The sequence below is a fragment of the Vidua chalybeata genome, chromosome 4 (genome assembly GCF_026979565.1).
Source record: "Vidua chalybeata isolate OUT-0048 chromosome 4, bVidCha1 merged haplotype, whole genome shotgun sequence".
Classification (NCBI taxonomy): Eukaryota; Metazoa; Chordata; class Aves; order Passeriformes; family Viduidae; genus Vidua; species Vidua chalybeata.
The window spans coordinates 15,364,954-15,605,887 of NC_071533.1; the positions used below are offsets into that span (position 1 = coordinate 15,364,954).

At 38.9% G+C, this 240,934-nt stretch overlaps 6 protein-coding genes and 3 long non-coding RNA genes across 26 annotated transcripts; 5 read left to right on the top strand and 4 right to left on the bottom strand.

Annotated features, from left to right (window-relative positions):
- Positions 1 to 15,490: 15,490 nt before the first annotated feature.
- MAD2L1 (mitotic arrest deficient 2 like 1) lies at positions 15,491 to 17,864 on the top strand. The gene is made up of 5 exons (XM_053940852.1): positions 15,491 to 15,620; positions 15,803 to 15,949; positions 16,032 to 16,152; positions 16,469 to 16,572; positions 17,047 to 17,864. The coding sequence occupies exons 1-5, from the start codon at positions 15,539 to 15,541 to the stop codon at positions 17,217 to 17,219; spliced, it is 627 nt and encodes a 208-aa protein (XP_053796827.1). The 5' UTR covers positions 15,491 to 15,538; the 3' UTR covers positions 17,220 to 17,864.
- Positions 17,865 to 18,305: 441 nt separating this feature from the next.
- Positions 18,306 to 22,755, bottom strand: RPL7L1 (ribosomal protein L7 like 1). Its single transcript, XM_053940569.1, is given in 11 exon segments — positions 18,306 to 18,904; positions 19,160 to 19,372; positions 19,544 to 19,653; positions 19,894 to 20,031; positions 20,195 to 20,358; positions 21,913 to 22,021; positions 22,173 to 22,269; positions 22,272 to 22,302; positions 22,305 to 22,450; positions 22,453 to 22,477; positions 22,615 to 22,755. Coding segments are annotated over 10 exon segments (1,170 nt in total). The 3' UTR covers positions 18,306 to 18,904; positions 19,160 to 19,163.
- Positions 22,756 to 106,812: 84,057 nt separating this feature from the next.
- On the top strand, positions 106,813 to 156,987 carry PDE5A (phosphodiesterase 5A). Of its 4 annotated transcripts, XR_008430379.1 has the most exons (22): positions 106,813 to 106,895; positions 119,141 to 119,723; positions 120,426 to 120,515; positions 126,768 to 126,839; positions 127,912 to 128,001; positions 129,182 to 129,319; positions 129,796 to 129,863; positions 131,959 to 132,067; positions 133,859 to 133,943; positions 136,682 to 136,857; positions 138,256 to 138,315; positions 141,443 to 141,589; positions 142,921 to 143,046; positions 144,205 to 144,299; positions 147,539 to 147,626; positions 148,744 to 148,844; positions 148,939 to 149,016; positions 149,362 to 149,425; positions 149,646 to 149,720; positions 150,197 to 150,280; positions 151,619 to 152,012; positions 152,198 to 156,987. XR_008430379.1 is itself a non-coding variant. In XM_053940029.1 (21 exons), the coding sequence occupies exons 2-21, from the start codon at positions 119,145 to 119,147 to the stop codon at positions 151,751 to 151,753; spliced, it is 2,460 nt and encodes an 819-aa protein (XP_053796004.1). In that variant the 5' UTR covers positions 106,813 to 106,895; positions 119,141 to 119,144; the 3' UTR covers positions 151,754 to 156,987. The 4 variants fall into 4 exon arrangements, 3 of the variants coding, with proteins under 3 accessions (XP_053796004.1, XP_053796006.1, XP_053796007.1); XM_053940029.1 differs by having other exon boundaries at positions 151,619 to 156,987; XM_053940031.1 differs by having other exon boundaries at positions 138,256 to 138,306; positions 151,619 to 156,987.
- LOC128786641 (uncharacterized) lies at positions 119,563 to 165,078 on the bottom strand. 9 transcript variants are annotated; one of them, XR_008430385.1, is made up of 8 exons: positions 164,816 to 165,078; positions 162,868 to 162,978; positions 159,441 to 159,519; positions 131,919 to 132,039; positions 129,171 to 129,238; positions 126,183 to 126,353; positions 125,782 to 125,840; positions 119,631 to 119,716 (listed from the first exon to the last, which is right to left on the bottom strand). It is a non-coding gene; the product is annotated as an uncharacterized LOC128786641 (long non-coding RNA). The 9 variants fall into 9 exon arrangements; XR_008430386.1 differs by lacking the exon at positions 131,919 to 132,039 and having other exon boundaries at positions 119,563 to 119,648; XR_008430384.1 differs by lacking the exon at positions 131,919 to 132,039 and having other exon boundaries at positions 164,950 to 165,078.
- FABP2 (fatty acid binding protein 2) lies at positions 161,744 to 163,637 on the top strand. The gene is made up of 4 exons (XM_053940033.1): positions 161,744 to 161,810; positions 162,483 to 162,655; positions 163,254 to 163,361; positions 163,587 to 163,637. The coding sequence occupies exons 1-4, from the start codon at positions 161,744 to 161,746 to the stop codon at positions 163,635 to 163,637; spliced, it is 399 nt and encodes a 132-aa protein (XP_053796008.1).
- Positions 165,079 to 165,148: 70 nt separating the features above from the next.
- LOC128786788 (uncharacterized) lies at positions 165,149 to 174,047 on the top strand. 3 transcript variants are annotated; one of them, XR_008430476.1, is made up of 7 exons: positions 165,149 to 165,474; positions 165,805 to 167,485; positions 170,067 to 170,182; positions 170,840 to 170,959; positions 171,353 to 171,432; positions 172,358 to 172,506; positions 173,682 to 174,047. It is a non-coding gene; the product is annotated as an uncharacterized LOC128786788 (long non-coding RNA). The 3 variants fall into 3 exon arrangements; XR_008430477.1 differs by lacking the exon at positions 172,358 to 172,506; XR_008430478.1 differs by lacking the exon at positions 170,840 to 170,959.
- USP53 (ubiquitin specific peptidase 53) lies at positions 167,815 to 196,621 on the bottom strand. 4 transcript variants are annotated; one of them, XM_053940404.1, is made up of 17 exons: positions 196,541 to 196,621; positions 195,815 to 195,872; positions 189,074 to 189,752; positions 187,251 to 187,343; positions 185,262 to 185,396; positions 184,090 to 184,203; positions 183,927 to 184,009; positions 183,509 to 183,614; positions 182,938 to 183,084; positions 182,251 to 182,400; positions 181,609 to 181,780; positions 180,842 to 180,991; positions 180,089 to 180,232; positions 178,975 to 179,701; positions 176,974 to 177,047; positions 172,181 to 172,292; positions 167,815 to 171,408 (listed from the first exon to the last, which is right to left on the bottom strand). In XM_053940404.1, exons 3-17 carry the CDS (start codon positions 189,215 to 189,217, stop codon positions 170,406 to 170,408), a joined length of 3,354 nt encoding a protein of 1,117 aa, XP_053796379.1. In that variant the 5' UTR covers positions 189,218 to 189,752; positions 195,815 to 195,872; positions 196,541 to 196,621; the 3' UTR covers positions 167,815 to 170,405. The 4 variants fall into 4 exon arrangements, with proteins under 4 accessions (XP_053796379.1, XP_053796380.1, XP_053796382.1 ...); XM_053940405.1 differs by lacking the exon at positions 196,541 to 196,621 and adding an exon at positions 196,072 to 196,280; XM_053940407.1 differs by lacking the exon at positions 180,842 to 180,991.
- A 3,492-nt stretch (positions 196,622 to 200,113) lies between these two features.
- Positions 200,114 to 211,535, top strand: LOC128787051 (uncharacterized). Its single transcript, XR_008430548.1, has 6 exons — positions 200,114 to 200,302; positions 200,462 to 200,577; positions 201,829 to 201,956; positions 202,261 to 202,359; positions 209,727 to 209,900; positions 210,534 to 211,535. It is a non-coding gene; the product is annotated as an uncharacterized LOC128787051 (long non-coding RNA).
- MYOZ2 (myozenin 2) lies at positions 209,150 to 224,910 on the bottom strand. Of its 2 annotated transcripts, XM_053940918.1 has the most exons (6): positions 224,785 to 224,910; positions 224,136 to 224,239; positions 218,959 to 219,128; positions 217,415 to 217,544; positions 215,877 to 216,060; positions 209,150 to 209,660 (listed from the first exon to the last, which is right to left on the bottom strand). In XM_053940918.1, the coding sequence occupies exons 2-6, from the start codon at positions 224,209 to 224,211 to the stop codon at positions 209,429 to 209,431; spliced, it is 792 nt and encodes a 263-aa protein (XP_053796893.1). In that variant the 5' UTR covers positions 224,212 to 224,239; positions 224,785 to 224,910; the 3' UTR covers positions 209,150 to 209,428. The 2 variants fall into 2 exon arrangements, with proteins under 2 accessions (XP_053796893.1, XP_053796894.1); XM_053940919.1 differs by lacking the exon at positions 224,136 to 224,239.
- Between the last annotated feature and the right edge of the window lie 16,024 nt (positions 224,911 to 240,934).

The window sequence follows — 240,934 nt, forward strand, 5'->3', positions numbered from 1 at the left end:
CCTTGAAATGCTACAGGCACTTTGGAGCTGAAGTCTCAGCAAATCTCTGATATGGACACTTTCTAAAAACAGACTAGCTCATAAATCATGGAACACTGTCAAAAAAAAAGAAACATTATTACATTTTTCCCCTGTAGCAATCAGGTACAAATTCACTAGTCCAACTGCACTTACACCCAGCAATATCAGGTGTAAGTTTAATCTACCCGATGGAAAACCTTATATGTCTGAAAATTATTTTCAATTCTTTTGAGAGAATTGTGTGGATTCTCTTATTTTAGTTTTATTTTCCATCTTTATTCCCTTCTGTCTTTACTTCCTTTACAGCCTCCTTCTATAGTCTTTGCTTTTGTCAATGTTTCCACCTCCATTTAATACTTCTTCATGGTTCCTTTTGCACAAGGCTTCCAAAATTATTTTTAAGCATGTTAAAACCAAAAAATTAGGATTTTAGTCTCATGGTGAACACCGTATTAAAAAAAAAAAAAAAGCCAGACTTCATCTAGAAAAGATGGTACATGATTTTTTTTTTTTTTTTTTCTGCCTTACTGTTCTCTCTGGGTGTGAGAGTGGAAATCACAGTGCTCAAAGGAGGATCTACGATGTGCATGGACTGATGGACCCTGGACCTGCCCACTCCTCTTGTCATGCAGCCCAGGACAGAGCTGATATTCTGGGCTGTGAATGCACATGGTTGGCTTATGTCCTGCTTTTCACCCATTCTTTCCAAGAGTGAAGGAAAAGCTGGGCACTCTTTTCACGCGTATTTGGAAGTCCCAGGGATAAGAATGCAAATATCAAATCTCTCATCCAGAACTATTCCACACACCTCGATGTGGCCTTTCTTCTCATACCATGCTTGTGTAAGGAAAAGGTGTCCTGTACTTTCTCTGCTTGTGAGTTGCAAACTAATTTTCAAATCTTAGTTCCAAATGTGCCCTTATTTAGTAGCAGAGACCATTCTCAGTCTGTTGACATCTTACCTACATTTTATATTCACCCTCATTCTCTTCCCTAAGCTGTCATTGAACTATGAATTGCAGGGGAGGACCTTGATAAATTTTCCTTACTGTCAGGATTAGGCAAATTTTGAGGAAACAGTGCTGGTGTAAATACACACCTGACTTTAGTACTACGGTACTCAGCTGGCATGAAAGTTGGAAGTAAAAAATGGCTATTTTCAGTTTCACGGTTATGATACAAGTATCCTCCTCCTACCATACACTGAAAGCAAAATAAAGATGTCCCAGCTTTCCCCCTCACTCCCCGGTGTCTGTCCTCTACATTAAAGAAACAGCCCTGATGGGACCTTGATTTGATTTACATCATCGCAGAACCAATACATTCAATAGTTACTGGAGATGATTTTTGCCATGTCCTTAATGCACAGCTTTCTGATGAAGTGTGCACAATACATACTGGTCTAACAATCTATGGAAACGCTGTGTGAGCCATGTGCTAAGGGCTGATGGAAAAAAGAGACCAGAGAAATCTTCTGATTCTGGTCATAGCCAGCACCAAGCTGGGGTACTGCAATTAAAAATATGTGATGTTACATGAGTCCAGACACAGCAGTATGAAATTTAATGTGCCACAAGAAATGCTGAACTTCAGTAGGTGAAGCTTCTAACAATCATGTGACATTTCTAAGAAAATAATTAACCAATATAAACCCTGCTATGGTGAAACTGCTTAGGTTTGCATGTCTGTTTTTTAAAAAATGTACCCATTTAAACAGATTTTCCCACTCTTATGAGATGAAGATACTAGATTGCTCCCTGGGATGAGGATGTCTGATTAACAAATCTCTGAAGACACATTTCATTTCCATAGCTATCCCTGAAGTAGAGCTTTGTAGCCAATTTTACACTTAAATATCTCTAAATATGATAAGAGCTGTTTTTCAAGCTAGTAATCTAGCTAGGTATATTAAAGCAGTTTAGAGTATTTTGGCTGAAAGAGATAAACAAATAGTAATTTTGAATTATGTAAAACCAGTGCATTGAGGTGTGTTCTAAACTAGTACTTTAAATTATTATTGCCTAGACTCAGGCACAGCTTTTCAAGCTTTCAATTTGATTTCAAATATGTGGTTTTTTGGGGTTTTTTTGTTGCCTTTTTTTCTTTTTTTGGTCGGTTGGGTTTTTTTGGTGGTTTTTTTTTTTGTTTGTTTGTTTGTGTGTTTTTTTTAATAAGAGCAGGTAGCAGTGTTCGGTTCTGGTATTAATTACACATGGAAACAGAAAACCCGAAGTAGACCTGGTAGCATTTTAAGAATCCAGCTTTTGTGAATTCATCTGGAATTCATTGGGTTACCCCAGGCCATAATAAATTCATGCTGTATTAGCAGTAACATCATATATACACTAATAGATGTTCTACTGAGATCAGTATTATTTAATTGACTCAAAGGATTACTTTAAGATCAGTTTTCTTCTGATTTTTAACATGGCTTTCTCCCAAAGCACAGCTTCCCACAAGACAAAATGATGACATCAGAAGAAAAACATGCATAAGAAAATACACAAAATCAGACTATTTTTTTCTCCTTAGGAAAGACACAAAGAGCATTAGAATCATAGAGTTTATCCCGCATGTAAACAAATCCATGTGCTTATTTATAATTTTCTCAGTGGGAAACATTTAACTCTCCAAAAGCGAACATATGCAGATTCAAAAGAGGTATTAAGATTAAACTTAGTGAAAGTGATGTATCTTACTTAAACTGAAAAAATTATGCAACCAATCTGTCTGTAAAGAAGCACTGAGCAGTATCACCTGCACATTTCTGTTTTGTCATGCACGCTAAATAAAAGAACACAAACATGCAGAAAACTTCACTGGTAATAGTTGCATGACTGGGAAATGGTAATTAATGGAAAAACAATACCTTGGATACTTTGTGTTGGAAAGATGTTCTTAACTGTTTTCTGTGTCTTGTGAACTGCACAGAATCACTGATGTGACTGGTGCTACCCCTTAGCAACCTATGTCCAGTTCACACAAGTCTGTATTTCCTTCCCGAGTCAGCTGCTAAGATGGACAGGCTGCTCAGCCCTCAAGGCTCAGATCCATTTAATAGAATTATTTCTCATCACATGATGAGAAAAAAAACCCAGGTCTTCCTGGGTGTACTGGCTGGGCATCACTGAGTGAAGGACAAAAAGTAAAAATAAAGTTTTTATGCCAGCCTCAGTGATGCCCTGAGCCAATGCTATGCCATAGCAGCACTGAAATGCAGCCACAGACAAGGACACATGGCTAAAAGGAGACTTTGTCTCCTGACAAGTGTGTGTGGGCACACAATTAAAAGCCCATGACAGAACTTTATTGACACTAATCTTGCTATCCCAACTCATATTTTTACTTATTCTCTTCTGGATATCCTGAAGAAAAGAAGGCATTTCTGTTTTCCTCCGACTTTGAAAATAGCTTGTCTCTTCTGATTTTTTCCTCTAAAGAAAGAAACCACTGCAGGGAAGTGGGGAAAAAAGCCAAACTCAAAAGAGATAAATAGAGAATACCTGGATTTGGCAATTCAACTTTTCTCAGACAGAATATTCCACCCATGGACAGCAAGAATTGGAAGCCATCAACATTCCTTAAGTCAAACAGCTGTACTTTCTTATCCTTTTATTTCACATTATCATCTTCCCTGATTCTATCAATCAGCTGCAGAAACAGCTCTTAGCAGAGTTCAGGGCTGTGATCACAAATAAATAGTGTGAAGACCTAAATCAGGATTCACAAAAGCTGCTCTCTTAGGAAGCAGGAGTTACACACTCATGTATCATGTGTATATCCATTACTGAGCCATCCCTCACAAGAACTTTAAAGCTCTGCCAGACCCCTTCAAACATTTTTATCAAAACAGCAGAGGTCAAAAAGATGTTAGATCGCTACAGTTTTCATGAATGGGGGAAAAATGTCCATGTGGAAAAGGAATGGTGTCTCCCAATCCTCGGCAGACATCAGATAATTTATACAGGGGTTATTATGAATGTCCTAAACAGAGGAAAAGGTTGAAGGAGGCTTGCAGCTTAGCAGACCTCACTTCAACCATTTCTAAGCCATTTAAATTGTCCTGTGGATTTTTTAGAATCGATTTCCAACTGTCTCATTTCTCATTCCTTTTCCCTGTCCAGATTACCTGGCAACACTTCCAAGAATGCAGTTCTTACTACTTCAGTATCATCTCTTTCACAGTGACTTTAAATAATCAGAAGGTACAGCAACATACATGCATTTAAGGGAAGTGTAACAGCGATGAATGCTGTGGCTTTACACTAATCACCCACGACATTTCTACATACAGAAATCTGCAAAAAAATCTCAAGTGTCCCCTGGGTTAGCCTTCGTGTAAAAACGGGTACATTGGAAGTTAATTAGAGACAATCTGGTTTTTATACTGAGCATTGAAAAAGCCAATTCGAGTTAATGGGAATGAAAGTGATTGTCATTGAGACTTGCTTAATATGGTTACTACTATAATTCCATTTTTCATAGCAAAATAGCAAAATGGACATTACCAGGGAGTGAACAGTGAAAGAATCCCAACTTGCTGGAATTCAATTTTCTTCCAGAAAACTCAGCCCTTGTGTAAGAGTTGTGAAGGCACTGGGGATTAATTAAACAGCATAAAAAAGATCTGTTGAACATATGGACATAACAGAGCTACAGAACTTGCTAGTATTTACCAAAAAATCATTCACATAGGGAAAGGAGACCTCCTTTGTGGAGCACATGCAGAAAAGACCCTTGTTCCAGTGCCCTCCTAAGATACATCAACAGCCAGGGAACAGCACAGCTTCCCTTTGAAAGCAAATATATACAGGAGATTCACTGAACTGGAGGGGGCAGAAACAATGTAGCAGCCACCAATCCAATGCTGTAAGGAAATTTTCACATCTCTGCACAGCAGAGAGCAGTGAAGAGATCCTTGAACCATCTAACACATTCCCGTGCATCAAAGGGTCATGCAGTGGTGTTGGCTCTGGACCCCAGCTGCTGTACAGATCCCCAAGGCTGTTCTGGGATATGTACCCACTTTTGTTTGTAAGCCAGCTATTGACATGCAAGGAGAAGAGGCTGCATTTTATGGGCAGCTAGACTGGGGCTGTTGCAATCATATGTATAAGAGCACCTGAGTAATTTAGTGTAAAATACATACATTCATTCAAGTATCCATTTTGGATAAGTTACTAAAAAGAGAAGTCTCATGCAACAAACATCCTCCATTCTTGTTGCTTCTGGTGAGTTACTGACAGACATGTGGCTCCACAAGTATTGTGCCAAAGCCTCTTCCCATTTTTATAAATGTATCCTGGTTTCACTGTTTAACTATGTGAGCTTGCCCTACTGAACATTCCCATAGGGGAAACATCATTCCTGAAGATATTCTGATGTGGGTTTTGTTGATAAAGTAGAGCTGAAGGCTTTCACTGCTTCATAAGCACATGCAATAATCTTGTGTTGGCTGTGTTAACTCACCCAACTGTACAGAAGAGAGACTTAGACAGACGATGGTCGAGCCCCAAACCTCACTGACAGCCAGTTTCACACACCATTATAAAACCAGTTAGGATTCTTGCCACTGCTGAGACACCACAAAGGTGAGGAGCTCTGTTCAGGGCTTTGCTTTCTTAGACAGAAGCAACCAAAGGTGTCTTCACTTTACCAAGATGCTAAACTTTGATGCCAACCTTGTGCTGAAAAACCAGATGCTGAAAGCAGCAGAACCATTGCACTGTCTCTGACAGAGAAAAGGTCACTGAGCCTATCTCTAAAGAAAAAAATTAAAGCAGATGCATCTGGCAGTCTTCTACAGATCCCTGAGGTTTCCCATTCTGCCAAATTTCATGAGAGAATGAAAGGACTTGGAGGCTTTCTGTGGTGTATAGGAGATGGCTGGGACTGTGAATGCTTTAATGCTGCCAAGACAGTAAGATTGCTTAGTCCCAGAACCTTCATGCCCAAATCCAAAGCCTGTAAGGTGCTCATGGTGTAGAAAGCCCAAAGAAAAAAACTGCAGTGCTTGTAGAAAAGTGAAGACACAAAATTAAAACTATCAAATTGCTAGGATTTTGAGGCTTCCTCCTCAGAGAAAAAGAAAATATTCAGTAAAGTTCTTTATCCAAAGCTTTCTTATCACATTTTTTGATGGTCTAGATGATGGGGCAGGGTTACCCTCAGCGACTTTGATAACAGAAAACAAGGAGGAACAGCTGATGCACCAGAGGGCCATGCTGATATCCAGAGGGATTTCAGCCACCTGGAGAAATGGGCTGACAGGATCTTCATCAGCTTCCACAAGGGAATGTGCAAAATCCTGCACTAGTGGAAGAAGAAAAAAAAAAGCCTACATGCAGCAGGATATGCTGGAGGCCAACTAGCCAGAAAGCAGCTTTCCAGAAAAGCATCTGGACACCAGGTTGGACACGAGGCAACACTCAGTCTCCTATGAAGGAAGGCTGAGAGAGCTGGGACAGTTTAACCTCAAGATCTCCAGCCCTGAAGATACCCAAAAGCCATGTGGACCCAGTCCTGGGAAATCTGCTCTAGATGATCCTGCTTGAGCAGGAGGGGTTGGACAAGAAAACCTCCTGAGGTGTCTTCAACCAACCAACCAACCAACCAACCAACCAACCAACCAACCATTCTTTGTTTCTGTATCTCTTTCAAAGTGCTGAAAATAACATGTGTTATGAATAAGCATATGCTGAATACCTTCTCCCTTCTGTTACCTGGAAAAGGCATCACAGAAAAAGGAAACCACCAGAGCAAGTGTGTGTGAATGTGTGTAGATATGCATATAGATATATATATATATATAAATATATATATATAAATATAAAACCTTGTGTGAGATAAAATAATAGAAGAGCATGTAACACAGTAAATACAAATGAGGAATATTTAAAACTTGATTTGCTTGTGACTATTTCACTTAGCATGTAAATTTACACATTTCCTACTTCCTTACATTATCCAGAACCTTGGTTTTCATTTTCCTCAGATATGGACAGATTTTGATAATTTATAAAATCTGCCAGCAAGCCAATATCAATTTTAGTATATACATGATTTAGACCTGCTTTTAGTTTAATTGACATTTTGCTTATTTAAAACACAAAAACTGGCCACTGAGGAAAAAGCACTTGCTTTTAATAGGATCATGGAAATATTAGCAACAGCAGTCCATAAATCACTAAAAATTATTTTTAGATTCTCAGGGAATGAACAGCCAGTGTGTCAAATAGAATGGAGGTTTGATGGAGAAGGAATGCGTTTTTCTGGGAACAATTATTTTACTTCACAAAAACAAGTCATCCTATAAAGGGCAGTCCTATTCCAACATAAGCATGGTTTTTAGTGTTCTTTTTTAGTGTTGTTTTTAGTGTTGTTGACTTACTGTTAATAATACAGTAAGTCAAATATAAGAAAATTCAATCTCAGGCGTATAAGCAAGTAACAGCACCTTTACCAAATTACAAAAAAAAGACTGACTCCACAAAATTTCACCTTAGTGCTGTTAAAAGTACTGATAACTTCATGCTACAAATCTCAAGGGGAAATAAGGGAGACATGCAGTTCTAATGTCACACTCCCAGACCATGTCCTTCCACTCAAAGACTGAGAAAACAAAGAGGGAAAAGGGTTATGACAGGGCTGAGTGGGGACTGAAACTGCCTACTCTAGAAACACCAAGAGTGATTTAATACAGAAGAAATACTCTGTATAAAGACAAACAAAGGTAGCACTACATAGGTCAGTATTTTGTTTCAGGCTAGCTTTTATCCAAATCAGGCCATAGTAACTTGCAGTCACTATTACTTAATAGTGAATAGTGACTGAAAAATGGTTCAGGAGCCCTCTGCAAATCAGAGGTCAAATTAAGTGAAGTTTTCCAAAACTCTTCTGAAGCCACCACGTGAAGGTGAAAGGTGTGCACACAAACACAAGTTACTGCCTTGTAGCAACAGCTTAGACACCAGCTACTCTGTATCTAGCAAAGAAGGTACAGCTGGTTTATTTGAGCCTTTAACATATTAAGAGTTGGCTAAATCATCCTTATTCACTATTCATCATCTTAAGAGATAGGGCCTTTTTTCACGTAATTTAATTCTTTGCCAAAATCTTCTGAGGGTGTCAAAATCTCACACAGCCAGTAAAATCTCACACAAATCCCATTTGTGATTTTTTCATGTTACTCTCAAGTCACTAATTTTCCCATTCCTGTTGTGCTCAGTAGCTGTAAAATTCAGTTTATACTGACTACACATCCCTGAACAACTCTCTCAAGCAGGGGTGGCTGAAGAACATTGCCCAACCACTACAATCTTTCACACACCTATGTCATTTGTGGTACCATGACTACTGTAACCCCACCTTGAAGTACATGAAACTGAAGAAATGAATTTGTTACTGCATGTTTTAAAGTGTTATACAAAACTTTTGTTTACAACACTTACCCACCTTTGGCTTTACAGCATCCTGTTTAATGTTGGAGAATATCTACGTAACATGTCCACTACTGCTACTTTGCTACAGGTTTTGTTTAAGTCTAGGTTCAGTTTTGCTACTATCAGCATTTTTTAAAATATTTTTTCTTTTTTTTTTTTTTTTAGAAACTGCAGCTGAAACAGGAGATGGGAGTGATCACATGCATGTCCTCTGCCATCTGCAGGGAATTTAGCTGGATTCTTTTTCCCTCTTTATGAATAACAGTGCAATTTGTTTGGTAAGTATAATGTAAAATCGCCAAGGGTAACATGTAAAAACCTGCAGGTCAGCACAGTTTTTTACAGCTTCTAAATTTATGCACAACCTGGTTGGCCAAAATGTGCCCAAGGACAAAGCAAGATTAAGACTGCCATGGAGAGGAAATCTTAAACATCATCAGAGTAATGCAAACCTCGTGTGTGGCAGTAACTGGAGACAGCCAAGCACAGTGAGATGGAGCTTTTGGCTGGGAGAGATCAATAATGGGGCCATGGTGGTGAGAGAAAGAGCTGCACAGGAGGATGCAGGGCATTCTACCCAACAACCCAGCACAAGCAACAAGCAGACAAGGTATGTCATCCTGCAGCATTTTAGGAGATTATTAATAACAGAAGACAAATACCCTTCATTTCTTATAATCATCCAGGGCAACACATCTTTGTTACCATTTCACACTAATATTGTTTTGTGGGTTTTTAACATAGTTTACAATGAAAATATTATAGAAAGAAATGTGACTATCAATAAAAAGAAATACTAGAAAAGGTTCTCTGTCACAAGTTTCATTCAACGAAAGAGACCCCACTGTTTAAGTTTTATGGGTACTGAAAATCTCATACAAAGTGAAAATATATGAAAAACAACGTAAAAGAAACACAAAGTAATTTGACAGCTGGACTGTGGTTCTGCACTCTCTTTGCCAGGTTTGACCATTAAAGCTCAATCTCTTCCTCGCTGTCTCCAAATAGATTTTCAACTTCCTTCTGTTCTGTGGCACAGTTTCAACCGATGGGATAAGGAATGTTCCCCAACCAAACTAGCTTAAAGCCTGGTGATGACAACACTTCCCTGGGCATGGGAGATGAGGGTTTGGACTTCCTCTGGATGTAAATGTTACTGAACCTCAATTTTCTCAATGTTAGATGACTGTTCCCATATCATAGTGTTAAATGAGTGTGGGCTCTGTCATCACTGCCAAACCTCTACCAAAATGTTAAAAAAAAAAAAAAAGTAGAGACTCTGTTCTTGAAAATAAAAGGATGTCAGTGCACAAGGCATCTCCATGATAGAAGCTGCAGAAACTCAGTGTACATGAGCTTGGAAGGACCATTAAATCCTTTTGTGGAAATTTGAAATCCACATCCAAACTGATTAGCCCAAGTTCATAAGAAATCCCAGGCAAGCAAGGATGGAAAAGGAGAGTGCTGCCTCCCAGCTACCACAAGGGAATTTCCTCAGTAGCCAGAGTGACCTGACCCTTCAGGTAAGAATCTACCCATGATTTACCTTCCACTGACTGTCAGATTACAACCAAGGAATAGCTTACCTTGAGCAATAATGCCATATTTTCACTCAAATCAGATTTCAAGGAAAGAAGACTGTAAGGAACAATTAACATCAAAGTGCTACTCACATTACCAAGCCATCTGGTTTCCATTTTTACACTCCTAGCAACATCACATCATGAGGTTTGGATGAGACCATCCACTGTGCATGAGGCACAGGTAACTGCTTTGAATTTTGTAATTGGACTTTCAAATACTTATAACTTAAGACTTTCAAATAGTTATAACTTTCTCTGGATTTTCTCCTAAAATTTTTGCTGGTGTTGACTAACAGCAAGCAATGAATTGGATGTCCTTCTGGGCTCATGAATGACTTACAAAACCAAGTGCATTTGTTCAAATTGTACCAGCAAATCCTTTCTTCACTTTTCACACGTGATGCAGAATTGTATAAGCTTTGGTCTGTACCTGATACTTCCCACACTTAATGCTGTTCTTGTGCAAAGACAGCTTCTTTAATGGGTGTTTAAGCCATCAGTGCTAGTAATCAAATACTGCTCTGATTTCCAGATAAAGGCATTTTTAACAGTTCATGTTACTTCTGGACTGCTTATGTTTGTTTGTGAACCAGCAGAGGAGTTCTGATTAAGGCACACACAAAGTTTAGGAGTGAAGCATTTGTCTTCATGCTATAGGATGAGACTTCCCAAGGAAGCAGCGTGCGCTGAGAGATGCAGGTATGGGGTGGAGAGGAACTGCTCAGGGTACAGTCCCAGCCCATGTGGCCTGCGTGCCTCATAAAATATTTTAACTCTTTTCACTATTATGACTCACTGGTGACAATTGTTTTGTTGGTTTTTTTTTTAAGAATGGTAAGTATAAATTTTTCAAAACATATGGAAACTGAACTTTTTCTTGAAATAAATTATGTTCATTGAAGAATTCATCCTACCACATAGGAATAAACATCTTTAGAAAGTCATTGTTTGGCATTTTCTGTCCAATACTTTGGAGAAAGATTTTGAGTAGTATTTTTATGCCTGTTCTCAGTAATGATTATCATTCTGGCAACAGAACACCTAACTTGCCTGGAGATTTAACTGTAGGAAAAAATGCATAAAGATTCTAATTTTCAAGTGGAAATAAAGGAAATATTCATCTTTTTGCCTGAAATATTTCTAATGCCAGTGACATGCTTTTCACAATGTATTTCCCTCTTCAGTCATCCCAATTCTCAGACAGTATGTAAGCTGCACTGTATTCCCTGCTGCACAATCAACTGAACAAGCCCATCATGGTTATACATCACAAGTGACACAATTAGAAAGCAATCACAAAGCAACAATTCCCATCTAACATGTTGCAACCACACAACAGAATCCTATCAAAATTCCCTATGGTACTACCAAGCCATATTTACTATGCTACTAATCTTCAGGATCCTTTTATCCTCAGTTTCTGATGACCCACCAAAAGTCTCTGTTGATAAAACTATATATGATAAATCAATGTTCCAGGGTACTTAAGTACCCTGGCTCATTTTGAATTTAAAGCTAAATTTCCAGTAATACTGGCTTTTTAAATTTAAGCTACCTGAGAACTCTCTAGTTTTCCATTGATTTATTAATGTGAAAACTTCAGATGCGACAGGAGCTAAACTGAACTGGATTAACATTCACCTTTCAAACTATCAACCTTTAGGATGGGGATTAAATAATGAAGGGGCTTAACCTGTAAAGAGCAGGATTCGGTGGATTTCATATACCATGTTACCAGTGTAATAGGACATCATCCAGCACTAAGAACTTCTCAAGGCACAAAAAAGCTCAATGAAGGCTTGTTATTCCCAAGTCTGAAACCTGATTCCTATCCTCACATGAAATGTTTAAAGATAATTCCTCTGTTAAATTGTCTCTAATGCAACAGCAACCAAAGATAAACACCAAAACTGGGAATTAAGTATCCCCTTCATTCTGGAAAAATTATTTTAAAGCTAGAAAAAGGTGTGAAACTAGTAAAGTACCTAACAGTGAAACCAACTCGCAGTACTTCCAGCCAAAACTGAAGGGGTGCAGATAACGCGTGTGCCTGCTGCCATCTCCTGGTAGTCCAGAGGTAAAACCGTCATAAATATTAACTCTTTTCCTTTAGAAAATGTCAGGTCTCCGAAGGAAACTCTTCCCCAAAACCAGAAAAAGATACCACTTTATGTTCTACAGAAGGAGCTTTCAAAACTCTCAAAATCTACAAGAATTTATTTCACTGTACAAGGCAGCCACTACTTGGATATAGCTACTTTCAAGCTAAATGGAGTTCTAACACTGGCTTAAGCAAAGAACCATCAAAGCTCTTTCATTTTATAAAGGAAATAAGTACTCACCCGACTTATTCTAATTTCAAAATACATTCAGAAAATTAACTGTAAAAATTTCTACACGGCATTCAAAACCAAAGGAAGTTGCTTTGGGAAGCCTACTTATCATATTACAAGTTATAGTGCAGATTATTGGCCCATACTGACTCATTTTAATATCCATTTCTTTTCATAAATACTTGAAGTTCAAGACTTCAAGTACTTGAAGTTCATTGCCTTTGGTGAAGGGCACAGCATTGATATTTGTAATAATATTCCATGGGTTATGTTTTAAAAATAGGATTAGCAAACTTGAAAATAAATTTATTTTGACAGCTGACAGAAGGCACCTGTACTTACCCTGCAAAATTTAGTGCCACAAAGACTGTTTTAACTTTCATTTCATAGGCTATTTTGCTATTCTGGAGTGAAGAGACTTGTCCACAGTCTCCCAAAGGTTAAAAGATAAACAAATAATGGAAATAAACTTTATAAGTGGATTATGTCTCCTAGTGTGCTGAATGCCTATGGGAATGTGACCTGGTGTGCCTTAAAAAAAGTTAAGGCATACCAGTGATTTGGATTGCCCATGGTTCACTGACAATTGCCATGGGGAAACAATCATTGAATGTTGCAGAAAAGCCAAGCTAAATACAGAACATTTCCCTTCACAGAATGAGAATCCAAAAAATTGTGTCGCAACATCAAGCTGTAACTGAGAAACTGAACAATGACTAAACAGTTGTAAGAGACCTAAATTAAATCCAACTGGTATTTTACATTCCTTATGAAAGTGCAGGTTTTATCATGAGATGATTAAAGCAAGGATAGCCAATTCCTAGTGTGCCAGAATGTACAACTTAGCCTGTCATCCTGGTTCATGAGAGTCCCTCGGAGCTGATCAGGAAGCAGCCTGTCACAAATCAGCCACTCACCCTCAGTAGGATCCCTGGCAGAGCTGCAGAACCCTTCTCCTGCTGGACATTCCCTAGCCACAAACTGCAGGCACTGTCTATGGAGCGTGGTCAGGAACACAAGGAAGGACTTGTGTGCATGTCCCCATGTCCCCATCACACCTGGCCGGGCCATGGTCAGATGGCAGCTGCAGGTTACTTACAGCACAGAAGAAACAACTAATTTCCAAAGGTTGTGCAAATTGCACCAAATGCAAAGGTGTTGGGGATTTGTTGTGGGGGAGAAGGGAGCACATCAGGGCAGAAACTGGTGACAACCACAGCACAGAACCAGGGAGAGAAAACTCTGAAATGCCAGGTGCAGGAAGTTCAAAGTACTAACAGAGGTCACCAACCACTCTCAATGCCTGCCAGGGGAATCTTGTCAGAAGTAATGAAGAAGCAATTAAGTCTGTCACTGATAAGCATATGCACCTGTGTGTGTGTGCAAACCACCCAAACTGAAGCACAGGGACATTAACTGGATTCCTTTCTTCTGTCTGATTTTAACAGTAAGACAGCTAGAGGAGAAATGTGTTAAATACTAATCAAGAGCTCTGCTATTCTTGCCTGGTCTCACGCTTTCAAGTTATTCTATTTATCACAAAAATGAGCAGCTCTTCAAAAGCAAAATGGACTAGAAGCCAAGTGTAGAAAAAAACACAGAGGGCTGAGACCATTTGGGGATAGATAAATAAGAGCACCAGAGTACATAAGGTTTTAAGCAAAACTGCTGATATTCACAGCAATCCAACTTCTAAAAGTTAGGCTTTGGATGAAAAATGCTTCCATAACTACAACCTTGGAAATATACCACTCTTACTCAGAAAATATTTTATTCAGAATACTTATGTATAACACAATCAGTAGTGAACAAGATCCAGAATAAATTTCCCCTGGTTAAATTAAATTATTCAGACCCTTTCAGAACTTCAGCACATGACTTCAGGACTATACCATTTGTTTTAATCATAGCAGCCTAAACCCTGAGGAAAATCATACTTCCTCTTGGATCAAAACTGGAACCAAGAGAAAGCCTAAACTTTTGTGAAAATGTTTTATTACAATAAATAAGCAATCACACCATCAATTCACTCTCTTAGCATCTGGCCCACTGTACTGTGTAATGACTACACGGTTTTTATTCTCAGTATAAATATTTCTGTTTTGAATACAACTTCATTTTAAGACTGATCAATTTGTTTCTTTCAAGGGCACATGGTTATCTAACACAAGTATACCTCAGATGATAATATCAGATGATGCTTTGGAAAAATCACATTCCAGGAATAATTAATTTCATTTGCAGCTCTGCTGTGCCCAGCAAATCCATAAATTTTCATTTTCTTGCCTATAATTGATTTTATCATCTAATTAGCTTGCCACCTTGTTACTATGCCAGCAGACCATAACTTCCCCTCTTCATATTATTAACATACTTCAACATTTCCTTGTTTTGCTCAGTCTCTCTTATCTGTTAACCTCTGCCACAGCTTCCTCCAGGTGACGGCCACTGCTGGTTGCAACATCTTCCTTGGTCTCCCTGCAGTAACAGGACTACAGTTGTTTGACCAAGTAGCAAATTCCCTTCACCAAGGCAGCCCAACAACCCAAAAGATTCTTAACCTTTTTTTTTTTATTATTATTGTTCCTGGTGTTATTATGGATTGAAGGAAAAATTGCTTATCCAGCTTTCCCATGTTCTCCCCACCTGCCTCTTCACAGTGCTTGCAGAATAGTATTTTTGATTTGAAACATCTACTGCATGACTTACACCATGAAAGCCACCAATAAATCATAAATGAAGTATTTGTTGAATTCATACCTGGAAAGTACCACTTTTAGGTTCGTAAGGTCGAATACACCTAGGCAAACTGAAATGCAACTTCCCACAGCATTCCCCTGGCAGAGCACCTCACTCGCTCCACCCCCGCTCCGCTCCCCTCAGCCCCGCCCACAGACGCAACGGCACCGGGAGCGACCGGGCAGTTTAATGAGGAGGAAAAAAACCCCTTCCTTTCCCGCCAGGCAGCCACGGGACCCCGCAGGCTGCAGCCCGTTTTCCACGGGTAAGGGGCCCAGGGAACCGCGATTCCCGGAGGGAAAGCCGGTGAGGTTGCCTGAGGCGGCGCGCGCCCCGCTCAGCGCAGCCGCGCGCGCGGGAAGGGGTGGGGCCGGGTGGGGGCGGGGCCGGATTCGAACCGGACGGCGGGGAAGCGGCGGCCATGGCGGCGCAGCAGCAGCTCGGCCGGGAGCACCAGGGCATCACCCTGCGCGGCAGCGCGGAGCTCGTCGCCGAGTTCTTCTGTGAGGGGGCCGCGGGGGATCTCGGGGACCGCGCTGCGAGAGAGGGAGGGAGAGAAGGAGGGTGGGAGGGGAGGTGAGGTGAGCGAGGGGGAGGCCGCGTCTGGTGGGGCGACATGGCCGCCGGCTGGGGCGTCAGGGGGGCGTAGTACACATCACTGTCCCTCTCCGTCTAAATCGTGCAGCCTATGGAATCAACAGCATCCTGTACCAGCGGGGCATCTACCCCCCCGAGACCTTCACCCGTGTGCAGAAGTACGGGCTCACCCTGCTGGTCACCACGGACCCCGAGCTGGCCAACTACCTCAACAACGTGACCGAGCAGATGAAAGGTGCGGGCGGCGGCGGGGCCCTCCCTGCGGTGTCCCTGCCGCTGCTTCTCGCGCTCTAAGCGACTGCCCTGGCTTCTTGCAGAGTGGCTGTACAAGTGCATCGTGCAGCGCCTGGTGGTGGTCATCTCCAGCATAGAGAGCAGCGAGGTCCTGGAGCGGTGGCAGTTTGACATCGAGTGTGACAAAACTGCAAAAGATGACAAGTGAGTACTGCGGTCCCTCCATTCCCGTGCTTCCCTATCCCGAATACCAAGGCAGGCACAGGATCAACGCCATGGACTTGTTCCTTCAAATCTCTCTCAGTGCCCTGCCCTCTGTTTGTCTGCAAGCCAGATTGAACACACAATGAAAGGAGAGCAGCTATCACTTAACTTTTCTAAGGACTTAAAAGTGTCACTACTACTCTATAAATACTGTAGTTTCAGACTACCAGAGCTCAACAAAGATAACTATATTTAGAGGAAACTATCAGTGCAGTAGTAGTTTCTTCTCTTACCACAGTTTTTTTTATTTTTCCAGTGGACCACGGGAGAAATCTCAAAAGGCAATTCAGGATGAAATTCGCTCTGTCATCAGACAAATAACTGCCACAGTAACCTTCCTGCCACTCTTGGAATCTGCCTGTGAGTATTCCAAACTGCACTAAAGAAATTTGAAAAACCTCAGTAACTTTCCAACTTCAGAAAATATTTTCTGGTTTTCTGAGGCTTTTTAATTATTGCCCATTGTGTAGCCATCAGGTTTGTGAGACAGCATGTTGTTAGACTGAGATCAGGACAGAACTTGGTGTGGCTTAACGAACTTGAGGAAATTAATATGTATGCCCTGAGGAATGCAAGTTTTCATGAATAATTTGTTCCTATGAAGTGTTATACAGAACTCATCTCCACAGCATTGTCACACACTTAAAAAATTTACAACACGATTTAGTTTTTGAGAAAACTAAAATGGCCTCACATGAATATTACTTAACTATTATTTTCACATAACCAGTATCAGTGTAACTTCTGAAAACCTTGGTCCTTGTCTCAAGTTCTAGAAGATGCACTTCAAACCTGCCATGTCCTTATGGTGAATTTGTTCTCCCTTGCTCCCAGGTGCCTTTGACTTGCTGATCTACACAGATAAAGATTTGGCAGTGCCAGAAAAGTGGGAAGAGTCAGGACCACAGTTCATAGCCAATTCAGAAGAGGTTCGGCTGCGTTCCTTCACTACCACAATCCACAAAGTCAACACCACAGTGGCGTACAAGAAGGATTCTGTTCCCTAAGAATGCAGGGGCATGTTTTGTGTGTGTAAATATCCTGTCACCTTGTATAATTTCTGTTCATCAAGCAGCTAAGCTATCAGCATATCATTACTGTCCTCTTGATAAAGTATGACACAAAGACAATATGCATATCTGTGATAATGTGACACTAGACTAAGTTGGCATTTTAAAAGAGATTTTAAAAAGGTATTCATGGTCATAGTTCAATTCTTACTTTACTGTATGAGCTAAACTAATGGTGTGTTAAACCACTGCCTCTGCTAGAAAAACTGCCTAAATCTAGGATTAGCTGCTAGACTTGTATTATTTTTAAACTGCATTCTGTTAGCAGTCTTAAATTCTCTGTAGCAACTAAAATAATCTCATTCCTAGTGTGCCAGTTTTCATGTTAGAACTCTGGGCTGTTTTATTACCAGAAATAACCCTAAAACAAAGCAACCAAACAATTCTTGTACTGCTCTACAATGGAAGCATCTGTTCATCAGGAAAACTTTAAACACATGAAGCCTTCTTTTTTTAATGACCACTGGGCTCTAGTTCTGCGGACAGAGTTGTTCTGTGTATGTCTGTAGTGTCTGTCCAGCATTTTCCATGTTTCTATTCTTGTTTACAGAATAAAGCTTTGGGTTTTATAGTGTTCTCTAATTCAGAGTCTACAGTCCTTCATATTTCAGATGGTTTCATGAATGCTACATCCTAGTTTATAACTGTCACACAAGTAACACCCAAAGGGCATCCTCCTTGTCTTGTTACTTAACTGTTTCCTTCGAGTCTCCAAGTGGTGTGGAGTCCATATGAAATTCATTCATAGATTAACAGTTTCCTCCCAGCTAAGTCTTCAAATAACAGTTTAAACAGTCACTGTGAACTAATGACAGTGCCTTCCATATTTGTTAAACCGCACTGGACTCTTCATGTGTTCTTACCCATTTCTGTAGTGGAAGAAATTAGGGATTTAAATCTCTGGAACTTTCAGACTCTTCCATGGTTTTGTTCACTTCCTTCACTAAATTCATTCCAGCCAGAGGGTTTAATTGATTTTTCCACTCTTTTACAGTGATGTAGAACTTTCTGTTATAATAATACAATTTCAGAAGTTTATTTAAAAACATCGATTACATATACCCTACCCCAGGACTGTATTACAATCTTTTTGGGTTTTCCTATTTCCAGGAAATAATTCTCCCCAGCAGTCCCAATCTAGCACAAGAAAAAAAAAAAAAGGCTTTTTAAATCAGGAGTACAAAACCCTTAATTTTTAAAAATAAATACAACCCAGGTACTTAACAAGTGACGTAACTCACTGCTAGGGCTTGTGCTGCAGTAACAGAGCACGGTGTTTTCTTTTGCCTGTCAGCACAATTGTGACTGCACTACCCCTTTCACCCCCAGAAGCAGGTGCACATCAAAGAGTGAAGTCTGCAGTAGTGAACATAAAAAACACTTATTTTACAGAGATGCAAAAGTGATCCAAGAAGCTCTTTCTTGTACCAAACACAATTTATCTTCTTCTTTAAGAAGGGCCAGCCCAAAGTCCATCTCCATCATCATATCCGTCTTTCTTCTTTTATAGAGGCACCAGCAGTCAAGAGAAGTTGCATACAGATCACTGCATATAGATAATGTCCATGAAAGGTACATGTGAAAAGGAACAGGTCATAGATCCTGAAGTTTTCACAAAAACCCTGCAAAATAGGGAAGAAAATATACAAGAAAGTCATATTATTGCCCAGGAACCAAGCCTTCGTGGAAGTGTCCAACAGCATGTGCTGATCCTAAAGGGATCACTCTTGATTAGCTTCCCCTACTCTGAGGTCAGTTTTGTAGAGTGACAATCAAAACCAAGTGAGCACCCCCTTCATCTTCAATGGCAGTCTGGTTGTCCTTAGGACAGGGAATGAAGGGTAAGCCTCAGAACTAACCCAGCAGGCACTGCTCACCTGACTAGTTGAGCTGACGGATGAGCTGGTTGATTGCATCACCTCTGTAGCCAGGCTTGCCCATCTCCTTGAGGAAACCCACTCTGTTCCGCGATGCGTGGCGAGCCACCGACAGGTGGAACGGCCACAGAAAGCTGGTTACTCTTTTGAAATACTTCCCAGTTGAGTAGATTTCATGAATAAGGTCTTCCAGGCAAATGATACCACAGCCGCCTGCATGAGGGAAAAAAAAAGACGAGATCTCCCAACTGTATCATCTTTCCTCACACTGCTCCAGAATTGCCAGTCCTCCAGTTTGGCAAGATTTTGTCTGTCCCCACCCTTTCAGGTCAGACTGTAAACTCTCAACACCTCTTTCCTCAATTTTCTCACCCTCCTCCTCACCTAAATGTTCCTCTATCAGCATGTTGTCTGTCAGAGGCACCCTCTTTCTCTTGATCTTGGCTTGGCCCCGTTTCAGGATGAGCTCTCGTACAGATTTCAGGTTAGGCTGTCTGTGCAGAAATAAAAATCAGATTCTGCAACAGAGAAACATGATGCAGAGAGAAGCCCATCCCACTTCCTTGTGCAGAGGTGGGAAAGTAACCAAGTTATGTCAAGAACAATGAGAACAGAGACAATAGCAAGTTTTTTATATAAAGTTGATTAAGTTTTGACCACGACTGGAGAAGTAATGGATCTGTGATAGCAGCTGGAGAATCCAATGACCCCCTAGTCACAGGAAGGGTACGTACCCCCACGCCACATAAGGCTCCACGATCTGCAGCATCTTCAGCGACAGCGGGCTCAGCTTCACAAATACCCCAGTGTAATTCTTCCTCAGCTGCAGCAACTCAATCACTCTTTTCACCCTCTTAGTCACTCCCTTAATACTGAGGAAAACAAAATTTATTAGTAACCACATTTCTCTAATACAGCAACTAAAGGCCTCAGATCACCTGCAAGGAGACATGTCTGGATTGATCCCACTGCCTTGGTGTGGAAATGACACAACAAAGGGTAGCAACAAGGGAAGGAGTAGGGGAAGGATCTTACTCCACAATCCTCACAACGAAAGCCAGTTTGCTCTCCTGAGGTGCTGCTGCCTGCCCAGGCCTCTGCTCCATGCGCCTCAGCCGAGTGTCATCCCGGCGTTTGCGCCACGAATCCCGAACAAAGGTCTCCAGGCGCCTGAACTGGATCTGTTTTCCCTTCTGCTGCTGCAGAAAAAAGGCAAATTAAGTGAGGTTTACATCTGAAAGGCCAAATGAAATGCAGAAGTAGTGAACAATGTCCTTTCTGCTTTGGAAGCAGTAAGAAAATAAGTTTGATTATCTAAGCCCAAGGGTGACAGAACTGAGGGACAACATGAATTTATAAACAACTATTATTTATGAACAGTGAACAAAGAGTTTTTCCCCAGGAAAAATATGAATTAAGGAAACGACCTGGGATACTTCTAGGCATAGCTACACACACAGCTCAGCAACGGCTGGGAAAGCCAGAAACAACATGTGGGCAAAACAGATGCCACAGCAACACCCTAGTGTGACTCAAAATTATCCTCCAACAGAATATAACTGCATTTAAAGTCAGTTTCTATAGTGGTAGACATGTAAAAAAAAATTCAAGCATTCAAATAATTATTAAATATTGCTAATTTGAACAGAACATCTGGCTCACCTGATAAAAAAAAATATTTTCATTTTTACTAGAAAATGTAAAGCTCGTTTTTAGAATTCAACAGATATTTAAATGTCTCTCTAGCTTAGGAATGAGTACATCCACCAACACTCAGTGTTTTCTCATACAAATAGGACTTGAAAATGTACAGTATTACACAATTATATTTAAGATACTCTACTGGTTAAATCAGGAGGCCACTTTAAATTAAAGAATCTAATGTTGTGTGTCTTCTGTGTAAATCACCCATGAAATTTGTTTGAATTTTCAAAGCAGGCAGACCTAATCACAGTCTCATCACTAAGATCCTTTTTGTAATAAGAATCTTAAGGAGTGGCTATTTAATAGTATTGCTTATGCTCCCACCTTGGAAATGCAGCAAGCCATTGATGCTTTTAAGAATGTAAACATGGTATCAAACAAAAATGGCAGGAGTTTTGCAAATAATCCTACAAGATTCACTGGAAAGCTTTAAGACAGACACCTACTGTATTAGCCGGGATACAGCAGAACAAGTCTCAGATTTGGAATTAGAAAGGTTTGCTGTGCTCTGCCAGTCTGGAAATGGCACAGTGTGCACAGGGTGTAGGACATGTAGGACATGTGCCACCCCACACGCAGAAAAAGGCTTCATCATGACCTGTGCTGCTCTAACAGAGAGAAATAACTCTAAATGCACCCTCAGAAAAAGCACGGCTTCCATGCAAGGTTTCAACACAAAGGTGGTTTTAGACAGGGAAATCCCAGGGCAGCAGAGACAATTCAGCAGCACTGCAGTTTCCCACATGTGGCTGCAAACACCTGACCACCACTGATACAACAGGAACAACTCACAGTCTTCCATTTCTGTTTCGGTGTAATAACCTGTACAATTCTGCCCTCTTTACAAGGCTCAAAGGCACAAAGGAGAAGATATTGAGGGACTCAAGCCCCCCTCGGAACCCCGGAGATGATCTCTGCCCATCCGCAGCGCTCGAGCACCCCCTCTCTGAGGGGCCCCACCACTCGGATCATTTCCCAGGAATTGCGATTCCCTTCTCCGGAGGACGAGCTGGGGCTGCAGGCCCAGGCTGTGCCGGGACCCGCCGTACCTTACGTTTGTTGAGCAGCGCCTGCTTGGCCTGGGTGGCCTTGATGGCCAGGTACGCCTTCCTCTTCTTCAGCAAGTTCTCCGGCACCAGCGGGATCCGCCGCCTCGGCCTGCGGGCAGGACAACCCGGTCACATCCCGGTCACATCCCGACCCCAACCTGCATCCCGCCCCCTCCCGGGCCGGCCCCGTGGCCGCCCCCAGTCCGCGGATGGCGGCGGATCCCGCCTGTCCTCCATTCTTTCCTCTACGACGCACTTACTCCTCCAACTCCGCCATATTGCCGGGCCGCTGCCGCGCATGTGCGGGGATGGGGCGGGGCCATGGCCGCTCCCCCTCAGACGCCCCTCGCCTACCCGGGGTTCGTGGAGTGGTGGGAAGCGCCTGGCCCGGAGGGAGAGGGATGGATGCGCTGCTGGCCGGCCCAGGGCTCGCCCAGGGGCCACACACGGCGAGCCCGAGAGAGGAGCGGCCGCGGGGACGCGCGGTGTGACAGCCGCGTCACCCGCAGGTGGTGCCAGAGCCTCACGCTCAGCTGGGTGGTGTTGGGGTTGTGTTCCTGGTGTGCTGTGCGGGATGGAGGAGGGATGTGTGACTTTACACTCTGAAATAATTCTCATTTCCACTGACCGCGGTGTCCTCTCACCGCTGAGGAGCTCCAGCCTTGCTGGGAGGTTCGGTGCTGCCAGGGTTGCGCTGCTCACCTCGGTGATGCTGCAAACCTTTACAACACTATAGATGAGCCCACTTCTGTTTTGACACCTAAAACATGAAAATCTGTATTTAGCAACTCGATCCCAAATGCCAGGAAGAACAAGCCGTCGGTGAGCAAACCCAGCTCTCATATGCATTTTTTTTTTATATGAGACACAAAGCAACAAGCTTATGAAATAAATAATCTGAAACTTTTCCCGTAATTACACAAATTTCACCCTGACTTACAAAAATAGCTGGAATCCCTGGTAGCTCACAACAGAGAAAGTGGACAATTTAAATCTACAAATGAGCGTGCTTTATTGAACAGGAGGGGAATTACAAACAGGCTCTCGGGTATTCCATCATTAACGGCCAGGAAACAATAAGTAAATATTTGAAGCGCTGTTGCTATGAAAAGTCTCCCAGCACAGCAGCATTCTGAGGCTGACTTGCTAAACTTTAACCAGTAGCTATATTGTTTTAATGAATGGATATTCAAATGTCCCTGTTTGCAGGGATACCTAAGAAAAGTGTTCCAACTTTCCTAGACAGCAACCTGCTGTACACTGGCCTTCAGCACTCCGGAATCCTGCACACAAAATTTTAGGGCTCCAATTCCAAAAGCCAAGTCAGAAGATGACGTGGGATGTCAGAGGTCCATGAAACTTCTTGACTTATTTTCTCATTCCATGGGTATAAAACTCCATTAAATTAATTTAAAATCCCACAAAATCTTTATTTGCGCTGTGTGCAGTCTCAAAACAGCAAAAGGGCTTTAAGTCCATCATTTTCATCACTGAACTATGCCCTAGTCTGAAATCTGTCTGTAATAAATTCTTTTTATAAAGAGCCAAATAAATTAAATTTTGCTTATTTTACCAATGATCTAATCTTGAGAATATTTTAATAAGGAAAGTACCTTGTGATCTTAAATTATGCCTATTTTCAGATCTTTTAAGGACAAAGTTTATAGAATTTGAAAAGATGCCCAGGAACTACTCCATGCATGCACTCTAACCAATAATTAATAGAGAGAAAAGTTGGGTGATCCAAGACTTTCTTTCATGAAAATAGCAATCATATAGAGATAAACTAATATTTCATAAAAATATTTTTAGAAACACTGTGGATAGATGCTTGGATTTATTATTTTCAAAATAAGCTTCTTTAAGATGGGCATTTTTGTCAGAAATCCTGTAAATTCACTGCAAAAGGAGCAATGTGGGTATAAGACTAACATAGATGGGTACCCTCAGTTAGTGGCACCTAATATGTCAAATTGAAAAGGCTAAAACATAAAACTTGTCTTTGTGTCTCCCTAGAAAAAAAAAATTGAGTGGGGCAAAACAATTCAGTCTTTAGTGCCACTAATTTATCAGCATTAATGGAAAATATTCCAGTTTCAAAAGCTCAATTTTACAGTAACTGTTGTGAATAATTCCCTAGAAGAAAAGTAGACTACTAATAAAGCCCTGGAACTATTTGTAATTATTGTCCCTGGAAATGATATCTAGAGTTTTAAGTTACGAATATTAAATGACAGATTTATATCTGTCAGAATGTTATGACATATTCTAAGAGTGGTGGTACCTATTTACAAGTTTCCAAAGTGAAACATTTGTAAGAATTAAAATGTAAATTGATTTTGTTTTACTTCTAATGCACTTGTAAAGGCCTGGGTAATGAACCCAAAATAGAAAAACTGTTTTTCTATTACAATAAACAGCAGTGAAAATAATTTATATTTCTGTCTTGTCTACAAGAGAGTGCACATGGTGGCTGCAATTTGAGTGTACAACAAATTTAATTACATCGTTTAAAGAACAGTGGAGGTAAAAATAGACATCATTATATGTGGTCTCCACAGGTCTCCATGACCTCTCTCCTTCTTCCACAGGGATGAAAAGCTGCATTTTATTTGGGAGAAAGACCAATTATGCCTGAGATGAAAAACAGAACAGAATAGGAGTCTTTCCCACACTCAGTAATTGGGAATCCTACCTCCTACTTTTTAATTGAACCTTCAAGATAATTATGCCATTTAGGTTGTGGAAGCATATTAATAAGTACACCACAGCATAAACTATTCATAAAAATACTACAGACTGGGGAGCCATAAAAAGAGATGGAATGGAATAACCTAATTAGGAAGTTTATCATGTCAGTGAAGACAACTCAATAGGAGATGCTTTGTATAGACAGATAATGCTCTCTGTTCTAAACCTCAGTGATTCTGATACAATGGTGGTGGGTAGTGGACAATAACTTTTACTCTTGTTTTTTTGGTTTTTTTTTAAAGCACTTAATTTTTATTTTATGGCTCTGGTTACTGACATAACTACGTAATATCCTTTTGCAAGTTCAGTTTGGAAGACTAGGGAGACAACAGGCAGCAGTTGTTTCAACAGAAACAGGAATCAGAAAAGGATTAAAACATCATAAGTGAGAAGTGACCTGCAGTAATTAATACAAAATCACAGCAGAGTAGTTTCACTGGTTTGTAGGAAGGCTGAGCCCTGAAGGAAGGTGTGCCCTGAGTGCTGACAGTGCAATAGGGCTATAAAGGTCCTCTCACTTTTTTCCCTGTTAATTTATGCAGCTAAAGTTCTGATTGGAATATTTGATTTTGCCTACAATTATTAGTGACAACTGCCCAGTCAAGATAAAGCTACAGAGCGTTGGTATTTAGCCAGGAAATACCAGGCAGGGAAACACAGAGAGATGGAGAAGGAGGGATGAAAGTGGTCACCTGTAGCTTTATCCCAAGAAAGGTGCTGTGTCCCTACACACAGCAGAAACAAAGGAAGGGAGGAGGTAGTTGCAGGATTCTCCTCATGGCACAGCAGATGTTATAAGGCTGAGTGCTAAGGCAGTGAGACAGCAGATAAAAATCAGTAAATAGAAGTGCAGTAATGTTTCACAAATTATTCTATTAAATGATGGGTTCAAGGTGAGATAATAAGACTGGAAGTAGGATTTTGGAATTATTATAGATAGATAAAAATATCAGCTTAATGCTTAGGACAACAGAAGAGTAATTGAAAATTATTAGAGAAGGGGTAAAGAACAAAGCAGAAATTGATTCCACAGTGTAGCCTCTCACACCCACATTTTGGATGCCCAGCTTTGGTCAGTCATCTTTCTTCCATCTGTCCATCTCATACCTCCACCCACCTTCCCCCAAGACAGACTTGGAAAAGATTCAGAGAAAGAAGATCAAACACAGGGAATAGTTTCCATCTGTGGAGCAGTTACATAGACTGGACCTGCCAGCTGGGAGAAAGGTGCCTGAGGAAAGATAAAATAGTCAGTAAAATGATAAATGCTGGGATTCCTCTTTCAGCACAAGAGGAAGGGAACCTCAGATGAAGGTAGCAGGAGGCAGGTTCACAGCTAATAATTTGGTTTTTTCAGCACATGAACTTGTACTGAAGACCCAGACCTCTTAGCCACCAGAGGAGTTACACATTCCATGCGTCCCCACCCACCTACCCCCCTCCCCAGTGGATCTGGCCTTTCTGCTAGCTCAGTTCTAAACTTTCCGTTCAACTGAAATCTATCCCATTTTATATTTGTCCTTGCTATTATAGCCCCACATCAGAAAAGGCAGACAGAAATCAGTTTCTTTGCCTGCATACAGAAGGGCTCATTTAATCTGAATGCATGCCCTTCTCCCCTGCTCAGCTGCAATGTGTCCCATTTTCCTGCCTTTGAAGTCCATCCTTTCCAGTTTTTAAAGAGCTTTGGATAAATGAATCCTGTTCCTGCAGTGATCTATTATCAGCACTGTCTAAAAGTGAGAAGAATGAGACAAATTTGCCAAAAACCTGAAGAGAGGTGGAATAAGTGAGAAGAGAATCAATATCTGTGTAGCTCCAGGTAGCACTGCCCGGACCACAGCTGTGGGGAGCACCTGCAGCAAGCAAAGCCCAGTTGCTTGGTTCCAGCAGCTTGGAGCATCGTTGTCCAGTTGTAACAGTGATCCATCAGCTGGCAGACTGAGACTACAGGGGCACTCCATCACCTGGAAAAGGGGGGTATGAGATGAGGGGAATGCCTCAACAGGAATAAAACCACAGATATCCAAAGCAACTGTGCTGCTCCTCTCTGCTGTCCTCAGCAAGACTTGATTCTTCCCTGAGAGTTTTCCATAACCCCTGGTGGGATCAAAGCCTTTCTATATCAGATGCTGTGTTCTCACATCTGAGAGAGTTTCTGACCCAAGAGACTACCTTAGGAAGAGCTCCTGAAGAAAAACCAGGTCCTGTTTCTAAACCAGTCAGCAGGATAACAAGCCTGTCTTGCTAGTTCCAATTTTCTATTCACATATTAATTATACTGTAAATTATTTTTGATGTATTGTATAGAAAAAGTAAAAGATTCATCATCTTTTTTTCCTTTTTTTTAATAGTAAGAATAAGCTTCTTCATGTCAGTACACAAACCCAATAGTGAAAGAAATCACTTGGATGCAGGTGTGCTTCAAACAAATGTTAATTATCAAAATTATCAAATAATTGTCAAACTGTTAATTCTCAAAACAGCATCTCCTGCCTTGGGATCTGACCCACTGAAGTTGTAGCTTAAAAATGCTGAAAAATACATGCTATTTTTTTTCTTTAAACCAAGTTTGTCAAGGCACTGCCTAGTCTAAGAGTTGGTGCTATGTGACAAGGCAGAGCTAATTAGGCACGTAGGTTTTATCAAAGAATAGAAGGCTCTTAAATCTGCAGCAGAGGGAAGAACCTGACCTACTTTGTGTATACCCTGGTGCTTTTATTTCAGGTGTTTTCACAGTCTCCCTAAATTCCCCATATAGCCAATGTAGAAAGGCTTTCTGTATTTTCATAGTGCTTAATTTAACTGCTTTAACTCAGGTTTCAGTATCTCCCTGTCAAAGAAAAATCATTCCTCACAGCCTTTAGACAGGCAATGGAAATGAATACCTTCAAACACACTACATTCCCAAATCTTGAAATCTCTATTCAGAAACACTTTAATATGAAGGAATGGGAAATGATGGCTTCTGCATCTCTCGTTTTCTCCAGCTGCAGACTGGCTCCCTTTCTGGGAGATAAGCTTGAATGAAAACACGTTATCTGCAGGATTCAGTGTACAGATAACAAGGTGCAGCATAATGATTGACCAAATGCATTACTGCAATGTGATTCTGCTTCTGGTGTCAGGAAGAATGTAGGGCAGGAAGAGTTGCCCATTCTGAGGCTGGGGCTGGGGCTCAGCTCCAGGGATTTACCACAGCTGTTTCCAGCTCCTGGCACAGTCCTCTCCTTCCCTTTGTATGCTGATTTCTATGTGGAAAAGGTAGATGTGCAGGGCAGGAAAAAGCCAGGAAACATTCCTGCCACATCCTAGTGATGCCTAAGAACTGCAGACTACATTGCAGCACAGATCTATATAGCCCAGGATATGCTCTTGCCCCAGATAAGGATTTCATTCAAAGATGTCACTTCTTCATGGATACTTCAAAACCTGGAAGGCATGGCTGGAATTCAACTCTGTTATCTGTTTGCAATCATCTGAAGACACCTGGATTTAGTGGTGTTTTATTATTATTATTATTATTATTATTATTATTATTATTATTATGGATCACCCAGATGGTTTCAGTAAAAATACTTCAGATGATGAATAGCTCATGAATTCCTGACATCACTTTAAAGGTTTGTTTTTCTGAATTTGCATTGTGGAAGTGCTCCCTTGGGCTCCCTTGTGTTTTTTTGTTGCCGATTCTCTTCTCCATTTTACAAGACACCACATCTACAAGCTGCTTTCTGAATAATCACATCTTACCTTTGAGGTGTGGACGCTTCTGCCAGAACACATGGGTCACTTTCACTGCTTTCTCTTTTTACAAACAGAAATTCACTGGCAAATTAATGTAAGATTTCCCATATGGAACTAAAAGGGAGATTTGGGGGATTTAGTGGAAAAATGGAAATATTTTTTTTCTTCATTCACCCGAATTAAAATTAATATCACTTTGGATCCAAGTAACCCCAGTGACTGTAAGGAAATGAGTAGTTCAAACCAGCAGCTCGCTGAGCTGAGACACTGCTGCACATATGGCCCGTGTGATCATGGACTGTTCCTGAGAAGAGCCCAGATGGGTTACAGCAAGCAGAGACAGACAGCCATGCTTTACCCCCACTTGTTGCTGTTACTAACTTGTTTCTCAGTTTCACTCTACTTCTAACTATGAGATACTTGTCCATTGTCTATTTTCACCTTAGGCACAGTCTCTTCAGCTTGACTGTAATTTCTCAGCACTTTCTTTCAGCCCCTCTTTTAATGACACAAGTTTTATTATACAAAGAAGCCTGACCAAGGACTGTGCATCTTGAACAGACTTTTCCAAACACATCACACCCTTACTGCAACAGTGGCATTAATATTCCCTGTCACACCTCACAGTCCTTTGGGAAACTGCACTATTTGCCAGTAAAACTTTTCTTCACCTTATTCCCTAAGTGGTCACTGAGTGTTTCACACAAATACATACAACAGGAAACATTCTTCCTGTTCTTTTTTAAATTCGATTTTGAATAGAAATATCTGTTTTGTTGTTTGTATGCTTGATAGGTTCTGTGGCTGCTGCTCATAAGCTGTGAAATATTTTCTTTCATCCCTTCCAAATTCTATTAAAATCTAGTGCTTAAGCTACTGTTCCCCTGAGCTTAACCCATTTTATTAAGTTTTAGATGCTTATTTGGTTTCTAAAATTTATCATCCATCTCCTAAACCTCTTTCCTTGCTCTAGCATACCCTTTGGAAGACACATGCCCAGAATATATTAAGAAAAATAATTACCAGTGGTGCAAATATAACAGTTTTACTTTGTTAGTCATTCATTTGATGCCTGCAATTCTAATGCTGGTGTCGAGCAGAAATTAAACATGGTATCTGTAGCAGAAGTTTTATTCATGAAGCATGAGAATATCAGTCTATTGCAAGCCAGCATACTTTTGTACCTAAAAACCACCAGTAGCTTCTTATATTTTTGTATATGTGGTATCAGAGCTCTTCACAGAGATTTCACACTGTATTGACTGGAGAGAGCTCCCCTTTCTTCCAGAAGTGCATTTTAAGCTGAAATAGCATCTTTGGCCACATGTTCTGACAGAGTGTGTATTTCATTACTTTCTTTCGTCAAGTGCTGGGTCTTTATTATGCTGACTGTAAAAGGGAATAAAAAATAGAGCTATGCTAAATCTTAGTTTATATAACACTAATTTAATAGGGAGCAATTAAAGCACAGCTAAAATAGAAACATGCCCTTTAGCCCAAAACTTAATGTCAGCTGAACTCATGTTCTTTCCAATATAACAGGAGGTCCATGCTAATTCTGTAAAAATGAACTTTTTAAGTTACACTTACTTAATAGTAGCATTTTCATTAGGACTAACAAAAAAATAAAGGAAAAAAAAAGCTTAAGCTTAAATCTTTAAGTAAAAATATTCCAACAGATATATTATTTGCCTAGGAAATTATTCACGCTTAAAAATCGTGAATAAAAACTTATTGGGATAGTCATAATTCTTTGTGAGCTTTCCTTTTCTCGTTTTTGTTGTTTTAGACATGATACTTTGGAGAAACTTAGTCTCTTGATTTCACTGAAATCTGAGCTAAGCAGTTTCTTGGGAGAGAATTTACAAGGCAACAGGTGCTGTGGTTTGTGTTAAATTAAGTGTATGCAATACAGGTGATGCCACGATCAACATGACAGTTGGACACAAAGATCCCATCTCCACAGGTGGGCAGTGAAATCCCAGCCTGTAATGAACAAATTTATTGTCCCACCTAAATATTTCTTCTTCTAACATTTCAGTTCCCGGACTATCTCTCTTCCACTACAAATCAAGGAGGAGTAATACTTTTAAAAAGCCCTCATTTCTTGGAAAGGGTTAAACGTTCAGACTCCCTGGACGGCTGATATCTCGGTCTGGTGTTCCATGGGAGTCTCCCACGCTGGACATCCCCCCCCTTCTCCTTCTCCTCTGCCGGCAAATTTCCAGGTGCCGCCAGGCTCTCTGTCTCTTTCCCTCTTGGGGGGGGGGGGGACAAAGGCATCTCCGCTTCTCTCCACCCTTCCGTCCCCAGGAGCTGGCTCGGGGACCCTCAGACCCTCCAGACCCTCAGCCCCTCGGCCTACCTGGACAAGGCCGCGTGGCTTCCCCTCCCCCTAAGGGTGGGCAGGGGAGCGTCTGCACTCTCTGACAACCGGAACCAAAAGAGAGAGTTCTCCTGGGAGTTCTTGCTTTTAACCCCCTGTGTTCTCAGAGGCATGTCCATACTTTCAGTAGTCACTCCAGGTACCAATATCCAAACCTGACTACTGATTGGTTTGACTCAACTTCTTGGAAAAAAATCACTTCCATGTCAAACCACGACACTCTACCCTTCGCCTCTGAGAACACACATTTCTAAAATTATTATCAAAATTACATTCAACACACTTATACATAAAACAATAACCTACACTAACCCTCCACCTCTATATTGGCACCATAACCTAATACATGCTTTGCTCTTATTCTTTTTGATCCCATCTCACAGCTCTCATCTTATCTTCATCTCATCTTGCCCAGAATTCGATTCCCGGTCAGGGAACCAAAAAAATGTCATGGTTGGACACTGGCGCAATGCCAGCGTCCCCATGAAAATGCACTTTCCTTAAATAAATGCTGTGAGATGTTATCAGGAACAGAGCAGAGCAGGCTTAAGCTTAATAACAAAGGAAAAAAACTTTATTAAACTACTACTAATACAGAAAACACCTAAACTAAATCTAGGATGAAGACCTTTTAAAACACCCCTCCTCCTCCTAATTTCTAAAAACACTCAGCCATGAAACATCACCCGGGATTCTTGATCAAATTACTACCCTTCAGGTAATCTATACTCAAACTATCAAGGGAGAGAGAAGTCTCTCTTGCACCACAGACCCCCCAGGAAACACAGCTGCCCCCCTGTGTTTCCCTGTCACACATGGCAACCGCCCGGAAAAAAAAAAATCTGCCAGTGTGACACTCTCTATTCCATGTCACAGTGCTCTCACCACTGTGCATGGACAGACTGCTCATAGGGCTCCTTTAAGGATGCTTTGCCACGGACTCAAAGATACAATAGTTCAGTCTCTCATCCTGGGACTACAGTCCCCCCCATTTTCCCCTGGGGCCGAGGGGTCCAAAAACAGGACTCATCTTCTTCCCGAAGACAGAGGGTATCACCATTCCCTCTTCAGCTTTCTTCGTTTCTCGCCATTCTTGTGCTGTTCGAAGCTGAAACAGGTCTCCCTGGGTCACCACTGCAGCCCCCTAAAATGCAGTCTCTATTGCAGGAGATTTTGGTTCAGTCCATGGCTAATAAGAAAAGTCCAGCCAAAAGCTACTTCATCATCTCTTCCCACCTAAATATTTCTTCTTCTAACATCTCAGGTCCCGGACTATCTCTCTTCCACTACAAATCAAGGAAGAGTAATACTTTTAAAAAGCCCTCATTTCTTAGAAAGGGTTAAACGTTCAGACTCCCTGGACAGCTGATATCTCAGTCTAGTGTTCCGTGGGAGTCTCCCACGCTAGACATTCCCCCCCTTCTCCTTCTCCTCTGCCGGCAAATTTCCAGGTGCCGCCAGGCTCTCTGTCTCTTTCCCTCTTGGGGGGGGGGGAGACAAAGGCATCTCCGCTTCTCTCCACCCTTCCGTCCACAGGAGCTGGCTCAGTTCCAGACCCTCAGCCCCTCGGCCTACCTAGACAAGGCCGCGTGGCTTCCCCTCCCCCACCCAGCCTAAGGCTGGGCAGGGGAGAGCTTGCACTCTCTGACAACCGGAACCAAAAGAGAGAGTTCTCCTGGGAGTTCTTGCTTTTAACCCCCTGTGTTCTCAGAGGCATGTCCATACTTTCAGTAGTCACTCCAGGTACCAATATCCAAACCTGACTACTGATTGGTTTGACTCAACTTCATAGAAAAAATTCACTTCCATGTCAAACCACGACAACACAGTAAGTAAATATTTCTTGTACAAAGTCCCATAATTGCTCCTCTATTATTTTTTCCCCAGTCTCATTAAGACTGCATTATAGCTTAATATTGCTTTATTGTCTGCACTTCGCCTGCACAGCAGCACAGCAAGACTGTTACTTGAGATTTAGAAACACTTTCACACTGACATAGATGAAAACAACTCTCAATTCTTTTGGAGGCAGAACAAGTGAAGGAATAGATGACCACAGAAGCCTGGCAAGCATGAAAATGATCCTTGGCTTTCACAGTGGGACTGAAAATTCAAAAAGGGACCAAGGAAGCATGGAAGAAACAGCCCTAGAAATGCATCTTCACTTACCAAATGTTACTGCACCAATTTAAAAAATCTTTGCAACAAAATAAGCACTGTCAAAAGAACTCTTTCTCCAGAAAAGGTCTCCACTTCTCTGAATGACTCAAGGGTTCACTTGCAACTGAGGAAAAACCTCCTGTGGTGACCAGTTCTGTACACTTTATCACCAGCTCTAGGAACTTCCCATAATTATGCTCTGCAGGTAAATTACCATCAATATAACAAACACATCCAGACATTAAACATGAACTGAGAGGCATCTGGGATCTTTGAAGAGACAGAAAATGTAATTTGATTAGAGTTGCTCTGAAGACAGCTTTGAAAGAACTTCCTGTTTGAGAGGATTTTGCCCACATGTCCTCCCAAGAATAATACCAAACAATAACTGACATTTCTGCAGGGTCTTTGGACCAAGAAACTTACAGAACAGAAGTGGAATTGCTTCCAGTTACCCAAGTTTTTTTTATCTTTTGTGATCAGGGCCTCAAAATCAATGCTCCAGCTTGAAGCTGTGCCTCTTGGTAGGGCAGCATGGTGCTGACATTCATGTCACCCATGGCAAAAGTTGGGAAGACTACCTGACAGACAATATGCCCATGATCATTCACCCACTATGATATAATCAAAATCCTTTGGGGCTTGTGCAAGGAGACTTGCTTCACCTCGTGCGCTTTTCACACAGGAGTTAAAGGCCATAAGAGTAAGACCCAGATCCAGCTTCTTCCTCCATCTCTTTCCAGGAACCAAATTTCAAGTCTGAGCACATTCCTGTAGATTGTTATCTCTGAGAGCAAATTAATTACAGGCACATTGGAAATGTGAGCAAATTAAAATCCTCTTCCTTTATATATTTGTGTCCTCTGGTCTGAATTTCCTGAGAGAAAATGGACAATTAAAACTGCACAGAATTCCTTAGGAACTGCAAGTAGCCATGCAGGAGCTGGCACATGGCTGTGAGGAGGCAGCCAGAAGCTTGTGAAGGAATAATTGAAAGGACTAACAGGGACTACCATAAGCTCACAATTCAGATGTGGCCACAGACAGCATGGAGCATGCAGCTAGGCCAGTAAGGGTCACAGGTACCAACAGCTCTAGGAACCAAAATAATCCCTAAGAAAAGAGTAGCCATTTCTAGGACATGGGCATCACTCAATGAAGGATCAGGACAGATGAGTCCTAGAGGATTTTGCTGCAACTGTGCAAGATATTTCTTCAAATCCAGCTGTGAGTGGCTGGGGACGAATCAGGGATTGTTCCTGTACCTTAGCCACCACTGTCTGCAGTGCAGTTTTAAAGCTAGAACACTCCACTTTTGTGGGGTTTGTGCTAAAACAACGACTTCTAACTGGCACATAGACAATGAAGACATGCATCTTGCTCTGATGCTGTGACAGGCAGTAATGGATTATTTATCTGTGGGCAGCACTGCCAGGAGCCCCTGCCAGCTCAGCTTTTAGGGTCCCATGTGAGCTGAAAAGATGGTCTTGTTAGGACAGATTCCTCATGGGAAAGGAACCTTTTTCCAGGTCCTGCCCAGAAACACCGGAGGTGTTCAAAGCCTGGCCTGGAAAAGAAGTAATGCTCCTTCACACTGGCTTGCATGTTCTTTTATCTTACCATATATCTAGAAAAAACACACTTGAAGAAATAAACTCAATTTTAAAAAGCCAGAGGTGAGGTGTTTACTGTTAGTATGTCATTTTACTCAAAGATAAATGGTTAAACTCTTCCCAAAGTATCTGAACACCAAAAGGAAAGCTGCTTTTGTGACAGCTAGTTCAGTGAAAATGTGAGACTTGACTCTCTGGATACTGAATTCTCTTCTCTGAGCTTATAGCCAAGAACTGGACACTGAGAGAGCCTAAGCCCTGACTGTACAGCAGAGGTAAAGCATTGCTTACCCACTATATAAGGAATAGATCTCCAGGCCTTCAAACTCAGCAAAAGGAAGAAGACTTACTAATAAAGTACCATAAATACAGAAGTGTTTATGGGACATGTTATATAACACTGCTCCTTGAGCTTTTGTGCCTTCCCCTGCGCTGACAAACACCATGAATCGTTTTATCTCTCTGCCTCTTTATATTAAAGGGAATCTAATTTTAAGAACAGAAACTGGGCCAGTATCTTATGATTTAAAGCTGTAAATTAGCATTCATATGAGCAAAGAGTTTGCATCGTGTTCTGTTTCTTGTGTCTATCCTACCTCCCCCCACCCAAGAATATTATGCTTTTTTTTCTGTTTGCAGACTAATGCTGGAAGCAAGAGTAGTTCCACAATTTCAGAATGCACTTAAGAGAGAACAAACATATTTTTCAAATGCATTAATTGGAGAATTACACTAAAAAGCTTAAGTAATTTTTATGATGGTTGAGGTAATAGATGGCATCTGCTTTTCTTTGCAAATAAATGTCACATAGCAAGCCTACAATCCTAAAAGATGCGAACAGCTGCTAACCAAAAAGAGGGCAAAAGTTGCAGTGGAACAAAGTATTTTCTTAATATGCTGTAAGGAAAACACTCTGGCTTTGCCTGGTTAACATGAGGAGATGATATTAGATCCCCATATAATCCTCAAGTTGAAAGAAAATGCAAATACAGGGAAACCTCATCCCAACCCATCTGAAAGAGTGAACACAGCAATGATGCTGCTGTCTCAAACACATCCAACTTCCGTGACAAATAGAAGACAATAACACATATGTTTTGGTACAACAAAGGTTTTTGCCATTTTCTCCAGAAAGAGGTGTGTTTTGATAAATAAAATTTCTACCTCTGGGCTTTAAGAACAGTCTGTGTAAATAGTTTGATTTATAGTTGTTGGGTCTTGTGTTGGAAAGGAAGAGAGTGCTAGCCATGTAGGAAGTAGCCAACAAAAAGCCCGTGCCCTGGGAGTGCATCCCTGGAGTACATGCATGGGAGGGAGCCAGATTTGTAGCTCTGTGAGAGGTTCAGCTGGCAGCACACCAGGAACATTTTGCTCCCAGCTTGGAGTGAGTATGCGAAGAGGTTGGAAAATAGAGCACCTTTGCAATATGTCATTTCTCAGCGTAACTAAAAGCTGTCGTGGCTTGAGGGAAGAATGTAGGGGGGAAATGGAGCAGGAGAGAAAGCATTTGGAAAACACAGAAGGAGAAAGAGTGTGAAGACATGGAAGAAAAAACAAGAAAAGGGGGTTAGAGTAGGTGGACAAATTAAAAGAGAATAAATAGGAGAAAAGACAAAGGAATAGGAAAGGAGAAAAAGATTTTGGAAGTGGAGTGGATCAAAAACTTTGGAAGTGACCATGTTTGGGGCCCAGCAGGGCTTCTTGCAGAGCAAGTCTTTATCTGGTCAACTCAAAGGGCCTGCCTGAGTTGATTTTCCCCCAGCCAAGCCTTATGTTAGGTTTTGCTGCCCACACGTGTCAGGGTCTCCATACAAGGAGCTCCATGAGGGAGAATGTGTCAGGGCTGGGGCAAGGTCTCAGCCAGGAGAGGACACACAGCCATTTGTACCTGTGTTTTATGGGTTATTTCCACTGTACATAATAGTCCTACCCTTTCACAGATAGCACAGCTGCTAATTTGCACTGCTATTCCCAATCTATTCTGCCTTTGGTTTCCCTGTTTTTCATAGGACTCATTTCTCCATCTCTTCAGTGGATACCTTTCCTTTCCTTACCATCCCTCTTTCACAGCCTGGAAAACTCAGCTTTAGAGAGGAAAGGAGAGCAGTTCCCCAATATCTACTGGAAGCACAAGTTTGTCTCTCCTCCCTAGGCTGTGGGGAGCACTGGTTCCCAGAATAAGCCCAGTCCAACAGGACAGGCAGGGAAAGCTGGGCTGGGGCAGCAGCAAGGCCTGGCGTCTGGCTGGAGTGCAGAGCCACCCAAGGACAAATCCATCTTGGGATTCCATTCAAAGCTTCAAAATCTGCTTTTGTTTCCTCAAGTAATTAAAACAAACTCTTTCAAATGTTTCTATGACACAGAATTGTGTTGAAACATCTGTTTTCTAGCTGAAGATATTTTTTATTACTCTCTTAGTTTGGATATGACCAAGAACTTTGTCCTAGAGCCTTCCAATTAAATATTTTGTTGTGAGAGACCATGGCTGTTTTAACTGACCTTTTCCTCAGGTCACTGCTCAGATATGATACATACAGAATACCCAGTAAGTAACTGAAAATTCTCTTTGCCTCTACTATGTATTTGCCTACATATAAACTACCTTACACTCCCTCAATAATGAAAAACACAAAGAAAGGTGCCATTTATTAAATTGTTAACTGAAAAATAATTTGGCTGATGCATGATTAAAGGATACTTCACAATCTTCTATTTCTTTATTCAAGGAAGAAAGGAAACTTGAAACATATTTCAAGCTCTACTTCACAAGGGTTAATTTAATTCTTGGCAATGCAACTGAAAATTATTTCAGATTCAAAGAAAAGCTGGGCTAGGAGAGAAAGAACCAACCTGCAAGAAATGCAGCTTTTGGGGTGAGACCTGAGCATGTTGTCTTCTGAGCTGCTGAAAACATTCCACATAGGAAAGGAATACTTGGTATTGGGGTTCTAGCCAGCACCAAAAATATGGAAAATGGAGATTCAGTGAGGGTATAAAAATATGTTTCATGCTAATTATTTTTTTCACTTAGTTTCACCTATAGAAGTAATTTATCTTTGTAAAAACCTTTTTTTCAAGGGGTTTGTTTAGGCATTCACTGTTAAAACCAGCAATGTTAACCTACTTATTTTTACCATTGTTTTAGTTCAAGTAAAATAATAAAAAACTATTATATTTCAGATTTGTAAGCTCTCCAAATGGAAAACTGCTACATTATGATTAAAGTTATTTTGAAATATTAGAAAAAATTATTGCTAAGGATTAAGAATCTGCAAAGTAGTGAACTGAAGACTCCTGTTTTTTTCTTATTGAGGAGCCTGAACTTTAAATTTCCACAGCTGTTTTTCTTATCCCCTCATCTGTGGAAGTCTTTGGAGTCCAGTAGGGATTCTAAGGATAAACACAGTGAACATTTTGTCTTTGCTATTTCCTCAGAAGAAGAGAACATAACTTTAGAGGAAGCATTACTCACTTCTGTGATCTGTCAAGTCATTTGAACACAAGAGGAAAAGAGATTTCAAGTCCATTAATTTGGACAAACTGTCACTGTGTCTTCTTGATGTCAAATCTCATGTAGCAGCTTGATTTCAGGAATGGTCTTTTGTGGAACCTGCTCAAGGAGTTGGAATTTGAGCTGGACAGAAATAAAATGTTTAAAAGCTTTCCCAATTTGTAAATATTATTTTTGTAGCCTATTTACAAACACCTATCCATACAGCTTTTGTTGATGCTTCACAGCCAAGCTGAGCTCACACAGTGCTGGGCAGTTCCTCCTTTCCCTCACGTAGAGGCATGGAGCCAATAGAAAAGAGGGGGAGAAACCAGCAGGAAAATCAAATGCCAGGCTTGCTTCTTCCCTGCCCCTCCATGGCCAGCTGACACCACACAAATACCTCTTAATGGTACCTCCATACATACACCATTCCTAGTGCTTCTGCTGGGAAATGTCACAGCAGCAAACAGCACAAACCAGCATCCCTAAGATATGATCTGTGTTTTTGGAATACTGGAGAACTCGGGAGCACAACCCTGTTCCTGAAGTCTTTGCAGAAAGTGGTTTCACTGCCAGTTGTGCTGGACTCACGATACCCTTGTTGGACTTGCAGTGAGATAACCCAAGTGGAAAAGAGAGTCTGGGCTTTGCCTTAGGATCAGAGGAGCACTGGGAAGAGTCCCTTCCCCAAAGGGGCACAGCAGTCACTCACCCAGATCCATTGCTTTCTTCCCACAGTGTCCCTGTTGGGACTGTATGACTGCCACAAGCTTAAATCTCTTGTGTGCCCCACACAATATTCCTGGCAAAATCTTCCTTCTCAGGGGAGAGTGTGATAGGCAGATAGATCAGAGATTGATTTTGGCATCCCAGCCTAAGCTGAGTAAAATGGAAAGGGTTTAAAAAAACAACAACATAAAAAGCATTTTAATAAAATAGGCAGCATCTCTACAGGTCACATTTCTACCTAGATCTCACTTTCAGAAAAAGATTGTTCAGAAAAAAAGGCTGTTGTTTCTCCCTTGTGTGCACTCTTGCTACTGAAAAAGCCCAAATCAAAATTTCCAGAACTGAGTGCCTACGCTCATAAATGAGAACTCAGGCCTCTATAGCAGATGTGAGGAATTTACAAGTGACCCCAGGCGGGAGACACTGACCCCATGGAGAGGCAGGCTGCAGCTCCAGGTGCCTCAGGTGACTCTGCACGAGGCTGGGCCCTGGCACAGAGCTACACCCACTGCCAGGGCAGCCCTGCCCCAAACCCCCTGTTCAGGACAGGATGGTGCCATTTATTTTAGCTGGAAAGGAAGCTGAAAAGAAAGAGCCTAAGAGATGTTAGAAATTAATAACTTCTCCAATCAAGGCTCCAGTTCAAAAAGCTTTTCTGCTGACAGTAGGTTGTTTTCAATGCTAAGAATGAAGTATTTATCTTTATCCTTTGAAGCTGTGCCATTCATAGCAATAAAGACACAAGAGTCCTGAAACGGATACTTACTAAAACAAAATGCCTGTTCAAAATTAATATATTTTTCTGTTTGAAACCACATTGTACACAGAGATCCTTTGGAGCATTTTAGAGACAAAAGCAAGAAAAATAAAGAAAAAAATTTGAAACCATTCTGTTCCTATGCACCAAGCAGTAATATAAAAATAGAAAAGCTATGTCGAAGTGAACCGCTAAATGGGTAAGCTTTCTGTAAATCACGCCAATGCAAATTTCATAAAACTTTCCTTGTTAGAGGTACAAACCATCCACTAAAAGAATAACATTGTCAGGTCACAATATTATCATTTGCACTGCTCCAGCTGAATGTGAAGTCGCCTATTGCATTGAAACAACAGTATCAGGTATCACAAGGCCGTGTCCAGCTCCATGACAGCACACTCCATGAAGGCAGCCTGACTCTGGGAGGTGTAATCTTAATTACAGAGGTACTGCTGAGGTAGTATTTTCTTCCAAGCATTAGGTTACTGGTGCACTGAAATTATTAAAAAGGCATCTACAAAAGTGAATATCAGTTTACCGTGGTTTCCTAACAAAAATAATAATTAATCCTTGCACACTGTGCTTATGTGTGGAAATTTAACTTGGTCATTCCAGTTTTTACATGGCGTTTAGGAATGGGTTAGCCATTGCAATAATTACATTGGGGTGTCCTCACCTTTTGCTTAGATCTGCTAAATAGCAGCATATTAAAAGCAGTTCAGATTATGGATGTCAAGATCAAGATCAACAAACAAACCAAGACTCGTTATTAAATTCCCACAGTGCTTTTATCATCAAATTTCAGAGTCAACAGACTTGTGAGCATCTGGCAGCTGCAAAAATGACAAATCGTGACACAAAGCTTTAGCTGATATCACATGAAGCTGACACTCCAGGGCACAGTGAAGGTCACAGTGGCAATTTATCAAGAGTGTAACTCTAGTTGTTTTCTGTCATATTTATGTATTTGGAATGTTAAGATAAAAGAAGTGAATGCTGAGGTGTTCTTGAGCATAAAAGATAAAACATTTAGAGGGACCACTCTCTACCTGCTTTGTAATTTCCAGAGAGGTCACAGAGGTTATCACAGGTCTCTGCCTTGTGCCAAAAACTACCAACTTGTTATTGCATTTAATCTGTAAGAGACATTTTTATGAAGTGACCCATGTTCAAGTGCTCCCAGATATGCAGTAGTAGGTTCTGACCAGAGTAAGTGATGTCTGTGTTCACTTGACTGAGTCAATCTTTCTTCAGAACTGCAGTGACTTAGGGCCATGTTTTGAGAAGAGCCTCATACCCAAGAACTTTCATTGAAGCACCTAAACAAAAGCATTTTATGTGGTTCATGACCACCATTATGTGGTTCATAACCACCATTACTCACTTCTAGAATTAGCTTGAACAGAGATCTACCTTGAATCCCAGTCCCACTGCTCCATTAACCAATCATTAAAATAAGGATGCATCTAGAGATTTCCTGCAACTCATCCTGAAGTTTTCACCTCCTGTCTGCTGCTGTCATTCCTCATTTATGCAAGGAAAGAAGCTCCCTGCTTCTGTGCCTTTAGGCATTTTGTCATATATCAAAGCCTGTTTTCCTTTTTCAGCCAAGAGAACTCTTGAAAGATATCATCATGGGAATCAATGTAGGGCAGCAGATAACTTGAGGTTGTATCATAATGTTCCAAGGCCACTGTTTGTAAGTTTGGCATTAAAAGATACAGTAAAACTTTTCATAAATAGCTGCAGATGCTCACTGGATCCTAAAGCACTTGCACACACTGGAATGATGGGTAATTTATTTTCCAAATATTTTCTAATTTTTTAGAAGAGCTTCTATAAAATCCATAATTTAGGTATTACAGACTAATATATTCTTAAAAGGAAAGGAGGAAAAAATGTCTAAGAAGATACAAAAATCATTCACAAATGATCTTGAAAAGGTGTCAAACTGTAGAAAGGAATGCAGTGCAAAAGTAATTTACTGTTTGCACTGGGGTCTAAAGATTAATATTTCAAATATGTACAAGTGGAGCATTCCACAATGTAAACTATCCACATCCAGGGTGGTGTTTGTCCTATAGTAACACATGGAAAGGTCAATTCCTATTGTGTTTGTATGGAACAGATTGAACACAAACTGAGGAGAACAACAAGTTTGAAAGGTTTTCATCTTCAGCTGCTTCTAAAACATGTCAGCTGCTGGGATTGTTGTGTTTTAGTATGACTTTCTGATTTATGCCTTCAGAAGGAACCCATTACTTTTGCAAAAATGCAATGACGTGCCAGCTCCTTTGAGCAAGAGAAGGCTGCAGCATGAGCAGGAGAGAAAGCCATGAAAAAAAACCCACATCTGAATTCAGCTGGTTTCTTATACAAGGCCACAGGCCACAGTTATTCTCTATTAAACAAGAAAAGAAGAAAACTCGGGTCTATAATGAGCATTATTTTAAAGAAACTATTTTTCTAGCTATTCTAAGGAAATATAAGAGCTGAGGATAATTAATGTCCTCCTGTCCACAGAGATTCACCTGCGCTCGAAGGTAAATACAGTCTCAAAGGCAACTGGATAGCAGGCCACTAATCCCCCTCTGCCCACACCTTTTGATCCCAGCAGTGTGGAGAGCTACCAGCAGAAATGCCCAGAGCCTGCATTTCTCCACAGGGTGATGAGGTTTTTATATGCTCTGTGGAAACCTCAGTAAATGGAACTCCCTCCTACCCTCATCTCTTCATCCATCCCCACAGAGTGGCACAAAGCCTCTACTGTGGCTGTATTGCTGGTTTAGTCTGTCACAAAAGCCTGAGGGCTTACAGTTATTCCTTTGCATATTTTCTTTGTAGACTAAATTACATGACAATTTAGGACATAAACTGATGCAGAGAAACCTCATTATCTGAGGTGTGCCAGGAGCCAATATAAATGTCAAAGCATAGAAGCTGTTGCCTTGTTTGTGATATCTTAGTGATATCTTTAATAAGGTCTCCTCAAAAAGCCTGAAAGCCAAACCCACACCCCACAGCACAAAGGGCTCATAGAAAAGACACTACAAGAGACTTTGTCATCAATTAATTTTTATGCTAATTTACAATAAAATTGCTTACTGGAAGCAAGGAGAGGACACATCAGTACAGGTATGTTACAAGTGCTGTGGTGAAATCTGTTGTTCACCGTCATTTGAAGTGATGGGACTAAGGCTTTCTACAGGGGCACATGTGGCAAAAGACAGTTTACCCTTCAGAAAGATCTTTCTTTCATAGCCAGAGAACACTCTGGTATAGGAGTACTTTTTGAAGCAGCCTTCCCAGGCCCTCCAAGAGCAGCACACGGGTATTCCACCACCAGCCTGCTATGATTTCTCTCCAGGTGCCAGCGCCCACACACAGTCACAGCCGTGTTCCCTCAGGATGACCCTGCTTCTCCCAGCCAGTGACTAAGGCAGTGCAGAGGACCGAGCCCTGAAAAGCGAGACCTGCCATGTCCTGCTCACCATCTGTTGGATAAAGCTGTAATTCGATCGGCTTTCAAGCAGAGGCCATCTGCAATTCAAGCCTGGCAGCACCTCGAATGTATCAGCAAAGGTGGCTATTTGCAATTCAAACATATTTTCAAAGCTTTTTACTTTTCCTAGAGATTGAATTATTTGCTGATTCTTTTTTAATTATTTTATGTTATTTAATTTTAACAGTTATCTCTGATCAAAGCCTGTGTCACAAGGCAGGACATGGAAGTGAGAGAAATTTTGTTGGAGCCAGAGCGGAAAGTGTTTTTTCTTAATTGTTTTTTCTACTATATTTACTTTGATTAGCTTTTAGTGTTGAAAATTAACTTAATTTGAACAAATCCATTGCACTCCTGCTGCAGAGAATAGCAGTAAGTAGAAGAGTTTATCTTTTGGAAGCAGTAAATTCAGATCAAGTGGGGCAGCAGAGACTGGTTAACTTCTGATTTGTCTTCCAAAAATTGGGATTTTTTTTCTAGTAAGATGGTTTCACAGAACAAGCCTCTAAGTCTGTACAAAATTTCACATAGCGGACCAAAAAATTCTCTCAGTTCCAAGGACAGAGATGAGAGCAAATTAATATTAATTTTCCCTGTCATTATCACAGTCCACCTAGAGCAAATACGAGCAAAATGGAATCTAACATGGCTCATGAAGTCAGGATTTCTACCATGACCTCTCCCACACACCAGGGAGCAGCAGCAGCACAGGGAAAGGAAGCAGGAACACCTCTGCCAGGTGGCAGCTTCCTCAAGGCTCTGCATCAAAGAACCAACTTGGTAGTGCCTCAGCTCATCAGCTTGCTCAAAAAATGCCAGAGGGAGCAACAAAATTTTTCCTTGGTATTCTCAGACAGCATCTCTTTTGAATAACACCTCCTTTACTTTCAGTGGAGAAATCCTAGTCAAATATGCTAAAGTGTGACACTTGACTGGGATCATAAACCATTGGCCAAATCTCTCCTCATGGTTTTATGGATCTGCTGGAGAGATTTAGCTCACACCAGCACCTGATGGCCTCAGGTGAATAATAAGTGCATTATCCCCTCATCCAGTACCTGGTTTGATGGGCAAAATGATTTTATTTAACAAGTCCTGGCAGAGGATCTGCTTAAGAGCTTACTCATCTCATGAAAATCTAAGTAGAAACTCATTAAACAAAACCCAATGTATAATAATCATTGGCATTAATCAGTGACTTCAATGAGAAGATATTTAAGAAACAGTCAAAATAGCTGTGGGTAGAATAAGTACAGGATTTTGTGACAAAAGAGAAAGGGAGAATCATGCTTGTTTATTGCATATTCCCATGAGAACCTTCTCCCTTGATAAAGATACCCATATAGATATCTTGAGAAGTTTTACAGAGCCATCTAAAATTGGAAACCTCCAGAGAAAGAGCAAATCCCTTGGTCAAGGAAATATGAGTATATTAGAGATTTATTAAAACCTCAGAGACTTGCTGAAGTCACCTAATCAGTCAGCAGGGCTTCAGTACCTTTATCAATACCCATATTGATAAAGATACATGTTATAGAAGGGTGGAAATGCAGAGCTTCCGAGCTCATTACGCCAACCAAATTCTGACATAGCCTCAGCCCTGTGTTTTATATGGACAGTGAATGTTCCAACTCACGCAAAGTCTGCAGACAACTGAAGACTGAAGAGCAGGGGAAAAAACACTGCACTTACACATTTACTGATGGAATTAGTAGAACTGAAAATTAATACTGATAAACTCTTTTTTTAGGCACATGCTTCTTTATCTGGATCCAAAGAAACATCAGGGAAGAACTTCTGGTTAGAAAACTAGGCCAGAACTAAAGCAGCTTTTCAGTTTGCAGTAGATTTGATCAAATTGCTCCTTTTGGAATATTACACAGGATATCTTTTACTTTTGTGAGCTGCTTGTATTATAATCAGTTTGCCCAAGGATTATCTTTTAGCATGTATAATGCCTCACAAAGTGAAGCTTTCCCCTTTCCCCCAGATATGATGGCATCTCCCAGAGTTTATATCAAGGCTAACAATGTCATCTAGATCAAACTGGAAATAAGAAAAGTGCCTTGAAAAGATGCAAGTCTATAATTCCAAATTATAAAGTCCCTAATTAGGGGAAACATTCCCCTATCGGTAGATTATTGCATGTGATCCTACAACAGCATTTCCTACACTTTAGAGAGCATTTGTTACTGCTCACCACCATCTACAGTAATGTGACTGTGGTGCAATTCAGCACGATGATGCACTTATTTCACTGTACAAATATGTTAATCCTCTACATTTGCATTATGCAAGTGAATTAAGAACATTTTTTTTTCTTTTTCCCAGAAAGGATCATTGCAGTTCATTTACCTTAAGCAACACATAAATTTTACCATGACAGGGAAGGACTGTAGTCACTTGGCACCAAGGAGTGCATGGTGCCAGCCTTGTTCCCACTCAGAAGCCCTGCTGACTGATTAGGTGACTTCAGCAAGTCTCTGAGGTTTTAATAAATCTCTAATATACTCATATTTCCTTGACCAAGGGATTTGCTCTTTCTCTGGAGGTTTCCAATTTTAGATGGCTCTGTAAAACTTCTCAAATGTTCTCCAAGAAAAACAGGGCTGTCACTCAGAGAGGGAAGTTTCTAGGTGCATGGATCACTGCTGAGCTGAGTAACACTTGTGATTCTATGGAACAAATGACATGCCATGACATGGTGAGCATTTCATTGGCATAAAATTGACATAAAACAGCACATTTCATTGGCATAAAATATCTTCATCCTGCTAAAGGAAAGAGCTGCAGTTACCTCAAAGAAAACTTTGAGTGCTTTGCTTCCATATAGTAGCTGTCTTTTCAATAAATCAAGAAGATCTTTATAGGATTCACTCTGTAGACCTGTTATGGACAGGAAGCAGCTTCTGTTTTAAATTAAATAACTGAAAACTGTAAAGAGTGAGAGTCCCTCAAAGATTTCAGCATTTTCTGTTGCTAACTTAAGGCAGTCTCTTCTGATTAAATAATCTAATTGTAGGGGCAGATTCTTCATCCAAGGTCTCTCAATCAATTACCAAATAGGTCTAGGAATTCGATTTTTCACAGGTAAACTACGGAGGTTATCCAATTGTATTTCTACACACACACATGCACTGGCACACAAAAATGGAGCATTTGGGTGCATGAACTCAGAAAGGGAAAGAATGACAAGCAGGTTCACCTTTCATTATTTAGACCTGAAATCTTTGGTCCTTTGTCATCATTAGTCCACAAAAACATGATTTAAAATTGCAACCAAAACATGGAATGAAACAGACTCATATGAAACAGCAACTAGAACTTTGTTAGTTTATTTTCAGCATACACCATGTCTCTACCTCTCTTCTTCAGGGATCAGAAGTACCATAATAGAGTGAGAAGCACTTCTTCCACTATTCCTTTCCTGCCTGAAGCCAGGAAACACTGGAAATCTCAAAGGAAAGACCTTTTCCAACAGCAAACCTTTAGGTATGCTTCAAGTGGAGAGTTTTGAATAATTACCTGTCCTTGGGCCAGATTTCCCTAGCAACTCATTGAACTATACTCGGTTTCTGATCACTGATGAATACAGCTTATATTTGCCTTCATCTAGGTAGGCATTTCTTCCTTTACTCTAAATTTCTCAGAAAACACAATAGTCAGAAATACTTGAGAGACCGAGGAGCCCAAGACTCCTGAAAATGGGACCTAGGTGTTTGAGAATTGATTTTTTAAAAATTAAAATCCTAAGCACTCAAAGATTAGCTTTTAAAGGTTTTTATCTCTTCTGCATGCAGAGCAGTGCCTAGTGTGGTTTTCAGAAAATAGTTAGGTAACTAAACTCCTTCAGAAATGTTTTTCTTGGTGGTTAATTTGTTCTGAAGTCACAAGGAAATCTTCTGAAAAGTTATTTATATCAATAGCTATCACACTATTGAAGTCATCCAACCTAATCATCCCCAGAGAGATGCAACAATGGGAATTATAAATAGCAAAAATATCCTGGATATCATCTCCACTATTTTAAAAACATTGTTTTCATAGAGAACAGTAACTAAGAAGAAATCTCAGGACATAAAGTATCAGAATACATGTACATTTGTCACTGCCAAGAGGTCTTTCCAAGGGCCAGGCACTTTTCCCTGAGCTAAACCCATTTAATGCTGCAAAGATGTCACAATGGTCTGTACATTCTCTGCCTGGCTCCTGGATTCTCTCTCATCATATTATGCAAGGGAAGAGCTGAAACTGTGTTGATAGATAGCCTGGAAATGCAATAGGTTAGACAAGGCAACAAAAAGCACTGTCCTAGCTTCTGGATAAAAGGAAAATTGCATCCAAGTAGTTGTTTATTTCCAGTCTGTTTGCAGATGGATTCATTTTGCCATCTGCATTGCAGTTTAAGGGTGTCCAGGACAGACTGACCTCTACAAGGTCTCTTCTGTTTGTTTTCTAACCTGCTTCCCCACACAGCAGAAATCCAAAGTGCCTTAGATAATAGAATATGCATTATTTTAATAATTTAAGCATTTCTTTATTTTGGTGGAGTTACACACTTGCCGTCCCTGATGAGCACTGCCTGAGAAAAGCTGGGATCTTGGACCCTTTTCACTGCTTTGATAGCGTTCAGAAGATCCTCTAAATCCAGATAAAACCAACCGAAGATCTCCATACTTGTTGTTCCTTACATTATTGTATAAAGTTTCTAATGCAGATGCGGCGTGGGTTTTCACTCTCCCCGGCTGCACGCAGCTCTTGGGAGCCCGGCTGTGGTGTAGCTTCCACGTGCTGCTGGGGTTTGCTGCCGCGGGTTCCCGGACACGGCTCCATGTCTCGGGCGCGTGGGCTGGCCAGCCTGTTACCATGCGCTAGGGATCCAGCAAAGAGGTAAGGAATTTGTCCATTTACTCCGTGCTTGGCAGGAACGGTTTATTGGTCACGTGGCGCAGTTCGATGGAAAGACGCGACCACTCCCGTCACACGCATGGGAGAAAATGGCGCCTGGGTGCCGGCGGGATAGGGTTTTATGGAGGGGCGGGGCGAGAGGATCCACGGCCTGCCGGCCAATAGGGGCGGCTGCCGTGGCGGTGACGCCAGCAACAGCGACCAACCAGAGAACCCCGCAGGGGCGGGCACCGAGCCTCGGGCTGAGTGAGATCGTGTGGCTTCGGGTGGCCGGCACGGGGTTTCCCGGGGCCGGACGGCAGGGTGGTTACAGGAGTGGCAGAGGGGTAAGATCCAGCAGCAGGCAGCGTGGGGCCAGAAACCGTGGGGGGGGGGGGACAACACAGGGGAAACGCGGGATTACAGAACTTGACTTATTTTAACATAAATTAAAAACCCTAATCTGAACCCAAACTCCAGGATGCAACATGCAGACAAAAATTAGAGTGGTTCAGATGGCATGGAGAAAGCCCTAACTCCATAACGTGTGAAAAGTTATAAAGCCAAACTTCAATATCCAGGTTGAAATTTCTTCTTCTTTGACTCGGTAATTTTTTTTTTAATTAAGTTTGGTAGAAAATAGTGCAGCCATTTTTGGAACAGACTTAGTGTGGGGTGGTTTTGCCAACATTCATATATTTCATCTGTTTTCTGAAGAGCCATAGTGATTTATAAGAGGAGCTTGAAATCTGGCAGTGAGACAACCCCCAAGCTAGAATGGTATCTTTGTCCCTAGGAAAATCCATTCCTAATCAGCCATGTTAGAGGTTACAGAAAATTCCTGTTTGGTATTTACAAAGCAGAAACACATTTTGATTTTCTGAGTGCTTCTATGTGAGTGTGCAAGCCCTGAGCCTGCTGTGCTTCTTGTCCTGGACAGATACTACAAGTCTGTAGGCACAGCTCAGGGCAAGTTTATCTTGAACAGGGTTTTTGTTTTCTTACAGCAAAATTCTGACATAAACAAAAAAGCATAACAGGGAAGGAAAAGCTAATTAGGAATTAGTTGGGTATTAGAGACTCCTAACATTATTAGACAGCATTAGAGCCTTTGAAACTCAGCCTGCACAATAATAATTTCCCTAGAATTGAAGGACTTATTCTCCAGCTGTTCTAACTCAGCTCTATTAATATCACTGGAGTTACATTAGTTTGCCCCCACTAATATCCTTTAGTTATGCAGACAAGCAAATAAAATAATTTAACTGTTCTTTTAAAGTCATTCCCAAACACTATCTGAAAGGCTCCCTCAGTACAAAAAACAAACCCCAAACACAGGACCCTGATGCAGCCCTGAACTGGCTGCACATTCCATATTAAGGGTCAATAGGAGTTTCACAAGGATACCCTTGGTCACTGCTTCTTCACAGCCACTTCGGAGGGAAGGGAAGAAGGGGTTTGAAAAACATTCCAGATTTCAGCCGAGTTTTTGTAGCTGTGCAGCCACAGAAGTCACTGATATGTCCAGAGGGACAGCCTCAGCAAGCCTGTGACCTTCTATGACAAACTGGACCATGGCATTTCAGAAGGGATTTAGCTGGGATTGTTAAACATGTGCCAAAAAGACAACTGCTTCTTGGATTTTTTCATTCAAGTAGCACTATATTTGGACTGGAAACAGCCTGTGGATGAGCAGGAATAACCATTAGAAGGCAAGTGAAAAGTTTCAAGCAGATACTACCGTCAAGGAAGAAACAATGCAAAGGTATCTGGGCAAGTTTCCATAGGGACTGAAGCAACACTTTTTCCCATGACATCAGACTCAAAACAACCAATATATTATAGTCCATATGTTGAGTAAGGAAAGCCCAAGCCGTGCAGAGCCATGCACCAGCCTTCAGAACAGCGGCTGAACAAAAGCTGGATTGCTTGCAAGCCATGGGAGTTAATCAAACAAGTAAAAAGCCTCAGGTTTTCAGGATAATGCACCCGGGTCAGACTTCTCAGCACGATGAGGTTGTGAATCCTGAGGTAAGACTGAAAGCAAACTGCCTGGATCAAAGCTATGCAGTCTGACTAGATGACAAGGGCAATAAGTAAACAGTGCTTTGAATATGCAGCAGCCAAAAGGCTCAGAAAACTGTAAAGTTTGTTGCAGATAACGTGCTCAGAGAACCTGGAGTTCACTACCTACCTGAGGTCATATGGCATTTGCATGAGAAATTTGAACTTTGGAATGGTTTACAGTCAGAGTTCAGAAGAGCTTTTGGCAGGTTAAGCATGTTCCCAGTAAGATGATGCTGAGGATAAACATGCAAGAGAAACATATAAATGCTGTTTTCACAAGAATAGTGCTGCTTTCTTAGAACTGCCTGTATTTTAGCAAGGAAGGCTAGAATGCAGTCCTGATGGGATGCCAATACAATCCATTGAGAACAGTTCATAAATCACACAGCTTAGCAACTGAAAAGGACATGGTACATTTTCAAATTTGAAACCAGAACAGAACCATGTACCTCAGGAAAGACGTACTTATTTAGCATGTATTGATGCTGTTTACAAAAGGATTGGGAGTTTAACTCTTACTGTAAAATGGCCTAATAACATAATTACTGCATACATCTGAATTCACTGAGATATTTTATCAAACCTTGAATTATCTGATCCATTGATCCTCTGTAATAAGGAACAGGAAGGCACCTTTGATTTTTCTCAGAATTTAATAAGTCAAAGATAGAAAAGAACCCTTTCAAATGAGGACAAATTTGACTACGAGGATAACTAGGTAAGCTATTAAATTTTAATTGTGTTTTAACAAAATTATCTAAGCTCATAGGTTTAATAGTCACAACAAATCAGGAAATAAAATGCTGCACTATTGTCACTGGTAGATTAAAGTGGCAGAACATAGGTTTATAGAAGTATTAAGGGAAAAGAGCATTTCTTTTGTTTGCACAGTACTGAACAGATTCATAAATCCAGCAAGAAATGCCTTGTTCCTCAGCCAGACTTGAGAAAATGCAATTCATTTAATTTTTATTTTTTATTTTAAATGGAAGAGTTGTTTTCTAGTTCTGTACATCTGTTTTTATTCCCTTATACTGTTTCCCAGTGCTTAAATCCAGGAATGACTTTTTTTAGTGTCAAACCACACAGTAAGTCTCAGCTAAAAAACCCATCTATGTAAACAAATGTGGCAAGCACAATTCTTCATCACTCAATTTGGGTCTCAGAAGCCATTTCCTTCAAGACAGATCCTTCTCCACAGGGATCGTTAGACAACAGTAGACTAAATTAATCCCAGGTATTGTCAAGAAAAGAGGCACTGAAATGTGTTGCTTCCAAATAACAGCAACCCTCTGGAGACAGCTGCTACAGCAAGCTGTTATCTGTCAGGAAGATTCAAGACCCTCAGTATTAGTGATGAGCTCCCACAGCTCTGTGGGCTTCAATGTACATCTGCCACAGTTATTTGGAACACACAATCTTTTAAAAATTGAATCTTCCTGCCAACTGAGGTGTGTTAACTTCTGCCTGCTGCTGCTGTGCTGATCATCAGTGCCTAAATCCTAAGGGAACACTTAACAGCTTTCTTCACAGATCTCTCAGTTCTGCTTTGCGGGAAGCAATAGTGGTATATTGGCCAAATTTGTTGCATGAAGATCACAAGTGTTTTGAAGAGAAAGAATTGTACATCTTTATAACATTACCTGGATTTTAATTATCTGATTTAATCGCTAGGTCCAGTCGGAAACCACTGGTGTAGAAATTAAGGACCTGCCATTGTTCCATACTCACTTGCAAGTTACTCAGGGTAAAATGCACATCAATGCTTCTTTACAGCACCAAATAAACAGAAAAAAGTAATAACACTGGGTATTTAACAGCTTACCTTAAGATACAGCAAACAGCAACTTGGCTTTCACTCACGACATCCATCCCATGGGTTCATGAAATTCTAGAAGGAAAAAAAGTAAACTAGTCCTAAACTAATCCTTGGGAAGTCATTCCTGTGAAACTATGGAAAACAAATATGGGTAGTCTGACAATTATCAGCCACAAAAGTTATCTTTTAGCCTTTGCTCTTGATTTTAAGTTGTTGCTGTACATTCCCCTCAGTGGGAAGAAAGAAGAAGGGAGCTCAGCCAGACCCAGCTGGGAAGAAACATTCTGAACCTAGTGACAGGGACTTGTATGCAAGACTGACAGGTCAGCTGTGTTTTCAACAGTGCTACACTTCTGGTCTCCGATGCTTAATTCCTGATGTATGCACAAGGGATGCAAAGGTAGAGACAGACATGGTGCAGTTTAACCTTGCATTTACTGCACTGCAGTGAGTACCCATTCCATAGGGAAAATCTACCTTTCTAATCTATTATATGATCACCTTATTAGGACCTTGATTAGGGTCTGTATAAAGCACTGATCACTATTACAAATACTTTGTAAGAGCTTTCTCTATGTTCTTATTCCAAACTCAGGCAAGTAACCTCTGCTCATTTAATAGTAAATTGTTTCAATCACAGCATGAACCTTTTTCATTATTAATCAGCACAAATTACCCCAGTATTTGCTTCACTGGATGTATGTAAAACATCTCTGTGACTTTGTTTTGCTTTCAGTAGTTATGCCATTGGCAATTAAAACCTTTCAGCTCCACAGATCATAGTTTCCAGAATTTACCTAGAGAGTCTGTGAAACTTACTTCAGTGTAAATGCCAGTATGATTTAATAGAAAAACCAGAGACTTTCACATGTTGTCTCCTTGTATATTTTATGCACGATTGCTTTTCAGAAAATATTTATTTTAGTGTAGGAAAAGCAATTGAATGGCAGTAAAATGTCAGGAAGCACTGGGCAAAGAAATGTTCTGCTGGGCTGAAGCAGCTGTCAAACATGTCTTCTCAAAAATCCTGAAAACCATGTTAGCTACTACATCTCAGTTCTTGTGCACCTCAGCAGTTCTTCATTCTGGCTGGAAGCATAAGCTGCAAAAAGACTGCTCACAGAATTCCGAGTTTGGCCGTAGCCACGGCGTCCTGGAATTGTAATAGTGTATTCTTTGGGGTCTATTCAATGCTAAACTAAGTTTCCAAATGTTTCTAGGCTCAGCAGCCATTAACTGGACCTTGAACTTCTCATTTGTATTCAGTGGCAGGGGGCTAAACCTGCCATCTGTTTTGACAAATGTTTTCCATTGCCTCTGCATAGCTGACAGAAAACAAGGCATATTAGAAGTTAAAATTCTCTTTCTGAACCACCAAGAGTCCTCAGAAATTCCATCAGAACACAACTAATTGTAATTCTGTTTGCAAAAGATTTTAGCTTGTCAAGAGCTGCAGGTCTTAATATCTCCTAGATCCATATCACTTGTTCTCTGATCATCTGCCTAGTCTTCATTCCTTTGGGGCAAAAATCTTCACTGAGTGGAAAATCATAGCTGCAGGCATTCTGGGGAAAAAAAAAAAAAAAAAAAAAAAAAAAAAAGACAGCATCACTTCTACTTGTGTTTTCTGCACTTTTCTCCAGCCTGAACAGTCCCAGCTCTTGGCAGAACCAGGAGAGTCAAAGGAGCTTGATAAGGGTTGCTAGTTATGATATTAATAAACAAAGAAAGTGTCCAGAAAAAAGTAGTAATAAAAACCTTCAGTTCTTGACTTTTAGTGAGCTTTTCTAGATTCTGTGGAAAATATGTCATAACCAGACACAATTGGTGTTGCATAAATTGTCCTACAAGATGTCCATTTAAAATATTTGAAATGGAGCTGAATAATTAATTGATACTACCACTACAAGAGAATAAAGGAAAGATGAAAAAATAAGGATGCCTTGCTAAATGAGCTATTTAAGTTTGAGCAGATGAACCATGTCAGCATGGAAAAATGCTCTTATATCATTCATGTCACATGTAACAAGACATCCTACCTGTGATTGCTGCTGTGTGCCACAGAGCCACTGTGCACATGAATAAATCAAATGCTATGCAAGACATACAATTAAGTTCAAAATAATTGGTTTCAGATCTGTTTCAGATGGGAAATTTATCCACACAGTTTTAGCTGTCACTTTTTACAGACTGGACTGTCACTAACAGATTGTACCTAACAAAAAGCCAGGAGAGCAATATTCCACATCTTTTCCACATGGAGCATTCAGGTTCCTGGTCATACTATAGGTTCAGCCATTGTATATGTGCCAGGAGTCTGTCTGAAGGATCCTGAGAGACTCCCAGCCTTCCCCTGGCAATCACCCACCCTACCAGGGCACAACAGAGAGGTTTTGCTCTTTCCAGATGCATCAGTGGTGTCTGTGCCATCCTGTGCCCCACGAAGCATTAATGGTTTCCAGATGTTGGCTCAAAGGGTGCTGACAACTCTTGTACCATTTGAGTATCACACAACAATATTATGAGAAGGATCAGAAACATGGGAGCATTTCACAGCCTTTGGAATCTGTAGTGACAAGAAGAGCAAAATATGATGCTGTTGTAACACTGAACTTGCTCAACATTACTGCCTAGTATCTTGTCCAGATCAGGCTTGTGCTGCAGCACCAGAAAGGGAGCACTCTTTGAATTCACTGTGCAATTTCTAGCATTAGTTATCATTCCTGAAATGCTGTGTAATTACTTAAGTAATATCATTAATAAGTATTAGTAGCTAGGTCTGGTTGAAAATGATACATTCATTTTATATAAAATAGTGAAACTTCATTTTCTCTTTCAATGTATTTAAACACATCAATTTCCTTTCTGAAACAAAAAATTCTTCGATATTTTCCTTTTCTGCTTGTCTTCACTAACAAAATCACACTGAGAGAAGAGAAAAAGAATAGAGTAAAATTTAAAAACTGGTCATATCACTAATTTTTTAATCATTATCAGATTAAATAAAAAAACTTTCTTTAGAAAAAAAATATTGGCAAACTAAAGTATAATCTAGAATTTGAAAATACAACAACAATAGTATTTAAAGACTTGAGACAGATTTTAAGAGGATTAATTGAAGCTTCTCCTAGCATATCTGAAAGATTTTAGACCCTGGGAAGCCTGCTATTTTTCAGAAATATCTCAACTATAAAGAAGAATATAAGGAGTTCTTCATTCATTCCATTTAGAAATTATTCCCTCATCTATGAAAGCAGAGACAACAACTCTGTTGATATAAATGACAATAAAAGCAGCCGCTGATTTGTGGCTGTATTTGTATTTAAAAAGGTGACCATGTAACAGCTAGTAAACACAAAACATGAGAAGAGGAGGGAAGCCCAGTGATAGTAACCATAAAACATTTAAAGGGCAAAACTAAGAAGAAATATTATTTGATCTGTTTTAGTCCATCTGACATTTTTATATCCACATTTAACTAACAGGTCATTAATATCCACACAGATGTAAGCAAGGGAATTTTGAGACGAGATGTCTTGCTCAAAGCAATAAAAGTTTTATTCACACTCTGCTTGTACCTCAAACATTTCATAACTTGGCAGCCCTGAACAAGTACTCTGAGAGCTGCCAGTCCAATTGCACAGAATGGAATCAGTCAGCATCTGTTCAAAAAATCCTTGCTCTGCTATGGAAGAAAGCAATTATCATTAACGTTTTTCCCTCAGAAAAATCTGGCTACACATGAGGGGAAAAATCAGATAGTAAGTTGTGTGCAATAGGGAGTTCTAATTTTCCCTTTTTGCCTTCTAAGTAGAAGAGATTCCTTCAAGTGAAGTCCTTTTGCAGATTATAACTTCCTAAAGAGCCACAAGAGGATTTACTCATCCAAGTTCCCTTAATACAGGCCTGTCCTATCCCAAACTATTTTTAAATGCTGAAATCAGCAGATAGCAAGAACACATATCAGAAGAGACGCGTTCTTCGTCATTCAGGAGAACACTTTTTCAAGTTAGCTATTTGCAATTTGTCAGAAAGTCTCAGCTTCCCACTTCAAACTATGGTTTCTGCAGCTGAATTTCTTTGTGCAGACTGTGCTTAGAAAACAGAATGTAAGAGAAAATAAGGAGAATTAAAATGTTAGAACAGTATTTTTACCAGCATAGTATTTTAAATAAATTTTTCCATTTTCTTGACAAAATAAAGGGGAAAACTTGTTTCTGAGATGATCCTGTTTTAAAAAGAAAAGAAAATAGAATCCCAAAAAGAATGATGCCTTCTCAACCCTAAATCAATTTGCTTCATAACTTTAAGTTTGTAAAGAATATTTCTATTGGGTTTGCATTTAGGCATGACTAAAGTTGTGATTCTCACGATACTCATAAGACTAAAAATGTCAGTGTTCCAAATACATGCAATGATTAAATCTTCAAGAATGGCTTCACTGACTTTGAGGTCCCCATCTCTGATTTTCACAGCTTTTTATTCTAAAAACAGCACTATGGAGCTGGTGCTGTAGTGAGTCTTATTTTGAACTGGGCTGAAACTAGTTAAGGCTTCTTTTATATCTTTCCCATACTAAGGGGAGGATCCTATAGTACCTAAATCTCATGTAATTTTATGGCCTGTTGGGAGAGTCCCAGGCCTCAGTGGGAACAACAATTTTAATGCAGCATTCTTTAAAAATTAAAGATTATTCCTGCGGGTCTTTAGCACAATAAGCGAATGTTAATATAAAATACACTCTGTGTACACAAAATTACTGTAATACAGAGTTGGATCAGCAATAATTCAAAGAAAAGGGTGCACAAAGAAGAAGCTGATGGGAGACACAGGCCAGGCTTTGGGGAGCCTGACTGAATCAACAACATGACTAATGGTGTGAACCTCAGAGGAGAACACATCTTTGGGAAGTGCCATTTTAAAGAAGACTGGTGAGAGCGGGAAAACTGATCACTTACTTTGTCAAAAACATCTCTGAATGTCCATGCAAGTAGAGAGCATTTTCAGGATATATGAAAATCAAATTGTTTTCTGGGCTGACATCAGTCACTGTCCATGGATCTGGCTGTACGTTGTGTGTGCCCTTGGTGAGCTCATCTTTCCACAACTCCAAAATATGTTGTGTGATATTGTGGCCATAGACATAGACACAGTTCAGCAAATATTATTCAAGGTCAAACACTTTGAAACAATGTGGAGACAGCCACAGCTATCAGAAAAGTCTGGGTTTAATCACAGACTGCTCAGATAATTGACATCCACATCAGATTACTTCAGGTCCATGACTTACCTTAACATTTCTATAAGTGATGTTCTATGTTTAACAAACTTAGCTCATCATCTGTGATTTCAGTTTTGCTTGGAAGACTCCTTGAAAATTTGATTGCACTGCCACTTGTACATGCATTTTCTCTCCCTTAAATGCAAAATTAAACTGATTTGCCTCAGACAATTCCTGAGGCTAAATTTCTGCAGGGCTCTGGGCTTTCCCTGTCTTAAAAATTAATGGTCTCTCCCACTTAAAATCTAAAGTGGCTTTTAGTCACCATGAAGTTTTTCATGTGCCAGTGTTATCACTTAAATAATCTCTTCTCACTAGCATTTACCTTCTGTTATGTAATACGTATGATACATCACCTGTCTTCTAATTTATTAGCCTAAATATAACAAATTTTCCCATCTTTTCTTATGTGTCAGATGAGCTGGTAGATTCCATCAAGCTACCTTTAATATTTCATTTTTATGGTTTTCTCCCATTTTCAGTTTCCTGCCAGGTATCCAGAATGAGTTTTGTAGGTAAAGTCTGTGGCAAGACTTTTTGTCTGTGGCACATGGCATGGTCTAAATAGATCACCCCTCCCAATCAGGAAGAAACAAGAGAGCACTCAGGCTTCAGGATCTAAGTGAATTCAGAGTAATATCAGTAAGTCAAAGGCGAAAATAAAGGAATCTTCTTCCTTCACAGAATTTATCAGTTCTTATCCTGAAAATTGTTGTCCCTCAGTTCTCTTGCTGTTCTTTGAGACATGTTCCTCCAGGAGAATATTTTGTACGAAATGATGAGCTCATGTTGAGAGCAGCCCTCAACAAAATTTCCAGATGGCATATGAATTATAACCTTCTATCATGGACTTAACAAGCCATGGGCTGCTGTTAGTTGTCACTTCCAGGTTTCAGTGTCATTTATATGCCACTAATAAAACCTGCTGTTCTTCTTAATAACAAAGCAGAAAATTTTAATTTTTAAGGGATACACTTGGCACCCTACTTTCCTCCTCCCTCCTATTACATTCCTGCCATGACTCTCTCCTGTGCTTTTCAAATATAATCAGCAATAGGTCAAATCTTAATATTTTATTGAGATTTTCTTCATACCCTTTTCAAGCAAAATTCTTTGAGGGAAGAACTACATGCCAAAACCCTTCTGCTGTATCTGCTCATTACTGAGAAAAGAATTTTTTCCTTTCATGGTTATTATTGTGAAGCAAATTCAGAGTCCCTTGTGAATAATATGTAAACAGAACATGCACAATATGAAAATGCATTTAATGTTTTATTATATTTTAGCTGCCTCTTAGGTATCTCACCCCAGCCAGCAATTTATAATCATGTGCAAGAGGCAGCTTCCTGAATTTCGCATAGTTTAGAAACAGCAAAGCAGAAACAAGCTGGTGAGGGCAATGACTTTTAAACAATATTAGAGCAGAGCTTAGTGTATCAGTGCAGCATCTGCAAAGTTCTGCCCATTAAAAACTGCAAAGCCTTCAGATGAGGCCCTGAAGAACTTGAGCTACATGAATTCAGCCTGTTAATTGCAGAGCTTTTATTAAATTAGTTGTCAGATAATTGTAAAGCAGACTTTGGAGTTGGGTCTTCCAGAGCTGCTTGAGAAAGCTCAGGGTATATAAAACAAACCCTGCTTGAGTGACCAGAAACAAGGCCCTGGTGTCAGCACAGTCTCAGCCCAAGACTCCTGTGCTTCCCCATAGTCAATGGCAGCACTCAGCACCACGGGCTGGCAGGGCTTGGGCATGGCCCCAGCTCCCTCTGGGCTGGCCAGACCTGTCCCTATGGATTAGGAGAGCCCCAAATGCAGGCAGTGTATGCCAAGAGAGGTGAGCGTGCTGAAAGGCACCCCTGGAAGGTGAGGATGAGCAGATCTCCCATCAGCACATTCCTCCCCCCACAGCAGCATTCGGGACAACAGGCCAAGGTTAATGACCACAAAACTGCCTGGCCAACCCATCTATGAAGGGGATCTCCAAGGAAGTAATTTTAACCTCAAGGCCACACATACAGCTGTAAAACATCTACATGGCCTGAAGGGAAGGCTCCTTCCTTCAGCCTTCAAGGCTTTTCCCAGCACAAAGTGCAGCTGTTTGGGGTTTGTGCTGGGAACAATTTGGAGTTATGGCTTTGAAAACTCTTCATTTTTTATAGCTATTTGAAAAGTACATGCAACTGGAACTCACCACAGAGAGGTCAGCTAACCCAGCAGTGTGGTTTGCACACTTCCTCTCGATACACATCAAAGGCAAACCCAAACAAAAAGGCTTTTCTTTGCACTTATAATTGGCACTGTTCTCTTATGCAAGCCCCTGAAAGAAAAGTAACCTGATAATGCAAGCTGGAGACAGACAATTCAAAAGAAGTTGTGCACCCCAGCAGCTACACAGATGCCTGCCGTGGCCATTGACCCCTTCAAATTGATTAGAAAGTAGAGGAGAGAGGCACATTTATAGCAGGTTACATCAGCACAGCCTGGCAACTCCAGGAGGGACAGTGTCCCTTTGTCACCAAAAGCATCCTCCTAACAGCCAGCTCTGCTCAAGCCTCGGTCTCCTCACCTACATGTAGGAAAAAAATTATCCTGGCTCCAGGAGAGACTATATACCATGGACTTGGATCCCTAAGTTCCAAGTGGCTCTTTTAGGCTCCAACTGCATATTAAACCTTTTTCTCAGAATGTTAGTCATGCTTAAAAGACAAATACTGCATGAATGCATATGAGATTCCAACATGCTACAGCCTTGCATGCAAAGTAGAAATAAAATCCCAGTAAAGCTAATTTTTAGACTGTCTCCCTCTTGATTTCTGGGAGTAACTCCTGCTTTGCCTTTAGAAATCTCTTCTCTGACTCTATGCACTAATACAATTGGAACAATATGTATGTTGCATATTAAGATGTATGCACAGTACATTCCTTTAATCACACATAAGCTTCCTGAACTGTATTATTTTTCATCTGTTTTTTGAGTAAATAATACAGAAAAAAAAGAATGCTGTGTTCTTCCAGTGTTTTGGAATGTGTATTTTGGGGTAAGAAAGTATTATGTTGGATTTACTGTACTTTGGTAATTCTGTTTCAGTTACTCATGATCAAACCCAAATTCCCCCAGCCAGGGGGAGGGTGGGAATCACAGTAACATGGTTACATGGGGTTACATGGTACAAATGGTATTTACAGTTGGCTATTATCAAACAAATCCTACCATCAGTAAGACAACCAATCACTGAAGGATACTAATCAAATTCTGTATTTTCTGTGAATTAAATCAACTATCCTGGCTTTGTTTCCATACACTGGCAGACGTTATATACCTACAGAATTGGTATTATTTGCTTTAAGTTGCAGCATTTGGTTCTTCAGGGTATTTTGGAGCAATGGCATTCAGAACAGCAGAGTGTAGGTTTTGGAGTATTTTCCATAACGTTAGTGATTTTAGTCAGATTTTAATTCCTACAGGAATGGTGTTATTTTATTTAAGAGGAATATCCCTGTGGCAGCTCTTCTGGCAGAGACAGCTCCTTCAGGAATCTCTTGTTTCCACACATATTGAGTCAGCTTCTCTCAGGGGTCAGTCCTGCAAACTCTTTTTGGGCCTGGGGAAAGCAGTGTTCTCTTTCTTTTGGACAGTCAAATCAGATAACTATAACCCATTTCTTGATTTTTTTAATAATATAACTCTTTCCTTTTTCATACTGTTTTTTTTTCCTCACATATTTTTCTGCTGTGAACAGGCTGTGAAATATTTTCCGTCTTCAACACACATCACAGGATAAGACCTGTCCTTAGCAGAAGGAACTTTCAGACTTTCACATCCTATTCAAGCCTCTCAGATTTTCATGCAAATAGCTTCAGCAACTACTCTGATAACACCAAACTTCCTGAAAAACATACCAGCCAATAGAGAGAGGTTCCCCAAAAGTCTCATTCATTCACCCAAAAATTATCATTTCCCTCACTCTCTCAAGAAGTTTGAATCCTTACATAATCCAAATTGCACAGAGCAGAAGTAATCCTGTGCTCAGAGGAAAGCAGAGCTGAAAGGTCAAACAAATTTCAAACTATGCTGCCTCAAGCCTTTCTGCTTCCAAAGGAGTGGCTAATGACTTGTTCTTTGGAAAGACTGGAAAGAGTTCAAATATGAAGGCATGATTAAGAGAAGAAAAATCTTCCACACCAATTACAGCTTCCACGCTTTTGGCCAGAATCCATAACACAGCTTCCAAGGGCAGCCCGATGACTTTTCAGTTGCCTTATGCTCCACAGGGTCAAAAGGATAGATGCATGCTATCAGCTTGCTATTTTATAAGCTGGAAAAGAGAGAAATTGGATGGGCAGGCTGTCTTGGAAATTCTTTTGGAACATAATTGGCACTAAAAGTTTTCCCAGAAGAAAATTATTCTGGTTTCAAAATTTTCTGAGATTGAGGACTGCATGCAAGCTATGCTTCTCTCCAGCTCATCATCACTACTGTCTCCAGTGCCATCACAGCTTCAAAAAAACCTTCAAAACACAGGAAATTAGAATAAAGTAACAAATTCCAGCACTTTTTAAGCACCATGCTCTGCATGTTCTCATTTGGCAGCCTGCTGTTTTCCAGTGTCACCACTTCTTAGCATGCTCTTCTCTCTGCGTTTGTTTGCTGCCTTTTTGGCTGACACAGCCAGAATTGCTCACATCCATCCCAACAGCATCCAAAGAGCTCTCCAAAGTGAGAGCTTGTGCATTTATTGATGGTTGCCCAATGATGTGGAGAGTTTCAGACCCTGACAATACCCTAAGTATTGCCAGGTGAGTGAGAAACGTGTGAATCTGTGGTGAGGGCATGAGAATTTTAGTGAACAGAGCAAAGATACACAGTAACAAGGCATTGTACTGCAATACTCAGAGCTGCAGGAATAAATACAGAAATTTAAGAAGGAAACATCAGGATCACTGTTACAATTAGGTCCCATCCATCTTTCAGGGTTTGTCACCAATTCAGTGGATAAAACCCACAGCTCTCATGATTCTCCTTTGTACTCCTGTAGGTTTTTTGCTTTACCTTCACATTACTTGACCCCAGGAGCAGTTCAAGGGTGAGGCAGGAGGAAAGGGTGCAGAAAGTATTCCAATGGCTCCAGCTGGAAGAACAGCTCCTCTGAGAAAACATCCATGTAGCTGCTGTAATTTGCATTTGATAACATCTTGTTCTACAAAACTCGAAGAAATTATCCTGTTTCATTGATGTGATAAAAAGTAATTGGAATCACCCCAGTCTTTTTCTGCATGGATCATGAACAAAAAGAAATTGGGCCAGTGTTTGAGGTTTGACAAGCACTTGCTGGTTTTTCAGTCACTGGCTTTATACAGCTGTGATAAGCAGCACGTTAGGGAAGAGTAGAGCTGATATAGATATTTCCAGTTCACTAGCAATAATTAAATCTGTGAGCATGAATATAAATCTAAAGACCTGACACCCAAATGGCTGCTTTTGGGCGTATTTCTATTTACTGTCTCAAGAGCCTTCTTTAATCTCTTGTAAAACTGTGTATCTCATTCAGATTAAACCCTGGGATAAATTCCTTGTCTTTCCACTTCAGGCCCATGGAAATGATTTAGCTGCATTATACAGCAGTTCCAAGGACATGATCCACAGATATCAGAAATGGCAAGAACTTACCTAAGTAGCAAACAACCAGCACAGCCAAGGATACACAGACCTTTAACTTAATTTAAGTGGCTGGGCTTCAGTTTTCCCCTCCAAGCAGACAACCAAATATACAGTTTGCCTTAACAGAATTGAAGACACTTACAAGTGGAATTTCCTCTTGGATTTCCTTATTCCCTCACAAGAGCACTAATACATTGTTTCTCAATTACATTCTGTATTTTGGCACAGTTTAACAGAGTGGGAGGACAACAAACTTGGGTCCTGTGAGGGAGGAATACAGCAGGCAATGATCAGAACATGGATGTGACTGCAGCCCTTAGCTTTTTTTTTCAAAGCAAAAGTTTGTCAGAAATAACTGGGAAATGGATAGTGAGAGGATGAACAGCCTGCAGGAAGACTCATAAGCAGGATAAACAACATAATGCAGTCAAAAGCCGGCATGTTCTGCTATTTCTTTACCTATATTAAGAGTCAAGTATGGACTACCCATAACATACAGCACATTTTACAGAGTAGCTCCAGGAGTCCTCAGATCACAAACACACCCCTGACATTCTCCTGAATAAAAATATAGATAAGCAACTATTCCTACAAAACAGAACCAGTGGACCAAAACAAAGCTGAAAAAAAAAAATAAAGCCTTCCATAATATCTTTAAAATTTGTTTTCAAAATAAGGAATGTTAATACATTAATCATAAGTTAAATTTCAAGTAAAAATACCATCAAGGAATATTGGAAACTCTAACATTTAATATTTTAAGAAAAAGGCAAAAAGAAACTTTAACGTTTAAGGTGGAATACAAATTTGCTTTGTGACTTGGAGCCATGTCTTGTGTCCTTTGTGCCTCTGTGAGCCCAGCTGGAAAGTGTAATAATAAATTAAGAAACACAAAAACAAAAAGCAGGCCTGCAATGAGATCCAGATGCTCCATTAAACTGCTGTTCCCCTTAAACACCTTCCAAACCATAGCTAAATAGAAATACGCCTGACAGCTGGATTTTAGGCATGCCTGTGAAACCATGGAACAGTCTTAATCTGTTTTCCAACAACTAGAAGCTACCATGCCTCTTCAGGAACTGGAACCACATCAGCTCCTTCTATCCATAACAAGGTAATTAGAACAGAACTACAGGGATGCCACCTCAAGATTAAAGGATCACACACTTCATGATTCTCTGTTTGCACAGTAACTTATTGTGTGGTTTACCTTGGCCAGGCAACATGCACACTGAGACTCCTGTGTGTTACGTGAAATTCAATCTTTCCACTGTTACTATGTCTTTTCCTGGCTTTTTAATTCCCTGCCCTTTCTGAACTTTCTATGGGGTTTTCTCATCTTTAGCTGTTTAGATCACATCATTTTACCAAAGGCAGTATGTTGTTATTGTATGTACTTACAAAATGGTGATTGGAGCTGAACCTGGGCATACAAGAAATTATGCTCAAGTGTCATTTACTCAAGATGTTTTAGTCAGAGCGTTAGCTGGGTATACTTTAGCAGCACAAAAAAATCAGCAGAAAATGGGAGCAGACTGTAGGACTGCCATGTAACTAAAGACTGATACCATCACAGACACAGAAGAAATTAATTTGCATGAGTGTCTGCAACACCACTGCTTTGTGTCTGTGGTGTTTGGCTTTGCTACAGCAACTTCCTTTCCAGTATCATTTTTGCAGGAGGCATTTGCAGTACATACTACCAAACGCTAGACTTCCTGCAGAACATTTGTCAGTTCTGCTGGCTCAGATTGCCCTGCTAGGATCTCAAAGTGAAGGACATGACATGGGGTTCCTTCAGAAGCAGTATCTTCCCAGATGTTAAGGATGTGCCTGTGAGGCCCTGACTGCTGTTGAAGAAGTATTCCACTACTAATGAAAGTGCTCAGTTAAAGTGTGACACCTACAGAGGAATGCCTTCCTGCAAGTGTATAAAGGGTTCCCAGAGCATCCCATAAAATGAGGAATTCCTAATGCTGACCCTACTGCAACCTGAGAGAAGTGCTGCTGAGCTCTGCTGGCATCCTTGAAGGTTATTTTCTTGCCTCAATAGAAAAAAAAAAATCCTAGTGAATAACTTTACCACTTTTCTCTGCAAAAGTTACAACCTCAGCATAGGCCAGAAGCAAATATGTCTCTCAAACTCATTCTTAAATTATCATCATCTCTTTTCTAGGTGAGCACAGTGCTCCACATGCTCTTATATCTTATTGCTGGTAACGGGATACACTGGCTCCAGGAGATTTCAAGCTCAGCATAACGGCACATGATAATTGCCATTTTCTTTAAAATATCCATCACCACTTCAGTAGATTATCAGGTTCACAGCTGAAATAACAGAATGTGGTTGCTTCCCAAAGGACATGGAGAGTGTTAAAACATGACATTGGTAAGTGACAAATGACAAAAGACAACCAAAGGAATGGAAACTGATTCACACTAACTGGAATGAAAAAACTCCAGTCACTGCCAGCGTGATGAGATCCATCAGAGGCCTTAAGGCATGTGATCCATAGGAATATGGCTTCTCCCATGCAATTCCCAGATTCTGCAGTGGATGGTCCTGCTGTGTCCCCAGGTGCAGCGCCACAGCTCATTGCCACCTGGTGGCTGAGAATGTTTAATACAGCCCACCTTGACTCCTGGGCTTTGCATCGTTTCAAGAGTGTATTTTTAAAGTTTACTCCCTCGTACAGATCAGCCCCTTCCCGTAGTATTGCATGGGAATGCATTAAACATCCACATCAACAACAGCAACCACAGCTGAATTTCTATTTATTAGAAATGTCTAAGGTAGCATGTAACCAAAGTGATTCCCTGTTTCCAAAGCAATGTGAAATCACAGTATAAGTTTACAGCTAAGAATGACATGCAGCTAAGCACAACCACTGCACCTCAGCAGTTGCCCGATGCTTATATTTTACCACAATGAAAAATGTTATAGAATGTTTTAGATTATTCAAAATAAGGTCACAGGTGTTTACTAAAAGACTTTCATCTCTGCTCTGCATATGGCTCGCTAACTTTAAATTAAAGTGAAAGAAGAAAATTGATACAGGCAAAAAATGAGCTCAATTTTTGTAATAGCCTGAATCTTGATCCTTAGAATCCAATACAGTTTTCTTACAGCATCCTAAAAATTACTACACACATTTTTGCATCTATATTTCTCTAGCTGGCCTACCCCTAATCCACCCCATCCAAAACTGGGCAGCTGTATAGCTGTGGCCAGACAATAGCCAGTTCAGATGCTAAAAAAATGTCCTTTAAAAGACAAAACCAGATGTGAATACCAAAATGTGCAAGTGCCCAAGTGAAAATAATAAAATCATAGGCTTGACCTTGCTCCACCCATTCATTTTGGGCAGAACTTGCCTAGAAAAGCTAATGGGTTTGACCTCAGTTTCAAGAGATGAAGCTAGATCATGTGGAGCAGGGCCTTTGATGTCAGCAAAGTTATGCCTGATTTACCCCAGCCTAGCCAAAGTTAGAATCTAGCCTGAGGGTAAAAACTTCTTTTAAATTACCCAGGCTAGTCCTCCCCTGTGCAGGTTTGTAGCTGCATCAGAGTGGCTGTTCTCCTTTCCCCCTGACTTGGAGTATTTCATTGCTTCCTCCTGGCCACAGTGCAGGAGAGATGCTCAGGGTCACAGTTATCATTGGAAAGTGAAGGGAGCTTTTCTTACAGACTTCTAATATGATCCCTTTTTCCTGCATTTTCTTCTAAGTGTTTACATCTTCAGCTCAGCAGAACCAGGGAAACCCACTGGGTGGGATAACTTACATTTTCTCCAAGTCTGGAAAGTCAGCAAGCAATTCTGAAGTAAAAACATATGAGAGATACAGGTTGTATTTACTTTGGTGATCTTGAAAATTTGGGTTCTCCTGCCAGCCAGAGGGATTAATGCAAGCCTAACTATTCAGACAACCCTCCAGGCACATTTTTGTTTCAGGTACCATATAGCCCAAGTGATCCTACCTACCCCCAAGCCGCAAGCGTCACCCATATCGCCAGGGATTCTTCTACTATACACAAACTCCACTCTAGTGAACGAGGAATGTCCCAGTACTCCCTTGTATTCTCCGGGTCTACTGAATTAGCCCACCTCCTAGGAAATCTTCTAGTCCAACAGCTTTCAAGTACTCCCAAGCCAGAGGACCTGGTTATTTATTGATCGCGCCTCTCACGAGAACCGAGCTACTCAACGTTTAGGTATTATAGGTTCTTGGCCAGCGACACATACTTTCCCCCTAAACCCCGAGCTCAACTTGCTCTTTTGCGCTATTGGTTGTAACTTCAGGACCATACCTTGCTCCATACCGTCTCTCTTGCTCTTCACAGATACAAGTGGTCGGTTGGATTCTCCTCCCTGTTCTCATAACCGCGGCATACCGACCTTCTACACTTTGTTTTTTTTAGCGTCTCTTCAATAAGCCCCTCAAGTGCAGCGCAGGTGATATCTTCCTCTTGACATGTCCATCACATGACAATATATTAGTGACAGAAGGGGTGATGAAGTAGGAGTAGAAAAACCCCCTAGATCAAGTGAATAGAAAGCAAGTTCATGATTGGTTTTGACTGCCAAAATATCTTCCTATACCTGCCCCTGCTGATGATTTAGTAAATTACATCTCACAGTGTTTTTTCTCCCTATGGAACCACACAGAGCATTTACTTTCCTTTGCCTTGAAGCACCAGCTCAGCACAGGAAAGCCGAGTGTGCTGAAAAAGGCTTTCAGGCACACACTGGCAGATGTACAATCACTGGTCATAGCAGCTGGGACCCAGCTCTGGCCCCAAAGCCTTTTGAAGGCTGCCTGGGAGCTGAACTGAGTGGCTGCACTGAGCACATTTCCCTGGGGCTCAACAGAGAGGCACTGGACAGACTGGGAAACCTCGAGTCAAACACCAAGAATATGACTGCAAAAGGCCACGAGCATCCTATTCTAATGTCGACATTAGCCCTGCCTGGAGCAGAGGAATGGGACTAAATCACTTCCTGAAATCCCTTCCAACATAAATATTCAGAGATATTACAACATCTTTAAAATTTCACATTTTTTTAAAACATTAGTTAAACACAAGTAGCGGAATGGAACCTCTCCAGAAATAAGCTGTGCACTCTTAATAAGCATACTGTAATAAAAACTATAAGTGAGCCTTGAGTGACCATTAAACACATAATAATGCACTTTCCTACAGACAGCAATGAAATTGAGCACTAAACACTACAGGCAGAACAAAATCATTTAGCATAGATACCTTGAAAGTTCATTATTAAGATAAAAACAAAGGACATTTGTTCTCCCTACATGGGGTGCCATATTAAGAACTCATTCCCACATTTCTACTAGACACTAGTTTAGCTGAAATTAACTCTGTGTTTAGGAGAGCAGAGTTACATATAAAGCTTCTTAGAAGTTGCAGGAGAGATCTTTGCCTAATAGAGAATATTGTAGTAGCCTCACATGCTTTGTTTGCAGCTTTTACAATTAGCAACACAAAACACTGGCTAGACAATGAGGAAGTAATACTGTAAAGAATATTGTTTTCTGGCCAGGTAGACAAAGTTCCTTTTGTGATACCATAACCTTGATTTGCTTGCTTTATCACTGCTTGTGTGCTCTGCAGCTCTCTGTTATCAGACTTTTTGTGTGACTTACGGCATTTCTGCTGCAAGCACAGATTCATGGATGAAGCCTGCTATAGGAAGTGAAAAAGTCCATGATCAGTTTTCTCAATTAATGTTGCTTTGCTTCAGGCACAATACAAGCCAGTCAGTTAACAACTGCTTCCAAAGATGGGTAGACACCTGAGGAAGGGAATGGAATATTTATCTTAATCAGAGAGGAATATATATCTTAATCAGAGACAACTCATCTGTCTCATCCAGAAAGACCAGTATTTCTGTGACAGAGGTTTTAGATATACACCCCACCCCAAACAACCAAAAGTTTCTGCTGACACAGAGCTACATAAAATCTAAGAACAAATTCTTTCCATTTTCAATTTGATCAGCAGATGCATCAAGCTTTTTCCCCTGTGTGTCTGCCCTATAGGTCTACACCAAAAGTGAGGTGATGTACCTTGCATTTCCAGCCCCTTGGTGTTCTTTCTATAGTATAAGTCCAACTAGCCTTAACCCAATAAATAAATATTTCCAGTCTTGCTGCCTTCTTTGTGTCCTGCCCAACTGCAATGACATCACAGCGACAGCTCCCGGCACTTTGAGAAGATGGGAAAGTATAAACAGTGCTCCATCTGCAGTTCATTTGCTCTCACTCTGAAAAAGGGACCAAAACAAGCTCTTGGCTGATGGTTGGTTTCCACAGTTTGGTGGCAACAGCTTTGCAAATGAACTATTTCAGGCAGGAGCTGGTGGCAGTTATTTGATAAAACGCAGCAGTGCTGATAATACATGAGGGTTTTTTTAATGTGGACTTTGTAAAGGATAGGATTCAAGGACAAACTTGTCAGGTCAAATCTGCCCCAGGTGCTGAATGTGTAAAAGCTGAGAGGTAGAGATTGCTGCAGGGAAGATTAATGGCACTATTAACGTGACTCTGTGGAGCTACATAGTTCTGCTCAGAGGAAAAGTTTGGGTTGTAAGCATAGTAAATTAAGTCTGGGTATGCTCTAGGCATATTTTTGTTCCCTTCTGTGTACAGCGATGTTTTATTTCAGAGTTATTCAAATATACTCAAGCTGTATATGTGAACTTTAAAAATTAACACATTTTAAAAATTATTTTAGCTAATGAATGTTACAAGGTAATACAAGAGGTTTGCATCAAAATACCTTCTATTTAACATTATCCAGCTAACCTGTACTGAAAGTGCAAAATACTCACAGCAATTTGCACAGCTGCTCCCTGTAACAGAACATGTTTTCCATGCATCTGCAATGCAATCAGTGTGTGATGATATTTTTAATTATTATAATTTCAAATGTGTAAAACTGAGCTCTGATTCTCCTCAGGAAAACCATTCTAATAGCTCATCAGGCGTGAATAGAGAGCACACTTTTTGCGTCAAACAATAAGAAAACTTGAAGCCACTGTGGACAATATTCTTTCCTTCTGAATTCAGCCAAGACTCTTCTAATTTCATTACTTCTCTCATTTACATTGGCTGAAGGGATGGCACCTGGGGGAAGCAGGGCCACTCAGAGAGAAGGGCAAAAAGGTTTTTGTTCCCCTGACTTCAATTCATCCTTAATTTACAGCTGGTCCTGTTGCTGCCGACACGGTCAAGAAAAATTTTGAGATCTGCTAAGAGGTTTTAGCTCATCTTTCTGTCATTCAACCATATCAGTTTCAGGGACAAGAAGCAGTTTTGCGGGAAACTGGATTGTGAGAACACAACCCAAATGTTCCTGAGTTTAATGGAAAGTTCATCGAATTCCATTCACTGAGCTATTTTTCAGTCATTCCTGAGTTTCCAGAGATGGATAAATGATTTAGTCAACAATAAACATAATAAATTTTGTAATCTGTTGAATAAAGGAGCCTTTTTTTTTTCCTGATCATGGCCTGAAGTTTGTTTAGTTAGTTAGTGGAAATGTACTGTGATTAAAGCACTGCACATCACCAGAGCAACATCCTGTTCCTAGGTCAGCCCATGAGGATTGATCCTTGATATCAGTTTGCAAAGTTCCTGAATATTCATGAGCTTTATTCTCTTCAGATGAGGCTGAACTCTTGCACTAACTCTGGAGGCCAGGCTGTGAATATGCAGTACTCAGATTTCTCATCTGCAGAATGGTTTTCTTTACATCACAGAGACCTTATAAGCATGAATTAAAATGCCTCCCAGGTAAGGAAGACTTTTGAAGAAAGGGGTATGTAGGGGCTGTGCAAATTCACCCAGTGTGTGCAGGGGTTCTCGTGCCTTTTGCCCCCACTGGAAGTTCCTGGCATGTGGTATGTCCATAATTTTATGGAAGGATTTTACTTTTGATTGAAGCTGCTTCTATTTCAGAATATTATAGGAAGGTAAAGAAAGAGCCTATTGGTGTTTAAAGTTCATCACTGCTTCTCCATTTATCTCTCAAGTACCTTGCTGAGCTCCTAAGTGAAAGCTTCAAATTCTGTACTAATTCATTGAAATATTTATTTTAGAGCCTTTTATTCCTTCTTTCTGCAGTCAGCAACTGGAATTGCATCTTTTGTTTTTATTAAACCTGTATTGCTAATGGCAGCCTGGATATAATCTCTCCTTTCCAGCTGGTAACTGCTTGTTGCAATCCCCTTGTACACACCAGAAATGCAGAATGAATGAAGGCTGTGACAATATTAAGCCATGTGCCATTTTTTGACTGGGTATGAAATTTCAGGATATCTGCTAAAACCCAAAATGGCTGAGTAACTCCAGCCATCTCTCCTTTCCTCCTAATTATTTACATGGGACCATCAGGAGACAGTGTGTCATAATATCCATTCATTCTTGCAAACCCCAAACAAGGAGAGAGCTGAGCCAGGACTAAGTCAAACATACAGAGAAAGAGACAAGTACATCTGGCTGGGAATAAACAGCCAGCTTTTTGCTTCCTCTCCTGGAAGCCTTCTTGACTTTTGTTCTATCTCAGTTTATCCTCTCAGAGATGGAATGGCCTGCTTTGGCATTTGTGTCGCAGTTCAAAGCATCCTCAGATTTGAGTGTCATTAAAAACTTAAATGTTCAAGAGCAAAAGCAGAACTGATTTTCAGAGCTGACAACCCATTGCTGTATAGATGAGCACAGGCTGAAGGAAAGAATCCTGATTGCATAATCAGTTCTCCATCTACAAAGCCAATACCAACAGGGGTGAGAATGATGAGCATTCCTCACTGCTCTTCTAATGTTTGAAGCACCCTGCATCATAATGAAAGAGAGCTTGGGGAAATATACACAACAAATTGAATCAAACTGGAAATGCTGTTTGTCTCCAGAACAGACTTGGGAAATTAATGTTAGAAACCTTAATTTATCTGTCTCCATGCCATAGTAACTTGCTGTGTATTTTTAAGTACAATAAAAAGTTCAGTTTATTCTTCTCTGAAGTTATTCTAATGAAGTCAGTCATCCTCTTTTAACAAAATTGCAACAGAACATCACAAAAACATTTACTGGGGAGGCTGAAGAATGGTAAACAGAAAGAGACTTAGGATTTAATACTAATATTTGTCATATTTGTAATAGATGAGTAGGTACATTAAGTTATTTCTACTGACTCCTCTAATTCTAAACTTATGTTCCAGACAGAGTTCTCAAAGTTAGTTTTACCAAAAGGAATGAATTTTCTCAAAATTCACTCAGTCACATTTAAAAACTTCATAAAGAAAAACTGTTATAGAAAGGTAAAACAAAACCAAGTTTTATCTAATGTTTTAAAGAAAAAAGTTTCTCTGATTGTAATTGATTATTCTAAAATTAAATCATGTACAGCAGAAACACGAGGGGTATTTACAAGGTAAATGCTACCAGTAAGATAAAATCTAAGTATCAGTGGTTACTTTCAGTGGTCTGTATATGACCTTTATTTTGTTAATTACAGTCAGTTAATTAGCATTAATTCATAGAAATTAATTTTGTAATTTTATCTTTTACGTTTCTTAGTTATAGCTCTCATCTTTCTCCTGGCTGAGGGAACTGAGCCTTCTTACAGAAAGGGTTTCCAAAGGTTTCCATAGTTCACAAATCCTGCAGCAGCTCCATGTCTGCTCAATTACTCTACAGTTTAACTAAAAGAGAATTTCAAGAAAAGGTGAGACTTTGCTTTTGCAGTTTTCCTCTGCACATCTGTTCAGACTAAATCCAGAGTTCTTTTGCTTTTAGCACACAGGCTTGGAAATAAAAAGTTTGATAGTCAAAAGGTCACAAATATGAGTGTTTTTCTAGAACCAGACCTGTGTGGATAGGCACTCACATGTACATAACTCTTCCAAATTTGAAAGAGCTCCCAGATGTGTAAAATTAGGAATCTTTTTTGTCTGGTGGCCTTGAATGAAGTGGGCTTGCCCATAGACAGGGACTAAAGATAGAAGTTAACCATATTGGGAGGTTTTATATTTTTTGTGTAAGAAAACTTATCTTTCAGCTACATTTACCCACCTCAAACAATGAGATCACCACAAATGTATCTGCCTTGCTTTGGGAGTAAATCAGACACTATTTATATCGAGAGTTTTGACTTTTTACTGCCTAGTAACATAGGACAAGACAAAGGAGATAAAAGAAGGAGAAAGTAGTTTATAGCTTTCTGATAGTTGGTGCCTTTTCCCCATCCTAGAAAGTTTTACAAACAACTGTTGCTTATTGCTTTATGGGTTTGAGAAGTGAAATCAGTGATGTGAAATTTGGCTTGAAGACACTTCCCAAATCCTGTACTTAAGCTTTAATGATGCAAGAGTAATGAAAGGGCAGGAAATGCATAGATTATTGTAAATAAATACTATCATGTGCCAGGAAAAATGTGGAAGAGAAGTAATGAAAGACAAGTGTTCTACCAGGATTTAGTGAGTTCCATCTCAGACTGGCACCAGCACAGTGAAATTCTCCCATTATGAACTTGAGCAAAGCTGCAAGGAGCAAAGCTGTGAGCTTTTCTTTTGTACTGAAAATGTTTTGAGAAGGTACTTTTCAGGAATTTATCATAATGAAGAAGAACTACGTTTCCCTGCTTGTACTCTCTCATTGTGGTTTTAATAAATTAAGGTAAATTATTCCAATTAGATATTTTTCTGAGGATTTTTTTTCCATTTAGGGGGAAAGAGGTGACTGTTCTGAGAAGGATTTAGTGCAGGCATTCAAGCTGTGATGCTGGAAAGGGTTAGTAGCAAGTGAAACAGATCTCGAATGTCAACTCATTCTCTTTATGTTTCATTGCAGTCAGGATTGGATAAAGCTGAACAAATTGAAGTGTGTACATACACACATCCTTCTGCTTATGGAATGCAAAACTCCAGGAGAGCTGAAATATTGTGACGAGAATAAATACAGAATGGTATAAACAGATTTCATTGCAATTGGTAGTCCTCAGTTAAAGCTTTTGTGTATCCACATAGTGCCAGCCCCAATAAAGACAGCATTTAACAAAACTGAATGTAAAGTACAAACCTAGGATCCAATTACATTTTAATGTACAAATAAACTCTGGATGCAAATATTTCATTGCTAATCTGGGCACAAAAAGCTCGAGATCTGACCCTCTCGCTCAGTTTCCTGCAGATCAAAGAATGCCCTAAACTTTGTCATTATTATTATAAAATTCTCTTAATTAAACTCAGAACAAGCTGTAGCTAAAAGGCCATAATTTAAGTGCTTTAGACCACGGAGATGCAGCTGTAAGGAAAAGTGTGTTTTTCTGTTGCTAGGGGAACCCTTAATGTGCTGTGGCACCAGGAACGTTTGGAAAAACAAGAAATGAAACAGAAGTATTCAGTAACGAAAAACACGAGAAGATTAAATCAAGGTCTAGAACTCTTCAAAAGAGGGAGAGCCTCAGCATTTTAAAGAGTATTTTAGAAGAGTGGTATAATGTCTGTTTAAAATACTTACTTAGAAAAGTTATATTTAGCTATTTCAGGGGGAAAGTTTAGACCTGAACTATTGCCAGGGATTGCTTAAATTAAAGGACTAATGGTGCTCTGAAGAGTCTCAGATGTCTGATGTCCAGTCAGTGGACTGGAATGTTCCACAACATTTTCTCAGAATTCCAGGAAAGGTTTTCTGAGAAAATATTTTTCTCAGAAATTCAGAAATCTGAAATTTTTAAACTTCAGAATTTGTTATAATTCAGATCTCAAGAAATCTGTCAATCTTATATGCATGTTTGTGCCATTTTGTACAGTAATCTTCTCCCAGGGCAATGCAAAAATCCTTTTGAACTTAAGCCTAAACAAAGACTTTCTCCATTTGTTATGGATTGAAACCATTGCTCTAGATCAGAACCAATAATTATGGGGACATAGCTGAGCAATGTCCATTTATACCCACAGAGTAGATAATCCATAAAAGATGGAGAAATTAATGTCAAGGAAACAAGTTATTGTATATCTTGAGTAGAACTGTGTGAATAATTGAATTTTTGGCCAACTGATCACACTGTGTCACTTAGTGTCACTGAAGTATTAAGTAAATATAGCTAAACCTAATCTCAAGCATAGTTGGTATTCAAAATTACACTATCTGAATTTTGAAATAAAACATTTTGACCAGTCTCAGAGAAATCTACTTGCTTGGGTCAAAATTACTTGAATAAACAGCCTAAGGTTACCTCATCTTTTCATTGCCCTGACATTATTTTGCTGCATATATTTGAAAATATTACCAAGCAGAGTGGCAGGAAAGCAATTGCGATTCAGAAGTATTTTATACCCAAATGATTGACATAATATATGTTTAATCATACAGGAACTGAGCACTGCTTGATAGAAATCTTCCTGTCTCTCAGAGCATCTACAGAGCAATGCTAATTTACACCAGATGCACATCTGGCCTGGCCTGCGTAGAGAAGCTCTTGAGGTGGAAATTTAATATTTAAACTAGTACAAACCTACAGACTTCTGCAATAAAATTAAATTTGGGTAAAGGATTAGTTATTACTTTCATTATCTACTAATGGATGCCTATTTTTACAGCAGACAGAAATTGCAAATAATTGGAATCGATATTTTTGCTGCTAATGCAGTGCCAATGTCATTACATCCTTAAAGTATTTAGTTCTGAAGTGGGTGAGTGACATGGCTAAATATGGTGACAGAGTGACCCAGCACCTCAGGTTTCCTCTCTGCTTTCCTACAAAAGCTGCACACAGACACATACATGAACTCTTTATAGAGAGATGAACTTCAATATATCACAATGCCCTTAAGAAGTCATAAACCCTGAAAATCAGGGAAGGTGAGAATAGAAATATTTACCACATCAGGTTTTTTTTATGAATCAAGTGTTGCTGAAGATACTTTTGGAACCAAGGCTTGAGCTTAGCAAGTTCTTAAAGAAAAATAGCTTTCATATCAGTCCCTTTTCCTCTCTAACTCCCCCTGTTCTGCTGCTTTTTCTTCCTCCTTCTGCTTCCTTCCTTCTTTTTATAAGGATATAAGGGGGGAAGGATAAGATGGGGCTCAAATTATGACTTCTGTATTTGTTTCTGTTTTCAAAAATTGGGACTAGTCCTGAGGGCAGGTGACTGGTGCCCCCTCAGTGACTGAAGAGGATGTAGAAGAGCAGCATGGTTGGCTCCCTATTGTCCTGCCTTTCCTAAGCAAATTTTATCTTCCCCACCCTTAATGGGGTTTGTCTGGCATTGCTATTGATGGGTCTGAGTGATCACAAGTTTTAATATAAGACCTGAAAAAGATAAACAGAGAAATAGAATATTAAGCTGCCATGTGGTTTTCCTTAGCTATCACCTGACATTCCAGAGATTTAATTAAATTTCTCCAGTTTTGGCCACTGCTGGGAAGCGTGATCGAACAGAGAGGGATCATTGGAGTTTTTGAAGTCCTTGCCTGACCTGAGGCATAGCAATGTGAGAATGTGCTGGAAAGAAAAGTCCTGTAGAGAGCCAGAGGATACAAGGAACAGTGTAGTGCATCTTCACCCCCACAGCACTGAACACCTAAAATACTCTCCTCACATTATTTTCCTTGGATTAGCCTGACCTTTTTTCCAATGTGATGCCTGTTGGGTAATGGGGGCATTTAGATAACAGCTCTTATCAGCCTTACAGCTCCTACTTTTCTCTGTAATGGTCTCTGAATGGCACTGCTTCCATATCCACATTCAGTCTACTCTGAAAAAAATACATTGTGGAAGGATGGTGGTGGGAGAAACAAAAGGCATTCACCATCAACAGGAAAGGAATAAATCTGTGGATATTTATTTGTTAATTTATCTCAGTCTCTATGTGCTGTTGCCTGCCCAATGAGTGAACCCATGTAGAATTAGCAATAGATTTCCCAAAGCTTAGGGATGAGATAATGGTGCACTGGAAGTGTGACCAGCATGACTCTGGGTGCTGCAGGACACTGCAAATGCTACACAACAAATTGTTTATGCACTTTCAGCAACAACAGCAGCTGGAATTTTTACAGGGATGACAAAATACTGGAATATGTGTGGTTTGATGTCCTTTCTTAAGAATGGATTTGAGTAAAAGACATAAAAGCACAGACAAGGACTTCATTCTGTATTAACACCCCTTTGTTACCAGGTTTGAAATATCAGCTGTTCCTATTCCTTTCGGTTTAATAACTTTTCCTTACATTTTAGGCCAGTAACTAACTAATTAGCCCTAGATTTGATAAGGGATCTTCTAGCACGTATCCCTATCAGTTTGTCCCTCATGACCAACTATCAGGGAACACTCAGCACAACCTGACTTCACAATTACAGAAACCTATGTGGGATATTAAAAAGCAGTCTGTGCCCTTATTTCATTAAGATATATTCTTTTCATGGAGGTCTGAAAAAAATCCTTGAAATATTAATAGAAAAATGTCTTTCCTTTTGGATGTTTTGAGCAGTAATTATTCTGTTAGGAATATCTATTAAACGTGATTAGCATTCCAAGATCCTTTTTAAATAAATCCAAAAGAGTTCACCATAATACTAAAAATTCTATAACCCAAACTTGATAATCCTCTATCAAAAAATTATGGAATGATCCTGATTATGGAAGATTTCTGCCAAACAAATAGAATAGAATACAAAACAGCTACAGAAATTATAAAGCAGAATTGACCTTGTGGACCATTTGGCTAATTTTTCATGGTATTTTCCCATGTTTTCATGCCTCATTAGTCCCCATGACTATGGCTTTAAATCTGTGCCCAAGGCCATAAGACTGATTATGAAATAATGAATCTAGGTCATGTCAGTGGACAGGACCAGACAGGAAGTCTATGTGAAATGCACCCAATTTAGTAGAGTTTTCAGCACCTTCTATTACTGAAAACTATGAGAAAAGCAGTAAGTTACAATTAAGCTACATTCTGACAGATTAAATATGCAAACTGGATGCTCAGTACTCTCACTCTCAGCAGATGGCTAAAGCATTGCCAGACAAGCCATATAATATTCTTTTTTATTTGGTATTTCCAGATCCTCTGAAAGAGACGTCTTTGCTATTTAGTACAAATGTGCCCTGTGGAAGAATTTCTCCTAAATTGTTAAGAAAGAACACTGTCTCCTCTGAAAAGACAAGCATTTGCTAGAGGTAATGAGCAAATGACCCTCCAGTTATCTGAACGTAATTCCAAGAACCAGCACAGAACTTTAGATAGTGAACCTTGTGCATTATCTAACAGCTTGGTATATTCACCTATTTCAGAGCATATACTCCTTAGAGAAAACAATATTTTGTCCTAGTTTATTATAATACTGCCAAAAATCACAAGAGATTACTTTAAAGAAAAAAGGCACAAACATAAATGAGGCACAAACTGCCTAAGCAGTATTTTGCTATGTATTCTATATTTACATGGCAGCTATACTATAAACACAACATATGCAATTCCACAATCCTCAAAAGAAAAGGCAAGTGATCTGGTTTTAATTTTAGGTTTTCTACATTTATATCTGGGATATAAATATATATATATATATATATACACTTCCAGGAATTATGGGTTAAGTTGGAGGAGAAACAGGAGCAACTTGCTTTGCCAGTTTAAAATGGAGTTCACTGATTTCAGGAATAGTTTCTTTTTCACATGCTGAGACTTCTCCTGAGGGAATAGCTCACTGATACAGTAAGGACAACAGGAGCAAGATGTCTTCCTACAGTGTAAAGTCAGAACAGTAATGACTAGATATAAAAATTTGTAATTTAATGCAAATTTAATTGAAAGGACAAACATGTAATTTAATTGAAAGGACAAACATTTTGAAAGCATGTTTCCAAAATACATCTGCAAAATAACTTGTCCTTTTATTTTATTCATTGTTCCATGAGACTTGTGACATTATGTTTTATGGTTGCTCAACTCAAGGTACAAACATTTTCCTGCTGAAAAACTGGCAGGTTTTTTTTCAAAAAGCATAAGCCAAAGCCAGTGTGGAAAGGATCTCCAGCATGGATCCACTAAAAGAGTGCACTGCATCTCTGCAAGTGACAGCAGCAGTGAAATATTATAAACATCCTTCCTCCTGAACCAGTGTTGCTCCAAATGAATTGATTGTACATGAGGTATATGATATTCATGGTCAAAGCTCAGAATTGTTATTGTATATTTTTCAAAATCTATGAATAACTTATCAGCTGCTAAATTCATGGCTTCTGTGCCTAAATTACACTCTGTACTTCTTTTGGTACAATTAGTATCAGTGGTCATGGTAGTTCCAGTGGAATGGAAAAGCTGTGGAACAACAGCTCTGGCAGAAACAGACACAGCAATAAGGTTACAATGTATGAAGGGAGCAGCCAGCACTGGGCTTGCTGCACAATAAAAAGCAGAAAGAGTTTCTGCAGGAAATGGAAAAACACCCAAAGAAATATCTGTTAGCAGACAGGAAAGAAGATCAGCCAGGGCCTCTAGGATCCCTATTTATAAGAGCCTAACCATGAGTTCTCATTTGTGAAGGTGGCTGTTTTTAATAGGAATGACAGACAAAGGTCTAGTCATATCACACAAGGAGATCTGTATACACAAGATTATCTTCTGTGCTTCCTATTCTTTTTCCCAGAAAGTTTGGAGTTTCGAGCTATGCAAGATGGATGAATGAGGACGTGGTCTTGTCTTTGGAGTTTACAATGTTCAGATTAAACTGAGGATATTTTCCAAAAGCATGTGTTATGTATTTTCAGAAAAGAAGTTCACTGTGGGGTGATAGAGATCAACATTTTTTTTCCTGGAAGAAGCTTTGTTTAGTTTCCATTAAGTAATGAGCTGCTAAAAGATTTGCTGCTACAAGAATTGGAAAAAAAGACACCTTAAACACACTACAGCAAAGTATTGTCCTGTGGGACAATTCCATGGTACAAATTGGTGCCAGTAGGCATTCCATCACTGAGATATCAACTAGAAATAACTAAACACTGAAAATTTGTTCCAGAAACATTCTTGAGAAAATTGTTTTCCTGAAATACATAATCATGCTTATTTTTTTACATTCCAGTGTTTTTACTGGTTTGGTAGTCTTGACAGGAGGCATGAATCACAAACTTACAAGCGGAGAGCATTTTGCATTCTTTTTTGTGGAAAAGTTGGGCCCTAATGGTTTTTGCAAGATAGACCAAGGGAATATGCAACATGAAGATTGCTTGAGTTTCATCTACATAAAAATGAGAAAATTGGATACTTCTATGGTTAGAGCTATAACAAAAGTTGTGTCAAAAATATGTTCTTTATTCTTCACTTAGCAATGTAATAATTTATTTTATAGAAACAATTATTTTTACTGGAATACTCTATGAAGTGTGCATGGCTGAGAACAGAGGGGCAGTGGAGTCAGCTGAATTTCATTCTGAGGAATTATTGGTCAATATACCACCCAGCCTTTATACTTCATAAAGTTTCTCTTTGTTGCAAAAAGATAACCAATGTCAGCCCATATGAAATTTTTCTGAGTGCTCAATATTCACAATTCAGTATCTGAGTTGTTTGCTCAACCTAGTTCCTTGATATTGTTTCCTCTTCCTGACCAGACAGCCTTCCGGACTAAATTTGTTTCAAATATACTCAATCTCATCATTAAACTAATCTCAATTTCAAGTCCTACAGTCACTTTCTGCAAACATACTGTCACAACAAGCAAATACAAATGAGTGCAAGCATTTGCTGGGAAAAGGGTGAAAATTTTCCTGTAATGCTGTTGCATTGCTCCGATCATCCAGTCTCCCATAAAATATACCAGCAGTAAAAAAGTGATAAACAATTGGCCAACACTTATCCACTTATTTAGAAACAGTCTCTTGGTGAAGATTTGTGATTAAGACTGTGCATGTGTCCTCAGCTGTAAGGCAGGGTATGTATTTTATCCAGCCACACAAGAAGATCTCATCTTTAGTTCCTACTTGTGGAAGTAAATTGGGTGTAATGCCAAGCCATAGATCCTTGCACACACCCTGTTCTCTGAAACCAGGTTTCTGAGGAGCTCACAGCACTGGGTTTGGGCTTACAGGAATCTTGTAGGTTTGTAAAAGCAAGCACTAGAACCAACCCCAATGACGAAAAGTCCACATGTGCTAACCTAGCATGTTGTGTGCTCCAGACTTGCTGGAGGCCCTCAGATTTCAGATCAAACAAATTGCAGTGAGCTACAGGCTGACAGAAATAAATCTGGCAGGCTTCAGATTTGCGTTTCACTCGAACAGCTTGGCCCTCAAGACACTCAAAGGGAGGACATCAGGTTTCAGGGCTCCATGCTGACAGCCTAGCCTTCCACACTGGACTAGTTTTCAAGCAGTTTGAACAAATAACTTTGCAAAAAAAAAAAAAATCCAGATTAAAAGAGCTCTTCCTTGCCAGGGCATTGAAATGAACAGGGCTAATGCCTTTATTAATGTTCAGCTCTTTATTAAAAAGATCAGCTAGGCAGGGGGCTCAATGCAGAGCTCGCCTCCGCGGTCGTAGCTTTCCCAGGCAGCCGAAAGGAAGGAGGCGTGCAGAGTCTGTCACTGGAGTCCCGAGCAGCAGCTGTCCCTTCTTCTTTCCTTGTGGCACACCGGTGGCCCGAGGATGAGGAGGCGTGGCGTGCAGAGTCTGTTGCTGAAGTCCAGAACAACAGCTGTCCCTGCTCCTTCTGTGGTGGCAGCACCAGGGCTCTCGGTTTCTATCTCCCTGCTTCTCAGAGCCTAATATAGTCTGTTCTTTCTTAGGTGACGGCGACGGGTAAAAGTCAATCAGGGGATGTGTTTCCCTCTTCCTCAGCTAGGGCATTTGTCTAGACTCCTCTACTGTGTTCAGTTTTTGATTTTTATTCCTTTTTATCTCCTAAAAATACTCCCATGATCCTAAGGGGTTTTTATTTGCATGTTAGTCCCAGAATGGCAGCGTGGAGGGGTGGGAGGCCAGTTATCTCCAGGTAGTTTAGAGAAAACAAACAGAGCAATTAGCTAATTAGCATTTCAATATGGGTACTTAGCTAGAGTTAGTAGTTTCTGTTAGTGTTGCCATGGGAACTAGGAAGGCCCTGCCCGCGTCTCTGGGGAACACGTGGAAACTGTTCATAACAGGCATCACAAGAAGCATGATAACAGACCCAGTTCACTTGTTCTGGAAGTGAAGAGCTGACCAAGTCAGCTTGTGACACCTGTGTAATGGGAACAGTGCTGCTAATTTATCCATTTGCACAAAGATTTTCCTGGGTGAGTGTTCTGGTTTGAAAGCAAAACCAGTGAGAGACTCTAAGTCAGAAATACAATTTATTGGGAAAAGGGGGAAAAAAAGGACAAAAATCCATACAATGATACAAAAGGAAGACCACTGACAAAGTCAGAATACAACCTGACACCCGCTTTGGCCAGCGTGCTAGTAGCAGTCCAAATTGGAGTGGCTGCAGTCCTCTTGGAGTGGCAGATGTGGTTGCTGTGTCTTCTCGGAAACCTGTGGAAAGGCTGCCTTTCTGTCTAGAAATCCCTGGATTTATCCAGGTGGGAATGCCTAGTTTCTCCCCCTGGGCGGAGCATGTCACAATGGGCTGATGTTATTCTGAGTCACGAGGTGCGTCCTTAATCACCTGTTAAACAGAACTGGCTCCTGGAGAGTGTTATCTCTGAGTCATGTGGCAAGACATTGATGGGCCTATTAGCAGGAGATAAGGAAAACTGTCCAGATGCAACTGCTACTCGGATGGTAATTGGAAACATCTTGGTGCTCAGTCTTGGACAGTGAGCACCAGAAAAGCATCTACTGTGAAGAAAATAGATCAAGTATTACATAAATTTAGTTTAGGTCACTCAGTATCACTCCAAAATCTTTCTGCAGGACAGAAACACAAGTATTACTTGTAAAAGGGCCATGAGTATTTGTACAAAGTCTGGGACTCCTTCACCTCTGGGCTGTTCTAAGTGCTTGCCAACTTGTAGGATTAAACCTGATATTCGTATAGGAGACAACCTGGAGCTGAGATATCTCTTTCTGCTTTGAACTGGGATATACAACTGCGTCCTCCAGAGACAAAGTTTCAACATCTGTCAAAAAAAGGTCTGAAAGTACCATTTTTCCCTAAAGGGAGAACTACAAAGTAAATTAGTTAACACTGGAAAGGATTTAGGTTTTCAGGAAACTAAGTACAGCATGCTGTGATCCCTTTCTAATGGAATATTTTACCATCCAAAAGTGTCAATTTCCTAAGAAGTCAAACTTTATTCCACAATTATTCCATTATATTCTTAAAAACAGACACCATAGGTTTTTCCTTGCATTTCTTATTTCACCCAGATAACCCTCCACTCCTTCTGCTTTGAAAAGAATTGAGTGCACTAATGGTTCTGCTTTCACGCTACAGAACACTTGGAGTTTTGCACTTCACTCTTGGGCTCTTGTTGTATAGGAAGTTCTAATGGTGACAGCAATGAAAGGAAACAGCCCTTCCGAGTTGTGAACTCCTAGGTGAGTTGCCTTTGTTTTCTGGAGTCAAAGTATGGTATGAATGTTCTAAATTAAGAATCAAAGCATTCCACATCTCTGAGTACATGCACAAATTAAAAGTAGGAGTTTATAAAATACTTCAAGACTTTGAACAACAGGAGGACATCACAGCCCATTCTACAATTTTGGACTGCTCCATTACCATTTTATGTAAAATAAATATGTATATATGACATATATCTGATAAACACCCCTACATAACTGTGCTTTTTTAGAAAAAAGAAGCACTTTACATGTTAAAACAAAGATGTAAGTAGCAGGGGACAAATCAAAACACCAAATGCAAGCACTCGTAAATATTCAGAACTTTGAGATCTTAAAAAAACTTGCATTCTGGATCCAAGTATTCTCATACTGACCTTGAATTTACTGGATGGCTGGAGACTTTAGAGTGGATGAAATCCAGTCAGCAAATGCTCCAAGTTTCCAAAACTCAAATACTTACCTGAATTTGAAGTATATCATGAATTTGTCTTCATACAGTAGAGACAATATATGTTAATATATGTTGCATTTGGTACCCAATTATTTGGTACCATTAAATTATGCAGACTTTTAAAATGCACAGGCTTATAATATAAGTACCTCCAGAGCATCCAGAATAAAAGAACATTTCTTGGTATTTTAATTCTTTATGTTGAAGAATAAACAAACCAACATAAAATATGTTCCACTGGAGTCTGTCCCAGTGCTGATCAGTGCTTTCACTCCTTACCCAAAGGTCACATCGCAGAAGAAGCTTGTTTGACCTAGAGACAAATGAAACCTGGTACATTGCCAGTACTGGAGGTCAAGAATAGGATTCCACATAGTAGTGACAACCTGGAGATACAAATGGAAAACTCTGTATCTTTTTTGACTTCTATAAGTGTAATCACCACCCTCAGGAATAACAACCTGCACAGAAAATGTGGAATAGCTGAGGAGGGAGAAATTCAGAGAGAAAAGAGCATAGAAATGACAGCTGAGAGCAGACAGGATGGGAGTTAACAACGTCGTGCTGCTGCCAACACAGAGTGTCATTCTGGAATGTGGATAGCAGACAAGTTTGCAAAGGAACCCTTTTGCTAGAGCAGCACTGATAAGGCTTTATCTGGATTGCTGTGGCTATGTCAGGGACCACACTTCAGGAAGTCCAGGGACTGGTCAGACACAGTCCCAAACATAGCAATAAAAATGATGAAGTAATCTATAAATTATGAATTAGGGTAGAATATTGGAAAAGTGGAGGAAAAAAAGACCGAGGAAAGCCTTGATAACAGTCTCTCAGACATGTAGAAGGCTATTTTATGTGTCTGCAGAAGTAACAAGACAAAATTCAATAAATAATCAGATTACATCATCAGAAACATTTTGTAATGAAAGGGCCATGAACAGAAGGAAAATTTGACTGAGGTTTTGTGCATCTCTACGGAAGATTTCAAGACAGGCTGACAAATGTCTGCCAGGAAGCACCCAAAGGTTGCTGCTTTTTCCTTGTATCAGGTGATTTCTTATTCTTTCCAGCCCTACAGTCCTGTGGTTCTGTTTGCTCCTTATCCTGTTTAATTCAAAGCACTAAAAGTTCTGACACACACCACACTGTGAAATACATTTGATCTCAATGAGCTCAGAATATGTTTCTGCTTCTTCACCTTCTACTTTTACTTTCTGCTGAAGGCAAAAGACAAATTATTATTGTTCCCATTCACCCAATTGTTTTAGTGAAACGTCAGTTTCTCAGTGATGATCTAGAAATTGAAAGGCTCAAGCCTGTGGGATGTGAACATTGTGGTCCTGAGTCAGGTGGAAGATGAAAGTTAAGAAGAAGCAAACACATACTTGCTGTTTCAGGAAGCGTTTCAGTGTCTGGCAGCTTGTTCAGAAGGCTCGTTATCTCATATGGAGAGACTGAGCTGTACATGTTTCATTCAGACAGAAAGACAACCGAAAATTAAATCTTGAACGCTGTCATAAATATCTCCAAAATATTGTTTGTTGTTTGATTTACAATTTCAGATGACTACTACAGCTCAGATTGAAAGGACAGAAATAATGCAAACAACCACAAGAACTAAGAAATGCCAACAATGGTATCAGTCTTTCTGTGGGGATTTTCTGGAAGCTTCATAGAAAAGTTGGATTGTAGGGAAATATGTACCTTTTTTTTTTTTTTTTTTTAACTGGGCTGAGTTTTATATCAAATGTTCATCTACAGCTCATTTGGAGCTATTATAGGGATTAGGTGAAAGGCATAAGCTATAATTCCAAGACAAACCATGCCAAGCCAACATGGGCATTGTTCAGGAAGTCATGCCAAATGACATCCCAAGCACACAATGTGGAGAGAGGATTTGCCAACAGTTTTAATTTGTGAGAAATTGTCTCAGTATTTTGTTTCACTTTGTTAGTAACATGTTTTTTAAAAATGTCACCCAGTTACACAGGGGCTGGCTGCAGCCCAGGGGTGAAACTGTGATGAAGAGGGCCATTAGTGAAAAATGCCAAGCTCTGAGTTTCATGTCATTAATATTTATGACACAGTATGAAGAATCTTATTAAATGCCACTCTGTGTGTGGGTTGGGGTGAAGGAAAAGAGGGATGCTAGGGAAGGAGAGTTACAGTATTTATGCTAAAGTTTGTAGGCATCTTGACAAGGAACAAAGCCCTTGACAGACACTGGGTAGCAATAATTAGTCTAATGTTTGGATAGTTACACTTTAACTGACCTCTGATTTTAACGGCATAAAATTCTAAAAATGACTGTTCTGTCAAGCTGCCAAGTAAAATGCCTTTAGATGGGTATTTGGAAACCAAATATAATTTTTAACCATCACCTATTATTTTGGGCAAATCACCTGAAGTGGATTGAACTTCAAATATTTATTTCATGCCTGCCTGCTTGTCCCGAAATTCTGTTGTGATTTCAGGCAGACAATATGTTTTGTTCAGTACAGTGCTATAACTTCTCCCAGTGCCTGCTGAAGTCCTGGTACCAAAGAATATAAGTTCCAAAGTGACAAATTCCTCCCTTTGCAGAGAGTGGGAAAGAAACTCTGCTGCCAGGGAGTGCTGCCTTAGACCCTTCCTGGGTCACACGAGGTGGTGAGGCACTTTCACATCCAGAACTTCCATAACTTCCATAAGCAATGGGGTTTGTGCACTTACTCGATTCAGATTCAGAATTTGGGTTTCTCCACAGTGAAACTCTGTCCTGTTTGTGTGACTGCCCTGGGGTGACAATGCTCTGCGCTTTGTCAAATGGCTGCACTGAGTCCCTCTCATGTGTTTATAAAGCTCACATAAGATTTGCATGAACTATGTAATGAGTCATCATCTCCCTGTTTTTAATGCAAATTGTCTCCTCTTGACATAAATAGACTGTTTTATATCCTAACTTAATACCTACAAACTGCTGTGTTTTTTCAACTTATGTTGTTATGTCAAGAAATAAATGAAGTGCACTGTACACATCATATTTTTCACGCAAGTGTCTGGCATGCATATTGCTTACATAAAAATAAAGCAGTGTTTAAGAAAGAGAAGAATTTAGAGGGAGCTGGTATAAGGGATCCATTTTTTTTTAAATTCCTTGGAGATTCATTTTGTTTTTTCAAATTACAGTATTTCATAGGCTAAAAAGAAAAATCTGTTGTTCAAAACACAGAAGACCATCAAGTGAAATCAAAGTTACAATTTTATACAAAGGAACACTGCTATTTGTAGCACTAAAATATAAAATGAAATACTATTGGAATTAACTGCTGAAAATTTATTTTAATATGTGCTAACAGAAACTTGGTCATGCACTGTTACCCAGGAAATGTATCAGCTTTGAAGTCACTATCTCCTGTTTCTATTTAGAGAAGGTCAAAGCTAAGGTTCAGCAGGAATCCAGGAACTTTTAAGGCAAGGATGAATTAAGTCATGTGGCATGTTGTCCTAAATTATTGCTTTGTAACGATATCCATCTAGAGTATGCAGTAACATCCAGAAGTTAAGGATAGGTGATTGTCCTTTGCATCTACACAATCAGCCCTGAAATAAGAAAGAGCTTGGTTTTGCATTGAATTTTAACAGATAAATAATGACTGTGGAGAAATTCCTCCCAATTAATTTTAATAGAATTCTCATTTGTGAGATATCCCCTTTTGCACTCCTCTGGTGGCTCTTTAAATCTGACTTTCATACATTTGCCAGCTTCATCTCAGAGTCCATATTGATAAATTTAAAAATGCTTCTGGCCATTTCAAAGAAACCTCAGTGGAAGGAGAAAGAGCCCTATTTGATATTCCTGGGAGGGCCATGTTCAAGGGGCAGTGAGAATCAGGGCTGGCTGGAGGGCTCACCCAATGCTGCTACACTGCAGTAGTTTAAAGTTAAAGGGGAGGCTGCAGAGCATCTGGAACTGTTTAGCTTTTAGTTAGCTTTTTCTACTGAGCACAGAGATTATCTTATCTCCTTTCGACCTCAGAGCAACATAGAGACGTGTTTTTCAACACGGTTATTGTTAGTGGGATTGCTACATTAACACAATTGCATCAACCAAGTTCCTCGGCATTTGATCCATTTCCTGCAAAGAGGGAGGGTCTTTGACTTCAGGCCTAACGAGGGTGACTGCAGGCTGATCCCAAAGGTGCTGAACACTGATGATCAGGACATCTCCAAATCAAGAGCTGAGGTTAAAAGTTCAGCTAAGAAGGTCCCTGACTCCCAAGAGCTGTGCACCAGGCCTCTCCAGCTGCCCCGGCCATTAATACGAGCCGAGGGTGCCCAGTATTTTGCATAACCCATAGTGTAATGCTATAAATGCATTACACTTAACTGCATAATCTCAGGGATAAGGGAACATCTGTCATCCAATAGCAGCAAACACCATCTGCTTTTGTATCACCATATTCCTACTTACTTGAACAAATGGAGCTCAAGGCACACTGGGCACTGCTTAAGAAAAAGCAAAATGTATTTAGACTTGTTACTTTGCCCTTTTGCACATTTGGAATAGCTATAATGAAAGGCTTTGCTCACAAAAGCTTTCATTAGAGTAAATTGCTATTTGTGCTTTCTCTGCTATAGTTTCACAATTATATAATTTTTCTCTAACCAGCTCATGGAAACTATCCAAACTAGTTATGAAATAACTCACCTCCCATTACTCCTCACCTTAGCCAGTAGCCTACATCCTTTTTCAAGGTAATATCAGGAGTCTTTCTTGATCTCTTCAGCTCCTGCCCAGAAGAATGAAGAGAACACTTCTTCTCTTTGCTTGCTGGTACTAAAAGAAAAGAAATGCAAAGATGGCACAGTATCAGGCAAAAAAAATCTTCCCTGGAAGACCTCTGGAATTTTGCCAAAAGAAATTTACAACTGAGTTGGTCTGAACACTTGGTACTGTTCATAATTTATAGTGATTTCTTATTATTAATAATTTTAATGTCTGGAGGAAAATGAAATTATACTCTACTGCATTGTGAAGTCAAATTTTAAAGATGTTCAAATTATCTGACTAGATAATTGCTCCTCTTCTGGCTTTTGACTATGACTGTTCCTTCTGTTACTTGATTAAACAGATAGCAGAGCATGTGTCCTGGTCTGAAGTAGGAAATGGTTCTTTAGGAAGCTTTGGGAAATCTATCACTTCTCTCACTACTCCAATGTACTCTAAAGGCAGTTAATGATAACAATTGATGCTGTGCTTTCCAAATTTAGCCCTCGAGGGACTGATGTGCTGAGTGTCCCCAGAAGAGTACTTGACTGGAAAATCAAACTTAAGGACTGGCATGGAAAAGGATGCTCGGAGTAGGCTAAATGAACCAAATATAAACACAGCTCCAAGAACTAAGAGGAAATTAGTGGACAACTAGAACAGCTCATAAATCTAGAGAGACAAAAATATGTTTGTCTGGAATCTTGGAAATCAAATTCAATTTGTATCTAGTGCTTGGTTGAACTTTTCAGATAACATCTTAACAATGTTTGCCATTTGTTATACAATGTATACATTTTATTACAACTTATAGAAACAGTCTCTGTTTCCCTAAACATGTACAGAGGCAAGGCCTGTAGACAGGTTTTGTACATTTTTGACCAATTACATCCATGCAAAACCCCCTGAAAGGATAAAGCATTTTATTTGAAATGGCTTTAAGCTCACAGATGAAGCTTTAAAGCGAACAGCATTTCTAAAGCCCCAAAGTCAGAGTTCCACATTCACATCTCTGTTCTCAACACAAAAATGAAAAGTGATGTCTCAAGGTAATGTTTAATATTAGTTGTGTCTCACAGCAGCACTTGAGAACCTGAATAACTGTTCCCACTGTATTTAGGAACTGTGCAATATCTGAAATATGAGGCTATCTTAGAGGTTTAGGTTATTAGCTCCTAACAGACTGGGGGTAGGAGGAGAAATAAGCTCTGAGAGATGAAATGTTACAGCTCTGCATTGAATTCCAATACAGCAAATGACACAACAGAACATGTTAGCTCCTAAATTATCACAGAAACTGGAGCAGCCTCTGAAGTGAGACTCATGTTCTTGTGTGTCATTGTTTAAAACTATCTTCTAAGTCTGGAGACTGAAAGAAAGCTTTGCATCTCCTTGCAAGCTGAAAGAAACTAAAGAAACTAAATTTCTTTAAATTCCCAATGAGCACATCTGGAATAGCCTCCAGTATTTTGCTGCCAAATTTCAGAGCCAGACACTGTGAGGTTTCTTTGGTTTTATCTGCACATGAGCCATGATACAGCATGGACATAATTGAGCTGTTCCTGACCACTCTGCCTCAGCTGCTGAAAACAGGATCCTTATTAGTGATGACATTAGTGCAAGCTTATTTATCTCTCTCTCTGCTGGATTACTACCATGCTTCTCAGAATGTCTTCTTAGCCTCAAATTAAATTGTAAATTATAATCTAAATTAAATTGTTCTTCTTTCCTGGCTATCTTTGGTTTCAAGAAGGCCGTACTTCCCAAACAGTACCATAAGGCCTTGGAAAAAAAGACATGGGGAGAAGCCACTGGTCTTTTGGCTGAAAATCAACTGGATAAAAAGGTTTCTGTCATGATCACACTTCTAGATTACCATCCTCTAATATTTTTGACATAAATCAGAGGTAGTTAAACCCTTAGAACAGGCACTTCAAAATAATCCAGGTTACTTTAAATATTACTAAACGTATTTGTTGGTTTTAGGTTTTTTTTCTCTAAATGAATGCTCTTTAGCACAAATTTCATTAATACCTTTGTCATCAAATTATAGGGCTCAGTAACCTCTGCTGAAGCAAAGACAAGTCCAGATGAGAAACTTTAATGCATTTGCACTGGGGGGCATTAACCTCATTGCTGTAGTTTGCTGGAGCTTGAGCAGGGCCCAGCTTAGCAACCTCACTAAGGATTGGCTGACAAAAACAAGTTCTGTGTATGGGATGTGAAACAAGTCATGCAAACATCTTTTACAAGGCTGCATGGAATACAGGCTATTCCCTTGGATAATCTCCCATCATAAACCATTTCATTAGTATGGAGCCCTTCAGGGCCTCTCAAGCACTCTCCATTGCTGCACAGCCACCAGGGTATGTTCTATATGTAATGTGTGCTGAAGCTGTGCCACATGGGGCTTTTCAGTGTTTTCCCCTAAATAGAAAGTCTTCTCTGAAAACTTTTTTTTTTTGCTTCAGTTCCTGGAAAGAATTATAGGGGTTTGTTTTTTCCTTTTCATAGAAGACAACTTCCAACGTGACAATTTCATTCTAGCAGTGGGTAAAAGGAATTTGAACTTGCCCTAATAACTGAGTACTTTAGGGCAGTGTTCAAAAACTTTTGAGATAAAGATATAGATACAGATGATATGTATAAGACTTTTCCAGACTTTTCAAAAGACTTCTGGAATCTTTCAGAGATCACATGCAGTAGATACCTACTCACTAGTAATGAAATAACAACCTCTTCTCTCCTGCTTTTTGCAACTGATACAGACTAAACCCCTTTCCTTCTTTCTCTAATGTCCCTTATATTCTTTTACACCTATATTACAAAAGCAAACAAACTTCTTTCCAGTACAAGCCATAGGTGGATGATACACTTTTAATCGTCCTTGCTGGGAATGTCAAAGCAGGCAGTGCAATCCTTCTTACTTTGGCAATAGGAATAAACCCTTGTTTGATAGTTTGCTGATTTCTAGATGATCTCTTGGAAAAGATAAATTACCAACTTTCTCCACTTCCAGTCACTGACATATTTGCATATATCAAATGAGAATAAATGGAAAAATAATGATTCAAAATCAGACATCAGTGTTCTCGCATAGAAGGCAAGCAAAATATAACCTATGACAAAGTAGATCCCACATATTTATAGTGCAACTTCTGGCCAAATTCCACTGGATGACACTGACAGGCTGGTGTTTCAAATCCATGTTCAGTACATGTGTGATTCATTTACTTCATCCATATGGGATTCTGAATTTTTATTATGAATTAACAACATCTTTTTCAATAATAAATAAATAACTAGTTATAACAAAAATAATCCAAATTTGTGACAGGATAGAAATGGAGGTAAGGAATTCTGACTCTTTGTCTATCAAGTCAGTAAAATTAGCCAATTAGACAAAATGGTAGGAAATCAGAAGGAACTAAATCCCTACTTGTATCCAGGAAGGAATTGCACTGCTCATGTAACTGAGACTTTGAGCCACTACAGAACTCAGCCTCTTTCTCTGGCTCACAGCTCCAGCTTTTTCCCCCTCTTTCCACAGCTGTTTTATTTCTGGTCTGCGCACAGCAGCCATGTTAACAGTGTTAATTGATGAGATAGAAACTCTCCTTTTCTATGAAGATGCCAATTCAAAGAGCAAATCTTTGAACAAGAGCAGGCTGGAGTTCTGGCCCACGCTAAGCCCCTCATCCCACATTCCTCCTGCTATTCTGGCAGCATGAGCATCAGGACAGAGCTGATGGCCAGGCTCCACCACGGCCTGTCTGTGCCCCTTGCACTCTCCCTCTTCCCAAAAGTGCCTAGCAGAGCACCCTCTGACTGAGAGCAGCCCTGGCAGCCGTGGACACGGAGGGAGAAGTGCTTGCTTGGGGCAGCCTTGCTGCCCCTCTGCCTACACACGCCTCTATCAGAAGGTGACAGCCACAAAATATCAAAAACAGTTTTTCCTCTCCAAACTCCCTGCCTGTTGTTTTTTTCTCCAAACATGAGTCCATCTGCACCTTTCCAAGCGATGGACATGCGATGACATCTGTGTCACTCCGAAAAAAGCATTTGTGTGTTTGCCTCTCACGGGAAGTGGGAATTGCCAAGAACTACTCGCTAAGACCCTTTGTTGTTTTTCCCTTTTTGTACCTATTATTTCTGAGCAACCTCATCAACACAAATCTGATTTAAGCTCACAGAGTTATGGAGAATAAGGTTCTTGAAGCATCAGAAGAAATATTCTTGATTCCAGAGGGTATCTATCTACTCCATTAGATCACATTGATAACCCATATCTATACTCAGCTCTCACTGACATTACTGTACTGCCTGTGTGGTAGCAAAGTTCTCAGGGCTGCTCTTAGGACTCATACACTGTATTAGTCACTCAGAGATATTCAGACTGATGGACACCTCTAAGTATTCCCAAGACAGCACTGGAGACACAGGCAAGACCATTTCTGTAAACTATTGTGGCACAGAAGCAGTAAATATGTTATTTTAGAAAAAACTGAATCTGGTGGTTCAAGAAAAACTGTAACAGCTTTTAAAGCAAAATTGCCAAAGTGAAATAACACATTACCATCATTCAGATTTGGTGCTTCCTCACAGTTTTGATGGAAATACCACTTCAGGTGCAAATCTCCCAATAAGAGCAAAATGTCATCATCAACAAGCTTCTCCCTCATAGTACATTTCCATAAATACAGAGAAATCTGGTGAAATTAGTCACTCTAAACATACAGTCACTCTAAACATACAGGGTAGAGAGGAGAATTTGACCCATAAATCTGCTTCTCAGATTTAATTTCTTTTGCAGTCATGAAGAGAATATGATGGTGAAAGGGATAGCAAAGAAGTATCCAGGTACCTCTGCAGCCATTTCTGCCCCTGAGCCTATGATGTTTCTACTGAATTCTGCACTTAGTGAGGTCACCGATGGGCACAAATCTGCACATCATATCCCATCCTGATATCAGAAAGATGAAATAATGGGCCACTCCTTGCCATAAAATACCTGCCTTTCACAATTCCACCTCCTTTTCATCACTAATGATAAATTTATTTCAAGGCAGCTAACAAGTACAAAACATTTTGCTTAAACTCTGCAAAAAATGTGAGATTTTCCTGAGGAAAACCAAGCCATGCAGTGACAACACTGTTGATTAAAAACACAACACCTACCATCAAATGCAGTTTATGACTTATCCCTTCTGTGGCAGGAAGGACATTATTTTGATAGTGGGGATAATTATGGAAAGAAATGAAAATCTTTTATCCAAACCTTTCAGATGTATCCTTTAAAAAACCCCATCAGTTCTTCATTGATTTTCCTTTTTCTTTGGAGATTGCATTTGTGAGTTGCAGCTCATCCTTAACTAATAAAATTTTACTTAGACACAAGATAATTGTAGCGTGAAACATTCGAAATTATGAGATGAGAATAAAAAGTTAACTAAATTTAAATATTTTGTCTTATCAAGACCAAATTATCTTTTCAATCACATTTAAAATCTTATTTACATTCCCTGAAGTGAGAACTTCTGGCTCAATAGCCAAAATGGGCATGGAGTATAATTCATAAATATTGTTGCTTATATGCAAAATCTTCTAGATTAGTAAGCAAAGTCACAGGTTTATCCAACAAATGAAAATTTATAAAATCTTGGCTAGCAGTGGCAGGTTGATATTATCTGAGGCAGCTATCTGGTGGAAAGAAGTCATTTTGCTACAGGAATATTTTTGGTGCTCACAAGACCTCTGTTTTACAGTCACATTCCCAAAGCACTAGAAAGTTAGGGGAAGAGACCGATTTCCTCAGAGGGATTCCTGTCTCTGGGCACTAGTAGCATTTTCTTCCAGACAAACTCCCTGTGGGAGTGAACTTTATTTGAAGGACACAATTTTTTATTCAGAATAGCTCAGACTGTTCTGAGTTGCAGGTATTTTGAAAATAAAACTAGGTTTCCATACAAGGTTAAAAATATTCCCTAAGCCCTCTCCCACATCAGATTGCAGAAGCTGGACACTACTGTGCTGTCAATACAGTCAGTATATTTTTCAGGAGCAAAATGCAAACATTGAGTTAGAACACTTAATATAAGTTTGTTAAGTACTTTTACTTCCTTTCTTGGTCATGGTTCTGAGAGTGTTTGTTTAAATGAGGAGGAAAATGAATAGATTCCCCAGACTTCTCTTCACTGCCAGCAAATACAGTGCTTACCGTCGTCCTTTGCATAACATGTGGTAAAAGGAGAAAAATTAGATTCCCCTGTTAAAATCCTCATTGTCTATCACTACTTTGCTTTTTACTTTTCCTATAAATGGATAATTATGGCCACTTCTGTTTGTACTGACTTTTGTAGAGACTTTGAGAAACATCTTTGGTTTAAATTCTGTGCTCTCATGAGCTGGCAATAATCCCGAGCTTTCCTACCACCCTGACAGCAATGCTGAGGTGGAACAGGGACATGGCAGTGTGCTGTGGGACTGGCCCAGGGGTGACAGCTTTTATTGGGGAGGATTAGTCAACCACATCAAAAGTGTGGTGTTGAGAAGATAAGGATGCCACTCCAGCGTCCCCTTTGCTGGGCTGTGCAGCTGCCTGGAATGGCACATTAAAAAGCTCTCTGAAGAGCAAGCTGTGCACCGTACTCTGTGGATGAGGATCACCCTGCTCTCTGGGTAAGGATCTTTGCCCCAGCACTGACAGATCATTTACTTTCAAAGCACATTAAAACTCTCACATGCAAATAAATAAGCTTCTTTCCTTAACTTCTGGGATATATACCTTCCAAGAAGGAATTTTAATGCAATATGCACATATCATTTCCTACCAGATTCATGGAGATACACTTTACAGAGAAAGACAGCAGTATTAAGTATGCATTAACCTCATATCCCTTTTGTATGAATTTCTGTGTCATCCTGGTGTGTCAGACATCTGTGAATGATTCTGCTAAAGCTCTGGAAGCTGGCTACGAACTACCAGGCATCAGGGAAAGCATCTATGCTCAGGACAGCAGGGTGTATGAATGGTGCTGCTCCTCTGCCTGTGGACCCCAGGCCGTGCCAGCTGTTTGACAGGATGAATTGGAAGGCAGATCAATGAGAGGCTCTGTGAGAGAGGCCACACTCCCAAACCAGTTTTTTTTCCTTTCACTCCCCTGCTTTTATGCACTGCTCATATTGCTTCAGTTATTTAATGTCTTTAATCTGATAAACATTAATAAAGAAGCAAGTTCTCCTCCCAGAACTGAATTTTTTAATAATTTCTTTAGGCAGTGAACTTACAGTCTGTTCCTTTGCCAGGGTCAGACAGCTCAGATTACACAGCCACCTTCCTGCATTAGCACCCAGGGATTTATGGAGAAAGTTTCTATTTTGCTTTCTAGTCAGTGAAAATCAACAGGACTGGCAGCACAACCAGCTTTGTTGTAATGACCTGTTCTGAAGGGAACATTGTTGTTGATTACTCAAATGTTTTTACCTTTAAAGGTTTTCTTTAAATTGCTTCATTGCATTGCGTTGTGCTTAGCTCACTGGAACTCACTAATCTGCTCCGCTGAGGAAAGAAGTATCGGTTGTATTTTTCTAAATTTTGAAATAAAAACAGATTAGGTTGAATTCAAATTACCCATTTTGCCAAGAAGGAAGAACATAAATATTAAGAAAGCTTTCCTCATCATTTTGAAGGCCTTTTCTTCTCTATTTACAGCTCTTTTTAATTGAGCTCCATGAACATTTGTGTGGGCAAAGCTGTGTTGGCATGAACAGTACACAGAGAGAATTTCGGGCCTGTAACAGAGAGTTGCTATCTCCAAATTACATTCTTGATTAAATAAACCACATTTTGACAGCCTTAGAGTTGCCTTTTAAAGGTCAAGACATTCAGTCAGAGAGCAGAAACACTCTGTACAAAACACAAAGGTCTGGTCCGTGTACCAAGGACCTTTGCTAAGCAGCACAGGTCTGTGAACAGAGCAGAGTGAGATCAAAAGGGGAGCAACAAACCAGAAGCAGCAGCATGGTCAGATAACGATGGCTGTTGCAATTGACTCGTGTCTCTGAGTGCTGCCAAAGATGAGTTTCCTGAGGGAGATGTGAAGAGGAGAGGGTATTCTGCTCTTGCACTAGAGTGTAAGGTATTTTCAAGTACTGGTGGTGATAAGAGCAAGGACAAAAGGGAATATGGTGAAATGTGGTAAGGACACCAGACACAACAGAAAAGAACTTGACTCTAGAGCTGGAAGCTGGAAGGTCAATGGGCAGCGGGACATTTCTCCAATTCCTTCAAAAGAAACTAAAACTAGGAGGGCAAAATTAGGAAAGGTAACAAAATTATTCTGTCTCCACACTCTTCTTGCAAGTAGTGGTTAAGATGTGTAAGCTCGATATTAGCAGAGGAAAAGGACCAAGAGAGCAGAGTCCAGCCTGAAGCAAGAGAGCTGCTTGCTCTGGGAGCATCAAAATAAACCCAGCTGCATTTTTTCTATTTGTATTTTGTGGCTGCCAGGTTTTTAAGTGAATCATATTAACACTTTCCTGGGACTGTGCAGAGCTCCAGTTGAAGCTCCAGCACCAGCAGGTTCTCTGCTGCCTGCTGGTTCTGCTCCCTCCTGAGATTGTCACTGACACCCTGACTCTTGATGAAGGCATGAAAACATTGTCTCTTCTCAACAAGACACCTATTTTGTTTTGAGATGTTCACAGTACTTTGTTATATTTATCTTTCCACTAGATGTGCTTGATGCTGGCTAGTGAATTTGAAGGGTCCTGGAGTTGCAGGAACTGATAGATAGTCAAAGAAACAGATAAACATACAAGCTGAAAGATATTTCACCCCCATCGTTTTTTAATTACCTTGTACTAAGAGCTTCAGACATTATTTTATTTTATATTACTATTCATGAACACAACTCTTTAGAAACAGCAAGAATCCTGGGGAATTAAAAAAAAAAAAAAAAAAGAAGAAGAAGAAGAAGAAGAAAGAAGAAGAAGAAAGAATCTCTGTTTTTGAATAAGGGAGGTTGTTTCAATCCAAAGTTTTTCTACTGAGATGTGAAGGGATCGAAGGGATCAAACTGTCCTAGAGCTTTGAGCTACCTGGAATGAAAAACAGCCAGAAATGCAGGGACCCCTGAAGCAAGTAAGGCCTGTTAGCAAATGGAAACAATAGTACTGTGCATGTTTCAGCTTGATGCTCAGCTGGGCTGTATCTGTGGTAAAATCTATTTTCTGCAAGTTTTTATGGCTGGAAAGCACTTGGGAGAACTTGCAGCATTCACTTTCAATTTTACCAGCTTGTTTAAGAACAACTTGTATTTATTTCCTTTCTTTATTAGTAACTGTAAACATTATAGAATTCCAGTTCCTGTTCCTTTTGTTTCTATAGATATATTTATATCCTTTTTTTTTGTTATACACTTTCCATTTTAAATAATTCAACCTCTAGCAAGCAACAGAATTACAAGATTACAGGAACACTTAAATTTATTTTACCTGGTTGCAATATTAAACTCCATGTATCAATTTAAATGAATATTAGTCCATAGAAAATCAACATCTTTCAACCTCACAAAAAATTCAAAACCACCAAGAAGATTGATTTGGTTTTGTGTTGGTTTTTTTTTTCCTTTTGATGGTTTTCATTATGTACAGCTCTGTATTCCCTTACCTCCCCTGAGTACTTTTAAGTAGCAAAACAAAGTCAGACTTTTATTCACACACAGAGATCAAGGAATTAAGAGTCAGCCACTAAGTATTTAAAGGGAAGAGCTGTGATTTGTCTCCTATAAACTAACAAAAATATTTTGCCTATGACAGAAATGCTGGAAGGATAAATCAATCCACATTTGAAAGACAAAGAGCAGATTAAAAGAAGACATAAATGTATCAAAAGAGCTACTCTGGTCAATTGGCAATGACATGTTTGGTTTCCTTTACACTGAAAGAATCTGTGGTGGCAAATGCTTCCTGATTTCTCTGGGTTTTCAGGGCCTTAAAGCAGAGAAAAATATGTGATTTAGGGGGCCTGAAGTAGCTGTTTTCCTGTTAATACAAAATGCAATCCTGTCAATACAAGTTTAATCAGCTGTGAGGTTTTCCTTACAAAACCCATAATTCAGGTGTCACAGAAAAAAAAATTATGTTGGCAGTTCTAATCAAAAGGCACACACTGCAAATTCTAACAATAGTATAAATGAATCTGAAGTCTGTATAAATGTACTGAAGTCCAGTACTGCAATATATCCTGCCCATGCTTTTACCTGGTAATGTCTCTATACTGGCAGTGTGTAGGCAGGATAAAATTCTCATAAAACATGGAAACTCTTCTACATCACTAACAAAGGAAAGCAAAATGGCAGAGAGATACTATGCCCCCACACCAAAAGCCCACTTTTCAGTCCATTTTGCACCTCTGTCACCCAGTCTCACATGGAAAGGAGGAAAACAACAGGGAATATGTATGTGCTCAGTGCAGGATGAACTAAGGAGCCAGGCTGCAGCCTTCAAGCACTTAGCTGTCCTCACAGGCTGGCCCATGCTGTGCCACTTTTCATTTCCTCAGGGGTGCTCGTATTACTATTTGAGCCCTGAGAACACCACACAGACTTGTTTCCACATAAACATTTTACTCTGGAAATAAGTAAAATTAATTCAATAAGCTCAAATAGAAACTGGGGGTTTTTTTAAGGTTCTAAAAAGAGACCAGGCTTAGAAGCCAGAAATCAGGAATGTCAGGCTCACAAGCAGCTGGAAGAAGTTTTAGGCTCATCAAGAGCCTCCTTAATATAGTTCCATATTGGAACACTTTAGCAAAATTATGTACTTATTTTCATCCTGCTGCCCCCATATTCCTCACTCTTTCTGGCAGCTTTCTTCTCACAGAGTTTGATTCTGCCCTGCTCTAAAATCTGCAGTGAATGCCTCAAAAGTGAGGTGCCACAGCAGTGAACAGGCAGGGCTGAACCAGTTATTTGTTTCTGGGGCTGAATGGCCAAGGTTCACCTTCACTATGAACCCAGGGCAGCAGATTAGGCAGCCACCAGTGAGGTACATGCTGTTTTCAGATGCTCACATTATCCATTTGGGAGCAAAGGCACCAAACAAAGTCAGCCACATTGTTGACACAACTCCTCCTGCCTCTCCTAGGACCTGGTACAAGCTGCCAGAAGTGACTGTGTAACCTTGTGGCTGTAGAAAGATAGATTAAAAATCAGCTCCCTGGTGATTCAGAAGACTAAATGTAATACTAAAACCAAGTGACTCATTTGATGTAATTTTAGCTGTGATAGAAACTTCTTCTATACCTTAAGTGAAATCCCATAAACTTTCTATTTTGCTATAGATACCTAAGTACAGTACCAGTGACAACTATTGCTGTCCTCACTGATCTAATGGAAGGACAACAAATAATAAAACAGCTCATAAACTATACAAATGATATTTGTATTCCAACAAAAATTGATTTAATTCATCCCTTGCATTGGTTTTACAGCCTCACATGAAGTATCAGGTATGCTAAAGGCTGCAGAAACACATGGCCATGGAAAGCCCCTGCCTCAGAAACCTAAGGGTGTGCAACCTGCCAGTGATGAAATGTAAATAGCAATTTCAGAAATTGTGATAAGTACCACAATTATTGTGGTAAGTACCACATTTGGTCCCAAATGTGAAACCAAAAAATTCTCATAAAATTCTCATAAAACATAGAAACTCTTCTACATCACTAGCCCACACACAAAATCCTGATTTTCAGTCCGTTTTGCACCTCTGTTATCCAGTCTCACATGGAACCAAATGTGAAAAGCTAGGTACTTACCACACTTTGGACCCAGCAGCTCTTGCAATACTCACTAATACCCTGAGAAATACAGCCTCACTTCTTCAGGAAGGCAGGGTGATGCTGACTCCAAGGTATTTGATGGGAGAATCTAAAATCCATTCCACTGTTTTGCTCTAACACTTTTCTTCTTTTATTTACCAGAACTAGTTACCAAGTACCAAAAGGTTTTGAAAAGTCCAGGTGCTCACATCAGCCAAAGCTTTAAAAAAAAGAGATGAGGAGGAATGAATAGGCACTGTGGGGAAAACCCCTCCATAAGACTGTTGATGATTTGGGATCAGCAATGGTACATTGTGAATACTCTCATTCAGATTCCCTTGGCCAAACAAACATCAACACCACAGATGTCTTCAGGGGTAGGCATGAAAAGCGAAGGAGAACATGGAAGGATCCTGAGTATGCCATACCCCTCCAAAATAAAACAAATGGGATAGTCAGAAACGGACATAACAACCTCTTTTCAGTCTGACTGTTCTCATACATTTTCTTCTTGAGTATAATTAAAAAGCTATGCAAATCCTATATATTCATTTAGCAATGCTGCAGTGAGCCTCAGTTACAAACTAATGTCTTACACATTTTTCTTTCACATTGTTCAGAACAGTGAAAATTTAGTGGTTATACCCTTAGATTATAATATCAATGTGATACATAAATAAATTCTATTCACTGTATTTACTGTTTAATTTTTTTGTTGCTCTTTCACAATGAGATTAACATTCCTTCAATACCAGAATATGTCTGTGCATTCCTAAATGCCCTGAAAACAACTTTTATGTCCACTGCATAATCCCCTGTACCACTAAAATATTTCTCATGTGATATATTAAAGAAGAAATTCGTATGTTCACTACTAAGATTCCAAAACATCAGAACTAAAATAATATGTGTACTTTTTATATGTGTACAGTTTAACAGGTATGAACCCAAAACCTAAACCCTAAAAGATAAAATTAAAAAGAACCAAACTAGGCAAAACATGTCTTGAAATTCCACATAAGATCCCCAAGACAGAGGAGAAGCAAGCATTGTTCCATTATTTAATAAGGAAATTGCAGATCATTTTGCCTGACATCAGCGTCAGGGAAAATGATGTAGAGACTGGTACAGGAAGAAATCAGTGTACAATGAAAGGATGATATACAATTAACGCAAATCAACACAGAAAATTAGTTTTGTCAGGAATAAAAAAACCTGCCTATTTTCCCATGAGACCATGAATTAGATTGATAAAGTAAACTCCTGTAAGATTTCATTAGGGCTTTGGCTCACAAGTCTACAGGGTTTTTGATAAAAGCCCCAGCAGTGTATACTATCAGTCTGGTCCATACTAAATGGACCCAAATCATACTGAATGATCTGAACAAAAAATATAAAATTATTGATGGAAAAAACCGCAAATTACAAAAAGTTATAGAGATAGAAATAACATGAAGAGCAGACCCTTAAATAGACCGACTAAGAATACTCAGTGAGGTCTGGCCTATATTTTAACAGAGAGAAATCTAAGTTTTTCATTAAAGGAACAAAGAATATCTCATTTAAAAGACAGGAAATTATTTTTGAAAAGGAGTTACTGTGAAAATAAAGGAATAGTACTAATAGGCCCAAGCAGACACACTCCCAGAGCGAAGTGTAGGCAAAATTTTTCTTCTTGCCCAAGGTGGATTAAACCATGACACAGGAGTTGGTGCTACTACACCTCTCTGTGGTTTCAAAAAGATCATTACTGGGAGAAGGTCCTGAAAAAACAGCTCCAGAAACCCAAGGGTTTTACTGAGAGAAATGATACTCATTTGTGATGATAGGGGGCCTTCAGAAACCCCTCTTGTTAGGTTAACGTGTGAGAAGTTCAACAGAGAATTGTGGTATATGAGTACAGAAACAGGAGAGTGAATGCCCAAATTGCAGTGGTATGTACTTGAAAAAAAAATCTGACTAATTTTTCATTTATATCATTTGCCACTGAGTCTCCATCTCCAAACAACCACAACTAGGAAAACAAGCCCCTTATAATTTGACTCAATATTATCTGTAAGACTGGGTAGAAACCAAATACTTCAATTCAAAATCACAATTACTAGTAAAAGTACTAGTAAGAGCAACTGCTAATTGAAAATTACTACGTAACAGCTAAGAAGTTCTTTAAAAATAAGCTAAGTGTCATTGTAAATGAAGAAAGGGTTTGATATGCCACTGACAAGGGCCTGGAATGAATCTGCCCTACACATTTCCTACTTACCCTCCATCTCCCAAGCAAAATCCTCCAAACCCTATGTATACATTATCCACCTACATGTTCACCTACCTGCACCAAACCCCATCACTGCGCAGACCGGTGCCTTTCAGCAAACACACACTAAGCCTGGCAAAGTACACATTGCAGGACAGGCACAGAATTCAGCTTGATCAATTGGAGATGTATTGCAAGCACAGGATGAAATTAAAAATGTTCAAGAGAAAGAAAATACAGTTAGGCAGAGGTAAACATAGAGGCAGCACCTGAGTACATGGCAAGTATATAAAAAAAGGGAACAGAGAGTACAGAAGTCAATATCAGGCTGTTGCCAAGAAGGCATGAACAAGGTGATGGTATTAGCAGGAACAGAGCTTGCAAGGAACCCAAAATATTCCTTCCACTTCACTGGAATTTGATCTGTGTTCAGATGGATTACTTAATCCTAGCTTGGTGAGACACTGCAGGAATGGGAGAGACAATCTAGGGAATGCCCAAAGAGAAAATGAATGATCAGAGGGCTGGAAAACATGATGTTCAAGGAAGAACTGAAAGCTGGGGCACAACTAAGCTTAAAGGAGAGAAGGCTGAGAAAAAGAGGGAGACTTGCTAACAGCTTTCCAACTTATCCTTAGACTTCAAATAGAAATCAGAAAAAGTTCAAATTTGAGCATACTGATAGATTTAAATATCAAATGCTAACTTGTTAAACTCAAATCCTAACTTACATTTTTCAGGAGATAAAGTTTGACAGCGTTTTCAAGACAAATATCCATGCATTACAAACAGCTTTGAGAAGCTGCTGCTTTCCTGACGCGAACAATAATTTTGGCTGGTACTTTGATTGACACAACTGCTCAGTCACATTTAAATCAAAATAGGAGGAAGCTACTATTTTCCATGGCTTCCTGTAGGACATATGCACTGTTATCCCAGAGGAGAGGGCAGGTTATGCAATTGCTGAGCAGCTCTGGGGAAACATTTCCAGCAATTATTTGGAAATGACTGAGAGAATAAACTTATAAGACATTCTCATAATTTAGTGTTTTCATCACTAAATAACTATTAGATTTTAAATTAATTGGGTTTTGGTTACTATTGCATGCTCCTTATGCAATGGAATGAAAGGGGAATGGAAACTTGCCTCACTAGTACTAGGATTCTTCCACTGCATGTGTATGAAAGTGGTGGCTAATAAAGAACTGGAATAGTTTCCTCTGCCTTATCATATTCTAGCCTCAGTGGCCATATAGTACAGTCCTAAAGCTGATTTAGGAGCAAAAATGGACCAACTGTTTTCCAGATTTAAGAGATGGTAGAAAGACAGCCAATTCCCACTTCATAGCAAAGCTAAATGCTGCTCCAATTCATCTAATGAATAAGTCAGACAAGTTAACAATGTTGACATCTGATATGCTATTTTTTTCTTTTTTAAAGGGAAATGAAATAGAATTATATTACTTTCAAATAAATTTAAATAAATATAGAGTTCTTTGAGCATAAATTATTACATAAATACTTTTCCTCTGGTTACATGCTTCCTTATTTATTCTTACTAATTATCCTGAGTTAGCAGAATTTCTAATTTGTGTGCCTTGAGCATACAGAAAACAACCTCATTTTTTAATCTCCTTAGATGACAATATTTGCAAAACATCAGATGAAAGATTTCAGCTAAACAATTTTTCCATCCACTAGTCCTGCAGTAGCACAGCCTACTGATGGAAAACCTTCCTGGCTTTGACACTGAGCTCTCAAGCAGCTTCTAAACTTGAACTAGACATATTTATTTGTGTGTAATAATACAAGCCCTTCTCAGGTTTAGAGCTACTCCACATCAATTCTATCCTCTGAGCCCTGGAAACAAACTGGAAAGCTGGGAAAGAGCTAAGATACACAGAGGTTTTTCAGAGCACTTGGGAAGCCAAAATTATGGAAGACCTTTTCCACTTTGACCATTCATTCTTTGTTATGCTTGGCCTTCATCCCCTCCTGTCCCCTTAAAAATGAAAACAACATGTTCATTATTATTCATGGAATTCACTGGATATGGGGAAGGCATCCCTTCCCCCCCCCAACTGTTCCATTTTTATTGATTTTGGGAAAGACTATGCTATTCTTTGCTTGGGTAGCAATCCTTTGAACTGTTGCTTTGCCACTGAATTCACCACTGATCATCAGGAAGATAATAATTTGCCTTAGCTTCACTGATTCTTATCTGCAAGCTAAATACAGGCCCCAGCAGCAGCAGCAGTTGCAGCCACGGGTCCCTGCTCCTTGTGGCACAGAGTACAGGGATGCTGGATGCACCTCAGCTGGCCTGGTATTTAATGTTACATGTTTACAGTGCTCCTTGGTGCAACCTCTGTTCCTGACTGGGGCATACTGGATGTTACCACAGGATAAATGCTTATTTCTATTAGTGCTACTCCTAATTACATGAAATGAGATACTATCTATTGCAGCTGACATAATTGCATTGACCATTACCTTGTTATTCTCCTATGAGACAGAGAGAAAATACTATCCTACTTTTTAAATACCAGTAATTAAATTATATATTTGTATTTCTCCTTTTGTAAACAAACTCTTTCTGCCTCTTTACAAAAAAGATATTTCCATGTGTGTTGGTCCTTCTTGTGTTTCCTGTCTAGATCACCTCTGATGATTCTGCAATTACTTTTCGAGACTGGATGAGCAGTACCATGATCAATATTCCATATGAGACCATTCAGGGAATGACATTTCAGCTACTTATAAAATCTGCATTCTATTATTGTATGTTTTACATACAATTGCTATTATACTTAGGCATTTTAACACAGTGCCATTTTCCAAAACCTCTGCCTAGCTTAGGAGCTTTAACTGCCACGTTTACTGTAGCCTCAGAACTCTTTTTCTGAAATGAAATGGTTAATGCAGAAATTTTTGATTTACACAATGGGTTTATTTTTTTTCTAACATACCACTGTTTCCAGGTTTTGGCACTAAACATCTGCTTCATTTATTACCATGTTGTCTGTTTATGCAGTTTGCTTGGTAATTCTGTATTTCCCTGTTGAAGGATTTGTCTTTGCCTTGAACAGCAGCTTGACTCATGCTGTGTGTAACTGGCTTATGCTTTATCTTCACATTTGCTCTCTGGTCACCATGCACAACATTTCCCCTGAGATTCCCTTTACAACAGAGTAATGTTCATGTAAAACCTCCCTTTCTGTGTGCCTCATATTATGCACAAACTCTCACAGCCAAAAGACACACGTGTCCAAGTCAGTGCTACACACAGATGTGACACAAAGACACAAAAGCTAAAACTTTTCCCTTGAGCTCATGGACAGGCTCTGAATCCCTTTGCTGTGAAGTTCCTGATGCAGCCCCTTCTCAAGCTGCAGAACGCCATCTCTCTACATACAGGAGATATGTCTCTGTATCAGAAGTCTATATACACCTGAAAGGGGATTAAGAGCAGCAGAAAATATTTCATACAATAGCTCTCAATTCACTACACAGGAGAATAATTTTCAAGACTCTGTAGATTCCCTTTCCCTGAAACATTCTACTATTATATTTATCTTACCTTGCATGTGTGGCAACACAGAAAGCCATAGATATGCATTAGACTTTGTGAAAGGTGAATTGTGAATGCAGAGTATAAATTATTATAAACGTCTGCACATGCACATCATAGAATGGAACTACAATACATGAAAGTGGTGCTCAGTGTTAACCAAAATCACAGTCCCAGCTGCCTAATTTTGAGAAAGTAGGAGCTGTGTGTTGAGCATCCTCAAAGCTAAGCTGTGCTTGTTCAGAGTCTAAAAGGGACAGCCGCACTGTAGGCATGAACGACTGTAAAGCCAGGGGTTTAGTACTCCTATCCAGGCTGAGGTCTGTCAGAGATCGCACATTGACACCCGACAGCAGAACCCTCCAAAGCGACTCTCGATTTGTCAAAAAGACACTTTTTCGAAGCAGGCGGGGCCGCGGCGGAGGTGGAGCCGGCTCTGCCCGCTGAGGGACCGGTAGCCGGGCCGGAGATGCGCCGCGGGCCGGGCTTCCAGCAGCCCGCACACCTGGGAGCGGGGCGTGGGCTGGGAGCTCAGGGTACCGCAGCTGTAAAGCGAGCCGGGCCAAGAAGGCAGCGCCGGCAGCCGCGGCGGGAGGCGGCAGAGCGGCGGCGGGAGCATGGAGCGCTGCGCTCCCCCCGCGCCGGAGCAGGAAGCGGTGGAAGCGTGGCTGGACGATCACGGCGACTTCACCCGCTCTTACTTTGTTAGAAAAGCTACGAGGTAAGACCGGAGCGGCGGCGGATAGAGGCAGTTCCTTTTTTTACAGGAAAACCTCATTCTTTTCCATTTCACTTTGCTGCCTCCAAAGAAAATAAAAAGAAGCGATTCCCACCCCACCCCCGCCGGCCCCGCTCTCGAAAGAGCAAGAACTGAAACCACCACGCAGCAGCTCCGTCCGGCTGCCACCGAAGGACACATGCGGCGCTTCCCGGCGGGCTCTCGCCTTCAGCCCCCGGCCCGCGGCCGCTCTGCGGTGGGGAGCGCCCGCCCGGCACCGCGACAGCTCAGGGAAGTTGTCCCAGCCCTGAAGCTCCCTGTCCTGGGCTTTTAATTAATTGTGTTCTCCTCGATTCAAAACAGACGTGATCAACTTTTCGTGAGTAGCGAGCAACTGTGTATTTCCCCGCCCTGCGAAGTAGGTAGAAGCCTCAAAGAGCATCTGATGTCTTTGGGGAGGGCGGGTTATGTCAGTGCTGTCATCTCAAAACAAAGAGCTGCTCTTCAAGGGCTCCGTCACCCTGTGAGTTCATCACCTTTTTTGACAGGAGGGCGGCCCCCGGAGCGGCGAGGGCCACGGGTTAAGCGCTGATGCGCCGAGCACAGAGTATTCGAGACCGGAGCTCCGCCCGAGGAGGGAGGCTCAGGAGCCTGCCCAGTGGGGAGAGCGCCTCTGGGACGCTGCGCCTTCCCCTGGGAGGGAGGTGGGGGTGCAGCCCGGGCAGGGCGGGATCACTGCCCGGGGAGCGGACGCGCTGCCGGCAGGGGGCGGCGCGGGGCCGGTGGGCGCCGCCGCTGCTCGGGGGCGGCCGCTCCACGTTCGCCCCTTCTCGGTGCCGGTTCTTGCGAAGAACCCAATGTTGAGGACCTGAAGAGCTCGTCTGGGCATTTTCCCCTCTTGGCTTGACATGCTGCCTTTTGGAGATAAGACGAGGTATTTGCTCACTGTTGTCACACACTTCAACAGCGGGACTTCAAGTTGACTTGGAGTAAATTCGGCTATTTTTAGAAGTGGAGTCAGGTTTCCATTTTGAATATTTTCCGATAAACAAAGCCGTGGGGATGCAGAGCCCGGGCGATCTGCAGCTCTCACGGTATATCTTAGCAAAATCTCGGGTTAGTAAGTCCTGCGGTTGGCTCCTCAGACACGGCGTCTCCGCGGGCTCGCTGCGCTCCCGAGACGCTCGCGCCATCTGCTCACCACTGCCGATTTGCTTCTTCCCCGAGTCACTTGGCGGGGATGGATGCATTCTGAATGAGGTTTTGCTGCTGCTGCTCCTCTCTGCATGGGATGGGGCGGTAAGAAGAGAAATCCCCATTAATAATTGACTCGCAGAGAGCTAGAAAGCTTCAGGGGTCACCTGCTTGCTTGTGACCATCTGTCAGGCAGCCCCCTTTCTTCTGCTTCTGCTTCCTTAGGTTTATTTAACAGGAAAAAAAAGCCTTTAAAATGTCTTTTAAGTGTTCAATTTTTTTTTAAGGCTGTACATAGCTGCAGGATGCATAGATGGAAATCGTTAACCTTGATGCTCTTCCAGAACACCAGTGCATGGTATGGCACTGAAGGGCAGCTTGTTTGCCCAGGAAATAGGGTGCTAGCAGCTTTCAGAAGTAGCATTTTCCCAGTTCAGCCTATCGCACTTCCTTTGGAAATATTGAACAAATAGAAATGCTAATTAATAGTAACCACTGTGTCAGATTTGTTTTCCCCATGGGCAGGATGGGTTAGCTCTTTTTTTTTTTTTTTTTTTCCACTGTGAGGCACAGTTTTGAATTTGTGCCGTTCTGAAAGAGGCAGTACTTCAGAAAATACAATTCAGTCGCGTCTCCATGATGGTAATGCCTCTGCAGTTAGAGAGTGGTTTGTAGAAGACTGTTGATTTTTGAGCCCTGTCTTTGCAACAAATCTGTGATGTTTCTGAAATGACGGAAATATTGCAATTGTCCCAAAACTCTCTTCTCTGCTGTCTTGCATGGAATGTTCTTTGTCATTACCGTATAAATAGAAAACTATATAAAATAAGGAATACCTCTCCTATGTGTAAGTTTGTATTTGAAAAGACAAATTACTTCACTGTATATTGGTTCAAAGATGATAACATGTAGAGCTGAGTGGTTTGAAAGAACAGCCATACTTTTTAAAGAGGTTTAGTGTTCCAGTTGGTATTGTTATTTAGAGCTTGAAAAGAGAAAATCCTATCGTCTAATACTGTACTTTGTTTTAGCTGAATTTTTGCAGAGCAGCAAACATTGAATAAAGACTATGCTGTTAATGTTTTGCTACTTAGCATTGTATTTACTCTCTCAAGTAAAGCAGGGTTCCCTGAACTAGTTTTGACACTTTTCTGATCGTAATTTACTGCTTCTCTTTTTTGTTTTGTTTCATAATATGCCGAAGTTCTCACAGGTCTTGGAAGCAAAAGATCAAGAAGTTAGTTAATCTGGTATTTTACAGAGCACAGAGGCATATTCAACTGCACATTGTGAGGCACAATTGCTAATGGATAAAGATAGCTTGTGTGTCCGTTTCACAAAAATTTCTACATAGAAAACGATCACTGGCTCCATCACTTATGACTGTGTAATACAGGCTGTTTCCACTCACATTAATGAGCTTTGAATTAGTACCTAATTTAGCAATTTTATAATGAGTATTGAATAGTTAATATATTTTTTCTGCAATTAATTAATTCCCACAGTGTTTTATATGGTAGTTCTGTTGGTAATTTCCAGATACAAAGAAGTTTTAATTAGGTGTCTAAACAATACTTAGAAGATGTATGCTTTGTGATTTTTTAAAATATGGGGTTAGGGTTATCATCTCATATAATTAAGTAGTTGCCTCCTGATCCAGTTTGAATAGAGCAGTTTGATATTAGTATATGTTGTTGTGATTTGAATAAAAGTATTTTCTGGTGAGGTAGCACTTTAAAAGATGTTTCTTTCTATTCACAATTCATTCATAAAGTGACGACTGTTGGAGTCACTGTCCTCTCCAGTCCATGTTCTGGATTCTTGGAGAGAAGGGCTGCAGGTCATCAGCTTAACAAATGTGCACCTGTGTTCCTCTCTCCCCTCCAATGTGTTGCAGAAGATGAGCACATTCCAAGGGCTTACACCTCGTATTTTGATATGCAATGCCTCGAGGTTGGCAGTGTCTGCAGGAAGGCCCCATGCCGGCCTTATTCCAGGCTGGGCTGGCTTTATGGATATTCTCTGATAAAACTGCATTGATTGACTTCCACGTGAGCAGTGCGAGGCTACCATCCTACAAGTGTATAATCCAGGTGAATAGCTTTGAGTCCTCCCTCCACTGAGTAGATGAACTGGGATCCCATGAGTAGGAAGATATGGAATGAGATATTTATTGCTTTATTTTGTACCAGGGAGGCGAGTGGCATGTGGAGGTAATATAAATAGCTGTTATCTGTGAGGTGCTGTTCCAGGATGATCAAAGCGCAGCACAACAAAGGGGAAGTATCACTGGCGCATTGGGGACAAGATGAATTTGGTTCACTCAGTGAGGCTGTGCTGGCTGACAAAACTTCTGGCTGGAGAGTTTGGTACTGCGCACCTAAGGGTCAAGAGTTTTTAAATGCCTTGCTCCTATGAAGTTTAAGCTTTGCTTTTTTTTCCCCCGGGTATTGTTATTTTTCCCTTCCCAAAGTTTTAGAATTGCCTATCGTATTCTGGCTTCACAGAAACATTTTCAAGTAAGGTGATTCTGCTTTGTTGCTGCAACTATGGTTGTTCTAACTAAATGCTATAAAGGCATAATCTGCTGGGTTTTGGGTTTTTTTTTTGGGTCATGTTTATGGCTAAATTCATTAGCCTTTTTGTCTTCCTGAAGTTTTATCTTTTTACATTCCTTTAAAAAAACAACGTGTGCATTGCCATGCTCTAACATCACACTTATTTCAGCCCACTATGGAATATTTCTGTACTTCTGACTTCCTGTTTGTCCCTGTTTTAAAAATATGGGAGTGATTCTTAGTGCTCTTTGCACTCAGAAGCAGCAGGCTGCCAAAACAGTCAAAGTAAAATTTCTCCTCTTAATTAGAAGTAACTGTATTCTTACAGGCAGCTTTTAACTGATTCCCTAAATGTATGGTGTGACGAAGGCAAATTATTGATCCAAATCCTTTATGCCCTTCAGTGGAAATAATATTATTTTGTTATAAATACATCTTGGCTTATTAGCAGGTTTGAGAAATATTTATAAATTAATTAAGGTGGGGCTGTATTTGGAAAAATAAATGTTCTTAACAGTATGGTACTTCACAGTGCTTCACTGAGGATTCCAGAACTGGTGTTTACTGGGAAACTGTGCTAAAATTCAGATATTACATTACTTGAATATATCAATTACATTTATTACATGGAGAAAAGTCAAGCACAGTTGTTTGGGACTTTTTTTTCTTCTTGATGGCTGGTGGACGATCAATTTGTAATGGGCTGCCTGCAGTACTACATTAGTCAGGACATTTGCCTTCTAGCCTCTGTCTAGAGGGCTTTTTAAAATGTCTTTCAGTCTGAGACAGCTATCTGAAGTTGAATCTCCTAAATATTATGTGTCACATGCATGCTGAGTATTGGTAATGCGTGTGTGCTGATTTTTTTATCATTGAATGAAAATTCTGATTTTCAAAGACAAAGCTATTGGAGGTTTTCTGCACTGAAATGTGCTGTGGCCTGTGTTTTTCTTTAAAAGGTGTTGCATACCAAAAAAAAGTAATAATCCTAAAAAGCCAGAGGTATGAACCATATGTACTCCTAACATGAGCTTGGTGAGTAGACAGTGGGCTTTGAACTTCCATGATTGAAGGACCCCAGTAGCACAGGATCCTGTGCAGTTAGTTGGGATATGCTGAAAAGGGGACTGGCTTTTCTAAGTTACCCAATGTAAAGCATTTACAAGAAGGCTGCAGACCCACTGATTCTTGGGACCATGGCTTGAAACCCACAGGAAGCAGTAGTGTTAATGCAGGGGATCAGAATATTTTTTCTCACTTACTTGGTTTTATTGGATGTTTACCAAGCTTTTCTGAGAACTAAGTACAGGGAAAAAAAATCAATTTCTGTGTGAATCTTGCAAAGTTTTCTTGTTGGTATAATGATGTTCGTAGTTATCCCACTTATAAACAACGTCTCCATATCCTTCCTTATGCCTTTCATGATAACAGCAAAGCTTTAAGATGATCCCAAAATGTTTTTAATTACTGATTCAAAAAGCATTCAGGAAGCTGAGGAATGTTACCTGTATTCATCAAGTTGCAAATGTGATTGACTACTTCTGGCATTTGTTGCTGGAAATAAAGTGAGGTGAGTGCTGGAGTATTTTGAAAACAATCTCTAAAACAGCAATTACTGTAGACTGAAGAAACTGTCATTTGAGAAGTGATAAGAAACCATTTACTAGCAATTTACATCTTAAAATTCCCCCAAAGCTCTAAACTGAACTCCTACACAGAATCTTTGGTATGGAGATGAACTAGTCAGCAGAAACTGTGAGTAGCTACAAGGAGAATGTGCTTTCACTCAGTTCTGCTTGCCCTATGCGATAAAGAAACAAATGGGTGTGCAGAATACATTAATTAAAAAACACTGGTAAACCGTAGAGGATGGGTAGAAAATAAGATGGGGCAAACCACCCTGGCAGTTAACATCCCCTTTTTGCCTCCTTCTGTTTCAGGCTAACTATTACCATATTACAGTACTTTTGATCTTTTGATCTCCTCTGCAGGAGACTCAAGAAACTTCAACACCTTTCTTTGATTTCTAAGTTATAGAGAATCATAGAGGTTCTGTATTGGGAATCTTATGAAGAATCCTCATGTGTGGAGGATATAGGCAGTACATTCTTGACGTGAACTAATATGCTACCACCTACGTTCATTTTCACTATTAAATAATTTTGGTTTTGTCATGGAAAAATATAGTTAATAAAAGGACGGTATAGAAGTATTTATTTTCTTTACTGGAAAAGAAACATACATAAATTTATATTGAATACTTTTTCATTTATATGATTGACTTTAAGAAAACTGTATTTTAAACAGGTCATTAAATACAAAAGGAGCTATTTGCAAAGTGCTGGAAAAGAAGCCCTACTCAATTAGCCTTCATGGATAACACAATGGTTGTAATTTCACATTGCCACAAAATATCACCACAAAATTTGCTTAGTAAAAGATATATATTTGTGCATTATGGATAACTCACCCCAGCAGAGAGAGCCATCCCAGAGCCTCTGCACCTACAGTTATACCTAACTACCTAACTACAGTTATACCTAACCTCTGGTTTAGGAATTCAGGTAGAAATGAAGTAGTGCTGAAGATCTACATGAGGTCTCCAAGCTCATGTGAATTTAACTCTTAATCCATTTTTCACTGAAATTACTGGTCTTGTTCTACTGCTTTCCCAACAAAACCATTCGGTACCTAGTTATTTTTAATTTTTTCCTTTTTTTGGGCTTGGAGCAAGAAGCAAACTTACAGAGGAGAAATAAAGGTCATGTTTTAGAATTTCAACTTTAATCCCCGAGGATTTATTCTGTCTGTCTTTATAGTGCAACTAGAAAGTCTCTTCTGTGGAAGAAAGCTTTCTTGTAAAAAGTTAGTTGAAATTAGGTTATTAAAGAAAACTTGAAAATAGCCAAGAATAGCCTGTCAGTGTTAGTTTTCCAATTTGAATACTTTTGCTACAAATAATAAAGCAATCTCTGCCTTATATTTTTTAAAAAAAATGAGCATTCAGACAAAATGAAAATGTCATCATTCTAAAAAGTTATTTCAGTCTCTCATGAGCATGGTTTGAATCAAGAATTAATGTTCTAAATTAAGAACTGTATCCAAACAGAAGTAATTTGTTCCAATTGAAATGTTTAAAGCTAAATGTATGCTAATATATTTAACCGAGTTGTGCTAAAAAACTGACACTGTCATACTTCGTATTCCAGAACTGCTTGCCTACCCCTTTGAGAAATGGCATCTCCACTAACTATAATTGGGAAGGGTTTAAGGAGAAACATCTGGTGTTTTGTCAATCTACTCTTTTAGTCAGTTTGAAAACACTTCTTTTACAGTCAGTTTACTGATTCCATCTAATGAGGCCTTATACAATTTATTTAAATCTTTCCATTGCTAGAAAAGAGACAAAGCCACTTAGAATGTGATTGTGGAATAGGAAATACGAGAAAGAAAATGGGCAGGCAAGTATAATATCCAAATGGCTTTGCATTTCAAACTCCTTTGCTAAAACTGCATAGTTTTGGAGTTTTTGCTAATGCTTTACATGATTTTTGTGTCTAAATTATGTCAAGATGCTGGAGAGAAATTTGAAGACATCTAGTGGTTGTTTTATGGAAGGCAATTGAGAAAAAAGTTATGAAGTTTAGCCTGAAATTGATTTCAGCATTGTCAGGATTAGGCTACAGGAATTCAGACACTTGAAAGCTGGCATTTTCTAGTAGGCAAGTTTGTAATCCCTCTCCTGAAGTACCAATAACTGCTGCTTTGAATGAAAAATTAGCAGAACAGTCCACACAGCTACTAAAACATCATATGTATCTATGAGTGGTTTGTGAGTGACAGAGAAAACAGGGAATTATTTGCCGTTTCATTGAAAACTACTTATCGCTGTGTTCTGTTACGGAACTGCTTTCTTCGTGCAAGATAAGTAACATGCAGCTTTTACTGTTGCATCTCAGTGTTACCTTTACAATCTGTTTTTTGTACGTTTTCTCCAAAGGTGCCAAGCAGTTGTGCTGAATGGTCACATTGATGAGTTCTTACATAGGCTATATGTAAGCAAGACAATCGCAACCTGGCTGTTAAACACCTTCACTGTGCTGGGTTGTTGGGTGGTTTTTTTTTTGAGAAGTCTGCTGTGTACTTTGAAGATAATCACAATGAAACAAAGATGGGTACGATAAATTATTTAATATTCCTGGTGTATGAGTAGCATAGTGATTAGTGTTGTGTCAGTATGGTTTGATGCATATGGCGCAGGAAATACAGCAAAGTTGTCTTCAGCTCCACATGTGCCCTCCTGCATGACCTGGCTCAAGACATGTTGCTTCCTTGTGCCTGTGTTTTCTCAACCATTGATTTTTTTGTTTTTATTGCCTATTAATACTGAAAACCTCTTGCTGTAGGGACAGGTCTACTTTCTGTGCAGCATTAACAAATCAGGGCCAAAGTCTTAATTCCTCTGAAGCTTGCAAGGTCTTGCATAATGCAGATTATGTGTTCTTGTATATAAATAGTGATAGAGGGGAGGATCACACCATCTTTTTTTTTCCTTCAATGTTTTGCCTGCCATTGCATTTTTATCCCCTTCTTAGCACAATCGCTTCAAAATTCCTCTCCAGTTTTGTCATGTGGTGATGAAGTCACCAGCCAAATTCAGCAGTCACTACTGCCATTTTTTATAGAGGAAATCTTTCTTTGGAAATCTTTGGATTTGGCGTATAGGAGTGACTAAAAAATAGTAACTTCATATTCTATTCTTGTTCATGAGCTCTAAGATAATTACATCTTTCTTGAGTGAAGGTTCATATTAAAGGATCATAGTGCTGAAAAGGTTGCATCCTGGCCGTGAGGCATATGGGTCCTGTAGGTCTTCAACTCACAGTGATTGCCATGGTGGGATAAGAGACATTGCACTGAGTTTAACTGTCTGCATGGGTCACTGTATCTGCTCCTGCAACTTCTAAACTACAGCCAGGGTCCTGTCCTTACAATCAGCTCTTGACAACGCCAATGCTTACTGAAGACTGCTCATATGAAAGTCCCAACTGTTGGTTTCTTCCTGCAGTCCTTTCAAATGACATCTTAATTGTACATGGCACTCGCTGTTAATTTCCAGGAGCCTCACTCGTGGCTCAGGACGTGTCTGGTGTTGGATATCTGCTGAGCTAATTCTGTGCTGTGAGAGTACTTGTGTTAGTCATAATACCCTTCTTGTCATGCATTGTTAAATAGGACTGAGTGTCAACAAGTGGACACATGTCAAGACACCGAGAGATTTTAAATAGAGTTAGAATACATCAGCTCATGCGAAATGCTGGTTCTTCCACCCGTGCGTGTAACTGGGTGAGTAAAAGGAGCTAAATAGTTTCCTTGTTAGAAGAGGCATTTGGGAAAGGTCACTGAACACTGTTCTTTTTCCAACTGAATTTGAATGGCTTTCCTGTTGCCCAAAGTAAAATGCTTAAAAGGCTTGAAGTTGAAAGCCATGCTATAACCAGTTTAGTTAAGGATTTGTTGTTGTTGTTAATCTAAAGAGATTTCTGAGAATCATGCACTCTGTTGGCAAATTATTGAACCATCACCCAAGAGAAATTAAAGGACAGGAATATGTTATTCATAATTATTCAGCTCCACATATAGTTCTGTTCAATGTTTAAATGCTTCATAAACATTGCTGATACCCAGCAAGTAGTTCAGTTCTTGTTAAACATAATTCCTTTCATGTGAAAGGTTTTACAGCTGTGTTCCACATCCTTCAATAACCTCCATAAGAAATGGAGGTTATTTTACACAGTAAAAAGGCAAGAGGGTAAAAAACTAATGATCTCACGGCCACAGTTTGAGAACAGGTATTAGCATTCAGAGTACATTGTTCTTACTGATTGCTACTGCTACACCATTAAGGCCTGGGGAAATCATAACATGACACTGCAGAATAAATAAAATGACAGGTTTCTACTGATAAATCAAATTTCTGCTGTAGTTTTTTTCTTTATGCATGAAGGGTAATGGATTCTTTCTCTGCCTTGCATCTTGTATCAACATATCCACATATGTAAATTCAGTGTAAATGAGGAAAAGGGAAAAGGATGGCTTTTTACAGTCTCCTTTCCTCAGGAATAAGTAGGCAGTGAATCAGATTGCTCTGCAAATTGCTGTTGCCCAACAACAGCACAGGTTCATTTCCAAACATGCATTCAAATATGTGCATTTTCAATTACATGGCTTCTGAGGCTCATCAGTTGTTGGAAAACACCCTCCATCTGGTACTATGTCATTACTGCTACTTTTCAGTCTTACCTTCCATTAATGCCAGTACTCAGAAACAAAGTCAGCACACACGTGAACCTGGGTCAAGTCAGCAATCTTCTTTAAAACTATAAATTTTCCTATACCTACCTTCTTATGTCTGAGGTTTAAATGCCTCCAGCTGGTATTTGCAGGTTCTTTTCTGCAGCCTTAGTGCTGGATGATAGTTTTGTTTTGGAGAAGCTAAAATTTCCAGGTAATTTTTTATTTTGAAGAGATCAGAGTAAAACAAAAAGGACCCACATATAACACATCTGCTAACAAGAGTTAGCAGCACTGATTTTAGAGGTTGTACTGTATCTACATACAGATTTTGGTATCTTTAGCTTTTTAATTTTCTTAAGGATATATTTGGTCATTTTAATTTAAAATATTTATTCTTTCTCATTCAGTCTAATAAATGAAAATTCCAAGTGCAACCAAATGCTAGCTTTTTATTTTGACTCTCAGTGAAACAACTTTTGCACATGTGACTCTGTCCTATGCAAATCATATTATGCATTGCAGTAATGAATGGTCACAGTTCCCACATTTAATGTTTATTCTGTTTAATTAATGGAAAGTAATATTGTTGAAATCAAATTTCTTGTAATATATTAGTTGTGCTTTGCTTCACTTCAAGAAACACTTGGATGAGGTTAATGCACAAAAATAGGTATCACTGCTTTACTAAAGGAGGATATTTGGTTTTCAATAATTCAATTTTTATAGCATTTTTTGGTTTTTTCAAATTTTTATAGTATTTTATTTTCCAACAGTTGAGGTCTCCAAATGGTACGTGATTGAAGAAACTCTTTCAAGCCTTCCTAGTATAAGTCTAATAAGTTTCCTTTTGTAGATGGCTTGCTATTAAAAATAATATTGTTGGACTTTAGATTTAATGGATCACTTTGCTTTAAGGGTTAATTGTGCTTACAGTATTGCATCTTACAGCAAAGATAAAGGTGTGCTGTAAGGAAAATAAGATTGTACAGTCCTTTTCATAGGTAACGTACACTGATGTGTGTAACTGATCAGTGGCTGACTACCCTGACTCAGTTCAGCTTCACTCTCAGAGTTCCTGTGGTCTGCTGAGCAAATAAAAAATATCCCAAATTTAAAACATGACCACCATGAAAGGTTTCCAAAAGATCAGACTTGTTAACAGGATTTTTGCTGTTCCTAGGCTTGTATGTTATGTAATACAGCAAAAACACATTTCTTCTAAGAGTAGGGCATTTGCTGTGAGGAATCCTTGACACTGAGCAAATAAAATAAAAAGCCCTATATTAAAAAAAAAAAATCAAACAAAAGGCAAAAAAAAAAAATTTGAAAGAAAAACCCCTCAGATTTTGGATGAGAAAATGGTATCATGAAAAAAAAGTACACTCATATTATGATGATATGCAGTATTTAGTGAGGACATTATTAGGGTTGGCTTTCTAGTGCTAAGTTAATTTGAGAAGCACAGTTAAATAATTGAGATGCATGGCATTTTTTAATTGGTGGTGAGCACTTAAAAATACAGTTTTAGGGTTTTTCAGTATTTGGGGTTGAGTGTCATCCGCAAGGAAAGGAAATAGGAGAGATGCATGAAAACAGTCTATTCTTATTTTGGAGGGGGTTGAATTGGTAATAATCATGTTTCTTTGATGGTTTTTAAGCAAAGCTTTTATGCTTTGAGTCCAACCAGCATTTTTTATTAACTTGGAGGGCAGGGAAGTTAACTTAAAAACAGTATATTGGCAACAGAAAAATAGGGAGGACTGCGGGTCTGAGAGAATTAAAGTTCGAAATTATTTTTTAGAGGTTAAAACCAGAAAGTTTTGTCTTCAAATGAAGATATGTATTATACAGAAATCCAAATCTTAGTAATGGAAAGGACTGGAACTTTTCAGTCACAAAATGACGGTGTAGACTTCTGATCTGTACTCTGAAAGCTACAGCATAAGTGGTCCTCCTCTGTCTTATTCAGGTATTTTGTCTAGGCAAAAATAGCTTATTTTTTACAGGGCAGAAACTGTTAATGCTTAATCTGGGCTATGTGCTGCATAAAATTGGAGAATATTGATATAGAGGAATCTAAAGGTGCATCAGTATCCTCTGTGTGAAAAGGTTTAGTTATCCTCTCAGTGTCAGCTTCCAATATGTGCTAGAGGATTTTCAGTTTACATCATTCGCTGTATTTCTGGTTTTGTTTTACAGAGAAATGGTTAATGCATGGTTTGCTGACAGAGTTCACCCCATCCCAGTCTGCAAGGAGGGAAGCAAGTCCCAGAGCGAAGCCTGTGCCTGTCACCAGCCTGCCTGTACTGAGACCACCAACTCTGGGACACCAGCAAGGAAAATCTCCGCTTCTGAATTTGACAGACCCTTAAGGCCTATTTTTGTCAAGGACTCAGTAGGAGCAGTGAGCTTCCTCTCTGGCTCTGACAAGAAAGAACAGATGCCTTTGCAATCTCCAAGGATTGAGACCAGTGCAGGGGATCAGTGCTCGAGACTATTAGAACTTGTGAAAGATATTTCTAGTCACTTAGACGTCACAGCACTTTGCCATAAGATCTTCCTACACATCCATGAGCTGATCGCAGCCGATCGCTACTCCCTGTTCCTGGTGTGTGAGGACAGCTCCAATGAGAAGTTCCTCGTGAGCAGGCTGTTTGACGTGGCAGAAGGATCCACCCTGGAAGAAGCTTCCAACAACTGCATTCGCCTGGAGTGGAACAAGGGCATTGTGGGTCACGTAGCAGCCATAGGGCAGCCTCTCAACATCAAGAATGCCTATGAGGTAAGCCAAGAAAATTTATCTTCAGCAATTCTTGAAAAAGACGACGCTGCCACATTATTACCTGCTGGAATATTGCCATTTTAGTGCCTGTATTTGGTGATGTATCGACTTAAAAAGGTCAAGATGCAACCTTGACACTATGGTTTTGGTCATAATACATGTATTATAGATGCATGTGCACACAGAAACATGAAGCTAGGACTAAAAAAATGAGAGTTCTGTTGAGGTGATTATTCAAAGTTCAATACTAAGGTGAAGAAATGAAACAAGCAATCTCTGATAAAAGCAAAACCACAAACCACGTTTATGAAACTGTGTTCCTCTGTGGGCACAGATATTTTAGTTTATTTCTGTAATTTCTTCTAGATGATAAAAGGTAAACTAGGCCTGGTTAATCCATGAGCGTATTTATTATAATGATGGTCTAGGCTCAAAAACAAGGCTTCTCCCAGGGTTTGGGGTTTTTGTTCTTTATAGCAGTGGTCTTAATCTATTGGCCCTCATATTCCACACAAATGCTTTTCTGTTGTTAACACACTGATAGGAACAATTTTATATAATTATTGGCTGGTAATGAAACCTTTGTTGTCCTGGGTGACAGTCAAATAAAATATTAAACTTTTCTTAATCTATTAACCAAGCAAGAAAAAGAACTGGTCTTTATGCTAGTAGTCTAATAATTGCATTTTTTTCTTGTATCAGGATCCAAGATTCAATGCAGAAGTTGACCAGATCACAGGGTATAAGACTCAAAGCATTCTCTGTATGCCAATAAAGAATCACAGGGAAGAGGTAAGTTGCAATCTTGGGATCATTTAATGTAATATTATTTCCAGTCATGCTGATGCTTTAAACTTTCATTAGCTGGCAGTCATCATATTCCAACCATTTTTTTTTTAAAGCAAGACTGCTTATGTTTGTTTAGACTGTAATTTTATCTTATCTAGTTGAGTAATGTAAGCCAAAGGGAACTGTCAGGAAGAGTTTAATCCCAAATGCAGCAGTAGAATATATGTATTTAACTCCAGAAGTGCTGTTCCTGCTTCCTGTACTCAGTATCTGTCAGCATTAAAGTTCTCTGCACACTTACTGGTCTATCTCAAATTGTGATTAAGTTACTGTACTTCAGCTTAGCTTGTATCTATATTGCTTAATTCAGAGGGCATAAAGTGGGTTTTATCATTTTCTAAAAACCTGATTTTTTTTTTTTACACTCTTTTAACTTAATGTGGTTCCTAATTTATTATTTATGAGCTAAGTGCCTGACATCAGGCATTGAAAAACACATGGTGTCAATGTGATTCAGAAAAGTCATCCTCAAGTCATAACTTAAAACACTCCTAATTTGAAACAATGTGAATCTGGTCACTGAACTCTTGCCCATATTTCCTGTCCATGCTGCTTCTCATGGGAGCTCTATCATCCTGTCTCATGCTATTGTAGTAGGGAGAATTCTTATTATGGGCTAACAACACCTTCTTGCCCTGAGTATTTGAAGAGGGAATTCAGTAAAGTCCATGAAAGCCAATGAATGGGGAAAAGAGGAAATACACTCTTTTGGAGTAAGGAAAGTATGGTTGGGTTTTCTTTGATCCTGACTGTAGTGTCCTTTAGCCACATCACCAGTTCTAGAATACTCATAAAATATAAGGCTCTCTACACAGTGTATCAGAGCTTTGAAATGGAGATTTTTTTCTCCTGGAATTAATTTATTTTTCAGAGCATTTAGAGTTTGCTTCCAGAAAGCTGAAGCTCCCAAAAAGAAAGGTTGCCAAGACTGATTTGAAGACATCATACCTTTTTTCTGCTCTTCCATCTTTCACTCCTCTTCTAGAGTGTCACCTTGACTTCTACTGCACTGAGCCTTTTTTTAAAATTAATAAATTAAACTCCTGCATTAACTTGTTTATTGAATCTTATTCTAGCTGACCCAGATGATTGGCCAGTATTTCCTTTCTTCACGTACTGCAAATTTCAGCTTAAATTATTTTGTTCCATTCTTCCAAGGACAGCACTTGATTCTTTCCTACTCCCATTCCTGCTTAAAAGTCTTCCCCTTTCTACCTGGCAGCAGTCACTGCTGGCCCTGGGCCAGGAGATGAATGAAGCAGATGCCATGTGAAGAACTGTCAGGGATCAATGGTCCATGTCAGGCTGATGCAAGGTTTCCAATTTCACCCAAGCCATGCCATTTTCTTTTTGTCAAATGGAAAAAGATGGTATGTCCCACAGAACTGGGTACAGTAATGAGCTATGAAGCCCTGCTGCCTGGGGAGAGTGGAAGTGCTCACTTCTCACCAGGTGCTGGTGGCAGGTGGGGAAGCAATGAGAGCTGCAGTCTGTTTGTCCAGTCCACCATGACTTAAGGGCTGAATAAACCTGCAATGGGCCATGTCTTTGGCCAGCTTCCTCCTCCTGAGCACGTCAGCAAGTGGAAATGAAGTGGGAATTTATTTTGACAAGTTCAGCCAACATGAAGTTTGAGGAGCCTTATATTCACAAGCAATAATTTGAAGGTTTTAAACTGTAAGATTTCTTACAGGAAAGGATGGCAGCCCCTATTTTTTTTTTGGAGTTTTACAGTCTCTACCAGAAGGTTTTTTTCATTCTCGCTGTAACAAATGACTGACATGTTTTTGGAGAGACACTGGAGTCAGTGAATCAGTCCTTAATTTTCCACTTGCATTCTGCTGCTTTTTCTGTTTAAAAATCCCCCAAACAACAAAACCAGAATACTGGCTCCTCCCTGTTAAAATAATAAATAGATAAAATTTTAAAATCCCCAAAGCTCCTCTAGAAATATTGAGGCCTGTGAACGCTGCCTTAGCCCAGGACGTCAGCAATCGCAGTCAAAAGATGATTCTGGAAGACATCCAAAAAACAAACACTGAGAAAGAGGAACAACTGGAGCTTTCTGTTTGTTTGTTTAATATTCGTGCTATTTTTTTAAAAACAAAAGAGTCAGTAATGGAGAGGAGGAAAATCTCATGCTGATTACTAAATCCTCTGGGCCTGCTGAAGTACGAAGATTTTTCCAGTAGATATTTTTCACATTTGCCTGTATTTCCACAAGGCATGTGAGAAACCAAAGTCTCATTTAAAAATAACAGCTAGTAAGAAATTCCATAAATGAAAACAATTTGATTCACAGAAGAGCTCATGGAAAGGACCCAGGAACTAGTAACAATGAGACACATTGCAGTGCAGTAAGAGGACTTTACCTTTGATGTAGTTTTCTAGACACTTGTAAACAAACAGTCATTTTGACAGGACTGGATAGAGAATAGACATCCTTACTCCATTCCTCAGCTTAAACCAACTTATGGAGCTCTCCAGGAGGTTTGGGATACCTGGAGAATGGATGGTTTCTGAAGCACAGAGCCATCACAGCTACCATACATCTCCAGGAGTGACACAATTTTCTGTTATTGATGATTTTCTTTTTTTTTTTTTTTTTCCTTTGAGCAGGACATAGTAATTTTCATAAAAGGCAATTTCAGTTTAATTTCTACTAAAATCAGTAGGATTTTCTCATATGGAGCTTTTAGCTGAATTAACTGAGATGTCTCTCCCAGGCTGTGAACATGTAAGATTGAATTTCCTAGTGACTGGCTAGGGAAATGTTGGGGTTTTTTTCTGGCAATGTTTATTCAGTTGTTCAGTTTGTTGTTTACTGGGCCCTATCTCCTGTCACTGGGAAGTTCTTCCCAACAAATCAGGGGTGCTACTTACAACAGCCTTTGAAAATCCCCTGTTGAATTTTATGGTGTAAAATGGGACTGGGTACATCACCTTTAGCCAGCTAAATTATTTTCTCCCCCAGTGAACCCTTCAGATAGCACACATCCCAGTCATTGAAAGAGAGAGCAGGCCTAGCCAAGCTGATGTTAAACAGACTCAGTTCCAGCAGCAGTCTTGCTGCGGGATTATGGAGATCAGTAATTTGCTTCTTGGATGGCTTTTCAGCTTATGCTGAGATGCACATTATAGTAGCTGGACTGCTGCGAAGCGTGGAGGCTGCTGCTGTCATGAATGATAAAAAGGGATGTGAAATTTTTGTTAATAAAAAATGAAAGTCTGTAAATACAGTTCTATCATTGCTTGATAATTTTAGAAGCTTTAATCCAGCCTCTACAAGTCCAGGTGAGCAAAGTAAAGTCAACACTCTTTGTCTTCTGTAGTGGGTATGTTCTCTTATCAAAAATGTCACGTTTCCCATTTCTGTTACATTTCTTTGGCTTTGACATAATTTTCCTTCATGTGCCAGCAAAGTAAATAAAAAATATACCTCCTTAAGAAGCAATATTAATTACATCAGAAGTCAGCTTAAGTAAGAACCTACTGAAAAAGGCACCAGCTGCCTTTAGAGCTAGAACAGCTTTCACAGAGTTAGGCCTGTAAATTTAATGTGCAAAAAACTGTAGCATGAAACCATCCATATAAAATCCAGAGCACAGTCATCAGCACTGAAGTCATTAGTTGTCACCCACTAGGCACTCTAGCCTGCTACTTTTAGAGGCAGGACTCAGCTATTGCAAGAAAACAGTGAAAATGAAGTTATCTGGTGATTAGAAGAAATATCTCCTTGTAATGTGGATCAGGATTTATTAAATTGGAAAAGTAGCACAGCTAGAAAGGAAAGGCTAAAGAACAAGTAGAAGACTGGAAGATCACCTATGTTACCAGCAAGAATACAATCAGAAAGCTGTGCTCAGATATGGTAAAACATGTGTGGGCATGTGAATCAGCAGTTGATGGAAGATTTGTTCTTCTTTGGGACTGAAAGTAAGGGAACAATTCCATCATCAGAATTGCTTTTTGTCTTTGTGGTCTATGTCTGTATTAGGTGTTCTGAATGGAAAATAGCAAAATACTTGGTTTCTGATCCAAGGGGAATTTCCTTCTGCTCACCCCTTACGCCCTTCCAATAGGGCAAACCCAGAAGAAGGCTCTTGTTGGGAACTGCAGGACTCCTCTAGATAAATTGTGTTCTGTAAGCCCACCTGCCTAGCCCAAATATGAGGAAAAGCTCAGGAAAAGGAGCTTGTAGCACTCCACAGTACACTGATTACTTCAGTGATCAGGCCATAAACTCACAGATGACAAAGCATAAACAGACCCTAATGACTTCAGTCTTTCCCTTAGCTTTGGTTTTATTCAGTCCAGAGTAGTACCGTAAGCTTTTTTAGTCCCCTGTCTAGCTGAGTTCAGAGCAGTTGGTGACTTTTGATTCAGTTTTTCTGCTCGTGCAATCTTAACTCCCAGCTGGAGATCACAGATTTAGCCTATTGTTATTTGTGATTTGTTCAGAATAAGTTTTAAAAATGAGGATTTGGGTTTCATACTGTGCTTAGTATTCTCTAAAATGCGGGCATATGTTCTCCATGGCCCCAAATGCTACCACATGATTGACTTTTGTCCTAATTACATAATTACTTTAGTAACAGGAGCAGATCCTCTCGAGTTTCCTACATCTTCTCCTAATTACCTGGTTGCAGGCAAGACTCCAATGGCTAAAAAATGCCTCTCGGAAGCTTTTTCTCATTACTGTCTCTGCACCATATTCTATGGAGTTTTGAGAAGTACACTTTAATTTTAACTGACATAAATGAAGTCAGAATTTGGGCCAGTTTAATTTTTAAAACTATTCACTTTGTATGAAAAACAAATGGGCACAACACAAAGTTGTTTGGAAGCTTAGAATGCCACTGAAACAGCAACTAAAAAGAGGAAGGTTTGCATATGCACAACATTTTCATCCTAATCAAGTCAACATGAATTTTAGCAGGTTTATTCTCTTTATTTCCTCCCCCTTCAGTTAAAAGCCTTTATTGAAACTCTGTATCAAAGATCTAAAACTGATCATTGCTCTTGGAATACGTGCCTTTGTTAACGTATCTGAAACCTGGAGTGCTGATGAAAGGAGCCTAAACAGACTTTTTTTTTCCCTGTATTAATATGGTACTTTTACTGTTTTCTTATAACTTTTTTTTTAAGCACTGCACACTTTCCTTTCATGGAGGGGATGTATTTAAACAACCAACATGAAAGTACTCACCTTTTGGGTGAAAAGCCTCTGGCCTTGTTAAGGTTGTCTTAGCTCATGCTGGATCAAAACTGGAAAAAAAAATAAATCAGCACCCAGGGAAGACAGTGGTATGAGAAGAGATCTAAGCCTTAATTTTTGCACATGTAGATTAACATAAAAGCATAAAAGCTGGTTAAGGGGTTTGCTTTCATTCAAAGTCTGCCAGAGGAGAATACAGGCTGGTAGTACACTGTTATTTACAGAAAGGAAGTCCACTGGATGAGAACTATTCCTCACTGAAGTAAGTACGAGGTTGACTGTGGGGGAAAATGGGATTCTATGGAATTGAGCTTTATTTCAGACAGGCATTTTTGAGCCCACAGTTGGCAGTGATTCATGTTAAAGAACCTTACTTAAAAGGCCTTACTTACAGCATCACTATTTTGGGAATGCTGGGCTGAGAGATAGTAAATTATCTTCTTTTCTGTTACAAAAATAAAACCACATCTTCCACAGTTTAGCAGTTACAACTTTACCATGAATAGTTATATACGACTCTTTAAACATACTCATCACACAATTTTCCTCTGATAGTGTTTATCCTGAAAAAGCAAGATGAAAAAACCCATCATTAGCATTTTGCATTGGTTTTACATTAATTATACTTCAAACAAAGGAAGTTCTTTGCAGATTTTTCTATCAGTTTTTGTAATCATGCTAAAAAATCTGAAAATATCTAAAAGCTTTGCATTATACTTTGTCAGATTAATACTTTGTCTCAAAAGGAATGGAAACACAGAATTATATTAGGGAAAGGCTAAGGTCTTCAAATCCTGTAATCTAGGAAATATTTCTGCATGAGAGAGAAACATTTATTATCCTAACAATTTGATTTAATAGTGAACCAAACAAATACCTGTAGTGATCATTTATTACCTTATATAAATAGGTCTAGAAATGGAATCCAGTGACAGACCCCTAAAAATTACATTATTTCTCCATTTTGAATACACTAGGTTGTTGGTGTGGCTCAAGCAATCAACAAGAAATCTGGAATTGGTGGCACTTTCACTGAACAAGATGAAAAGGTATAAAAGCTGGATGCTTATGTCTCTTCTGTTTTCATAGGGGAAGGGGGATGGATATATTTTTAATTTTCCTGCTGCTCAGAAATTTTTAAGTTATTAAAAATTAAACATCTGTGAGAAAGTGAACATTCCTGGAAATAGTACAAACATTTCTCTTTATGAGGCCATGAGAAATGTGGATGTGAAATAATTTAACTTCTAGATCACCATGTCATATATCTCTGAAACACAGGCTTACTCTACTGGTATGCATTGTAAAACACTTTAATAAATTTCAATGGATATAATTTTTAATTACTTGTTTCTAACTCTCCTGGCAAGCCCAAGAAACACAATTTGAACAATGACATATGTGGAGTGATTCTATTTTAAATACCATGTCACTTCTCAGTATAGTATTTGCCGGAAAAGAAAAAGCTTCAGATAAATTATGAGTATATGAGAGAATCAGAAGAGTATTCTCCCAGTGCGGTTGCTTTCCAAAAACTTCCAGACTTCATGTTCAAATTGGTGGGGCAAAACCCAGGCTGTGCTCAGGCTGAAGAAGTTGACTTAAAAATCAGCAGTAAAAGAATCAGAATTCATCCCTTCTCTTTGAAAACTTCCCCTTTAAGACAAAATGCACTTTGAGTATTTGTAGGATATCAGAATTAATCTCATCCTGAATGAGTAAAAAACTGTGGTTTTGCAATGTTAGCAAATTTTTATTTTCGCTTCCCAAGAGATTGAAGTCCCTCAGGGAGGCTGGTTATTCTTGTGGTCAGATTTTCTATCTAAAATATGCATTGCTGCACAATTATTTTTTCCTTGAAGCTGCTTTTAAGATGAACCTTACTTGTACTAAGATAATGATCTTCAGATTTTAGCTTAATAAAAGAAGAAGGGATTCTTGAGGAAATAAGAAATTATGAGTAGCTGAAAAAACCCCAGATCCTGAACGTGCCAAAGATAACAAAAATATAAATTAATACTTCAGAGTGAAAACAAAATGTTGCAGTAGCTTATCTTTGAATAGAGTTCAAATGCTGTGGGACATTATCTCTGTGAGATGTTAATGTTCATTTGTCTCTAGGATTTTGCAGCGTATTTGGCATTTTGTGGAATTGTTCTTCACAACGCTCAGTTGTATGAGACGTCTCTGCTTGAGAACAGGCGCAATCAGGTAGGGACAACAGGTTTGTCCCAGGGATACACAAAGTAGGAAGGTCTGCAAGTAATCAGCACCTCCTCTTCCTGTTTCTGATGTGGTAGTTATTCCTTGGCTGCTTTTAATCCCTATGACTGAATGGTGTGTGTCTGATAAAGCTCTCACGAGCTGCACTGGGCACATTCTGGCCTGGGCTGTGAGAAATGGCCTGTCTATATGTCAGAAGATTCATTCTATGTTAATATACTTGGTATCACCTGCCGTTATCCTGTGGTTAATCATATGTATTAAACAACCAGAGGTGTCAGACTCCAGAAATTACAGGCAGAAATATCCCTGTAGAATAGCAGAGGGCATACAGACTGTTCCTTTAGGCTGTTACCACTATAACAGTCACTAAGCATATTTTCAGTAGTGATCCAATGGAAAACTGAATTTCTTTCTGATTGCTATAGCTCTCCTTTGCTGCCAGCTTGGTTTTGATGGGTTATTCATGCCATGGCCTTTATGGGTGAATATGCTTGCCCTGTATCACGCGATATGTTTCAGAGAAAAGACTAGATAGCAGTTCTTTTAAAATTTTCCTGGTAGGTCTGAGTTTCCAACTATCAGTGTTTGTAAATTGGTACAAATTTGGATAGTTTATTAAATGCCTTCATGTTTCTTGTGAGGGGAAAAATAATATGAGCATATATGAGTAGCTAAGTCTTTCAACAGCAGCTTTGAAAAATGGCAGACTGTATCTAAACAATGTTTTCACCAAATAAGTTAATTAGGATCTGTTAGCATTACAACCAAGAACAACTGTGTTCAGAAGTCTTAAAAAATTTAAATATCAGTGGTTTGAGAATACACACATGAGCCATAGGAAAATAGGTTTCCTAAGGGTAAGTAACTCTATTGTCTGGATTTCACAGGTTTCATTTGACCTATTAATGCCTAAATCTATTCTGCTTCTCTGACTGAAAAGATCAGACAGCTTATTGTGCTATTTAATTCTTCCATAAAAAGTGTTAAACTGGCTAATACTGAATGTTACCTTGAAATCTGTGAGAGCGAAAATTTACTTCTGGTCACAGGCATAAAAATTGTCTTCCCTGATTCAGGGGAGAGGAGAAGACTCAAACACATCGGTAACAATAATTATTGCATAAATCACAATTAGTCAAACCCTCACAAATGACCTTTTCTTCAGGTGCTTCTTGACCTTGCCAGCCTGATTTTTGAAGAGCAGCAGTCTTTGGAGATGATCCTGAAAAAGATAGCAGCCACTATAATATCCTTCATGCAGGTGCAGAGGTGTACCATCTTCATAGTGGATGAAGATTGTGCGGTGAGTATGTTTATTCTGTCTGAAGGCAGAAGTGTTTATTCCCTGAGAGTGAGGTTGGCTTCCCTCTAGTCTCATATGTTCTCTTGTCACTTCATTTTTTATCTTTTCTTTTGTGGCATCATTTCATTTTCTATCTTTTCTTTCATGGCATCTGCTCATGAGAAGCTCTGGCCTTTGTTCAATTAAAGAATTTCTGTGCTGACATATAAATTTGGCACAGCTTGTGAATACTGGTGTTCCTTCTCTGGGTCATGACTAGATCAAGACACTTCAATGATACTTAAAAGTTGTATCAAAAGATACCTTTACAGTAGGATCCAGTATGCTTGATGACATATGTGGAATGAAGCTAAATTTTACACTTGTCTTTAGTACAGAATAGGCCTTGATTAAAACAAGGTTTTAATGAGTAATACTGTTCTAAATAATGACAACCTTATACACCTGTGTATTCAAGCATCCTCTTGATATTCCAGGATACGTTTTCTAGTGTGTTTCACATGGAATCTGAGGAATTAGAGGATTCAGCTGAAAATCTGAAGAGGTAAACCAATTAATTCCGACTTTTGTTCATCCTAAGAGAATTCTGAAGAAACTTATGCTTTTAATATTATTTTCATAATAACGGGCTTATTTCTGCTGGATCTCATGTATTACTGCTATTTTTATAGAGCAGCTTTTCCCCTGAAGTGGGCCAACTGCCTTGCCTTAAAAAGGTCCCACTGAGCAGAGCAGGAGTAGGGCTTGATCTATTCACTTTGCCAGTCTAAGAATATATTTGTATTTCAAGGCTAAGCTATGGAAATGCACAGAGGAGCTGCTCTAAAACTGATTTCAAACAAATCTGTGTGGATGGCCATGTTATAAAGGAGACATATGCAAATTAGCAGATAATAACAAAAATAATGCTTTTAATCAATTATTTTAATCATTATCCTCAACTCATAGATAAGGAAGATGACTCAAAGAACATGTCTGACCAAATCAAGACTATAGTCCTAAAGTTCTAAGTCTCACTCATCTTTAGGAAACCACTAAGGAGTTCAAATGGGAGGAAAAAAAATAGATAAAGAGCTGAATTAAAATACCCAGATCAAATAGTTCCCAAAGTTAGCCTGAACCTCTCTATTGAAGTTTGAAAATTACTGTCTCTGTCATCAAAAACAGTTATTTCAAATACTGTCAGAAAGAGACACAGTTGTATATAAAATACTCTACTACAGATATTTTTTGCAGGGAGGAAACAGATTTTGAGCCCCTTTGATGTAATTTTGCAGTAAATATTTATCATATTAAGTCTAATTCCATATATTAGGGAATGATGTCCAAAGTGTGTGACTTGAGCAACTAAAAGCTGTTGAGCTGTGTTATAGTTTTAGACAGTGTTCAAACAGAAAATACAGAGGTACAACAGCCTGGTAAGATCACAGCTGAAAAAGAAAATTCCTCTTGAGTCCTCTTCTACTCTTTAAGAAGGGAGCCTTCCTCCTAATTATCCCTTTTATGGTGACAAGTTAATGGACGTAAAATGTAATTTACTGCTTGCATGGGCTGCCAGGAGCTTATTTCTCATACCTGATAGGGAAGAGGAATCTTGGAGGCTCAGTTGCCTATCAGACTCTTGTTCATGAGACAGTGCAACTTGTCCTAGGACTGCACTGTGAATCAACCATTGCAGTTACAACTTCTGCTATGCTTGAAGGGCACTCTTTCAGGCAAGAGCAGAAATATAATGACATAGATTAGATGGGAAGTATTACTTCACATAATATTTCAGGTTTGTTATGCAGTCAAGGACACTGAATCAAGCCCCAGATCAGACTGTTTTTCAGAATTGTGGGGCATTGCCTTGTATGTGTGAAATAACAAAAGAATAACTCCTCTCCTCCAGCCCTGGAACCATCCTTACACCAGGAGGATAACGAAAGTCAAGACAAATGTTGGAGGGAAACTACAGGAGCTTGATAGGAATAGGTCTATAAGTAGGATATATGTCCCCCTCCAAGGCAGGCAAAGGGTCTAAGAATTAAAATACCTTAAATAAATTGTGGCTAAAAAAGTGGAAATTGTTGTTTCTGTAAAGATAATTTATATTCTGATTTGGAATAGGCAGTTCTATTTCAGTAACAGAACCTCCATATGACTGATTGTCTCTTAACCTTTAGAACAAATTTGAAATGAACTTAGCAGCACAAAATTCACAAGTAATACCTGCTGCACTCTCTTGAATTAATATGTGAATTTCATCCAATATTGGTTTTTCAGGAGTACCAGATTTTTGAATGCAGTTTGTTTTCAAATAGTTCTGTTTATTTTTATATAAACCCAGCTGTTCATTCTTTATCCTTCATCGATGTAAACTATAGGCAATTGTTTATTTCTTCAGTTTCATGTTCAGTGTTTGTTGAACATTAAAGAAATGGTGGAAAGCACGCACCAATCCTGCAGTTTTGTGATGACAGCTGGATTAGGATACAGTATTTGAACTCAACTCCATTATATATCTATTGGTTGTATCTATATATCCTTCTCTCATATGGGAAAGACATTCCTATTACCTGCCTGGCAGGTAATAATAATGAATAGTGAAATTACTCACTTTTATACAAAGCACATCATAATAATGTTGCATCCTTCAGGGACCATGACACAAACAAAATCAATTACATGTATGCTCAGTATGTCAAGAACACGATGGAGCCACTCAACATCCCAGATGTCTGCAAAGACAGAAGATTTCCATGGACAGTAAGTAAAATAAGCTTACATTTGAAATTCAGAAATGGAAAATATCTTTCTGTTTACTATGAAACCTTTTTTGCTTTCCTCTTATTATTTCTGTCAAGGTGACTCCAGTTAAAATGGTGTAAACACACAGCGAGTATTGGGAGGCTCTCGGAAGTCCCTTCCCTTTTATCCTTTCCTTTCCCTTCTCGTTCTGACAAAGATTAATGTTATTGATGCAAGTTCTTTGCTGCAGTGGAGATGGATCAACTTCACTTTCCTTTGGGAGCTTTTGCCTAACACTTCCTCAAGTGTGAGCTGGTGATGCAGTGGATGACTGAGCACGGGGATACTGGAGGGTGAGGAGGGAAGGTCACTTGGCAAGGTTCAAGTTCCAGTCAGGTTTCCTTCATGGTCATCATCACCAAAAAGCAAACTTTTAATTATGTTTTTTCTCATTTTCAATGCAGAAAGTAGAAAGATGTCTGCTCTTACGATTATGTTTAAGCCTGTTAGAAAGCGAGTAATGAGAGGGAGAGGAGCTACTATGGTCCAGCAGATGGCTTTTTACCAAAATTTGTTCTGAGATACGCAACAAAATGATCAGAAAAGACAGTGCTCAGTGTGATTGTTCCAATAAGTGGAAAGAAGGGGCAAGCTCATGGTGGGGAGATGAGTTGTTTCTCTTTCTTTTCCTGTGCAAGGTTTCTTGGATGTTCTGGAGTGGGTTTCTGTGATGGACTGAGCAACACAGGAACTGAGTTCTCAGACTAACCCTGTCTTAACAGCAGGACTGGAAGTACAGACAGAATCCAATGGATATACTTTATAAATTAATAAAAAAGAGGTGATGATTTTGAAGACATTTAAAAATAAAATTAATACTGTGAGAATCATCCAAATAATTGTTTGTTGGAAACAGGCTGTTCAGTAGAATTAGAGTTACTTTGATTCTTTTTTTTTTTTCCTGGAATTCACTTTATGTATGTAAAAGAAACCCATAAAAAGAAAGCAATAGTGCTTTTAGAAGGAATCTGGAAATGTTTTTCAGCAACACAGACACTGCACTTGCACTACAGCAGGAGCAGGGCAGGGCAGGGCAGTAGGATAAATGTTTTGAAAGCTGATGCACCCTGACATGAGGGAAATCCCAGGTGTTGCCAGTGCCCTAGAAACCTCGGCTTACCTCTTTTTTTGGAGGACATTCAACAGTGCACTCACCTCATGAAAATCCTGCCAAGATTTATAGTCCTTGCACAGCAGCAGAGAACGAAGCAACAATACAGAAAAAAAAGATAACCTTTTGATCAGAAATATTAGCGTGAGCCCATTTCTGTTGGTGCCACACACAATTAGAGGTCAGACCAAATGTACTTCTCAACGACTACCGCATGATTCCTGGGGCAGTCAGAGCAGAGCTGTGGCCTTTTCTCCCCAGGTGTTTGAAAAATTATCCCTTTGTTCTATCCTTCCACTACCCAAAAAAACTAATCTCCTTCTGTTGGAGCACAGGAGATGCCCAAAGTCCTGGGAAGAGTGCAGTATGCTGACCCAGCAGTAGTAGTTTTCCTGCCTGCTCTTTGTGGGCAAAATCATTGATCCCCTGGTTGCTTTTTAAGGAAGATGTAAGCCAAGAATAGTTGTAGAGCCCAGCTTTTTCACTTCAGCCACCTAAAAAAACAGCTTTTAAAATTGTAACTGTATTTTTCTGTTTTCACTTTTTCACTTCAGTCACCTAAAAAACAGCTTTTTCACTTCAGCCACCTAAAAAACAGCTTTTAAAATTGTAACTGTATTTTTCTGTTTGTTTAACAGAATGACAATGCAGAAAATGTAAGTCGGAATATAAAGAGTTTGCTGTGTACACCAGTAAAAAATGGGAAAAAGAATAAAGTGATAGGTAGGTATCTTAACAAAAATAATGTTGTACATTTCATAGATAAATAAATTTATCCACAGTAAAATCACAGCAACATGTAATCTCAAGCCAGGAGAGAAGATCCTTAATTATCATGTTCTCAACTAATAAATCTACTGCAACCTTGAATATAAATTACTCGCCTAATAAGCTGCCAAAGAATAGAGAATGAGTATCAGCCTTTGTTCCTGGCACCAGTAAGCCCCACAAGCAAACAAAATAAAATATACTGATTCTTAGATAGGAGAATGGATCCAATTTTATCAGCTTTAAAAAATATTGCAAGTAAATATTAAGAGTTCCAAGAATGCCTTTTTGATTATTTTAAAATAATTTTCTTTGAGAATGTTGACAAAAGTGCATGGCCCGATTTATAGAGTAAATATGATGCCCCTTTTTTGTGAAAACAGATTTAGTTTTTTAACATCTGAGGCAGAAAGAGAAACCTCATCTTTATCTCATGGAGTTAGCTGAAATTTCTTTTGCTGTTAGCTTTTTTCATGAGTTCTTTTATTACTTTATTTAAATATTATAACAAACCCTAGAAGACCAAGATGAAGACTGAACTGTGGAGCTTTAATTAGGGATATTTTACCATGCTGTGAGCTATTGATAAAACAGTTGCATCTGCTTTTTTTTTCCTACTGAGATTTTCTATTGAAGTTCAAACTGAAAGTTTCAGTCAGGCCACTCATTTAGGTGGGCTTTTCAAATCTGAGTCATTCTCACAGGGAAATGTTCTTTGAAGTATTTTATGGTTTCACAGCTGCCTCATGTTCAGTTATTTAATAGGGCGGGGTCAAGAAGTTGTCTTTGGTATAGTACCCAGAAGTTCCTTTACAATACTTCATAGCAAGTATGACTATTATTCTAAGTCTGATTTCTTTTTAAAATTATTTTTAAGATTAAGATACCCCAAACCAGAATTCGGGAAGTGGGATGGGGGTGTGAAAAACTGTCCACATCAAACCCGAGCAAATCTTACTAGGGAGAAAGATGTAAAGAACTTTATTCTCCTGACTTGTGTATTTCTCAGATATGTGGTAAGAGCTATAGAGAATCTTACTGGGATTTTATAACTGTCCCAATTAAAAACTTTGGAGTTCCTTCATTTGTAATCAATGGACCTCTCAGTGCTTTGGGGAAGCTTTTGAAAGAGGTAAGAGAGTCTTAAGTAACACAATATATTTACTGCAGTTGTCCATTTTTTTAGAGACATTTATGTGCAAATACTGTGTCTTTTAAGAATTCATTTACTTTTGTTGCATATTAACTTTTGAGTCTTAATCTTGTGTTCATTACATCACAGTTGCTATGGAAATAATTATAAGGTCATAAGCTGTACTAAACAGAAATCTGAAGGTCAGTTTCATGGGATTTTCCTGAAGTCAGCTTCTTTTTTCCCAGGGAAAGTTAATCTTGTTCCTTATTTGAATGAATAATTCAAATAAGGTGGTTCAGTGATCCGTATCATTCCATCTCATTCCATAAAGGTTCAGAATTCTGTTTGCCATATTGAAATACCTCAACCCCTGCCATTACACTTAATGGCTACAGCTATATTGGTCTCGGTCTCTATAGAGGAGACTCTGATACAAAGTTCCCCAAACAGAATACAATTTGGAAACAGGACAGTGTTGCATTGTCACCAGATATCAAAACTTGTGAGGCCAACATTCTTCTGAAACCACAGTTTGTGTGTGCTGCATTTTTTTCCCTAGTTTTATTATCGGCTGTAATAGGGAAGATGCACATGTGGTAACTTTATTCAGAATTTTTAATTTGCAGCTGGGCTATCTTGGCACTTGGCCAGGAAATTGCAGCTTTTATGCTCATGGGAGTGAGAAAACATTTGGACTCTGTTAAGACAGTACTCATCACCAAAGACAACATACTCCTGTAATTCAGCTGCTTTAATTAATATTCTGATCTTAGGAGGTAAAACTAAGGGGAGGTGTATTTCTCAATTTCCCCCAGCTCACGGTTGTGTCAGAGATTTAAACTACAGCAAGGTGTGGTAGAAGTTACCTGTCAGACTTCTTCAATGACACGTGTGCAGAAAGGCCCAGAAATTCTTAACAGAAAATTAACAAATGTAAATATCACCATGTTTGAACCTAACAAGCTGAATTCAGTCAGGTGCTTCTCAAGGAGTTCAGTAGTGTTTGCAAGAGGCTGTAATTCAACCACATCCTCAAAAAATGGCCGAGTGTACTTCAGTTTTGAACCTCAACATGGGTATTCCCTGTTTAGCTCATTTACTTGAAAAAAATCTGAGTACTGACTCAAATGAGGAAGTGAAAAGTTTGTGTACCACTGTTCTGACTTTGATAAATGTTCTTTTGGCATGGTTGCAAAAATTTAATTAGCCTCCAAAGGACAAATTGTCTTTAGGGATTAAATCAATCTAGAATAGTATTAATAATAAAAATTAAGATGAAAACAACCCTAGAATTTCACGGGACAATCAAGTCTCTAAAGCCCTACATTTTTGGTTTACAAATCCTAATAAATACTTTTGAATTCATTATGTACATATAATATTTTAATGTTTAATTTATAATACATTGAAACCACCCTTGGGGGGGAAAAAAAGGCATTCCTATGTGTCACTTATGTATGTTGGTGGTTTATATTGTAGGCTTATCTGTCCTAAACCTAATTCCTGATGGTGATACATTCTCTGTATTACTTCCTTTTGTTTCTGTGTCCTGACATAGGGGTTTGCCAGCTTGTGAATAAGATGGAAGAAAACTCGGGAAAAATCAAGGCTTTCAACAGAAATGATGAGGAGTTCCTGGAAGCATTTGTCATCTTTTGTGGACTGGGGATCCAGAACACACAGATGTATGAGGCTGTAGAAAGAGCCATGGCCAAACAGATGGTGACACTAGAGGTGAGACCAAATCTAGGTGGTCCTTAATGAGCCCCAAACAGGTCCTAATGTTCCCCAGACCCTCTTTGTTCTGCATGTAAGTGCAGTTACCCACAGGGACACTCAGCAGAGATTGTTATCCCTCAGGAGAGCAGCATTTGGACTGTTGAGCTGCTCAGGAATTTTCTGCTTGTTTCTGACTCTGACAGCAGACTCTTTAATTTGGTATTGTGTCCTAACTTCACCCCTGAGATTTAGTGGGGAGCTGGAGGCATCTCTTCCTCTCCATGAGGCTGCACACTGGCAGCACAGTGGGTGCGTTCTGTTGTGTAGGAATCGGGAAATGGTTTGGCAGATTAAGGGACTTCCTCTTCTTTTCTGAGGGGTTTTGTAATGATTTTGGCTCAGTCCTTCAGACAAACCAGTGTGAGGAGTTAACAGCAGCATTACTGTAGGTTCTCAGCAATTTTCTCAGATTCCATCAAACCATATCAAGATGAACATCATCTGGTCACAGCCTTTAAATTGGTTCCTGTTAAGCTTCACAGCTGAAGAGGGCTTTAATCTGAGAAACTGAATTACTCAAGGGTGATAACTTGAAGCTGAAAGTGAAAAATGTGTAGACTTTGGATCTCCTAACATCCATTATGTAAACAGAGTGTTTGCAGAACTCCTAAAATGGAATTATGTGCCTTATGGCCTCTAAAAGAAACATTACAGTTCTCAAATAAACCTGTATTAGGTCATGTTAAATAAAAAGGTGGTAAAACCATTGTCCAAATAATTTGCTTATAAGGTAAATTAGCAATTCCGTCTCCCACTATAGCACTTAATAGATAATATAGGAAGTTCCAGCCAGATTATAGGTTAGTGTATAAAATGGGTTCTTTACAAAAGAATAGAACTCTGTAAAATTTTCATGTTGTATGTTCTCAATGGTTAAAATCTGAGCGTATATTTTTAATTTTAAATGAATGTATTGTCTCTCAGACTTTTGTGCCAAGTTTCAGTTAGGGTAAAACTTTCTTTTTATGTCTGAATAAACTCTTGAAAGAATTACTATGTCTATAATGTCAGGCTCATAATAAGAGATGCTTTGTGTATTATTTGTCTTTGAAAGTGGGCCATGAAAACTTTCCAAAGAGAAAATCAGAGTTCTTTGCTCTTTCATGGAAGCTATTTATGTTTTCTTGGCCTAATTATCTCGAGAAGATTCTGTGCTGTGGGAGATTTGTAAAAGATGCAGATATCTCCCCATATGCATTCAGAGAGCTTCCCTAAAACTGGCTCAGGCTCTGCATGGACAGAAGATTTCATCAGCAAATGCAGTGGAATGCTGAAAAATCTGCTCTAGGAAAAGTACCTTGTTATCACATGGCTTTTTTGTTTGTACTAAGGGCTGTTTTTTTCTTCCCATAGGTTCTTTCATACCATGCTTCTGCTGCTGAGGAGGAAACGAGGGAGCTGCAGGTAACAGTGGTAATTGAATTTTTTACTATTACTTTAGAAATATTGCTTTAGTAAAACAACCAAGAGCAGTCCTGTACACAGATGTCATCCCTAAAGGGGCAGAAGCATATGTTCCAGAAATAAAAATGACAGTGAAGCTCATACTGATGGGTTCCTGAGCTGAATCACATAAAAGGGAAATATTACAATGTCTACAATGAGAGATAAAAGCTGGCCAGAGCACTGTGAGACCCAGACCTGTGCTGACTGATTTTTCTCTGGAGTTTGACACAGTCACTGGTGTAATGTCAGTATCAAACTCATAATGATTAAGTATTCCAGAAGCAAAATGTTGAGAACTCTCCATTCTGCAGCTAAGTCTGAATGCTGTATATCTTACAGCTTTGGTACCTTTCAAACATCCCAAGTATGGGTGCAGCTTTATGGCCTTACATATAAATTCTGTATTGAATTTTTAATGCAATGATTTAATTTTTTTAATAGTTGCTTTTCTGTGCAGTGTCCTGTTCTGCTCATGTTTAATTCTGTGTTTAGAAGCCTGCCTAAGGAATAACTACAGCTAGGATTTCAAGTGCATTTCAAAGCACATGTGCTTAGTTTCTCCAAGCCTTGAGCAGCTATTCCAGGGAAATAGCATCACCCCTGCTGCATAAAAACAAACAGGAGGGATGGAGAGGAAGGAAGGCACAGGGACTATGAGCTGGGTAGCATGGGACTGGTCTGGCCAAGTGACGCAACAAGGTGTGAGACTAAGGATATTTCTAGAATGGTGTCACATGGATTTCTGAACCTCAGTCCTACCACACTACTACTCATCAAGAAAGAACCATACCAAGACCAGATTGCAACTTCTCCTAAGGTTTCTCTTCAGGGCTTGTGATTCCACTGTTACTGCTCAATGAAACAGAACCACAGCAAACGTAGAACTGGGCCAGTGTCTATTGGCATGGCTTAACTGTCCACTGCTTCCTAGCACAGTCCTGACCTGTGTCAGCCACCACTCTCTAAAGTGATACCAGAGCACAAGCACAGGCGTTTTATTTGCACTCATAGAAGTTTTATTTTAGTTTTTATTTTTTGCACTTGTATTGTCATATAAAGATGGCCAAAATAATTTGATTTTTTTTCTGGATATACCTTTTGCTTCTAAATAATCTGAAAATAGATATTTATCAGGCAGTTGGACTAGAAGATGGTTGTAGGGCTCTTCCAACTAGCAATATTCTATTCTATTAATTGTCTGTCTTATGGAATATGGAATTGTCTGCATTATGGAATAGGCTGCAGTCAGTTTTTTTACTTCAATCATAATTTCCAAAAACTACAGAACTGTCCTACTGCATCAGTCACCTCCTTTGAGCCTGGGTACTGTCTACAGCCTGTGTGTTATCACCCAAAGTAGATGAAACAAAGCAAAACTCTTTATAACCACTATATAACACAGTGGTTCCACATCTTCCATAGCCTTCTTTTTGCTGCCAATGTATTTACAGAAACAATAGCTCAATAAATTGAAATTAAAATAGCTGATGAACTTTTGTGCTGTAAAACAGGAGGCAGAAGGCTCTAGTGGCTTCATTAAGTGAAAAAGAAAATAGCTAATCTGGTTAAACAACACTATAAACTGTTATAGAGTGCAGCGTTTTTATATTTCAACGGAAATGAAACTTATGGTTGTGGCTGTAAAAGACAGGAGGTCAAGGGAGGGAAAGATAAATTATGAATGAAGTGCTCTTTTGAGCTCCTTCTGTGTTCTTGCAGCCCCTTTCCTTGTGAAATCCCAGCCTGCAGTTGCAGTTATTCAAAATTATGTCAGTAGCTTTGCTGAACAGTTGCATTATTTACCACTGAACATGCAGGCTTTTCACGTGCTCACAGCTGAAATCCCACATGAATTCAATCAGGGACACAAAATTAGTGCCACAAGAAATGTGTAAGAGAGTGCATTTTTTCCCTGTGTTAATATTCTTTTTCATAATCTTCTGTGACTTCCTGATTCTGACACACAAGAGAGAGGACAGTGAACTGATATGCAACAGAAGCTGCCAGCCATAATTCTATGGATTTGCATGTTACATGCACTAATATTGTAGACAATGACAAATGCTTCCTTTTCAGTTCCTCAACCTTCTGGGACACAGCTGCCCACACTGGAGAAATGTTTTTCCCTAGAATTACGAAGAGGAAGATAAACACAAAAGTTTATTTCCTTCACCATTTCAGATTTACCTCATTTTCTTTGGACCACACTCATAGAGGTGAAACAGCTCTAAAGTAATAGCACTGAGAACCCCACCTTTTTTCTACTGCAGAAAATGATACTAAATTTTGTTATATACTATAAAATTTAACATTTATTTTGTTAGTATAAGAGTTAATGTAAGACTTAGCATAACTTCAACAGTGGTATTTTGAAGGGAACTGATATAAATACTCTGTATTATATAACTAGAAAAGGGATGGAATATATGAAGATTTTACTGACAATTAAAAACTCTGATTATAAACATACAGGATAGTGGGTGTATTGTGTACCTTGTAATTTCAAATTTCACATTGTAGGTTTATGCTTGTATGCAAACTGCATCAAAACCACTGACCACAGGTTTTAAAGATTACTGACCACAAACAAACTAATTTTTCAGGTTTCTAGCCCTGAGAAAGCTCTGCCTGTGGACATGTTCTGACTCCCATTGTGCTGAATGTGAATTCTGTTAGCAAATCTGTTTTACTGACATCTCTTTCCTCACCATTTTTAGAAAAATGCCAACAGTTACAAATTTTGCTGTCTGCATATCCATAAAAACAAACATGTAACTCCACTGCCTTATTTTCTCCTTCTCCCAGTTTCATCAATACTTGTGGTTACAATTTGCCTCTGGTGATTTAGATAACCAGACTGACCAGGTAATTCTATCCTTGTTCTCTTGATCTGTGGAAAAGTGCTTGTTAAATCTAAGGTAATAAGGTAATGTTAAACAAGAGAGGCATGGGGAAGTAAATGAGAAGCAATCATCAGTTTTCAGTATCACATGAAGGTAAAATTGAGTGTCTCTTTTCAGTCTGTTGAAAAAGCAGATATTTGTTCTGCTTTCTCTGCCCTACTGCTAAACTGTGTTCTCTCATTCTTCTCCAGGCTGCTGTAGTGCCATCTGCACAAACTCTCAACCTGACTGACTTCTACTTCAGTGACTTTGAGCTGTCAGACTTTGAAACAACACTGTGCACAATTCGAATGTTCACAGACCTCAACCTGGTGCAGAATTTCCAAATGAAACACGAGGTATGGTTGCTGCCAAATACTGCCCCACAAAAAGAAACAGCTTAATTATTAGGAATTCAGAATAGTGAGAGGATATCACTGTAAATAGAATTGGACATCTGTATTAAGGAGTAAAACTAGGAAGGTATATGAAGAATTGGGATCTGTCCTCAGTTTGGTTCTACTGAAGGATTAATCATTTTACAGTATATAATTAATGGACTGGAAAACAGAATACTGAGAAGGGAGAGGCTAGCAACTTCTCAGAAAGTGAAAAACTCTTACAAAGAGGACAATAACATTGTTTACTATGTCCATATGAGGTAGTAATTATCTTAGTCTTTCCCTACAACATAATAGATTAGAGATTAGGAGGAACTTTGTGGTTATGGAGACAGTAAAGACTGAAGCAGATGATAACTTAGATGGGCTGTGGAAATATCCCTGAAGGTTTTTACCAATACATCTGTCAGAGGTGATCAAAACAGGTAAATAGAAAATCTCTTCAGCCTCTTCCACTCAGTGCACACAACACCTATTTGTAGAAACCTTCATTTTTAAATACTCTGTTTTTGCTTTATAACCTTTTCAACAAAACCATCAAAATTTATATCAAAATGCAAGATTAATTTGTTTGGCTTCATAGGCAAACACATTAGTTAAAGAAATCATGTATTTATTTTCTAGATCAGCATTTTATAGACCAATTTAGATTAGTAGTGTTCAAGGGCCACAAGTGCTGTATTACCTAATCTGATCTCTTGAATCTCCTAGTAGTTAGCTTATATAAAATTTTATAACCCACAATTTCTAATACTGTTGAGTAAAACATCCAGGACATGCTTTCCTCCTGCATAGAAAAGAAACTACCCTGCAGATGTAGTAATCCTTCTATCATACTTATTTGCTTTCCAAAGTCCAGTTCTGCTTGGGTTTTGACAAGCTGATAGGAGGGAAAAGCTGCTTCTTCATGTCTTAAGAAGATTCAATAACTAAATAAATTTTCTCTATCAAATAAACATAAGCATATGGAATGTCATAATAAACAAGGATTATTTTCTCCCAGATATCTCAACATACCTCAGTTTCTGAATTAACAGCAGTCCTTCTGACATTAACATTTAGCCCTTAGCAATAAAACCCCAAACCCACAAGTATTACACACTCAATTAGGAGCTGTACTAGTGAGTGTAAGCCTGTTCTTATTTATGTTCACAGTTACAAGTGTGTTATATTTGACCTTGAAATTAATTTTTTTTTAATAAGAGATTTTCCAAGTGGGATTAAGAAAGTTTGAATGTATTAGAAATCTGTTCTTATGAAAACACATGTATGTAATGCTGTTCTTAAAGGTTCTCTGCAGATGGATTTTAAGTGTGAAGAAAAACTATCGGAAAAACGTTGCTTATCACAATTGGAGACATGCTTTTAACACAGCACAGTGCATGTTTGCTGCTCTGAAATCTGGGAAAATTCAGGTACGTTTCCAGTTCCTCTATTAGGACAAATTCTCTAATGATGCACAGCTCTGATTGTCATGTTAGTAAGATGTTCATTATTCCATGGTACTGCCAGTGGACTTCTGGATATGAGGGTTTGGTTTGTGAAACTGCTGCCATGGTTTTTGATCCGTGGTTGAGTTAAATCCTCTGGAAGTAATTATCGGGATGTTCCCAACAGGAGTATCTCAAATAAGGCATGTACGTGGTTATGTCCTTTTTTAAAGTTAATGCTTATGCTACAAACAAGTCAAAAGAGAGAGAAAAAAAATGCTGACCCATTTTCAGGATGTTTCCTTAAAATTTTCAACAGGAATTTTTAAAGTTCAAATGTAGAGCTGAGTACAGCTTTAGATATACAACAGAACATAGAAATAAATATTTAAATGTTCTTTCCAAAGCTTTTGAACAAATTTTCAACCTTTCACTTAAAAAAGACACCTGATAATTTAAAAAACAACCTAATAATTCTGATTAGGGCTAGATGATCCTCTAAATAAATAAAACACTGATTCTAAATGCTTCCAAAACAGGTTTTTAGATTTTGATTTTATATTGTTGTAGGAAACAGAATGTTTCTGTTCATTCTGAGTAAACGCGTCTTTTAAACATTTGTAGGCCAAAACCCAATACTGATGAGGAAGAGGCATTTCTTTCCTCTACAAACTTTATCTCACTAATGAAAATGACAAAAGGTGCTGAAAAGAGACCAAGGCAAGGACATCCATCTTCCATCCCTGTTGGAATGGACATGGTAGTTTTGCTCTGTGTGCGGTCAAGCAATCTCTGATGATCCTGATAGTTTGCCTGCTATTTTTGGAATCCTGACAGTCTCCACTGCAATTTCCATAAATTGTTTATTCTTAACTACACTGGATTCACTCCCTGCTGATTCTCATGTCCTAGATTCTGGAGTCTGAACAGCATTGAACATAACTCATTTTTTTTCCTAGTTTGAGGGGAAAAGCAAGCATTGGGAGATGCATCTTCCTAGCAGAAACACAAAATTAATAATTTCCAAACTGAGTTGTCTTTTGACTGTACTAAGAACACGTCTCATTATTTAGAAAGCAGGCGTAAAACACGTTATACTAAATAAATCCATGACTCACTTCTGGCATTACTCTTTGCATACAGAGCAAACTGACTGACTTAGAAACACTGGCTTTGCTGATAGCAACTCTGAGCCATGATCTGGATCACAGAGGAGTGAACAACTCCTACATACAAAGGTAAGTGGGTTTGAGAGAAGTTGAATAAAAACAAGTGAGTGACCAAACACAAGCACAGAGCTAAATTAGGTACAACCTGACTGCTTTGTTGATGTGGGGCTGTGCAAAGGAGCAGGTTTTCACAAAGCAGAAAGTGTAAGAACGAGCAGAACCATTCACAAGTCCAATGATGCAGATGCACAGCCTCAGTTGCTGACTAACTATGATGGCAGATTAAGTGAACCCTTTGCTGTGCAGGGACAAGATTTTCCTGCTCCCAAAGTCCCCTCCCCGATTTCCCATCAAGTGACAGCAAAAGGCTGCAGTGTCCAAGGGACAGCATGTAGGAAATGGGCAGCTTTTCAGATCACTCCCTGCCCAACCCAGCTGTTCACTTCTTGTCCAGGCCAACACAACACTGAGGTCTGCACCCCTCTGGTTCGGAGGTGTCTCCCCACGTTTTGAACTCAGATTGTTTTGCTCTTGGTTAGCCATGTTTTTCCATAATTCTAAGTTGTTTAGAGTAAGTTATATAGTTAAAATCACATCAAAAATGTATGGTTGTTTTGCACTGATTGTGAGTTATCTGTACTCTTTAAATTTGATCCAATCTGGAATTACAGAAAGGCCTTTACAACACAAAAAGGAAAAATATATTTAAAACACTGAAAAATATTTTTACTAAACAAAATATTTTGGTTTGAAAGTATCAAAATGAAACATCAGAATAAGTCTAAAATTTTCCCCATATTTTAATTTTTAACTAAAGATACCAGGTTTTTTAGAATTTATTAGTAGTTTGAAATCTGCCCAATCCAGTGAATTTGATATCATTTCAAATAACAACATACAAGTCTTCAGCTGATTTAAAGTGTAGCTTAATGTGACTCCTGTGATATGACAGTGTGTCCTGGTCTTACTAGAAATGGGCAAAAGATACTCAGAAATGTGCATCTTCTAGCAGAGCTGGAGAATGGTTTTGAAGTGACCTGTGAAGAAGTGATCTGCTGTTCTTGCTATGTGTAAAGTTAGATAGTAGGGGAGGAAAAGCTTGTTTAAGGTACAGAATACTGAAAGGCAGAAAAAAAGTAAGCTGGAGCAGAACACCTACATTTCAGATTTATGTGTTTGGAGTAACACTGACTGATGTGTAAAGAAAAAACCAAACTCCACAACATTAGAAAAGTGATCTTTTCCTAGCTTGGTAATAGAGGATTCCAGCAGTAACTGTAGCCTCACAGTGATTTGAACTAGTTAGCTATTTTTTGCTTTATTTATTTAAAAATAAATTTCCTGGAAGACATCTGGAGATGCGTCATCTCCTCTCAAAAATGTCCTGGGAAAGTGTCATAGACAGCAAAATCTAACATTTACACATGCTGTAAAGCTGAGATGGCTATAGCCTAATAATTCCTTTCTCAATAGAAAGTTCCATGAATTTCTTTTTTTAAACCTAAATATAAAAGTTATTTCTAGGAACAGATACCTTTTGTTTTTTTCCTTTAAAGCAGGGAGGGTGGATATTCAGTGTATGATTCTTTTCTTAAGCAGCAGGGTTTCAAGAATTGAAATGGTCCTGGCAGTAGAAGTTACAGATAGGGAACTGCTTGAAGGCCTTTTGGTAGTTATGGACGGGGGGTTATTTTCTTCTTGCTCCATTCTCACATGCAAAGTAGGAAACACAGAAAGCTGTATAACAAAACCCCTATGTTCAGAAAGCCACAGTGCCCTTTGGCCTGGAGTGGGGGTTTGACAGAAGTGCCATGACAGAAGTTGGACCTGAATTTATTTCCAGCCCCAGCCGAGGTCTGTGCGTACTAAGTAAGCTCTAGTTTGGAGCAATACTTGGGAAGATAACCGAAGAGATTTCTCACATATTTCTGTCTCCAGTCAGGATGAACTCTGGGACACACAATATGCATCCTACTTCATTCAGTGGGAATTTCAACCAGCATGTGTTGGCACCATCCTGTGGTTCGTTTCCTTACAGAAACACACGAGTACATTTGCTCCATGCCCCTTTTGTGGTCGTCTCAGAGGTGGTGCTGGGCAGCCAGCCCATATTCCTCAGGGGCTTGCATCCTTTAATCTTCCTTTCTGGGTTTTTGTTTGTCTTTCCATCTTTCTCTCCACATTTTTGTGCTTCTTAAATCCCCAGAGTCTCCTCTTTTTGTCTTTTATTTGAGCCTCTGTGCATTCACTCACACAGGGACCCAATCCTGTAGCCATTACCTTTTGTGAATGGTCTTTAACCATATAGAAAATCTCATGGAATTCTATGCTAAGAGCTACTGACATGACTAAACATTTATAGGTCAGATTATAATTAGAGTAACAGATCCAGGATCTTCAGCAAAATAGACTTCCAAAAAAAATCCAGATTTAGTTGAAGAGATTACATGAGCAATGTGGGACCAGGGCTTGAAAATTAAGACAGAGCAGCAAAAACCAAGAACTGTATTATGCAACAAGGAACAGGGAGAAATTGGAAATCCTCAAGAGAGGAGGAGTTTCTCTACTTCAACTAAAGCTACTCAAACAGCAAATTCTATTTTCTAAAGTAAGATACTTTTAAGTTTTGCACTAAGGTATTTTTAAATTCTATGCCTACACAATTGGTTTCCTGCTATTTTTCACTACCTGTAGTACAATCAACATCACTGCTGGCCTCTAAGCAATTTCCCTTTTGGATTTTACCCTGAGCAAAGGGTAGGTAACAATGTTGCAGTAGTTTGGTCATGACAAGAGTGGTGATGAAATACCAGTACAGTTACTAACACAAGCAAATTACTTGATTAGCATTTTGGGCCCAGCACCATATGGCACTGAGGTCAGCAGGAATTTTTCCATTGGTATCAGTGGGTTTCCTATTAGGTTTGCATTTACTACTTACAAGCTCAGCAGCTGAGCTGACTAAATATGCCAGGCAGGTTAACATCTGGTTTAAGAACATTAAAGAACATGTTGCAGAAACCAAAACTGTCTCCTAAACTGTGCTTGTGAATTAACTCCTCGGGTTACCTTTGCTTTCTATAAAGGAACTTTCACTCCTTATGAAACCTTGTATTACATGGTCACTCCTTGCGTGCAGCTGGTCTCTACAGGTAGAGCAGGCAGAACACCAGACTGCAAGTGCTGTGACAAAGGAACAACATTATCTTTTTATCCATATTCCTACAAAGAGGGTGTTAAAAGAGAAGCTATTTCTGGATCGCTAATATGTTTGTCTAATTTGAGTTCTCCATCTTTTTCCTCCTCAGAAGTGAACATCCACTGGCTCAGCTGTATTGCCACTCAATCATGGAGCATCATCATTTTGATCAATGCCTTATGATCCTGAATAGTCCAGTGAGTGCTACATTCCTATGTATGCTGAAGGAAACTATTTTACTTTATATTTTTAGCTTATGGATAGAATCCTACCCTTATATGTTAAGTGCTTGTTATTCCTTTTTGGGTAAAGAAAGCAAATGCAGCCAACATGGAAATCACAGTTTTGTTGCTGAATGCCACCAAAGCCTTCCAAGTGCTGCCTGATAACAGCAGCCTTGCTAACATCCTTCTGAGTACCTGCTTCCTTGGACTAAAGGAAACAAAAGGTTTTGTGCCATTTTCATGACCTCTTACGAACCACCAAACAAACCCCAGTCCTTCCCCTCACTTCAAAAAACATTCCAGCCTACACATACACAAAGCAGCACCGATGAGACCAAACCAAACACTGCTTGTGTTGACATTTCAAAGTGAAGCCAAACCTAAGTTTAGTAAATATGCAAATAAAACTACATTCTTCTGGTTTGATGCTATTAACTAATTCTCAAGACCAGTTATTTAGCATTCACAATCCTTTCAAAGAACTGCTCCTTTTGTGCTACAGGTTGTGGTACTTCTGGCATCCTTTGTATTGTAGTGATCCTTTCCTATTCGGGAAGGCAAATATGGAAAAACAATTGAGGCGAGATCCATTTCACCAGCTCTGTAATGTTTTGGTTTAATAGGGGGCTCCTGAGCTCATATTTCTATTTTATAACTTGTTATTTATGCTGCTTCATAAAAGGAAAATACTTTCATTTACTAGAGGTGTATGGGCAGGTACAGGAATCTCTTATAATTCCTCTGCTTCAAGGAAGGGAAGGAAGAGGAAAGAGAAGCTGTGATACAGCCAGTCACAAATTTAATTTTAATGAATTATATGTACTTGAAGGCTTTGATGTTGCTCTGCTTGCAGTTTCATTTTGCAATAGTCAGTGATGATGTTGCTGCTGTGCAGCTTTCTGCCATTACTTGAGAAGACTGGAAGTTTCATTTTTAAACTAGGGCATCTGCAAGAGGAAGGAGGGTAAAAGAATGACCTCACATATCAGCAAGCAGCTCACAATGATTTGGTGACTTAGAGACACTTAAGCAAACTGGTGTGCTGCTGCCCATTTTACTGATAGCACTGTGTTTGGCTTTTTTTGCAAAGGGAAATCAGATTCTCAGCAGCCTTTCCATTGAAGAATACAAGGCTACATTGAAAATGATAAAACAAGCCATTCTTGCCACAGACCTGGCACTATACATCAAGTAAGTCAGAAGAAACTTTGGCTGAATAATTGCTGCTGGATATTGGCATCATGTCAGCATCCTGCAAAATCTTTTGGTTTAACTTCTTTTTAAGGAGGAGAGGAGAATTTTTCGAACTTCTTAGAAAAAAGCAGTTTAATTGGGAAGATCCCTCACAAAAGGAGCTATTTCTGTAAGTAAAAGCAGAATAATCAAGAAATCAGTTAATATTACTGGGTACCCAATTTCCCATGCCATGTTGCTGTGGACTTCATTAAACCCAGCAGGTCTTTGTGCTCTGGGCCTGTACAAGCTGGCATTGTCACACAGATCACTGGATTCCCTGGGTCTGAACTACTAAGTGCGCAACCTGTATAAGAAACTTTGTTGACTAGCATGTGGAGTTACATTTGCTTTAATTTCACTTGTTTTTCTGACTTGATGTTCCTTGAAATTCTATTTTACTAGTCACTCGACTTGGTGGCTACATACGTTTCACATAGAGTAATTTATTCCTTTCTTCCTGTTTGTTTTGCAGAGCAATGCTGATGACTGCTTGTGACTTATCAGCCATAACCAAACCATGGCCAGTTCAGCAGCGGGTAAGTGTTTAATTTTTGAGATTTCCTAAATACAAACTGCATTAAAATTTGTTTCCTCCACCCAGTCCTTATTGCAAAGGCAGTGGTGGACTGCTGAGCTGGAGTCTCACGATGTGTGTAGGGGGCTAATATGATATATCCTAGGGAGAGATAGGAACCACTCTTGTTTGTAGGTAGCAAGCAAACTTTTAGAGCTCTCAATGAGTGAAATATCTTACAGATTGCTGAGCTTGTGGCTACTGAGTTCTTTGATCAAGGAGATAAAGAGCGGAAGGAACTCAACATAGAACCCACAGTAAGTGGCAGAATCACCTCTTGCAAAATGTCTTTTGGAAACAGCACTTAAAATTTCTCCCACTGACCACACTATAGGACCAGCTCCTTCCCTGTCTTCCTAGTAGTTTTGTTCTGTGGTTCCAAAACACCAATAGTGTGTCATTATCTCTCAACCAGGAGAACAGACAATATGATTTCCTTTAAAGTCAGTATTACTAAATGGGCTAGGAAATTCCTAAATTGGTACCTATATGCAGCTATCCAAACCCAGTAAGTTTGCCTGGTTATTTGGGCTCTGTCAACCCAAAGCCAGTCTCCTGAGGGAAGTCATGCAGTCCAATTCCCTTCATTGTAACACCTGTAATGATACCCCACTGTGCTGAGCTTGCTGTACTGTTTAAGGTGCTGCTTTTTAATTCCAGACTCTCTTCGGTTTTGGTTGGGTTTTTTATTTAATGCATTAAACTACAGAGCTTGTTCACTTATTATCTGCAGGATCTAATGAACAGAGAGAAGAAAAACAAAATTCCCAGCATGCAGGTTGGATTCATAGATGCTGTTTGTTTGCAGCTGTATGAGGTATGGTGCCTAAGGAAGAACAGCAAATATCTGAAACCAGAGCTGCTCACTGGTAGACACAGGTTAATAATTAAAATAAAAACCAAATTAAAAACTAGCCCCTTAGTTAGAAAGTATTTTTATTTTATAATACATATGGTTCATTATTCTGTTGAAGAAATTATTATTTTAATATTTAAAATCAGTTGTATATTTGTCTGATTAATGTATTTTGTCACAATTTTTTTAAACCTAGTTAAAATGCTGTGCTCTGTGCAATTGGTGTTATGTCCCTGGGTTGTACTCTGGATTATCAGGGAAAGTCACAAACTAATGCTTTGACCTCTAAGGAAAGAATGGTATCCAGGTAGTGCATTGATAGAAAATGTTTAAAGAATTCAGAATTTGTTATACAAAAGGTGATATGCTATGTATAGGAAATTGACCCAATTTTAACACTGCTCATCCCATTCTTTTCCTTTTTTTTCATCACACACCAAAGCATTGCATGAGATAATTCATTGAAATGCTTTTCACAAACTGGTCACAAACTGTATGAGAAGCTGCTTGGTCAAATACAGTGTGAAAAACAACATAATGATTTCTGGGGTTTCTTTAAGCCAGCACAACATTGGAGTGAAAGTCTGTTTATTTGAATTGTACAAAGTATTTTACAGAAACCAAGGTGAGAAAAAGGAGATTAACATAAAATCAAATCCTTAAGAACCTTCCAGTGGAAGAAGCAGGATGATTACTTGAATTTTTCCCTCTGACAAAATTAGCTTTTCTGAAAAGGATGCACATTCACCAGTTCAAAGGAAACAGGGATAGAGAAAGGGAGGTAGCTGCTACTAGCTGCTATCCCTGAAAATCAAGTGTTTCTGTGCTGTAGAAACTGTCAGGAAAATAAGGCAGCCTTTGCTTTGAAGCCTCAGAAAACTGTCTCCAGTAGGCGGTAGGCCATTGAAAGAAGACTGAGTTTCTCCGCAAAGGTACAGTTTGGACAAACAGAAAACTTTAACAGAATGCCTGAGCAGACTTGAATGCCCATTCTAGAGCCTGAACATCTATATTTCTCCCTCTTAGGGGGGAGCTTTACCTTTCTATTTATGAAAAGACCAGAAAAACTGGAATTACCTACTCTGAAATATGCACTGCTGCTTGTATCTACAGTTACCAGGTGATCCTAGTCCAAATTGTACCCATGTCTTGTGTTAGCCAACCAGTGCATTTAATGATCTACAAGTCTTCCTCTAAGTTCAGAAATCTGAAAAAAAAATACAAGACATGTGTTTCATCCTCCATTTTTAAATTAAAAATTGAATGCAATCTGTTTTCTGTGTTCTCAATTTATTTCAGGCCCTAACGCATGTGTCAGAGGCCTGCTCCCCTTTGCTGGATGGCTGCAGAAAAAACAGGCAGAAATGGCAAGCCTTGGCTGAGCAGCAAGAGAATCTGATTAATGGAGAAAGCAACCAAGGCAAACGGAACTGACATGCTGATTTCACCACCATAAGCTCAAAAACAAGTTCACATAGGAGACATGGTAATAGGGGAGTACTGCATTTTGCTAAACACTGTATGAATTTGGCTTATGTTTTGCCACTGCTGTATTATTTTTTCCACATTTCAAGATATAGCATGACTGTGAGATGCCAAGGTTATCTGAAGACAGTATGTTTCTCTTATTACATCTGATTGAGATGGAAGACGACCTGCAGGGGTGGTTTTTGCTACCCCACCCCACAAGAAGGTATTGGTGCGGGCACTGACTGTGCCCAAGAGCCTGTTGCTTTACAGATATACATAGTTGTTTAGTGATCATGTTGTGGCCAGTATCTGAAAGACTACTGCATTTTGCACCTTTTCCCTCCCTCCTCCCATCTTGCTGTGTTATTTTATAGAAGTATTGAGTAGTCTTGCCTGTTGTCTTTCCAGAGGTTCAGAGGAAAGACTGGCACTCAGTCTGGGGAGCCTATTCCAAATAAACTATTGCTAACCTCTGTCAGAAAGCAGAACTGGGCTCTGAGGTGAAAAACCCCAAAATCTGTGCACCCAATAGAGTTTGGGTTTTTTCCATATTAGATGGATGTCTTAGCAAATGTGTTATTACAGCTGAAGAAATTTCTAAGATCCCTGTGAATTACTAGGCAGTGGGAGTCTCAGGAGTTCTGTGGTAGAGGTGTCTGAGCTCTCCATGCCCAATGGAAACTGCTTGAGACCAATGAAACATCCCAATGTAATGGACAGGCTGCCATGGAAGAACAGCTCCCGTAGAAAGCTGCAAGAAGCACACAGAGAAACGGAAACAAAACAGGATTGGTTTTGTACACTGACTTTAACTTCATTTGGAAGTTGATTTTAACATCATCTAACCAACAGACTGGATCACAGGCAGAAGAGAGTGACTGCAAGAGGTGAAAAGCTGAATCAGAATGATGTAGGAAGGGCACACTCCTGGTGACCATCAATGACTGATTCTTCAGGCCACTGTTACTATGAAACGGCTATGACCACTTTGAAGAAAGTTTTATGTTAACATCTCTTAAAAGTCATTTTAACATTAAAAATGATTAATCATAGTGTCTTGAAGAAATAGGAAAAAAATAACCAAAAGTAAAAATAGCCAACAGTGCTACAGGGATTTGCCATTTGTATGTGAGGCATTAATGTTCTGTAAAGTAAGAAATCAATTAAGTTGCATCAGTTAAAAAAAAAAGTGTATTATTTAAGTGAAGATGATTAATAAAAATGGTTTTGAATTGGAATCAATTAAAGAAAATATACACATTGGACAAATATCAAAAGAGGACTACAAGGAGAGTATTATTCTTTAGATGGACAGGATAAGGAGATGAATGCCAGCAGTCTAAAATGCATTAGCAGCACCCATAACTTTGGCTCTTTGGCTGCACAGAGACAGATGAAGTGTTCAAGTTTTTTAATCTGTAATAAGTATTTTTTAGTTAAAATCAGCATTTGGCAAAAGTAGCGCATTTGGCAAAAGTAGCACATTTGGCACTGGACTTTGAAGTGAGGGAATTTAGTTCTATCACAATATTCCAGGAAATTCTAGTTGTAAACTGCAATAAATTCTTCATCCCAGGAGATTGTTAACCCAACTTGTAAGAGCTGGTCAAAAAGAGAAAACTCCCCCTTTTTATCTATTTCTTCATTTAGATAAACAATGCCAGAAGTTAAGAAAAGATGAAGCAAATGTTTCAAAATGTTTGATGATACTGAGTTATAAAGTCAATATTTTTTTAAATGTAGAACAAGGTATTCTGACAGTAAGCCACCCTAAATTATTTGTCACTGATTAAGTCCTATCTCAGACTTCTCTAGTGAGCACCAATAATAAATGATTGCAGCTGTGAATTTGAAAGCATTTTTCTACAAGAAATATTTCTCCTTATTCTGTCCCAATTAAAAAAAAAAGAAAATTAAAAAAAAAAAAGAAAAAAAAATGGATTGCAACACTCATTAAGAATTCCAGGACTGCTGTTTTGCAGTACTCCGTGTATGTATTTCTATGCCTACACAGTCTGCATGTGGCAGCAGCCTGACCCTGCCAACACAACCCTCCAAAGAAGGGTTTTAGGTACTTTTTGATAAACAGAAAACTTTGCTTCAAGATTTCCTTAGTCCTTGTATAGTCTTTTCCTTGAGTGCTTGAGATACTGAAATATAATTATTATGCTCTCTGATGAGATACATATTTAATATAAATAGGAATAAAATATATGTATATAAAGGTGTATTATTGCTATTATGGTTGAGACTAGAAACTCATGGTGACAACACAGCAGATAACTATGATGATATCACAGTGTAGTGATGTAACTTTGACATTAATATTCCAGTATTTCTTTGTTATATTGTGTGTTCAGCAAAGCTTCATTATAACTAAATTTATAAATGCTATGAAGGAGTGCTGGATTCATACCTTTGACTTGAAAAAAAGGGCATGATTTTACATTTTTTTAAATGTTCGCTTAAAATGAACAGTTATACAGTATGTGCATATATTTAATTATATATCTGTACATATTTATCACATAGAATCTTTTCCACCATAAATGTTGGAACATACATATAAATACAGTTCCTAGTAAAGAAACATTTAAATATCATAACACGCATGTATCTGTATATATTTATACAAAACCAAAGCCTTTAAACTACTGGTTTAAGAACCTTAAAAGCATAGAGAGCTATATTTCATGAGATTCAAAGCCTATACATAGTGTTTTACTCTGCCTGAAGGCAAAATCAAAGTGTGTCATGGCTTTGTGTGACTCAATTGCAGAAGCTGCTCCTTCCTTTCATAATGTAGATTGCGGACAATATGGGAAAAAAAACCCCAAACCTAACCTGGCTACAGCAGGTTTCCTGCTTGAAGTTCACGGTCTTTAGAATTCAACCTTTTCAAAGCCAGCTGGTGGATTACAGCTATGCAGCTGTCATTATTTCATCATGAGCTGTGTATCACATTATTTCAGTCTGCTCTCAAACACATTATATTGTCTAGCTGTAACAATCAGTTCTTACACAAGAAAACAGCTGAAATGGAGTTTATCACTGTCAGTTCAGCCTTAAGCCCATTGAAACCATTGTTACATTTGAGATTTAAATCTCTGGGTACAAGAATTTGTCCCACTAATTCTTAATACCACCCTCACTGAAGACAACTAAGTTAGTATCCTACTTGATCTCAGATACAAACATGTTTTCTTTCAAACTCACTCCACAGCACAGTTTAATGCTTAAAGTGCACTTTTATTTCTCAGTTTGTTCTGAAAAAAATTACTTGTGTTAACATACACAAAGTTACTGATTAACCCTACCTCTTCTAATTCCAAATAACAGTGAGACTCCTGAGCTGTAGGTTCTGTCTCTTTTCCAATAAATTAGCCACACATGCAATATTAGCTGTAGAAGGCCTAGGTTTTCTATTATCTCATATAGTTAAAGAAAGTAGGGGGAAATAATGTAATGCTGACTTTGGAGATGGTGTGAATTTTTAATTAGAAGCAGTTTATAGTTAAGAGCAGATTCCTCATCTCTTCACTGAGCACATATACAAGTGTGCTACTGATAAAAGGAAACAATTAATTTCACTGATGATCAGCTGGTTTCTTCTCAGAAGAGAGAACCAAAGCCTGTTTATATGCATCACCCCCTGACAATTGGATGCATCTTTTGAATTCCAACCTAATACATTTTACCTGGTAGTGGCATGAACTGACAAATTCAGGGCACTTAACTAATTCATACATAAGGTTTGTCAAAACTACTAGGTAACTGATTTTCCAACCCATTATACAAAAAGATAATGAAGAATCAGGTCTAGGCCCTTAAAATTAGAGTGATCCAGCTGCTGTCCCTTCCAGTTATGCATAAGAATATAGCAAAGACTTTTTATGGAAAAAAATTGCGTCACCTATAATAAATTCATGTGTTTTTTAAAGGTTTTTATAAAGACCTCATATTTCAAGCAAATTTATATAGTAGTATTCATTCAGAGTCATCTCTGTGATGCTGCAGGGTTTTTCTTCATGTTAAATTACATGCAGTTTACATTCCACAAGGTTTCAGCTTTATTTCCCAGTTCCCTGCTGTACTTTTTCAGGGGCTTGCACTAATTTAAAACATAAGCTTGAATAGCAGAATTAGTTTGGCCAGAGTATGGTAAATAATGAGGGCTGAGTTATTTTGGTATGGACTTTGACAGGAAGAAGAAACATCACAGACTCTGTCCTGGTAATTAGTGACACTTGCTAAATGCAGCAAATTGTGACAGCAGGATATTTCATTTTGGTCATTGCAAGGTGAATGGAAATTGCACAGGAAAGTTTCTTCTCCACATAAGGAAGGTTGTTCCACAGAGAAACTCATATCTGAGTATCAATGTTTGTAAGTGTGTATTTATGTGACAATGCTCTGTAATTGCTGGTTTTCACTATCTCCCACAGCACGAGCTTGGCATGCCAGGGCCTCACACATGCTCAGATGCCCACCTGAAGTCAATATTGTGATTCCCATTTACCTCAGGGGAGATGGGTTGTGCTGTATAGAAAGTGAAAGAATGGGTCAAATCCATCTTTTCTTACCTGTAAAGAGGAACCAAACCCTTATCCTTGGTGACAGCTGCCTCACCTGTTCTTTGCTGGTTTAGCTATTCCCACTGACACCCAAGGTACCTTACAGATGTAACTGAAGTTAGAATTTGAGTCCTCTTTGTATTCACATGGCAGACACCTACATGTGTCTCCTAAAGAATGTAGTTTGAAATGCACTGTAAATAGTTTTAACATACATTCTTAGTCTAGTTTAATAAAAACTTTAATTACAATCACTAGCCACTAAGTTTGTCCATTTGTATTCTTCTAGCTTTTAAAAATACCTGAACAAATATGTAGTTTCTGGGCACAGTATTTTTGTACTAGGTTAAGGGATTTCTCTGTATATTATGTTTTGCCTTTAAGCAGTATTAAAGTCTTCTGATTGTCATGTGTTCTCTCTTGCTTCTGTCCTATGACTTCTTAGGATAAAGCTAGTTATATTACTTAAGAGAATCATTAGCCCTACTTACTGTACAGCTGCTAGAGAACATAAGGGTCAGCTTATTTTCTGTGGTCAGACTGCTGCTTATTACTTATTTCTTCATTCTTCTCTTTGTACTGTTTTCATGCTTTTTAAAATAAAAAGGATTATGTCAAATTTTACTGTTTGTTATAATTAATATTATTGAGGTATAATTTTCAATGCCTGATTCAAATCATTGCTTCTGTAAATTTGTATTTCATAGTAACTTTTCTAGGTCCTAGAAATCCTGAAGAGAAAAATATCTGTTAATATCAAGATACTTCTGAGTACTACTGAGATCAGCCAGCAGTAAAGTAGTTCTTGTTTCAAAACCACAAAAAATAATTCGTGCCACTGACCACTAGAGAGCACTGGAGCTGCAGCTCCTGAGAGCTGTCAGAAACCAGTTTATTTCTGTCAGAAAACAGAACCAGCAAATACAAGAGTTACACAGATGTATCCTCATCCTCTGCCCCCATAGATCAGTTCCTGGGGGATATCAATTGCAAGAGAGATAGAAATAGTCAGCCCAGTGACCTCAACCAAAACTGTGGAAAAAATTTTTTTTGACAACCAAATCCTTATCTTGCACAAACTGCTGATCCTAGAAGTAATTCTGGACTAGTGGGCTTCTTGGCAATTTCTCTTCTTTGCCTATTAGGCCCTTCACAGCAACACTTCTGGCTTGACTTTTTTTAGCTCTAGGCAAAACCAGGAAGTATGTACACCCCTGACAAACAGCAGGCTCATTCAACAAGTTATGAAGGGCCAGATTTAGCTCAGCACAGAACACAAGCACTGTTTGCTCAAAGAAACTGCAATTTATGAGTGCAACTGCACAAGTGCCTGTGCATATTGGCAAACATCAGGTTACCATTTACTGCTGGGACTACAACCTCTCCACCCCCTCACCAGCCCAGGCATGCTGCTGCCTGCTGGAAGTTTGAATTCCCTTCTGAGAAGTGGCAGTGTTTGCAGCAGGAGCGCTGGGATCCATTTCTTACCCAGCCCTGGAAAGAACACAACCTTGAGCAAGGGCATTTTTATTGAAGAGGTGAACGAACATCACACAAGGTCTTTCTCTTCTTGTACAGATCTGATGCCTCATTAACAAATGGAAAAGACAAAAGCTCTTTCCTCCAGCCACATTTTTAGCAGCAGTGGTGACAGCTATTGCATTTCACATTCCCATGAAACCTCACCTTTAAGATTTTTAGGAAAAACCTCACGAGTGAGTTTGTCCTGATAGTAAGCTTTAGGGACAGACTTACGGAATCTCACAGTCACTGAGTTTTAGAACAGTAGCATTTCTTAGCACACACAGAACTTTAGAACCACTTCAGTTGAAAAATACCCCAGTTCATAATGGCTGTGAAATGGCTGAAAAATCTACAGTTTACATAGGTTTCTCTTGTTTAACACCATCAAATTGTAGGAAGAAAACTCATGGTTCAATCAACCAATAGTTTACATGTGATACATTTGCATATAAGCATTCAGGATGCTTTCATTTTGGTAGTTAATGAAGTCACTGGCAATTTATTTTACAATATATAGAGCTTATTAATGAAAGGAAGGTTCATTTCACAGATAAGTAGAGGGGTTAATTTGATCAAAGTCACATGGAAAGTCCATTTCTGAGCTGGAAAGAGCACCAGAATCTTGGTGTCTGTTCTGCTTTTACATGAGACACATGATGCCCAAACTAAGAAAGGAATTTTAATCTGAAACCATCTTTTCCTTTTGCAAATACAATTATTTAAATATCTTAGCTATCCAGGGTGCTCTCTTGCTATAATGCTGCACTTCAGAAGAACTCTGAAGCTCACTATTTTACAGATTAAATTAGATTCAAGCCACTAATCCAGATAATCACAAAAAACTTCCATGGAGTTTGGAGCTATATTATAACCAAGAGAAAAAGTTCACAATAAGCAAAAAAGTTATGTTGTAATGAGCTAAAAGTGCAGTTCAGATTTTGGAGAAACTGAAATGACTGATGCAGACTTTCAATACTGTACATTCTTAGTTCACTGGACTACAACTTGACCCCACTGTATGATCACATTTCATATTCTAAACAAAAAGAAATTGGGGAATACAGGAATATTCAGGTATAAATTTAAACACCCTTAGAAAAGCCTGATAAAAAACTCCACAGGGTAACTGGCATATCAGTCTCTGTGTGGCAAATGTCTAATGGCAGTAATACTCAGAGATTCATTGAACATTTCCTGGAAAAGCACACTTACTTTTATTGGCAATTGTTCACTGTTGCCCTTTTTTTAATTGAAATAAGGCCAGATTCTATTATTCTATGTAATCCTGGGATTCATTTTAGCATATAGAAACTGACAAAATAAATACCAGGGTTGTTACTGTTTTAATCCTAAATTTTGCTTCTAGATTTTTTCAGCCTGGATCTTATTAACACCTGCACTTCAGTTCTCTCCAATAAAATACTCTCAAAAATGCAGCACTTTATGGATCAGAGCCATTACACAACAATTAGAAAGTAGTGTATACAGTTACGAGCAAGCTTTAAAACCCACAGCCCATTGCTAACTAATCACACAAATGGATCTATACTCACTGGAAATTTCTAGATAATCCTCAAATGCTGAATTCTCTTGCTGAACAGATTTCACATTAGCAGCATCCAGGAGATTCTCCTTGAACCAAAATAAAAGCAGAAATTTAGCAAACAGGCAGCTGGAGTAGGACAACATCTAGCTCATGCAGGATCTAATCCTGCTGCAATGCAACACCCATCTGCAATATGTACTTTGAAATTATTTCTCCAAGACATGGCATTAGTTAGGCTCCATCAAGCTCCTGGTTGCTAGGCCACCCACTGCTAGGCTTAAATTGGCTTTACTGGCATAGAATTGTCTATTTATCACATTGATACAGAATTGAGTATTGTGGTTCAAATCCTTAGTGAAACTTCCCAGTAAGGGATCCATCTTTGCAACCCAAAACATAATGAAGAATCATTCAGTAGAAAACACTCATAAATACTGCACAATCTGCATGGTTTTATCAGGGATTAGTCTCTTTTTATATAAATGAATATTTTCATGAGTATATTATGTTTGTGGCACCAAGCTGGCACCAAGCCTTAACCAACTCAGCAGGTCTACTGTTCTAGCTAATTTTAGTAAGAACAACTTGAATATAAGCCGCTAAACAATAAACAGGGGAGATGAATACAACCCACTGCAAAAGCCTTTTTGTCACCCTGATCTTTGGAACTTCACTGTAAATTGCCATCACAACACACCTTGCTACAATATCGTAGATTGGCAGGATGAGGTTGGCATAACCATATAAGTTAATAATTTATTGCCATCCACCTTATTTAAAGATCAAACTTCAAAGTTAGTAAGTTTGTCCATTTTCAATGTTCTGAAGCCGGCACATTGGAGAAAGCCACAAAGCCAAGAACACACCCTTAGCTTTCAAAACTGTCATGAAAAAAGCAATACTAGAAAACAAGATTTCAGTGCACCATCAAAGAAAAACTGTAGTTCTGAAAACCACACAAGGAAGAGGGAAACAGAAGAAGGAAAAAGGTTGTGGAATAGTTCAACTAAGAAAATCTACAAAACTGATTTTAATTGTGATGTTAGAAGGAGAACGAGCTACTATAGGAAGACATAAGAACTCTAAATGAAGTGTAGTTTATGGTTCTAGTACATGTGAAAAACCAAAGTCATATTTTGTCATACTGAGCAACTCACATTATTTTAGACCTCAATTTTCTACCAAATACAGCAGAAGCTGCACTACAACCACTGCCAGAAGGAACCTTTCTGCAAAGACCGTAAAGAGAGTTACCAGTTTTGTTATGTAACAGCTTGGATGAACTATAACTCAACACTGGGTGATTATGTATATATACTACACAGATCACATAAGACTGCCAGTGATAACTACAAAGTCAAAATACACACCAGTGCAATAAAAAAACAGATAATCTGACTCTTAGAATAAAGTCTGCCCATTTTCTGAGCTGGCAGATGGGCATGCATTATTGGCACAGCGCAGGGCATGAGCGAAAACATTTTTTTAGTTATTCAGGTTATCAAAACCTGTGTGAAATTGTGGGAAAAAACCTCCATGTGAAAACTACACACAAAGACCTAAATGTTGTTGTGAAATGCACATTGTGAGGTACTTCCCTCATCACCCTTAGGAGTAAACAGCTTGAATACCTTCCATCTGGCTGGTTTCTTCACTGAGTGTGTTATAATGAAGAAAATTTGTAGATGCTGCTGAGAATTTAAACTACATATATTAAAAAAGTGATTACATGAATAGAGGCTACCATCCCAATTTTCACAGCTCAGTGTTAGGTGGCAAGAGGAGAGTTTTCTGAAACAACCTGCACACATTCAATAAATCCTCTGCCCCATGCTTGTTATGCTGAACAGAGCAGACCCCAAACAAATTATAATGGACAAAGTAGAGACTTGTGTTTGTTTTGTTGAGTAAATAATATCACCTCCAGTTGCCTGAAGACTCTCCCACAAGCTTGAAAATGCAACTGAGGTAGAAAATGTCAAGCAATGTTGTTAGTATAATTATTAGTTTCACTAGACACCTGATTTTTACCCCACATTGTGGATAGAATTAATGGATTAGCAATTCTTAATTGAGATAAGCAATAAAGATTCTGTCATTATCTGGGGCCAATAAGAGAGATTCAGCAAGCAGTGTGGTCAGGACTGGGAATTTGATTAAACTACAGGAAACTTCTCTTTGAGAGGTCAGTGTATCAGTTGAGCTTTACTCAGCCTCATCATCCAGTAAATTGCTCTCAAGATAAGGCAATCCATAAATTCCCTGTACAGAGACTCATCCCTGCAGAGCAGCCCTCCTGCAGGCACAGCCATGGCATTCAACGGCACTTGGAAAGTTGACAGAAATGAGAACTATGAGAAGTTCATGGAGGCACTGGGTAAGGCTCACCTTTCCAATATCTTCTACACAGAAAATATCACCCCAGCTGAATACAAACCCAAACTATCTGAGAACTACCTTTAGGTCATCCTGTCCTTTCACTCTTGGCTGCTCTGCCTCTGCATTTATTTTCCAAATATTCTGAGGCAGGGGAAGATGCTGAGAAATGTTCTGATTTTAATTACACTGAGTTAATCTTAAGCATTTTAAGTAATTCCAAATTTATTTCAGCAGATAAAAGAATATCTAAGTCTAGATTTGAGGAAAAGGCTCAGACAACTTGAATGGATAAATTTTAAACTGAATTCTATAGCTGGACTATTACTTTGACAACATCAAACCAGTTTAAAAATTCAACAGGGAGGAAATCATCATCCTTCAATTTCAGAGAAACACTTGATTCAAGTAATTTTAACATCCCAATATTTACTTGAAGTTTGTACAAAGTGTGAATTATATGGACATAAATCTAACTGCTCCAGTTAAGACAGTAATTTGTATTATATGTGTACTAGTGAACATAGCCTTGATGAAAGCTGAAGGACAAATATTTGTGTCAGAATGCTGGAATAAACTCACTTGGCCACATAGAATTGATTTTAAAAAGATAAGTATGATGTTCCAGAGGTTTGGGGTTTTTTTTCTGATTTATGTTAGCTGATTTTTTTAGGTGTTGGCATGATGAAAAGAAAGCTGGGAGCCCATGACAATCTGAAGATCACCATCCAACAAAATGGGGACAAATTTAATGTCAAAGAAGTCAGCAACTTCCGAAATATAGAGATTGAATTTACTCTGGGAGTCAACTTTGATTACAGCCTGGCTGATGGGACTGAACTTTCTGTAAGAGTCTTCCTATATAGTTCAATATTTACTATGTGATAAGGACTTCGTAATGTGCAGTTTCAAGATGAATAATTTGTCTTCCTAGTTTTTAATTTAAATTCTCCTTCTGAATTACATAACATTTTCCTGAACCTGACTGTTCAGGAATGCTTGCAGCTTATACACCAAAGCACAAGGGAGTCTTTACTGTTAAAGGTTCAACACTGTACCATGGATCTCAGGGTTCCAGAGAGCCCAAAAAGCAGAGCAAGTAGCAATTTTCACAAGATGAAATCCAGGTGATTTGCAATTTTACTTCTTCTAATACTCAAGTCCACCACCTAGAATGCAAAGTGGGTATTTGTAAGAAATTACAAATCTCTGTTGATACAATTATTTAAAATAAGGTATATTGACCAGTAAAAAACACCTAGGTTGGCTATTACGGATTTAAATAAGCCAATGGTTTTATTAAAATTTCATTTTTACAGCCTTTCTAAAAAGCATTATTACACTGTTTAATTTTTTTTTTTTCACTTTTAAGCATTCTACAACCTTTAAACCAAATCAGTGTCATAACTGTTGCAAAACATTTGGGGTTTTTTTCCCATCATAGGGTGCTTGGACCCTGGAAGGAAATAAACTTGTGGCCGCGTTTACCAGAAAAGACAATGGAAAAGTCCTTAAAGCAACCAGAGAAATCGTGGGTGATGAACTCGTTCAGGTGAGTTAAGAAGTCATTTACACACAAGTTTGCAATAGAATCAACAGAAAAAGTTTTAAAAGCTTTTCTAAAAGTAGAAAATATTTTCTTCAAGCTAAATAACTTCATTTTTCTATAGTTAAAATTCTCAGTTGACTATAAAAAAATTAAAACTCTCTGAACCGTATCTGGGAAATAAAACTTTGCAATTCCAGCCACTGATTTTTCCTTCCTCATTTTTAACAGACCTACGTATATGAAGGAGTTGAATCCAAGAGATTCTTCAAAAGGGGCTAAGCACTTCAAACAGAACTGCACAACAATGAAAGAACAATAAAAGACCATTTTCTACACATCCTCTGTATTGTTTCCTTTCCCTTTCCATCCCCTCACAACACCTCCCTAGCTGCAGTTACCTAGCCCTGCTGAAAACATGGGCTGGTTCTTTATGTTACTGCTTTGCCTTGAATGAACAAACTCCCATTACCAAAACGATAAAGTGTCTTTTGTACCAAGTCCCACCGAAGTGTCACAATACAAAAGGCTGCAGAAACTATTTTGCATGAGCAGAACTTCAATATCTTTTTGCACAAGCTCTCAAATGGAAACTTAAGTTTCCTTACAAAGGTATTTATACTGAGAAACAGTTTCTCTGTGTATTTAACATTGTGCAAAATTATGGGAAAACTAAAAATAAACGAGGTAATACAGAAAAGGCTTAAAAGGGAAGTATTATCATTGTTTTGCCCCAAATTTCTAACATACTTAATTTACTATACATTCTTAACCAATACTTGCTATATAAAGACAAATCCATCCTTATTTCTATTGACAGAACTTATAAAGGAGAACTGCTACCCTTAAGTGCTTGTTTAAGAACAGTAAGCTCTGTTCAGAAGCACCTGCTTGCAATCTACCTTCCCTCTTAATAAAATCTCTTAATATCTCCTAATATTGAGGCTAAAAAGGGGTAATAGCTACCAAGAGAAAGGTTTTGTTTGACACACTCCTGGGTTTCTGGTCATTCCTCTGGACACGAAAATGATAACCCTGATTTCAATATGGAGTGCACTGGAAGGACTGAGGGGGGCACATCCCCGCTGTGAGTGTGGCATCAGGTTGTGCCACTTCATTTATTTTTAGTTACTCCTGCAGCTGTGTGTTGTGCACATAAAGCACAACAGAATACGCTATTTACATGAACTTTTCCACGTTTGTTCCGTGCACACGTTCCAACTAACCTTCAAGGAGAGGAGTATATCTTAAAACAATTTTCAATCTCCTGAATTTCTTCACAACAGGATTCCCAAAAGGTTTTCTAGTTTTTCCCAGAGCATCATCTGCTCTCCAAGGAACCGCACGGGACGAATTTGTCAGTGTTTATTTCCACACAAGCCCCGGCAAAGGTGGCAGGACAAGACCAACACGGTGGAACAGGACTGACCGCCTGCTCTTCCCCAATGTCCTCATCTCACCTGGCAGGGAGCAGCAGCCAGCAGCGCCCAGGAAGGGATGTCAGTCACCTGCACTAGGGAATCTATAACAAGCATCACTTATTCCCCAAAACAGAGGGACAAGGAGAAATACTCTCCGTCTCCAACGTCTTTACCTCAAGAGCCCACCCGACAAAACGGTGCCTGAGGCGGGAATGGCGGGGCGGTGCCTGAAGCGGGGATTGCGGAGCTTTCCTGAGGCGGGAATTGGAGGCTTCGGCTGAGGCGGGGATTGCGGAGCTTTCCTGAGGCGGGGGGGGGGGGGGGGGGGGGGGGGGGGGGGCGGAGCTTTCCTTTAGCCGAGAGGGGCGGGGTTGCGGGAGGAGCCGCCGCGCCGTGTCCCGGGGGCGTGGCCCCTGGTACGTGCGCTCCATTCTCATTGGTGCCGCACCCGGAAGATCCGCTGGCCCCTGCGCGGTGGGGCCGCCGCGCTGCATTCCCTTTCCCCGAGGAGATGGCGGTGGCGGCGCGACGGCGGCCGCGGGAGCCAGAACGGCAGGAGCGGGAGCAGGACGATGGTGGGCGGGTGATGTCACGATCCCTATCGGGACAGTCCTACTGGCTGGACTTGTGGCTCTTCATCCTCTTCGACCTGGCGCTTTTCCTGTTTATCTACCTGCTGCCCTGAGGGCGCGGCCCAGGTGAGGAGCGGCGTTCGGGGGCGGTCGGTCTGTCGGTCGGTAAGCCCCGACGGGCTGTGCCCCGTGGAGGAAAGGGTTCACTTCAGGAGCGGGCCCCTGGGAACAGCGTTGGCATTCTCACAGCCCCGCCTCAGAAGGCCTCAGCAGCACAAATGCCTCTCAGGAAACGTGAAACTGATTCCAAACCACCCCCAGCTTTATGTATTTGTTTCCGAGATTTATTACCCGCTCTTTGTTCAGGAGGTGTGATTGATGCTCTTTACATGTCAGTATCTTCTGAAGGACCGTGCAGCGTTACAAACATAACCAGACCTTTTCTGTTCCCTGTAGGGCCGTTGCCACCAAGGGAATTCTCACCTATTTCGCACCTTATGAACACAGGTGGTGGAAGAGGAGGGCCATTTGTGCGGGATAAGCAACTGGGAACAGGACTCCACTTGAGTCTGGATGGAGGAGGCACATTTTTGTACTGTACTGTGATAGATCTCTGTGTCACAAGTGTTACTGTGTTCTGTTCGTGTGTCCTAAACTGTGCCTCACAGGTTACGTACAATAGACTGACTGTGCTTTGTGATTAGTGCCTAAAGGTTTGTTGGGCAGAAATGGAAGTATGCACTGTGTGAATAAAATCCACTGAAAGGACACCCTGCAGAGTGGCTGAGAATAAAACCCAGCTCTTCTGTACACTGAAGTTGTAACTCAGGCATGTTCCCTCAACAGATGAAGCTTGGCCAGCTGTTCTGCTTCTGAAAAGTTAATCCTGATGGGTTGATGCTGGTTGGTTTTCTATAATACCTTTCTCTGTTTTTTCTTTACCTTCAGCAGTTACTGAGCCCTCTCAGGCTCAGTATTTATAGATATAAATATATACATATATAAACTATGTCAGTGTTTAACCCAGCAGCAGTGTCCTGTCCTCACTTACTGATTAAGATAAATCAGGTTCTCATTTCCTTGAAATTTCTCATTTCACAGAAACTGTGAAGGAGGAACTTACAAGATCCCTCCTCCTCACCATCCATAGATGGTGTAAGTAGACAGTGACAGGTAATTAAAAGCTTTCAACATCAATTTCCTCTGTCTCACTAGAGGGAGACTTTCAAACTTGTGTTAAAGGGAGGAGTCTCTTGGAGTCTTTGGAGAAAGAAACAGAAGCTGAGCACATGGAGTGAAGTTTTTGTCAGGGCACATTTGGGGGAAGACAGTTTTCAAGCTATGGATGAAGGGGATTCAGTTATCCTTAGCATTTTTCCCTTGGGAATACTAATTTCAAGAAGTATAATCCATGCTTGGTGGTTGTGTTTGTTTTTTTTTTTTTTTCCAGGAGTACATATAACAAAATAACTGGATTGCAGATATTTGGAAGTGCAGAGTGGTTCAGTGGTGCAGTGTCTTCCCACACAATAACTGAAAATGAGCCAGGATGAGGTTAATAGGATTAATACGATTGTGGATGCAAAAATAGACTGATGCTCTTTCCTTTTATTTTTACTCAATTGGGAGGACAATTTTACAGTTGGCAGCAGTTTGTTTCGTGTGTCAGCCCTGTGCTGTAAGAACAGAGATGCTGTGCCCTGCTGGCATTTATCATTATGATCCTGACTCAAGGTGCACAGGAGCCCTGAACTGTGACTGCATTCTCACAAACACCAGAATGGGGGTTCCAGTTTTTGAATGAGGCCATTAAAGAGACAAGTTCACTACATTCACTACCTTTTTATACCCCCCCTTCTGGCATGATATCACAAGTGAAGTTCCCAGTGAACAATCAGGAAAAGACTGTAATGTTACTCCATTTCTTTTTTGATAAGGAAGACAGGTGAGATTTAAAGGCTTAGAAAGTTGACTTTCAAGCTATCTTCCACTAATTTAGTTTTCTCCTTCAACCAGATCTGACATAAAAGATTCTGCTTATCTCAGAAAACTTGAGAGCTAACAAAGTGCAGGCTGGTGTTGCAGTGGTCTCCAGGTGTTCCATAGGCACATGGAACTCCTAAGTACAGAGATCCAGGTAAAGATAGTAAAGTAGCTCATGTATCTGTCAATCACTTGTCACCAAATCTGTGAGATTATGGTATAAAAATGGCTTTATGCATTTCATAGCTGTTTAAAAAGCTTAATATATTTAATAGCTTTATTAACAAATACTTCATCAGAAGATGAATTCATCATCATACTTCATCAGAAAATGAATTTTGCTGTTCAGAAAAGGTAACCAAACCACCATCTCCACAAAAATTTTGAACCATCAGCAGCAGCATTATTTGTCACTTTAAAAATGTAGTTCCTGAAAAGCCAATTTTTTTTTTTAAACATGAAACACAAAAAGAACAGACGACAAAGACTTTAAATTTTTATCTTGATATTTTGAACAAGTAGAACTTTGCAAGTAAATAATTCTAAAGACTGAAAAATATATTAATTACAAGACTTGTTAATATCTTTACTGTTACAAAAATTGTCTAGGCTCTTATACAAATCTATAGCTGGGGGGGGACATTTATAAAAAAATAAATAGGCACCCTAGGTAAGTTAAAACAAGTTATCACATATTAGTTAGCAAATATTACATACATACATACATAGAGTGCAGAGGCAAATATAAAAATGAAGGTGCCTTGATTAGCTGTCTATTTAATCATGAAATACCTGGTAAACATGGGTCACAGAGGAAGCTGTCTGGTAAGATTGCTCCAAGCTAAGCAAGGAAACTGAAGTACACCTAAGTTACTGCAGCTACTTTAGAGAGGAGTTTACCAGTTGTGCTTACTGGGAGCAGAGTTCATTGGTGTCAGTAAGAGGCATTCATATTGCTCTTGGTACAGAAGTATCAGCGTCGCTATGCATGTTTAAAATAAGTATTCTAACATCATTCACAGTTGTTGCTGTGTCATCCATACATAAAAATACTGTCATTTCAAATACAAGATTTTTTTGTGTTTTGCAAAACATTTTACAAATTATACATTATTTACAAATTCCTATAATCTTGGTTTTTACACAGGTATTAGAGGACAGTTGTATTTAACTGGCTATGTATATTATGTAATGCTAGATGAACTAGAAAAGTTTAATTTACAGGTTCTGAAATCTCTCTTAAAAATATTACAATAGGAATCACCCAAGTTCTTACATTTTTAGTGTTCTTCTGTATTCAATTGATTTTCTTACAAAAGGATCATTGTTTAAGTTGCTGTTTACTAGCAGCCATACAGAAACATGCATAGTATTTCCACTATAAATTCTAGAATTCATTTTTTTTTCCCCCAAGTGTCAACGAATTTTGATCAAGAAGGTAGAAAGGTTAATCTGAGATACCCGGTTTGTTGCATATATATAATATTCCAGTTCTACTGTAAGGTAGATGTTATTTAAAATTTAAAAAACCCTGACCTTGCCACAGAATAACCAAAACTACTGTTTAAATGTTTACCTTGGATAATTGCGCTAAACAATTGCCATAATTTGGTTCAAGCACTAAAACACATGTACATAAGGTTCTAAACATGAAAAAAACTTTTCTGATTTCTTGTTATTTTCATAATAAAAGGCATTGATGTTTAGGTGTAATCAGCAGCACCCCAGGTTAACACTCCAATGTGAATCATGGAAAAATGTTACCTTTTTAGGTTGTGCCAGGCTTTGCTATGCTGCCGCAGCCCACTCAGTAGATGGTTCTGTGCACTGATTTAACTAACCAGATAAAAGCCAAATAAAACTTCTTCCTTGTTATTGAGATAAGTCAGGTTAAGAAAAGCCAAGGTAAATTCCAGAGCTGCCAAAACTGGAGACAGAGTGACAGAGCAGAGAAAGAGGAACCTCTTCTTTCCATGCCCCCCTAGCCACCAGTCTGGTGGCACATTCAGCCTGACCTGCTAATGCAGACCATATCCATGTATAGGACTGATCCAAATGGGAATACATGTTAGTAAAAAAAAAAAAAAAATTGAAAAGAGAAATCAAATGTGTGATTCCCATGAAACTGGAAAAAAAAGGGGAGTTTAATAAATAGCAGCATTGACTTCGCATGCAATTGTAGAATAATTCAGAACTGAACGTAAGTAGGAATTCTAAAATGTTACTAAATTAATCTTTCATAGTTGCGTAACTCTGTATTTAAAATTAGCATCCTACTCTGTTATACTGGTTTGTAACTTAGGAAGTTACATTTAATAAGTAAAAGTATACAGCTTAAAGGATGAACAAATCTGATAAATGTGTTTAAAAACATACACTAACAGAGCAGAGGTATTAATAGAAAAGCATTACTGCAGTTTACTTCAATTCCCTTTGAAAGTCTAATTTAACACTTGCAAACCAAAATGGTTTTTAAAGAAGTATTATCATTAAGGCTTTTCAAATAAAAAACAAATCCTCTGGGTAAACTGGCATTAAAGACACTTGAAGGTTTGTGAAAGTACAGACTCTGAGAGACATAGCTTGAAAAAACCGTGTCACTTACTGCTACCTCTGAGGATAAGTACTGCTCTGTTATGACTTCATGTACTGCATTAGTTGTGGTAGCATGCTTATCCCTTTTGTTAGTCTAAGAACAGTGACCACAGTCTGAAGGAACACTTCTTACACTGCAGCTAACCACATCTTCTTACGGAATTAATAACATCCATCCAAACCTGCTGCCGCAAGGTGTGCACACCCAAGGGACCACATGGAATACAAACTGAAGAAGACAAGCTGAGTAACAGAGGTAAGCATTAAGGCAACTAGAGTAACAAGTCCAAGAACCACAAGTTTAGCACCTCTTTGCCTCCATTTGCATATTTGTTTGAACAGTCACAACTCCTAAACAAGTACAGTCAGCTGGGTACCTGGTTAACACACACACACACAGAGAGAGATGTGAGGTTGTGCCCCTTTACAGACTACATGAAATGCTGAAGTCAGATCCAGGTGTGGGCTTCCTGAAGAACCTATCGACTGCAGTGTATTCCTTCTGCATTTGCCTTGTACCTCTGTTCGGGGGTGGGATGCCTGGGCTCCAGAGTGGCGGGGTATGTGGCATTCAGATCTCCTGTGGCTGCTGGAGAATGCTTCTCCTTGTGGAAGCTTCCGCTCTCTGTGAAATACAGCTTAGGCCTCTGGTGGTACTTCAGCCTGTAGGTGTCAGTCATGCAGCTGTCTACTGAGAAGTAAGTGGTTAGGGACATGCTGTCGTTCCCATACGCGTAGCCAGGGCTAGGTCCCGTGTGACGAGATCCTTTCTTCAACATGTTCTCAGACATGGTCCAGAACTCATTAACTGATAAGCGAGGTGGAGAATCCGGTTTATGAACAAACACTTCGTTCCCTGGAAAGGGCTCTTTAAGCCTTTGTTCAGCTGGGACTGCATTTGCTTCTGATGCAGATTTTGGAGGTGCACCTGTTTGCCTTAATGGACTATTTCGCAACTCTTCCATTGATTTTACATCTGCTACCGAGTTATTCTCTGATCCTGCCAATGTGCTCAGAGCATATTTCTTCGGAGGTAAGGGGGGAGGAATGTTCTGGTACACGGCTTCAGGCACCCAGAGGGGATCCACCCTCCGGAGCGGGTGCCCCATGTGCTCGCCAGGAGAGGCGGGCGGCACCACCGGCCTTTCTGGCAGGCTCTGAGGTGCACAGGGCACCAGCACCACCTTGGGACCCTGAGTGTGATGGGACAGACTTCTTGTGTGATGGGACTGCGGCTGGGCAGGGAGGGTAAAGTCGCTGTGGATGGGCTTCCTGCCACAGACATTGTCTGGGAAGGGGTGTGACACGCTGTCCACACAATACACTGGCACATTCAGCTTCTCAAACCTCTCTGCATGAAGCCACTCGCAAGGTTTCAGCTCGTTTGCCTTGTTTCTGCTGTCTGACTTCACAATCTCTTTGACAGCTGGCTGGAGAGCTGATGATGGGAAAAATTTCCTGTTGGTGTCAGGCATTTCAGCTCTAAAATACAAAACCACACAGGATGTAAGTATCCATAAACACATATGAAAAGGCTCAGATAACAGGGATTTTTTCAAATACAGCGTTGGTAAAACTGCTGAAATATTCAATCTGACGAGAGTTAGGACCTGTTCAATAGGATACAGCCCTTGGAGTTTTACTCCAGAGTTTCTTTCATTTGAAATGTAAATGTGCCCCAAGAAGGTAAGATAAATTCCTTCAACATTCAGGACTAAATCAAATCTGACCTCTGCTGTCTTCTAAACATCCTTGTGACTCTGATACATCCATTTGTCATATACTGGATGCTACTTTAAGTTGATAGATTTGTATTCATATTCTTCATTTTTAGGAGATATACTGAGCACTTAAGAGTTCATATTAGAAACAACAAGATACAGCAGTAGCTTCTAAACACAAATTAACTCTTCCCCCCCTTCCAGACAAACCTTTCAAAGCTTTATGGGGTGACTGCACAAACCACAAATTGGTTAATCACTGCATGTTGCATATAATTCCAAACAGAAAAATGTTAAATCCTTCTGTTTGTGATAAGATGGTTTCAAACCATTTAAGCTATTTGGTGTCATCGTCTGCATCAAAATTAAAGGCAGAGAGAGTTTAGACCCATCAGTTATGCAAAATTCAAAAGGAATTGCCTGTCAAAAATATTGAGTGCCTTGACTTGTCAATGCTTAATATTAATCGTTGTAGTATAACAGAAATCAGTATTTCTTACACAGTTACAGAGAAATATGCCAGTACTGGTTACCTCTTTACTGGAGGACTGGGCACCTTCAAATGTAATTCTGTTGGGAAACCAGCATGAGGATGAGGTCTGTAGATAACTTCAGAGTTGTTCTGGTCTTTCCTCAAATCTGGGGCTAGAAAAGAAAATATTTCAAAGTTAACAAATGAACAATCCAACTCCTTCTTTGTAATTCCTCAGAGATTACACAAACAAACAAAATACAACAGGACAATCTCTTTCAAGATTTGAAATTAATCAGAATAACCATTTTGAAGATAATCTGCATGGAAGGTCAGATCTTAGAATCTGGAGGAAATTTTCTGCATTTTCTTGTTACCAGAAAATAGGTAAATATCACAGTTTTGAAGTCCTGTAGACATACTTTCAAGACCACCTTAATATTTAATCTGGCTAAAAGCATACTTTCAAAGGAAGCTTTTCTTAAAAGGGTGTTTATTCAAACATCCAAAGTAATTTAAGTGACAAAATAAGAAGTATGACTTCTAAAAATTCATTTTGCGTTACAATAATTAAACAGAATGAATACTGCAGAGATTGGGGCTGGTTTAGGTTGTTCTGTTGTTTGTGGGTTTTAACAACTCAAACTCAACTGTAAGGCTCACAGTGACACTGGGCAGACAGAGAGAACTCTCACCCACGTGCCCCAAACACACATTGAGTGCCTGGGCCAGCACTACTACACTCCCACTCCAGAAGCTCCTTTTATTCCCAGGCAAAGAATCATTCCCTGAAAATAATAAGTTCTGAACAAGGCAGCTCCTAGTGAGCAGAAAATAAAGAAAGCATTAAAGTATTTGTGTCAACACCACACAGCATAAAACACTCACTTGGCAAGTGACAAGCAGCAGTCTATTTGTTGAGAGATAGACACTCCAAGTCTTCCTAATGCCATGATTAGCCCACTAATATTAGCCACCTGCTCTGAAGCCACTCAAAGGAATGGCTTCTTATTTTTATCATTATTAATACAATGGCTTATTTTGTCTATGTACAGACTACACTCATAACTGCTACACCTATTTCACTTGTTATTTCTCCAAGTTTAAATATTTAAAATCTTAGAACTTTAGACTCATGAACATATGAACCCCAACAACAGAGCAGAACTAAAGTGAAAACTTTGAGTGTTGCTGTTTGGTGATGCTCGTTTTTGGGGTCAATATCTGCCCTATGTTTAGGTGACGTGAGACTAAAGACATGAAATCTTTGACCAAGAACACATGTAGTAGAGGCTAAAGCAGCACACAGCTCAGGAGACAAAGCCTCCATATGGCTTTCCTCTAGTCTTGAGATGAAAAAAAAAAAAAAAAAGTCACAATAAACAATACCACAACCTTAGAAATAATATTTATGGGAAAATATTCTTACTGAATGAGCCCATGCACGGGACAAATAATTAACCTGAGAGTTCAAAACTGCTTGTGTGCCACGGAGCTGCCTAACAGTGAGATAACGAACACTGAGGTAATATTTCACACACAAACATTTCATTCTGCTGCAGGCTGTGATGATTTTCCCTCCAAGCCCGACTCCCGGAGGAGCCCGCAGGCTCCCGAGGCAATGCCGCAGGCGGCCGGGAGGTGGCAGCAGAGGCCAGCGAGCGGCTCCCTAGGGCACATCAGCCGCGCCAGGTGCTTCGTGCCCGCGGAATTCCAGCGAATATAAAAATAGATGTGTTATTTTCCCTTCTGCTGACAGGACAGCCATGCACGGTTAAAACTAGACGCCGGGTCGATTGGGAATTTTGGCTCTACATTCTCTGCAAACCTGAGTATGGGACACACAAGCCCTGCTCAGCTGGAGCCCGGCATCCTTATCAATGAGTCATTAAGAGCCGAGCAATAAACGAAAGGTTCTGACATATAAACCTGTCTGCTTTTAAGATTTACAGACATCTATTTTCACATATGGATAGCCAATCCAGATTTTCAAGAGATTAACATCCATTCTACAGGTAGAACTAAGCCCACAGGTAGGACCGCCAAGGTCTTCTCTAATATATCTCCATTTACACAGACAGAACATGTGCAAAAATCTACCAAGTCCATCTTCTGTGGGGAAAAAATCCCAAATGAAAATAAATACAAAACCCCTATGAAAATCTCCAACAAAAACTCAACTCTACATTAAATTCAACTTCCTCTTTATGGGTTTTAACTGCATGTTTCCTGGAATTTTTTTAAAGATTCCCTAAGTTGTTAATAAAAAACCCAGCAACGAAGCAGAATACTTATTGTAACAAATATTTGTGGGTGAATTCCTCTCTCTTAGCCCAGACATTTTCTGCATTCCGTTGAAATTACAGGCAAACTTATTGGAAGTTTTGGAAATGTGGAATAACAATCTCTCAGTCAAGGAAGTAAGTATGTTATAACTTGTCCAAAATGGCATATTATTTCTGAAATACAATGAGCTATCTTCTTTTTTAAAAAGTAAAAAAAAAATCCTTCTATTCTATAAACTTTACTTTTGGAGCAACATTCAGTTGCAAAACCCTTCATAGCTATCTTTATTTTATCATTTAAAGACACTCCAGTCAAGCACAAAGCTTTAATTCTCTACTCATTTCTTTAAACTTGACATTAATGTACATTGACTGTACCATAAGGGTAAGAACTGGATTTCCTTAAGAGCAGTTGCATGTTTAAAATTATTACTATAAATGTACAATTTTCCTAGGCATATGAGCTGTCTTTTTCAGAATTGTGGTTGGTTTGTGGGCTTTCTGAAGTGACAAATAAGCAAAGGCAATTGGGATTCTTCTTACACACTAACCAGATCTTCAGAATTATTCTAGATTTCAGTTTGAGCTGTCACATGCTATTGAACTGAACAATGGGAAAACCATTAAAAAACAATGGGAAAACCATCAAAATTAGTAATCTTTCTTTAACTTGCAGAACATGAGTTGGAAATTTTGCCCTCACATTGTTCATGTCTCAAGTTCTTCATACTCAAAAAAAATTTTGCCTACTCAGTTCACCCAATTCAAACTTCATAAACACAAAGTGATTAATATAAATTATATATATAAATCATGGATACTACATCTGCTTACTCAATATTTACATTTTCCTGCCAAATCTGACCACACAATTTAGGGATTGGCTTTGTGGGACCCTTGTTTCAGTACTACAGTTATCCACTGCTTACTGCCCGTGTAAGGAGCAGCCATTTGCTCTCCCAATCACCGTGTGGTCCAGTGTTTCCTTCTTTATAATGTTCTGACAATAAGTTTATTTTTGTTAAGTCAGGGACAGAATGCCTCAAGTGCTGAACAGTAGCCTCATTCAGCTCCAGTACAAAACAAGGAGCTGGTAAAGCACAGTTATACAAACGGTGGGCATAATTAGAAGTTCAACATTATTTCCATAAGAAGTTTTCCACACAAAAAAACCACTCAGACATATTTTTTTTGGAGTTGCCATGAGAGCCTAACAAAGATTTCTTACATTCCATTCCTCTCTCAGAAAGGACTGAGCATTTGTTTTGTAAGGTCCTATTTTCTGGGAGTCTGTCTGGTATTTACCTACCAATCCATGTCTCGGTCATAATATTCAGAGGTGGAAGACAAGGTAATACAACTGATACCTCTAAATTATTGCTATTGTCCTTGCTAAAGGTGTCCTGACACACTTTTTGACAACCCAAAAACTGAGTCCAAATAAATTCTTAACCTCACATAAATGTAAAATTATCAAATTATTCAGATCTCTTTTTGGTCCATTGATCACTTCCATTAGAAGTATTATTTTCCAAAATGGATCTCAATACATGCATTTTTTATAAGAAGCTATTTAACAGTTAGTTACTGAATTAGAATAATTGAATAGGTGGGATCCTATCATCAATTTCTTTATGATATCTTGGAGGACCACATGGAATCACTATACTTTTTTAAAGAAAATGTAGGATGCATGTTGAAAGCTTTAAGTATTCTTAAGTACTCTTTCCAGAGAACAGTTCATTGCTTTAACCCACTCATTTTTCATGCCTAAAGAGTATTTTAAGTATTTTTCACAGGTTTTTTTTCTCTTTTTCCTATCCAACTGTGTTTGATAGGAATGGTATAGTACAGAACTAAAGCAGAATAAATCTCATGCAAATCAGATCTTTGCATTATATGCTACTCATTTTTGGTTGGGTTTTTGTTTGTTTGTTTTGGGTTGTCAAAATAAGCAAACACCAAATTAGTTCTCTTTCTGCACTAAAAAATAAATTAGAATAAGGACAGAAAAGGTAGAAGTGGTATGGCAACACTTCCACCCCCACTTTAAGTCCTTGGAGAAACTATATTATACATTATTTGAAAAGAAGTATGATATCTATAAAAATCAAATGTTTCCTGAGGAAATGGCCTAATATTTATTGCCCCTCTTTGTACAAGCACCCTCCCATTGTTTCAGCAACAACAGATAATGATTTTGGCTGGCCTCAGGATGACCTATAATATTTATATGCCAAGGCATTTATCAACTTTATAAAACTCCAGCAGACATATCAGTATGTAAAAGGAAGTAGACTTCCTTATTACAAGTGTTTCTTCCTGATACTGCTTCATATCTTGGAGGAAAACAAATGGTGCCACAGTCCACACAGACATTTTAAAAAAAAGTCCTGCTTAGTATCCACCAAGAAATCTCCTAGCAAAGCTTTTAGGGAAACCACAAGGAGTGCACCAAATTACTATGTCATCTCTGTTAGGGATTTTTGGGTTTTGTGGCTGGGGGGAAGAGAAACTCTGGTATATCTACAATAGTTTTTGAAAATCTAATTTTTATATGGGTTCTTACCATGGAAGCTTCTGTTCTGCTGGGGTACTGAATGTACCACACTGTCAGCTTTTTTCGTTGGCAAGATCTGTTCACTGTAAAAGAAGCATATATGTGATTACAGCATTAAAACTGTTGAACAGACACCACTGGTCATCTAATCCAATTTATTTGTAGGTATAAATATCTTAAGTAAGTGTAACCTGTTAACCAACATTCCATCTTGTCCATTTTCCTAATTTGATAATTTGCTATTCTTGCTATTAATTTCTTTGGTTTGATAACAAATATTATTCTAAGTTGTGATTCCTACTTGGTATCTCATTCATAGGGATTTTCATTTATTTTTTTTCCCCTCAAACTGGAATAGAACTGGAAGATCACAGCTAGAAATCCAAAAGGAGAGAAAAAAATTATCAGAGGATTTACTAAATCTTGCTGGTTTAAATAAGCAGAAAATATGCATTATTAATCCTGATAGGGAGCTGACAAACACTCTGCCAATTTCTACTTTCTACAAGAGTAAGGCAAGGAAGAAGATACACAGGGGCAAAAGTTCAATTTAAAAAAAAACCCTGTTATTGAAAGGGCAGGAAAACAACAAAAATACTGAAAGAAATATGAAGAATGGAAAACAGTAATCTTTCCACTTTCTAAAAGAACTTTCAAGTAATCAATTTGTATTTTGGGGGGTTTATGAGACAAAGTCTGAAAGGTTAGCAGGGAACTAGTAGGTATTGCCAGCCAGTTGAAATTACCAGTCATATAAAGCACGTCTGGAATCCCAGGAAGTCAGTTGTATTTTGATAAAGTATGTTTCTTTCTTTGACAAATGTTTAAACAACAGCATATGCAGCTTCTTAATAAACAACACTGTTTGAAATTAATCATATTCTCTCTCACAAAATGACACATTTGGGTGCCCCATTGCCTCTTGGGCATGCTTAAAATGAGACAGTTTCAACTGTGCAAAATCACTGTTTAAGGCAACCATCAAACACTGAAAATGCAACCCTGAGTTGGAGTGGTTTTATACATAATTATGTCATTAACCAATAAAAGCCCATCAGGTTTTTGCACAGTGGAATTTTGTAGTTTGGTGGGAGGGAAAGAGTGGGACAAAGGGGAGAAAGGTCAAGGCCCTTTCATATCCTGCTATTTGCCATTCTCTTTTCCTGTGAAATAAGTTGCCATGAAAATATATGTCTGAAAATTTGCTTGGATCTAGCAAATTAGATCAATCAAAAAGACTAGGCTTGGGCTCCCAACTGTGCTCTTCCATTTCACAGATACAAACAAGACTTGAAAGAAGAATGAAAGGATTTTAGAAGGATCTACATTCCACACACAGTTTGAGATACACAATACTGAAAACTGCACGTGGAAGGATTTTAACTTTCTATTTCAAGCATTACATAAATTTAAGTTGGAATGGACCTCTTCAGATCAAGTCCAACCAGTTTTAGTAATTTTACACTTTTCAGCAAAGATTTATTTCAGACAGGTAAATCAATTACCAAGTGTTCAATATGTATCTGAGGTGATCTAGAAAACTGAATTTCTGCACTATGACTGGTAACAGCACCCAAGATTCACCTACTGCCATTCCCATGTCCTTGTCAGGGCCTGAACCAATGTTACAGGTATGATTAAAATGGACACTGTATTATTCCATGGCAGATGGAAAGTTACACACAGTCTAAAAATCTTGAAAGTAAAGAAGTGTAGCAATTACTATAAATGAACACACCCTGCCCCTCAGCAGGGTTTAGCAGTTCTGACTCAATGCCTCAGTAACTGGCTCAGTGCCTTCCAAAGAGAACCAGAATGAAGGTAAATTGAACACTTAATTGCCCACACCCTTATTTCTAGATACACTACAGCTTTCCACATACCTGACTTCAAGCAAGTTTCAAAGCATGTTTTTCTGGGTGGTTTTGGTTTTGAAGAACACACAAACGTTAGAACAGGTTATTTTTCCATAAATACAACCTATGCAAGCTCTAAGAGAACTAACATTACCTGCAGGAAGCACTTTCCTTCACATTCTTCACATCTGCTGTATTGATTCCTTCAATAATAGGGGAGTCTGGATTTGCAGAGCCGTTGCTGATATGGTCACTGCTTTCATACCCAGATTCTGTCCTCTGAATTTGCCAGTTATCACCATGGATTTTTCTCTCTGTAAATCCCTTGCTTTTTTCAGCATTCCCTTTCCCCTCAGAATCTAGTGAACTTCGACTTCCTGTATCCTGTTTTGTCTCATCTTCATATATAGTCATTAAACCCTTCTGCATGTGGTTCTCCTTTGGCCAGGGGTTAAAGCCCCGCTCCTTTTCGTGCTTAGATTTACTGTTCAGGTTTGCTTTGTGCTTTGGGCTGTGCTGCTTTTTTTCAGTCTCACTGAAAATGCTGTCTACATTCAGTGTCTCTCGCATTGGTTTCCAACCTTTACTCCTGCTCCTCATACTTCCTTTGTCCCTGGAGTCTTGGCTGGTGTCTGTGTCGTAGCCAGTGACGCCATTGGTGCGAGTCCTTGTCACTGGTTTCTCCCCAGCAGGAGAGGGCTCTGTTTTGTTTGATCCAAGCACGTGTGCAGAAAGCTTTGCCTGGTGAGGTGCTTGGTTGTCATGCCTGTAGGGCCCCCTTCCCTGGCTGCCGTAGATCCGCTGATCTGCGCAGTGTCTCAGTCCATTTCCAACTGGAGGAGACCCTGATTTAGTACTGGAATGGTCTTCCCCAATCAAGTCTTACAAGAACAAAAAGGAAAAGAGTTCCATTACAGTTCTTGTTAATATTTCATAGAATGATTTGTGTTGGAATGGACTTTAATGATCATAAGAAGTTCCAGCTGCCCTGCCACCGGCAAGAACACCTTCCACCAGACCAGGTTGCTCAGAGCCCCATCCAACCTGGCCTTGAACACTTCCAGGGTGGAAGCAGTCATTTAACTGATATTGTTTAATGATTCTTACAGTATCTCTACAAATCCAGTATGTATTTTAGCATACTGAAAACTGGGAAAGCCTAATCTTATAGTATGGCCTCTTAAAAGGAGAAAAAAATCTGCACAAACAGCATTAATGCAAAAAGCTATTTAATCCATTGATTCTCTGGTTATATTTTTAAAATGTACCTCTTTGTCTCCCAGACTCTTTCCTTGGTCCTCTGTCGGCATCTTTCCGTAAAGATGTGAAATTTTTCATGTCAGCAGCTTTTTGGGCACACTCTCTGGATAAATCCTTCAGCCTGTCCTTTTGCTCACTGTATCCTAACTTGGCTGCAAAAAATACATTTTGTCAAACGTCATTCGTCAAAAGTCATTCATTACCAAAACACACAACCATATTTATGGACAGTAAGATTTAGTTTTTAGTGTTAGGACTACTGAAACTGACTAATTAATTATTTGACACAGATTAAGAACATATTTCTTTCCAACCATAAGATCAAGTCTATTAACATACAGGACTACAAATCATGCTGATATCACAGTATTGTTGGGGAAAAGTAGCCAGTGACCCATACAGCCACACCTCAGCCTCAGGTCAGTAATGTGCCTTTTAATCAGCAACATCATTGGAAAGCTTGAGATTGAGAAATGGAACAAGGCCTCAAGAGCCACTTCAGTTAAAGAATAACAAGGGTAATAAATATTCTGCATTTACAGCTCTCTCTGGAAAAGTTAACATTCTATGGCAGATATTCAGATATTACTTAAACATTGAGAAAATCTTTGAATAATAACCGAGTCAATTTCTGAATTTTTTCCCTTAGAAATAGTTCTAGTCCCAAGGTTAGAACCCACCTGAAATGCTATCAACTGAAATGCTTGACAATAAAACATATCTGGTTTGGTTTTTTGGGGGTGGTAGTAGGGAATACACACCTGGACCTCTACCACCACTTGCTTGAATATGGCTTCTACTGAACGCTGGATTATCTGGCTGAAGTTTTTTATTACTCCTTTGATTAGTGGAATCTCCAATTCCGTTCTCTTTCACATGGTCTGATTTAGCAGCAGAATGCTTTTCAAATCCTATCAAACAGCATATTTATCTTTAGAAATAAAAAGCTTCCTAATTTAAATTTCCACTATAAAAAGTTTTAAAAAGAGAGAAAAGCTTTTTCATTCTGGATTAAAAAACCAGAAGAGAAACATCACCAAAAACCACACTACATTTCAATAGACTAGGCAATAAGGTTCTGAAATATTTTATATACTGCCCTATTTACAGTGGTAGCCTGCAGTGAAACAGGGTCCTCAGTTCTTTGCTCCCTGAAGTAATCTATATTCTGTTGCTACACATGATGTGAAGAATAGTATGTCAAATTAAATTTGCCTTTTATTTAAGTTCGTTTTAAGTTATGCTTAGCATGAAATTAAAAAAGCCAATCTGAGACAGCAGTACAAATTACAGAACCAAAAGATTGGATTCTTTTTGCCATTATCCATTAGTCTCAATTTGTATCCCCTTATTAACAGGTCTAATACTGAGTATATGCTCACACTAATCTCTTTTCTTTTGAGACTCTTTGGATAAAGATTGATAAAAGTATTTCAGAACAAAACAGTCAACCCATTTTTTCTCCTTTACAATGCCCATTTCAGAAATACAGCTGATACTCTTATTAAAAAACCATATATCTAATTACCCAAGTCTTCCCCATTTCCTCCTGCTGCCTTGCATTGAGACCAGTGAATAATCTGCTTTGGTGCATCTTCTGAAGACACAGCTGTGCCATCTGGGTTAGCATAAAATAGCAGCAATGGCTGGAAGTGACACCGAATGCACCTGGACACCACATCTTTCCATTTTGTTCCAATCTAAGAAAAAATCAAAAATCAAAACCCCAAAACGTTATCAACAGTGCTGAAACCAAATATAGAAAGAGTAATTCATTAAGCAAGAAACACCAAATGCCTAATACCAAATGTACATGAAGATACAATATTTTAGCACTGTGGTTTACATAAATTGCAACAAAGAGATAGATCTAGTATTGTAAGGGCTAAAAATCAGAACATCATCCCTATGGATACAGCTGCCAGTATCTTCTTTTTCATTAGAAGAAGTTCAAATTCAACAATAGACAAGTGCACGAACATTCTGAAACATTCAGCATTTGTAAGGCACAACCATAAAGCAGTGAAATAAATTCTAAAGGTCACTTTAAAAAATTACAACACAGAATTTTTGTTAAAATAAAGATGTTTGACTTTCTTCAACACTGGTGTCAAAAGAACGCTCTCCAGAAAACATCCCAAAATTTGGTAGGGGTAAAGCCAATACTTACCTCTTTTACATTAGCATCATCAAACAGCACCCATTTGCAGCTCTTGGTATGAAAGGCAAAGGCACAGTAGTGTCGGCTCGTGTAGCAAATCATTCCCACCAGAAAAAGCTCAGTGTTTTTGGCATTTTCATCTGTAACCCTATAAAACAGCTGTAAAAATGATTACATATTTTAAAACATGTGTAAAACACAGCCTCAGTTTCCTTACCTACTGCTAGCATTTCACCAAGGCAACTGTTATTTAATGTCCTGTTGCATTACACAATTTTTCCTGAGCGTAAATACTGATTTTTGCATTTACTATGTCTATTTTAACTTTTTGGGGGGTTTTTTATGTTTGAAAGAATAAAGCATTAATCCTCTGGAATAATTCTACAAATTTCAAACTGAAAATTATATTCCTAGATTTTCAACTAGGAAGTCTCCTAGATTAATCATTGTACTTAGGGACAAAACACTTCCAACAGGAACTTTTCCTCTCACAGAAACTACATCAAGCAGTACATTATAAAGAACTGTAGAAGTAGACATAAACCTTATATAAATATATAAACTTTATGTAAAGTTAAGTCATGCTTATAAAAAATACATACTAATATCTCTATTTTTTATATATTCACATATACATAAAATAAAAAGTAAAATTAAATTATAGAAAAAGCGAAGAGTAAGTTTTAGGTCAGATACCCCCGGAAGATAAAGTTGTGTTGCCAGATTCCGCATAACCTCTTCTGTCAGATCAGAGTGTTCTGAATCCCAGACTAAACCGATGGTGACAATCTCAGGACAATTCATAAGAACACGACGAATTTTTATTTTTTGACCACAATTACTCTAGAAAAAAGGAAACAAAAGCCATGACAGGAAGGAAAATAAAAGTGTTTAAAAATTGGAAGCTCAAAGGTGAGTCACTACACAAGAATTAGTTCAAAAAAAAAACCTCTGCAATGGCTTTAATACCAAAATTTAGTTATGGTGTTTGTTCCTAACAATTTAAAGATAACGTTCTTCATCATAAAAACACTTCGATGAAGACTACAGCTTAACTTCTATATCCCATCACCACCTTAAAACAGAAATCTCTAGAACTGGAACAATAAAACATAAATGTAAGAGCTTTATTTGCCCTAAGTTGACTTCTCTGAAGCAGCAACACAACACATAAACCTGCTTTTAGAGGAAGACTTATAGCCTGATTTAACATCCCAAAAAGTTCTCCCTTGTATCCCAAAATCATGTAACATTTTTGTTTACTTACAGGACACTTTCTGTAGTCATCGGCAGTATTTGCTGCCTGCAGCAATTCTGCAAACATTTCTGGCTTGAGACGTTCATGCCTCTCAATCATTTTTTCTACTTCATTACTGCAAAAAATAAATTCCATAACTATGGATCTCCCTTCTAAAGAGTAACAGATTTTAATTAACTGTATTGTACAACTAAAAAGAAGACACACACAGTGGTAAAACAGTAGCAATGCAAATTTTTTTGTCAAGACCTCTCTACATCTTGCTTTTGAATTCCAAATGCTATTTTTGAACAGTATCTCAAAAGCATGTTGCAACCAAAAAAATATATACTAATTTTTAACACATAAAAGCCTTTCTCTGGCATGCTTTGCATATTATTACAGGTGTGCATATAGAAAAATGAGTAACAAGAATAAAAGCTCTTACCACAGGGCTGTGGTGGAAATGTAACGCACAAATTCCGTAAAAGGCAATGGATCTGATGATGCTCCACAACTGCGACACACACACTACAAAAATAAAAATATTTTTATTTACTCAGGAAAGGGAAAACAAGGTATTTGTTAAACCAACCAAATGAAGGTCTGACCTGCTCATACAGTGTCATAGCAAACTTCTGGTGAGAAATACAGGATTTCGAAGTGCACATATCTGTTTCACTATTTGGCACCAAGTGGAAATGAATCCTCTCAAGGATATTTTCCTAAAAAGAAATAATAGTATGAATGTAAGCTGAACAGATGAAGTCAGAACACATGAAGAACATTACAATTTAGTACTCCAACTATGCCCCTTGGCTCCAAAATACTATTGCTGCAATGAGTTTGTCCCCTGAATTAGCAAGGCCATTTTTTTCTTTTGCCAAAAAGACCAGAGGTAATGGGAAGAAGTGAATCTATTCAGGTAGATCAGACAGATGATTAGTTCAGGAGTCCAAATGCATTTTGAATAGATGGAGCAGTAATAAGAGGCTCTCTTTCATGACTGCAAGATCTCAAACAGCCTCTCTCAGGAGTTCTGCACTGGATTTTCCCACATACATGAAGAAACATCTAGCAGGTAGGAATTAATTTGTGGATACTCCCAATGGATGTCCAAAGCTGAAAGTAACTGAAGCAGCAATCATATTTCCTGCCCTCAAATCCTTGTCTGAAGGTTAATACTGCAGGTGTTTCAAGGTGAACATTTTCATTGTCTAACACAGGAGCTCTTAGGAAGGTCTCTTTACCAGAGTTCTGTGACACCTGGAGTCACCTTTAAAGGCTGCAGCAGTGGCTCATGTTTTTCAGGAAGACACTTCACTGAAGCAGAAAGTAACTACAGCAAGATCTTCAAGTATTTGTTCACTCTTGGGTAAGACAATGGAAATCTTCTGCAGCAGAATTCAGCAATGAGCTGGCCAGTTGTAAAACACTGTGTTTCAATAGCTGGTGACCCAATACTTCAAGGAACAGACAATCTAGTCAAATCCATAGGTGCTTCTCCTGAGAAGATAACCTTTCTCTCCATCAAAATAGTTTTAGGAGTGATTCAGAGTTCATCATCCTCACCAACCTCTTGCTCTGCCTGGGCTAGAGTTAAGGGAGGAAATTCAAGAGTACTCCATCCCCCTTACCTGACACTTATTCCATGTGTCTGTTGCCCTAAACGGGCATAAAGAAGCTCAGCAGGATTATGTTATTTAAATCTTACCCATAAGCCTGGAGCTACCAAAACCCCTAAACTAACAGAATTCTACACAACTCTCATGAAGACACTTACAAAGCATTCTGCTGCATCATCCATGAATCCCAGCTGGAAACGCTGCTCATCCTTGAAGCTTTCCGCGAGGGCGTGTCTCATGTTGTCCGATGGGAGGGCTTTCTCTCGGCTGTGCTGGAATTGTGAAAAGATGGCCTAGGAAGAAATGCAATGATTACTTAGCTTCATTAACCACTTAGCTAGACACTGTGGTTCTACACAAACACATCATTTCTTGCGTAAACATGTGAAATATTTATATTTATAATGTTTATAGATGCATGTAACTTTCAAAATTACTGTTTTCTCTTCAAGTTACTACATTTGTATTCTGCTGATTCCTCTACAAGAAGTTATGGTACCAAACTAAACACTGAACCAGTAGAACAACAACATACAAATACAAAATTAAAGTGACTGACTTAAGTTTTCAGAGGCAACACAAGCCCTGTTCTGTAATTATATAGCTTTTTTAATTTGGCACCTGGAATAGCAGTTCATCCATATGTATCTCATGTCTACAGATAGTGTGTATTTCTTAGGGCATAATGTAATACCACTCATGAGTCACTAAATAATGTAATATTTACTGCTTAGGAGGGGAGTATATCTTTATTAAAACTATAAACCTCCCATGAATTAGATAGAATGCCAATAATCCTTGCTATGAAATTAGCTCAGTGCTGAACCAATGCACACAACACAAGAGAAAAGGTCAATATCTGCAGTTCTGGAACATGATAATAAATTGCACTTGGTTTTTAACTCATTTCCCAGAAGAGAGAGTTGGCTGCTACTTTTCTTTTTGTCAGTGATATCCATCCAAGTGAGCTCATCATTTAGCAAGTAAAGGAGGTTGATTCTGAAAGAACTGAATGTTAAAAGCTATTAAATGAATTACAGATTTGCAGATATTTAAAGATGTATTCCCCAGTAAAGAATTCTAAGTCAAACTTTAAGGAGAACCGAAGAGACTAAAGACAAAGCAAGTCAGGAGAAGCCATATAAAGCATAAATAAGGATATGCTTTCTTCACATAGGCTTCCTATGGTTAAAATTGGTTGGATAGAAAGCAAAGATAAAACAGAGAAGCAAACTTGCACTGCTAACAAAAGTATTGCTTTAACCATGATGCATTCCAGGGTGTCTCTTAAGTATTTAATCTTCCCTCTCAAAACAAAAAGCAGGGACTACTAACAAAAATTACAGCCACTGTCTCCATGCAAACATTCAAAATAAAGTTTTTAACAGATCTGCTTTGAAAACATTTATTACTCCTCATTTTGCCTGCTAGGTCATTTTTTGTTATGCAACATAGCTTTATATGTCCAGCTTAAAAAAAGCAAGCAGTACAGATGAGGAGGTGTACAGACAGGTATGTTCAGTTTTGCGGCCAGCAGAGTCCAAGTCCCAGAATTTATTGGCAATGCTTTTAGTTCATAGGAGAGGCTGACAGAGATAAAATATCCTTCATTGTTAAACAGGTAAGAAGAGTTGCAATAGCCCAAGAGCATAAAAAGAACCCCAACCCAACCAAAAAAATCCACTCAAGCCACTGTTTATCCTCATCCAGTGTATATATTGCATGGAAATTAACATGTCCAAGATTTTGAACACAGAACAAACAGAATTACTCAACCAGTATCTTAAAGAGCCAAGAAAGCAAAACCAGTAGTGTACAGAAGAGCTGGGGACAGACCCTTCCAAATGAATTAACTACTCTTTTTTGAGGTGAGTACATAGGGCATAGAGTTAAATATCACAAATACATTGTTAAAAAAATAACTTACACCATTCTAACCAACCCCAGAATCTCGCAAAAAATCTTCTTTAAATACAAGAAAATATTTCTCTTACAAATATCTGTCCTTAAAAATAAACTGCTTCTTTACACAAGAATAACTTGGTCACCCAGAGATAGGTATGATACAGACACAAACTTCCAAAAAAAAAATTTAAATTATTTTTCCCTCATTGTGAAATATAGTTTTTCCAGAATTTTTTATCTACCTTTAAAGCACAAAATATGCAGGCATCTCCTTGACACACGTGTCCGGTTAAACCTCTTAAACTTCGTCGAAATATATCAAGTTGCCATAATACCTATAAAAATAAAGAGAAAATAAGTAATCAGTTCTGAAGGTTCTTTGCTTAACACAACATACAGTAAACAATTTTAACTGTTTTTTTTATTTCACATAACATACAACTTAAGTACCAATATTGCTGCAGGAAATGTGGGTTTTTTCCATTAGTTTGGTAAGTTATGGAGGTGGAAATGAAAGTTTTACATTCAGCACTTAAAATTTAGATCTGTTTTTTAAACTTTTTGAAACAATGTATTTTGGAAAAAGAGCTGAAGTAGTCTTAAGAAAACGAGCAGCAATCTAAACCCTGTACAGGGATTGTAGCAGTTTTCTTAAAGCTCTATATAAGAGTTAAGTCCTATATTATATTTTTATGATCTCTTATCAAAATGATTGCTGAAATACATATGTTTTTGCACAGGTCAAAATAATCGTGGTGCTTACACAGGTATGTTTCTACCTTATTTGTGTAAATAAGGTAGAAACACAAAAAGGTAATACCCACAAGGTACCCAACAAAAAGGTAATAACAGTTGGGCTACGCCCACTGCTTTCAATGTCTAATGTCTTGGGTACACATGAAGTGAAGCAGTTCAGAAAGTTGTCCATTCAAAAAATAAAAATAAAACCCCTGAAAATGAGTTGTCAAGAGGCACAGTAAGACAACAGCTGCAAATTCAGGGGGGAAAAGATATCCTATCTATAAATATAAAAGCTAAAATGAAATAGGATGTGTTGAAAAATGAAAGTCCAAAGCTCAGTTCTGAAGGTGGAGCAGAGGTTACAAGAAAAGAAAGGAACACATTCCTCCTTGTAAAAGGGCAGTCACCAACCATCTGACACTGTTTGATAAACAGCACTGGGTTGTGAAGTTGTAGGATTGTCTAAAACTAGAACTAAAAATTACTTAAGGCTTCATTTTAGGGCACCTAAGTGAAAATAGCAGAACTGCAAGAGAATATAGGTCATGCTGCTCGGATTGGATAGAAACCAGCAAATACTCTACTAAAACTACAGTACAATTTTATTTGAAATACATATAGATACTATACATACCACATAGCTATACCTCTCATGTCTCCTAGTTTTAAATCCATGCCAATTTTAAGTCTTCCAATTTTTATGAAGTCCATGTCTGTTAAGTACAGTCTATTAAGCCCTCTGCCAGTTTGAGAAATAATTCTGTACAATTTAAAAACAATCAGATCCAAAATCTGAACATGTCAAGAGGTGCCTTGTTATAAGAAGAATTCCAAGTCATATTGCTTTGGTACCAAGTGCATCTCCTACTCTAATTCCACAAATCTTTCCTAAGATTAGAATCAAAGCCCTCACTATATGTGAATATTCTGATATATCTGAGTATCACAGGCTCGCTCATATGCTAATTCTGAGAAAATGGGATTTTAATAAAAATAGTGTCCTAGAAGTGTCATATAAATTTTGGAAGTAATTTTGCTATGTTTGACAGAAACATTACTTTTAAAATTCAATCAGAAATTTTTCAAGTTTTAAAACATTTCTACATTTCCTACATTTTCAAATACAAAAGAAAAGTTTTTCAGATATCCTTGATGCATGCAAATAAAATTTAGTGCAAAATAAAGTATTTATGCTCTCAATTCTTTACAGTTAAATGCTGAATAAAATTACCTGTCTTATTCCTACAGTCGCCATTTTTATTTCCCACACATAGTCAGGAAAGTCTATTTAAAAAGTGTTTAATAGATAAATTTTTTTTCTTACCTGAACAGCACTATTAAGAAAGCAGCTGTTTTGTCCAGGTTCATTTAGTAAGCCTTTTGTAGGGGCCAAGGACAGGATACTTCCAGGCTGATAAACTTTTCCAAGGTTACCCCCAGGTTTTCTTAGGAATTTCACCCATGCCATTATTTTTCAGTTTATAATCACAATGTTCACGCTTAAATATTTAAGGATATGATGGGTACAAGGCAAAGAAGGTGGTTCTACAATAATATTTCTAAAGTCATGGCATTCCATTCAACTCTGTGCAGTAGTAACTATTCATGGGCTCAAGTCCATTTTCCATGAGCAGCTGTAAGCCATCCCTCAGGAGCAGTCTCCCAGTAAAAATACAGCTGAACAATGTTTTGAACCCTCAGTCTTAAAAAAAATAAATAAATAAAGGTGTCCAGTTAAGGTTAAAACACGTTAAAAGTTGTTAGAATACAAGTTCTTATTAAGACTTCTTCCAGGGATATCAATAAAGTATTACTATAAATCATTAGTTGTATTGTGTTGAAAGCTTATATGTATATATATCACAGAACTGCAAAGTTCTTGTCAGGTGTTATACTCCTGTTCTCTCATTTCGTTGCATCTTCTTTTTACTTCTAACTGTAACCCATGAAATATATTCCAGTTTAGAACACGCCATGTTTATTTCATTCTCTTTCCAGTGAACCTGAAATAAGAAAAAAAAACAGAAATTACTGAAAAAAAAACAAAATCCAAAATATTAAAGACCTACTAAATTAAAATAAATATCACGGCTAAAACAACCTCTAAATCTAAAGGCAAGATGAAACAGCCAGGAAAGAGGAGAAGAAAAAAATCCCCACCTAATAATTGTTTTTAAGCCATAGAAGTTATTTTATCTATCATAATTTATTATCTTCTGATTTCTTACACATCTCTAAAGACCAAAATAAAACTGCTGTAAAGATTCTCCTAATAACCAGCAACAGCTTATAAAAAGACCATACAATACATGAGTTATTCAATCTTTGAATCTCCAAGTTTAATAAAAATATTACCAAGAAATAAATCTTTTTATTCAACATTCAAAAAGCTGAGCTGGTTTTTATTTCAATTTTATGGATGGATTGTCAGCTAGTACTCAGCTTTCAGAAGTTTGTACTGCCTACTAAACACTACATAAATGTGTCATTAACCTGGTTGCATTCTCAAAGCAACCAGAAAAACAGTGCTAACAGCAATGCAAGAATATTCTGGTTGCTGCCCCAATTCCAAGACTTTCAAATTCCAACAATAAGGGTTGTTTCTCCCTTATTGTTGGAATGAAGGAGCATGTTGAAGGTTAAATCACTCAATTTCCAGAACATCCCCACAACCACATGTAAAGCCCAAGCTGTGACCCTCTCAAAACAATGGATTATTCTGTCAGTTTGGCATTACTACATCACCCACACAGACATTTGGAGGAACAGCACAGAACAGAATAAATTTAAATAAACCAACACAATTGGGGTTGCATATGTGGGAAAGAAAGAAAAAAAAAAGGGGGAGAAATTTGGGCCTCACATTTCAACAGAGATACGGAGATATTCACCTTAGATTTCACAAGCATGTGAGATACTAAAGACATATCAGTATACTTCAAAACCTGCAGCTTATCACTACAGTTTTTTCCTCTATGTAAACTTAGCAAGATTAATGAGGAGTATTAAAAACCAGAAATTAATTGTGTAGTTGGAATACTGTATAAACTGGAAGAGAACTTTGCTCAGCTCAGAACAAGCAATATCACATTCACACAAAACCACTCTACAGATCTCTGATACTGTACAGCTGGGATATGTGGCTTTCAAAAATACCCACAGGAAGTCTTGCACCCCTAAAACCGTTCCCCATTATTTAAGGGAAATGCTGGTACTTGCTTGTATTTAAAAATAAAATCAATAACTGGAACCTAACCAAAAGTCTCTTTTGCTCCATGAATAATCAGATGAGTTCTGTTTGTTTACTGATGTTACTGTATCTCACCCATAAGTAATTTGATTTAATAATACTGGAGATAGTAAGTGTGATTTGTGGCAGCACTGAGCAAGGAGTCTGAAATCTAGCTGGAAACTGACCTTGACAGAACATCATGTAACAATTTTGTTTTATGTTCACTTCAGTTAATCCAAAAAGAGAGTAGGAAAAGAAAATGTAGCTGAAAATGTGTAGAGCTTCAGACCTTATTACAAATAAACACTCTGTTTTGGAAACAAGAGTTCATCCAGAACAATTTAGGATAATGACAAAGAACATTCATTTCCTAAGAACTTACAGGAAGTAATTTTGTCTTGCATTGCAGGGATGCCCTACAACTAATACTCCATGCACCAAGCACTTAGCTCTTGGGCTCGCTCTCAGGAAAAGTTATAACGATTCAGTGCAAGAATTTAATGAAAAAGTGTTTCTGGATTAGCTCTGTGTTATTGTCCCATTGCATTAAAATGCCTCCTGCTGAATTTCACATCCACAAAGCTGTGAATATAAATAATTCCATTTGCCACACAATCTTATTCTAATAAATTGCAGAACACATTAATTGAAGTTTTCATATGTAGAAGTTCCACTGCAAATTTTTTCTCCATTGCATCAAATACTAAGGTGCATGGCTTCTCATTCATTCGTAAGAAAGGCACTGTAGATGAGCCTTCCAATGGTGCCAAGAGCAATGGGATTAATTTGTCATCACAGCCTCTCCATAAGGTGAGAAAGCCTCTTGGTTTGAAATTTACATTGGACAAATATCTCAGTTTTGATTTGAAAAAAAACCAAAAAAACAACAAGAACATTATTCCTCTGCTGACAAGCCTATCCCCATCACAGATGGCTCCATAAACCAGAGAAGTGATGCTGCTGATCAGTTTTGATTGCTTCATCTCCCATGAGTTTGGGGGAACTTTCAGGTGACTGGGACTTGGACCAGACTCCCATAACCTGAATTCAATAGTCAATAGCACTATTAGGACCTGAAAACTTCTTCCTTGTCTGTGGTAAGCCAGTGTTGCTAAGGGCACTGTAGCATTTATTAACCACTGGTGTTTACCAGATCTTTTTAAGCTCTTGGCTTGCCAAAGGCGTGAGTGACTAAGTATAGACCATCAGTCAGCTGTGCATGCCCCATCCTTGGCAGTGTTCAAGGGCAAGTTGGATGGGGCACTGAGCAACCTGGTCTAGTGAAAGGTTGCTTTCAAACAACCTTTGCCCATGGCAGAGGGATTTGGAAAACAATGAATTTTAAGGTCCCTTCCAACCCAAACATTCTGTGATTGAACCATACTGAGTCTACAGTAAGTGCAATATTTCAGGAAAAGAGTTATTTCACACAGTGTTAATGACATGCTATAGAAGATTTTTAGCAGCTAAGAATTAAAGGAATACTCTTACCCTTCAGATTACAGGAATTGATTGTGTACAACTGTTCTCAATCAAAGACACTAAACAAGAGCTATAAGCTCTCAAATCAATGTCTATTTACCAGCGTAACTCCTTCTACCTTGCCCAATTTCAGCCACTGTTCTTCAGTCACAGGTGATCTCATCAAGCAGCTTGCTACCCTTAGCTGTGTAGCCTTACAGGACAAAACACATGCCTGTCAAAAATTTCTGGCACTTGCCTTTACAGCTTCCAGAACAACAAATCCACTTGTCAGCAGAACTGCACGTTATCACCTGCTTGGTTGGTACACCCCAGCACATAGCTGTGGCTGGCACAGACTCTTTAGTTTAAGAAGCAGTGTCACTAAAGAAGCTTAGAAATCAGTGCAGCTGATATTTTGCCTAAACAGTCACTTTCTACAAGCACATTTGGGTTTAAGCATCTCTGATATCCATCAAGATAAAACTGATGAGATAAACAGTTGGCTCTGTGAACACTGGAACTACCAATACCTGGGCTCCTGATAATTTTCTGCCTCATGGCCTAGTTCTTGCAGTTTTCTCCCTAGCTGGGGCATAAGCCAGCTCTGCTCCTCACATCATCTTACAAGGTCTCTCTCTTCCAGCCAGCTGCCTCTTTTCATGCACTTTCTAAGTACATAATCATCTTTGAGGCTTCTATCCCTTCTGTCAAATTGAGTGGAAACCTGCCAACAAGTTCAAAAGTTGTTGACTGCTTCTATCCCTGAAATTTGGCTGAAGAATAGTTATTTACATCTTCTTGGCTTCACTTTGCAACTATTCTCAGTGTGTTGCACAAATTACTAATGGCAAACCTTTCTCATGCCCAGTGCCAGGGTTGCTTTTAAGCCACACAGCATTTTGCTTCTGCTTGCAGTTCATGCCTCTGTGCTGAGCCTGGCAACCCCACCCAATACGCTGACAACTCCGGGAAATCAATGCCTAAACTGATGTAACTTAGGAATTTAGACACAAGACAACAAAAACTGTGAAGGAAGAGTGATGAAATATATTAAGAGGGAATAAAGCTGTGATGGGAAACCGCTAGAATTCTTCACAACGAGCCAATATTTTTAGGACTGGGGTTACTGTCTCCTCCTTAACAGAATGAAATTCATTGAAATTTCAACAACTTCCAATTGCAAGAATTTGAGTGTTTTCCTCAGTTCAAAGGTTGTCATTTAAAATTGCCAAATTTTGTTAACTGAACGAAAATCTGATTTGCATTGTGACAGTGCTGGAGGTTGTAATAATTTTTCCCTACATTTGAAAAAAGAAATAAACAGTGAAGCTGCTTTAAAAAATGTAGAAAAATACCAAAATTTGAAAGGAATAATCTCTTACACCCACCTCAATGAGACAGAATCATAACTTTTTGGCCTCTGAAGAGATCCTGTCCCCTTCCGCCTTTAGCCCCCATGTTAAATATATTTGTCAACAAATCTCACACACCATAAGATACATGTAAATGCTTTTAGTAGCCACCAGTCTTTGTCTTTGGAAGTTGCCATAGAAATATATTAACAGGAATGCAAATTCTCACTATTTTAAACATCAGAGAGGGAGAAAAACTTCATTAATAGCACTTACTTGCAACACACGTAAGAAGAAACAAGAACAACCCTACAAGAAAAGGCCAATATCAGTATATTACCACTGGCTGGTATTGGTCTGACACATTCTTTCTCCTTTGGTCACTGACTCAACAAGTCCCCAAGACACCAAAGGAGTATTTGATGGTATCTCCTCTAGAAAGTCTTCCAAACAATCCCTGTAGATTTTCAACCCAGACTTTTTCTTTTTTTCAGTATCTCTATTGTCTCTTCTAGAGCCCTTGCCTATTTAGCTGTCCCTCCTATGCCAAACCACTGCGCCTGCATGTCACGTGTCTCTATTCCCTTCCAGGATGGAGAACCAGAAGCGTAGATGCAATCCCAGACAGCTTTTGTGTAAATGCACAATTTTTTGCTTTAAGCTGTTCCAATAAAAACTTTCCTGTTTGCATCAAAACCAAAACAACAGGTTCACAGCTCAGCCTCCCTCATCTGTTTCAAGGAGAAACCGACTTCAGAAATAACTGCAATGGGAACTCTGAGTAAATATCTTGGAGAACACAAATTCCCGGCCCATGACATGGGCCAGCATGAATCATCACACAGACACTATGGAGAAGATTTTTGTTTCTCTGTCTTCCTACTGCTCTACATGTGATTATTCAAAGGCTACAATGTACTCTTCCCTGAGCCTCAGAGAGATAGAATGTATCTTTACAGCGATACTCACACTTGCCTTTTTGTCTCTTTTTGCCTTGCTTTTCAGTTGTTTGATCTGTGCAGATGTTTGATCATTAACAGAAGTGCAAAATACCAAGTTCTGCTCTTCTGCAAAAAGCTTTCTGATTTCTTAAGTCACCAGGAAAAAAATTACAAAATTGAGTTACAAGGAATGGTAATGTCAGCATCATCTTTAAACCTACACATATTTTATAGGTTTGTGAAAAAAAAGTTTGAATGTCTGAATCGCTATACCTCATATATTTCCTCATTAACATATCCTGTACAAACCTTCCTATAAACATTTCACTCAGTCTACATATCTAAAATCCTGATCCAGCCTCAACCCATCATCATTCAACCTGGCCCCAACAAAATCCTACTTGTTTCTGCTCAAACCATAAAGCTTGTGAAGAATTCTATGAATGGGTTTTGCTCCCATCACTACATCCCTCAGTGACTAAACTGTTTTACTCTATCAAGAGGCATATACCAAGGAATAAGCAAGGACAGTGCCAATACCCTGGCACCCTCAGGGTCATACATTCAATAATTTTGTCAGTGGCACACCATGCATATTGTATGGCCAAAAAAGATTCTGCACTATCAAGGCTTGATATGAAAGTCAAGTGCATATTTTTTTCTGTTTTTAATGTCAACATCCCACTGGTCAAGAATAATAACTTTTTATACAAGTAATTTGACACTTCAAAAAAATAACCAGTAAGTACATCTTACTTTGCAACAATGTGTTAGGGGAAGAAAGAATTATTTACCCTTTGACAAGGCTAATTTACAGTCAGAGTATAATAACACCCTTTAATTTCTTTAAGAAAAGAGTAGTTAATCATAAAATCAGTCAAGGGATTTTCCATTGCCATGGGGTGGAAGGGCATCATCAATCAGGCACAATGCTGTTTGCACGATTAAGTTGTTGTTCTTAAAATAATCCTAGTAGCTTCAAAGTTAGGAAATCTTAAGTGGTTCGGTGTTTGGTGTTTTTAGTAGGGGGTTCCATGAGCAAAATAAAATACTAAGTAGAAATATGTAAAACTCACTTATTCTGGGAAGGGGAAAATCCATGTTGAGAGAACAAGTCGTGGTTCCTCTGAAAAGCTGATTTAAAAATATTTGCATTAAAAATCAAAATAAGGGATATAGGTAAACTTAGACCAGATGCTAAGTAGGTGATTTGCATATATTCGCATACATCTACCCACATGCCTCTGAAACTCCATCTGTACAACAACACATAGCAAACAACTGCCTCCAAAACGCTACAAACTGATTACATTTCAAACAGCTCCAACATTACCTGTACTGGCATTTCCTGTTCCAGGCAGACAGCCTCTGGAAGCACTCCTGAAGAACTCGCTGGCGGGCATGTGACCGCCGCGTTGAACATTGACCAAGCACCGCGGCTCGCTCCGAGCCCGCATCGCCGCTCCCGGAGTCCCCGCTCCAGCTCCGCGGCCCCTCCGCATACACAACGGCGGGGGCAGCGCCGGCAGCAGCCCCGGAGCTGCCGCTGACCCACACCCACGCAGCGCCGGCAGGGATTTAACTCCGGTCGCCCCTCCGGCCGGGAGGAGGCGACGGTCCCGTCCCCCGGCACTCCGCCCCCACCTCTGCACCGCAGCCGCCTCCCCGGCCCGGACCTCGGCTACAACCGTGCCCGCTTCCTGGCCCAAGCCGACCCCTGCCTACTGCAGTTTACCCCCTGGCCGACCCGCGGCTGAGCCTCTATCCCACCCCCGCTCAGTTTCCGCAGACCCCCGGCTCACCGACGGCTCCGCACGCAGCTCCTCTCCCGCCCCCTCCCGGCGGCGACTCCGGGCCTGGCCCCGCCCTCACGGCAACTTTTACTTCCCCCGCTTCCCGCTCCTCCTTCACGCTCCCCTCCCCAGCCCGGCACCACCGCGCCTGCGCAGTGTGGCAGCAGCCGGGACGCTGTGCCAGAGCGGTGTCCCGGATATTTCCGAGCCAGGGGAGGGTGTGAGAGGGAGAGGCGATTGGAGGAGTTGACCGCGCCCTCGGCCGGCGCGCGTGCGCGGTGTGCGCGCGGGAAGGTGCGCGGGGTCTGGGGGCGCCTGAGGGTCCGCGGGGGCGCCTGAGGCGATGGGGCGGGAGCAGGGCTCGTATCTCCGCGTCCTGCTGAAGGTGCGGGGGGAGTCGCGGCCAGGTAAGGGGGCTGTCACAATCCCCCTGCTCCCTCCCCGCCTGCTCACGGTTCGAGGGCACGGGCGTCCTCGGTTTAAAGGGCGCAGCGGGTGCCCCTCAGGTGCTCGGGTTTGGAGTTAACAGCCCGTTAAAATGAGCGCGGCGGCGCTTGTTTTTTCCAGGAATTGTTTTCCAGTTCTCATTCCAGGATATCTGGCTGTGCACGTTGGCTTTCCTTGAGATGCCCATGGAATAGCACTGGCATAAAAGTGATTTGTGAGCCAAATGCCACACAAGTGTACATCCACCTCAGAGTTGCGTTTGGCTTCCATGCAGCCTACAAAGATCCTATGTGATTATTAATTTATCTGTCACCTGCCCCAGAGTCACTGCCCCAAAGTTGTGTTCCCTCTGATTTTTATCTAATCTATTATGTTGGCCAGGGAGTGGTATTTCCTTTTGTTATTTGAGATAGTAATTCCGTATCCACAAATGCTCATATTTCTAGTTGCTCAAATACCTTTTATATTCCATTGTTATGATTTTTTTCCTGGATAAACATGTAGATTTCACTAACAGTTCATTTCTAGGTTAGCGATGATATTTTAGGTGCTACCACACCCAACATCAATCCTTGGCACATGCTGATGGATACAACTTGTATTTTTTCTCTTCCAATTGCCTTTCTGATAGTCTTCTAGGAAGGCAAAAGTGCTTCTGTGCCTCAGAGCATGTTCCATTTTTCAGCGGTATCTTCTGCAATATTAAACAAAATTATTTCCCTGTTGAGTTCCCTTTCTGCATCTACTTTAGGTCATCCAGATTGCAAAATGACTGTGTGGAATACAAGGCACTGTATCAAATTAGCTCACTGCCTTAAATACGACATTTTGTTGTTCTTGTATCCCATTTTAAAAAATGGATACATTTTCCTCAAATTACTTTTTGCTACTGTTTCTTCTATTATATTGCCACTGTAAAAACCCCACTAACAAAGTGATTTTAGCAGGTTCACTCTCCAATGTTTTCCAATAGCTTTTTGATTTGGTGATTCTTTGGCAAGATTTTCATTGAATTTTACAGACTTTTGTCTTACATATATACGAATAGCTAGATAGATCAACACATAGCCACATTTTTTCAGTAATTTGTAGAGTCATGTTCACAAAATAAAGTTACTTACTACAGGATTTATATAAAATGTTTTTTCTTGAAGCATTAGGATGTTTTAGCTGGATGCTTTTTAGTTTTTATTGGATGCCATTTTTGTCTCTTGTTTTCTTAAAATTTCCCTAAAATTTGTGATTTTTTTTTTAAAGGGAATTGAATATCAGATCCATTGGTCTAAGATTCATACAGTATTGTGGCTCTACTTTTTTGCATAGTTCTTTGTTATCTATTCATTGAGAGATACTTACTAGAAATTTAGGGGTAAAAACATGTTGAAAGTCAGTGTGTTAACATGGCAATTAAAAATCTAATTTTGTGTTCGTGCATCTTGTTATTGTACACTTATAAAAAGCATTCTGCTCATTGTTTTGCATAGTGTCAAGTCAGTCCTTGATCCCTGCATTACTTCTTTGCAAAGCTAGTCAAGCAAAGGCATCTGTGTATCCCAAAGTGGGATTATGACCTCATTTTGATATTTTTGCTTTCCCTGAACTCTGCTTTTCATGTTTGCCTCTGCCCTTTCTTCAGCACGGATTTGTTTTTCACTACTAATCTTTAGAAGTCTCTTAGGATTTATATTGATTTCTTCTGTTCCTTTTTTTTTTTTTTTTCTCCTGGAGTAAGTGTGGTCTGTGAGCTTTAATTATAGCATATTTTAGGATTCTTTAGCAGTGAATCTTAACAGAGCCTTCCACACACAGTTCAGGCAGAGAGTGACACAGGTGCAGCACAGGAAGCCCTAAATGAGGTCGCAGACAAATGTTAAAATTAGAATAAATGGTACAAAACAATGCTGCCAGGGCAAATGATTTCCTGCTGCCATATGGCAGTGCAGGATATGTGCTAGGCATGATGCACAGGAATGTTTCTCTGGGTTTATGAGTACACTTTGGTATTATCAGTCAATAGATTGTTACACTGGAGAGTTGATGGAGAGCTGCAGAGGTGCTAAACTTGCTGGAGAGGGGTTGAAGGAGGTTCGTTCAGGATGTGACACAAAACACCAAGCTGGGAGGAAAAGGAGGTGGAACTTCAGCACATCCAGGGCATTGGGGGTTTGCACATGTCCATTCCAGGGTAAAACACATTTGTGGATAGCTACCTGCCAAAAGAAAAGTCTTAACATAGTTAGGAGACATCCAAATGTTCAAAGGTAATTGCATTAAATATTTTTCCTCAGTGTTGCAGGCATCACATATCATTTTCATTAGTGACTGAGCTACAGATCTGTGTTTTACATATGCACAAAAGGGTTTATTTTGGTGTTACCATTTTCCTGTTCCAGGGTCATCTCTCACCTTGTTGCCAGTGGTTTTTCTGTAAATAAATTCTGTCTTCTTCCTCTGAAATAATTATATTGTGTCTTTTTATTTTAATATGCATTTTTAATGAATATTTTCATACCTGTAGCTGTACTGGAACCTGTTCTCTAATTTATTTCATATTTCTTCCTAAAGCTTGGAACAAGTTTACAAACAAGTTTTCAATCAACAGTTATCCTCTTCATGCTCAAATGTTTCTTAAACAATTATGCCTCCTCTAATTCTTCTTGGAAGGGTAGAATACTAAGGTTTGTGTAGTTTTTTGAAAAATAGTTAAGCAATGTTTTATTGAGTCATTGGTTTTGTCATTACTGCTCTTGTCTTCTGCATGGATCTTTCTCCTTTTTTGCAAGTTGTTAATAATATGAAATCAACTTTGTATACTTAACAGGAACTGTGTCTGTACTTGCTGGAGTATTTTGCAAAAGGTAAATTAGAAAATTATGTGTAAGGTCTGAGGCAGAAAATTCCACAAACCAATACAGAATTTGAGGTGTGTTTTATAAGTTAAATCTCTCTTTGTAAGTGTTTTCACTGCATTTAATTCACAGCACTACACTATACTGCCTGTTATGGTCCAGTCTGTTTTACTGGCCTATCATAAACTATTTTTATGTGATCAAGTACCATTTAGCATTTACTTTAAGACACTTTTGAGATGATGCCATTTTAATTGAAAAACATGTTTAATTCCAGTGGATGGAAACTGCCATTGTGTTGTTGTGAATTAATTACTGAGCTCTGAAGAGACTGTTTGAGGCTGTGCTACTCTTCTCAGGAAAAAAAAGGATAAAGAGAATCATTCTTCTAGAAGAAAATGTGGTTTGAAAGATACCAGGGGCACTGGGCCCTATTCTGCCTAGGCTGTAGCAGGATAAAGTTTCATTAAGTAAGGTAAGGGTTACTTTAGAATAGGTGATTTTCCCATATTCTTTAAGTCTTTGGGGTATTGTCAGATCATATGTTTAAACAGTTCTGCCTGGAGAGGACCAAAAAAAAAAATCTTTCAAACTCCAAGATGTTCTTGCAGTTGCTTGTCTTGCTTGTCTTCAGGAGCAGTGCTTTTTCGCTGAGTGGTTGGCTCAGTGCTCTGCATAATTCTGCAAGAGTTCAGGAAAACACCCTGATAGGATGGAGTGCCATAAAGGTGGAGAAGAACCAGAGAAAAGGTAAATAGTATTTTTATTATTTGTGACATCAAATAGCAATCATATGCATTTGCTATTACTTCTGAAGGGAAGCCCTTTAGCCCAAGTGCTCTAGGCTGTATGCTCAGCTGTATTACCACAAAATGATCCAAAACAAGAGCAGAACAAATGAAAAATATATCTTCATCTTGCAGTAAGCTACATGAGGATGTATTTTCTTACGGGGAACTTTACCTAACTCCATTTCAGGGCTCAAATCTTCCCTACAATGAACACCTTATTCCCACAACATTTCTTTTAAATACACTCCAGCAGTGTTTTCCTCATATAGTCTGTAGCAGGCAGTCACATGAAGCTTACTCATCCAATTGATCTCATTCCCACATCCTGCATACAGCCTAAAATTTATACATGTAAATTGAGGACATTAGAAGGCTGAATGAAAGAAGAAAATGGATCTTGTCTGAAAAAAGACATCACTGGCTTTTTTCATCTTAAAAGCTCAAAGTGAGGCTTCAGAAGCAATGGGAGTGTTAAGTGGTGGTTTATTTTACCTAGGTTAAAAAAAACTGCCTAACTTTTCTGCTCAAGTTTGATCTTTTTCCTCCTCCCCTCAGTTAGCTGTGGACACTTTCATAGAGCACAGCCACCTTTTTTAAACTTTTCTTCCTGTTGGTGCAGGAATAAACACAAGATATTTTCCTCTTATTCATTGTACATTAGCCTGACTATACAATTTTTCCTGGTAGCTTTCAAGGGCTACAGTGTTCAGTGGGGTGGCAAAAGCAATTTCATTGAAGTCATCTAGAATTTCACCCTTAGAAAAAGAAACATTGGTTTGCATTCTTTTCCAGACTTTTTGATGATAATGGGCCTGGAACAAGGTCTCTGTATTCTTGATTTTTTTTCATTCTTTAGGAACAAGGAAAAGGGTGGGGGTTGCATAAGTCTTGCAACTGAATATTTTTCCTCTTGGATAATCCAGTTTCCAGTCCAATAATCTACTTCTGTGGAACAACAATGTAATAGGATAGCCTAAAATAGGAAAGGATTTCAGTTTTTAAAGTTAGTTGTTGAAACAGTCAAAGTATAAGAAAATTTTGTGCGTGCCGTATATATCTGACAACTGTTTAAAATTGTGTCCTCATCTGGATGATCTTAAAAAAATAAGGTTTTTATGATGATCTTTGTTTGTGTTGCATCAGTCTTCAACAATTCTTACAAGTTTCCAGGTCTCATTTATTGCTTCCTCCTAACATGTAAACCAATAAGAATGGATGTCTGCAACAGAAAAAGAAAAGAAAGAGGGGTCTGATTCATACAGACACTCCTGTGGTTGAACTTAACTTTCAGAGTGAAACCCAACATGAAGTAAAATGAAAACAAAAGAGAAGAATTTAGTGAGTATAAAATCAGAAGTAATATAGTGGCTGACATTACATAATATATATTCTGTCTCATTGAAAAAAAATACATTGAATACTTCAGATAATAGAATGCAAAAAATGTTGTGTATTTTGTCCTGGGTTAAAAACTGAGCATGATTTGATTTGAAATACATGAGTTGAGTCTCTTCCTCATGCACCTCAGTCTATACCCAAGTAAAATGTAACAGGGTTAAAACATAGTATCTAAATGTGATGATGACTTCTTAGAGAAAATTGTGGAAGTAAATAGGATAAAACTTTTTTTTTTTTGCCATAGACAGATCATGACAGACTTGCCTGCTTTCTTTCTGTGGTACAGTAAATGATCTTCTAGATAAACAAACTTGTTACACCAAAGAAATGGGAAAATTTTAAGGTAAGTGCCAGATGGGCAAAGAAATAGCCCAGAGGAAAATATGGTGATATATTACATAATATATTATATTAATGGCAGGGGGAAGTTGTTGGAGCTCTGTCTGAAAATTGATATTGAAACTCATATTGTTTAATTTTTTTTTAGTGATTCTGGCCCAAAACCTAGAACTTGCTAATGAGCTCTGTTGATATCACAAAGTTGAGAAACAGTTCCTGTAGCGTGGTATCGTACCAAACTAATTGGATGAGCTTGAGGCATAGAGAAATAAAATGAGATACAGTATAAAGTACAAGGTCATGTGTTAGAGCCTAATGGGAAAGGCTCCCTGATAAAAGCTCAGAGCTTGTTGGGTGGAAGATGAAAGAATTTTTAAAAAGTGGGTGTGCAAGCCAAAGACAGAGTGGCTATGAGTCACTGATTTGATGCTACTGTGGAAAATGTGAATCCAGTCACAAATAATTTCATCCCTGTACTTCTTGTACACATAAAACAGTACTAATACCATGTGTTGTACATGTGGTTGGTGACACCTTAAAACAGAACAGATCTGGAAATCCACATGCAAGAAATTGAACTTAGAAGAGTTGTAAAAATAGGTTTTAAATCCCTACTAAATGAGAGGAGTGGACAAGAGACTAAAAGGACTTGAATTTTTTAGTCCAGACAACTGAAACATAAAAGACCTTGCAGTCTTTGAATATACCAGTTGAAGCAAATGTGACAGGAAAGGAAGCATGTATTAATTAAAAAAAAAAATTGTAATAAGAAATTAAGATGGGTATGACCAAATTTAGATTGAAAATTAGAGGAAGTTTTTTAACTGTCGAGGTGTCTAAACATTGCTGAGAGAAAATGCCTTGTTCAAGGAACATATTCTAGAATAGCACTGTCTTCATCTCAGAACCCTAGAGCTGCTGGTCTGTTTTACTGCTTCCATCCCACTGACGCTTCCCATTTCCACATTTTCCTTTCTTTCTGCCTATTTTATAATCCATATCTGAAGGAATGATAAAGTGACATCACTAAATATAAGTAGACTGTTCATTTTGAGCTGTGTGTAGTATCGCTTCCTTTTCAGCAGTGAGACTTAATGAAATGGATTTGCATCATTGCAAAACCTGGAAAGGAAATAGATACTTCCATTTTAGTTCAGCTTGCTCTTTTCCTTCCTTTTTGTACAACATGTTCTTGTTTTTACCTTTGCCAGCAAATAGACAAAATGTTCTCATTAAGAACTTGAGGAATGACATAGTGCTGGAATTCGCTGTCGGAATTAAGCCTTACTTGGCTCCTTGATGTACAGTAGGCCAGCCTAGGAAGAGCCTGTCATGCCTCAAATGTTTGTTTATAATAATTTGTAGTTATCTTGCATAGTCATCTTTCAGTAATCTGGAGGGTAATGACCACAGTAACTACTGTTTCAAGTTACTATTTGCCTAGATTAACTTGGCTCTGCAGAGAATCTTCTGAAAAGAAAAGGAAATGGAATTATACACTCTGGATTTATGCATGGCTGACAGCTTTTCCCCTGTGGGGACTGGGTATGGTCAGCCTCCTGGCACCCAGGATCTCCTCAAGATTTGAAACTCTTTACTTTTTTGTTTTGGAAGATGACTGTCCATATGTCCTTCAGAACTCTGGAGAAATCCAGTTCTAAGTTATACCTTCCATGCAAAGCAGCCTGAGGGCTTTCCTGTGCTTATGAGTACAGCCAGCTCTGAACTGGCAAAGTTCAAGCTGTTCTTTGTACAAACACCATTGAATATTTTAATCTCCATTTGCTTTTGAAAGAATAGTTGGCTCACAATACTAGGGCTTATTTTCACTCTTACATTGATTTATAAATCCTCTGCCTCTTGCAAGTGTTATTTAACTTTGTCTCACAGTGTCTTTGTGCAGTAGGGAAATATTGCAAATTCTGGGGCAGGTATTTTGGATGAATAGTCTGTTCTCAGGAAATCAAATTTCCATCTGAAAACAAAAGGGTTGTGATTTCATCCTGAATTTAGTTTAAAGTTTTGTCCAAAAATAAGAGTAAGAGAAGTTATTTGGACTTTTTAATAGCTAAAGTTACATCTTTATTTAAAGAACATCAAATACTAGTTTGTTGATACTTTTATTAGTTAGAGCCTGCCTGCCCATTGTAGAATGAAATTCAGTATTTCAAGTAAAATGAAAGTAGAATGTTTTTCTACTTGTAATGCTTTTTGCATTCATTTTACACCATAGCCAGGAATATTATGTATATACTCATGTAAGGCTATTTTTAACTTTCTTTATTTTTACCATGAAATTCATTCTTCAACATGAAATTCAAAACAAAAAAAAAATGCCACCAACAACAAAAAACCCAAACCAAAACAAACACAAAACAAAACATAAACCCAAACTAACAAAAAAAAAAAAGAAAAAAAAAAGAAAAAAAAAACCCAACTCCCAAACATACTATATTAAAAAGAAAGGTTTATACAGCTTGCATTAGTATTTCTATTTTATTAAAGGGAAAACTGAGGAACAAGTTTTGTATGTTGTGTCCTAACCCAAGCTCTCTGTATAGGATCAGGAGTCTAGCCAGAGGTGTAGCTGAGGTCAGGCTTTTGTGTTCCCTGCAGTGCCCATATGCTGTGTGGGATGTTTAAGTTAGCCCTGTCTCTCTCTCGTTCCAGCTTGCATTTAAATGTCCCTATTTCCATGTTGGAATTGACTTTGCTCTCCTGCTCTCCTAATGGATATTTTGATGTAAATTAATGAACATGGTACTAACGGCACGAGCTAGAATTGACATGGTACTTTAATATATGGCTTTGGGGAGACAGAAAGTACTTCATAGGACTGACAAGCCCTTCTTTCCCAGATGTCTGACAGTGCCCAGTAGAAGATATTTATAGAAAAAAATGGGGTAAGTGTGGGGTGATCATTCTTACACACTTCCTATGTTCCAGGTGCAGATCCCATAGTAGCCATTATCCGTAATAGGCATAGTTACCCTATGAAGTTGTTTATCCTATTTTGAAGTTATTAATAGTTTTTGACCCATAGAATCTTATAGCACCAGGTTCCACAACTAGGCAGTTTTGTAAAAAAAATTATTCTGTTAATTTTCAAGTTGGTTCCTTACCATTTTATTAAGAGCCAGTTTTTTTCCTGTGTTATTGTTCCCTCATCATCTTTTCCATACCATTTGTGGAGGCCTCTGTCATAACCTCCTTTATTTGTGTTGAGATAGTTTAATTACTGTGTCCTTGCAGTATAGTTTTATTTGTCTTTTTGTCTTCTGAGTCTCCTCTATTGTACTCTTAAACCATGATAACTTCTTTTTTTTTTTTTTTTTTGAGAGAAGGGTTAGAGCTCTGTAGTAGTTTTTCCTTGCTCTGAACACTTAGTCTGCGGGCTGTTTTAAATAATGCATTATTTCCTTGAAAGGATTTTACCCTTTCAGTGGCTTTTTTATTTCCTTTTAGTAGGAGCATTTGATATGCAATTTTTTGTTTCTTAAACTGTATCAGTATTCTGACAGCATTTCGTAACTTTTTTATAATCTATATTCTAACAACCAGTTACATAACAGCTCTATGGCAAACATACTATTTATAAATAATTTAGATCACTTTTTATTTGGTTTTGAACAGTATGTAGCCTCTGGAAATAATGAAGGAGCCAGAGCTATGTGACTTGTCAGCGTTATAGGGATCTTCTGGTGTTTCTCTCTAGTCTGCTTATAATTTATGGGCCTCACAATGAAAAACTCTAATCTAACATATATGGGGGTTTATGCTCCACAGTCTTAATGTATTTCAGGAAGTCTGTTTTATCGTCTTGGTTTAGGTGCTGCCCAGAATATTTTGTGCTGGTTAGTAAGGCCACCTAAGAGCTGAGGTAGAGTGCAGATTATTCATGTCTGGTCTGAAAATAATTTTAAAGAGATCTAATTAGATACGGGCTCATTTTTCCCCTGCATTTCCATGCAGTTTCCCAGAGTATTTCTAAGGCATGATTGGGTTGTTAGCACTTCAACATATGTAAAAACGCAAAACAAACTACCTACATAGTTATGGATTACAGCTCTGTAATCCATAACATCCATTCTGATGCTGAACACACAGTATAAATTCTGATTACAAATACATGTTGAGATGAAATAAATACGATGTAGAAGTTCTGTCTGCACAGAGGGCAGTGCCAAAACCTTTGTTTGATTTCATTTGGAGTAGAATTCTGTTTCCAGTGTGCTTTTCCTGCTTCTGCTTGAGACAATGTGTGTTAAATTAATTTAAACACAGGGATACTTTGAGACAATAGAATAATAATCTATTTCCACAATTGTCAGTTGTATGGATAATGCAGGAGGCAAAGCAGCCAAGACATGCTGACATATTTAAGACTTCTGAGAAGGGAGCATGTGGTTAATTTTTTTTCTCTCCAGAGCAGACAGTACAGGCCATGAACCCTGATTTTTCATTTCAAAAAAAGGTTTAAAGGTCATGTGTTTTAAAAATCCCTTATAGTCATGGAGCTTTTTAGGAGTGTACATCTTTTATTTATTTTTTACATACTGTGATCATAGGGTATTTAGTATAGACTGGGAAATAGCAAAGCTATTTTCTCAATTCAACACATTTTTAGTGAAAATATTTAAATGAATTTTTGAGTTCCTTTTATACTGCTCCAATGGGTACCTTAATGTAAATAAAAATGAGGCAAAAAAGCCTTTGGGAACTAAAACTTTTAGGCATTTTTATTATATATTTATTCTCACCATACTTCTGACTTCTCACCATACCCTTCAGTGCCTTTCTTTTTTTGAAGCAAATAGATGTATCTTGTGATAAAATGTACATGATGTTAAATGCACATCTCCTGAAATATTTATGAACTTGATCGTGTTTCTGTTTGTGTAAATCTTACTTGTCTGTTTTCCCATTCAATCTGTCCTTGCAGCTGTATTTGTTACAAGAATTTGTTAAAGAAGTCTTTAGGAGCCCCCCTGCAGCTTTCCTTTAGTTATAGGATACATTTCAAGTGCAATATAACAGTCAAAAAAAAAAAATGCAGGTCCTAAAACCCAGTGAAGGTAACAATGGACTTCTGAATTCCCAGTCTTACCAAGAGATGTTCCTTTGAGGTCACCGAGACGATTTTGGCAGAGGGATTTGTGTATTGCAGTGGGACTTGCACAATGAGGCTCCATCCAGGTTGATGCAGCCAGGGAACATTCCTGGACACTGACACTGGCTCCTGCATGCTGTTGAATGCTTAGCACATTGCACAGCCCTCCCTCTGCCAATGAGCACTCTCCCAGACCCTTCCCAGGCATGGCTCAGAAGTTTAGCATAGCCTCTTCCCAGCAGGTGGTTTGGCACAAGCCCCTTGGTACGGGAAGGTTGAATGGTGTGGCTGCAGACTCTTCCCTGCCAGTGGGGCTTCCACGGAGCGCTCTGGCCCGTGCGATGGGCTGCCGTGCTTGTGGCTCTCTGGTGGCAGAGCTGGGAGCAGGAGGCACAGGGCTCCTATTCTGCAGCTAATGCCTGAGCTGAGAGGGGAATCAGAGCTCCCGGTTTTGTGGTGCCACAGCTCCTTTGGGAAGTGTCAGACAGAACATAAGGACTGTCGGTAGTTTCTGTTGTTCGGACCATCGGCTGAACATGTCCATAGCAGGCTCAGTGACTCCTGAGCCCGTTCTGCTCCAGTGGATCCACGGATAAATAGGGAAACTAAAGTTGCCATTATGTGTGCTGTGTAAGAAGCAAAGTGGCATGCTCTGTATGTATAGGTTGTTTTTACAGAGAATACAGTAAAATTGATGTATCCCTTCTTACAGTCCTCACTGTGTATGTGCTATGCATCAGTTTTCTTATATTTCTCATCAAATAGCCTTATGAATGCTAATAAAATGCTAATTCCTCCAGAACTTGTTTGCATTACACCTCACCATAGTTTTTTTCTTTAATCTTGCATCTTTAACTTTGAAGAATTCGTATTTTGTCCTTGTCCATTTAATGGTTGTACAATGTGTGTTAAGATCCCCAAATGAATCCCTTTCTAGGAAAGTGTTCTCAGTCACTGAGGTGAATTTTTTTTTAATTTATTTCTTTATTTCCTAAATTTGTTCAGGACTTGTACATTTATTTATGAAAATTGTATGAGAAAGTAAATGAAAGAAAATGGACGGCAAAATTTCCTTTGCCAACTACCTGCCTTGAAATGACATTTGAAGAACATGTATACTGATATTTATAAAATATCAGAGCTTGTTAGTATATCAAGAGCAAGGACTCTCTCATGCTTTTAAGTCCCAGTATAGATGTAGGGGAAAAGGTCTATGAAATTTCCTTCTAGTAAGAAAAACTGTTGTAACAGAGCTTGGTGATACTATTTTTGTATGTTTGACATAACCAGTCATTGCTCAGCTTTTTAGTTGTGAATAATACAAACATTCTAGACATCCAGGAAATACCGCTGTACTTTTTCATCCCAGTATGTAATCCTTGTCATTGCCAAATTTACTGAGTTTTTGTAAACAAATCCAGGTGACACAGGCACTGATGTGCATCATAACAGCTGAGGAAGAGTCAGAAAGGAGGAAAATGGCCTGAACTTGCTGTCACTGAAGTAATGACAGAATTCTTACCTTGGGCCAAAGGCAGGGTTTGGGAAGAAGGTTGATTTTTCAGAGCTTATCTTGAGCAGGCAGGACTTGGGGTGCATTTAGTCCAGAGTTTGCTTGGTTGTTTCCCCTAAATTACTGTACCTTTCAAATCGCTTGAGAGTAGTGTCACTTCTTTTTTCTTGGTACACCTGCTCTTAAATGACATGCAAATGTTTCAGAAAGTAAAAGAAGAACATGTAAACACAAATAGAAAACATCACCGTCATATTTTCCAAGTTACTTTATTTAGCTCGTGTTTACAGATGAAAGTGGGTGCCAGAAAAGAGACACTGCATGCCACATTATTAATTATACTCCAGCTTCCAATGAAAAATTTTGTCAGTAGCCTTTAGTAATATTTGGACCAAAAATACATGGATGTGCAGCTTTGAGCATTTTGAACCATGTAGAATACAGCCTCTCTCACAGGTCCTCTGTTTCTGGAACGGCGTTGGGTTCCGCAGGCTGAATGAACACTACAGGGATATTCTCGGATGTCCATCCTTTGGGAGTCCTGTTGAAGGATCTTCTGGCAGCAAGAGGGTTTGCAAGGATCATGAATCTGGGATCGTTTAGCATCAGCATATTATAATCTGGTACCTTGAATTTAACCAGCTTTGATGCTCTCTCAAAACCACCAAAGGGAGTGGCAACTCTGTAGATATCAGAGAAATAAAAGTTAAATGTGATTTTAAAAATACTTATTTTCTTTCCCTTCCAGAAGCTGAAAAGAACAGATTTTTGTTCCAGTTTCTTGTTTACATTTTCAAGCTTTGGAAAAAAGCATTCTGTTTGTTTTCTGGGGAATTCTCTTTAAGATCTTTCAGCCTTTAAAAAAATTCAAATGGATGGAAAAGCCAAGAGAAAAAGACATTACAAGAAAACCATGTAATTGGTGAGTCACAGTTACTAAACTTATTTTGTTGGTGATAAGTTGAAACTGTAGCTCAACACATTCTCTCTAGCAAGTAATTAGTTCAGAAACTTCTCACCCCATTTTCTCCTCTCCTCAGCTGCTTGTTCCTCCTACTACACTGTGTTTCAGCACCATATTGTTGTACCAGTTAGAATGTATGTGGGTTGTGCTATAAACTTGGGTCACTTGTGTGATCTGGGTTAAACAAAGACCTTTCAAAACAGAGAAGCACTTCAAAATCCAAGTTATTTCAGCAATCTAGTTTATATCAGTATGCTCGAACAATTGTAGCAATACAAGTGAAGAGGAGTGGAGCTTAATGAGTGAAGCAGAAAGGAACAGCCAAAGACAACAGGCTCTGGAAAGGAGGGAATGGGTGAGGACTTGATACGCCAGCTTTGTTTCTGAAGAAAATGTTTATGTAACTAAACCTTGAAACACTATTCAGCCAGTATTTTTCATGTTATTTAAATGTAGATTTTCCCCCAGGCAGTGAGCCTGAGAAACTGAAAGATAAGGGATACTAAGCTGGAGTTGACTGTTACATGCATTTGCAAATACTTTAAAACAGCAGTATTTCCAAATTCCTCCCCTGATCTTCTGTATGTACAGGTTTCAGACTGCAAAAAAACCCTTTGAGTTTTCCTGTCACTTCTTCCAGCCTCCTTTGGACAAACAAACAGACTATGGTATGTGCTCTGCATTTTGATCAGCTGCATAGCTTTGCTGGGATATATTCTAGCCAGTGAAGAGTGTCAGATTTTCAAACTCCACAGGAGCAGCTGGTTTCTGCAAAAAACAGACATGTTATAGCATGGGAAAATGAATTTTTATTGAAATGGAATTTCACGAGCCTCGGTATATTTGGTGTGTGGTACAGAACAACAGATTTGATGGAATATATTTCCAGTGGCTCCAGGTATTATAGCAGAAGCCCAGAGAAATTAATACCAACAGAAACTAAAAGAGATAATTTGAAGATCTGTCTAGGATTTTCATCAGGAAAAGTTTTGTACTAAGAATGAAGTACACATACACAAAAAGAAGATATTCGTTCAGAAAAATGAATCTGTGACATGAAAGAAGTAGTGCTGCTCTCTCATTAAATGGATGATTCACTGCATTTTGGTACAAGAAGCATTTATGGAAGGGGATGGTGTTAACTCCAAAGCATCAGTCCTGGGAGATATAAAAATCATGCAAGCTTTGGGCATGCACCCTCACTGAAAGAAGAACGCTGCTTTAGATTAAGCTCTAAAAATGTGTCTCAAATGATGGTAAGACAAGATGTTGCAGCACTAGTCCAGGCATTAAACTCTTCTGAGGTCAAAGGGAATTATTTGTCCAAAGTTGGTATCAAGCCTGTGGTATCAAGCTTTTCTTGTGGAGCTGTCTTCTAGGTCACAATGTCAACATGGATACCATATGATACCGATTAAAAATAATTGCTTGGTAATTGGCACAGAATGAATGTAGTGATCTACATCTCACCGGATAATAAATATTGTTTTAATTGCTGCTCTAATTACGATACACATTCTCACATTGTTGTGATGTTTAATTATCATTGATGTGTATATTAAAGGGATAATCAAAATAAACAGAATTATAATAGTTGTGTAATTTGCAAACAATTCTGTTGTCTGAAACATCCTCTTTGTAGTATTTATGGGTTTTAAATAGAGCATATTCCTGTATGTAACAGAAACAGGAGGGCTTTCTTTAGAAATTCAAGTATCTTTTGTAGCAAAATACCTCCCTGTAGTTGCTATACAAAGTCTGGCCTCAGAGAACTCTGTATTCCTGCCTTATAGGCAGGGGCACATGATGATTGACAGAAAGGACAGTACAGTAATAGGCTAAGGGATGTTGATTTTCCTTTACAGCAGCAGTAAATATATTCTTGTGAACAATAACTTGTCTGACAACATAATGTTGTAATGACCTCTGTTGTGTGCACATCAGCTGCGCTACTTGAGCTCTGATTCATTGTATAGAAGCCTAAATCTCATGCCTAAAAAATTCCAGCAGTCATTGCTCATAAGGGTGGAAATGCTGGTTCAGAGCCATAGGAAATAGCACCAGGAAGTGTAACAGATTGTTCAATATTCACTCTGCATATTCCTAAAAAGTAGATGCTTGATTTAACAATAGCAGGCACAATCATGTTTAATTTTACCTGTTGTTTTAATAGGATTTCTTTTTTTTTTTAAATTTTTTTAACCTTAGTCTTTCTTATTGAATATTATATTGTCTCAGCATAGGAGACTGCTTGTAGCTAATGATTTGGAAAAGTCTGAAGAAATGTTTTAACTGCATTATTTTAGCACCTTTGGTTACATAATCACAAAAAATATGAGTTTCACATTTTAAAATGGGATCAACATTCATAGAACATTTTGTTTATCATGAATTCTGTGAAAAAATGAGACATAGGAGCAAAGAATTTGACCCTGCAAAATGATCAGAGCTTCATGGGAGCTTCACTGGCTTAGCACCCTGCTCCCACTAATCTCACATCACTTTAAGTTAGCACCCAAAATTCCTGTGAGACTCTGGATCTTAGCACTTTATAATAGACTTCAGAATCCATGAATCAATGAAAACAGAGCCCAGTCCAGATGGACTGAATTCCTGCAGTGCTTTTGAAAGAGTAGTCTTTGGGAATTGAGAAAGCAGAATTTATCTAGTAGGAGTGGCAGAACTAGTCTGACTTGCTTGTCCTATGTGAGTAAGATGTGGTGCTTTGTATGTTACTCATAATCCTATCTTTGACATTTTCTCCAGCTCCAAGAAAGCAAATGGAATAAAGGTACTAATTTAAGTAATATTATAAACTCCTTAGCAAATGCAGATTCATGCTGCCTTCCCACAGTTTCATTACTTGGTGCTTCCACACTGGTTAAAGAGACAAGAAATTTTTTCACTAGTAAATGCTTCTTCAATCCTAATAGGAATGAATCTCAAAGAGAAGCCAGATGGCATAGTCTGTTCTGCTGCTTTTCTCTGCTAGCACAGATTCATTTTATCTCTGAGGAGGAGAAAGAGTAGCCTGGTATGCACAGTGTGGTCAGAGTCCCTCTTGTGTGGTCATTCCCCTCTGCCCAGTGCTGTGCTGTCAGGGCACTGCTGCCTGTCTCACAGACAGGCCTGCCTCGCAGCACAAACCCTCCTGATATTTGCTTCCACAGCTCTTCCTCCAGTGACCTGCCAGCACTGCAAGGTCCTTGCAGCTTAAAATGAATACTAAATTAAAAAAAAAAAAAAAAAAAAAAAAAAACTCTATGAATTCCTTATTTGTTTTAAAAAATCCTTAGTGTTATAAAAATTGCACTGCTGCAGGGTCCACAGTCACCTCTTCACTGCTGGACAGTGGGGGAAAAAATCTGGATGCTGTTTAGTGCTGAAGATACTTTTAGCTGTGAATGTGTTCTTCAGTTCCAATACATCAGACATCCCTACGTGCTCAGGTTGTGCTGATTTTCCAGTTTGTTGTGTAACAAGGAAAGCTGAAAGGAGCCTGAAATTATTTGTAAAGTCTGAGTGCCATTTCTACAGACACCAGTGAATGAACCGGGAGTGATCCCAGGCCCATTTCCCTTTGGGAATCCTATGGCTCACACTTGCTGTTAACCACACCCCCTCCTGACTAATGGTGACTGTAGCAGCGCTTTGCAGGAGAGCAAACACAACGGCACTTTACTGGATGATGAAGCAAGATGGAAAGCCTACATAGTTACCCTTGCTGATAACGAAATGGTGCCATTATATCACACTTAAATTGTTTAATACAGTATCATTTGCTTTCTCTCCAAGACTGCAATTAAGCAAGCCAAGGATGCTGTGACCTAGATGCACAGAATGACTTAGTAGGATCTAGGCACAGGAGTCCAGGTAATCTTCTTCTGTTGGATAGCTTGGCATGGCAGTGTGCTCTTTTAATCCCATCATCAAACACTCTCCTGTGCATTTTTGGGAGTGTAGACATCTAAGTCATGGCTGTAAAATCCTCTCCAAGAGATGAGTATCTTGAATTTTAATTTTTCAAATTCTCAATTTCTTTTTGAGTCTGCTAGAAAACATATGTCTGGCTGTAACATGTAACAGCTTTTCTAGGGCTACCAGGCATCCTTTTCTACTGGATATCAGGTTTTTTCCCATGAGAAGAAGAATTGTGGTGGACTATGTTTATATATTTTTTGGGTTGAATTTTACCGGTTTCACAGTCTGGTTTTGGATTTATGTGCCAAATTTTAGGTTTTTATGGCAGTTACAAGGAAGAGTATTGACTTTTCCCTTATAAGAATGCACATATGTTCAAGAAATTTGGACTCTGGTGAGCCACAGTTCTGCCACGTCATACACAGAGAAACTCCACATAGAAAGAATTCCAAATAGTGTTGTGAAGAGGCCAGCTAACAGAACACAGGGCCACAGAGACAGCCTTTAAATCCACAAAGAAGCCATCAGACACCATCTCAAGACAGATATCCCTGTTAATGGAGTCTCTGTGCCCTGACTGATGCTGTCCTTCACAATAATGACTAGCACCTCTTGTGAGAGGGAGAACTGATTCTTTCTCCATGCATTTGTATCTTTAGCATTTTTTCTTGGGCGCTTTTTTTTTTTTTTTTTTTTTTTTTTTTTTTTAGGTTACAATAAGCACAGTACATAAACTGCTTATTGTTACTGTTCTGATGTTGGCAGCTGTGGCACATCTCTGACTTGCATTTGCTATTTTATCTGCTGAGAAGAGTGTGCCACACAGACTGAGTTATTAACATGGCAATGTATATTGCTGCTAGGAAATCAGAACTAATGCAGTGTCTGCAGTGCCAGTTTTGATGTTGAATTGTGTAATGTTTTAGTCCTTGCATTCATAGTTGAGGCCCACATCAACATCAGGAACACAAGTGATGTTTGTGGTATATTTCTCTAAGTTTGTATTGCCACAAACAATTTTGTTTTTCAATAGATTGCTGCCTGGCCTTTTGAGGAGGAGTTTGGGTTTGGCTCAGCTGTCTGGAACTCAGCAGGGTTGTCCAGTACTTCAGTAAATAAAAATAGTGTAAATGGAATGAAAGAAAGCAAAAGACATGAGTAAGAATTTGCTTTAAAGCTTTAAAAACCCAGTGTTGTCCATATAGCTAGAAGTTCTACTGAAAGCCCTGATACACTAGTTACTATGTAAGTAAAACAATGTTTAATCTGTTAATTTGTTGCTGAAGGTTGTCAAATATATAAAAAATGTTACACTGCAATAAAAGAGGAAGTCTTCTTGCTATTTAGTGCGAGGGATTGGTTGTGGGATAAAGTTCATTGCACCATCATTGCCTAAAACAAAACCATGTGAGTTGTATTAAAAAAAGAAATAGAAAAAGCTAGTTTGCATTATACAACTTAGAAACAAAGTTCTGACTGAGAGATCTGACAATACCATACCTACTGAAGTCAACAACAGGCATCCTGAAAGGAATTTGAAGCTCATATTTCCCATTTACTGAGTACACTGAATTACAGAATCATAGAATCATGGAGTGGCTTGGGTTGGAAGTGCCCTCAAAGATGATTTAGTTCCAGCTGACCTGTCATGAGCATGGAGATCTTTCACTAGAGCAGGTTGCTCAGAGTTCCATGCAGCCTGGCCTTGATCACCTCCAGCAATGGGCATCTGCAGCTTCTCTGGGCACTGGATTCTGCTACTTTCTTTCTTTCAATATTTTTAGCAATTTATCTTCTGTTCCTAGTTCTACAGTTTGAGTTTGAGCCCATACTTTAGGGATAGACTAATTTGCTCCTTAATGCTCTTGTTTACCACTTGTAATCACTGTGTGTGTTCACGTTTATGCATACACTTGCAAACACAGGTGGTAGGGTTTTTAAGGCTGGTGGAAACATTTTATTTCATAGTAATTTTCCTCTGGTCAGTAAAATTCAGTGTTCATTCAGGATTACCTGTTAAAGCTCCTGTAGTCAGGCAGTTCCGGCTTTGCTTCAGGTGTAAAAAGTTTAGGATATAAAGCTTCCAGCAGTTCTGGATCATCCCTAATGGCTTCTATCCAGGGAGACTGATAATACTTTGGCACAGCAGTAGTGTTGAACTTTTCAGGAGGAATTTCTTTTAGTGGTCCAGAATATCCTGCAATGTGATCAAGGTAAAATAATTATAGTGATTCTTTGTGGTTTCTGCTTCCTTGCCGCCATCCTGTGCAAGCAGGAACTAACACAGCAGAATTTCTCAGTGAGTTAAAATGAACAGTTGGGTCAAGTCACCAGGCCACTGCTATACAGAAACAGAGATCTGGCAGGGTAAATTTGTAGCCTTTTAGGCAGATAACTCCTCCAAAGTATTCCAACATCTTTTGAGGCTGAGTTTATTTTGGTTTTTTATAAGTTTGTTTCAATTGTAAGCTTTTGTTTGAAAACAGAGAGTACTTAGTCCTTGGGTTAAATTAACAAAAATATTTTAAAAACAGACTGCTGATTAAAAGTAAGATAATTCTACCTCTTTGAGTGAAATTTTCCACAGGTGCATCTACATCTAGGTCTTTAAAAGAATGCTATTTTATTCTACAAGCTTAAACCTCCCTGTGGCTTAATATCTACTCTGACCAGACCTTTTTTGCCTAAAGAAAGGCTTGAAGATTTGTATCATGCCTTAGCAATGGAAATTACCTCTGTTTGCATTGTGTTTGGCCAAAGGATGCACAGAACCTCAGCCGACACCAGGAGAGCAGGACTGACCTAGTTTACATGGACTGGAAAAGGTCTGCACAAAACGTGCATTGAGTAATTCTGAACAAAGAATGAATTTGTAAAAACCACGGTCTGCTCATGGATAATTCATAAACAGGAAGAAGGGCTATATCACTGAATAAATTAATTAAAACAAATTAGCCTTCTCTAGTCTTTAAAGAATACAAAATAAGGCCTTCTTGTAACTCACTCCTTTAAATAAAGCCGACAGTACCCTCACAGTTAAGGATTTAAAAAAGAATTGTTTATGCAGCCAGAGCCAAATTCCTTTCAAAGTTACTCCTCTCTAAAGGGTTTTAGCAAAATTTAGTGGCTTCAGATTTACATTTATGGATAATTAAACTACAATGGATAGCTTGCTGACTGTTAAACAGGGTGTTACATGTTGGAAACAATGGTTTGACAAAGAAAAATCAATATATTAATGTGGTTTTAAATCAGAGGATCTCTTTCTCAGTATTTTTAAGACCTGTATATATAGGAGCAGTCTCTCTTGATATTAAGATATGTTTTCAGTTTAGAGAGAAGTAGTATAAAAGGTATATCAGATCTTTTAAAAATGAACACAAGCAGCTAAGAGCATCACTTTACATTTCTGGGAGAAGTCCTGACTCAAATGTGTCTATTTCTAGTATTAGTCCATGATCTCCTTATTGAAGATACTGCCTTAAAAATGGTCATTTCTTTGCTGTGCAATAAGACTGAATGTATTCAGTGTCTGCAGACTCCCATATTACCTGGGGCGATGTTGTCAGGGTGTGGAGGGCTACGGGGGTCAGGTGTGTTGGGAGGTGTCATTGGGGCATGCTGTGGGATTCCTTCCACGCTGAGGCCGTCCATTCTGACAGTCTGGATGGGCTCTCCACGCTGCGTTCAGACACAAAGAAATAGCACCTCAGGCATGGCATTCTCTGGGGAGGCAGCACCAGTGCTCCAATTTACAGCCAGATCTGATTTCCAGCATGCACAATACTAAAGCACACTGTGCTGCTGTTAGGTAGAGTATTGCCTTCACACTTGCATTGTCTAAGTAACCAAAAATGAGCATTTTTTTGGTCACTAGATGCGAGAAGCTGTTCTGTGCCCGACAGAGCATGCATGCTACGCAAAGGGTCAAGAAATCTGGCAAGTTTTCTCCCTTTGAGTTTCAAAGCATTGATTCTTCAAAGCATCTCTTCCCATGTCAGTTGAAAATTCACTGCATTTGTTGAACTGCTTTTGTTTGGGATTGTCTTTTCCTTTATTTGTAGTAGAAATAACAACTTCAGTGCAGATCACTTTCTGGAGATTCATGATATGGTGTTATTTTCCACCCTCCTATTGGGATATCGGTTCTTAGGAAACATCTGAAGGCTTAATCATTGTTGCATAAATATAGAGTCTCATAAGAAGTCAACATCTTATTTTAGCCATGACACATAGGCTAAAAGCAATTTAAATATAGACTGGTTTAGAGTAAGAGTTTCTTGAATAGGAAAGCAAACAAATAATACTTGTTTAAACTTGAAGTAACAACAAAAAAAGATCAAGGCAGAATATTTTCTAGTCATCCTGAAGTATGTTAAAAAGATTAACTTTGGCAGGCAGAACCCTAAAGATGATGCAGACACCACCAGCGGTGCTAAATAGACACTTAGGGGAGGGAACAGGAGCCAGAGGCATTGTTTTTTCATGTGTTGGAATGTCATACTGACTGTAAACCAAGTGTACTCTGTGGTTTTGGGGAGAAAAAGTGGACTAGAGGGAAATGGATCTGTCAGACTGTAGCAAAATCATGTAATTGCATACAGAATTCTGACAAGATTGGTGGTGTGCTCAGAATTTATCTGTGTAGCTTCTAATAGTGAATAGAAGGAGAAATGGGGGGACAGTATTCATAGATGGGCTTTTAAATTATAGTGTTTATTAATAGCCTTGGGTGCTCTGTGGAGTTATTCAGATTTTTTAAAATAGGATTTCTTTTGTGTGGATTTATTTTAAAAAGGCAGATTTATCAAAGCTCAAACTGGATCTCATTTTATCCCAGTGTAATTTAACGTCTGTTGAGCAACTGATCAAAGGCGTTGGAAATAGCTATACCACATAAAAATAAATGTAAATTTATTTTCTTGTGTATAGGATCTCATTTAATAAAATACAATTGGCTCACTTCTTCTTAGCCTCATTCTGGGATTTTGCTTTTCTTTTTCCTGAAACTACAAGTAAATCATGCACAATGTGTATCATGAGCACCAAAGGAACCCAATGTAGAATCACTAAGAAGTTATTAGAAAATACTCACATTTCTTGGCTTGTTTGCCACGTAATGATAATTTTCGTATGTGTATTTGTCAGATCGCCGCTGGCGTCGCTTGAAGAGCCTGGCCCCTCTATTGCTGAGTGTCGACAATTCCTCCACCATGATATCTCTGGGCGTGCTGACCTTTTTTCCAAGGTTCAGGGTGGGTAACACTGCAATGCAACGGGTAAGTACAAACCTCTGTTTGTCTTAAATGTCTGATACTCCATGGTCTGCACCTGAAATCCAACAACTTGTTCATGCATATTTAGCTAACACATAGTACAGTGTCACATGGTGTTAGTGAAATAAAGCCTTCTTCCCAAATTTTGGAGGAGATTATTGAACACCACAAACCTGTATTTTCAAAGATAAGCACCTCAAGCTCCAAATTAGCTGTTATCAAGATCAGGTCTATAGTGTCCTACACACTATATTAATAGCAGGCTAGTAAAAACCTGGCTTCTGCTAAAACTGGGAACAAAATTCCTTCTGATCCCAGGTTCCCACATCAAACCTTCAGTTAACTTTCTGTGTCCTGCACTGTATAGATAAGAGATAACCCATTTAAACACACCTACCAGTTTCTATTAAATGATATTTTTAGCCTGACTTTCAATATAAAGCTCAAGGTGTGGAAAATGAGAGTCAACAAAGAATTACAATGTGCTTCTAGGAATTGATTCATTTAGGATCTTTTGGGTTTTATTCTCTCTAAGAGGAAACTGAAGTACTGGATGCATATTTCTTAATTCACTACTTGGGGAAAATTTCTTCTATGTCTTTATTCACATCCGGTGTAATTTGAAAAGGAGAATGCATAAACAAGGGAAGGGGTGATCAATCAAGATTGAAAACAAAGAATTTTGAATGTCAGAATTCCTATTGGCATCTTCATGGTGGTGTTCTGCAAGCTGGGATGAGCGAGCTATTGCTTAGTGACTGAACTCTCACTGAACGTCCTCAACCTAGAGATAAAACTTAAACCTTAGAACACAGAAACCTAAACACTGAAGCAACTATTTTCTATTTATTTGTTTTTGCTTAGAGCATTGCAGAATTCAAGAAATATAACAATAATAGGACATGCTATGCTTCACATATTCTTATGGTCTCCAGGATTTAAAATTCTGAACTTTGACATGTATTTTAATACATTAAAATGAAATGAGGACAAATTATACATAATACATATCCTGCTATCAGAGTAAGCAGACAGGAGGCCCAGTTTAAAATTAACATTACAAATTAATTAGCTTCAGAAGGTACCTAATTCCAAAGTCAATATTGCATATGAAGGGTTTTGTTTTTAGTAAATGGCATGTTCAGCCTGGAATGTGTCTAGTAACTTTATGTTGGAAAAAGAATGTGATGTGCTGACATTTAGGAAAACTTAATGGAGACAGATATATTAAATATTTAGCTGAAGCTGGATGGACAAGTTTTCCACGTAGTAAATCAAACAAGTAGATGGGCCCTGGAGTCCACCCTTGTTGATCCATTTCAGTTCATACCAATTTCAACTGAATGCTTGCAGTGGATTTCAGTGGAAGAAGAGCAAGTTAACTGGATCATGAGATGGATTGTGCACTTCTGCTTTAAAAATAGTGTGTGCAAAGAATCCTAACAACCTCATGTTATTTAAGAGCTAGTTACAAAACAGAGAGTTCTTAACATGGGAGAAAATAACTCAGCTTGCCCAGTGTATCCCTATCAGTGGCTGATAGTGGTGGGATTTTGGCTCTGACATGGAGATAACTGGTTGTTGGCCCGTGGCCTGAAATTTAGACCTCAAGTCATATTTTGATTTTATAATTTCTCAAAATGATTGCCAGGGTAGAGACTGATGTATGGTTTTATATTAGCAAGAAGTAAGAAATTCACCCCACAATTCAGCAACATTTTCACATAGAAAAGCTTTTTTCTATGTCCTATTCTGTACACAGAATGGGAAGCGTGCACATCCTCAGAGACCAGGGAGCCAAGGCAATTGCAGAGCTCTGTCCAAAGCACTCGGGATTCTTCTGGGACATGCTGGGTCTTGTCTATTTTGGGCCTTGCTGTTCCCTTACATACACACTGTTCTTGTTAATGTTAACTGTAGGCTCCAAACTACTTTGTAACCCACAGTTACAGTACTCTTGTGTATCCAGGCAGCATCCCAAAATCACAAGTGTAAAGTTCATTTGAATTCCTTGCCAACTAAAATCTAATCATGTCTAGCTTTATGATGTGTCTAGGGATAGTTTCAGTGTCAGTGCAGATAAGGTGATGGAGAATGAGAGAAGGAGGACATTTAGGGGATGATAGAAAGAGAACATTAATGTCATAGATGGATATTGATAAATAATATTGAAAGTTTAATTCATAGTTTAATCCTAATATTAACCTTTTAGCTTAATTTCTTTAATTTGCTTCTGCCAAGTCCTTCTTGTCCTGTGCTTAAAATCACAGCAGATTGTATTTAAATATGATTTATATAGTCCCTCCTGCATACACTACCTAATATTCCTTTAATCCTTCAGTTTACAATCTTCTAAATACCTTAATCTGGACTAGAAACTTTAATGATAAATATTAGAAAGTGTGTTTGTTGTAGTATCAGAAATAAGATCTTTTAAGTCTATCAGGAAAGACAGTTAATCACATAGATACTGATGAATGCATTTAAGAAGTAATATAGAACTGGACGTGGGATTTAAGTGATGAACTCCAAGGGCTTCCTTAAACATACATATTTATATACATCCAAGTTTTTCTTTACCAAGTATTTTTAGAAATGTTCTGATTAGTCCAAGTCTGCCAGTGACAAACCAAGGGCTTGAGGAGGTCGCTAAATGCACCCACTGATTTACTCATGCAGTTTCTCTTTGAGACTGTAAGAAAGTTTACTGTTGCAGCATTTTATGGTGTCTCCATTTTCTCTAAAAAATGAGAAAATGTCTTGTCCCACAAGCCAACAGCAGAGATGGACTTTCAGTCTTCACCAGTCTTGCCCAGAGATTGGTGATCTCAGACACTGGCAGAAAACTTGGCTGGTTTTGGAGTCCACCAACAACTGTTCCTGCTATGAATATCTTTTAACAAGGAAGTGGAGAGTCACTGTTTACCTGAAAGCATTATAATAAAAAGGGTCTGAAATAAAAGTGGAGTAGGAATGCTTACACCATTCCAAGGTGCTAGGGTTTGTGTTATGTTGTAACAGAGCCTTCTGTTATTGTGTACCTGTGTTAGCAGTGGAGAGTTTCACAGGGCTGTGAGTCTGGCTGGAACTGTACATGTAGTTTTGTTGTAATTACCAGTTACAGGACTGTCATTAGGAATAGTAATTCCAAGCCCAGAGAAACAGCATTTCACCTTCTAGATCTCAAATTAAGCTAATTGAATTAACAATTCAGGGCAAAACAAAATGTCAAAAATTAGTTAAGCTAAATCTAGTCAATTAAATGCAATATTTCTCCATGGTTTTTCCAAGGCTTGTTCAAATCTGGTCCCAAAGAACTGGCTTATACTTTGTGTTACCACAGCTTTGGTTATCCTTCACTTTTCTATCTGGCTTCACTGAGCTTGTACAGTGACAAATTTCAGTCTCTTATCACACCCATTTCATGGATTTTCATTTTTTGTTAACATATAAATATCTCTAGCACCCGAAGAAGAGGCAAAAATAGAGTTTTACCAAGAGTTAGAATTGCCTTCAGTGGGCACATAGCATATCTTGCACGATAAGCTGCCATAACTATGAGTATAAATCTTGACAGCAAATCTGATCATACATAAATAATAAAGGCGAAAATTATGTGAGGCAAATGTTAAGCATCAGCACAGATTATCCAAATACGCCAATGATTTCAAGGGCTGTATGCTACATTTATTAGTATTGCTATGAATAGTAGCAACATTTACCATGTGAAATGCCTGGTTCCAAACAAACATATGAAAGACTTTTTTTTCCTTTTGCCCTGAAGAGCTTACAGGCTATTTCAGGCACATGTAGTGCTTGGGTTTACAATACCAAAAAGAACCCGGGGTTGTAATTAAATCTGGAAGGACAGACTGGGCATGTTCAGTGGAGAATTGAAACAGGAAAGAGGTATTTGTTTAGGAATAGAAACTTCAGGAAAAAAAGCTCTGGAAATATCAGAAGGAGTAGGACCAGGCAAATTTGTAGCTTCTTGTTCTAAAAATTCTTAAGTCTTTCACCCTACTCTTCATGCAAGCACAATGATCATCAAGTGAGTGCAGAAACCATCCAAAAGTTCAACAAAAAGCCCACAAAAGGTTTTCAAAACTGGAATTCCATGTTCAATATTTCATCCCATGAAAGTGGTATAACTTTCATAAATTCTAAATATTAATGCAGCTCCCTGTGCTTGCAGTGAGGCTTGTGGGGTGCTTATCACTTTTAGAAAATTGATCTTTTATGTAGATGGTAAAAAAGACTTCATAGGCAGGATTGGAAGGCTCTCCAAAAGCATCCAGCACACGTCTAATGAAAGCCAAGCATATTTGTATTTCCAATGGAGTTAATTGCTTCTTAAGGTGTCATGCTAGAAGCATACCTTCAAGAACCTGTTTCAGAAAATCAAACAACTTTCCAAAAAGTGCCTGCATTTTCATCAGTGCAACTACAGAGAAGTAAAATTTCTCTCAAATAAGATTAACTGGTGGCTCTGCATTAGAGAGAGTGACAAATGCTAGTAAATTGTGTTAGTTACAAAGACAAGATTTGAGAGTAATGGAGATGTGAACATTTGTTTCAAATGTTTTTATCATTTATATAAAAAAGCAAAGTGAAACAGAGCAAAAAAAAAAAAAACCCAACAAACCAAGAGGGTACAGATCATTATGTTTCTTAGATGATAGCCTTTTAATGTGGAATGAAGTCATGTTATTAACCCCAAATAATGTTCTGAAAGGCTATCCTAGCAGAATGTACATCAGCTGTTAGATTACTTCATTCCTCCACAGCAGTTGTTCATCTGAAAATAGCTTTCAAATGAAAAGAGGCAACTACAAAAGGATTAGTTACCATAGGCAGTATGATACTCCCACAAGATTATTTATGGCAAAACACCCAGAGACAAAGCTGTAAGAGAGTTAAACTCTACGATTAAAAAAATGTATTAGGGAGGGCTAGAGGACATTGCATATGCAGTAAGCTGAGTTCAGTGCTATACCATTTCTGTGTATTTCATCCATAATGGCTGTTGCTTGCTCTTTCCTCTCTTTGGCAAGGGCAGACTCTGATAACATTGTGATTTTCTGATATGACTTTTCCTTGCTGCAAAAAAAACAACACATTTTTATATTGTTGAGCCAGCGCACACAGTTTGGCCAACTTTCATTTCCAGCAGCCTGTTAGGCTGAACAGTGAAGTCAGGGGTTTCTGACTGAGAAATACTGCACTGCAAAATGCACTGGCAGTTCTTGCTTGCAGACAGATGTTAGGACATGTTTTGATGGATAGAAAATTCAAAGGAATGGACTTTGAGTTGGTTACATAAATCCTTCAGCAAAAATCAGTGTCAGTGGTATAGGCCTTCTCACATCTATTCACTATACTACAAGATGTAAATTCCAAACTAATTTTAATTTACATCTTGGTTTATGTTTTCAGAAATGTTACATTTTGAAATTTCTTAATGTAATAAAGAATCTGAGGAGTGAAACGAGTTCCTCTGGCATCTTTAAAGAAGGTGCATTTCCGACTAAGTAAAAATATAAACATCCGTTAAGTTGCAGAATCAAGAGCTTACATAAATGTCTTGTATATGACAGTTTGTAGAACAGACAATGTCAAAACATTTCAGAAAACAATACACTTACCCTACTGTTTTGTTGTGCAGATAAAAAGCGATGTCAACCCTTTAGCTGAGGCTTCAGAAGTTAGTTATGCATGGGGATGACCTGCCTGGTCCTAGATGGTTTGCACCCCTGTGCTGGGATCTGCATGGTACCTAGTACTGAGACAAACTGGGGGGCTGATCCTCTCCAAAGGAGTTGGCATCCAGCTGACATCAACCAGTTATATATAGAACCAAACACTCCAGCCACTCATATCTTCCTGGCAAAAGAAGAGAACAGAAAAGATTCAACTGCACCCATAACAAAGAGAGGTTATGTCCCTTTCAGAGCTTATTGAAAATTTGATGGAATGCCCCCCTCGTACTTGTACAGATCATCTCCTCATCTTCTCATCACCCCTGAGAATTATAATCTGTGTGTTATAATCAGGAAAGAGACATTTAAAAATAAGGTGTTAAGTGTATAGATAGGCAAGACTATAGCGGATGAGAATGGCATGGGCTGATCCTTCAGTGAAAGATGAAACCGTGCTTCTGTAGGGGCTGATGGCTAAAGTCAGTGGCAGATGGCTGATATACAGAGGCTGCTTTGAAAAAGAAATGAGATTTTCTTCAGCATTATATGTGCTAGGGAGTAATTGTTCAACAAGCACATGCCTCGCAAACTGTTACTCAAAATCCCTTCACTTTCTTTGAGCATTAGGAACAAAAAGCCTTCAGCAATTTGAAGCTCACTAATATCCAGCATTCCAGGATAGTGTTGTGTCAGTTTGTCAAAGAAATGTGTGATTTGCAGTGCACAGATATTTCAAGACACCAACCAACTTTGGACAGAATAAAACAGTGGCAGAAAGGAACATTCCCCCTTGCCCTTCTGCGTGAATGCAGATAGATGAATTTTAGGGCAGTAAAAGGAAGGTGAAGTTCTTGTATTTCTGATTTGGATTTGAGTTTGTTCTAGGAAGTTCCTTTTTGTTATGGAAAATGATGGTCTTACTTGGCTTGGAGGATTGATCAGAAAATTGCATGTATTCTGACTGTAAAGGGAATCTGGAGAGTAATAAAATAAACCAACACAACATGCAGACCTTTTCCAGCAAGAAGCACTTTGAGATAGATAAAATGTATGTGCCTGATCCAATGTCCTGAAAATCTGCTTGTCCAACTGAAAAATTGCATTAATTTTCCCTCAAGCTTTCTATTCCCTTTGCTTAACTTTGCAAAACATATTTCTGAGATCCTGATCATCTCTGCCCCAAAGAAATGTTCATTTTAATCCTCACCATCAGAGTTTATTGGTAATTTTTTTCTAACTTTTGTGCTTTGATCAGAGACTTTTAACAATACTAACAAGCAGGGTCAGTCTTGGTTGAATCTTACCTATTAAACTACCATCTTTGAATAGTCTCAGCGGTTCATCACCAGCCTATCATGGATTGAAGGGAAGAGTTTTAATGTGAAAATAGCCTGATGAATTTGGGATGGGGGAGAGGGGTGGAAATAAAATGCAATTCAGTAAAGCCATATCCAAAAGCAATTATAAAGTGGGCATTCATCTGATTGACACTGACTTAAATGTTTAGTTCAGGAGGAAATATCAAGAGCTATCCCAAATGGGATAGTCTCATGTTTAGTCTATTCCAATTCCCATTAACTAATTATTTGATACAATAAAAAGTAAATAAATGTTATTGTTTTGAAGGTGAGTGTTAAAAAAAAATTGTAGAGTGACTACCCTAGAATTTCATTTACTAATTACTAGTGTGTGAAGATTTTGAAATTATTTAATAAGATAATAATAATAATTTAATAATAAGATTTTAAAAGTAGAAATAAGCATGTCATTGCAGCTGAAATAAAGAATGTGTATCTGTCATGACTGCAAAACTAGAACTGATCCGTTCAATGCTGCTCTCTCTCTTTTATAATGCTCAAAGAGGGTCAGGGCACCATAAAATACACCAAGTTCCTGAAACATCATTCATATATACATGTGACTAGTAGAATGTACATAATTATTATGTAAAAGCTAAGGAAGGTGAAAGAATTACAGTACCGTGTGATATCACCATAAAAATTAAACCCTGCATGTCAATGAGAAGAACTATTTTATTAGTGGAAAACTAGGATGTTTAGTCAGGCTGGTAACAAGGGCAATATTTTCCTGTCTTCTTAATTTAGGGCATTTTTATTTAACCAAGTAAGACTTTTCCTTTGAGTCTGGTCTTTTCCACCACACCTTGTGGGTTCTTTCCCACCACATTTCTTCCTCTAAATTGCATAATTGACCAGAAAGGAAACCCAGGCTGGCAAGTGGAAAAAGCCTGAATATTTCTCCTTCATTTTCTCTTCTTTTCCATGCTTTGCTTCTTCTCTCCTCTCCACAGAGGCAATTTAAATGCTGAATAAAGCCTCAATTCTTAACAGGTACTTAAATTCAACCTGAGACTGTGACTGCTATGTCTGCCTAACTTCGTGCCATGAATTTAAATCAATGAACTATTCAGGCTGTTAATGTATGTGTAGTGTATAATTCACAATATGAGAAATACCTATTTGTAAAAAGGGGGCTATGATTACTAGACAATGGAAAAGTTGCTGTTCAGTTAATGATGAAGTTGGTGTTTCTGTATTCTGTGTCCACCTGTGCTTCAGACAGTGATTTACAGATTTAACTTACTGCAAAATACCTGGCTGGAGCCAAATAATAAGTTAGGTAGACATAAAGTGCCAACAGTTGCTTTTAAAAATTAAACTGTTCCTTTTTTTGGAGATAAGCTGCCAGCAGTTGCCTTTTTCAAATGAAACTCGCCCCCATAGATCTAAGTGTACTTGTAATCTTGTTTTTACTTAAATTCTGAACCTAGGCCTCCTACATGTGTTGCAAATGAGACCAAGTGCTGTTGTTGTCATAAATTTTCATGAAATATGTCTTGCAGTCTGACTGAGGCAGTAGGGTTCCCTATTTCCACTTCTAAATTCAAAAATGTTGGAATGAAAAAAAACACCCACTATAGCGTTATCTGGAATATCCTTCTCTGCCTATGAAAAGTGTGGGAAAAGCCTTTTTTAAAAAATATGTCCAGTTTGAGTTTTAGCTTAGGGAATTTTTTGTCTTTTTCAGATGAAAAATGAAGTATTTTAATTTCAATTATATGCTTAATTGGTACTTTTTCTGTAGCTACATTGAGTGGACTGGCAAAAGATCATTGCATTTGAGGTATTGTATAATCAATAATTTGATAGGTTTTTTAAAATATTGTTACTGTTGTCTTTCTGTTCGGATCCAAAGAATACAATTTTTTATCTGAGATTCATAGGAAGACATTCTGAGATTTAGTATATGATTTAGTAATCTCATTAGCCTCAAGTTTTTTTAAAACAAATGGGATGGTTTATTTTGTAGGATTTACATTTGCCACATCAGACTCAGTAACAATTCACATAAAAGCCTGAGAAAAAAAGCCCCCTTGTTTTACCTGCATTGTCTGTAACAGAAGACCTAAAGGAGGATGACAGCAGCTGGCCAGGGAGCTTTATTTCAGCATGTGCATATTCTGATGGTCACTGGATGAAAACTCCTTCATTTCTGTGGGTGGTCCACCCCACTGTGAGCCTGACATACTGTTTGGAGTTGTTTTATTCTTCCATCAGAAGGGTACAAGTCTTCTCCCTGCTTGCATCAACATTGCAGTCTGACATTGTGTCACCAGCATGGAGAGTGTCTGAGTAAGGGGCTCTTAAAGAGAAGATCCTTTCTTCTTAAATACTGCAGGGCATGCACATCTTTCTAGCAGGTTGATGTTTGTTTGGCGATAAGCCCTTTTCATACTGCATTCAATTCCAAATTCTTTCTCCATACCTAGAGAATCTATTTAGATACCTTCACCACAGGATTTGCATACCTGAGAATTTTATTTTGTTATTTTTGATGTGGTGCTGTGATTTTAAAAGGAAGCATTCCAAATGAAATAGGAGTTCAAAGAAAAGACTGACTATTCTGCCAAGTTGTTGAACTTCTGTTTGCTGGGGAGTGCCAAGCATCAAACTGGCAGAGTATCTTGGGAGGTTTTGTTTTTGAAAGTGAAGGGAGAAATTTTAGTTCAAAATACATGTCAAAATGGTTAAAGTATGTAGAATGTTTTAAAAGTACTTGAAGATGCAGATCCAAGGCAAAACTCGCTGTATAACTGATTTTTATGAGCTCCACTGTTACTATCAGATCAGTGGATTAGTTTCATACTTATTTTCCTAACTTTGTATTGACAAATCCAGCCATTCAGAATGAAGAGCCATCTTCTTGATAATGGTTTATAAAGAATGTGGAGTTTTAACTGCATTGTGAGGAAAGTACATAATAACTTTAGTCTGACAAGTGCTTCAGATGTCTTTTCAATTTTCTGAAAAGAAGCTATAAGAAGACTCAAGTCTTTATGAATGCAGAAGCTGGAAACAAACACACAAACAAAAAGCTTTAAAACTTTAGATTAAATTCTGAAATCTTAGCAGCATTGCTGTTCCTGACTCAGAAAAAAACCAAACTTGCTGCCTTCATATGCATTGAATTCTTTTCTCTCTGTTAAGACAGCTGCAAGCTTAGCTTGTGATGCTGGCAGTACTCATGATGCATGTATCTTGTTGATCTAACTTCTATAAACTAGATGGTTTGAAACTAACTCAGAGAAGACAAGAGACTTTTGTTATGAGTAAGGTGAGTTCCTTCACATGTGGGTTGTAGTTCATATGTTTAAGTCAGGACATTGTGAACTCTTCAAAATAAACAAAGAGAGCAAAATGCCACCAGTTAAAATCGGCCTTAAAATGGTAAACACTGGTAAATAAACCGGAGAATAATGGGGGTGAGGGAAAATAAGTTTTGGTTTAAATAAAAATAAGCTCCTGAATCTACCAGTAAACACCTGTTCAATTTTATGTGTGTTTGGTTAACTGATTGCTGGAGGTTAGAGCTCCAAAGCAAGACTGGACTAATTGAACAATGCTTCAACAGAAAGGTAGTCTGAAAGAGCAAATAGAAGGTTGTAGAGCTAGAAACAAATTTGAACAGAAAGAAGAGAATTTGGACTATCATTTTTACATCCAAGTATGAATACAATCAAGCCCTGTGTTTGTTAAGTATGGTTTATATAGCTTTTCATGCTGAAATAATTTCAAATTAAACATAAGTCTGTCAAGCTGAGAACACCATGTGAGTGTAAAGGCACAGAGGTTGAGATGGAGTTATGGCTAAGTAGGAACACTGTTGTACACACACAGGAATTGTGTTAGCAGGAAATAGTCAATAAAATATCCCAAGAAGGAATCAGCTGGCCAAGTGTTTCATAGGAAAATGTCAGGAAAATACCCTTATATTAAAAAAGAAGAAAATAAAAACAAATAAGGTGGAAAAGATTACTTTGGTGTTTCCCCTTTTTTCCCACACTTGAGAAAGAGAACAGTTATTAACATTTGGTTGAAAAACAGGTGTTCTGGCTGCCAGCCAAAGGTAGCCCTGCTGTGAAAACATTTCTGTGGCTGATACAGTACCTTATGGTACCACTGACTTCAGCAAGGAGCGCTCTGCAGCAGGGTAAGACAGTGCCTGTTTTATTGCTGACATGTTTCAGCTATTTTAAATGCTTTTTCCTGAAGTAGGTCTATTAAAGAAGCATTTTCCAGGACTATTTCAGGTACTTCATTGTTTCATCCTCTGTACAGTTCATTATCTTGCCTGGGACCTCTGCATAGAATTTCAGTGGACTTCTCGTTTGACTACCAGCATCAGGCTTCCTTTAGAATCTCAGGTTTCATTTATCACTTGCTCTGATTCTTTCCCTCAAACAATAAACTTACTGGGGTGTGATCTTATTCATGTGTATTTTTTGTTCTCCAGAAACGACAACCTGCCTTCTTGTAAAATAACAAACTTTATATAAACAGTAATTGTATCTAGAGATCACATCTTCTGAAGTTGATTTTTTTTTTAATTTTTTTTTTGTTTGTTTATTTTTGTTCCAGGCAGATTCTTTTTTATAAATGAAGAATACAATCTAATATAACTTCTAATTATTTATTTTGCAAGGCCCTAGACTGTATTGGCATCCACTTTATTATAAACATTAGGTGAAAAGCATTTTTCTGTTTTCTGTTGAGGAAAGTAGCTCCCACAGCCCGTCACTGGACTCACAGCCCCTGGAAGCCTCTGCCCATGCTTCCATGATGGAGAAAGGATGAAGAGACACCTCTCTTTGAAGAGTGGCAGCCTGCAGTAGAAGGGACATGGATAATTTTGCATTCTTTTCTTCTGTCACAGTGTAGGCCAAAATATAAGTTTGAATGCTGGCCCTAGTGCCCCATAGACCACAGCTAAAAATCCTATTTCTTGATGCAGACATGTGCACGAGTGCCTAATCCTGTTTCATAAGAAAAACAGAGAAATGACATGATACTCCTGTGCTGCCCTGAGGAAAAATTTTGTGAACATGGTTTCTAATCCCTAGAACTGGAGTGAGTCTGTCCTGGAAACTTCAGCATGGTTCCAAGAGAAGCGTCATCCTAGGTAACAGTGGTTTCTTTCCAAGACACTTGTTCCTCTGGGTACAGTTGCTATTTGTAAGTGATTCAGACTAATGTCTCACAGTCTGCAGGAACCTTCGGTCCTGACACAGGGCAGCTGTGTTAACCTTGCTTTATCCTCAGGGATTTGGGGCAAGGCAGCTCTTGTACTCATTGGTGTCACTGAGTTTTAGGCCTACATGTCACAGGGATGATACTGTTCTTTTCGAGGTGGGAATATGTCATGCAGTGGATATTCTGATGTTGGGTGTAGTAGCTTTTGATGGACATTTCACCATAAATTAGAATAAATTGGGGGGAATCTATTTGTGATTTAAAGCAGCTGAAGTTTCCCTCAGCGGCAAAGCTGGTGTTCATTCCAGAGATGGGAAATCATGTTTCCTTTCAGAGACATGAAGCATATTTCACTAAGTACACATTACATAACTTGTCCCACATTTCTTTCTCTTTATAGTATCCCAGTGTTACAAAAAATTATGTTCCCATTAATCATTATAGCCACTCATATTTTTCTGTGAAAATAAATCACCGTCCTCTGCCCTTCCTGCACAGGAACATATTTAAATCAAAACAAGGATATGTCCACGATTGGTTCAGGGAAGGGAGTGTCAGCTAATGTGGCTTTGCCGCTGCAGAAGGATGAAAGCAGGATGAGTCTCTGTACTCAGTGGATTGCAATGCTGTGTGGTAGTGTCACTTGCCAAATAAGATTTCCCCTTCAGCACATCAGCGCTCGGCTGAATGTCAGTGGATCCTGCATGCACTCAGTGCGGGGGGATCTGCAGCTGAGTACGGAGGGTAACATTGAACCCGCTGCCTCTTTTGTTCTTCCTGCATCTGAAAACATTTGGGCTGGCAAAGCTAGAAAGCACCTATACTACTGGGGGAAACCAGCAGGCCTCTAAATTCCTGATTTAGACTGTCACCAGCTTTATTGAGACTGTTTTTAGAAAGCATTTAAATCTAGGTGTCCAAAATTGCATATGCAGCACCATTTTCAGGCTACAGAGCAGGGGGCTGATTTTAAGACATGAGGGACATTTATGTATTTACTGTTTTCAGATCTCAGGGCTTCTGCAAAGTAATTTTTATTTACATGCTTTACATGTAAATTAGGGACTTATTAGGAACATGAATTTAGGGACTTACCTTATCCAACTGTGTAAATATAGAGGCTAGGCTATATTTAGACTTCACAATGTGATAATGGGCAAAAGGACTTTGAAGCGGAGATTGCTGGTTACCAAACCACAAACCTGGACCAACATTTTTCAGTAACTGTCTGTTTATCTCTATTCAGTACATATGAAGCCTTAGAGAGTAAGTTAAAGGCTGTAGATGTAGATGATTCTCGGGGAACAGATCCTCTCTTGGGATGTCAGTTTTTTCCAGTGAAGAGGTCTGAGGAAAATTCACCCTTAGGACAGACTGAGTTTTCTTTTACAGTATATGTAAGATGTTAACTCTGTATTAGTTGTACAAGGAAAATTAGTTCCTTATTTAGCCTCTGAAGAGAGAGAAATTTACTTTGCTCTTCTGGAAGAGCACAATGCTGTATTTTGGAAAATGAATATACAATACAAAAAAGACAGAAATTTAAGTGCAAAATTAATCAGTTTCATTCAGACAATTGAGTACTTAGAAATTAGGCTTTTCTGCTGACCTGTTCAATTTTGGCTGAAAAATTAAGTCCTTACATAGTGAAGGTAGCAGAAATAAAGAAGTCATCCAAATAAACTCTGGTCATCTTCAGCTGACAATCATGTGACCAAAGCAAGGGATGTTCCCCTTGCAACCATGTAATATTTGCTGACCTTATAGGCATTGGGTGTCAGTTAACAACTAGCCTTGTGAGGCAACCTGGATGTGTTTTAGAAGCTTTCAGATATTATTTGTTTAATAAAGTCACAGAATGACTATTTATTAATAAGGGGATAGTTCTAAAGCTCTAAATCTGCCTCTGGCATTTGTGAAGGTTCTTTGCTAGGTTTTTCACAGGCAGACTCAGTATTAGCAGAGAAGATGTAGGGTATATTGCTGTTGTGGTTTTTCCTCAATAATCAGAAATGAGATGTAGATATCACTTCTAAGATTATAGTCAGTCTGAACTTGTTTTCTGTTTGGTGTTTTCATTATCAAAGAAGGTTTGGAGTTTCTCTCTTATCACTGTTAATTTTGCTGAGGAAAAAATGCCCACCACCAAAGTGGTCTCCTTATGGAAAAAATCCAACTTGGAAAAAAATTCAACACTATTGTCACCATTGAAACAACACAAACTATCAATTTGATTTTGGAGCATTTTTTCCCCTGTCTCATATGTAGGGAACTAATTTTTGCACTCAGCAGTGCAAATTGTTAGCAACCATCTTTAGTGAATTTTCCCTAAATGGTAAGGGGTGATGTTGCTGTTCTGCTTTGTGGCATTTCCAGTGTTTGGATATTTTCTGGTGATCCCATTAATTTTGAAGTTAATTAGAATACTTCATGGCTGAAAGTAAAAAGCCTGTAGTTCAGCAGATGTTCTTTTTATAAGTTAGCACAAAAGTGGTGAATTAGAAGTACCATTTCTTTGTTGCTGTGTCATCAAGACTTGTCATGACCTTACTTTTCAAAAATTTGAACGCTGTTTCCAAACACATTTAAAGGACTCTGCTAGTCAGTGAAACTGAATACAGTATCATTAACTTAGGCAAGTATAAATTTTAAAATTGTCACACATCACAACTGCATTATATTCCCAAATATACCTATCAATTTGACCCTTTAAAGTGCTAAATATTGCAGTAGTTTTCATTGTGTGGAGCACACCTAGTGTACTACTGTGCATGTGTTTTAGGGATATCTGCATTTGTGATTAATTCTTGGCATTTTTCTGGTTTTTTTTCCTTTAGCTGTTATTGGAGTCATGCAGAAAAGATCAGTGAGTAGGTTGCCACATAAAGGATGTATTTTATAGGATATTTGGAATATACTATAAATGTACAATAGGTTGTATACTATTCTTTCCCAAGAGTGAGCAACGGTGTTGGAAGTAATACTTTCTGGGTTACACCATTATCATTCTGCCCCTTTAATTTTTTTAAATAAAAAGTAATTTGCTGCATCCAAATAATTGTGAACTCACAATTTTTTATTCTCCAGATAGGGGAAAATATGAAGAATCAAAATCTCCTAAATATGAAGAGTCAAAGCCCAAATTTTTATCCATCTTTGCAAGAAGAATTATTTTAAAATGGGAGAAGGAATATTTCACTCCTGAAATGTGCTATATTTTCTCTTAATGTTATTGCTCCTGTTTCTTTCTTCACAGATTCACTGTGTTTAGAGGCATTCCATGACTAATGGGTTTCCTAGATGATTAGCAGAAAACAAAACTCCTACCATCTCATATTTTCCACTTTACAAGAGCCATGCCATTGATATTTTCCATTCTTACTCTTGATATTCTACAGATGTAGAATTAAAACTCCTCACACTATATGGAAATGCATTGTGGGATTGTACACGTGTGTTTTACTCTCCTGAGTAATTTCTCCATTACTTGAGCTGCCCTAAATGTGGGCATTGTGCCCAGTGGAGTAACACTTGCTGTACCAACACTTTTATACTCCTTAATTCAGATAAAGCTTATCTGTCAAATCAAACAGAAGGTGCCAACATTTGCAGCTTAATTGCTTTTCCAAATTCCTCTTTCACTTAGAACAGTGTACAGAACTAAAAGAAACAAGAAACTATTGTTGGCAAAGGTCTGGAGTTGTGTTTATAGTTCCATCCCCCTCAAAAAACCCAATGCAAGAGTAAAAGTCATTGGTGCAGGAATTAAGGCTTTTTGAAGAGTAAAACTTCCCAGAAATGTGGACTCCCTTTCATCCAAACTCTGACAGGAATTATTCTTCAGTGTTATTGCACTAGAAAAAAAATATATGTGTAATATATTATGTACACCCTTAAATACCAAGGCCGAAGGTTTTTTCCTAGGGAAGTATTTATCTTTATGCTATGACATTTGATTTAGAACAAATAGCCATGCTCTGGTGCAATAGGAAAGAAGAAACATGGATGAGTGATTAAGGATGACAGATCCAATGTTTTTGCTTTTCCCCCTGAATTGTATTTACTGTTAGAACTTAAATTAAACAGCTATTTAGTACTTTCATTTAAGTGGATGACAACTTGGGCCTGTGTGGCAAAGAAGCTGGAAACATCAAAGTCTGTGTGACTTTTGACTGTTCACATAATGCATTTTAATTATGCCAACTTCCTTCTCTTTCCTCCAGAGACTATGCCTCAGTACCTTGCATGGAAATAATTTGAGCTGGTGGACACATAATCACATGAACTGACTGTGCATTTGTTCATGACCTTAAGGCTGTTCCTTGCCACTGTGCATTCAAGGAAGATTCTTCAGCAGTGCTCTTGTTGCTTTCTGTTTATGTACTTTCTTTCTCTCTTTTCTGGGAGGTTTCTGTTTCCAGGAATTAATATTGCTAATCCATTAGCACAGATTTTTTTTCTTTAAGCTTTTTGTTCATCAAAATACTTTGTCTGAAAACTGATTTTATCTACATTTATTGTTATGCCACCTGCTAAGAAGAAGTTAATTGTTAACTCCACTTTGTTGAGAAAGAAGTGGCAAGTTGGTCAAGTTTTGCTTGCTCATTTTTAAATTAATCACAGTTTCTTATTTATGCAGTTTTCAAGGAGGCACTAGAGAAACTCTTGCACCATCTTTCATAATTTTTCATGTGTGTCACCTTTTCCCCAAGTTAATGGAAGTGACTCCTGATATAAACATGCCTTGGTGCCTTTGAGTATGGCTGTGCCATTTTTCCCTTTAGTGTCAGGACTGACCCCCTTGGTAGCAGCTGAGTGTGTGTTTTACATTACTGTTGGGACACATACAGAAACAATATGTGCTCCTTAGTAACAGACATCAGACTGAGGACATTGCCAGTGATGATTTGGCAATGGCTCATGGGGAGGCTAAAGATTTAAGAGGAACTTAAGATTTGGTTCCTTTGGATGGGTTTTGTTTGCTTTGTTACAGACTTTAGGTGAGACTAGAGTGGTGACATGGGAGAAGACAGGGGCTTCCATTATGCTTAGCAAATATGGACTCCCCTTTAATTCTGATATTTTAAACTAATCCTTCTACTGACCTTTGAAGTTAATCTCTGTTCACTCAGCTGTGGTTACTATGAGTAAACAATTCCAAAGCCTTACATTCTCTGTTATGGGATTTGGTGAATTTTGTCTGGCGGTCTGGGCCATAACTTGATCTGTCTCTTGAATTACCAGATTGTTTCTTCAAAGGACCTGGGGCTTCCTTCCTCTTCCTTTTCTGAGCTGTAAGAATGTAATTGTGCTGGTTGTGAAGTATGCATGACTGCTATAAATAGCCAGTGGATTATAGGTGAAGGTAAGAGCCAGGAATGTCCCCATCCAAGTGCAGCACTGCCATTTTGTCCCAACAGCCTTCGGCAGTGCACGTGTTCTTTCTATTCCATGGTCTCTTCCATTGGTAAAATGAGATAATGACATCTGTCCATCCTGTGCTGCTGAGGTCAGGAGTAATTAACTACAGTCTATGTGGGATTCATTAAGCAATGCCTCCTCTATCATCTGATTTAGCTCAAACTTTAAAGTTTTATGGTATTTGAGTTCCAGTGGACGTGCTGATAATGATGCTGCTTGGTGTCTGGTGTCCCCACAGATCTCTAACTGTGCTACAGCTTCTCTGTTGAAACAGAGGCTTTGTCAGGGAGAGCAAATACTATGGATTGTATGGATTGTGTACCATTGCCCTCTGTTGGACAGCACTAGGCTTAGTCCAACTGCTTGTCTTCTTCTGGGCTTGCAAAACTTTAGAGCAATAAACCTGATAATATTGTGTAAGTAAGCTTGAAGTGTTTAGTGACAAACTGACCATCCTTGTTCCAAAGATTGCAACAGTCCCTAAAATGCAGAAGTAAATAGAAGTTTGAAAACCTACCATGTCCTACAGTCTGATATAATAGACTTTTTCTGCTTTCCTGGTAAAACATGATTTTATTTTTTTCCCTCCTGCTCTCTGCCTACCTCACATCTTCTGTGGCCTATGAACTTTCTGTGTATATGTAGGTGAGTGTTCAATATAATGTATTCCCTGTATTTAGTTTAGCTATGGTTTTTCAGGAGGTTTATATGCTGTGTCAAAAAGTATAATGCATTTTATACACACTGTAGTACCTGAAAGTGAAATGGTGAATAATGGCAAGAATTCCTTTACAGGGAAATAAAAATATGAAAGGTACAAACAATCAAATTATTATCTGAGAGGGAAAAAAATTACAATGTTTCTTGGAAGTGCCCATAATCCTCATTGTAGTTGTGAACTTAGTACTAACTACTTTTGTGTTCTCTGCCCTCCAGGACACAGTTTATGGCAGAGCATTCAGAGCTGTAGAAATTATTATAAAGGTCACAAGGAAAAATAAAGCTACTATTGCTACTGCCTGAATGTTATCTGTTTGGACTGTTGCTCTCCAAACCTGTATTCATACTGCTGTTCATTTGAGGTTACATGCAGAGGAGTCACATCTAACTCCAGTAATAAACATCCAAGACACAGTGATCACAATGATCTGTATCTAATTCTGCAGGGTAAACAGCAGCTTATTAAAATGTAGGAAGAGATGAGTGGTGATCTGTTCCTTTGAGAAACCTTCAAGTTGATTTTGAAAAAGCATTTGCCTAAACTTTCATAACTTTATAGCTCTCAAAATAACGGCAATCATCTCTTCACTGTCCTTGGGTGCTTTTTCTGGTCTGTCAATGATCCATTTCTCAAGTACAGAATTATCCAAACAGACCTCTGCAAATGTAGGTGAGTTTGGAGTGGTGTAAGGCTATGCCTGGGGTCCTGGGATCCAGTTCACCTATTTTAGGCATTTATTTGAGGGTGGAGTTAGTTTCTTTTTAAGAATGCCCCTCCACACTGGTTATACAGGAGGCCAAGACAGCAACTTAAGCCTTAGCAGAGTTCCATCTGAGATAACTCTCCATAATTCTGCACATGAGTGAGCAAATTCCTAACAGTAAATACCATTAAAAAATCTGATTAATGCCGTAGTGTTTTGTCAATCATATTTTTTAATTATACAGGCTACAAAAATCTACAGAACTGCTGATACCAGTTCAGTGCTTGTAAATTTGTTGTGTTTTGTGGTGCTGCACATTTCTGTGTGAGGTGAAGTCCTTGCCCTGCTGGCATAAGTGGTAAATTAGTCAAGCTCCCATTGACTTAGATGGTAACAGGATTTTGCTCCATGTGGTCCAAGGAATTTTGTTGCCCTGTTTTGTTCTTGGTGTTTCTTTGAAATGCAGGTTTTTTCAGGGCACACTGACTTGGTAGGAAGATTTATTAATTTCGACACTAATCTTTTTATTTTATTGCCGCATGGAAAATCTCTTGGGATTTTAAACTGCCAAAGGAAATAAAGAATGAACTCCACAGAAAAGTGGAGAAAATAATCTTGAACTTTCACAAAATCATGAAATTGTGTGGATCTGTGGTGAGGAATTTCTTGGAAACTATAAAAGTTACCAATATTGATCATCTTCTTTAAAATATTGTATTTTGCATACAAGTAATTCACTAGGGAGCTTCAAGTCCTGTGTTTGTATACAAACCATTTTATGGGCAAATTATTTGCATTTAAATATAAACTGTCTTGGACATACCTAAAAATCAGAGTAGCTGATGTGCACCTGATCAAAACTGCTGTGTTTATGCTTACAAGCTTTTCTGTTAGAAAAAATCCCCAAAACATTAGAAATACCACAGACTTAAGAATATGCTGACTTTGTACTGATTCTTGTTTTTCAGAAATTACTGACTTTCTGAGGCTAAACTCAAGTGCATCCATTGATATTAGGAAGTGACTAATTAAAATCAAAATGGCTTAGGAATTGTTAATAATGTAAAGAGGGGCAATTGTTTTATAGCTGCCACAGTTCTGTGAGGTTGTTCATGTTGGGAAATTATACCAATATATCTACTATTCTGATTTAGAATTCTGTAAAGTTTCTTATTTTTGATTTTTGCCTTGGGCAAATTGCGCTTGTCTACAGCCTGGTTTAAATTATTTACAACATACAACATTGTTTGTTCAGCAATTAGCATAACTTTCCTTTGGTTTCCTTATTTATAGGGAAAAAATTAGTCATGAACCTCTGCAGTATTTAGTCAAAATTACTCTTGGGTTTTGCTCTACTTTGAAGATAAAGTTAGATCTGGAGGTTTATCAACACCTTCTTTTTTATATGTGTATCAGTGTATTGTAACCTTCCAGCTGTTTGAACTGTAGTGCAGCACAATATGTTCTTCTAATTCTCCATTAACATCTGTTAATTGACCATTACCTTTCTTTCTCCACAAACACTCCCACAACTTCATGTGCACGCACACAAATGCTCCAAAGTAATTTTGTTTTGAGTGTGAAATACTTGAGTCCTTTTTTAGGACTGAAAATGTGTGAACACCAGACATTTTCCAGCATCTTGAGTGCTGTTTCTGATTCAGCAGCAACACAAGGCTTCTTTTTAAGGTCCAATAATATATCCAGGGAACAATTTCAAAGCACAAATGCTCAGTTTGAAGAAAACCAGATGCTGGCCTGGAAATGTCTGCCTTTCTGGACTTTAAATTCCTCATTCCACCAGCCTCACATTCAGTAAGGGAGCAGTCTGCCACACTGGTGTAATTTTAAATGCTCTTAAGCATTGATGAATGCACCAGAAAATCAAGGGCATTCCAAGAAACCCAGGGTACATTCTCTGCAGAGTGAGACATCCTACAAAACCTATGACTGTTCCCCTGGCAGGGAGATTTTTAATCTATTGCCAGTTACAGAGGTCAAGGGAATTATGTTAAACTGTGAATCTGGCTTATGTCTCCTTTCTTTATGAGGTATTTAAGAACCTACCAAAGAAGAATGGAAATGTAGCTGTGGAAAGAAATAGTACTGGGTCTCTTATAACCTTGTAAATCCTTTGTAGAGTAAAGCTCTTAAAATGCTATTGTGGAGTTTTTTCAGGTCCCCGAGCTTTACATGCATTAATCATTTTTCTTGTACTGGGGACAAAATCCTGCTTGCTGTACAAATGCAAAAACTGCTTTGAGATTCATTTCATGTCTATAGTGAAAATCTCATCTGACTTTCCACAGCTAGATTGTGGATGCTGGCCTTATTTCCTGGAGACCTATTTATCCAAATAGCCTGCATAGTGTACAGATTGGGCTCACAATTTATTCACAATATTTATTTCATGTTTGAACAGTATGTTTCAGTTGAGAATAAACAATGAGAATACAGCAATGAACAAAGAAATAAACAGAGAGTTAGGTGCAAGTAAAGTAGACAAGTAAGTACAGTAAGTAGATTTTAGTTGCAGATTTTTGTGGTTGGGATGAAAATGTTCAAACAATAAAAACTGTTCTGTTTGTATTGTTCTGTTTTAACCTGGGTAGATTGTGCTTCACTGTGTTTCCTTCCTCTGCTTAGTCAGTATGGAAGTGAAATTCCACTAAATTTGATAAGTTGCCTTTTGACCTGATG

Excerpts from the sequence above, each read along its gene's own strand:
- MAD2L1 (XM_053940852.1), top strand. The coding sequence starts at position 15,539 with ATGGCGGCGCAGCAGCAGCTCGGCCGGGAGCACCAGGGCATCACCCTG. Across the intron at positions 16,153-16,468 it reads AAAACTGCAAAAGATGACAA|TGGACCACGGGAGAAATCTC; the intron begins GTGAGTACTGCG and ends TTATTTTTCCAG. Across the intron at positions 16,573-17,046 it reads GCCACTCTTGGAATCTGCCT|GTGCCTTTGACTTGCTGATC; the intron begins GTGAGTATTCCA and ends CCTTGCTCCCAG.
- PDE5A (XM_053940032.1), top strand. The coding sequence starts at position 107,801 with ATGCTGCCTTTTGGAGATAAGACGAG. Across the intron at positions 129,864-131,958 it reads TCAGCTGAAAATCTGAAGAG|GGACCATGACACAAACAAAA; the intron begins GTAAACCAATTA and ends TGCATCCTTCAG. Across the intron at positions 147,627-148,743 it reads TTATGATCCTGAATAGTCCA|GGAAATCAGATTCTCAGCAG; the intron begins GTGAGTGCTACA and ends TTTTTTGCAAAG.
- FABP2 (XM_053940033.1), top strand. The coding sequence starts at position 161,744 with ATGGCATTCAACGGCACTTGGAAAGTTGACAGAAATGAGAACTATGAG. Across the intron at positions 162,656-163,253 it reads CTGATGGGACTGAACTTTCT|GGTGCTTGGACCCTGGAAGG; the intron begins GTAAGAGTCTTC and ends TTCCCATCATAG. Across the intron at positions 163,362-163,586 it reads TGGGTGATGAACTCGTTCAG|ACCTACGTATATGAAGGAGT; the intron begins GTGAGTTAAGAA and ends CATTTTTAACAG.
- USP53 (XM_053940404.1), bottom strand. The coding sequence starts at position 189,217 with ATGGCATGGGTGAAATTCCTAAGAAAACCTGGGGGTAACCTTGGAAAA. Across the intron at positions 187,344-189,073 it reads TTCTTAATAGTGCTGTTCAG|GTATTATGGCAACTTGATAT; the intron begins GTAAGAAAAAAA and ends TTATTTTTATAG. Across the intron at positions 181,781-182,250 it reads ATGATGCTAATGTAAAAGAG|ATTGGAACAAAATGGAAAGA; the intron begins GTAAGTATTGGC and ends ATTTTTTCTTAG.
- MYOZ2 (XM_053940918.1), bottom strand. The coding sequence starts at position 224,211 with ATGTTATCAGAGTCTGCCCTTGCCAAAGAGAGGAAAGAGCAAGCAACA. Across the intron at positions 219,129-224,135 it reads GGATGAAATACACAGAAATG|TGTTACCCACCCTGAACCTT; the intron begins GTATAGCACTGA and ends GTTGCATTGCAG. Across the intron at positions 217,545-218,958 it reads TGGCAAACAAGCCAAGAAAT|CGTGGAGAGCCCATCCAGAC; the intron begins GTGAGTATTTTC and ends GTCTGAACGCAG.